The 202,292-nt window shown below is 39.0% G+C and overlaps 7 protein-coding genes and 1 pseudogene across 11 annotated transcripts; 4 read left to right on the top strand and 4 right to left on the bottom strand.

The window, feature by feature from the left end:
- Nucleotides 1–20,219: 20,219 nt before the first annotated feature.
- LOC122643355 (ethylene-responsive transcription factor ERF025-like) lies at nucleotides 20,220–20,859 on the bottom strand. The gene has a single exon (XM_043836982.1). The coding sequence runs from the start codon at nucleotides 20,821–20,823 to the stop codon at nucleotides 20,230–20,232; it is 594 nt and encodes a 197-aa protein (XP_043692917.1). The 5' UTR covers nucleotides 20,824–20,859; the 3' UTR covers nucleotides 20,220–20,229.
- A 7,059-nt stretch (nucleotides 20,860–27,918) lies between these two features.
- Nucleotides 27,919–30,238, top strand: LOC122655182 (annotated as a pseudogene).
- A 22,881-nt stretch (nucleotides 30,239–53,119) lies between these two features.
- LOC122648687 (ribosomal RNA small subunit methyltransferase, chloroplastic) lies at nucleotides 53,120–71,980 on the top strand. Of its 3 annotated transcripts, XM_043841907.1 has the most exons (11): nucleotides 53,123–53,471; nucleotides 53,943–54,092; nucleotides 54,261–54,317; nucleotides 65,969–66,067; nucleotides 66,772–66,867; nucleotides 67,613–67,697; nucleotides 68,319–68,371; nucleotides 70,252–70,335; nucleotides 71,267–71,377; nucleotides 71,475–71,585; nucleotides 71,707–71,980. In XM_043841907.1, exons 1-10 carry the CDS (start codon nucleotides 53,232–53,234, stop codon nucleotides 71,538–71,540), a joined length of 1,041 nt encoding a protein of 346 aa, XP_043697842.1. In that variant the 5' UTR covers nucleotides 53,123–53,231; the 3' UTR covers nucleotides 71,541–71,585; nucleotides 71,707–71,980. The 3 variants fall into 3 exon arrangements, with proteins under 3 accessions (XP_043697843.1, XP_043697842.1, XP_043697841.1); XM_043841906.1 differs by having other exon boundaries at nucleotides 53,125–53,471; nucleotides 71,475–71,980; XM_043841908.1 differs by lacking the exon at nucleotides 70,252–70,335 and having other exon boundaries at nucleotides 53,120–53,471; nucleotides 71,475–71,980.
- A 587-nt stretch (nucleotides 71,981–72,567) lies between these two features.
- On the bottom strand, nucleotides 72,568–73,399 carry LOC122659474. Its single transcript, XM_043854584.1, has one exon. It carries the CDS (start codon nucleotides 73,271–73,273, stop codon nucleotides 72,758–72,760), a length of 516 nt encoding a protein of 171 aa, XP_043710519.1. The 5' UTR covers nucleotides 73,274–73,399; the 3' UTR covers nucleotides 72,568–72,757.
- A 1,902-nt stretch (nucleotides 73,400–75,301) lies between these two features.
- LOC122644010 (pentatricopeptide repeat-containing protein At1g08070, chloroplastic-like) lies at nucleotides 75,302–98,052 on the top strand. Its single transcript, XM_043837606.1, has 3 exons — nucleotides 75,302–75,471; nucleotides 79,565–79,571; nucleotides 95,916–98,052. Exon 3 carries the CDS (start codon nucleotides 95,958–95,960, stop codon nucleotides 98,025–98,027), a length of 2,070 nt encoding a protein of 689 aa, XP_043693541.1. The 5' UTR covers nucleotides 75,302–75,471; nucleotides 79,565–79,571; nucleotides 95,916–95,957; the 3' UTR covers nucleotides 98,028–98,052.
- Nucleotides 98,053–98,333: 281 nt separating this feature from the next.
- On the bottom strand, nucleotides 98,334–101,169 carry LOC122644002 (RING-H2 finger protein ATL7-like). Its single transcript, XM_043837593.1, has 3 exons — nucleotides 100,780–101,169; nucleotides 99,513–99,610; nucleotides 98,334–99,049 (listed from the first exon to the last, which is right to left on the bottom strand). The coding sequence occupies exons 1-3, from the start codon at nucleotides 101,017–101,019 to the stop codon at nucleotides 98,704–98,706; spliced, it is 684 nt and encodes a 227-aa protein (XP_043693528.1). The 5' UTR covers nucleotides 101,020–101,169; the 3' UTR covers nucleotides 98,334–98,703.
- Nucleotides 101,170–107,172: 6,003 nt separating this feature from the next.
- Nucleotides 107,173–149,918, bottom strand: LOC122657813 (suppressor of mec-8 and unc-52 protein homolog 1-like). Its single transcript, XM_043852608.1, has 16 exons — nucleotides 149,732–149,918; nucleotides 148,140–148,350; nucleotides 146,400–146,552; nucleotides 145,264–145,312; nucleotides 141,307–141,390; nucleotides 141,101–141,204; nucleotides 140,391–140,477; nucleotides 140,035–140,088; nucleotides 134,537–134,632; nucleotides 126,081–126,208; nucleotides 125,678–125,804; nucleotides 122,007–122,066; nucleotides 121,772–121,879; nucleotides 120,779–120,879; nucleotides 119,677–119,728; nucleotides 107,173–107,489 (listed from the first exon to the last, which is right to left on the bottom strand). Exons 1-16 carry the CDS (start codon nucleotides 149,758–149,760, stop codon nucleotides 107,391–107,393), a joined length of 1,542 nt encoding a protein of 513 aa, XP_043708543.1. The 5' UTR covers nucleotides 149,761–149,918; the 3' UTR covers nucleotides 107,173–107,390.
- Nucleotides 149,919–156,424: 6,506 nt separating this feature from the next.
- Nucleotides 156,425–190,336, top strand: LOC122657824 (serine/arginine-rich splicing factor RS41-like). Of its 3 annotated transcripts, XM_043852626.1 has the most exons (8): nucleotides 156,425–156,524; nucleotides 157,675–157,820; nucleotides 159,312–159,424; nucleotides 159,568–159,806; nucleotides 160,010–160,164; nucleotides 160,225–160,288; nucleotides 182,905–182,909; nucleotides 190,323–190,336. In XM_043852626.1, coding segments are annotated over exons 2-8 (684 nt in total). In that variant the 5' UTR covers nucleotides 156,425–156,524; nucleotides 157,675–157,714; the 3' UTR covers nucleotides 190,325–190,336. The 3 variants fall into 3 exon arrangements, with proteins under 3 accessions (XP_043708561.1, XP_043708554.1, XP_043708566.1); XM_043852619.1 differs by lacking the exons at nucleotides 182,905–182,909; nucleotides 190,323–190,336 and adding an exon at nucleotides 160,453–160,781 and having other exon boundaries at nucleotides 160,225–160,330; XM_043852631.1 differs by lacking the exons at nucleotides 156,425–156,524; nucleotides 157,675–157,820; nucleotides 182,905–182,909; nucleotides 190,323–190,336 and adding exons at nucleotides 158,328–159,129; nucleotides 160,453–160,781 and having other exon boundaries at nucleotides 160,225–160,330.
- The last annotated feature ends 11,956 nt before the right edge of the window (nucleotides 190,337–202,292 follow it).

Below are 202,292 nucleotides of genomic sequence, written 5' to 3'. Positions count from 1 at the left end.
GATGAGTGGAAACCTTGAAACATCTTTCTACCAAGCCTACTAAAGACCCCAGCTGAAGAGACTCCCTTACCGAACAAGCCCTTAACCACCTCCTGAAACGTCAACGGAAACCTCTCGATTGTCAAATTGAGAGAGGTTAAAGGAACGAGTCAAGATGGTTGAGCTGTGACAGACGACCAAGAGGAGCGCTTTGATTAAATGTCCCAAAAGTGGAGAAATTCACCGCCTAGTATGTGTACCCCCTAAAATGCACCTAGTATTCCTCATACCCCCCTAAGATTCTGACAAATCCACATACCACCCCTACTTGACCCCCCTAAAGCCATTCAAGTCCACACCAGGCATTAAATGCTAAAAAAATGACCAAACTACCCTTTCTTCTATTTTTTCTAAATTTTGAAAAGACCTAATTGGCCTAACCTATTTGTTAAAATTTGAAAAGACCAAAATGCCCTCATCTTCCCCAAATCATCATCTTCTTTTACAACGTAGATACTCAATACCACCACCACCACCACCCACCATTAACACCATCACCACTCTACCCCTGCCCAAACATTTTGCCCAGGTGAGGTCCACCACCCTCTATTAGAGGAACTAGGGAACTGGGCCGGTAGGGAACTGGAGGAGATAATTTTCCATGGGAGAAGAGCCTTTACAACAATTCCAAGTTCCAACATAACTGATCATTAGCATTCAATGTGAATGGGCAAGAGCCGTAAACTCTCTAGACAATGGATGTGATTTATCGAAAAGTCCAGTTTGAGGTTTGCGTTTTTGGGTTCTAATGAGGTTTGAGGCATAATGGGCCAGTAGACAGTTTTGCTATGTGGGCCTGTGTTAACCATCCTAGGATCTCTGACCCATTTTTTTACTGGGGCTGTGGGCTAGCATTCCTCTCCCCCATTTAGGTTTCTTGATGGATAACTAGACACTGAGGAGAGTCATGGCTCCAAAATGGCATTGACAAATACAATCTGAAAATGGATTTGTTCAGGATGGGAAGGAAAGGGAAATAAAATTTTCAAATCTAAAAAAGAAATTTTTGTAACCATTTCGTAACATGAGTGTCTCTTTCTTTGGATTGTTTCTCGCGAAATTGAATCGTACCTTTGGATAGTTCTTATCGAGATTCTTAAGAAAACCTCAATTTGTTCTTCATTTTAGGGTTCTTTCTCCTTCTACTTCATGTGAGGGTTAGAGCTTAGGTGTTTCTTTTTCCTTATCCAGGGATTGCGGAGGGGTGGGGGCGGGTGAGATTGCATGAAGAAGAAAAAAGAAAAATAAGAGAGAAAGAGCTAGGGTTGCAGCCTGCCGGGATGGGGTTGCAGGAAGAAGAAGAAGAAGGGTAATTTCATTGTTCAAAATTAACAATGTCAGCCTTCATGGGTGCGGATATAATTGTTCAAAACACTGGGGGTTACTTGTAATTGGATCAAAATATAAGGGAGATCCATGTAATTTACTCAAAACCTTATGTAGAGGGAAATAATATAGGATAATGACGTTGTGACTAGTATGGATTAGCAGAAATTTCAATTGGTAGGAAATCGATCCTTACAAGACACTATCTCTTAATAAGTGATTAATCAAAACACGAATTAGACACGATAAGTGGGGTTGGTGAGTTCCAACATGAAACATACAGTTTGACAGGGATGGAACACGAAGTTAACACATACTTAACAAATATATTTAAAAGATCGAATGTATCCAATGCGCGAGGTTCCAATCATTGCGGGGTCTAAGGAAGATCATAATATTATATAGTACGAAACAACCCCTTCAAACTATTAATTTTGTTTCCAAAATGGCAACACCCTAATTGTGATCGTGCCGACCAGCCATCCCTCACCCTTTACATCTTTTCTTATAAGTTGTGGAGTTCCTAGTTGTTGTTTTCATTTTGGACCGAAAATATTGCTTTGACATAAATTTATGGTGGTGGGTTGTTTTCCTCTATATTGAAACTTGAAAGTGACCTTACGTTTTTGTTTTCCTTCATATTGAAAGAGACCTTACAAGAGGGACTCTCTCATAATTCATATGCCACATGAATTAAATCATTAGTCACAAAACTAATCATCTGTTCATTCAAAGGTTTATATTACAAATTTAATGTGGTTCATACATCAATATGATGTGCTACGCCTACGGGTAAAGTTGAAGGTGATTCACTATGTAATGGAAGAAAATACAATGGAGATCTCTTAAGAACACAAAAAAACGACAGCAAGAACTATTCCCCAAACAATCGTAGTTTTAAAATCCTCAAACCCCATTTGTTTTATTTATTAACACAAGAAGACACGAAAACATATAAATACTCCTCCAAATGGGTCTATCCATCGGGTCCGGAAAAAAAATCTCCATTCAGGTCGCCACCAAAAATGTCGAAGTGGGTTAATCATCGAAAACAAGTACAAGAATTCGAGACACACATAACACCAACAATATTACTATTGGTTTTTTTTTTTTTTGGGGGGGGGGGGAGGAAGGTGGTTTTCTTCCCCATCTTTGCCATCACTATACCGAATGAAGTAAAACGCTTCACTATTTACCACATGGCAGTACAAGGGATAGTCCATGTGAAAGAGGACCAGAAAAAACTCCAAAAAAGGTCATTTTAGGCATCACTATGCCTAGTGAAGTATACAGCTTCACTATTTGCCACTTGGTAGTACATTGGTTAGTCCATATGATAGAGGACGCTACATACATCTCAATGTCCAAATTTTAGTCCACAGTAAGGAAAGTTGCTCAAACTTAACTATGATTCAAAATTTTAGTAAAATGACTAAAATGCCATCAAATGGATATGAATATAAAATGCAAAATGACATAATTATCTTTTATAATTTTTTAGCTACTTTCTCTACTCAATTTAAGCTGTAATTGTACCAATGAGACACTTGTCTGGTCCTCTATCGTTATAAGCGTACTCAGAAATTTTATTTAGGTTTAATAAAGTTCTTCATAAAAAATTAAATTAAATTGGAGAGACTTGAACTTTAAATCCCAAACAATAACTAAACAGTGTTTTCTACTACCCCTCCCCTCTCAAATTGAATCCAAACGCCAAGGTGAAAGCAGGATTCAAACCCAAGATATGGTAACAAAATGCCATTGTCTTTGCTTGCTACTCTGGGGGGCACATTCACTTGTAAATGATTTGGTTGGCTAGGATGTTCATAAACCTTCAATGAAACACGATCCATATCATTAAATGGATAAATTGTGTTTGTGGCGTTTTTGTGTTTATTTTCTTGAAATTACCTAGTGAACAGAGAAAGGACTTCCAGTGTTGAATCCATCGCTCCTACAACTCTGCTGAATGGTACGGTTGTAGTGCACCCCATTGCAAACACCTCTGCTGAGAAAGAAGGGATTACCACGGCTGAGCTTCAAGCCAGCACAAGTTCTCCCCACATGGGACATCTCGTTGAGGGTTTACAAGAGAAGGAGCTGGCATTTGAAGGCGGTGGAGACATTCACGTTTCTGGGGTCTTGAATACTCAAATCGGGTCAGGATCTGATTTGGATCATGGATCAGAATCCGATCTAGAGGATCAGATTGAAGGTTGTGGTGAAGAACATGGTACTATTGAGATGGGGCATCAAGGTAAAGCTTTGGTGCCGAACCAAAGAGAGGGAGGGAGTTTGACGGTGCTTAATTCTCACCTTCATGATGGGGCAATCGTCTTAAATATGCCTAATGAGGTGGATTCAGTTCAAAGATCGGATTCTCGTAAGTCAAGTTATGACCAATCTGATCAAGAGGAGGTGCAAGGCGGGTGGACTCAGGTTTTGGGTAGAAAAAATCATGATGGACGTAGGAATGCTCTTCGAGGTGATCGTGGTGGTTCCCATATGGCAACTCTAATTACTGGTAGAACTCGAAGTCAAAGGAAAGCAAGTCTTGGTGTTAAGGCGGTGGACGTGGCGGTGGAAAAACATCATGTTGAAAAGGAGTTAGGAGTGGATTTGCAAAAAATTCCATCTCCCTTTCCGCCAAAGGAGGAGGCTCTGTTGGTCCATGTGGCTCTTGATTGGCCTGATGTATATGCTAAGGTCCCCTGACGATCGTATAGGATAAGGACCCCCTCAGTGCGCCTCACAGATCCTCTGTAGCCTTATTTTATTATTTCTCTTGGGTGAGTGAGAGGCTTTTTGCCTGCAGCAATATCTTATAGGTATGAACCCCTTGTTTAGCTTTAGCTTTCTTTGCCTTTAGTCTGTCTTTAAGGCTTGTTGGTCTCTTTTTTAATCTTTAATAAAACATTTTTATTTGGTTAAAAAAAGTAAAAAAAAAACAGAGAAAGGGAAATAAAGGGAAAAAGAACCTCATCAATTCCCTAAAAGTGTAGTGCGGTGCAGTTTGTGATTGAGAGCTTGACACGTGGAAGATGTTAAATTCAACGGTGTCGTACTCAAGAAGAAGAAGAAAAAAAATTAGTACCTATAGCCCACAAAGTTCACGTGGAAGATGTTAAATTCAAAATTCATTAATTGACAAATCCACCCTGGTCTGGTTGTGCCCCTACTTAAAGAGTGAATTAAAGCGATAAAAATTAGTACCTTCAGCCCACAAAAAAAAAAAAGTTTTCTGACTAGCAAGGCTACAGGTATCTCTAGATCGGAACTCAAATTTTAATTGTTGAAAGATGATGTGACAATTTCGACCATATGGATATCTAAGGAAATGTTCCATTGGCCATATGTCAATCATATACCTTCTCATGTAATAAAATGCATATCCTCCCATTTTATGTCTAAGCATCCTCTCGTGCTTCATACGCTCTTGGTAATCGTGGATTTTTAAATGATTGATTTTGCCTCTTGGCAAACCCCATTTGAGTGGGAAGTGACATGTAAGCAAACTTTGGAGTCTACCTGTTCTCAAAATTTTAGCCCAACCCAATGTTTCACATGGTAAATATTTGTGCTGGTCTAGGCATACCTTCTAGACCTATCAGACTAGACAAACTACTCCCCGACCTTTTTCCCATCATTCTTTTAGGGAAGAAAATTCTCTATGGGGGGAGTGTACAACACATGCCCCAGACATAAGGGTGAAATGACTACCCTGCCCCCATAAAGGTGGAAATCCTTGTATAATGCTAATGTGCGCTCTCATTGGCTCCCATGACTACGTAGGGGCCACACTCCCCCACATAGAACACCGACTTTTTAATCTTATAAAACTTCTAAGGTAAAGTTCTTGTGGTCAGTCCACTCACGAAAGCCTCTATGGATTGTCACTTAATATACTACATGGAAGAATAATTTGGCAAATCCAACTGTCGAATGAGAAGGACATAGTTCAGATTAATGACATGTCAAATTTTACATGAAAACTCAATCATTTGTCCATACGTATTAGCATCTTTCACTTGCATTTATAACCATCTAAAGGTGTTTCCTACATCGAATTGTTAGCCTCTCCAATTCGTTGCCCCTTCCAATTCCTCCAATTCCTCACTTGGGGGCAAAAATGACTACCCTACCCCTTACCCGAAAATACTGCCCAAGGTGGGGTCCACTCCCCCCTATTAGAGGAATTTGAGGTGATAATTATTCTCCTACACCTCGTGTGTAGGTACCTCTGCTCACTTTCACTTTTTTATATTATCGTTTAGCTTTCCTAAAACAAAAAAAAAAAAATTTTGAATAAAATTTTTTTTTTGAATAAAAAAAAAATGGCCCATCTGTATTGGTGTTTCCTCCTACACCTCATGTTCAAAGAACCCTTTCCCATAAACATATTAATGAGTTTGGACCCAAAGAAGCATATTAATGAGTTCTCAAGTAGTAATCTTGCACCTTTTAAGTTATCATTACTATTCATAATATAAAGTTTACTCTTAGTAGTGGTGTGATATGATAAAAAATGAAAAGTTGCCTCAATGTTCTTCAAAATTATTCTTTCTTTCTCTCCCCGGCTTGTATACCAAATTAGAGGTTAGTGTTCTTTTAAATGTCGTTGACAAGCCACTCAATGAGAACTATTATCACTAATTAACAATAATTTCAATCAGATTAGTGTTCTTTTAAAGGTCGTTGACAGGCCACTTTATGAGAACAACTACTATCTCTAATGAACAATAAATTCAATCACATGATTATGACTATTAGATTTGCAGATTATTTTTTGAAGTCTTTTTATATGTGGGTTGGTTGTCATTGGTTGATCAAATTAGATCTTTGGATATTATAGCTTTCATGTGAAGTAGTGATTAAATATTGGAATTAAGAACAGAACCAACCTTTCATCCCCAACAGATAAAAGATAAGAAAAGTAGAAAAATATTGTAAGGATAATTTGAATGTGCATAGAAGATGCCCTAACACCAATATGAATCTCTCACGAAATCTTGCTGTTGGTTCTATGTGAGCAGAAAATCTTCAACAGTTCTGTATATTACATTCTTCTATCATTACCCATCACATATTGAGACATCAAAAGTGGGGCCATATATATCATTATATGTTTGTTGCAAATTGAGCCATATATATATATATTTGGGTGAATAAATGTATATTCAAAGAAGCCTAGAATACAGGAAACCCAAATAGGGGTAGGGAACAAATAATGAAAAGAAAAGAAGAAAACAACACTAAATTACTCCATAAGGAGGAATGTTGGGGGTACGTTGTGTTGTATTCCGTCGCTTAGTTTGTGGGTTGATTCTAAAAGGCTGTCAAGAATATGTAGTGAGGGTTCTTTCTTTGTAACGCAATTTGAAAGAGGTGTGAGGACGAACGGCTGTAACCCTGTTCTCTATTGATTGTGAAACAGATCTCATCTCACCGTGGACATAGACAGTCTTACTGAACCACGTAAATCCTTGTATTCATTGTGTGATTGTTGTTTGCGATTTCCATTCTTCTCTGCATTGTGTTAGGTTTCGTTTTCTACATAGGAATCATGATGTTCAAAGAAGTGGTAATATAACGATTCCTATGGGACTCCACCGAGGGGCTAAATGAGTGACTAATTTTGGTTTTTTACCTCAAAAGAGAGGGCATCCCAAATCTAGGCAGTTGTCTTGGATTTGGACGCCTATCTTCTATGGTTGTGTTCGCAAAATCCACAGGGACTACACTAGAGATGATCGGAGCGGACTCTGGGAGGGGGGGACTCTCCGATGCCTAAGTTAGTTTTCTGGAACAAGTAACAATGGTAGATTGAATTCATACAACTTAGAGTTCGATCCATATTTGCTTGAGTTAGGTCATATTTATAGTGAAATACCTTGTGTTGTGAGGCGGTGATGAGAGCCCCTCTTTGGCTCATCGTCTTACCCAAGTTAGTAATTTCTTTTTGGGAGACGGAGTAGACATGGAGAGTCTTGCTATGTTAAGCTTCTATATTCAGTGATTGTGGGGGAGATTTCCTTGCCTATTTGGAGACTGAATCCCTTGTGTATCGAGCCTTTATAGGCTATTGAGATATCATAGTTCTTGCTTCATATTCTAAGTAGGATGTTTTTAGTAAGTACTTGATTTGGAGTTGGTTCAATTTGGAGGGTCACAACCTAGCATGATGGGTCCATGTGGCACACCATGAATGGCCAAATCATTTTACTCTTATCAAAGAAACCAAACAATAGAAGACCAAGGAACTGATTTAATCATTTTGAGTTGTACTGATTTAGTTAAATTAGGTTTCCTTGCTGCCTTATCTTATCTGTAATCTTTTGATCAGCAAGGTATCATACGTGTATATATAAAGCCTTCTACAGTTGTATAGAGAGAGAGAGAGAGAGAGAGAGAGAGAGAGAGAGAGAGCTATTAGAAAAAACAACCTCCAGAATGACGATTTTGCAGAAGAAATTGCAAAGTGAAAGAGAACACACACGCACAAGACAAGATTTACATGGTTCACCCCCAAGAAGAAGGCTACATCCACGGCCGAGCGATAGTACGAATCCACTAATCTCTAAAGCAAATACAAAACCCTTTCACCCATCTCTCAAAGAGATAACAATATTATATAAGAAAATTTCATCAAAAGACAGTGCCTATAGCGTTGAAGTATGCACTTTTTGGCTATTCTGGCATGTTTTGAAGGCGAAATAGTCCGTCGAAGAATCACCACAACACTTTATGGATTGAGATCAGGCTTCACCAATAACAAGCTAACAGAAATCTTCTTCCTTTCTAAGATTTTATAGATTTCAATGTATTTTGGTTGGTGGGTTTGGTTAGTCTTTTGTACGTGCAAGATAATCTAGAAATAAAAAAAACAAAAAGAAGAGAAATAATAAGGAGAGAAAGAGAGGAAGAGAGAGATAATAGGGGATGATAAGAGAGAGAGGGATAGGTGTTTTTGCTTTACAGACGAAGCAATGACGTCTTGGCTTGGATGAAGAAGCCTACCTAATCTCTTAGAGATATTTTAGGAATTCAATCGACCCCTTCATTAATAAAAAAGATAATATTTAAAGAGTACAATGTGGTTAAGGAAAACCAATTACCACGCACAACTCCCATATAAAATAACTAACTCTAAATCTAAATAGCCCACTACTTAATAACCTACATACACTTATACTTCCTACTTCTAATAACCGACTCCATCTCTAATACCACTACTTAATAAATAACCTCCTAACTCCTAAAACTTCTCACAATGCATAATCATCAGCCACGCCCATAGATCTCATGTTGTTGAACGTAACATTCCATCCCTCTTAAAATTCCCCTTGTCCTCAAGGGAGATAAAATACAATTAAAAATTAAAACAATCCCCAGCCGGATCCCAGATCTTGGTGGAGTAATTTTTGAGGATGATCCAACACAATTTGCGGTTTTGAATGGAGAGCCTCTTCTTCATCTTGCATGGTTAGAAGGTAATGGAGAGCCTCTTGTTCATCTTGCACGGTTGGTAGGTCACCTTGCTTTTGCCGTTAAACAGAGGAGGATATGCCCATATAGACCTTGGACGGTCGATTTCCTCTGCTGCGCCTGGCTCTGATGTCATTTGTTTCGTGCAAGATAACCTGAAAATAAAATAAAATAAAAGAGAAATAATAGGGATAGAAAGAGAGGAAGAGAGAGATAAATTTGGGATAGAGTTTTGTTTTACAGACAAAAGCAATGGCGTCTGGCTTGTTGGGAGCTAGCACCACGTCTCTCCGGTGCAATCGTGCAGCGTAGGTGTTGACCTCGGTATTGCGGTGTTTGATCGGGGCTAATAACTAGTGCAAAGCCAGCCTGTGTGGGCGCTGGGCCTGCAGAGCATGGTGAAATGTTACAATCACATTTATCCCACATCGATTGTATGGAAAACTTGATGTGGGGTTGATAAGTTCCTGGGTTCTCTCACCTTGTAAGTCGATTTATAGGGTTGAGTTCTCCCAAGCTCGTATCATCTTTGATGTGGCTTAGCCTTGTTGTATTTTGTTTTTTGGTTGAGTTCTCTGTTAGATAGATTGTAATAAATGAGAGATTAGATAAATAATTTGTTATTTTGAGAAAAGTGCTTTAATACCACATCGAAAAACTACAAGAGTTATAAATGGTATTTATTATTTTACCTTCTTTATCTCTTGAATTAAATCGGAAAAGGGAGACATTCTACGGTGTATATGCGAGGACGGCGTAGCCGTCCGCACACGCGCACGCGCATGCCTACGCATGGTGTGGGCAGTGGGCTGTAGAGGCGTTAGTGGCGTACGCACGCACTTAGCAATTTGTACGCTTGATGCAAGCGATCTGATCTGGTACGTTGATTTTTTGAAATGATCAGATCCGTCGGATTAGAAGATCCTACGGTCACGTCTGATAGGATATGACTATTGTGAATAGGTTCATCTCTGGTTTAATCTGGACCGTTAGATCGGATGGCAATCGATCTAATGGATACAGAATGAACAAATATGTCTATTCAGAAGAGGTGCTCCACTTCTTGTTCAAACGAATTATCTCTTTCTCTTGCAATTCAATATCTCTAGGTGGAGTTCTGTGTTTTATATTTATTGCTTTGCTGATTCCTGAAAGTGAATTTGCCGTGTGGGGCAAATATCTCCTTTAAGATAGCAAGATCGCGTTCAAAGCAATTTGAAGTTTCCTTCTTCAAACAGAGTTTTTCTAACACTCTCTATTCTCTCCCTTTGTAAATCTTCTTCTCCCTTCGGGTTTTTTATATACTATTTATTCACCCCCCGCGCCCCCCAAAAAAAAAAAAAAAAAAACTTACAGATTCAATATTGCAAAGAAAATAAAATAGACACCTAAAACCACATGTAATTAATGGAGATCGATCATCAAACCATGCTCAGTTATAATAAACTCTAGTAGCTATTAGCAATAGGGGGTTCATCACTGGACGAGGATTCAGTACAAAATGAATCATTCATTAAGAAGTCTGAAAAAACCACACTGAACTAGAGGAACGATTCATTAATCTTCCTTGGATTAATGACACTGTGATGTTGGATTCTTGGTCTGCAATGAAATGATTAATTGTCTAGGGAGAGAATGATAACTAATGTTGTAAGAAAGAAAGATGTGACTTTCCTAATCTCCTATTGTTTAAGAGTAATTAAGATTTAAGACCCACATTTGAATTGATCGATCTTTAGACAAAAAGAGGTCGATGCCGTGTCTACCACATTGGATGCTTGTCTCCTCTTCTAGCTGTCTTTTTTCTTCTTTACGTTCACCAAGCAATGGATGTTTAAACCCATTCAAATGAAGCTTCTCTCTTTCTCTCTCTCTCTCTTTCTCTCCATTGTTATTATAATAAAAAAAAAAAACCAGGGATTCTAAGAGTTATAATGTTATTGATAGGTGGGTCGGTCTCTCACCTTCCCCATAATGCCCCATTATGGAAAGTTTCAAATACCATAATCATTCATAGGTTATGCTCTCTTTTTTTTTTTTTTAATAATAATTATCTTCACTAACTCTTCTTCTTCTTGGAAGCAAAGAGTAGTTCTTAAAGCAACTCTCCCAGTCTGATCAGGTCCCCCACACCAGCAATGCTTCTATCTATTTTTTTATTTTTATTTTTTATGATAATACATTATTAATTGTGTCTACCAAGTACTAACCAACTAAGAATGCCCAAAACAAGAGAGAGCGAGAGAGAGAGAGAGAGAGAGAGAGAGAGAGAGAGAGAGAGAGAGAGTGGCCCATTAAAATAAGGATCTTTAGACGTGTCAAGTTGAGAGCTTTAGGTGACGTGTTTTCCATGGACCAGTGATTAAACTAACTTGGTCTCAGATTGGTTTCAAATGATGAACTAAACAACCATCTTGGTGGGTAAGCAAATAATGTATTAATGGACCTGTCGGTTTTCCCTGATTCTTTAAAATAATGTAAAGTAAATTTTTTACATTATTTCCTTTACTAGAGAGATATATTAAAAAAAGGGAGTGTGGTCTACGCCAGCACTCCCATGAGTCTATCTCTCTCCTCCTCACATGAAAAGACACTTTTGCCACCTTGTTTTAAGGAGGAGAGAGATAGACTCATGGGAGTGCTGGCATAGGCCACACTCCCATACAGAAAACTGCTTTCCTTAAAAAAGTTACTGAGGGAAAGACCAAATATTTGTTAAAAGGTTTGAAGCACAAAAGTCAAGTCTCACCTTTGGACATCGAAACCCTAGTTAGTTTAGATAGTTGGACAAGATCCATCTCTCCCCCAACACCACCACCGCAAAAGAAAATCCTAATGATAGTGAAAATAGAATTACACAGTGGTCTTTATATATATATATATATATTTTTTTTTACCAAAAGTCAGCAAAATATATATTATACAAATAAAAAGAGATGGTATAGGATTAATATCCAAGCATTCCTGCACGGTTGAAACAAAAAAAATTAAAATTTAGAGCACTCTTTCACTTTCGGCATGACCATCAACAAAGAGGGCAATCCAAAAAAAAAAAAAAAAACTCAACAAAAGAACGAAATTTGGGGGGACATCCCATTCATATGACAATCTTGTTGTTGCAGCAGAAAGCTGACTTTCCACAGATACGAGCGAGCTGTGTTCCATGAGGTACCTGTGTAAGACAAAGGAAAAGACATCGTGAGAGACTTGGAGCTATGTTCTGTGAGGTACTTGTGTAAGACAAAGGAAAAGACATTGTGAGAGACTCGAGCTGCGTCCGACAAAGACTCTCCGATGGTTAAATCAGCTTTCTTGCAACTGATGGGAATAACAGAGCCATATAACAAGAGTTTGATGGAACTTGTATCATGCATTGCCCTCTGGAGGAGGCTCTTTTTATATTGGTTGCCTAGTAGCTTGAATTGGAGAGGATGATCCTTCTCTAATATGGATTCTGTTTGAATTAGTAGCTTCTTTTTGGGAGTAGGAATCATTCTTGGAGAGCCTGTTTGAGGCAAGCTTCTATATCTTGTAGATCCGATAAGATTCCTTTCCTTAATGGGGAACCGGGAGCATAAATCTTCTTGGTTTCCAAATTGGGGTGTGTCTCCTTGTTTTGGAGTTTAGCTCTTAGAAGATTTCTTTATCAGGAAAATAAGGCGAGAGACTCGTTGGATTATATTTCTTATTTTCGTGTCTCCACATGTCTCATTATGAATGGTGAGTGTATTTTACCCGTAACACTAGTCATACAAGCCTTTTTAGCTAGGGAATCCGCCATTAAATTGATATCTTTATAACAGTGAGAAATTTTCCAGACAATATTATTCAAGTACCGCAAGTAAAACTTCTATTTTTGCTGGTTTATATATATATATATATATATATTTTCAAGTGATCTAATGAAGCTAATTAAAGAATCTTCTTCAGTAAAATAATTTGAGAAAATCCTATAATATTTTAGGGAGACTTGCATCTATTACCAATTCAGAAAAAGTACTATTTGCCATTATCTCAGGCAGGATTAAGTGCAATTATCACAAATCTTTTTAAGCATTAAAAAATTAACTCATTTTGAAAAAAATCCCAACATTCACATTAGTGCTCCAAGGGTTTAAACTTTTGGTTTGGGAAAGCCATGAAAGATGGTTTTATCAAATGGTGAAGTACCCTTGAACTAAAATTTCATCAATATTTATGTTCTGCTAATCATTAACCCTGGATTAGATTGGGTTATTAAAAAGAACAAAATAATTTACTATGAGAAAATTTTAACAGTAACATCAGCAGTGGTCAAAATTTGTAAGTTTTTTACTTGAGAAAAGCCACGAAAGAAGGCTTTATTTTGGCACATGTTGAGTACCCTTGGGCCGAAATTTGCCTCACATTTACTCTTACTGAAGTGGCCAACATATGGACACCCCTTTTGGCTGCCTATTATATATGCTACTATGTCGATGTTCTAGATGATTGACCATCGAAGTTTATTTAATTGACAGACTAAATGTGATAAACTTTAGTGTAATAATTAATATGGCGGGAAATGTTCTTATTTACTGGGAAAGTGTAAATATTTTAGCCAACACTCCTTAATGTGAGTCTAGTTTTTTCCTATTCCAAGCCATGTTAGAAGAAAACATTTGGGTTTCAAACCCGAAACACAAAACCCCAATAATGACCTAGAAGACGAATACATAAATGTAATGAAGGGATTAGAAGTACCTTGTACAGCGTATGTTGATGACGATTGAATTATTGAATCTTTTGTCGTAACACCGTCGACCATGTTTAATTCGACTTGAGTCTTCCATAACCTTTCGTCACTTCACGAGTCTCTTTTTTGTGGAAAAAAAAGGAGAAAAATCCAAGACAAGTATATATAATATTGTCCCAACCCCAAACTCAGTTCCACAGTGAATTGGGTTGACCTATCTCAGTGTGTGACGAACCGAACCGATTCATGCGTAGACTCTCACTTAGTGACTAATCTTATAATTAATTAAGCCCATAACTAGAAACTTCTAACAAGCCAAACCCAACTGGTCAAATACTATCAACATTATGTTTTGGTTTGGGGTTTTGGTTCTGTCATTTTTTCTGTTTTGGCAGTGCAATCCCTATAGAACCCTTAATTTGGCAGCAAACGCTTTGCAGGATTGATCAGGGCAAGACTTTTTAGTGCTATCTACCCAAAATTCATATTACTACTTCTACTTATTGTAATTAGTATTTCATTAGAAACAAAACTTCCATCAGCAAGCAAAACTGCACATTCAAATGGGTTGATCTTCATTTTTTGTGATGATCAAATTGATCCTTGGGGGCTACATGGGCCAATCCATAGGATAGAGTGAAGAGGATATCAAGAAACAGAATACCAAAAGGCTGAAATACTAAACTACAATTGTTTTTCTTACTGATCTAATGTTTCCAAAGTGTAAAGAACTATAGTTGTCCCATCTTGCTTTTGTTGATGATTTTATGATTTTTCCCAAAGCAAATACTTGTTCGATAAATCTACTGTCGATCTTCTTTCCTCCTTTGCCGCTATGTCTTAACTTGGGTTAAATGTAAACAAGCGGAAATCCCTCTTGGGGCTATTCCAGGACTCTCTAAGGGTTTGTTCTCATCCTCCTTTGCCTATCTTGATAATCTAAGGAAGAAGCTTCAACTATGAAAAGCTAGATTCATTTCTTATGTTAGTAGGTTGGTATTGATTAAGTCAGTTATGCAGAGTTCTTATATCTATTGGACTGACATAATTCAAGTTACCGCAATCCATCATCCAGAGAGCGGAATCCATGATGAATGCATTTTTTTGTAGAAAGGTATGGACGATAAGAAATGTCTTCACACCATCAATTGGGCATCAATGTGCCTTCCCAAACGAGAAGGGGGTTTTAGGTTGGGAAGACTCAGAGATATGAATCTCATAGGGATTTTGAAGTTCATTTGAAAATTGGAGTTCGAGAGTAAGAGTTTATAGGTTGATTGGATGTACTATAGATACCTTGAGGAGGATACTATTTGGACGGTCTCTTGCCCCCCTAGATGCATCTTAGTCGTGGTGGAAGATCTTGGAAGTATTGACATTAATTTGGTAAATCTAGTTATTTAATCCATATTGGATGATGGCCATGCGCAAGATGCATTCGATTAGACAGCTGCCACCTCCTGGGAGTATTTTTCAATGTTTATGGAGATTCCATTCGTTAGCTTTCTAGGACTGATAAACTTGCCAAGGTATCATCTCTTCTCAATATTGATGTTAGATGGAGCATTGATCGGGTATTCCCTCTTGGTATGATTGAGGCTTGTATAGCCTGTGAGGGGATTAGTATAGCAAGGCTACTGTGGGCCATTTTCCTCGAATTCATCCTGGAATTTGGTGAGAACCTCAGCAGAACCGGTGTACTAGTTCGATGTGGTTTGGTTTAAAAACCACAGCTTTAGGTACAACTTTATTGGAGAGCCTTAATTGACTGTTCCCCAACTCATGTCTTCCTTCAACCCAGACAAGTGTTTTTGTTGGAATGAAGTTAAGGATATTCAACACTTATTCTTCTTATTTCCATTTTTGTTTTTGCGTCTATGGAGATGGATAATGGGTAAATTTTGGTCTTACACTTGAAGGATTGGGAACTTAGAAGTAGACTGGAGGTGGATAAGGAAAAATTTTAAAGGGAAGTCAATTTTAAATTCAATTGGTAAGTTTGCGTTTGAGGCTTTCATTTACCATATTTGGATGAAGCTGAAACCTTAGAAATTGGGCTAGGCGATTTCGAAATCCATTTCATTTGAAGTTAGAGGTAAGGTGCAACCCTACCAAGACTCTTGTATTAATACTCCCTACAATAGGTTCTTGGGCGCTTCTTGGGGTTTACCTACTAATTGGCTCGTGGTTCCCGTTGCCTCTCATTGTATAGTTGTATTTTGTTTTTTTTTTTGTCCTGTTTGAAGGGCGAATCGTTATCCTCTCCAATTCGCTGCCCCTTACAATTCCTTCAATTCCTCACATGGGGGCAAAAATGATCACCCTACCCCCTGCCCGAAAACACTGCCCAAGGTGGAGTCCACTCCCCCCTATTAGAGGAATTGGAGGTGATAATTATTGTTTGAAGGGCCCGTTATTTTCTTGGCCTTTTGTTGAATATATTGATTATGCACCCAAAAAAAATCCCCTTAGTCAACAACCATTTCCTCCCATCTTCTGGCATGAAAATGACCATGGCCAGCGCCAGCCCATGAACCATGAACGTGTATCCAAACAAACCGCACTGGGAAAGTCACAAATCAAGTTGGCCGACCAAACCAAAGATTCTTTCATCCTTTCCGGCCCGACTCCGGCCCACCTTCCTTCTCTGTCATTGACCATAAACCAAAGGGTATTTTCGACCATAAAATATGCTTTCTTTTTCTCCTTCTTTTTGAATCTCCTCTTAGGATAGTTTTAGTTCCAAAAGAGTCAACAGAGAAAAACAGAGTGAGAGACGAGGAAGAAGAAAAGGTGGCAGACGTATCACCTACCGATTATAGCGATGAAAGGAAGAGAGAGGTGTGTGGGGCTTTGTCGGCCATGCCATGTCTAACTGCAGTCAACCTCTCTCTTTTTCTCTCTCTCAGATTCAAAACTTTCAGGATTTTTGCCTTTTCGGCTTCTCCCTACCGAATCTGTCCCTGGCCCTGTCGAGTGTTGCCCTTCTCTTTCTCTCTCTTTGTGTTGGCTTTCATGGCCGACTTCTTTAGTCTTTACTATGATGAGAAAGCTGCAACCAAGGCCTATTAAGACATCTTTTGGCTTTAATGGCCGACTTCACCAACCACTCTTCCTCCGCAGTAGATCCTCCATTTTATAAAAGTTCTCTTATTCATTCAAATATCCCGGCCCGTGGAATGTATTTGGTTCCTTTTGTCTTGACTCGGCCGGCCGGTTCAGGACCCATGTGTTATTCCTATAGGGTCCCCTCACCTTCTAATCTAAGTACTTCATCTGATATAGATACCTAATAATGACATAATACTCACTAGAGCTAGCTCCCTTTCATTTCTGCCCTTTTAAGTTGGATCCTTCAAAGGGGTGGTCCATTGCTTGATTTAAGTTCATGGATATGTCATACAATTGGCAATATTATGGGTGGAGAGTATTCATTTGAGATTTTCACTATATCCAATCAAACATTATGAAGAAGAGAGTAACTGGAAACTACATCTAATTGTATTGTATTTTTGTTTATGTTTATTGCCTTGACATGGGATTAAAATTCTCTGCAGTGCGGGTTTCTGGTGGTGCATTGCAGTGCACTCCTACGAGCTCGACATGTGGAAGAAGCTTCATCTAACGGTGCGAGCTCGATGCAAGGAAGTTTTTTTTTTCTTTTCTTTCTTCTTGAGCTCGGCACTGTTGGATGTTGTATCTTCTACGTATCAGGGTCTCAGGCCTGCAATGCACTGCCTGATTAGGGCACTGCAGAAGATTTTTTTTCACTCGACATGATCTTGAACTTTTTGAAATGCTCCTTAGAGACTAATTCTGAATTATTTTTTTTTTAAGGGATTAATTACTGCATCCAGTACTATGATTTGGAAGAAGTTCAATCAGATAGCTTTTTGCACTATAAAAAAAAATTGAAGATGATGAAGAAGAGACTGTAATGAGTGCTCTTTGGCAATTATTTCATAAACCATTGAACTTGATGGGGTCAGACCATCCCATCAAAAAATTTCAATTTTTTTTTTCTTGTCTATTTTTAACAACATTGGTTTTTGGCATAATGCTTGTACTTGAAACTATTTTTTTAATATCCAAAAAAATACGGGAAAGGCCGACATACAACCATAGTTAGTTAAAATGAGAATTAAAAAAAAAAATCTTCACTATAACATATTTAAAATGGCTCCAAATTCAAATGTGACGATAAAAAATACAAAGAAATTAAATGGTAAGTGTTTTAAATGTTTAGCTTTGAAAAATATTAGATAAAAAAATAACAATATACACATATAAATTGTGAAAACAACTGGTGTCTTATTAATTAAATTAAATATTAATATTTGATGATTTATAATATTAATTAAATTATTATTTTTTAAATGACAAGTATGATTTTTAGAGTGACAATTTTTAATTCACTCAAAAAAGGGCAATTGGGTAAAACGTTTGGTATTTTTTGGGCCTTTTCTGGTGTATAATTGGAATAAAATGCGATTTAACTAGCTATGCATACAACACCTCTATTTGTCTTCAAAGTTAATTCAGATCCCCCTTGATTTCTACCACGTAACAAATTGTTCAAGGCCAAAATTTCTTTGAAAGGTAAACCTTAGCCTCTCTTATTCAAGTGTTAGATTTTAGCCCAAACATATAAATTTAGCATTTGTTGTATTAAAGCAATGAAAAAATGGTTCGAAAATTTTGAACATCTAAGAAAATATGGGAAATGTGCAACATATGGTGGGTCATGATACTGAACTATGGTTCTAAGTTTAACAAGTGACTAATACGAGATTCTTTCTATTGGAATTATAGAGTTATATATATTTGAGGAGCTCTCTTCACTTAGTGTTTTAAGGTTTTGTGTTAGATCCTCCAACATGGTATTAGACCAAATGATTTCTTAATTATTTCTTGTGATAAACATCTCATTCCACCTACATATGAGGGAGGATGTTGTGAGCGAAAGAATTATTATTTGGGTCCTAGGTCTTTCATATAGTAACTCTCTCTACCTAATGCATTAAGGTTTTAGGTTAAATTACCCTCCCCCAACACTTTCAATGGCTTAGATGGTCCCACTTGATATGCCATATGGCAAAAATAAAGGGTTCCACATCACCTTCTTCATCTTTTGTCTTTGTTGTGCTTTTTAAAAAGACCCATAAATCATTCGAAAAGGCTCCTGTCCTGCAGTGGCTAGAGGTGGAGCGTCCAACCTAGCAAAATCACAACAAAAATAGGGGTGGGGTGGTCATGTCACAAGTGGGTCCGGTGGGTCCCACCTGGACCCCACATGTGAAATGACCACCCCACCCCTTGTTTTTAGGTGATTTTGCTAGGCTGGACGCTCCAGCTCCAGCCACTGCAGGACATGAGTCAAATCCTAAATCATTTGGACTTACAAAAGTGGGGAACCAAATATACTTTCATCAAAGGTTGAAATAAAAGATCATTCTTTTACCAAAAAACAAAAAAAAAAAAGAAAAAAAGAAAGACCATTCATAAAATTCCTTGTAACTCTTTAAGCTGTAATGAGAATCTATAATGAAAAAATTGCAAGTTGGTACTTGAAGGGTTCATGCCTTCATGGTGATCACCAGTTGTTGAAGTGTCTCTTCTAGTAAACTATATTTATTCCCGAAATCATTAGTGTATTGGAAGATAATGCCATCTCTGTGGAACCTACTCAGGCTCTAAAGTTCAAAACCAAGACATAACACAACATGACAAGATACATATTATTAAAGAAACAAGGGAATTGCCGAAAGTTCTAAAACCCTAAATTCTGATGTAAAGTCTAGAGTTAATTGACTTAATTCCATTTTCAGAACCCCGAAGAATGTTGTAACTTCCCCTAACCTACTTGTTTTTTTTTGCCTGGAAACTTTAGTTCCCTCCCAACTAGTTCCAAACAACTCCTTAATGCCTCAAAATAGTAACCAAAGAGTAAACCTTGTACGATCTGTGAGACTCTCTGATTCTGTGTACATGTGTGTGTGTGTGAGAGAGAGAGAGAGAGAGAGAGAGAGAGAGAGAATCCTTAAGGTCAAGTGTTGGTAAGTACGCGAAGAAATCCCAGTCTCATCTCTCTCTCTCTCTCTCTCTCTCTCTGAAAGGACCCACTCGTCATTGGGTTGTAGCCCCACATACAAGATACTCTGGTAAGATGAGAAATGGGTCTGATGTCCTTTGCCCGAAAATTCAAGGTCCCTTTGAGTTTGAGAGAAAAGAAATGGTTAAGGAAGGGAAAGAAGAAGAAAGAGTAAATTTTTTTTGGATAAATAATTCTTTCCCTCAAAAATATAAAAAGGGAAAGAACAAAGAAGAATACAAGGCGATAATTCCACAACAAAACAACCTATATAAAGAGTAACGAAAGACATAATCAGACTCAAACAATCAATCACCTATATATAAAATTGATCTTCTTCCTATTAGGATTATAGGAAATAATGGGGGAATAACCCAGCTTCTGCTTTTATTCTTAAAAGCTAAAGAAAGACTCTCCTAAAGAGTAACTTAAGAAGAAGAAGAAGTGATACAGATAACTACATTGGCTGTTAAATATATATATTACAAGAGCATAGCGTGTTTACATGCACTCATAAACTAACCAGAATTCGGAACCACAACTCAAAAAAGGTTGGGGGATCGAGAACGCTCCTCTAATAGTAATTCCAGAGGCTATCAAAATCTGAACTTTCATTGGAGTAGTCATCAAAAGGCGGCGAGTTAATTCTTGGTGGACTCATGAGCATTCCCTCAGCCATATTAACAAGCAGTTTGGGCATGTCAAACAGGGCTTCCTCATCCACAAATTCTTCTTCTTCTTCTTCTTCCGGTGGTGGTACAGGTGGAGGAGTTATTACTGTGGAAAGAACGTTTTTTGAGGCGTTCATGCTTCTTAGTACTGAGCTTTCAAAGGTTACCGGCTTTGGCATCCTAGCAGCGGCAGCAGCTGTAGCTGCACTACGTATATCGGAAGGTGAAGCAGAGGCAGGGATAGCATAGAAAGGTACACAATCAGGAAAATTGAGAGTGGCATCGACACCCTTAAGAGCGAGGACAGCTACATCATAGGCAGCAGCGGCCATTTCAGGAGTAGGGAAAGTGCCGAGCCATATGCGGGTACTCTTACGTGGCTCACGGATTTCTGATACCCACTTTCCGCTACGGCTTCGGATTCCTCTGTAAATTGGGTGCTTACCTGTGGAGTGTTGTGTGGTAGATGATGATCCAGAGGAAGACGAGGAGGTCATGGTCAGCTATAGTAGTGGTTGTTGTGAGTCACACGTGAGAATTGTGAGACCAATAAGGGGAAAGCCGTGAAACCTGTCAATTGCCCAATTGGCGATTAATTTCAACTCCTAAGCCTAAGCCTAGGCCTAGGCCTACTTCAAGGAGGAGATAGCTCAGGCGGAGGGGAAGGGGGTGGTTGGACTACCTGGTGCACGTTAGAGGGAGGGAGAGTGAGAAGGAGGGGGTAATTAAGGAGAAGAGAAGGGACATCTGAGCGTCTTGTCGGGTATCTAATTTTAAGGAGGGTTGGTGACGTTGAAAGAAATATAAGGAGGAGGAGGAGGAGGAGGAGGAAATGAAAAGATTGAAAACGTGAAAGCGTGGGCAATTCGCGGAATCCATTGTATGGGTTTTTGATTTGAGGTTATTGGGCGCAGAAATAGAAAGAACAAGAAGAAGTAGTACGAGGGGAAAGGAAAGAAATAGACAGGGAGGGAGGGCCTGTGGATTGTGTGGAGGACGAAGACGGGAGCAGCACACGCATTAGGCGCGAGATAGCACTGAGCTGTTCTCTATCAAGATGCCCTAAGTATCCAAAACCCATTAACTAATTAATCTCTCTCTCTCTCTCTCTCAAGGCCGAACTTTGTGTTGTAAGTATGCTTTTTAGTGTCACGTGACTGTAAAGTTATGTTATAATTGTCGTCATGTTCCTTAAATACTCTTTCTGAATAATAATAATAATAATAATAATAATAATAATAATAATAATAATAATAATAATAATAATAATAATAATAAGAAAAAGAATTCTCTGTGGGAGAGCGTGTCCCTTACATACATGGGCTAATTCTTTTCTGTGGGAGAGCGTGTCCCTTACATACATGGGCTAATAAGAGCATATACAAAGCATCAATAGGGCAGGCAATCAGGCATTTCCACCTTTCATGGAAGGCGGGACAGTCATTTCGGCCCCCTTGGTTCTAGGACCTTGCTCCCCCACATAGCTATTTTTCCCCAATAATAATAATGGAGAAAGAACGCTACCGGGTCATGTGGGGTGCGTGACTCCTGTGCCTAGACACAAGGTCACGCAAAATGACTGCCATGCTTGTAGGAATTTCCATCTTTTCATAGGGACATGACGATCATTTTGTGCATGCCGGAGTCTGGGCAGATGAGCCACACACCGCGAGCGACTAGGTAGCATTCGCTTTCCCTAATAATAATAATGGACTGAGTTCCCTGTCCAATTGCACAGCAAGGTAACACCTCCATTCATTTATCTATGTCCTCCCACAATAGTAGGCAAAATGTTATTTAATAGGAAAGAGGAGAGAGATAGACAAAGGGAGACATTAGCGTGCACTATGCATTCGAGTAACATTCGTTTCCTTATTATTATTATTATTATTATTATTATCATCATCATCATCATCGTCGTCGTCGTCATCGTTACAAAGGTCTAATATTTTTTCAAAGTGTTAGAACCCATCTACTCTACCACATGGATAGATGATATGTTCATTCCAACAGTTGGATGGAGAGGGCATGGTTTAGATTCGCCACGTGTAAAATTTTAGAGTCAAATCCAATCAAATACGCCTTTTGTATAACTACACGTTTTGTATATGCCCATGCATGTATACCAGTACTCTAGACAATACTTGCACTCTCCCAACTCCCAACTCTAAGTAGAATAAACATTTAGATTTAAAAAAAAAGACATAAAAATAGATGATTCAAATTTATCTTGTGATCTTCGAAATCATCACCTCCATTGTTTCATGGTGCCAATAAATGTAGCTCTAATTCAATCTACATATTGCATCATATGATTGATTGTGGCTTCAAAATTTACATATAATTGGTCCATCTGATTAGACTAGAGAGAGATGTTTTCCATTTGTTCATTAGGGCTAAGAGTTTATGATAACATATGAGTTTATCACAAAATCAAATCACCAATAGTGAAAAGATTCTTAGGAAACTTTGGCCAAGAAAATATCACATGTATGTAAATCCATGGGTACTTTATCATCAACATGTAAGAGTCCATTGCAAGTGTTTAGCTTATTTTTTTAAGTTACAGTCATTTTCGAACTTCAATGCAACAATAAGATTGCTCCATTACGATTTAGTGGCCGCGAGTTCAAATCAAGAAATAGCCTCTGGGGGTTAGACTGCATGCATTGTACGATCTTCCTCAAACCCTGTAGTTATCAAAGCCTCGTGCACTGGGTGTACCCTTTTTAGTCAATTTTGCCAAGTTGAGATCAATGAAGAGGTTTAGTAGATAATTTGAACAGTTACCATAATCCAAACTCTGGTCCGGTGGTCAACCCACATGCATGAATTGTTGCACCGGTTCATGGATTGAACTTTTGGATAGAAGAATCAGATCTTTCTTTTCTTCTTTTGGAGATCGTTCATCAAAAGCTTGCCCCCTTATTGGGGGTTGGTGATCCAAGCAAATCTTAAGACACTTCTTTGACTATTGATAGAGCATATGTGTACAATTCTCAGCCTCCCACTATTAAGTTGAAATTAATGTTCCAAAATGATTTGGTTGGACAAACAAGGAAAACATATTCCAAGAGAAAAGAAAATTAAGGATGTTTAGTTTAAGTAAACATAAACAAGGGGGAGTGAAGCAATATAATCCTGTTTGTTTGGATAAAACTTAGCCAACAATTAGGTGAAAGCTATACATTCCATTCAAATCAGGATTAAGAAACAGTAGAAACACAAATGGTGTCGGTGACTGTAGCATTGATCATCTTTGTCTCCCTGAATTTTAATAAGGTACACTTTGAATGTCTCTCGATCTTTGGTGCCCCTTTAATGATATCTTATCGAAATCCGAGGCTTAGAAATATAGATGGAGGGGGAGGGGGTGGGTGAGAGATATCAAAAGCTCCACTAGTTCATCTTAAGCTACATGATTAACATGAATTTTACCTAGAGCTCGGGTCTTGGACCAATAGTAAAATTGTTCCATTGTGATTTAGTAGTTGCAAATTTAAAATTGAAAACAATCTCTCTGCAAAGTGGAGGTAAGATGTCATATGTTATGATGCTTCCCAAACCCTATAGTGGCAGGAGACCTCTTTTTTAACCCAGAGATAAAAATTGAGATCCTAGGTCCATATACTATAGTGGACTGCAGTTATGTGCCAATGGGGTCCACTCTAGTGTATGGGCACTATATTGGACTAGCTTAGTATGGAATAAGTTAAAGGATTTGATTTAATGCATCAGTTCTGGAGTTTTTGATGTATCAGTCATGTACCTAATATTTAGTATCAAAGTTACTCTCCACATCACGGGTTCGAGTCACAAAAAGTACTACCTAGGAGAAGAGTTACCTGGAGTAAAGTGAAAGCCGACAAGAAAGGACTACCTGTCGCTAGATAAAAATCCTGGAGCAGGGTGGAACTGCTTGGAAAGGGTTCCTACCACCAGAGTGAGAGCTGCTTAAACTGAGAACCGTCGAAAACGATGGCTACGGAAGCATGGTGGTTGATTATGTGTCTAATAGGGTCCACTGTAGTGTATGAGAGTTAGATTAGATCAGCCTAATATGAAATAGATTAAAAGATTCGATTTAACGTATTCCATCAACTCTAAAACTTTTGATGTATCAATCAAATACCTAAAATGAGCACATAGTATGAAACCTTACGCTCATATATTATTCATATGTAGAACCCAGGATATCCAAACTACATATGAGGGAAAGTATTAAGATATTGAGAATTATTGAGATAATAGTTTTTTTTTTTTTTGTTGGGGGTAAACATAGAGGTATAGTTTCACATTGTGACATCAGTTACATTAGGCCCTTAATGCCTTTATATTATTTTCCATTTTTTTTTTTTTTGAAAAACGAAACCTACTCTAGGCTACATACAAGAGGAGTAGCTAAGGGCTATATAGTTCATATATGGATTATATATATATAAGAATCCAATTACACCCATGGAAATGATGGAAAAGTGAGTTACTGTTTATGGGTTTGTTCTTATTGGCCCCCATGATCTTGCCCCCTTCAAAGTCAAGTTCAAAAAAGAACCCTAAAAAGAAAAAGGTGTTCATGATTAAACGAAATCTGCTAAAAAGTGGTCCTTTTCCATTTTCCAAAGGATAAGTTTGTATATATATAATTCTAGTGTCTGAAACAAATTAAGTAACGCGGTTTTAGCAAAGGTGAAGTAAGGTTCATATCATGGGCCATATATGGCTCTTCAACACCTCCACCACACATCATTGGTCCCTTCCACCCCTCTTCCAGCACTATCGTCCTCTCTCTCTCTCTCTCTCTCTACCTTAGTATCCACACGCATAAATAAATCGAGTCCAATTCTGTCGAGGTTTACCCTGTCTATGTCACTCTGCAACACAGAGAGTGAAATGTCTAGTGGGTTTTTACTGTTTGGATCTCAAATTCTTAAAGTTTTAGTTTGAGATGATCATAAGCATGTCAAATAATCGATGTGAGACTATATCTTTATAATTCTTTAGATTTTATTTTTCATAGCAGGATCGTCCTTAGTGTAGCCAAGCACTGTTTATAAGGAATCATCATCGAAAAATCATGATAATGATTTACCCACGTCAACTTGACCTCATACAATAGGGGTCATTTTTAGTATGTATTCGAAATTTGAGATTGATGACAATTTTATGTCAGCATCATAATGATGTTTGTCTTTTGTATGATTATTTTTTATTTATTCCCTACCACATAGACATGATAACTCCTTCTAGCTAGTCATGGTTACATAGAGATTATCCATATTATTTTATACTTTTCACTCTTTAAAATCTTGCAAAGAAAAGGAGAATTCTACACTGTAAACTGCGTGGAAAAGAGAGTGCAAAGTTGAGTAATATGTGATTCATATGTGCACACTCAATGTTCAGCTAAAATATAGGGAAGTGTTCGTGTACACAAAATGTAAAATTTAATCAGTATTGAAAAAAGGGTGTCTCTGTTTGTAACCAAACAGACTTTGTAACCGGACTATTTTATCCTCGATTTATGATTTGGCAATATAATAAAAGGTTTACTGAGATAATTTTTCTATGAGAGAGAAAGAGAGGTAGGTGTTGAAACGAATCCAACATCGGTGCTGAAATCAAAGGTGTGGTGGGTAGCATCTTCATCTCCATCAGTGTCCTCATTTCCACTTCTTTATGGAGGTTTTGCATCCTAGATAACATACTCGTAGGTGCAATCCCTTATGGTTTCAGTCTATTACCAAACCTGACTTACATGGACCTCAACATGAACAATTTCAACAATGAAATACCAAGAGATCTCGTCAACCCTACAAGGTTGGAGCTTCTTAACATTTCACAGAACCCCTACCTCTCAACCCCTCCCTCGCCCCTCACTTTCCTCCGCTCTACCGCATCCCCCTCTCTGCAACTACCTATTACTAACGAGGAGGTTCAATTCATTACCTCCAGTCTAGTCCGGATTACTTGTGTCGTTGCATCTCCTTGGAATTTGTTCTACTTCATCAAATTCTAAGGAACCACTAGAATGGAAAGACTTGGAAGGTTGTGGCAGTGATCAAGACAACAACTCCAATCTCTTGCTGTGAAGATACCTAAAATGAGGGAAAGGAACAATAGAGATACCAGTCATGTTATATCTATTAAAAGTGAATATGACAATGTATTAATAAGGGATGAAGACATTACAGAGAGAGAGATGGAAAAATTATTTCTACAACCTACTAAATGAAGATGTACAGTTTGAATAATACTGTCACTGAAAACTACATTACATATCAAAATATCATGTCATAGATATATACGAAAAATTAAGGTGTTTAAAGTAAAAGAAACTTTAAGGAGGATGCAAGTAGGCAAGACATCATGCCCATATGAGGTCCCAGTAAAAGTGTGAAAGAGCTTAAGAAACTATAGTTTATCCTGACTAATCAAGCTGTTAAATAAGATTATGAACACAAGAAAAATGCTTGATAAATGGAGGAGAAGCATTGTAGTTTTGATTTAAAAAAAAATAAAGGTGATACTTAGAGCTGCAATAACTATAAAAATATAAAACTAATGAATCATACTATTAAATTATGAAAGATGGTTATTAAAACCCACCTGAGACAAGAAACTACTATTACAGAAAAACAATTTGGTTTATACTAAGAAGATCCACAATAAAAGCTAGTTAGTAGATTCATAGAAAGATTTAAAGGTTGGAAGAAGAATCTCAATATAGTCTTTATTGACTTAGAAAAAACATATGATAGAATCCTAGAGAGTTAATAACGACCCTAATACCTTAATATTCATCAACATCGGTCTTCTAGACTGATAAAATTGTCATGACAGCTTTATAATTGTCTTTTTGTATTTATTTGGGTAACATTGTAGCGATCATTGAGGGTGGACCTTGGTGCAACGATTAGGTTGCTACATTGTGATTTGTGACCAAACGGGTACGGATTGGGGTATTTGGAAACAGCCTCTTTACGAAAACACGTGTAGGGCTATATACACTATGACAGTCCTAGAAGACAGTGGCAGAAGCCTCGTGCACTGAGTACACCTTTTGTCACAGTCCTTGACACGTGTTCGCACGCATGTCTGACGAAGTCACAGCCACAGCCACAGCCACACACTCCCGCCGTAAGTTGAGTGGTTGTGCTTCTCTCCAAGTCCCCATCACTCTCAGGCAGTCAGGCACTCAGACCTAGCTTCCAGAGTCTGGACTCTGGAGCGTAGCAGTTGAGCACAAAATAATTTTCCCCAGTGTTTACAGAAGCTGGATGTGAAGAACTCATCAAATCGCTAGTCTCACTGTTTGTCTCAGTCTTAATCACGGAAGCCTTAATCCACCGTTTTTCTCTTTTCAGCTCAAGTTCAAACAAAAACCATATCCACATCTCCTTCCTAAAATCTCACCAACCTGCAGTTTCAAAACCACAGCAAATCAAACCCCTCTCTTTACTAAACCTCCTTCACCAGATTTCGATTTCAGTGACGAATTTTTTTGTCGACAACGGGAGTGTAGTCCTGATTTGGGAAAGATGCCTTTCAGTCATGTACCCATCTGGAGAACAGAGTTCACAGAGCCGTAACTGATCGGAACAACGAATATCTCACAAGCGTCCGCCATGGACGTTGAGCGCGTCGTCAGAATTGTTTAAGCCGGACAATGTCGTGATGGAACTCTGCAGAAGCAGGTATGATTATTAAATCAACTTAAAAATTGTTCCTTTTACTAGTGGATGCAAATTTGTATTATAAATTACTGTACTCAAGTCATCGCACTAAGCAAAATTGACTCGATAATTGTATACTAACGGGAATTTATAGTATTTTAATAAAAATTAGGGTAAAAAAGGCCATCCCTTGACAATGCCCTAGATGTTGTACGGGTTAATTATCTCATCTCTTATAAGTTGCTTTTATAGTAATTCTTATGTTCTCAAAATCTTCACTGGGAAGGGTTTTTTTTTTTTTTTTTTGACAATTTTGTAAGCCACCTACCATAGGAATAAAGATAATTCTTCAATTTTGGGTCTAGAAGTTGAATCATCCTTGTCATAAAGAAGATATTTTGTACATCCGCTAAAAAAAACAAAAAACTAATTTTGTACCAAGTTATTTTGTTGCCAAACTGGTCTTAGCATTTTATATTGATTATGAAGAGTTTGAAGACTATGGATCTCTTTCCCATCTTTTCTTCAGATTATATTGCACAGCCTAACTTCAATTGTAGCAAAGCTCATTTTTCAAAGCTGGAATTATGTACACTTCCAATGAGGATGAGTCTGATCCTCAGTTTAGGTCAAATATGTTCTCATTGAGTGGAGCTGGTTTTTTTTGGAACTGTTAGCCATGGTTTATTTGCATGTCTTTACTATGTAGAGTTGATTCTTTTTTCCATGTCCTTCTCTATCTCTTGTGTTTCTGAATGGAGTGCATAAAAAATTGCAGCAGCTATCAGTAGTTAGTTCCATTGTTATTAGTGCTTTGCCTTCAACTTGCAGGTGGTCAAACTGCTCCTGCATTATGGTTGCTTCTGCCAGTTTTCTCTTCAAATATATCCTCAGACGCAAACCGGCCTTTTGGGGATGAGGTAGAAATTAGTCGGGGAAAGGAGGAAAATATAAAATAAAGAAAGGATAGAAAGCCAGAGTAAACTCTACTTTTTAATTTTGTCTTTCTTTGCAGTTTCGTGCTGCTCGAAAAGCCTCTGAAGAAATTGGAGCTCAGATTGTATTGGGGACAGTCCAATTGAAATCACTGTATGTTCTCACTCAAGCAAGATATGAAGCTTAGGAATCCATTGAAAATGGAAATGCAGAGTCACTCCTTGCTTGAGTCATCATCATTTGTTATCTTGAGCAATAGCAGATTATATGTTGTTTTTTGTCCCTTATCTTTGTTTTCTAGGATTAACCAATTAATTATTGGGTTATAGCTATTTTGTACTGCAGCTTGAAAGGGCTTGAAATTCTCCCAAATTGAAGAGAAACTAACTTGGTAATCTCATGTTCTTTCATGGAATAACTTCATCAACTGATACATCTGGGAACGATTAGAAGGTCATCCTCTTACAGCTGTCATAGCTTATTCAATTTTCATTGCAGTTGAGACAAGTTTCTATGTACATTTAATATTTTTCCCAGAAGGAGCTCCACTTTATTGGATACCGAATCTGATATAAGTGTTCTTGTGAAATAGTCATTAGCTACTTAGTTAATGAAACTCACTATGCGAAAAAAAAAATTTGATAAATCTCTAATCCAAATTATTATGTTATTTATTCCTTGAACTCTATATTTTGTTGCCTTACCCAACAAAAAAAGAAAAGAAAATAGAGAAAAATAGGCATTCTGTATTTTCCCTTCACTGTTTTAGTTGCAAAACAGGGGTAAGAGAGCGGGCCTTGGTGCAATGGTAAAGGTTGTTCTATTATGACCAAGTGGTCACGGGTTCGAGTCTGGAAACAGCCTCTCTGCGAAGCAGGGTTAAGGCTGCATACATTATGACCCTGCTTGCCATGAATTTCATGGAAGCTGCTCCAAGAATATAGGTTAAACAGAACCATTTATATCTGTTATATGCATGTCTTTCTGTGTGTGTTTGGGGGAGGGGCGTAATTTATCAGAAGTTCTAGATTCCACTTTTCTTGAATCAATATAAGTAGAAAAGTAATCAGTTTGACATAAACAAGTGTTTTCTACCCTAAATAGAACTTGCTTTGATAGGAAATGTTGACCAATCACATTTAAAAGAATCTTGATGTATTCTAATTTTTCTTTTTTACTTCTCTTCACTGTTGTAGGACTGAGAAACAGATAATAGCTTATTCCAGCTATATGAGAAGCTGAGTTTTCATACCCATCGCTCCTGCAGCCTCTTATACATGAATGTGAGTATGTGACGCGATAACTACTCATCTTCCCACAATCCCTCTAGAACTAGTTCTCAAAATAGTTTTGTTCTTCACTGAAATAAATGAGACAATCATCATATGTTAGATGATTTTCTTACGGGTTTTCACTTTTGCCCCTGATAAGCCCTGCAGAAGTAATGTTATATTACTTTGCAACTAAGATGTTAGAGAAGCTATTCAGCAGCATGTATATGAACTCAACTAGATTGCATCATTGTACTTTCACTCTCTGGCGTGGTCTTTGGGGAAGTGGGAAGCTGTAGCGAAAGAGAGGGTTCATTTGATGTTGCTTGGTCAATGCAAAGCTTACAATGAAAAACATTCTCGGAACAACACTTTTAGTTATAAAACACAAGATTACATTCTAGAACATAGTTATCAGATGACATTAAAATTGTTCTAAAAACGCAAGCAAGGAAAATGTAAATACTATAGACAACATGCTAGTAATCATAACAAAAAGAGAAACTATAAAACCTTCATATTTAAGTGACTAAAGGATGATGAAATATGGACCAAAGTAACAAAACTGGCTACAAAGAAGCCAAAAAATATTTGATGATGTGAATCACAGCCCAGCTTAGCCCAATGTGCTCAACTTCCGGGAGTCAAATCTCACATATTTCAAATCCCAAATGAGAAAATTACATCAGCAATTCCTAAAGTTACGGGTATGTTTGAAACTTGATGTTTGGGGTGCCTCAACCCAAATACCGTCAATTAAGTGAAACATAAAATTTATTTTTACCAAAATATCCTCATATAAGTTCATGACCAAACAACTCCAAGCTTTTAATATTTTTAAAAGATAACAATTTGGTATTTTAAAATCTGTAATTTAGGTCACGACCATTCATTGAGCATTTTAAATCATGATAACTACTCAGCTTCACTAGATCGCCAGTTATGATAATTGAAATCATCCATTTCAATTTGGTTCGGTTTCACGTTTAAAGTTAAAACCATCGGTTCAAACCAAATTGAATTGAAAAGAACAAACCGAAACCAAACTAAACCTCAAATAATCTTAATAAAACCAAAACGAACCAAATAAACCAAAATTGAACCAAAAAACTTGTATAAGAACCGAATTGATTGAACTTAAATTTCCAAACTGTAAAAGAACCGAATTAGACTGAATACATGAAAACAGAATAAGAACCAAACCAAACCAAACGGGTTTGTTTTTAGTTTTAGATTTTTTAGATCTGTTCGGTTTTGGTTTGTATCTATTGTATCCTGAACCAAAACGTCTGACACCGTTAGATTGGGCCGAAATCTTCTTCATAGACAGACCCCAAAATCTTGTGCTCAAATGTCAAGTTCCAGCTCAAAGGGAGTTAAATATGTGGTTTCAGAGATGAATGCTTGGACGACAAAGGGATGCATGGACATTCATGAGAAGGTAAAATGATTGCATTTGAAGCTTGAATTTTTCAAGTGGCTAATGGCCAGATCATTCCTTACCTATCCAACAGTTAGAATGGCTGAAGTGCCCTTCCACATGGCATAATTAGGTGTATTAACGTGCCCGTTGATTGAATCTTTTTCCTTTAACTTTAAAGAAAAGTAAATCTTTTCCTCAACTAGGAAGAATGGAATCTCCAATAATTTTGAACACCAAACCAAGTAAAATTTCAATCCATTTGAAAAACCATGAGTTTATTGGCATTATGTATCATTGATAAAATTTTGACACAAAAATCATTTTCTAGAATTTTTCAGGTTTATTTATTTTTAGTTGGTTCATTTTGGTAATTTTATCTATGGAGATGATCTGTGTGTAGAAGAGTAGAATTACGCTGTTAAGATTCCATTTTCTTACTCTCAAGCATTGGTAATCTCATTGAAGTGTGCGACTAGGTTTTGACCAAATAATTCAAATCGATAGGAATGACAAAATTAGATGCCTACAATTTATTATATAAGCTGTTGAAAATATATATAGACCATTATAAGGTGTATTTCTTCAAGCTAAAAGGTGCATTGTAGATCTCTGAATACAATGGTAGGAAGGATTGATATTATTTAAATTGGAGGAGCTCAAAGAGAAAGGGCTGAGCCTAAAACGGCTTTTGGGAGAAGTGGTAAGAAATTAAGGACATTGAAGGCCCCATAGAACTGCTCGGGTATGGAGAAAGATTTTGAAGTACCGTGACCGTGCACGGCCGTTTATTCACCATATTATTGGAGATTGTCTGTCTATCAAACTGTGGCTGGATCCGTGGCATCTTAATGGTGTTATTGTTCTTAGATATGGGGGCTGTATTCGGTATGATGCTGGATCAGACAAGTACACCTGAGTATGGTCCATTATTTCTGAGGGAGCCTGGTCTCCTGGGCCTTCTTCTTCTGTGAATCTTATCCTCGTGTGGGGCCAGCTGGATACTATTCCCGTCGCCTCTCCAAGGGAATACTATAATGACCTTTATTTTGTTTGTATAAGGTTTAGCTAGTTATCTTGTTCTTCAAAATAAGCTTTCACTAATTTATGGGTTTGAGGTGTATGTTGTACTTTGTTACACTTCTTTGCAGCTAGATCCGGTGGTAATATCCATCACATGGTAAGTCAAGTGGGTATCCTATATTCCTTACAAGGGTTTTCGCCTTGATTTTCCCCCCTTAATGTGCATCTCTGTTATCTTCATTTATAATGACCAGTTATTTTCTCTAATTTCCTGTTGTAGCAGATATGCTCTTTTCTTTCTAACTAAAATTAGTATATGAACAATATAATGGCTTGAATGTTTTGATTAACTGTTGATTATGAGTACACAAGTATATGTTGCAATTTGATCTCCGTCAAGCTTTTCCTCGCACTTAGCTAGAAAGCCAACCATATTACCTGTTTCTCTTGGTTGAAAATAGTTGTCAAGGCATCATGCAGGGGATTCCAAGGCAACAAGGTAGTCCTTGATGTCCAAGGTGACTGCCTGACTTGTCACCTGCTGTATCAAGGAACCCAGGCCCAGAAGATGAAGGAAAGATACGATGAATATGGAAGCATACTTATAATATGTCAAATCTAGCTTCTTGCAATATGGTGCTCCCCTAGGGTGCCTTGGCCTCGACCTTCTTGTCATGGCAACAATGTAGTGTTTCTGAGATTATTGTATTTATTACTCTTGTTATCTCTCTGAATTTCATTACACAAAGGGAATTACATTTTTATAAGTTTTATGGACTCATCCCTTCCAAATTCATATCTTATCCAAGTGGCTTTTGCAATGAGGCATTGCCTTTGTCTCCTATTTTGGGAGCACATATGTAAGGCATCTCTTTATAGCCGAAATAAATTGGCATTCAAAGAATAAATGGTCTCTATTCTGTAGACCTACCCAACAGAATAGAAGTATTATACACTAGAAGGGACTACCAGTAATGTGTTATTATCCTCTCTATTTTTATTTTTTTTGTATTTGTTTGTCTCAGTGAGCAATTTTCTTCCCAATGATTAATGGCTTCATTATAGTTTTAGTGAACAGTGTCACTCACATGTCATGATCTTAGCTATCTTGGACTAAGTCATAAGGAAGCAAAAGAGTGGAACATGAATTGCATTACTGAGCCCAAGTGATCGGGATTACACTTTGTTGGGGAGTATTTGAAAGCAAGATTTTTTTGAGGATGACACTCTTTTGCAGTCCAATGGAGCTTGTGTTAAGCATGTGATTTGGGAAGCCCAACTGTTGTCTCAATGGGCTTTCTAAATGGGCCACAACTTGGCAATAATTGTGCGCATCATTGTAGCCTTGAGGGTCTTAAAGGCCTCAAATGCAAATGTCCTTCAATAGGGTTCCTATTTCCAATGTGAGCAGTTGACAATTGAATCCTATTTTCCCATTATTTTTGTATCCATGATAGTGTGAAAAGAAGACACGGCTCCCAGCTATTTTAGGAATAGTGGCATTCAGTTTAACCCAATTTGAATACTTGCAACACTGGCATCAGCCAAACTGCTAAAGCTTATTATTAGTTCTCTTACTATTTGAGTCTAAAAGGTGGAATTGGGCCCTCTGTAGCGCGACACAGCGTGTAATGCACCATCCGATGGTCTGCAATGTACGGGCATGCAGTCCAACACACAGGTTTCGGTACTTGCAACATTCGGATCAGCTGAACTGCTAAAGCTTTATTATTAATTTTCTTACTATTTGAGTCCAAAAGGTGGAATTGGGCCCTTTGTAGCACGACACAGCGAGTGGCGCATATCCAACGGTCTGCAATGCATGGGCAGGTAGCCCAACACACAGGTGGGTGTGTGTTGGGTTGTGTGCCCGTGCGCTGCAGACCACTGGATGATGCATTACACGCTGTGTTGCGCTACAGAGGAGCCCCACGCCCAAAAGGTTGAACCTTCTTTACCTTTTTTAGCTAGGAATCAACAAAGGTTTTTATGAAGAAAAATGAATGGAATACATAGGCGGCCAATAAAGGCAAAAACCAGAACAAAATATAACAAAAAATAATAACAGACAACCTATACACCTGCGGCATGGGATCCGGATCGTCTCCAAGGAGCTCAGTGCCCAGGGAGTGCCCAGGGGGTATCCAAGGGTTGGGCTGTGCTGCGCACATCTTGGTGCACGCCTAGGGATGTGTTTGGCATAGCCCAATGGCTGGATGCTCCTTGGGTGTGCTGAGCTCCCTAGAGAGGAGCTCAATCCTATGGCATGGCCATCAGTAGAAAGAAAACCTGATCAGTTAAATTTAAATCGGGGTCCCATTTGCGCATCCCAATTGATGTCAACTAAAACGAATCTAGGAGGTATCTCCCAGACTATTAACACCCTTGAAGCAGCAGCATGTTTGATCAATCTATCTTCAATCATATCGACTGTACGAAAGCATGAGTAATGCTCCAAGTAATTCTATCCAAGCACCTCTTAGAATGCAACCATTTTTACCGAAAAATCCATGGAATGTCTTCCTTATTAATACAAGCCGCTACCATATTTGAGTCACACTCCACCCATAGGCAAGTCAGACCTATAGATTGTGCAATGTTGATTGCTACCAATAAAAAACCAGCAAACTCCGCCCAATAATTAGATGCAAAGCTTTCATATGACATAAAGAACCGAAAGGGGTTACCATTGATGTTCCAAAAGATTCCTCCCACTTTTGACTGACCTAGGTTTCCAAGCGACCAGCCATCAATGTTAACCTTGACACAATCAGCTTTTTGTTACCGTTTAAGAACTTGTATATGGTCATTTTTTAGTACCAGTTTATACTGCTCTTTCATGGTAGAAGACTTGGTGTGTACAAAATCTAGAACGCATTGGTAGCAGATCTTGAAAATAAATCAATAGTGTCTATGAGACCCTGTATGCAATAAAATCTGATAGACTAATTACGAGATTGTTGATGACAAAATGATGATGGAAGCATACCATGTCAAACGGATTGAATAAACAAAATAAAATGTAATTTGATGGCCAATCTGAGAGACTATGTGGTGTTCATGCTCAGTATTCTCTTTAGAACCCTAGCCCAACCCTAAGTCTTCTTAGCTGGGCCCAGGCCCGATCCAACCCTGGCTCAGGGTCAGAAAAATCCAACTCTGACTTGCCCTCAGGGTCGGGCCGGGCTGACCCTAATTGAGCTTGATCATAGGGAGGGGGAAGGAAACGCATGATCTGGAATGGGCCAGGGAGAAAATTATTATTTTTACTTAAAATAACAATGTACTAAAATGTATTATATCACTTATTGTCTTCATATATAATATATTATATAGCAAAATGTGGATGACGTTTAAAGTTTATAATATATCCATATATGTTTTAACAGACAACCTATACACCTGTGACATGGGATCCGACTTCTCTCCAAGGAGCTCAGCGCCTAGGGAGTGCCCAGGGGGTATCCAAGGGTTGGGTTGTGCTGCACACATCTTGGTGCATGCCTAGGGATGTGTGCGGCATAGTCCAATGGCTGGATGCTCCTTGGGTGTGCTGAGCTCCCTTGAGAGGAGCTCAATCCTATGGCATGGCCATCAGTAGAAAGAAAACCTGATCAGTTAAATTTAAATTGGGGTCTCATTTGAGCATCCCAATTGATGTCAACTAAAACGAATCTAGGAGCTATCTCCCAGACTATTAACACCCTTGAAGCAGCAACATGTTTGTCCAATCTATCTACAATCATATTGACTGTACGAAAGCATGAGTAATGCTCCAAGTAATTCTGTCTAAGTACCTCTTAGAATGCAACCATTTTTACAGAAAAATCCATGGAATGTCTTCCTTATTAATACAAGCCGCTACCATATTTGAGTCACACTCCACCCATAGGCAAGTCAGACCTATAGATTGTGCAATGTTGATTGCTACCAATAAAAAACCAGCAAACTCCTCCCAATAATTAGATGCAAAGCTTTCATATGACATAAAGAACCGAAAGGGGTTACCATTGATGTTCCAAAAGACTCCTCCCACTTTTGAGTGACCTAGGTTTCCAAGCGACCAGCCATCAATGTTAACCTTGACACAATCAGGTTTTTGTTACCGTTTAAGAACTTGTATATGGTCATTTTTTAGTACCAGTTTATACTGCTCTTTCATGGTAGAAGACTTGGTGTGTACAAAATCTAGAACGCATTGGTAGCAGATCTTGAAAATAGATCAATAGTGTCTATGAGGCCCTGTATGCAATAAAATCTGATAGACTAATTACGAGATTGTTGATGACAAAATGATGATGGAAGCAGACCATGTCAAACGGACTGAATAAACAAAATAAAATGTAATTTGATGGCCAATCCGAGAGGCTATGTGGTGTTCATGCTCAGTATTCTCTTTAGAACCCTAGCCCAACCCTAAGTCTTCTTAGCTGGGCCCAGGCCCGATCCAACCCTGGCTTAGGGTCAGAAAAATCCAACTCTGACTTGCCCTCAGGGTCGGGCCGGGCTGACCCTAATTGAGCTTGATCATAGGGAGGGGGAAGGAAATGCATGATCTGGAATGGGCCAGGGAGAAAATTATCATTTTTACGTAAAATAACAATGTACTAAAATGTATTATATCACTTATTGTCTTCATATATAATATATTATATAACAAAATGTGGATGATGTTTAAAGTTTATAATATATCCATATATGTTTTAACAGACAACCTATACACCTGTGGCATGGGATCCGGCTTCTCTCCAAGGAGCTCAGCTCCCAGGGAGTGCCCAGGGGGTATCCAAGGGTTGGGCTGTGCTGCACACATCTTGGTGCATGCCTAGGGATGTGTGCCACATAGTCCAACAGCTGGATGCTCCTTGGGTGTGCTGAGCTCCCGTGAGAGGAGCTCAATCCTATGGCATGGCCATCAGTAGAAAGAAAACCTGATCAGTTAAATTTAAATTGGGGTCTCATTTGAGCATCCCAATTGATGACAACTAAAACGAATCTAGGAGGTATCTCCCAGACTATTAACACCCTTGAAGCAGCAGCATGTTTGACCAATCTATCTACAATCATATTGACTGTACGAAAGCATGAGTAATGCTCCAAGTAATTCTGTCTAAGTACCTCTTAGAATGCAACCATTTTTACCGAAAAATCCATAAAATGTCTTCCTTATTAATACAAGCCGCGACCATATTTGAGTCACACTCCACCCATAGGCAAGTCAAACCGATAGATTGTGCAATGTTGATTGCTACCAATTAAAAACCAGCAAACTCCACCCAATAATTGGTTGCAAAGCTTTCATATGACATAAAGAACTGAAAGGGGTTACCATTGATGTTCCAAAAGACTCCTCCCACTTTTGAGTGACCTAGGTTTCCAAGCGACCAGCCATCAATGTTAACCTTGACACTATCAGGTTTTTGTTACCGTTTAAGAACTTGTATATGGTCATTTTTTAGTACCAGTTTATACTGCTCTTTCATGGTAGAAGACTTGATGTGTACAAAATCTAGAACGCATTGGTAGCAGATCTTGAAAATAGATCAATAGTGTCTATGAGGCCCTGTATGCAATAAAATCTGATAGACTAATTACGAGATTGTTGATGACAAAATGATGATGGAAGCAGACCATGTCAAACAGACTGAATAAACAAAATAAAATGTAATTTGATGGTTAATCCGAGAGACTATGTGGTGTTCATGCTCAGTATTCTCTTTAGAACTCTAGCCCAACCCTAAGTCCCCTTAGCTGGGCTCAGGCTCGACTCAACCCTGGCTCAGGGTCAGAAAAATCCAACTCTGACCCGCCCTCAGGGTCGGGCCGGGCTGACCCTGATTGAGCTTGATCATAGGGAGGGGGAAGGAAACGCATGGTCTGGAATGGGCCAGGGAGAAAATTATCATTTTTACATAAAATAACAATGTACTAAAATGTATTATATCACTTATTGTCTTCATATATAATATATTATATAACAAAATATGGATGATGTTTAAAGTTTATAATATATCCATATATGTTTTATAGTATAACTTAAAACAGGGTCGGGCTGGGCCGGGCTTAGTCCGAGGCTTCAACCCTGGCCCGACCCGATCCTGACTCAGGGCCAGAAATTTTCAGCCCTGACCCGCCCTCAAGGCCAAATATCTCAGCCCAGGCCCTGTTCGGGCTCAGGGCGGGTTCGGGCCAACATAGCCAAACTTGCACCCTTAATTGGTTCTTTATTGTTCTTTGCTTTATTGGCTTTTTTTTTTATGAAAAAGAAAAATATATTACTTAAGGAATAAAAAGAGTACCAAAAGAGTTGATGACTTTGGATTGCTTTCCAAGCAAAGTATGTCATCTAAAAAATAAGAGAACAATCAGGGATTAGCAAAAAAATTGTATCAGCATGTACACAACTGTTAAGATCAATTAACAAAGACAAAATATTCCATGGTCAGGGATTATGGGCTGGATGTGGGATATGTTGAAGAACTTCCTTGTTTGAGACCCATATCTCCTTAATCCTAAGGTCTATTCTGGAAGCTTGCTATTGCAATCCAGAGACTATTGATGTCACTTCCGGCTCCAAAACATGGTACACAGTCAAAAATCCTGTAGCTGCGAAAAATAATACGACCTTGAGACAAAATACAAAAAGTCCACGTTGCAGAATCTACACCTGGTTTGAAGATTCCTGCACAAATTAAAACTGAATGATCAAGCTGAGATAAATTTAAAACATTAGTAGAAATCGGGTTATTAGACGGTGAATAATGAAAAGTGCTTTTCTCATATACAAGTGATGGTGGGGTTTTAAGGTCTGTGGTCCGATTGATGATAGACATTGTTCTCAAGGGGTCAGCCTTAGCTTTCCCAAACATGACTTTGTTTCTTGAATCCCATATAAAATAACAAGTAATTATAAAAACAAGAAAAACCATTTTAAAGATTTTTTGTCAAGATGGTTTTGGAAAAGGAAAGAGATATAGAATTTTTCCAATGAAGGGTGGGAGAGAAGTTAAGTTCTCAATCCCAAAGGGCCAATAGCCCAGATGTGCATGGCCTAAGAACAAGAGAGGAGAATGTGCCAGATTGATTCCGGAGAGTGTCCACATAGTACACAATTAGGGTCAACTAGAATCCATATCGAAATAATTCCTTTGGTTGGAATTTCTGCATGTAAAACACGTCAAAAAAATATTTTAAACTTAGGATGTATGGACAGTTTCCAAAAGAATTTCCACCAGGTTACACATTTAGAATTGAAAAGAAAACAAGTGTTATTAAGAGTTAGAAAAAGAGCAGCTCGACGAGTTGAGAAACGACCATCTTTGGCCAGAGTACACCACCAGAGGTCTTCATTAGCCGATAAGTGAATGTTATTGATTTTATGAACAAAGCAACTAGGAAGATAAGATGAAAGTAAAGAAATATTCCAGCGGTTAGAATGACAAAAGTGACTTTCCATATCATTTCGCTGATTTAGATTAAGTGAAGAAGGAATTGAAAAATCCTTAATGGCTGGGATCCAAGGTGCTTTATTGGCTATTGTAAAAATCATATGCCTGGTCTTAAGTACTATCAGTAATCCAATTGCAGAGGATCATCAAGAATCATTAGAGTGTATAAATTCATGGATTGGTAAAAGTAGTGATGATTATAATCACATGTATGTCACATAGATCGAAGGTTGGAAAACAATTTAGCTAGTATTAGTGGTAGTCTAAATTCTATATGCGATTTAGTACATAATTGGTTTAGAAAATCGATAAAAAAAAAATCAAAAAATTGTGTAATAGATCATAAATTAGACAAATTAGATGAGTTTGTAAATAAGTTAGTTAATATAATAATGAAAAGAGATTGTTGCTTGGTCGTGTAGCCCTTGCACCAGCGTAGGGGCCAAGGGCACAGAATCCACACGACCAGGCAGTGCAGAGAAGAAATGACTTGAATAGGCAAACCCATAGCTCAACATGGAACATATTTATATGGGGACAACACTTGTGCACGAGAGATTCTCCCATCAAGTTTGTCTTTATAGGGGACAGGGGGTTTTTGGCCATTTTGGATGGTCATTTATGCCTATCCAATTGTACTCCATGTAGGCCGCGCATTAAAACTATTGCTTATTTATATCTTAAAAATGTTTCGTTTAAAGATCATAACGACGAATTAGTGATTGGGCATAGTCATGATCTATTCTAGTCACCAATTATAAACATATGTGGTAAGAAAATTTTCTTAGATTACATCGCTGCAACACTTCAAGGATATTTGTTGCAAAGTCTTAAAACTGGGAAGAGTCTGAAATAGGTAAGAAGTAGAATGCTTCCTTAATTTCTGCAACACTTCAATGATATGAAGGTGTTGAACTGGTTCCAACACTAAGAGGAGGTGAATCAGTGTATTTAATTTTATCTCCTTTTCAAATCCTTTTGTGCTACTATCCCTATGCAAGTCTGACACTCCAGTTGTATCATCCTAACTGAACTTAGAGCATTGTATTGTAAATACCACTAGCTAGGGCAATCCCAATTTTACCAGCTACAGTTCACATGCACTCCCGCCTTCAAACAAGAATGGTCAGACCTATCGGGAGATACATACCTATCATGCAAAACCAAATGCACTTCAATTAACAAGCACAACACAAAATATATGTGCTTTGGCAATTTGCCTACATCTACAGAGCAACACCCCTTGGGGTTACATATTTTCTCGATACTCAATTGGGTTCAACTACAACTACAATCCATGACACCTTCATGCTTCTGTCCTTGATCGTACAAAGACAAAATATTCTATTCACCTTGATAGTGATTTTGGTTGAACCTATAACCCAGGATCACTCTGTCCTACTTCAACCCTCGGTATACAAAGGCTTGGGTATATCCCCCACAATTTCACAACCCCTAATGTGAGGATGTCATAACACCCCTTTCCAGCACTCTATTGGATACCCAAGACAATAACAAAGATGGGCTTATATAATGCCCTACCATGCAAGCACGAGTCTCAAAGCAAATTCTCCCCAATTACAACATAGGCATTGACTTAGACAAATTCCCAAACATTTAGTCTACAGTCAATCCCCCATCACACAAAAATACTGACTTGGGAATTTTCACAAACACCTTGCATACATGTTATATACAATGGAGATGGGGAAATGCAAGAATGGATTACCTTCCTGGAGTAATCCTTCAACCTACAAATTGCCGGAGATGCATAGTTGTCACCACAAGTATGCTTCCTACTTCAATGCACTCCACAATTACTAACACCCAATATCCACTAAGACTTGGGGTTCTTCGGGATGCTCTACACAATGCATTCCCACAACATAACACTCCGTTGAAGTACATTGGATACCTTCATTGTGTCCCCATCGCACACACTCACAAGCACCTTCGATTCCACTCTCACTTTTCTCTCCCTTAATTTATTGGAAAAAAACACACAAATCTTTCAGTGTACATCACAGACTCACCATTTCAAACAACATTTCCATGGTCTTGAGGGCTTCAAAATTGATAGAACATTGTGTTTGAATCAACCCCAATTTACCCTAATGTTTTCCATTTAGTTTTTCAGCATTCAGTGACTCTTCTAGGTCCATTTTCTCCTATAGGCAGTTCTAGGACGTTCTTCTACGAATTTGGAGCACACAACAACTTGAATATGCAAAATCAAACTTAAAATGGCCAAGTTATGATCATTTGAAGTTTTAGGGGCATTCTGATAATTTTCCAAAGGTTTTTGTGACATTTATAACCATAATGAACCACCGACAGTCATTAATAATTGTCAGATCAAAATCCAAACAGCACATGCATTTCTAGCCATTAGATCTCTAAGATTCGTCAAGGTAAAAGCGGGAGCCATCGTAACCAAGCAAAGGGAATCTTCTATGACTTTTCGGTAGACCTGTAGTCACATGGAATTAGGGACCACATTGGTCTACTGATCGGCATCAACATCATTCGTCTGATCTGGAATCAAATAAGCGCGTGCAATACAAATCGTTCGATCTGAGATTTTTTGTAAGGTTCCTAAGGGCGAGTTCCAAGCTAGTAAAATGGAATTTGCACACAGAACTTCGGTACACAATTGTTACACCAGAGTGAAGTCAACATTGGTGTAGATGATGAGCATTGGATTCTTAGTCAATTCAAGCTTTAACTTATGGTTGTCAGATGTCAGTCATTCTGTCATGATATTGTGTATTCAATGAAAACTCATGAATTGGAATCTTCTAGTGACCTTTGGTATACCAACGTAACACAGTAGCACTTTGACAGTCGACACATCATCAGTCATATTGGGATCTGAAGTCGCGGCATCAAAGAGGTCCTCAAGATTTGAATATTTTCTACCTTATGACTTCGACTAAACCTTCAACCATGTTTTCTCTCTAAACGGAATCTTATCCATCGTCCACATGCATATGCAAGCAGTACACAAAGTCGGCCACTTACTCCTATGTAGCGTGGTGTACTGCACTTGATGGACACGACTCATGAAAACCCAGCTGATAGAATCTTTACCGTCTAGTATTTGCACCTAAACACATGTGTTTATAGAATCTGTCTAAGGTCTTGCAACTCTTATAAGATGCAAGTGAAGTAGAAAATTCCAACTCTTCTAAGATGGAATGAAACTTCTTCAAGGTTTCAAGGGATGAACTTTTCTAGATTCAAGAAAGTGCACAAAGCAAACTTCAAGTTAAACTTTCCTTGTAACTGAAATATTTATAAGGAAAGTTTAATAGGTGTTGCAAGGAAAAGAGATAACAATTACACCTCATCTTTCTCTTTTCCTTGTAACAAATATTAAACTTTCCTTGTAAATATTTCAGTTACAAGGAACATTTAAGATGCTGCCAGCAAAAGAGATAACAATTACACCTCATCTTATCTCTTTTCCCAACTCATCCTTGTCTTCTTTCCTTCTTGGTGGAATTTGAGATTATACAAATCCTCATTTGAATCGTTTCTTTCTATAAGGCCCAATACAACTGATCTTGTAATGTTTTGTATAAATGGTGTTTTAAAGCAATTATGTACTTCATCACAACTTTTTTTTTTTTTTTTTAAACTATGAAGTCAGCATTGAATATATTAAGAAGAAAGAAAAAGTATAGGATTAACGTCCAGGAATACCCGCATGGGATACAATACATTGGAAATCCCCAACTCCGCCTTCGGCTTGGCCATCAATAGAAATTGCAAGATATGTGGTTGACCCTCTATTACGATAGCTTAATATGGTAACTTGTTAAGCGCCAAATAGCAAATAAACTAGTTTCGTGAAAGCCTTTATACCCTTTTAAGTACCTTTTAATCACAATTAACAGTGAAAAGAAAGTTGAATTACAATTGAATAATTGCGCGAAATAGTTTAAATCACTCCCTAAAAACATTAACATGACTAAGAAAAAGCAATACAATTGAAGACTTAAAATTCAATCTTCTCAAACCAAAAGTGACAATATTCTTTACATTAATAGAACCCTAAAATTTAGGGTATAGTGCATGCCTATCCACAGCTTTTCAATCTTTTTGTTTTCTAGAATCTTCTTAAAATTTGTAAATTCTTTCCAAATATGTATGACATTAAATTCTAAAACAAGCGAATCAAAACCAGGTTCTCTCTCTCTCTCTCTCTACCTATAAAAGGCGTGTTGCCCACGCCTGTCTTGTAGTGTCTTCTACCTGTTTTTCCCCATTTTCTGTTCAAGGATACCTTCCTTAGTACAACCTTGTAGCTCTCTGAGTACAAACATGGATGACAAGAGAGTTTTGATAACCCAATCAAGCATTAGTAAACCAAATAGGGCTGAAATTAGTGTTTTGGCTGTGGATGATGATGTGACATGCCTAAATACTATTGGACTAATGCTACGAGCATTCCAATACAAAGGTATTCCATGAAAATTTCATTCTTGTTTTACTAACAATTCCCCCCACCCCCAAGATTTCTGCTATATGCATGAGTTCTACACATATATATTTCTAGGTTAATTTTGAATTATATCTTCTTATTTCATTATGGGAGGTAATGGTGGAAGATCATCAAAGCTGTGTTCCAGCTTTCATGCCTACATTATTGTTAAAAGGCAAAATTAAGCTTCCTCATCCTCCTCCACCTCTTCTTCTTCTTCTTCTTCTTCTTCAATAGATGTTTTGTATTTTCTTTCCCCCTTATTTTTCTTTTTGAATCTAAGAAGCAAATATTTATTTTTACTTAGTGAATCAAAGAAGCAAATATCCAAGGCTTCCATGATCTTGGCTTATAGGGTAGTAATATTTAACTAGCATTATTGTTGGTTTTAGTGGTTGGTGGTGCCATGTTGAGCTGATTCTTGAGGTGGCTTGAATTCTTCTTTGTTGGTTTTAGTGGTTGGTGGTGCATTGTTTCTCCTCTCCTTGAGGTTGATGCCACTGAGGCTTCGGGCCATGTCCCAAAGTCTTACAAGGTGGCCTTAGTTTGTATCTAATTTTTCTTCTCTTTTGCAATAAATTGATTTACCTATAAAAAAAAAACTAGCACTGTTAATGATTTGTTGCAAGTCTAATTGCAGAATTCTGTGCTTGTGGGTTCTTGTTGATTTTTTTTTTTTTTTAATAAATCCTTTATGCAGATATTACATGCATGTTAGCCTTTTCATTCTATTCCCTGAAAAAAGGAGAAAAAGGGAAAAGAAAGAAAATGATAACCTAATTTTATATGTGCTTTTGCAAAGATGAAGAGGTGGTATAATAGTATTCATTCCTATGATAACCTATTTTTTGGATAGGTTCCTATTCTATGGGAGAGGGAGGGAAGATGAGAACCAGGAGGCCCGAGGCTCGAACCCAAGACCTCCTGGTAGGGTGGTTTACACTCTCACACGTCTACCAACTGCGCTAGGCAGTTGTTCTCATTCCTATAAAGTTTAAAGAGCTCTATAAAACAACAATCGATTCGCTCTTCAACTCTTGAAAAAAGTTTGCTACATTAGAAATGACCTACCTAGTACTCAAATATATATATATGTTTCTTTTAGTTTGAAACTGTTAATGGCTATTTCTTGCTTATGAACTCCTTGAAGATTTCACATCTTGTTCTTCTTCGCAGTTGTCACTGTTAAACATGCATTCGATGCTTTGTCCATTCTTCGTGAGAGACAAGGAGGATTTGACATTGTTCTAACAGATCTTCACATGCCTGAGATGGATGGACTTTCCCTCCTTGAACAAGTTGAGGTTGAATTCAAGATTCCTGTTGTTAGTAAGTTTTTTGAATTTAAAGTCATCTTTTACCACAATTCTTTATCAAGAAATGGTGTTTCTTTTTTGTTTTCTTTGGAACTAAAAGCTTTCTCCTAATGCAGTAATGTCTGCTGATGATAAAGAGACAATTGCATCAAGATGTTTGAAAAGTGGAGCTTCTTTTTACCTCACAAAACCATTAACTACAAGTGATATAAGTGACCTCTGGCAATTTATATACTTGAAGAAACGAAATGAAACAATGGTAATTGAGCAAATAAGAAGTGATTTAGAATCATCAACAGCTGAGAAGCAGGTTTCTAAGGAAGATACTGAGTGTGAATCCTCCGTTGTCAACGAAAGAGATTGTAGACAAGAATCATTGGGGAAAAAACCCAAAAAAAATTATCAGATTGAGAAGGGAAATGAAGATGATAATGCAGCAGAAAAGAAGACAAGGTTATCTTGGACTACTAAGCTTCACAAGAAGTTCTTGGATGCACTTGATCAAATAGGCCTTCCTAGTAAGACACTACATCTTGCTTGGAGTTCAGATTAATTATCTCACTCATCTTTTCTATGTTGTATTGTGTTTGCAATTTGTTTTTACTAAACATGTTATTTGTGGTGGCAATTTTTGTCTTTTTACAGGGGCAGTACCTAAGAACATACTTGAGGTTATGAATGTACCAGGATTAACTAGAGTAAATGTTGCCAGTCATTTGCAGGTGCAGCACTACCCCTTTTTTCACTATTTTATCAGTCATATGTGTGTGTGTGTGTGTGTGTGTGTGTGTGAGAGAGAGAGAGAGAGAGAGAGATCCTTCCCGCCAAAGAGAGAGATCCTTCCCACCTTCGGCATGGCCATCAATAGGGAAAAATCTCCAACTAACAAACTGAACAACTAAACAAATTCACCTAGAAAATCTGTAACTAGGTCTTAGTTGGGTATCCCATCTAATATCCTTAAGGGCACATTGAGGAGCCACACCCTAGATAACTGAGGTCCTTGTTGTTGCTGCTTGCTTGGCTAAAATGTCCGCTACCAAACTATCTTAAAAGAATACAAGAGGCAGCCCTAAAGGGGCCAAAGAAGTGTGCCAACCTCAGGGAGTATTCCTACTCATAGTATACAACTGGATAGGAAGCTCCCAGGACTGAACAATATGCATATTCCTAGAAATTTCCAAGCATGACCCAGAATGGAGATCAAGCTTAACCTGAACTTCGAAGGAGATAGAATAGCCCAAATATCTGATGAATTGTTCTTGATTTTCATGTTAGGGTTTTAATTGGTTATCATAGTGTCATGTGCTTGTACAAATCACAGAGTAATATTACGGGTCATTTCGATTAGAGTTCTTTCTTCTGACATGCTATAATAGGAATTATATGCTCTCTAAGTCTTTCCTTTTAGGAGTAAAATGCTTCCTTAATTCAATTAATCAAAATCAAATTCTTAACACCAAACTTGGAATTTTGATCCATTTAAAACCTTATTTCCATGTTGTAACCTATTTTGGTGAAAGTGTGCTTTCCATGTGTGTGAAGCATTCTCTATATAATTGAATTAGTGGTTTAATTTTGCAATTAATTCATTGTGCAGAAATATCGCCTGCTCTTGAAAAGAGTCAAGATAATGAGCCAATCTAGTGAACTAAGTATTATCAGGTCATTGAGCAGTGGAGCTCTTAAATCAAGCTATGGATCAGGACATTCTTCTCTATTGCTCAATATGGAACAAGAGTTTTCCGGTATCTCTGAGCAACGGCGTGCAGGAAAATCTTTTCAACCAATACAGGGAAGTAGCTCCACCACTCAACAAAGCCATGAAAATTCCCTTCCTAAAATGAATCACAGAAATCTGAAACAGCCTTTGCTTGACACAATATCGCAAAATGATGGTAACTACTCATCTTTCCAAATGGAACCATCTTCCTATGTTGGTACTCTAACTAGACTTGCAAGTGGAACAGACACATTGCAGATGATCCATCAACAAGCCCAGGCAAGGACAGGTCAGTTTGCTCGCCGCTTACTTGATTATACCTTCGAAAATGTTGGCAAGCAAACATTACTCAACAACTGTGGCTATGGAAAATCTCCTCTAATTTCTGGATTCACTTCATGTTATGCTGCTCAAGGGTTAGCTTCTTCCAGTAGTTTAATGCCTCATCAGCAGTCAGCTCCTTCTAGCGGGTTTATGCCTCAGGCAGTAGCTTCTTCAAGTGGGTTTGCAATTACTAATCCATCCTCACCATTCCTCACTAATGTTAGTATTCAAGAATCACTTTTTGTGCCGCCGCCGCCGCCACCACCACCACCTCCACAGCTGAAAAAACAGCAGCAGTCAGCTTCTTCTGGTGGTTTAATGCCTCAGACAGTAGCTTCTTCGAGTGGGTTTGCAATCACTAATCCTGTTTCACCATTCTTCACTAATGTTAGTACTCAACAACCACCTTTGGTGCCGCCGCCACCACCACCACCACCACCACCTCCACAGCTGATAGAACAGCAGCAGTCAGCTCATTCTGGCAGGTTTATGCCTCAGGCAGTAGCTTCTCCCAGTGGGTTTGCAACCACTAATCCATTTTCACCATTCCTCAGTAATGTTAGTACTCAAGAACCACCTTTGGTGCCGCCGCCACCACCACCACCACCTCCACAGCTGATAGAACAGCAGCAGTCAGCTCATTCTGGCAGGCCTCAAGCAGTAGCTTCTTCCAGTGGGTTTGCAACCACTAATCCATTTTCATCAATCCTCACTAATGTTAGTCAAGAACCACCTTTGGTGCCGCCGCCACCACCACCTCCACAGCTGCAAAAACAGCAACAAAACTACTTTGAGGTTGGAGAAGAAATTGATAGCGCATTCGAGTCAATGGAACACAACTCCCCGTTTGGAAACATTTCATCGGTGCAATTATTTGATGACGATTATATAAATGAGATTCTGGTTCAAGCCAGTAGATATGTTATCTAATCAGGTATATATTCTCCAATGCTCACTTCATTTCAATCATTATTTTATGTGTTAAGAATGTTAATTTGAATTGCTATAAGCTGTTAAGATTTTGAAATCTTGGTCTTACTCTTTTTTTTGCAGCAAGAAGAGCTGGAGAAGTAGCAAATCTTCAATATCAAGGAATGTCAGGTGGACAAGATTTGGCTTTGGTTCAGTCCTTTGGTTTGGACTGATATTTTGATAACTTGGAACATATAATTTTATGTTTTGATATGTAGGAAAGATCGAGTAGTACCAGTACTTGTAATTGGATTTGGGACTTTTTTTTTTTTCTTCCTGCTATTGTTTGATCATTTCATTGGTTTCTGAAAGATATAATTTGTATGATAATTAGGCACTTCAAAACATAACTTAGACATAGTCACATAGCCATGCCATCAAGTTCTTGCCCTCCTCCAAAGACGAGAGTTACTCGGAGTAGGTCCAAGTGACTTATATTTGGGCTGTCTTTTTCTTTTGCTAAAGAATATGTATTAGTGCTCTGGAGTTGTAGGGGTATGCTCCTTTGACCAGTCCTCTTAGTTGACTAATTAGTTCTCTCGGGTTGGCTCAGGGTCTGCTGTTTTGGCCGGGTTCTGGCTTTGTCCTCTTCGGATGTCTCTTTCAGCTTGATTCGGTTGTAGGATACGCCATTATTTTTGTTGTTGAGCGCTTTCCATGTTTTTTTATTTTTTTATTTTTCTATTCTTTCCTCTTTCTTTTTTTGAGGGGGGGGGGAGAATTCTGGGTTTCATGGAATATATTTAATCACCAATATATATAGGTACTATAAATCTATTTAAGAGCCAGATTGCGTCAGTTGAAGACTTGCTTTTATCTAGGCTCCTGGGTCTCCCTTTCTGTCCAAGACCTAATCGAGATCCTCTGGAAAATTTTTGGTGCCTCCCCCATGCTGGCTGGTTGAAACTGAATGTTGACGGTTGCTCTGTGGGAAATCCAGGGAGGGTTGGAGCAGGAGAAATTTTTTGTGATGGGCAGACCAATGACGTTTTCTCCTTTAGAAGGTTCCTTGGGAGTGAAAACAAACTTTGAAGTTGAATTCTATGCTATAATTCATGGTATGGAGTTGGCTAAGGACCTTGGCTATCAAAAGATTTGGGTGGAGTGTGACTCGGTTTCAGTAGTCCTTTTGATGTCGTCGAAAGTAGTTCCGTGGTTTGTTTGTCAAGCTTGGCTTTCTCTTTAGTCATTCCATTCTCTATTGAGTGGAAAATCTTTCACTGCTTTAGAGAAGCTAACACCCTTGCAGAATAATTTTTTAGCAAATTCAGCAGTGCGTTTGGAAGTTTCTTCTTCTATGGTGCCCCTACCCCTTCTATGCATGGTGAACTATTGATTGATGCTCTGAGTCATCCTAGATATCGAATTTTATGATATTTCCCTAGTTTTGTTTTGTTTAGTGCTATGAGCTTTCCTCTCCTGCTAATGGCAATGCCATAGGTGGTAGAGATTTGCTTGCTTTTTTTATAGGAGTTTCTTCTGGCTAAGCCCATCTTGTATTTTTTTCAGTCTTTTTCTGCCCCCCCCCCCCCCAAAAAAAAAAAAGAGAAAGAAAGGTACTATAAATCTGGCCATTTTCATATCTTGTATGTCTCAGACCAAGATAAAGATATGACTCTGACCAAAAAACAGATTTATCTTACAAGACTTGGAAAGCTTGACAATGACCCTTAATGGATGATGATAATGGTTTGATTCTAGAATGACTGGAATATGAATAAGCAGGTAGCTTTGTCCACCCAATGGTTTAATTAAGAGATATTCTTCATTATTTTTTAATAAAAAAGGAAAGAAAAAAAGATTTTAATGCATTAAGTGTGCCAGATACTAAGGATAAATAAGAACATGTGATAAAAGAGGAAATTAATCAGAAAATATGATAGATTTTCTTAGTTTTGCAAGACAACTCATCTTTGTGAAGGGGTGATACACCTTTAATATATTTCCTTTTAGTTTTTCTTGTGTAAGTAGGAGTTGTGGAAGCTGTTGCTGTGTTACAAAATTAGAATCACATAATACATGCTCCTTGATCAGAACCATCCAAAAGGAATTGGTCATCTCAGATTATGGGTTGGCTACTTGGCGCAAGGTTCAGTTTAGAAACAGTTAAAATATTGGTTGGGTCAGTTCAGCTTGAAACCCTAGCTTATGATTCAATGCCTCAATGGCTTGGTTTTTTCTCTTAAACTAGTTCTTGTTTGGAACCCTAGAGATGAGAGAGAGAGAGAGAGAGAGAATGTTTCCATCTTTGTTGCTCTAGTCATAAGTTGTTTTATCTAGAGTGAGACCTGAACTTCCAAGTATAATGGTGAGGGAGGGAGATCAAAGAGAACTCATGAATCGATGATTATTTGATGTTCGTTTAAGTTGTTCAATACTACATGATATGTCAAGTAAATGGGTTGGATTAGGGTTAAGGGCATGTGGCATCCTTGACTCATTTGAGAAGATAATTTTTAAGGAAAATTTCACGGACACCCCTTGCAGGTTGGTCGAATAGTATAGATACCCTCAAAAACTTACAATATATTACAGACACCTCTTATATTATGACTTTATTACTATTTAGTCCACTCGGTTAGGTCTGTGCATTTAAATGATGGTTAACTCTTTCTTAATGGCAAAAGTACCCTTATCAAATGATGAACTGCTCTTAATACCCTTATGGGGATAAATCGTATAATTATCCTCCTCATATAATGTTAACCATAAGACAAGGTTAAAGATATAAATCACATACGACATCTCAACAACCGCCCTCAAAATGCTTCCCTTCCCTACCAAGAAATTGGTGTGAACGAGATGGGCAGATACAAAGAGGGCTGCATATGTAAAGCTCCCAATAACCAAAAAAAAAAAAAAAAAAAAAAAAAAGAGGGTTGTATATAATTTGAGGAATAAAACTCAGTGTTGTTATCTTTCAAATGAAACACACCCAAATAGTGGCTAGCTTTTGGTCTATTCTCGCTGAAGTTATTATTTGTGAAATATCTGCAGTTTCCTCTAAATCTAGGGTAGTCAATTGCCGAGAGAGATAAACTAGTACTGTTGATGCTAATAAATAGCATTTGATCACCCAAGTCCTCCACCTTAATCCAACGTCGACCCTTTGGATCTAACTTGAATATCTTGAACCTACCAGTTCGGGGGAATCCTGATGAATCAACAAAGTGACAACGTCTGATAATTGTCGATAATTCTTCAACACATTCCATTTTGAGCCCATGAGAGAATATCTCATTTCCTTCTCTTGGAGCCCAACAGGGATTTCGGCTCTTCTTCCTCGGCGTCCCGTTGATCAAGGTGTTTTGTTGGTCAAGGAGTGGCCTAGTAATTTTAATCTTCTCAGAGTTGGCTCTAGTGCCTAGTTGTTTTGAGTTCTATCTTTTCAACGTATCCTCGTATTTTTATCTGCTCCATTTTCTGCTCGCTTCAATTCCCCAAGTTCCTAGGTAGACTCCACCAGAGCAGTGTCTAAGGGTGGTCATTTTTACCCCTTCTATTAGAGGAACTTGGGGAAATGGACCTGCTCAGGAAATGGAGCAGATAAAGGTCCATGTATCCTCTCCAGATTTCCCTTATAGCTTTATTCGACTGTAGGGATAGCCTGTTGTTTTATTGTGTAGTTTTCTTCATCTAATTCTTTTTTTTTTTTTCTTTATTATTCTTTCCCCTAATTATTTTGGGAGAAAGAATGCCATTCGGTCGCGTGTACGCCACACCCTCTAGAAAGATGAAAATGACTACAGGTGCGATGGTCATTTTATGTTTCCATGTGTCTGGGCGCAAGGGTGGCGTATGCTGCCCAACCAGGTGGCGTTCTCTTTCCCTGTTTTTTTTTTGGGGTGGGGGAGGGGGGGGGAGAGGGGAAGATTTATTAGGCTTCATTGAATATATTTATCATGGCTCTGGTCTGCGTTCTCTTTGGAGGAGCCTAGCCCTACGCGTGCAAAGGGCCAATGAGAGTGTGCACGTTGGCATCATTGGGGTAGGTAGTCATTTCACACTCTCTGTGTCTGGGCGTGGGCGGTACACTCCCCCACAGAGAACTTTTCTCCATTAATTTCATAAAAAATAAAAAATAAAAAAGTGTGGCACAATGAAGTAAATTTTGTTACTCTACTAGGAACCAAACGGAACTTAAGGCTATGGAATTGGACCGGCCGAGTTCGACGTAGTCGGAGTGTGGGACTTGGCGATCTGATGTTCCGAACATGGTGCTGCCCTAAAGAGCAGTGCCAACACTAACCCAATCCCAATCCCAGAGTCCTGTGACCGTTTATTCCGTTTCTGAGACGACAAGGTCATACAAAATGCTTTTTCTTGTGCAATCCTTCCCGCCAATTCCTGGGTTTTGCTCTTCGACGTCCAGAAGCGGTGAACTAGCTTCAGCTTCAACTTCACTGACCTCGCACAGACGCTCAAGAAACATCAGAAGGAGCTCTCATGCTTATGTGGTGGCGAAAGGTGGAAACAGAAGCGAAGATGATTATCATACAACTCTCAACGCGCTCAAATCAAGGGGTCGTACTCCTAGAAAATCTCTTGGCCAGGTATCACTACGATCCCTTCTCTGTTTCAGTGTTTCTTGCTAAACGGTATTTGATTTTATACTCTATTTATGGTTCCTGAGAATTCCTAGTCTAATTTGTTTTGGTTAAAACTGTTGCTGCTTTGCATTCGATACTGGCAAAGTCCATGAGCATTCAGAACTTTGAAGCCCCAAAAGTTTGGTGAAAATTAATTGGACCAGTGTTGTGGAGTGTGACAATTGCCAGGAGTTCAGTTGGAGTTTTTAGCAAACATATGGTGGACTAGGGTTATTGGGATTCAAGGATTTTTTTTTTATTGGTTTAAAGCACTGAGGAAGTGCCACAGAAATACCCAAAAGAAAAATGTTAATGAGCTTTGGTTTGAGTCAATTATGTTCTAATACGCTGCTAGATTGTAATGAATATCGCTTAAATGGAGTGTCAACCATCCTCCTGTTATGATCTGAATGCTCTTGTGATATGTAATTGCAGCATTACATGTTGAGTTCCTCCATCAACGAACAGCTTGTCAGTACCGCCAATGTTACAGATGGAGATGTGGTCCTAGAAATAGGACCTGGGACCGGTTCCTTGACCAGTGTTCTTTTGAACACTGGTGCAACTGTTCTTGCAATTGAAAAGGTTTGTGGACTCATTAATCTGTTGTAATTCATGATGCTGAACATGCTTTATGAGGCACATCACCAGAATAAGAGTTCTCTCTCTCTCAGAGACACACCCACACACAGAGTCCATCAGTTACTGCTTTTCCCCAATTTTCTTTATGACATGAATTTTTACGGATTGTAGGATCCACACATGGCAGCACATGTAGGACAGCGGTTTGCAAGTGTAGATCACTTCACGGTAATCTCCAACTCTTTTAGTAGACTTTGTTTTTTTTGGAGGGGGGGGGGGGACATTCTGTCACTGTCTCAATTGATGTTGAATTTTTATCTAATGATGATTTCTTGATGATTCGACAAACTCAGAAAAATTGCATTTCACAGTTAACCATTTAATGTTATCATAACAAAAAAGTATGTAACCTTCATTGGCAAAGTAACAGTGTGCATTGAGATCAAACCTGGATAGAATCCTACAATAATGTGCTATCTTACTACTTATTGGATTATACATCTATTTTTGTCCGCTGGACTGTTGTTATGTGAAATCCTTACACAGTATTACTTTCAGTTCTACTAGGTCATTTTGTACTCCATGATATAGAAGGCATGTTAGCCTGGAATGGACTAATAATGCAATGTTGCAACAAAATCTCTATCCAGTCAAATTTCAAGGGTTGACATTTTTTTTTTTAAGATACTGTATCCTTTTAATTAAAGTAAAAAAAGCCAGAAGTGTCTCCTAGGCAATGCTAGATTTAGTGCAATGGACTGTGACTCAAGCAATACTAGGATGCTAGTAGGGAAGCAGGGCAGCAGCTGAAGAACCAAGGTCCAAAAATTGGACCTATTTTATGAGGTGTTGAACCAACCAGCTGGACTGGGCTTTTAGCTAGCTGGCATGAGCTTAGTAGAAGCTTTAATTTCCATTCCTAGTTCAAGTAGGAATACTTAATTATTAGCTATTTTTTATTTCAGAAACATTGTAATAGCTTAGTAGCACTCCTATTCATGGTAGGTGTATGTTTTAACTATTCATAGTGATGAAAAAGGTTGGAGAGCATAATGACTTGTGTCCTTAGGGATCACAGCCAAGTTCTATTTATAATAAAGGAGAAAAGGACAAAATTACAAGTATACCCTTAGGACAGAATATACCAACAAGTATACCCAAAAAAACCCAAATTACAACACATAGCTTTAGTAGAATTATGTTTGGAGGCCTATAAATACAATGTAAGGCTCACAAGACCTGACACAATTTGATTAATGAATTTTCTGAGTTGCTTAGGCCTCATTTAGCTGTGGGATATAGTGGGTGAGTGACCCAAACCTGAGATAGGTTGTCTTCTTTAGTTTCTTCTTCCTCCTCCTGTGTTTTACCGCCATATACACACTGTTCTAAGATTGTTCAATTGATTAACTGCTGGTTTGAAGTTTTTCTCTCTGATTTCAACTGAATTATTTGATCATTCAATTACTGTTATACTTCTTCCATCAGGTACGATCAGGTTCAACTTCTAAAGTCTGATTTACTATCTTGCAGATATTCTGTTTTATACCCAGTTTCATAATTTAATCTTTTATTTCCCGAGTCAGTTTTACTTATCGGATTCCCTCCAAACTTTGGGTTATCAAAGAGCATCCCCAGAGGGAAAGTCGGCACTGGTATGGTGGTGTTTTGAACACTGGTTAGTCTGCTACTTAAAATCTACTAAATCTGCACGTTTGGATTTCAGAATTTTAATTCCCCTAATTACTTCTAATCCAACCGTTGGATCCAAGCAATATTTTGGGATTTTGTGAGACTACCCAAGGGTAGAATTTGACTAGAGTTTGGGAAAAATCTACCCTACTGATTGATTTAATTTCAATTTTACTAATTTCTGAGTTTTCTTTCTCAGATCTGAAATTCTTTATTTATTCCTAAACCACCCAATAAGTATCTCTCATATTCTGAAGTGTGTTTATACTCATTGTGAGTGATTGAATTCTAGAGTTTGACCTTCATCAGAGAAGTTTGACGTTGTTAAATTTGAGGAATCTAACTGTGTTCTTGAGATCCTGTTGCCAGATTACGTCTGGTAAACTATTACAGGCCTGGTCTTGCATTAAATTGGTATCAGAGCCATGTTTTTAAGTATCGGTATGGGTATCGTATTGGAAGGGTGATTGTATGAGACATAGCATATCGTATTGGAGAGATGCAAGATACAATAAAGGTATATGGAATAGTCAAGAAACGTATGGAATTGCTTAGGATATGCAAAATATAATTTTGAAGCATAAAACGTTATAAATAAGTAATATGTAAAAAATATCATGTATAAAAAGGAGAACAAAGTACAATGAGACAAGTGCATTAATTTATCATTTATCAAGGATGAGGTTTCTTACATGTTCTAATACCAAATTTTTATTAGGTATCGTATCGGTACTATCATATCGCTACTTAAAAATATGATATGAATCGGTTAGTATCGGAGGATACGGAAGGATACTTAAAACCGTGATCAGAGATATGGCTGAGGAGAGTTCTAATAACCAAAACCAGGCTACGGAACCACTTGAAGAGACAGTTTGAAAGTTGGTTGAAAGAATGACAAGTATGGAGCAGCGTTTGGACTCGTTCACTGGACAAACAAGAGGGCAGCAGCAGACTACTACAGTTAATCGTCCTCCTTGATTTCTTCCTAGAGTACAAAGAACCATCAACAATCCTACTTTCCAAGAAGATGATACTACATCACTTTGATTGTGACTTGAACCATCGGCAAGGTGATGATGAGCAAATGGTTAAACTGGAGTTGAAGGAGTACAACGGGAGACACGAAGCACATGTATTCTATGATTGGTTGTGTGCCCTCGATGACTACTTTGAGTAGTTCAACTTAATAGAGGAGCGAAAGTTGAAGCCAGCCCATACCAAGCTAATAGGGACTGCAAGAGAGTGGTGGCGCACTCATGAAGATCAGCTGTATCATCGTCGACAAGAACCTACAGCTTTGGAAGAGATGAAATAAATGCTGAAAGAGAAGTACGTACTTTCAATCTTTTGGGAAAGACTTCATGATCAGCTTAACACTCTTCATCAAGGGACCATGACAGTGGAGGAGTACATGGACAAGTTTGATGATCTTCTTTCACGTACCGGTGTAGAGGAAGAAGACGATCAGCTCTTATCTCACTTCAAATTGGGGTTACAAGCTGACATTTGTGACAAGATCGGTGTGATCCATATCCTCAGTTTGAACGACTGTTTCGGGAAGGCCCTTGAAGCGGAGGATTACTCAAATCAGCATCTTGACATTTTAATTCACAATCTAAGGATGCCAAGCAGAATTCTACAGCACATAGGCCAAGTGATACTCTTAACCAAACTCCGCAAGTCACATCGGATAAGGGTAAGGCTCCTATGAATTGTAGAAGTACCATCAAATGCTACCATTGTAATGAGTTCGGCCTCTATGCAAAATTCTATCCACAGTGTGGTAAGTCAAATTCAGTCATTACCGCCCCCCGACACACAAGTTTGTAAGCCCCAGGTTGATAGTGATTGGGTGCTAAGGACGTGGGTGCATGGCTCATCCGTGGGTTATGAGAATCATTATTGCATGTGGGTTATGTGGCTGTAAGTGGTGTTATTGCTTGTAGGGTGTGTTAGTTATTATTTCATGTAAGTGGGTCTCGTGTGATGTTGTCATCACATGTAGTTAGGGAGTGTTCGTGTGATGCAATTATCACGTGTAGTTAGGGAGTGTTTTATGGGCATGAGGGTAGTTATGGAGAGTGTGGTAAGTGGGGGAGGTGTTGGTTAGGAAGTGACCGTGTGTAAAGCCTATTTAATATTGAGAAGTTAATGGAGGAGCATCGATTATCTATCTTAAAACATCTCTCATGAGATTAAGGCAAGGATTCCTCAATAGAGCCTAACATTATCCATTTTTTATTCCATCTTCTTCGTCATTCTCAGCTCTTCCCTGACCAAGATAGGTAACCAGAGGACGTACGTACCAGCTTGGTATCAGAGCCGGAACATGGACGGGTAAATGGAGAAGCTAGAGGACGAGGTAAGCACACTCCATGAAGGTCAAAGGAAAATAATGGACGACCAGCAGCAGATCCTTACTCGATTGGAGGAACTTATTAAGAAGTTCTCTACTTCTCAGGCATCTACCCACAATGAGGTGTGTGAAAGCTCCAGGGCACCCGCCCCTCCTTATGGAGGACCACCACCTCAGCCAACAGTCCAACATTCTACCACCACCCAGCAAACCACTGCACCAAAACTAGTCAAGTTGGATTTCCCACGCTATAACAAGAACGAAGACATGACAGGCTGGATGTGTAAAGCGGAGCATTTCTTTGAGTTCCACCAAATGCGAGAGGAACGAGTGGCATTGGCTTCCTTCCATTTGGAGGGAGACGCACAGCTCTGATTCCAGGTCTTTAAGCAAGCTGAAGAATTGTTGACCTGGCGGAATTTCTGCAGCGACATCCGTTCCCGATTTGGACCATCCCTATTCCAAGACTTCTTTGGGGAACTGGCAAAGCTACAACAACTGGGTTCGGCACGGGATTATTAGTTCCGATTTGAGAGGTTACTCTCTAAGGTGGGACGACTTCCACCTCACCGACAGGTGAGCATTTCGTTTATGAGTTGAAGGAACACATCCAGGTGGACTTGCTGGTAGGGACACCCGCCACATTATCGGTAGCCATAGGTCTAGCTTGTTTATATGAGTCCAGGAGCAACGCATAGAGAAGAAACCCTCCACCGTGCGAAGTAAAGAGACCTACATCAATTGTCAAGGAACAAACGACAAGTAACTCTTCCCTACCTATTAATAGATTAACATCTTCTGAGATACAGGAGCGTAGAGCCAAGGGCTTATGTTACAACTGCAACGAAAGATTTGTGTCTAGCCATCGGTGCAAGAAACTCTTCTTAATTCAAGGGTTTTGTGATGAAGATGATACTGAAGGTCTGAACGATCTAAGCGAAGAAGCAAAGGAAGACGTGCACGATCTCCCAGAGATATCCTTGAATGCTAAAGTGGAGTGAACACACCTGAGGCGATGAGGGTTATTGGGAGTCTCAATCAAATCTCAATCTCCATTTTGATTGACTCCACTAGTACTCATAATTTAATAAGTGAGAAAATTGCAAAGAGAGTGGGATTACAACCCACGGAGACTAATAGAATGGAGGTAATGGTGGCCTCGGGTAAGAAGATCGCTAGTTCGGGTAGGTGTGCCGGTATGGAAATCTATCTGCAAGGAGTCCCTGTTGTTGCTGACCTGTACCTTCTTTTATTGGGTGGTTACGAGATCATGCTAGAAGCACATTGGTTGCGTACATTGGGACCAATTTGCAGGATTTCTCTCACCTTACCATGAAGTTCCACGTGGATGACAAGGAAGTAATCCTGCACGGACAAACTACCAGGGGAGATAGGGTTACCCATAACCCCAATCATGAGAGAAGGAGGAGCCAGCAAGGAGTTCTGTTGCAGTTTAACTCCTTAATTGGAGCCGAATCAGCCCTCACTGAGGAGTAAGTCAAATCGACTTCAAAGACTCCTAGACCGATTCCAGAACATATTTGAGGAGTCGAAGAAGCTGCCGCCATGTAGGGCACATGACTACCGAATTCCATTGAAGGCCGACAGTACACCGGTGTACGCAAAGTCGTATCGATACCCCTACTATCAAAAATGGGAAATTGAACGGTTAGTGTCGGAGATGCTCAAGACCAGTATCATAAGGCCCAGTAACAGCCTGTACTCATCACTGGTGATCTTGGTGAAGAAACATGATGGCACTTAAAGCATGTGTGTGGACTATTGCACTCTCAACAAGATGATCATTAAAGACAAGTTCCTGATTCCATTGATCGATGAACTCTTAGACGAACTTAAAGGAGCACGATACTTTTCAAAGCTCGATCTGCAATCTAGGTACCATCAGATCCGAGTGGTTCCAGAGGACATGAAGAAAATGGTATTTAGAACTCACTAGGCCCACTTTGAGTTCTTGGTGATGCCGTTTGGTCTTACCAATGCACCATCGACCTTCCAATCCTTGATGAATCAGGTATTCCAACGTCAATTAAGGAAATTCATTTGTCTTTTTTAATGGTATTTTGGTGTTCAGTAAAACATGGGAGGAATACTTGGCACACTTGGAGGCGATGTTGGATATTCTCAGAGTTCACCACCTATACATCAAAAAGTCGAAATGTCAATTTGGGTAGAAACGGGTGCACTACCTAGGCCACGTCATCTCAGGAGGAGTGGTCGTTGGGGATTTCTTGGATTAACAGGCTACTACCGCAAATTTATTAAAAATTTTGGTAAAATAACGAGGCCCCTCACCAATTTACTCAAGAAGGACCGATTTCAGTGGGATTCTACAGCTGACGAGGCATTCCAAACACTCAAAACGATTATGACTTATGAGTCTATGACAAAGGTCCTAGTGCTAGCTCTCCCCAATTTTTCAAAGAAATTCATTATCGAGTGTGATGCAAGTGGCCTAGGCGTGGGAGCGGTCCTCATGCAAGATTAGCCAATAGCATACTTCAGTAAGGCATTGCAAGAAAATAATTTATTATTATCCACTTATGAGAAGGAAATAATAGCCTTTGTCCTGGTCGTGCAAAAATGGCGCCCCTATTTAGTAGGGCGGCAGTTCGTGGCGCGTACTGATCACAAAAACTTCCAATATTTGTGGAGTCAAAAGTTAACCACTCCCGCAGTCCCGTGTGACAAAGGTGGTCATACAAGTTGATGAGTTACGGCTTCGTAGTCGAGTACAAGAAGGGGAGAGAACACATGGCGGCTGATGCTCTTTCATGAAGGGATGAGGTGGAGGAAAAAGAGGGATTAGGGTGCTACAAAATAGTGGCACTCTAATCCACCTTATTGAGTTGGTTAGACTCTATCAGGAGGAGTTGCGTCATGCGTGCCGATGAGGATGACAGGGAGTTGAAGAAACAGATCTTAGATGGAGAAGCCATGGAACCTTGGCAAGTAAGAGACGAAATTATCTATTTTAAGTTCCGAATTTTCTTGCCCAAGGACTTTGCTCTGATCGACAAAATCATCGGAGAATATCATGGTGGGACCCACGAGGGTTACCACAAGATGTTCTAGCAGATGTAATCAACGTTCTTTTGGCAAGGAATGAGGAAGACCGTCCAAGAAAAGATGCCCAGTGTGACACATGTCAACGCCACAAGGTCGAGCAACTAACTCCCACCGGATTACTCCAACCACTTCTTATTCCAGAACGTGTATGGGAGGATATCTAGATGGATTTCGTGGAGGGTCTGCCGAACTGCAAGGGGTGCACAACCATACTGATAGTTGTGGATCGGTTATCCAAATATGCCCATTTCCTTCCCATCTCTCATCCCTATACTGCCGCTGGGATAGCCCAAGAATCTTTTTGATAATATTTTTAAATTACATGGTATACCCAAAACTATCATGTGTGACAGGGATCCAGCTTTCACCAGCCAGTTTTGGACTGAGTTGTTCAAATTACATGGTGTCCGGTTCAACTTCAGTCCGGTGTATCACCCTCAAACCGACTGCCAAAGCGAAGTTGTGAATCAAACGTTGGAGATGTACCTATGATGCTTCACAGGATCCAACCCAAAGGAGTGGGGGTAGTGTTGCTGAATACTGCTACAACACTAGTTGGCATTCCGCCATTAAAACCACCCCTTTTGAAGTGGTTTTAAAACCACCCCTTTTGTAGTGGTTTACGGCCGGCCTCCACCTACTCTCTTAACCTAGGTTCCCGGGACAGTGAATGTTGAAGCAGTGGAGCAGGAGTTACGAACTCGGGATCTCAAGCTCCAGGAGTTACGAGAAGTTCTTGTAGAAGCTCAGAACCACATGAAGATGGTATACGATCGCAGTCATCGAGAACGGGAATTCAGAGTAGGTGATTGGGTCTATTTACGGCTGCAACCTTATCACCAAGTATCGGTTTCTCTTCGGAAGGTGAAGAAATTATCTCTCCAGTACTATGGACCGTTCCAGGTTATCCAGCGTATCGGGAAGGTCACATACAAGTTGGAGTTACCAGAGAATTCCCGGATTCACCCGGTATTTCACGTGTCTCTTCTCAAACCAAAAATTGGGAAGCACCAACCGGTTCAAGGAGGTCTTCCAACTGTTTGTGAGGATGACGGGTCCTACAGCCACAGCTTCTAGCTATATTGGGCGGAAGAACCTTCAATTGCCGTGAACAGATTCTAGATCATTAGCAGGGACTATCCCCCGCAGATGCCACGTGGGAAGATCGAGATTTACTCCAACACCAGTTCCCATCTTTTGGTCTTGAGGACAAGACCATTATTCAAGGGGGAGGGAGTTGTTAAGGACGTGGGTGCATGGCTCATGCATGGGTTATGTGGCTGTATGTGGTGTTATTGCTTGTAGGGTGTGTTAGTTATTATTTCATGTAAGTGGGTCTCATGTGATGCTGTTATCATATGTAGTTAGGGAGTGTTCTATGGGCAGGAGGGTAGTTATGGAGAGGGTGGTAAGTGGGGGAGGTGTTGGTTAGGATGTGACTGTGTAAGGCCTATTTATTATTGAATAGTTAATGGAGGAGCATCGATTATCTATCTTAAAACATCTCTCATGAGATTGAAGCAAGGCTTCCTCGATAGAGCCTAACATTATCCATTTTTTATTCCATCTTCGTCATTCTCAGCTCTTCCCTTACCAAGATAGTTAGATAGGTAACCAAAGGACATACGTACCCTTGGGCAGTTAATGCAACCCTTGAGGATGAAGCCAACAACGGCTTCCTAGACTATGATAATGAAGGAATCTACGAAGTAGATGTTGTGAAGTGAATTCTGGTTTCCGAAGCATGATTGCTGATCAAAATGTAATCTCAGCTGTTGGCTACAGCATGATAAAGTTGAAAAAGTGGCTGAAGCAAAAGAGCATCTCAGGGAAAAACCACCAGCGGAAAGAGAAATTGCTGGTTTAGGCCATAACAAGAGGACCGATCAAAGGACAGAGACCCTCAGTGGGAAAAAGGAACCACTGAGGGTTAGATCATGGGGAAGACCCTCTACAGAATGAGGAGAGTTTTAGAGGAAGAAAAAAGAAAGGCGGAAGGCTGGCGGTAGAGGAGGAGAGTTGCGGGAGATAAAGAGATTAGAAAAGCTGAGTTGGGAGAGGGATAGATCATAGGGAAGACCCTTTACGGAGTGAGGAGAGTTTTAGAGGAAGAAAAAAGAAAGGCAGAAGGCTGGCGGTAGAGGAGGAGAGTTGCGGGAGATAAAGAGGCGAGAAAAGGTGAGTCGCGAGAGGGAGAAAGACAGGCAGAAGGCTAGCGGTGGTGTGTAGGAGTTGCGAGAAGGAAGAAAAGGAGTGGCGGTGGTTTAATGGAGGTGAGAAGGTAAGTCAGGAAGGAGAAGGATATAGGCAGTGGAGGCGATGATGTTGTGGGAGTCACGAGGGAGAATAAATAAGTCAGGAGAGAGAAAGAAGTAGTCGGCACTGCTGTGGTGCTTCATGGTGGCGGCGGTGGCATGGGTACGAGGACGGGGATCCCAAGATTGATTCCCTCTCTGATACCATGATGAAATTGATTGGGGAAAAGTGACTTTTATCCTTGGGGATCACAGCCAAGTTCTATTTATAATAAAGGAGAAAAGAACAAAATTACAAGTATACCCTTAGGGCAGAATACACCTACTAGTATACCCAAATTACAACAATCTCTTTATCGAGATAAGTGCTGTGCCTTTCCTAATCTCCTTTCCTGGGCAGAACCAACTACTCTGTTAGTTGTTCAAACAAGGACACTTGACTGTCTGAAATTACTCATCACTTATTTCAGAGTTAAGCTTCTTACGGATACCCTGTTCTGGAGTTTATTTATCAGATTTGAGCACTGTTAGATCACAACATCCAACCATTGGACCAACGATATTTTTGGACCCGATTTCTCTCATTACTTGCGATATCCAGGTTGGTCTAAAGTGCTGATCTAAAGATCTGTGAAATCTCCTAAAAAAATAGGATCTAGACTTGCTATTTTCTGATTTAACTCATAAGTCAAGATCCCACCATTGGATTCTATTGAATTTTAATTAAGCATCCCTAAACAAAATGGAACCTTTAGATTGTTGAAAAACACACTCAAAATGTTAGTTTAGTTTCATACCGAAGTGTACGTCGTATCTTACCTGTATATTTCTCAAAGATAGCCTATGTTACACATGATTTAGTACTATTACATACAGAAATAAATGAAAACAACTAAAATATGTAATTGCAAGTGACAAATAGAGAAAAATCATTTAATATTATTAAATGTCAAAATGTTACAATGTCATAACTGTATAGTCAGTCAACCCACGTCAAAGGTGCAAATAAGCAAAAAAAACCCTGCCCTTCCTCCTAGTCTCCTACTCTATGTCAATACCACAGTGTTCCAGACCGGCTCAAAAGATTGTTACCACTGAAGAAACCGTTCCTCCAACTCGATCACAAAAGATGTCCATATCTTGATATGTCGGAAGAAACGTTCAAAGTCCATACAGTAGCCTCATATATGTAATCATCAACATACTCTAGGTACCCCAACCTTGGATATAGATCACTGGGTTGGGAAGATGATGCAAACAGGCCTCCACTGTAGCTGCTTGGTGGAAAGGGCTAATAGGGTTGTTGGGGGACCTGGGAAGGAAAGATGCTATCCACAAAAGACGACACACCCTATGACTAATCATCATGACCTACTTAACCAATATATTTTTCCCTTTCTTAAATCTAATTTTTTATAATTTTTTAAATAGCAATAACTAATAACCTAATTAATCAATATGTAAGTATGGAACACCATATAAAGCATCATTTTGAGTTGAAAAGACAACAACAATACTTTTAAATTGTTTTCACTATTTCTCAAACAAAACAAAATATTTTTCAAAATTTTGTAGTTTTTTTTTTTTTTTGAATTTTTAAAAATATGTTTCTTATTTTATAAAATTAAAATAATTAAAAAAAAACAACAGCATGAGGCCATAGATCAGCCAACGTTGTCTAACATATATAAAATTGAGTTCCAACCAATAAGTATTAACCCAATTTTTTTTTTTTAAAAATTTGTTGCAAGAAAAATCAAATTTTTAAATCAGAAAATTTTAAAAATAATTTAATTTAAGAAAATTTAATCCGACTCCGTGAAGTCGTAGATCAGCTTATGCTTATGCTATCTAGCATAAAAAATTGAAGTCTAACCAGTACATATTTTCTTTACTTTTTGAAATTTTAGTTTAGGAAAAGAGGGTATTAACTCAAGCTGTGAATCTTCAAGAAATCTCCCTCAAATCTACCAAATGTTAGCTGTAGATGACTTGTACAAGCTTCCAACGAGTTGTTCCACCAAGAATTGCAAGTGCAATGGCCAAAATCATGCAAAAAAACACAAGCTTGGAGTAGAAACCTGTCGTTACTGTTTGTGACCGATTTCGAACAAAATTTAGTATTTATATAATGTGGCCGTAATGTTTTGGCGAAACAAAATGGAGTCACTGAAAGAATGTCAAAATTTCGACTGAAACATGTAAGTTTTGGTTGAAACTTGGTATACCTGTAGAGTCCATGCCAGTTTCGTTTCGAGGCGGGTTGAAACCAAATTATTTCGGTAAATTTCAACTGAAACCACCGAAATTTCAAACCATGCCTGCTACGATTGCTGCCATCTCTACTACCTCCGACAATTATTTTGTGGATATGCGACTATCATATTCAAACTGGATGTGTACACATTGAATCCAGTGTGTTGTTCAGGTTCTTATTGTCAATAAATTGTGAAAAAATTTCTAACATCTACAATGGGGTTGTGTAGGTTTTGCAAGAGGACTTCACAAAGTGTCACATTCGCTTCCATTTGCAGTCATTGTTGGAAAGTGGGAAGTTGTTGCAGACCAATTCAAGATATGCAAAAGTAAAATCTGCATCCATATATATATGTTGGTCAATAATTGCACTATCTCCTTGAATGTGGTAAACAGTTGTTCTGTGTAGATGATGCATTTATTCATGCATCGCAAATAATGAGCTAAAGCAACATTGTGCATACTATCTCATACTTTCATGTATGGACTGACAAAACCTCTATGTAAGTACTTGGTCACTGCTATAAAGATTAACGTAATATGATTCCGTAAATAACATATGTGCTTAAAATGGTATAATTTTTTGTTTCTTTACTTCAATAGGAAAGTGAAAATGCATAAAAGCGTTACTGTGTAAAATTTCAGTTAGTTCAATTTTCAATTATACCATATGTTCTTTAGCTTGGCTTCGTGAAGTTCCTAAGTTTGGCATTGGACTATGGTATTCTTGTTGATGTTCTCTGGTTGTATATATATTTTTACTTGCTCTTTTTTTTCTGGTTTCTTCTTTGGGGGGTGTTTTTCTTCCTTTGCTTTCTCTCTTGCCCTTTCCTGTGGCTCGTTCTATTCACGTTGATGTTCTCTGGTTTTATATTTTTTTTCTTGTTTATTTTTTACTTGCTCTTTTTCTGGTTGTATATCAAAAGAATAGTATTAGTAGTGATACTAATAATAATAATAATAATAATCTTTATATTTTGTATTGACTGTGGACTATATCTAGCTTAAAATAATGTATTTAGCATGTTTGCAGGTAGTCTCCAATATACCTTTCAATATAAGTACTGATGTGGTGAAGCAACTTCTTCCGCTGGGTGACATTTTTTCAGAAGTTGTCCTTCTACTCCAGGTTGGCATAACTTTTTTAATTTTTTAAATCCCTGTGTGGCACTGTGGCTACAATGGGCATGTTCTGTTTCTTAGTTACCTATGGATTGGTTTCACGTAATGCTGATACTCATTCACCTCAGAAATTCTACTGATCAAATTTCAAAACTAAACAGTCTCTACTTGCAGGATGTGATGCCAATATATTACTCAGCATCAAGTAGTGGTCTAACTTTTTTTTCTTTTCCTATATGCCTTTTTATGAGCTATGTTATTAGTACTTGAAAAGCCTTGAATGGATTTGTGGAGGTAAATTTATAGACTAAAAAAACCCATAAAGCTCGGGATACATAAGCAAGCTGGCAATCTTATGACAATGGCATTTCATACTGTCTTTTTTTTTTTTAATTTCTTCACCCTTTTGTTGCTAGAATTCCTCCAATGACATGGCCTTCTATTACAAAACACTGACAGCAACCTCAAATGTCAGAAGCACTTATTATGCATTATGGTCATATCAAGTGAACAAATCCTTACATTTCTCAATCATCCATAGTAGATATCTCCTTTCACTATTCTTTTCAGTGCGTTTCTAATTTTCCCTACTTTGCTATGAGAAAATTCAAGACAAATGAATGTGTTTCTCACTTTGGAAATCATTTTTCTTTTTGGGTGACTATTCTATATTTAATAGAGAAAGGATATTCTCCTTCCAACTCAGATGCAAATGAGTTTGTTCTGTGTATTAAATTGGTCAATCATTTCAGGATGAAACAGCTTTACGCTTGGTGGATGCATCTTTGCGGACGTCTGAGTATCGACTCATCAACATTTTTGTGAACTTTTACTCAGGTATTGGATTTCCTATGAAACATAAAGCACCCCTGGAATATGTATTTGTTCTCGTATGTTTCTGCCACCGCCCACCCACCCCCCCCCCCCCCCGCGCCCAATTTTTTGTTATTTTCTTTCTGTTTAAACACATGGAAAAATAGTCTGAGTAGACACTACTACCATGCTCTGAAATGAAAATTTCTTCAGATTTAACTCTTTGGTTCTGAATCAAAGCTTAATTAAGAGACCCATCCATCATATGAGTTCTATCCCTTCCAAGAGGAGGAATATAAGACTGTGGGGTTTGTCTACCTCTAGCTCTGGTGTAAACCAAGAGCTTGCCGTATTCCTCTTTTGACTACATACCTACTTATATGACTGTTCAGGCCATCTAGTTATTATGATTAATTATTGTATGGATATTAAGCTGTGTTTGATCTTATAAAGCTCAATTAAATGACTAAATAAGTAGGTGCATCTTTTTTTTTTTTTAAAAAAAACTTATTATGGAGATTTGTTAAAAATAGGCAAGCTATTCCTAAATTCTGATATTTATAGCTAGTAAAATACACAGTTCATTTATATTCATTTCTTGATTGGCATTTCCTCATAATTTTAATTTCTTTTTGTGATTTCCAGATCCTGAATATAAATTTAAGGTCCTTAGGTCAAATTTTTTTCCTCAGCCCAATGTAAGTACTTCCTTTTTTTCCATTTCAGCATTTGTGGTCTTGTTGGCTATGCTAAATATTCCTCATCTGGCTAGTAAAGTGCATGTGACTGCATATTAGTTTCAACTATGCGCCTTTTTAATTTATTAATTTATGTCACAGCAAGCATCTTTCACTAATATTTAATCTGTGATTGAAATAGAATGATATTGAAGAGAAATGTAGTAGCTCTCTATCCTGTTCATGAGTATATGAACACATAATAGAGCTCTCTATACACTAATTTGATGGTTCCTCAACTACTAAGCTGCATGGTTGCACAAAATTGACTTCTTTGGGAAGTTGGACAAATAGTTGTCTGAAAGCAGTAGTTCAATGGTTGTAGTAGAAGGACCACATCTTTACTCCTCATCTTGCCTTGTACTTGGGCACTGCTTAACTTTAGAGCCAAAAGATCAAGCCACACCTTGACATGGAGCTAGTAAGTAGATTTTGACTATTAACAATTTAACATAGATGCAAATTTCATTGTGTCAAATGTGTTTCAATTTTATCTGCAGGATGCAGTCAGATTTTCTAGAAATGATGAAGGAAAGACAATCCATTTGCGTACAAAGAAGGAAAACAAAATATAATAGTGAATAGGATTAAGAACGAATATTGATATGTGAGGAATTTAGAAATTAGAGGGGATAACGGGCGAAGGATATTACTCTTTCAAGGGTAGCTGCTTCTAGGCAAACCTCCTGGCTGTCTCTGCACCACCCCTACCTCCTTTATCACTGAGCAGTCATTTAGGGGCCTTAGCTGGTGATCCGGGCTGTTTCCCTCTCGATGATGAAGCTTATCCCCCATTGTCTCACTAGCCGACCTTGACCTTTTTTTTTTTTTTGGGGGGGGGGAGGGGGTTCATATCTAGTATTCAGAGTTTACCATGATTTGGTACCACTCTCGTGGCGCACACCGAAACAGTGCTTTACCCCTAGATGTCCAATCAACTGCTGCACCTCAACACATTTCGGGGAGAACCAGCTAGCTCTGGACGGGCACGAGCAGTCTGTTGTCCGAGCCGATTGGTCAGACGACGACTACTTCGCTTATTAGATTAGTATTAGCCGCCTACCCTGGAACAGAATGGAATGGAATGGGATGGAAGAGAAAAAACATGAAGCGCTAGAAATTTAAGATCTTAGCTGGACATTAAAGCATCAATGACTGAGGTGGATAAGATACAAATACTTGTAGCTATAGATGTTGAAGACGACCTATGGTTCTAAAGAGAGTTAAGTTTAATTTGGAGGTCTTGAATAAAAATATGTATCAGTATTACATAGTAGCTAGGTAAATAAATGTTTAAAAGGAACTCTCAGTACATTCGTTCAACACAGGAAGTGGTACTTAGATTTGAATACTCTTGAGTTTTGATCTCATGACATTCTTGTATCATCCAATGTAGAAGCTACAACAATGTTTTCTGTGTTAAAAACTGCAAACTTGCTTGATGTATCCTGGTCTATCAATTCTGACCTCAGCTTTGATTAGCAGTAGCTCAAGAGAAGCTAAACAGATGGTTGTTCTTAAGCAAAAGGGATGGTTGCTTTTCGCATAATTTCATTAATCAGTTTCTCTTCCCCCCTCCCCCCCCCCCCAAAAAAAAAAAAAAAAACCTTAGCAAGGAGAACCATCTTGGAAAGATAGATGATGGATCTTTGAAAATTTCTTTACCAGATAGTGTTATGATGATGCTTGTGAAAGCTATTTACTAACTATCGATCTCAATGGTCTTTATAAATGTACTGAAAAAATGACATATATATGCATGTTTACATTGAATCCATGTAAAATTTAGGCTTGTTGATCAAATGAAGATATACCTTGATTGCTGCATGTCATTTTTCCAGGTTGATGCAGCTGTTGTTAGGTTTAAGCTCAAGCAAGCTGCAGACTATCCACCAGTTCCCTCAACTAAAAGTTTCTTTTCAATGGTTGTTCCTGTCTTTCATTTATTTATATTTATTTTGGGATAAGCCTTCTTTTTCCATTTGGTCAGATCTCCGTGTATCATTTTCTTGGCAAGATTTTGATGAAATTAGTGAAATTGCATCCCAATGCTGTATGGATCTAAATTTCGGGTAGTGTCTCTTCGAAGACATCCGATAAATGTCGGGTACTAAAGAAACAACATATAAACAAACTTAATGTAGCTAAAATGAGAATGTTGAGATGGATGAGTGGTAAAACTAGAAAACAAAAAATAAGGAATGAAAAAATTAGAGCTAAATTTAGGAGTAGCTCCGATACATGGTAAGTGGAGAGAAAGTCGCTTAAGGTGGTATGGACATATGCAACAAAGGCCTTTGAATGTTCTAGTTTGGAGGGGTGATTTGATTCAGATTGAAGGAGCTAAGAGAGCCAGGAGTACGCCTAAAATGATTATCAGGGAAGTGGTGAGGAAAGACACACATAGCTTAGGATTCGTAACAATGGCTTTGAATAGAGCTGATTGGAAAAAAAGGATCCGTGTAGCCAACCCCATTTAGTTGGGATAAGGCTGAGCTGTGTTGGCATACCATGACAGTGATGGCTGTATTTGTTTTCTGTAGACAAGTTCCAAGCATATTCCATATTTTTCTGTAGAAAATAATTTCTCATAGTTTAGTCAATGAAGTCAGACATAATGGAATTTTTATCAGACTTAATATGGGTTGACATGCAGTAGTAGAAATCACCTTTTCCAAGATAGTGTCATTTTCTTGAGCCTACTATAAACCATCAGTCTCTTGAAATATTATTCCTCTCTCAGGTTATCAGGTTTCTATGCAGGGTTGGCAGTTAAACTTTTCAAGAACCTTCCTCCTTAGTTTGTTGGAGAACCATTCTTTCTTGTAACATGTCATCTACCACTAATTTATGTAGGTCAATTCTGCATTTAATGTGAAGCGTAAGATGCTGCGGAGATCGCTTCAGCACCTATGCACACCCAATGAGATTGAAAAAGCACTTGGAAGGGTGGGCCTTCCAGCTACTGTAAGTATGCTGACATTGTACATGTTTACTCCCTTCAAAATAATCTGTCATTCTCATAATTTTCTTTCCACATTTTGTTGTGTTTTTGTACATGCAGTCAAGACCAGAGGAACTGACGCTGGAAGATTTTGTAAAATTGCATAACCTGATTGTGAAAGTCTAGTGTTTCGGGCTTCCTTGAAAGGACCAGTTCATCCAGCACCCTGAGGTGGGCATGCAAGCCTTACCTTCTACAATTTTGATTGGGAGGAAGATCGCAATAATGAAAGAGGATGCTTATGGAGTACATTTGATTTCCCTGGTCATCACCCTCTCATGTGGTACATCAGAATTTGAAGGCCGATGTTCTAGCCAAGGACACATTCATGGGTGTGTTCAGGAAGAATATTTGACACAGAAGTGACAGCACAACTAGTTCTATCGATGAATATGACCTGGAAGGTACTGTTTTCTGAAATTCAAGATCTTGTATAATGATGGACTTCACTAGCATGGGTGTAAAATAACATTACTGGAAATTAATTTCATTCAAAATTGGGGGGAGGGGGAGGTATAGTTGCTACTATAGTAGGAGTTTGTATAGCTTCATTATCTTGTGTTCAACCTCCAGCAGCACAAGGTCTACTGATTGGTTTACTTGTTCAAATTGAAAAATTACTATTCCCCCACCGCCTCTAAAAAACGAAGTAACAGCAGAGGATAGCCTGCTTGGTTGTCACTGAATGGAATGGTTTCATTTTGTATTTGCCATAGCAATTCTGAGTGCATTTATTCTTCATGAAAGATGGACTCATTTCCACTCTATCCCCAGAATAGGAATTAATGCTATAAATGGTTGATTTTTGGAGTTTCCCCAGGCAAAGAAACTCCAAGCTAGTTACAGAAGTTAAACCTAACCACCCATGGCCTCAATCCAGTTATTGTTACTATGTTATTGGATGCTTCTTAGGAATTCCTGTAGAGTGCCTCCATGATCTCTATAGCTGTAATTGGCTGATAAGATTGCCTCAAGAAGCATCAGAAAGGAAACCCAGGCAGAATGCTCAATAACTCGTTTTCTATATTATCTTTCTTGAACTTTAATAGCTTTACAGAAAGTAAAATATCGCAATTGTTTCCTGCTGATTAACACAAGCAAAACCTATCCAAGGAAAAATGAAAAAAAATAAAATCTCGTTCGAATGACAAAAATCAGGTGATGAAATTGTGCTTCCACTGCATCAGACTTCTTGCAGTCAATCATTTCAAGCAGCGAAAAGCGTCCACAACCAAACGAAGAGGCTGTTTTCATCATTGGCTCTGCCATTGACTTGATGCTGCTGCTGGTGCTGCGAGTTTTCTGTTGGTCGCGTCACTCCGACCATGTATCTGCACTTCATATCAGCCATGGAACTGGAAGACAAGATCCAGAGATCGGAGACGACTCTCTCGCGGATCAAACGATGGCTGCTCCCAAACCGAACCGTTTTCATAGGACGGTCGTTGCTCAGCCGCCACGATGGAGGAAGGCGAGAGACGGCGCTTGCGGCACTTTTTCCGGAGGGCGAAGTTCCTCATTCTTTCCTCCACCTTGTTGACGGTCCTTGAGTTCTCTTCCACTTCCCCTTCCCCTTCGGCTTCTGCTTCTACTTCTACTTCTTCATCGTCTCCTACCTGCATCGGCTCGTCCTCTCCAACGGCCGAAGAGACAAAATTATCGCCGGCTAAGAGAGGTTGGGAAGAGTGGAAGCGGGAAAGGAAGGCACCGAGATGATGGTGAGCGTTCTGAAACGAGGAGCAAACTTGGAGAATCTGAGATTGGTCGGTTGTCGATGGGAGCTGCTTCGCCATTAGGGTTGCGTGTTCCAGTGCTGCAACCAGGTTCATCAATGGCTGAGCCTCTGGTGCTGATTCCATTTGAGCCTATCCCTCTTAATAATTTCTTCTAGCTCGACTCTGTTCCTTCCGCCCTTCCTTTCCTTCTGTACATTGATTGAGCTTTTCTCTAACGCATATGTAAACTGCTTTAGTTGAGTTGGCTTTTCTCCCCTTTCTTTTTTTTATTTTTTTTAAGGGCTGATCTTCTCTATGCCACAAAGCAGGCAGAGTCGAGATCAGCTACCCACTTGGAGAGCGGTGGGGACTGGGGACAGATACCAACCCTACATGGGCTGTGGGATCCATGCCCCGTGGAGGGTTCAGTTCTGTCCCCACTGTCCCCAAGTGGGGAGTAGATCCGAACTCCGCAGGCTATACTCAAACACATGGGCTGGCCATTTAGGGGCGGGGTGGTCATTTTGCCCACCCTCATGTGTCGGATTGAGCTCCTCTCCAGGGAGCCCAGCATGCTCAGGAGGTATGTGGATGCCCCTTGGGCACTGAGTTCTCTGGAGTGCACAGAGAACATTTGGCCTCTTTTTAATAATAAAAATTCGTCTTCATTTTGGTCGTTGCAATCCCTTCCAGTTCCCTACCCGGCCTAGTGCCCCTAACAAGGAGGCAATGACCACCCTACCCTTGCCCAAATACTCTGCCCAGGTGGGGTACACTCCCCTTATTAGAGGCATTGGGGAATTAGGCCAGGCAGGGAACTGGGGGAGATTATTTTTCTATTCTTTTTTTATCGGTAATATTTTCCCATTCTTTCATGCGGCAGAAATCAATGGAGGGTGACAAATCTAATTATAACTAATATGGTTACAATTAGATTTTCGGGGACTAGGGTTCCCACTACGCAAACGTGGGGTATATGTGCCTCATATCAATGGTAATATAGAGGGATCAGGATTCTCTCCAATGAGGGCATCACCAAACGAGCATCCAATAGCTGGGCTGGTTGGGTGCACTGATTGGGCGCCCACCAGGATTGGCAAGTCAACCCAGTCATTGGATGCCTCATTGGGCACTCATTGGGCAATCTCCCCCATTAGAGAGGATCCAAATCCGGTGTAGAGAGCAATATCATTCACATGGGTCCCATTACCAGAGTCGAAGAGAGAAAATAATAAAGAAGAGCCTCTCGTGTGAAGGTTAAGTAGACAAGTAGTTTGATCTTTCATTGGACGTTCTGATGTATTGGAAAATATCCCGGGTGTAGGGAGTAATTCAGCATAAGCAGTACCGAAGGATCGTATAGGGTTGAGTTTTAAGCCGCATTTAAGGAGGAATACCTTCACCTATGGCCATCATTTCAGTGGGATAGGTGTGTGGAAATAGCTAGTGAAGGGTGGTCCGGACCTTCAACTAGAAAGGGAGTTATGATGATGGTAGAATTTTGGGTAAACCCTCCATGGTTGAAGAAAACATTTTCCCAATCTTGGGTCCTAGGCGTCACTATGTCTAGTGAAGTATAATGTTTCACTATTTGCCACTTGAGAGTACATGGGTGTACATGTGATAGAAGACCCCACATGTATTTCAATGGCTAAATTTTAATCCAAAATAAGCAAGGAAAGTTTTTCATACTCAAATTCAAAGATTTAATAAAATTACCAAAATATCATCAAATGGAGGCGTATATAAAATGTAAAATGACATCTTTTGTAATTTTTGCTACTTACTTTATTCATTTTAAGCTGAAATTGTACCAATGAGATGCTTGCCTATTTCTCTGCGACATGGATTATTAACCCATGTACTCCCATGTGGCAAATAGTACTAAAACGTACATTATACTTCACTAGGCATGGTGATAGGTAAGAAAGTCCACCTTATATATAGAAAGATTAAAGGAGATGCACTCACCAGGTAAAATGTCTATTACTTCATGTAGATAAATATGCTAATCCTTCTCTTGGACATTTTTTGTGTAATCCATTTTTAAAGGGTTAATATGTCTGTATCCAAACAGCCTGCCAAAAGACAAGTCTTTAGGTGTAGTAACAAGTCAAATGAAGTTCTCAAAGCTAAAATGTAAAATAAGAAACAAAAGCATGCTACAAGAGTTTATTAGTTCAAGTTCAGATTCTTTTCCTTGCTTCTAACAGTTTTCACAAATTTTTATCTTGTCAGCAATTTTTTTTTTAAACAGATGCAGGTTTTAAGAGATTCAATCATTCTGTAAAGAAAGTAGGGAAGGACTAAGACCTTCATCTGAATTACTCCACCCATTAATAAGATTTATATTGAAACCATTTGCAATAACTAGAAATCCAAGTTAGAACTCTTAATATACTCCTAAATTGAGAAACAAAGCTTCTCACATATGCTTGTTGCCTCACAAGTTCTTTGCCTGCAGGTTTCAGAAACCACCCTTGAGACCTCTCTCTTCCTTTCTCAGTTCCCATGTCCAGTAATGAATACAAGGCTAAGTAATTCTGGATAAGCTAGTTTTTCCGAATATACAGCTCAGCTCAGCTCAGCTCAGCTCAACTGAGATAAGCTTTTTAATTACAGTGGTTGAAATTTTCAAACAAATAGATACAGGAGAGAGAACTTTAGAACAGTTCTCTCTTTAACAGGAAGGATATAGCTCCACTGTGCTGCAGGTTCTCCGAAAATCTTTCCATCAATGGATTACATAGAACAGAATCATTTCAACCTGAACACCCTTTTGAGTTATCCACCACCCAAACTAAAATAAGGATGCCTACTACAATATTTAAGCAAAAACAAGTCATCCCATTAGACATCTCATTCCTTGCCCCTTTTTTTTCATACATAGCCTTCAAAATAAACAACATAAATTGTTACCTACAAGACTACAGCACTCCCCTGTTTTTTCAAAAGAATAATATTACAGAGATGCCTCAATTCTAACCAACATCTCCCTGTTCCTCTATTTTGATGCTTCGGTGTACTGCATGCTTCAAGATAATCACTTATGATACGGATATCTAGAAGTACTTAAGAAGCTATAACAAGAATCCGGCTCTGCAGATACAAGGTCCTGGTTTCCATCCTAGCTTACCTAATAGAAGAAAATCTTTCACATAACATCTTCAGACATGGGATTCCCGATATATACTTATTCTATTGGCTCAACCATATTCTAGAACTTAATCACCCAACCTCCAATTCTCCTCTTCTGGCTCTTCTTGCAAAGCACAAGGATGGAAGGATTCTCTGTATTTCTTCAGAAGACTTCCAGACTATGCCAATCCTCATGATCAAAAGCTTTTCAGAAAATCAGGTGCTACATCAAATTTTCTAATCTCATTTTTGGTTCTTGGATTTCTTCCACCAGCCACACGATTCCTATTTGAGCTTAACTTGCTGCAATCACATTTTCTTAGTGCTAGCCCAGAAACCAAGCTTGCTCTGATCCAGATTGTGCAAACAGCAAATGCAAATGGAAGTAACTGAAAATAAACTCTTGAAAACTAGTCACCTATTCCAATTAGAGCTGCAAGAGAAGAATTCCCAGAAGAGGTAATTTGAAGCAATTAATGGATGCTGCTCTCCATTTTTTCATTCAGTACATGAAGAGAACTACTGGAAATATCTTCCCAGTTCCCTCTTGAGACATTAACTCCCTTTAGCGAACTTCCTAATTTTTCAATATTCTCAGAGAAATTACCCTAGGCGGATTGTTAAAAACTAACAATGCTAGGCTAACTAAAATGCCACCAAACATTAATGTCCCCCTCGTAAATATGAGCAGCATTACTTCAGTTCCGACATATTAAACTAAAATTCCTTCATTTCCCCTATGAAACTAAAAGGATTAAGACACCCTGAAATCTCATTTTATTTTCAAGCATTGCATTAGAAGAAAAAAAAAAACAGCAGACTTTTGATGCTAATAAATATCGGAATATCTCATAATATGAGAAGAAATATATACTTGAAAAGATGCAAGTAACCAAATGATACAGGAATCTGAAACAACTTATATGTACAATAACATGTTGGGTCCAGTATAACAGGTTCACCATTAATTCTTGTCGGAGTAGATATTCTCACTCCATAAGTCACACCATTTAGCAAGTATGGTTCAATTACAACATCTTTGAACAACTGTTCCATTTTCTTCATCAGCCTTTGGCCTGTTAAATAAGAAGTCTGAAGGTAAAGCAAAAGAAGATCATCTTGGAGAAAACAGATTTCCAAACAAGTCCTTAACTTTGAAGGAGCAAATTTACCCCATTTGAGGCACTCCCAAAGTGTGGAGTTCTTAAAAAGAAGAGCAAATTATGATTTATTTTAACAATAAATCTCCAATTTAATGTTACTTTACCTGTTTACTGCTGTCTACATGTTAACAACAACGACTATCAGATCAATCCAATATTTGAGTTAAAAGTTATGGCTTGATCTTTAAATATAGTTCGCGAGCTTCAGGAAACTGTTTCTACACATACATCAGATTCAATCTCATTTTTGTAACTCGTGCACTCAACTTGAGTTGAAAATGAAAACATGAATATTGTAGCCCTTCAAGTCAGCTTTAAAGTCTGTGAAAGAATCAAGTCAATCGGAGTTCAGGAAAGAAATTTATGTCCATTCAAGTGAGCAAAGGTTGCAGTGCCGACCTGAGTTGGCAGCATACCAGATGGTAGCCGGTCGATGGTGGCAGCATGCATTGAAGCATCTGGCCTGCGTTGGCAGCATGCTAGAATGCTAGATGGTAGTCAGTCAATGGTGGCATAATGCATTGAAGCATCCGACCTGAACTGGGGGCCGGGCATACTGGAAGGTAGCCCGCTGATGTTGGCAGTATGCAGCAAGCTCATGCTGGTACAATGGCAGTGGAACTGGTCCTCTGGTAGCAGTGCAAAAAGCGTGAATGCTGGTTGTTTTAGGGCCAATCTCTTGGGGGTCTTTTAAATAACCTATGGCTTCATGAGAGAAGTAGAAAGATAAGATTTTGGGGAAAGAAAAAAAAAAAAGGTTTGAGAGTGGCTTGAGCAAGGAAGAGCTCCAAAGCAAGGAACCCTATAATCCACAATCTTCAATGTTCCATTAACGCTTTCAAGCATCCAAGTGAAGGATTAGTGATGTGCATTCAAGAAGACATTTAGGAGTTGTTGAAAAGAAAAGAAGAAGAAGAAGGACATAACAAACCTAGGGTTTGTGAGCAGCTTCAAAAATCTAAGAGCAACAATAATGTATATCAACACACTGTTGGTCAAACAACGGTCCAGGGATCAAACCATGGTTCCCTAGGGAGACCAAGATATTTATCCTCGGGGTTTTGCACGCCCTGGGTTAGCCCATGGTGTCCCATGGGTGCCCCATTTAATTTTTAGGGCTTCCCATGGTCGCCCATGGGAATCCTAGTGCATCCATGTTAGGGTTTCTCCTTCCCTCATGTGTCCCATAAAATTTATTATCACTGTAGGGACGAAGAAACTCATCGCTAATCCATCACATGGCAAGGGGGATCCATCCCTAACTCGAATGCGTAGCGGAAAAGGTCAATTCGAGTTTCTTTCGCATCCCATAAATATTAATAATCAATAAACTGAAGGAATTAATGAAAAACTGCTAACCTGGTGAGCCTCAAGTGTTGCTCCTCCAATAGACAGTGGTTCTTCCTCCAGTGAGCACTCCAAGCAAACAGATATGAACCTCCAATGGTGCTACTTCTACACACCAATCCCAGATGCCCTCAAACTCCTCAGCATAGATCTAGGGTTTCACAAACCCTAATTCTCAAACACAGGTGAGAGAAGCAAGAAGAAGAAGAGAGATCACAAGAGGGAGAGAGAGAGAAACCAAAAATGTAGGAGAGAGAGTGTCTGCTCCAAAAACGTGGAGAGCTTCTTCTCCCTCCTGCGTGTTGGTCTCCTATTTATAATAATAGGGTTTAATTAAATCCTAGATAGATTTAATAGAGCTCTAGTGAGAGTCTGACTCTCTCTCTCTCAGTCTGGTAGTTCTATTTAAACTCAAAGTGCTACACAGGTGAAGAAGCAGAATCTAATAGGGAAAGTATTAATTAAATTCTTTATTTAATTATTAATGGATAATTACAATTAGCACCAAATCCATTAATTAAATAAAGAGCCAATTAAATTAGCAAATTCCAAATAACTCCCTATATGATAACAATTTATCATATACAACCCCCCCACTAATCAACACCATCATTATGGAATCTAGGGCATGTACACATGTACTGCCAAACCCCAATCCATAATATATGTCCATATAAGAGCGTCTGTGCATCTGATCGGGTCCCGCAAAACTCGATAAAATACTTTGTTCAAATAATTATTAGATTTTTGCAAAATCATTTCCAAAACGGCACTGGATCCAGATTCTGATCCGACCATGCACAGACAGTCTCTATCTTGGTGTTCCCCAATCGAGCAGTGGTGACCGTGTTGGATAACTCCTTCACTCACAAAGTGTTCACGCATTCCTAGAACACCTGCTTTGACTCGCTTGAGTCTCAGTCATTGATGAACCAAAGAATGCGATCACACTTTGCAGTGACAGGGTTCCCTTAGGTACAGGGTGTCGGTGACACATGTCTATCCCTTCCTACATCTAGCAGTAATACATGAGGGAATCGACAAAGTAGATTCTTCGCCAATGCACACATCAAACATTTGAGCACTCGCATTCGTACCCTGACATCACATGTCTAGGCATACCCAATGCGACGACCATATGATAAGGGTGCCCAGCCCAAACCCTAGTCATGACTACCATTTTAAGTATAACTTACGGACACATAATGCTCAAAAAGTTTATATAACATGTGACAATATTAAACTAAAATGTATACATGTTTAATACAAAGGTGAACCAGGTTGAACCGGATCGAACCGGGTTTGATGGACACACACTTGTCCAACAATCTCCCACTTGTACATCAAAGCCAATTCCCCATACATTTTAAACTCATGCCCTCCATGTGTTTCTCAAACACTCCTGGTGACAAACCCTTTGTCATGGCATCAGACACATTTTCAGTTGTGTCCACTTTGAAGATACTCACGTCGCCCTGCTGGATAATCTCTTTGATGAGGTGATACTTTCGTTGCACATGCTTGTTCCTCTGATGAGCGCTAGGCTCCTTAGCTTGTGCAATGGCCCCTCTATTGTCACATAACAGGAGAATGGGGCCCTTGACAAGATCAGGGACTACTCCAGAAATGTTAAGAACTTCCTAACCCAAACACCTTATTAGCCGCATCACATGATGCAAGGTGTTCATAAAAATAGGGATCGGCTATAGATTTCTATTTTGTACTCCTCTATACAATGCAACCTCCACTCATTAGACTCGTAACAACTCACAATACCTACTGCATAGCAAACGTCTGGCCTCGTACGCAACATAGTGTACATTAGACTTCCTATTGCTGAGGCATAGGGAATCCTCTTCATCTCTTCAATGTCCGTCTGAGACTGAGGACATTGAGATCTAGAAAGACTGACTCCATGCCTGAAGGGAACACTTCCCCTCTTGGAGTTCTCCATACTAAATCTGACCAGGACTTTGTCTATATAGGTAGCCTGTGACAAGCCTACCATCCTTTTCTGGCGATCTCTTACAAGTTTGATCCCAAGGATATAGCTACCTTCACCAAGGTATTTCATCGAAAATGTTGTGGATAACCACTGTTTTACTGATGAAAGGAATCCTACATCGTTACCAATCAGCAATATGTCATCTATGTATAAAACAAGAAAACATACTGCCCTCCCACTGATCTTCTTGTAAACGCATGGTTCATCCATGTTTTGATCAAAACCAAATGATTTGATTGATTGATCAAACCTGATGTTCTAGCTCCTGGAAGCCTGCTTCAACCCATAAATGGACCTCTGTAATTTGCACACCTTTCTTACTTCCTCCAAGGAAGAGAACCCCTCTGGCTGTTCCATGTAGATTTTCTCTTGAAGGAACCCATTTAGAAATGCAGTCTGCACATCCATCTGCCAGATCTCATAATCAAAGTGTGCTACAATAGCCAATAAAATCCTAATGGATTTCATCTTCGCTACTGGTGAAAAGGTTTCCTCATAGTCTATACCTTCTTTCTGGGTATAACCCTTTGCCACCAGTCTCGCTTTGAATCTCTCGACCTTTTCATCTACGCCCTTCTTCCTCTTGAAGATCCATTTACATCCAATTGGCTTGACGCCAAGTGGTGGATCAACTAGAGTCCAGACCTTGTTGGAATGCATCGAATCAATTTCAGAGCGCATTGCTTCCAGCCACCTAGTGGCATCAACATCCTTTAGAGCCTCAGAGTATGTCATCGGATCATCATCCGATTCAACCGATATCATGTGGAACTCTTTCACTATTTCCTCTTCGGTTAGAAGAGTTAGCCTGGTGGGTGGTCTAATAGTCCTCCCACTGCGTCGAGGTTCCTCAAGTGTTGGTATTTCAGCGGGTATGCCAGTTGGTCTCACTTCTGGAAGTGACGTTTCTGAGCCATCTGATAGCTCTTTTATGACTACTGGTTCAGACCTCTGGGTCATCATTTCTTCCTCCAAAAATGTGACATGTTTGCTTACAATGACCTTTTGGTCAACTGGGTTATAGAAATAATAGTCTATCGTGCCTTTGGGGTAGCCTAAGAAATAGCATCTCGAAGTCCTGGATTCCAACTTGTCTGTCTGTTGCTTTCACACATGTGTTATGCAACCCCATACCCTAAGGTGTTGAATACTGGGCTTTCGCCCTTTCCACAGCTCAAAGGGTGTCTTGGCTACAGACTTAGATGGAACCCTATTCAAGATATATATCGTCGTCTCTAAAGCGTACCCCCAGAAAGAAAGAGGCAGCTCACCATAAGTGAGCATCGTCCTGACCATATCCAATAGGGTCCGATTGCGTCGTTCAGATACACAATTTTATTGTGGTGTGCCTGGATTAGTTAGCTGACTAACTATCCCTTGGGATATGACATGTTCTTTAAACTCATCCGATAGATACTCTCCTCCACGATCTGATCGTAAGGACTTGACGCGTTTATCGAGCTATCTTTCGACCTCGGCTTGGAAGTCTTTGAATTTATCAAAGGCTTTCGATTTCCTACGCATCAAGTATATGTAACCATATCTAGAGTAATCATCGGTGAACGTTACTCATACCCATATCTTACTTGTATGTTTATGGGTCCACACACGTCAGTGTGTATCAACTCCAACAGATCTGTGGCTCTAGCACCTGTATTGCTAAAGGGTTTCTTGGTCATTTTACCTTGAAGGAATGACTCACAGGTGGGGAATGGTTCCACCTTCAAAATCTCTAAGGGCCTATCCCTCACCAATCTACTGATTCGGTCCACATTGATGTGACCCGATCTTAGATGCCACAGATATGTTGAGTTCACTGGAGCTACTTTCCACTTCAAATCAACATTTGAAATAACATTCGTTCTAATAGGGCAATTTAGAAAATACAAATCACTTTGCATATATCTGGATGCCACAAAGGAATTATTAAAACGAATAATCAATTTAGAATTAAAGGAAAAACTATATCCGTCCAAAATAAGTTTTGAAATTGAAATTATCTTCTTCTTGAAAGAGGGTACATAATAGCAATCCTTTAAAACTAAACTAGCAGAACTAAAATTTAAAATAAAAGTTCCCGTAGCCAACGCCATGGTCTCAGCTCCAGTGCCCATCCGAAGACGCACTTCATTTCTTTTCAGGTTCCTTGTCTCTTTGAACCCTTGCAAATCATTGCAAATGTGAACAGTGGATCCACTATCCACCAACCAAGAATTGGTCGGTTCAAACGATAAATTAGACTCATAAAGAACATGAACATCACATGTACCTTCTTTAGCAGCCTCTGTTTCATCCAGCTTCTTGTCTTTCAAAGTTGCCAGGTAAGCACGATAGTTTCTTTTCCAGTGACCCTCTTTCTTGTAATAGAAGCACTTGTCTTTGCCTTTATTGCTAGACTTCCAACACTTGGCTTTCAGTGTCTTACCCTTACTTCCATTTTTCTTCTTCTTCCCATTTGAAGAAGGTTTTGCCTCAGTTGCATTGACCTCAGCCTTGTCCTTTTTCAAGGACGCTTCAGCCTCTACCAATGCATTAGCAAGCTCGGTGAGCTCCATCTCCTTCTCGGACATCTTGTAGGACATCCTAAAAGCTGCGTAGGCAGAAGTGAGTGACGCTAAGATCACATCAGTCTTGTATCGCAAGCTGAAATCAATCCCCATGGATTCCAGTTTTTCAAACAAATTGATCATTTTCATTACATGATCCATCACTGGAGTCCCCTGAGACATCTTGGAGTTATGAATTTGACTCACCGCATCAGAATGTGCGTGTGTCAACTGCCTGTTGAACAATTCAGCAAGCTTATCCATTTTTCCCCCAGCAGTGCGTATATCCTTGACCGAGTCTACAACTGACTTTTCCAACAATCCAAGGATATAGAGTGATGCCTTGGAATCCCTCATGAGGAACTCCTGCATCTCTTCATTTGCCTCAAAATCGTTCGGGTCGGGTTGAGGAGGAACTTGTTCATCTAGAACTGTGTACAGTCCTTCAGCAGTCAGGAGCAACTTAATGCTCCGGTACCAATCGACATAGTTTGTATCATTAAGTATGTATTCGCTAATGAGTGTTAACAGGTTGGAATTAACGGCAGCCATCGTATATTAATCTACACATGCACAAGTAAATAACCACATGCTAATTAATGACCATTGAAAATAATAAATTGAGCACACATATCAATGGGCTTTCATGATTTGGGTTTCCCTCATAACCCAAAAGATGAATTGGATACTTACAACTCTTGCATGCATAACTTACCCTGTCAGGAGTCATTATACATACTGTGGTAGTGTGGACTAAGCTGTCTGCCTCATGGGCTTCCAATATTTTTGGCCACCTGGTTGTTATGTCCAGATCATGTCGGCTGACATACACCCAAGTCATGTACTTACCTATTACATTAGTTAGAATCATGGAATCATGAAAGATGACCCACTGTCGCAGTGCCCTCTCACTATCCATACCCTAACGTATCTAGATAGAGGTAAATATAGAAAAATGTGACAGCAGTCTTAGCAATGTCCTATCGGCGTATGCGGGGCATATCACACAATCTCTACATTTATCTTCAATAGGAGGCCATGGACATGTCTACCGTTTAAGACTAGTCCATATCATACATGTATTATGATTAAAGAGGGATTAAGCAACTCTCACATACATGGATAGATTTAAACAATATTAATTAAAAGTGATTATGGGATGACGGTATTTTTATTAGAAACAATTAAAGAACCCTCTCAATAAAAATAAAACTAATAATTTTAGGTGCATTTATCATGCCATGGATGCCACACCTCGATCATCTCTTCCACCCGATCACGTCTTCAAAGTAAGTGACTTGCATCTCCATAAGCTTTAAGCGCCACATGTGGATCATCATCAACATGCCTTGGGAGTCCTAGCTCCTCTAAAATTACAATGGAAACCTAAGAAAAATTCTATACACTTTCCTTTCCAAAATAATAAAGAAACCCTGCATGGAGAAACCAACCCACCATTTGGGCTGCCCATGGGGTGGAGTACATTTGTTTATAAAAAAGATAGGAGGAGAGAGAGAAAGAGAGAGAAGCATCACATCCACCCATCACCCCATGTATCACATATATAAACAATCCATCCATTTATTAGAATGGCATTCCCATAATCACAACATAATATAATTTCATGCATGGGCATTAAAGCAAGTGAACCAAAAATTAAAACATGGATTCCTTCAATTATTGAACCACCACATCGCATATGATAACATGTATCTAAGCCCATAAAATTAAAATCGCATTTTAATTGCAAGTGGGTAAAGAGGGAATCTCTTCACCCATCATCATCCTCCAAAAACAAAACAAAATAATAAAATTCTGTTTTGAAAAATAATTCCTTTTTTTTTTTTAATTAAATTGGAGGGAAAACAAAGGGGTGCAGGCAGCCCACACACGTAGGCTGCAGGCACTCCCTACGCATCCCATGGGCCCAAAGCCCACGGGCAGCAGCCCAAGGCCGCAGCCCACAGGCTTGCTTCCCACAGGCAGCAGCCCACGGACAGCAGCCTGCAGGCTGCGCACATAGGCAAGAACAAGGGGAGGGCGTGCGCAGAGGCTTGGCAATGTGCGCCCCCCCCCCCCCCCACTTAAAATCATGATAAAAATATTTAAATAAAAATTAATGATCATGACATGCATGGATACATGCCCCATTTAATTTTTAGGGCTTCCCATGGTCGCCAATGGGAATCTTGGTGCATCCTTGTTAGGGTTTCTCCTTCCCTCATGTGTCCCATAAAATTTATTATCACAGTAGGGACGAAGAAACTCATCCCTAGTCCATCACATGGTAAGGGGGATCCATCCCTAACTCGAATGTGCAGCGGAAAAGGTCAATTCGAGTTTCTTTCGCATCCCATAAATAGTAATAACCAATAAACTAAAGGAATTAATGAAGAACTGCTAACCTGGTGAGCCTCAAGTGTTGCTCCTCCAATAGACAGTGGTTCTTCCTCCAGTGAGCGCTCCAAGCAAACAGATCTGAACCTCCAATGGTGCTACCAAGGTTCTACACGCCAATCCCAGATGCCCTCAAACTCCTCAACATAGATCTAGGGTTTCACAAACCCTAATTCTCAAACACAGGTGAGAGAAGCAAGAAGAAGAAGAGAGATCACAAGAGGGAGAGAAAGAAACCAAAAATATAGGAGAGAGAGTGTCTACTCCAAAAACGTGGAGAGCTTCTTCTCTCCTATTTATAATAATAAGATTTAATTAAATCCTAGATAGATTTAATAGAGCCCTAGTGAGAGTCTGACTTTCTCTCTCTCAGTCTGGCAGTTCTGTTTAAACTCAAAGTGCTACACAGGTGAAGAAGCAGAATCTAATAGGAAAAGTATTAATTAAATTCTTTATTTAATTATTAATGGATAATTACAATTAGCACCAAATCCATTAATTAAATAAAGAGCCAATTAAATTAGCAAATTCTAAATAACTCCCTATATGATAACAATTTATCATATTCAACCCCCCCCCCACTAATCAACACCATCATTATGGAATCTAGGGCATGTACACATGTACTGTCGAATCCCAATCCATAGTACATGTCCATATAAGAGCGGTTGTGCATCTGATCGGGTCCAGCAAAACTCGATAAAATACTTTGTTCAAATAATTATAAATAATGTATCATTTTATGTAAAATAGATTTTTGCAAAACCATTTCCAAAACGGCACTGGATCCAGATTCTGATCCGACCATGCACAGACAGTCTCTATCTTGGTGTTCCCCAATCAGGCAGTGGTGACCATGTTGGATAACTCCTTCACTCACAAAGTGTTCACGCATTCCCAGAACATCGGCTTTGACTCGCTTGAGTCTCAGTCATTGATGAACCAAAGAATATGATCACACTTTACAGTGACAGGGTTCCTTTAGGTACAGGGTGTCGGTGACACATGTTGATCCCTTCCTACATCTGGCAATAATACATGAGGGAATCGACAAAGTAGATTCTTCGCCAATGCACACATCAAACATGTGAGCACTCACATTCGTACCCTGACATCACATGTCTATGCATACCCAATGCGACGACCATATGATAAGGGTGCCCAGCCCAAACCCTAGTCGTGACTACCATTTTAAGTATAACTTACGGACATATAATGCTCAAAAAGTTTATATCGCATGTGACAATATTAAACTAAAATGTATAAATGTTCAATACAAAGGTGAACCGGGTTGAACCGAATCGAACCGGGTTTGATGGACACACACTTGTCCAACACACACACCAACACCCATCGCACGTGTAGGCCCACGCAGACACAGCTCTGTGCATGATACCATCACATGACACTAAGGGGGCACAAAGCATACAGGCACAATTGTAAGAAATTTCCAATAATTGTGGGCTTAATCAATTACTTGGACCGGTCAATTGATGGGGATCCTAATACTGGAGCTGGTTCAAGCATGTCACTCGGTTCTAATTGGGATGGGCCAGCCCTAGCCCATTGTGGAAGTGGGTTAGGGTTTTGGGATAGTATTTTTATAAATACTAATAAGGAGGGTCCCTGTAGTCACATTACTTCACTTCCCTATTTCTCCCACAAGAAAAGGGTGTTCACAGTAAGAACGGGAGACTGCAGAAGATCCCTTCAAGTTTCTAAGGCTGCAAATTAGAGGAGGAGATCTCATTTGGATATTCTATTACTATTCTTCGTCAACATACGAAGGTGAAAGGTACAATCCCTGCCTTCTATTTCCATTACTGTTGTGTTCTAAGATTTCATATGGGCATGATAGTGATAGGGTTTATCATTGTATATCTATAAACTAACAGTGGTATCTTTGTGCAATTAATTTAAAAGTTTAAAAGATGATTTCATCTTTTATTTGGCCGGTAGAAGAAGGGTTTAAATGTTTATAATAAAAAAAAAAAACCCGCAAAACAAATGACCAAAATAGGGTAGATTTTCAGCCGATCAGGGGAACGCTCTCAGGCGTTTGAAGGTCGATAGTGTCGTCAGAGTCCGGCAAACACTTCTATGGTGATGGCCTTCCCAGCAGTGGACTGTATCCTAGTTGTTGTTTTGCCTTGATTTTAAGTTTTTTTTTTTTTTTATAAAAAAAAAGGAGTTATTTGTTACGGGTTTTCAACAAAGTAATAAGGATTTTTCGGGGAGTGCTGGCGGTTGCCACAGCAAACTGGGTGCACTTCAAGATTGGTTGCGGCAACTAGCGGATTTGGTTGTTCATTTTTGAAAACCACAGAATCGTGCGCTCATAGGTGTTGAGTAGTTTGGAGAAGAAGAAGGAATATTCTTCTCGAATATTCTATATTCTTCTCGAATATTCCATATTCTAATTACTTTTGATTTCTAAACCAAACCAGAATAAAATAAGGAAGTTTTAAATATTTGGAAAACAGTTTCCAAAGTTTTCTTTTAAAAGTTAAAAGTAAAAGGTAAAGTGTAAAACTTTAAAAAAATAATAATAATAATAAATAAATAAATACTTAAATACCTTTAACTTGTGGGTCAAGATAACCCAAATAAATCTGATCTGACCCACCATCAATCGAGTCAACTCGACCCGGCTCGGTTTATTTTTTAACCAGGTTAGTTCTGTTAACCTGGTTCAATTCATTTTGAACCAGTCCGAACCAGAAACGGACCACAGTTTGACCAAGGAATAGTGCTATCATTCTTCAACTTTGACCGGCTCGTGTGAGCTCATGTCAAGTCCGTTTTGGCTGTTTCCGGACTCCGTGGCTTCGTTTTTTCGAGGCCTACATTGTGGTGTCTACTGTTGGTCAAAACAGTGACTTTAAGGACACATTTTTTGAGGTTTTGTATCCCTCCCTTTGTCGGGATATATTTGAATTAAATTTTTGAATTTTGGCATTATGCTTGTTATTTAAGGAAGCCTAAACTTGTCAAAATTTCTATTTGTACATGACAACTACATTTACACTAATTATGTTGTTAGAAAGATGTAAATACACATTCTTACACTTTTTGGCTGCATGTTTTTCCTTATGAAAATTATAGAAAAATAAGATATTGACCACCAAAGTGGCACATCGAGTTTCTCTGCAATTCTGTCATGGCAGCAAAGTTGGTAGTATATGTCCAAAGGTGATGCTACCCAAGTTTAAAGAAAAGCATATATGCACATACACTCTTGGGAAGGAATGATAATTTAGGGATTCTATGTGCCCAAAGGTGATGGAATTCCTGAATTAACATTTCTTTCACGGTAAATGTGGTATTATGAGAGGACCAGTACATCTTATGCCCCAAAGGAAAAAGATGTAGGACGGTTGTGACTCTCATTTGGGTGATATTGCTAGTTTTTTATATTGTCTCTTATACTAGTTGATTTGATTATTTTGGTGTGTTTATAACATACCTTAGTTATGCTTCAAAGATTTAGTGTGTATATTTATCTGGCCTACACTGTCTTCAGGATGTCTATTCAGGGTAGTCTATTTTCTACTGTTCCTATCTTATCTAGAGATAATTATAAGAAATGGAAAGAAGACCTGGATGTAGCAGTGTGTCTGATGGAGTTGGACTTAGCTCTTAGAAAACCTAAGCCCATAGTTACAGCCACTAGCACGACTGAGGAGAAACAGAAATTAGAAAAATGGAAAACTGCTAACAGAAAGTGTCACCTTGATGAAAAGATCAATCCCTGAGAATATGAAGGCTAGTGTGGAAAAGATGAACACTGCAACTGAATATCTGGCTGCCATCAAAGAAGTTTTTGAGGTTTCCCAAAGTGTTGAGAAAGCGAAATTGATTAATCAAATCCTCTCAGCCAAGTTTGATGGTAATGGAAGTGTCAGGGAGCATATTCTGGAGATATCTTCCATGGCACAAAAGCTGAAAGATCTGGAGACCAACCTGGATGATGATTTTCTAGTCTCTCTTACACTGAAATCTCTCCCAGAGCAGTATGAGACTTTGAAGACCACCTATGCTGCCTTGAGGGTAAAATGGACCATGAAAGAATTGATCTCCATTTGCACACAAAAAGAGCAAAACAAGAAAAGTAAGAAGAAAATTGAGAGTGCAAATGTCACCACTTCTAAGGGTGGTGTTGGACCTTACAGGAACAAAAAGAGGTTTAGCAAGAAAGGCAGGTTTAGGCCATATGATAGGGCTAACAGGGATAGAGCACCTCAGCGGGATCAGTCTCAAGCAGGCAAGAAAGATATGGGCGGTCTGGAGTGTTTCTGGTGTCACAAGAAGGGGCATATAAAGAAGGACTGCAGGGCTAGGCAATCCTGGTGGGCAAAGAAGAAGGATTCTGGTACTCACTTATCCCTTGTTTGCTTTGAATCCTTCAATGTTAATGCCCCTATGGATTCATGGTGGATTGATTTTGGATCCTCTATTCATGTCACTCATTCCTTGCAGGGGTTCATCAGAAGGAGGACACCAAGTAAGGATGAAGTGGCGGTGTTCATCGAAAATGGAGTAGAGGTTGTTGTTGAAACCATTGGAGTAGTTAGAATTTTATTATCTGGTGGTTTATTTTTTGATTTAGAAGACATTGTGTATGTTCCCTCCATGAGGAGGAATTTGATTTCTGTTTCAAAACTTTCGAGAGTGGGATATTTTTTCAATTTTAATAAAGATGGCTTCAATTTATTACATAACTCTGTTGTGGTTGGCAATGGTAGTCTTGTTGATGGGCTTTACAAATTAAATTGTGATTCTCCAGTAGTTCTAAATGTTGGTTCCAAGCACTTTATGTTAGATGAGCGATGTTCCAAGTTGTGGCATAGGCGCCTGGGTCATATATCTGTGCAGAGGATGGATAGACTAGTCAGAGATAAGATTCTTAGACCTTTAGACTTCCATGATTTACATGATTGTGTGGATTATATGAAGGGGAAAATGACTAAAACAAGGAGGATGAAGGCAGCTCGTAGTAGTGATTTACTAGAGCTAATACATACAGATATTAGTGGCTCATTTCCTATTCCTTCACTGGGTGGTCAGCGATACTTCATTACCTTTATTGATGATTTCTCACATTATGGGTACCTCTATCTCATTTCTGAGAAGTCAAATTCTTTGGATGCCTTCATGATCTACAAAGCTGAAGTGGAAAATTTTCATTCAAGGAGAATTAAGACAGTGAGGTCTGACAGAGGAGGAGAGTATTATGGCAGGCATGGAGATTCTACCCAACTACTTGGTCCCTTTGCCAAGTACTTACAGGAGCAAGGCATTATTGCCCAGTATTCTATGCCAGGCACACCGCAGCAGAATGGAGTGGCAGAAAGAAAGAACCATACACTGAAAGACATGATGAGAAGTATGCTTAGTAACACCAGTCTTCCAGAGTCCCTTTGGGGGGAAGCAATCAAGACAGTTGTATATATTCTAAACAGAGTGCCTAGTAAATCAATTCCAAAGATGCCTTTTAAACTTTGGACTGGAAGAAAGCCTAGTCTCAATCACTTGCATGTCTGGGGTTGTAGAGCTGAAGCGAGGTTATTTAATCCACATGAAAGGGTATTGGACTCTAGGGCGGTCAGTTGCTTCTTTGTGGGATATCCTGAGAGGTCCAAGGGTTACAGATTCTACTGCCCTAATTCGGTTAATAGGATTGTGGAAACCAGTCATGCCAAGTTCATTGAGGATGGTGGTGGATTTCCTAAGCCAAGGAATCTTATTTTTTATGAAAAGGACACCGTTGCTTTTGATGTCGTACCTAGTACCAATCTCCAACTTCCTATTATTATTGATCAAGCTGCACCTGAACCTGCTGGAGAGGTGATGGTTGAGTCAATGGCACCTGTTGAACCAGTGGTAGCAACTGATCCCATTGATCCCATTCAGCCAGAGGAGGTTTTGAGAAGGTCTGCTAGACCTCATAGATCTGCTATTGGATCCGACTACATGTTGTACCTGACAGAGGGTGATTTTGACATTGGACAAGAAGAGGATCCGACTAGTTATAAGCAAGCTGTCAGTAGTGCAAATTCTCAGAAGTGATTGGAGGCTATGCAGGATGAGTTGTTGTCTATGGATAACAATAAGGTTTGTGAATTAGTTGATCTTCCATAAGGTTGTGCACCTATAGGCTCCAAATGGGTGTACAAAACTAAGACTGATTCTCATGGTAGAGTTGAGCACTACAAGGCCAGGTTGGTAGCAAAAGGATTCACACAGAAGGAAGGTGTGGACTTTCATGAGACCTTTTCCCCAGTGTCAACAAAAGATTCTTTCAGGATTATCATGGCACTTGTAGCTCATTATGACCTAGAGTTACACCAGATGGATGTTAAAACGGCATTTCTGAATGGAGATCTTGCAGAGGATGTTTACATCGTTTAACCAGAAGGTTTTGAGATTGCAGGGAATGAGAAGAAAGTTTGCAAGCTGAAGAAGTCTCTATATGGTTTAAAACAAGCCTCAAGATAGTGGTACTTCAAATTTCATGAGGACCCTCCTTTGGATTTTCTGAAAATCCTGTAGATCATTGTATCTACCTGAAAGTCAGTGGGAGTAAGCTCATCATTCTGGTGTTGTATGTTGATGATATCTTACTGGCATGTAGTGACATGGCATTGTTACTTGAGATGAAGAGTTTTCTTTCTCCGAGTTTTGAAATGAAGGACATGGGTGAGGCCAGTTTTGTCCTTGGAGTTGAGATCAAGCGCAACAGGAAGCGGGGATTTCTAGGGCTGTCTTAAAAGGCTTATATTGAGAGGGTTCTCAAAAGGTTTAATATGCCTACTTGTTCATCTTGTGATGTGCCAATCAGCAAGGGAGACAGACTGAACAAGCAACAGTGCCCTAGAAATGACATTGAGAGGAGTTCCATGGCTGACAAACCCTACGCTTCCGCAGTAGGGAGTCTGATGTATGCGCAGGTTTGTACTCGCCCAGATATAGTCTTTGCAGTCAATGTATTAGGGCGGTTCCAGTCCGGTCTTGGTTTAGCACATTGGACAATAGCAAAGAAGGTCATGAGGTACTTGCAGAAGACTAAGGATCATATGCTAGTCTATAGCAGGGGTGACACTGTAGAGGTTGTGGGGTTTTCTGATGCTGACTATGGAGGTTGCACTGATGACTTGAAATCTACTTCTAGTTACATCTTCAAGATGGCGGGTGGTGCCCTCTCTTGGAAGAGTGCCAAGCAATCCATCTTGGCATCCTCTACTATGCAGGCAGAGTTCATTGCTCTTTTCGAAGCTACAAAGCAAGTTATCTGGCTCAAGGGCTTCATCTCAGAGTTGAGGGTCGTAGATTCCATAGCTAGACCCACGGTATTGTGTTGTGACAACACCTCAGCAGTTTGCTTCTCCAAGAACAACAAGAAGTTTGCACGTTCCAAGCACATTGAGATAAAATATCTCATGGTGAGAGAAAAAAGTCAATGAGAGGCAGATTATTTGGAGCACATTGTGACTGACAACATGTTGGTAGATCCTTTGACAAAGGCATTGCTAGTGGGAGTGTTCAGAAAACATATTTCTTGTATGGGTGTTGTTGAGTCTTTTGACATGGTTGTCTAGTGGGAGTCCTGTATTAGTTTGCCCTTACTTTTGTCTTTTAGACGTCTATATGAACATGGTTATTTATTTTATATAGGTGTTATCTTGGTCATTTGCACATGTGTGACTTATTTTGATTCATTAATCTGATATATCAGTTATTGGTGGTTTGCCAAAGTTATAGGCGGTTTGCCAAAGTTATAGGTGGTTTGCCAAAGTTACAGGCGGTTTACCAAAGTTCGATATTAACCCAAGGTTATAGCGATTTGTCCAAGTAGTGGTTAATATCAAAGTATGTGCCTACAAGGTTGTTCAAGGCACTCTGATTTTATAATCAGATATAGGACCTAAATGAAGTTCCAGCTTCATAGTTACACATCTTAAAGCGGTTTATTTGACAAATATGCCATGTTCGTGTTGACAGAAAGTTGTGCACCGTATATTGAGGTATATCTTCTGCTGTTATTCAACATGGTATGTTGTTGAATAAATTAACATTGTGACATATAAAAGTAGAGGGATTCCATGGCCACATCAATTGATATGGTCTCAGTAATTAATCTAGCCCAAATGGGAGATTGTAAGAAATTTTCAATAATTATGGGCTTAATTAATTACTTGGACCAGTTAATTGATGGGGATCCTAATACTGGAGCTAGTTCAAGTATGTCATCCAGATCTAATTGGGATGGGCCAGCCCTAGCCCATTGTGGAAGTGGGTTAGGATTTTGTGACAGTATTTTTATAAATACTAATAAGGAGGGTCCCTGTAGTCACGTTACTTCACTTCCCTATTTCTCCCACAAGAAAAGGGTGTTCATAGTAAGAACGGGAGACTGCAGAAGATCCCTTCAAGTTAATTGGTCTAAGGCTGTAGATTAGAGGAGGAGATCTCATTTGGATATTCTATTATTATTCTTCGTCAACATACGAAGGTGAAAGGTACAATCCCTCCCCTTCTATTTCCATTATTGTTGTATTCTAAAATTTCATATGGGCATGATAGTGATAGGGTTTATCACTGTATATCTATGAACTAACAACAATAACATATAACACAAAACCCTCACACTTATCAGGGATCAAACACTCGACCTCCTAACTCTGATACCATGTTTACAACCGCTTATCCCAAAAGCTCAAGCTATTAAATAAAGGCCACAATAATGTATATCAAAAAACACTGAGACCACCCAAGGGGGAAACAACTTTGGTTGGAGATAACCTATCTTGTTGATAACATGTAGATGTATTAGTGCATAGTCAAAATGTATGATTAAAGGCCTAAACTAGTTTGAGCTAATAATTGGGACAATGTTATTGTCCATTTGCTTGGAATCATTGAGGCTATCTAGTGGATGCTCGGTAGAGGGGTTGGTGCTCCTTGGTAGTGTGTGCTACCTAAATTGAGGGTGGATGCTCCCTTGTAGTTGTGGCTCCTTTGTGGTGGGTGTCACAAAAAGTGGGGGTCGGTGCTCCCTGTGGTGGATACCGCTAAACGTTGTATTGTGCATTGTACTGCAGTAGAATTTTGGTTCTAGCCCAAGCTACCATTTTCATCGTGGATGTAAACACACTGTCGAACACATAAGCCTTGATCTTATGGTGTGTGCTATTGTGGGTTGCATTACTCTTGTGGCTGTCTGGATATTTGTGAAGTACTCTGTAGGGTGGAATGAATGTTGTGTGAACATTTGGAAGGCCTGGCCCCAATGGTTCTAAGTAAATGTGGTTGCGAGGTACATGTATATAAATGGATGTTTGTATGTGCCTATGTGCTTGAGTGGTTGTGACGCAAACGAGTGAGTTGAGGAAACGAATAAGTTGAACCAAGTTTTTGTGAGTTATTGATTCACCGCCTCTCCTCTCAGTGAGAGCCTGAATTCAACATACAAGCACACGCATGCAAGGATGCATAGGGGGAGAGAGAGAGAGAGAGAAGAATTTGAGGCCGATGCAATAAGATCATCTGGCAATGGTATTGTCCACATCAAAACCAAAGCCCTTAGTAGATTTCCTTGTTGTATTTTAGCAAACTTTCTTCTTAGAACTGACTCAGAAAAGATAGTCTATATAAATTAAATGGCTACCTATGTCAGGGAAAGGATAATTCAGTTGCATCACCTGATTGCCTCCGGAGGAACCAGATTTAATGAATTTCATATTCCATAATGAATTCCAACAATAGCTTTACATTAAAAGGTCAATCTGTAGAGGCTATATACTAGCACTAAAAGAAAAAAGAGGGTTGAGTTTCGTATCCGGCCACATAGCATATGCTTGCATCACCTTGTGCCTCTCTCACCCTGCGATAGTGGGCGGAAATGTCATTTCATAAGAGGGGCGAAGAGAGAGAGAGAGAGAGAGAGAGAGAGAGCTAGGCACGATGATCTCTTCTTCTTGTCTCTCTCTTCTGTCACAAGAGATCATTGCCTGAGCACATGGCCTCTGCACCAATGCGGGGTCAATAAGAGCATGCGCAAGGGCATCAATATGAATGGAATTTTTTATTTCACAAGCGAAGTGGTAATTTCACATGCTCCTGCGTCCGGGTGGAGGGGCCACTCAACCAGGCAAAGTTCATATTCCCAGTTTTTAGAGAAAGGCATCGAGTGCTCAGCTCAAGGTTGTGAATCAGTCAGCATTAATGGCGTGATGATCTCTTCTTCCTCAAAATGGATCAAGCATCTGTCTACGGACTGGCTTTGGCTCAGGAACCACTGTACCACCGTAAAGAAAACCAAACAAGCCCACGCATTTCTCCTCCGAAACCGTCTCTTCGACGAAAACCTGGCCGTCAGCAAGCTCATCTCCTTCCTCGCTATATCCGAATCGGGCAAACTCGACTACGCCCGGAAAATATTCACCCAGATTGAGAACCCAGATATGTTCATCTGGAACACCATGATCAGAGGCTACGCCAGAAGCATTAATCCTTCGGAGGCCATCTCCTTTTACTACCTTATGGTTCAGTCTGGTGTTGTAGCTGACAATTACACCTACCCTTTTGTGTTGACGGCCTGCGCCCGTTTGGCGGCCCCTGAATTGGGTAGAAGATTCCACTCTGAAACGGTGAAGATTGGACTAGAGTCGGACGTGTTTGTGCTCAATTCTCTGATACAAATGTATGCCAACTGTAGGTTCTTGGATGTTGCTCGAAGATTGTTTGATGGAAATCCTCTAAGAGATGTTGTGACGTGGAATGTCATGATCGGAGCATATATTGACCGCGGCATTTATGAGCAAGCCTTTAATTGGTTTGAAGAAATGAGACAATTAGATTATATTCAACCGGATTCTGTGACCTTGCTTCATTTGGTTTCGGCTTGTACCCAACTGGGCAACCTGGAGCAAGGAAGATTACTTCATTTCTACTCAAAAGAGCTTGCTCTGGATACAAACCTTCGACTATGTAATGCAATTCTCGATATGTATTGCAAATGCGGGGATTTGGAATCTGCAATGGAGGTCTTCGACAGTATGCCAGAGCGAGACCTTCTATCGTGGACTAGCTTGTTATCAGGACTGACTAACTCTGGTCATTTCATTGAGGCCTTGCATTTCTTTGGGCAGATGCAGTCTGTGAATATCAGGCCAGATGAGATCACTCTTGTAACCGTGCTCTCAGCTTGTGCTCAGACAGGGGCCTTGGATCAAGGAAAGTATATTCATCTCTTGATTGATCGATACAAGGTGAACCGCGATATCATCCTTGAGACAGCTCTGGTCGATATGTATGCCAAATGCGGGAACATTAATTTTTCTCTGCAAGTCTTCAACAAGATGAGAGTGAAGAATGTCTTCACATGGAACACTATGATTGGAGGGCTAGCAATGCATGGTCATGGCCAACAGGCAATGGCGCTTTTTGAGCGAATGAAGCAGGAAGGATCAATGCCCGACGACGTAACATTCATTGCCTTCTTGTGTGCATGCAGCCATGCGGGGTTGGTCAAGGAGGGTATCGAAGTTTTCAAATTAATGCAAGAGGTTTACCTAATTAAACCGAGGATGGAACATTATGGTTGTATGGTTGATTTGCTATGCAGAGCTAGGCTGGTGGACGATGCATTGGCCTTCATAGAGAATATGCCCATCAAGGCTAATGCAGTCTTGTGGGCTACTCTTCTTGGAGCTTGTAGGATCGGTGGACATCCTGAGCTTGCAGAGAAGGTGGGTAAACGTGTAATTGAATTGGAACCTGATTCTGATGGCCGCTACGTGCAATTATCAAATCTCTATGCCGGAATCCATCGTTGGGATGAAGCCATGAAAATTAGGAACCAAATGACACTTAAGAAAATAGAGAAAACCCCAGGATACAGTTGGATTGAGTTGAATGGAATGATTCATCAGTTCATTGCAGGTGATAGAGCACACACTCAAACAGAAGAGATCTATATGATGGTGGAAGAAATGTATCAACGGGTCAAATTGGCTGGAGGTCATATAACTGGTACTACCCAGGTCTTGTTTGATATAGATGAGGAAGAGAAAGAACATTCTTTGTTCTTGCATAGTGAGAAGTTGGCCATAGCTTTTGGCTTGATGAGCACTGCCCCTGGTTCACCCATTCGGATTGTCAAAAACCTCAGGGTCTGCAATGACTGCCATTCTTTTGTTAAAGTTATCTCTAAGGTATTCAATAGAGAGATAATTGCAAGGGATAGAAACCGCTTTCACCATTTCAGGGAAGGAAAATGTTCATGCATGGACTTCTGGTAATAATAGTTGAAATTTATATCCCAAAGGACACTTCTTACTATTGGGTTGATATCAGATGGGATTCCTGCTGGCACAAGATGGCTATTTATATTGGTTCAAACTAACAATTAAAAGTTCCCCTTGGTGATGGTCCCTTCACTGAATCAAAATCCATTTCAAGAAGTAAAAGAATATGTTTCAAGAGCTTCCAATCTTTCCATTAAAAAATAAAGAGCTTGGCAATCAAAGTTTTAAAAAAAACATGGAAGTAAAATTCAAGGTGAACATCTGCTATGAGTTCAAAGTGTAGGATATCATTGTGGTTTCAAACAATATGTAAATAATTGGTTGATTCTAAAAAGAATGTCTTGTACAAAATACAAATACCAAGTGTATTATCCACATACCACAGTCAGAATTTTAAATAATCCTGAAGGTCAAGAAATGGAAATAACAGCAACCATAAGCTGTAAGAGATCTCAATTCTCAACCACACGCACACGTTCTACATGGAAATTTTCCACTAAAATACCCAGATCTGTCATATGACCCTACAAATCACCAACAGATCAGGCTCGAGAAGATCTCTCTTGCTATGGTCTATTTCTGTACATGAGCATCTTTTAACAAGAAGCAAAAGGTATGTTCTGCTTCCTGCAAAAAGTCCAATTGAATCCTTTTTCTTCCTTGTTTTCTTTTATCTCCTTGTTTCTGTTTCTTCTGGTGTAGTACTTTCCGAGTTTCTGGGTACAGATTCTTGACGGCCTTGGTTACTTCCATTCCCCACTGAACGAATGCTGTCAGGTAGCTGCCATTGATCACTCATGATCTCTGGACCATCCATGGAGTGAAGGACTGTGCCAAACATTGGTGCTCTTGCATGTTTTGTTCCAATAGAGTCTTTTAATGGGACACGGCAAACTGGACAGGTTGATTGCTTTTGTAGCCACACATCAATGCAGGAGAGGTGAAAATTGTGGCCACATTTTGGCATGATTCGCAGAATCTCATTTTCTTGGTATTCTCCTAAACATATTGAACATCTGTAGGAGCCAAACATACAATGACTGTCATATACGCTAGAAAGGAAATGTAGTAAAGAAAATTAAATTAAAGCCCAGGAATCCAATATGTTATACCTCCAACTATATCTCCATGAAGAATAATGATTAACATGGTTTTGGAAGTTTATTTATTAAGTTCTCTCATAGACAAACTTGCATGTGTAGTACTTCACTTGCACTTGGAGTAGGTATTTTTATCTTCTTTTCTTTCCTTTTTTTTTTTTTGGTGGGGAGGGGGAGAGGGGGAAGGAGATGACAAGCCGAAATCAGGGGCTGCAACTTTATTACTCTTTTCATCTTCAAATATTATTAAAATGGTCTAACATGTATCATAACTCATTCATCATGCTGCTTGAGAAATGATCAACATGTAATACGAACATTTCCAGCCCAGTGCCATGGTCAGGGAGAGAAAGAGAGAGATGTGGGCAACTATACTTACTGTGCATCTTCAACCGAACGGAAAGCCTCGCCGTTGAACTTCATTGTAGGAATTGCTGCAACTACAACTGGTTCGAGGCCATTTATCCTATGGTCCGACTGTCACCAAATTTCAAAATATTACAATCTCAGACCTCAAAACATAAACAATTTTCAATAGGAGAAAGAAGGACCACCGATGTGATTTAGTAATCCAGTGAACACCAAGGGAAACAAGAATGTAACTCATTTTTATGCAATAACACAATAATGATTTCTTCTCTGTAAAGTAGTCAATGCTAAAACTCATAAACTGACACTAATAAGGAAGCCATCCTGGAAGTTGGTGCCATTCCCATGCTTACTACAAGCTTGGAGATGATTAGTAATGAAATTTAGCTCTTCAGTTCCCATTTAGCAAGTGTATGCATTTTGAGCTGATAAGTTAGTATTTACATGTCCAACTCCCAGAGGCCAATGCTTGTTCAAAGAAATATCATTGTCCAAGGTATTATGAGGCAGTTCTTTTTTTCGGAACGGAAAGAAACTTCACAATCAAACATACACCATTGAATTGGAAGCAGGTTCATTCTAGCTTCATTTATGTTTAAAACATTCAGAAGATAGGAGCAGTTTTTGTTGCAATTCCACTACTCTAGCAATCTTGGATCCAAGGGTGTCTAGTAACACTATTGTAACCTGGGTAAGGACATAAAGGTTGGTCTAAAAAAACAAATTCAATACATTTATCTGTGAACTGGATAACATCCAATATCAATGGGATTTCGACAAGACATATAAAGGGTTTTCAGCAAAAATTCCCACAAATATCACCATGTTAAGCATTACACCAGATACTGATACGGCTTGGGTTGTCAGTTATCTCAAGCAAGTCAATACCATGGAAGCATTCATAGGTTTTGTTTTTCACGTTAGCAACCAAGACAATTTAACTCTGACCAACACTGAAAAGTTCCACTCAAGGATAAGATCCTAGAGAGGAGCTAAGCCTCAACTAGCTCAAGTTCCTACAGAATCTGAAAGAAGAGAATAAGATTGCCCGGAGTTCCAATTGGATCCTACTAACAAACACATGATATGCGGAAGACAACACTCCACCGCAAGACCTACCAAGGCAAATCGCACAGAATCCCTCGAGCACAACTGAGCAGAGTACACAAAATCACTCTAAAATACGAAATTAACATCCAAAAAGGAGAATACCCGGATCGGAGACCAACACTAAAATCGTAAAGTAAGCAAAATCCAAGTTGCAGAATCCAACACACCTGCTCAATATCAGTAATGGAGCCCAGCTCGAACGCTGGTCTGGACTCGACTGCCCGGATTCTTCCACAGATTAGTCTGGTGCATACAAACACAATAAACGTCGCGCTCATCCCAAACCCGATCACAGTAGTGATCAAATTCATACCTGAACCCAACATCCCAAAGCCTAACGCACTTCCAACGAACCAAACAAAGAAGATTGAAGAAGGACGAAAACACTCGCAATAACAACAACACATTCAAGATTCTTCGACGAATCGAAATTGTTCGAATCAAGGATTGAAGAACAATAGCTAGAACAAGTAACCCATCAAGAATCCAAGTCGCTTTGAATGGACTCAAAGTTTTAAAACTCAGGGAGGGACCAGGAATGTAAGGTGTGGTTGGTTGGTTAAGAAGGTTTCAGAATCCTTTTCCCGTAATGGAAATGATGAGAGAACTAGTTTCCTTGATCTTGAAATCGCATTTAAGGGGATTTACGATCAGGGGGACCCGCCAATTTGGATTTTAGTAAATAGTTGACGCCTGGAAGGAGATGCAGACTTGTGAACCTGTCAGTTAATTGGCGCCAATGACACCCACGAAAGAAACGAAAAGATAAAGGGCGAGAAGGAGTTTAAGAGATTTTCTTTTCAAAATATATGTTCTTAACCCCTTTTTTTATTAATAATTTCATGCACAGTTGCTGCAATCGATTCTTTTAGATGGAAATAATGAGAGTCAAAATGATGAAAACTCACTGTTTCCACCTTTACACGGCGTGCACGAAAACCTCTACCTACTTTTAATCAGAGAAATGTTCTTAACTTTGCTTCTTCTAGATAAGACATGAATTCAGTTACAGCTTCATCTTCAAAAGCAGAATACTTGAGACTTTGACAAAGTTAAATGTTCTCTAAGTTCTATCCTTGTCTGAGATTCCATTTTCGATTTTCTAATTTATTAAGTTTTTTAATTATGGGAAAAAAGATACCACCTGGTCATGCAGTGCATGCTGCCTTTGTGCCCAAACACAGCAAAGCACGGGTTGCGATGGTCATTTTTTATGCCCCTACGTCTGGGTGTAGACGCGTGGTGTGTTGTGAAACCAGATGACATTCTCTTTTTCATTTATTATTTTTTTTCACGTAATCCCACGATAAAGAGAGAATCTCTTGATCCACAATATTTGATCTCTTTTTTAAGATTTGACCTTCTGGTGGATTGAAAAAGATTTGTTTTGGATATTTAACTATAAAGGTCCGGGAATCAATGATGACATTTACTTCTATGAGTCCAGTCAAAGTGATAAATCACCTTTAATGACAACGAAAACTTTTCTTTATTTTTGAAGGGAGGGAGGAGTTCATCCAATGTCAAATGCAATTTTACACCAATAGAAGAGGAAGGAGACTAATCTTCTAATATGGGTGAGCATTTAATGAGGAGATCGAATGTGAGACCAAGAATATGCACGTAGTTGGAAAATCGGATTTTGACTATGGTGACTCATTCGAGTCGAGTCAAAATTTTGAAAATCTGATCAAGAGTCGTATAGACTAAGCCAAGATAAAAAATGATGAGACTGGGTCATAAATGATCCAAATCAAATAAGACTCGTTATTTTTTACCCGAGTCATGACAAAATCTACGAGTTTAGTCGTTTTTAAAAGAATTATAAAACTAGTTCACTTAGAAACAAAATTAACTAAATAATAAATCCATAATCTAAAACAATAAGAAAGCCTAAACTCCTTGATTCTCTTCGCTTGTTCAATGGTATAAACTCAAAATGCATTGATATGTGATTACTTGATTATTTGTTTTCCTCATATTTTTCTGTATTTTTATTATTTTTTACTAATTTATATAGATTTATTGCATTATAAATTAAAAAACGTGACTCGTCTTGACCGGGTTTGACAAGACCGAGTCACCAGATTTTTTTAGAAGGCAAGTCGAGTCAGAAAACCTGGTTTTCCAACAATGCATTGGAGTGATGTTCTTCTTTTTTCCTTTTTTAAATAGATACTTATGACAATTTTTTGTCAAGTTTTTGTGTTCTCTACCTTCTATTCTCTTTTTTTTTTTCTCTTCTAAGTTTTTTTAGGGGAAAGTTTTTATACACAGCTGTGTAAGCCGTGTATGTGCTAGGGTGGGAGTTTCAAGGCATTAATTAATCGGTGGGGTTTTATGATTTTTCCAACCCTTTGTGAGAGGGGACACAATCGTGCATGCTTACACGGCCATGTATGAAACCTTTCCTCTTTTTTATTAGGAAAAATCATGTTTTAACTAAGGTTGGTTAGAACAAGATTGTAATTTTAATTTTTTGTAATTATCAAAAAAATTTACTTATTTACTTTTTGGGGACAATATATTTTTTTTTCAATAAAAATAAATTTGTCATATCACATAAAAATTGCACTAAATGTTGCATTAAATGACTCTCAACGACATTTTTTTTGTAAATAATAATTTTCAACCTTTTGAAAACTTTTTTTACATCTGTATTAAATAAAGGGGAAATTAAAAACCCGCAAGGGAGGTTTGTTCAGAAAATTAGAATTTTTTTTTTCTTTTGGTGAAAACTAGGAACCACATACGAAATTTGACTATTCAAGTTGTAAAGACGTTTTCTTTTATGAGCCTAGTCAAAGTGATAAATCATCTTTGATGACGGAAAAATATCCTCCGCAACTCCAACTCCTCTCCAACCATTTATTTAAGAACGAGGAGGACTTGAACTTGCATCTCCATGTGTTGGCAGGTGTTTGACCTTCTAGTGAATTGAAAAAGTATTTCGAATATTAAACTATCGAGGGATGGGAGTCAATGATGACATTTACTTCTATGAGCCCAATCAAAATGATAAATCACCTTCAATTATTGGGTGAAGAAAACTATTCTTATTTGTTTTAAGGGAGAGGGTTTCATCTAATGTCAAAATGCCATTTTGCACCAATAGAAGAGGAGGGAAACCAATCTTCTATTAGGGGTGGACATTTAATGAAGAGAGAGGGTGTGGGATCAAGACTATGCACATTGGAGTAGTCCCCTTCCTTTTCCTTCTTTTAGATAGATACTTATTAGAATTTTTTGTCATGTTCTTGTGTTCTTCTACAATTTATTCTCTTTTTTTTTTGGCTTCTAATTTGTTAAAGAAAAATTCTTATTGTAACTTGTAAATTGTAACCAAGGTTTTTACCCAAAAAAAAAAAGGTTGTAACTAAGGTTTTTTGTTTTTGGTTGAACTTGTAACTAAGGTTGATTACAAAAAGATTGTAATTTTACGTTTTTGTCTTTTTGGAAATTTTTTTTTTTTTTTTCAATAATGATAAATTTATCACTTCACATAAAAATTACATTAAATGATTTTCAACAACTTTTTTTTTGTAATTTTCAACTCTTTGAAAATAAAATTTTACATCTATATTAAATAAAGAGAAATTAATATTCCAAAAGAGAGGCTTGATGAGAAAACTAGGAACCATTTTGGTAATACAGAATTTGACCATTCGAGTAGTGAATTGAGAACTTATCCAACACATCTACTGCTCGCAATAATTGTGTTGAACAGTTGTGATGTTCCATTGGAAGAAGACAGGTTCAATCTGAAACCTATGGGTCTTTTTGGTATCATATTTTATTTTATTTATGATCTATTTAAAAATATATAAAAAAAACATTAACAAAAAGCTTTATTATTAAAAAACGAAAATCGTTTAATAACTATTAGACATAATAGAGCATAGAATGAAAAATCGTTTGGAAAGTAGTTATGCCTCAGCCTCATAAACAATTTTTAGTAGTAGGTGAAGAAATTCCCCCATTACCCATCTTCTTTTCCACACCTCCCCTGACCATCACCTCTCACCCCTACCGTTACCAACATCCACCGCAACCCCTGCTTTTCCAAACCTCCCATGCCCATCACTTCAACTTTGATTTGTTTCCCCCAACCTCTGCATTAGTTTGGTCACCAGAGCAACATTACCCAAACAATCAGTTGTTCAACAGCCTTGAAGTTTATCCCCATCAATACTCAAAGAGAAAGGATCAAAATCCTGAAACAGAAACATATTATACTACAAAAAATTTCAATACTTCACCTGAAATTAATTGAACTTAGTGATTTAATCCTTAAACACCATTACTTCAAAATTCCAATTGAGAGGGGGAAAAAATTTCATTCTACAAGAAGAATCTGAAAAAAAAGTTGAAACGAGTTAAATCTCAAAATGACAAAAACAGAGCTGCCAACATGACTTATGTATTTGATTAAAAACTTGAAATGGGTATCTTAAAAATTAGAAGAAAAAAGGTACCCATTCATCAGGGTTAGCAGTGACGACGTCCATGTGACAACTGACGAAGGACAAGATCTTACCTGGAACGGTACACAGGATGCTTCGTACCTCTAATTCCAGCATCAGATTTCCTTCCCAGCCGCCCCTAACTCAAAGGAGATCGACTATGGCTGTCTTCATTTTCCCTGGCTCAAAGGAGATCGACAGGATGGGGGTGGAGGGAATGGGGTAGGGTCAAGGACGCACTTTTCTAAAATCAAAAGCAAATGTCTATTTTCCATGGTAGACTCTTTAATCTATTTTGATTTTCGGGTTTCGTTTATTGTAAATAAATTCAAGTTTCAAAAATGATACCAAACGCATGAAATTTTGAAAAATTGTTAGAAAATAAAAATGAAAAATGATCCCAAAAAGACCCTAAGTATGTTTCTCAAAGAAGCTTAGAAAAACACTTAATGTTTCAATATTTTTTGCCAATTAATGTTAATTTTAAGGTTGCTTCTTTCTCTAATCAAAGTGGTGAACTGAGAAATTATAACCTGTCAAATTTTCGAAAAATTTTTAAATCAAAGGTAAGAAAAAGAATTCCCGAATAATTTGAAGGTATTTCATTAAAAATATATATTTAAAAATGATTTACCATTATGCCATTTTCAAGAGTTTCACTATCTTGGATGTTTTTCAATCAGATGTGAAAAGGCATAATTTTATCTCAGTGTAAGAATAAGTGTGTAAGGAGACAGTCCTTCACACACAATCAAGAGAAAATCCTTTGACGGATGGTGTCCATAAGATATCATGGATAGTGGGGGTATTATCGACTTTGTACAATAGAAGACAAAGCATTTATGATCCGAAATAGATATACTTTTCCTTCACCCCGAGCTGGATCTCACGAAACCGGATTTGATTAGTGTTAACGCTGTGATTGTTTACTTCTTGTGTATCTTTTAGGTATTGTTCCCTCCTAAGCGAATTTTAAGAATTTTTGGAGATCAATTGGGATATTTTATGACCAAAGATGAGTGAGATTAATCAACTGTTGCTTTTAAATTACTTATCCCAAAAAAAAAAAAAACTGTTGCTTTTAAATTGAGAATTGATTATGAATATGCCCCGCATTGATGTATGATACATTTGGATGAAAATAATATTAATGACTTCACCATAAGACTGTTGAATGATGAACATTTACATTTCACATGTTAACTGATTGGAAAAGGTAGTTTTCCTTCAATACACCGCGAAAGATCACCACCCCATTAATGAGCATAAAAACCTCTCCCCACCCCCTAAATTTACAAATTGTCCAACGTACCCGATCAAAAGCCTCGATCAATGAAAAACTCAGGTCGAACGCTAACTAGTACTGTGCCTTGATGTGTACCTGAACCCAGAAACAGCCAAACGCAAAAAGACCGGCACACCACCCTGAAAAGGCAAAAAGGATCAGAAGTGCGCTGTTGTATCGGGGCACAGGTACACGCTACACCCAGCAACCGTTTAGCATTTCTTATCCCAAAAAGTAAATAGCTTTCCATCAAAATGCAAGTAAAACATCCACCAGTCCCTGTAGAGAATCAGTCTACCTACTGGAACTGCAACTTTCCCATCATCACATCATCACATCCCAAAGTTGTTCAAGGTCCAACTGTTGATGAACATAGCTGGGAGCCAGAGGTGTGTTTTCATTGATGAACCGGTATTGAGATCCTCATCAATGTTCTTCAGAACCCACCACACCACTGGTCTCATAATGTTCAACACCGTGGTCAGAATCCCAGAATCTGCTACACTTGAACACGCTTTTCAAATCATATACTTTTGGTAAATGATACGTGTCAATCAAAATAACGATGTCTAGCCAACTACTTGCAACGTTCTTCATTTAGGGTACATCAATGATATTGAAAAATAATGACCATAAAAGGAACTTGTTGGAATTTCATGGAAATCCAGCATGGATCAATTGATCGATCGATTGGGCTAGGCAGATTTCAATCTAAATCATCTGTTTCTACTGGACCAATTCCGATTCTTAGAACTGTGCCATAAATATAATTCTAACAGGAATTTACATTTGTAGTCAATACAATCAGTAGGGAAAATGAAATCCCCTCCCTGCAAAATTGAAGAGCATGGATCACTGGCCTGCCAATTAGGGTACATCAAATGATACAAGTTTACTAAGTAACAGATGGCTCAATTCACAAAGGGGAAAATAAGTTGAATACTAATGACGGGTAGAAGTACAAAGCACTGAACCTGTTTTAACAGAATCACTACTAAGAAATGGTAAGCAGAGAATAAGCAGAGAAGATTCATGGTTTCCATATCTTCATCGTGCATTCTTCACTGTATGTAACAACGGCATTCCGGTGAGGATGATGAGAGACACCGATCACATCCTTTTCATGTACCTGTAATAAACAGACAAAAAACATAATGCAATCACTAGATTTATGCTCAAAAGCAATAGATCAATTTGCAGATCTCGGGTGCGTACAACAAAAAGCCAAGCCCCATGCATTCAAGATGCATGCACACAGACGAGTAGTGGTGTACAAAGCACTTGATATTTATGGATTATATAGACAATGGTTTCACGTTAAACTTTCTCTTCCCCTCCCCCCCCCCCCCCAAAAAAAAAACCCTAGCATGAATAGATATTAAAAACAAGGGAAAATTACGTCTATCACCCCTGGGATTTCAACTATTTTATAAACCTCCCTTGTATTTTGAAAGATTCTTACAAATGTACCCCCCACCGTTAGATAAGAACAGTTAAATGATGATGTCATCACCCAAATATTAACTAAATGCCCATAATACCCTTAATGAAGGTGTTTTTCCATATTTACCCCCATTTGTTTAAAATACTACTCAATTATTTTTATTTTTTTTTCCAATTTTACACTTAAAATAAACTTAATGGGACCCACCACATCATCGTCCCACCACATCATCGTCCCTTCTCCTCCTCTGCAACCCCACTGTCCCCACCACCTGCTGCAACCCAACCCCACCCCACCCACCGCTACCCCCTTTCTGCAACCCAACCCCACCACGTCCCACCCTCAGTTCGGCCAAGACCTCCCCCGGGGAAGAAAGCACCCTCTTCTTTTCTTCTTCTTCTATTCTTCTTACCCTACTTCTTCTCCTCCTCTTCTTCATTTTCTTCATTTTTTTTTATTTTTGAAACCCACTACCTATCGTTTGTAACCTACAACCCAGCCCTTTCGTTTCTGAAACCCCAAAAGAAATCGTATTACCCTAGAACCCACTCACCGAAACCCACTTCCTCCCATTTTATCCCCATTACCCTGAAATCCATTCTCTATTAACCCATTACCATAAGCCTCCATCTCTTCTTCTCCATTTTCCACCGGACCCCTTTGACCTACATCCTCATCTACCCTAACATGAAACCCATTTCCCCCACTTTCCATTTCTCTTATTCCTTCCATCAATCAAACCCCTCACCGTCATTCATTTGATTTTTTATTCTCCATTTTCTTTTCTCCCATTTTTTTTTATTTCTTTTCTCCCAACCGACATCCACCTCCATCTACCCAAAGCAAAACCACTTTCCTTCTTTCTTCTCTACCAAAGCAGTGCCTCTTTGAAATCTTGATAATGAGTTCTACAGACATTGCTAGGAATCTGAAGAGCTCGTGGTTGAAGCTGAGACCCTGAAGCTAAGAACCGGTGGCTGCTGCAACTCCCATACGCCCTTCCTGTGAAACCGAGTGACCGTTTGAAGATTTTGGAGTGAAGCTTTTGCAAGTACCAGTGCTGATCGAAGTTGATACAACCCCTGCATCACCTCCACTTCCAATCACACCTGCCGAAGTTGGATAGATCCTGTCAACGCTGCCGGCGATTTCTTCACTTGAACTCTATTTATTTATTTCATTTTATTTATCTAGACTTATTTGATCTGTAATAAACCCACATCCCATTTGAGCATAGGTTATCTTGCGTCTCTGATCCCGAGATAGAAGATGTTTCAGATCAGCGCAGGAACTCTTGCATTTCGGATTGTTCGGTAGAGATACATTTGGATTCTGGAGTTTCGGAGATTAAAGTGCATTTGGCTATTAAAGTGAAGGCTTGCAGGATTTGTCATCTGAGCTTGGACTCTGCTAATCAGGAATCTGGTATTCCTATCTAATTGGGTTGTTCGTGCAAGGAACAGAGGGAGGGGGAGACGGGAGGGTGGACGTGGTGGGTTGGGTTGCAAAAGGGGAGTAGTGGCAGGTGGGGTTAGGTTGCAGCAGGTGGTGAAGCCAGCGGGGTTGCAGAAGAAGGGATGGTGATGTGGTGGGTCTTATTATGTTTATTTTAAGGATAAAATTGGAAGAAAAAAAATTGAGTAATTAGGTTAATTATAATCTATTTGAGGTACCTCAAACACAATAAGTGAAACATTGGGTACTTAAATTACAATTTGTTAAAAGATTAGATATCCTATGTGTCATTTACCCAATAACAAATAAGAAAGGATAAAATTGTCTTTTAGAAATAAAACTAAGAGAGTTAGTACTCAGGGGTAAAAACGTAATTTTTGAAACCCCAGGGGTGGTAGATGTAATTGTTTGAAAACAGAGGGGTGGTAGACGTAGTTTTCCCTAAAAACAATGAAAAGAAACAATGGATTTCACCATTCTAATGAGATTTCTTTCTCTTGGGAAATCCATGAATTCATGTAGCCAGTCTAACCTCAAGAAGCTAAATGGAGCATCCGGGGTAATCTGAAGAAGCTTGTTGTTAACAAGAATTGACCATCAGATTAGATGCAGACTGCGTGTGAGGAGTACAAAGTATATGCAAGAAATGGAAGAAAAAATAAAAATACCAAAACCACTTCAAATTTATCTCCAGGTGTGACATAAGGTAAGCAGCTCCATACTCCAGGTACAATAACTTATCCTCCCCCTCCCCCTCCGCCTCCCTCCCCACCAAACTCCTCCACCTCCTAGCCAACTGCTACCACCTGTCACTGCCTCCCCAGCTCCTTCATTCCCTCCACCATCATTCACTCCACCAACCCTCCTCCCTCGCCTGGCACCACCATCTCCCCTGCTCCCACCCACATTGAGCCACAATCCTGGGCCTCTATCGTCTCGCAGCCTACACCTTCTTCGAGCTCTGGTCTCACGCTTCACTACGTCCAGCCTTCTTCATCTGAAGATGGCTCCCCTTTTGCCCTCTGTCCAAATAACCTCCTGTCCCCTGAAATCGAAAAATGGCAGTCCTACCTTGTTGGACACTTCCTAGGTTCTCGTCCTTCCTTCAACATTGTCAAGGCCTCCTTAACCAAACAGTGGAGAGCTCAAGGCACCTTGGATACTTACCTTCTCGAAAATGGAGTCTTCATCTTCAAGTTCTTCTCCGAAGATGCAAAAGCTCGAGCTCTGGACGGTGCCTCCGCCAATGGACCCCTTACATCCAGCTCCACAAGGTCCACCTCAGCTCTATTCCCTTGTGGGTCGCCCTTCCTGGCCTTCCTTTTCAGTACTGGAGCCCTGATTGCCTTAGCAGAATTGGTTCTATCCTGGGCTTCCCCCTGCACTCTGATGCTCACACCCGCCGCTTGGACCGGCTTTCTTTCGCTAGGCTGTGTATTGATATCTCTGCTGACAACCCTCCACCCTCCTCTATCTCTATTGTGGAAGAAGATGGGTTCTCCTTTGAACAGCCTGTCAAGTATGATTGGCTCCCACCCCACTGCACCCATTGCAAAATTTTTGGCCACTCCTCCATAGAATGCTCCGGCAAAAGTCAAAAAGTTGCATCTGAGGGTGAGCCGGCGACATCAACTCCTCTGCCTTCTCCCTCGGTTCCATCGTCGACCCCAGCAACTTCTCCGATGGAACCAGCAGGCCCCTTGGCTACTCAGGTTTATCCCTTGGTTCCATCGTTGACCCCAGCATCCTTTCCGATGGAACCAGCAGGCGCACTGTCTACTCAGGTTTCTCCCTTGGTTCCATCGTCGACCCCAACAACCTCTCCGATGGAACCAGTAGGCCCCTTGCCTTCTCAAGCTCCTCTCTCGGCTCCATCATCGACCCCAGATTCTCTTCCGATGGAAACTGCAAGCCCTGATTCCTTGTTGACCACAGTTTCTCTTCCGTCAAAATCTGCTGGCCCAACAGGATTGGTGAACCAGCCTAGGCGAGGAAGATCCTCTTCCCGTCGACGTTGTCGGAACAACAAAACGAGCCTCCATCGTGACCAGACACCGCCTCTCCTTGAGCCCTCGATTTCTGCTTCCGCCATTGACGCTGCCTTTGTCGTTGAGAAAGGCGTGGGGCAGACTGGCAATGCTACAGATATCCTTGAACACTCGCTTTCAACGCTTCACCAACCTCGGCCTGAAGATCCGTCGGACCTTGATATCTCCACCCTACCGGATTTGGCTAATGGCAGGCCTGCTTGTGTCTCTGCGAGTCCACCTGGACTGCAACCCTTGCCATTCGCGTGAAAGAGCTTCGGCTTTTCAACCAAGGTTTGACCCCCCACCCCCTTTGTCGTGCTTTAATCCCCCCTCCCCTGGTGTATTTACAACCTTACCCCCCATTTTACCTACCCCCACTCTGCCCCCCACACACTACCCCCCTCCACTTCACCCTCTTAGACCCGTTTCGCTTCAACCCACCCCCTACTTAGCCCATCTTCTCGGCCCATGTCAACACTTACATCCCCCACTTCCCCTTAGCCCTCTTTCTTAGACCACCCGAGGCCCATTACTCAGTCCAAATTCTTTTTCACTTATAACCTACCTATTATCCAACCTCCAGCCCACTTATATAAAAAATCCTACCACAATCCAAAACCCATTTCTGAGCCCATCCCCCCCATTACCCTCGGACTCTCTCCCTTAGACCAACTTGGCGCCCCTCAAACCCTCTCCCGGTCCACCTCTGTGCCCCCCACCTCTTCCTTGGAACCCCCTCGGTCTCCACCCCCCCTTCCTCTTCCCAGTTAGCCAGATCCGCTTGGTTCCACCCCTTTCTACCTGGGGTAGCATTGCCCCTACCCTCTAGTAGACCCCTCGTTGCTTGTCCTGCTGTTGCCTATGGCCGCAGGCGTCACAGGAGTACTCCTCCTAGGATTTCGGTGTACCCCCAATCCCCTTAGTCTCCATGTTTTCTGGCTTTATCTGGAATGTCCGAGGTCTTAACTCCTTGGCCAAGCACCTCGAGCTTCGATCCTTCATCAAATCCTCCAATTCTTCCTTTTGTGCCCTTCTTGAGACTCGTGTCCTTCAAGATAACGCATCCCGCATCGCTGCCTCAATTGCCCCTTCCTGGTCCTTCCTTTCCAATTATAACTACTCTCCGTCTGGCAAGATTTGGATTCTCTGGGACCCCTCCAAACTCAACATCTCCCTTCTCCACTCCTCTTCCCAATTTGCCCATCTCTGTCTTTCCTTTCATAACTCTACCTCGCCTTTCTTTATTACTGTGGTTTATGCGTGCAATCAGGCCTCGAACCATCTTTACCCTTCCAGGCTTTCTTCTTGCCTGTCTGATCTTTCTTCGGTCCAATTCAAGCTCCAGTCTGACCATCTTAACCCGGGTTTTGCCACTGAGAAAAAGAGTCTCTCCGAAGAACTCTCATCCCTCTCCCTGCTTGAGGAAAGTTTCCTACGTCATAAATCCCGTTCCAAGTGGCTAGAACTGGGAGATTCGAATTCTACTTACTTCTACCGCTCCCTCAAAGCCAGGCAGAATTTAAACTCCATCTCCCATCTTACTGCCGCTGATGGGACCTCCCTCACTTCTCCCACTGCTATTAAAGAGGCCGCCTCCTCCTTCTTCTCCTCCCTTTTCAACCCCTCCCTCCCCCCTGCCCCTATCCCGCCGGGGCTCATTAACAAATTCATCCCCCCTTCCCTCTCCGCCTCTCTCATTGCTATTCCCTCCGATGAGGAAATCTCTTTGGCTATCCACTCCCACAAGGCCAACAAAGCCCTTGACCCTGACGGCTTCAGCATGGGGCTTTTTCTCAGCCGTTGGGACTCTCTTAAAGGTGAGGTGTTCAAAGCCAACCGCAGTTTCTTCTTCAAGCCGAGTCAGCTGCCTCAGATCAACCAGACTTTCATTTGCCTTCTCCCCAAAAAAGATGGGGCTACTTCTTTGTCTGATTTTCGGCCCATATCCCTCTGCAACCTCATCTACAAATTCATTGCCAAGATCCTTGCCAATCGGATCAAGGCGGTCATTCCTTCCCTCGTCAGTCCCAACCAATCGGCCTTCATCTCAGGCCGAAGCATTGCGGACAACATTATTCTCTGCTCCGAGATTGTTAGAGGTTTCGACCGCAAATCTCACTCCCCTGTGGCTCTCCTGAAAATCGATCTTCACAAAACCTTTGACTTAATCCGTTGAGATTTCATCTGTGATGTTCTCTTTCTCATGGGGTTCCCCTCTGTCTTTGTCCGTTGGATTTTTGCCTGCATCTCTTCCCCCTCATTCTCTGTGCTTGTCAATGGCACCCCCGCAGGTTTCTTCCACTCCAAGGTTGGCATCCACCAAGGTTGCCCTCTCTCTCCTTTCCTCTTTTCCCTTGCCTTGGAGGTTCTCTCTAGGAGTCTCCAAGCTAAGACTGACCTCCATCTCATATCTCCCCTTCCCAAATGCAAGCACATCAATCTCTCCCACCTGGCCTTTGCAGACGATCTGATGATCTTTTCCAAGGCCTCCCACTCCTCCATCTCCGCCATTATGGACTCTCTTCACCTCTTTGAATCTCTCTGGCCTCCGTGTCAACCTCCTCAAATCCAAAATCTCTCTCTGGTATCCCAGATACTACCAAAGAGACCCTTCATCAGCTCACTGGCTTCTCCATTGGCACCCTTCCTGTCATCTACCTTGGCCTTCCCTTGATCTCTGCCAGACTCTCTAGCCACCATTGCACTCTTATGCTCGATAACATTCGCAAGTGCATCCAGCTTTGGAAAGGCAAGCTCCTCTCCTATGCTGGAAGACTCGAATGTATTCGTTCGGTCCTCCAAGCCTCTTACATCTACTGGACCGGTATCTTCAGAATCCCCAATTCTACCATAAGGGCCATTGAGCGCACCTTATGTGCATTCCTTTGGAAAGGGAAAGACACCCCCAGATTTCTCCACCCAGCCAGTTGGAAATCCATTTGTCTTCCTAAATCGGAGGGCGGTCTAGGCCTTCGTCGCATTTGTGATTCAAACACAGCGGGCATTCATAGACTCCTCTGGAAAATCTCTTCCCACCAAGATTCTATCTGGGTTTCTTGGGTCCAATCTTATCTCCTGAAGTCTGATTCCATTTAGACAGTCAAAACCCCTACTGACTCCTCTTGGATCTGGCGTAAGATTCTCTCTCTCCATCCCCTTACCCTCCAGGGTATCTCCTTCTCCATTGCTGATGGCACCTCCACCTCCCTCTGGCTTGACCCCTGGCACCCTCTGGGTATCCTTTACAACCTGCTTGGCCCCAGAGCAATCTATTCCTTTGGCCTCCCAAAGAATGCCAAGGTCTCCGCCCTCATATCCGCTGGTTCTTGGTCTCCTCCTCCTTCCCTTAATCCTACCATCACCTCTCAAATCTGGGCAACCCTTCCCCCCCTCCTGTCCAACACTCCCCACCATGTGGATTGGGTTATCTGGCTCCCCTCCCCCAATGGCCGATTCACCTCCTCCTCTACCTGGAACCTCTCTAGAGTCCCTAGCCCTCCTGTTCCCTGACATAACCTAGTCTGGTTCACTGGCCACTTACCCCGTCACAGCCTTACTGTTTGGAGAGCCCTCAGACTTTGTTTGCCTACTCAAGCCTTCCTCATCCACCGCACAATCCCAGTCCCCCCCTTTTGTAACCTTTGTTGGATTGGCCGAGAAGAAATCACCCATCTCTTCTTTGATTGCCCCTTCACCTCCACCATCTGGAACAAGGCCTTATCTTCTATCTGACCTCAGCATAGAACGACCCGTAGTTTTGACCGGGAATGGCTTTGGTTGCTCAAGAACTTTCTAGGGAACTCAATATGTGACACAACTGGGAAGCTTGTTTTTAGCGCTGCGATTCACCATATCTGGTTGGAAAGGAATATTAGGAGATGGACTTCCACATGTAGATCCTTCGACATGATTTGGAAAGCCATCTCCTCTGATTTTTCTTCCAAGCTTAGTTGTATCCGTCAGAAACAATGCAAGGACAACGCTAGAAACAGGCATATTTTGACTTTTTGGGGGCTTGATATTGCCCTTTTGAGGCCTCCCTCCTCTGTGTAGGCTGGCTGGCTGGCTGCCCCCCCCCCTTCTCTCTCCTCCCTATTTTCCTTTTTCTCTTGTATATTGGTTCCCTTTCCCTTCCCCCTCTTGGGGTTCGGTAATATATTCATTTACCAAAAAACAAAATTTATACGAAAGAACAAGTATTGCCACATAGCTTCGTAACAATTAGACATCACCCAAGTTGATAAGAAGCACTAGAAATAATGGCAATGATGCAGATAAACTTAGGGTTAGAAAGGAATTTATTTGATCTGGATAAAACACAGTATTGGGCTTATTTTTTTGGAAATAAGCCTTGGGTTAGGTTATATATGTGTTGAGCCTTTAATCTAATGAGTTTCTTTGTAATAGACCAATTTAATGGGCATAAATTATGGGTAGGAAGTAGGATTACGGGATTTACTTTACTAATTTAGTTTGAAATATTTTATTTCATTAAATAATTGTTATTTCCTTGGTTGTTAAGGTATGATAGAGTCCTGTATGAACAGAACTCTTATTCCTTTATTGGGTAGAGATTTAATCATGTGGGACACCTTACACCTATACTAACTGGTTAAGAAAGAGTTTTAGTTATAAGAGACATATATTCCTAATATGGATAGAGTTTCTTATTTTTCTCTTCTATTTCAAGTAACTTTCTGTTCCTTTTGCAAGGTACACTTTTAATTTTGTATATTGATGCAAGAGCCATAGAGCTCCATATGATTTTGCAATTGAATAAAATTGGCTTCCGTTGCCTCTATATTCCATGGGATTCAGAATGCTTGATTGGGGATGCAACAACCCTTAGTGAGATGTAAAGGATGGTTGATGGGACATCAGCCTAGTTCCAGGTGGGATGCTTGGTTCATATCTTTCTTCTATTCCTCCAGTCTTCTAAGTTTATCTATCATTGATTCATGTTAGAATTTTCTGGTTTCCTATTCAGTTCTTATTCTACTTGGTGAAATTCCAACTTCTCCCTTGTTTCCATCTGTGATTTCACATTTAGTAAGGGCGTATCCAGTGCATGAGGCTCCCGCAGAGAGGCTATTTCCAGACTCGAACCAGTGACCACTTGGTTACAATGAAGCAAGCTTACCGTTGCACCAAGGCCCGGCCTCCTGATTTCATATTTGGTAATTGGAAAGTATTGTAAAACCACCGCCCCCACCACGCTTTCAAATTTTGATTTTTGTGCTGATTTCTTAGAGTCCTACTTCTAGTTGGATTTCTAGTTCTACACTATTTTAAGATCAGATTTGATTTTCTGTTTTAAATTGGTATTCCTATATTATTGCTGAAGTCTATTGGTGTTTTAATACTCTTTTAATTAATGGTTTTAATCCCATAAGATCTGCCATCAATAGTCTCTTCTAAAATTTTGTTTTAAAGAATCATATCCTAATAGGAAAACTTTATAACTCCAGATCTGACCATTGGATTAGACTCATCTTTGAGGAGTTGATCTTGGCCATACTTTTGACCTTCGACCAGAATTTTAAATCCATCCGAGTTTCTGATTCATAGTTATCAAAATTCTCTTGAAACCTGGTTTCTAAACCTGTCACAGCGATTCTGGTTTCATTGGATTACTGAACCTAGTAATCTTAGGCTTCTAGAAATCCATCATTATTTCTTTGGGTTATTTTTGTAATTTAAATTTTATTTTTCTATTATTGTTAGTTGATTGGTTGTAAAGTTAGAGCTTGATTTAGAGTTTTTTTCAAGTTTTAGAGTCCAGTTAGAAGCTTCTTTTCTCTCCTCTTATATATGGATGTATCCCATTGATTTACAGATGGGGATAGCATAGAAGTTTATTTGGTACGTGGCTGTTGTCAGCTACTAGGTGAAGCTTTGGCTGCGACTGGTTCTCTCTCTTCCTCCCTCTCTGTTTGATTCAAGTCTGAGCACTAGTAATGTAGATCGAATCATAAAGAAGAAAAGTAACAAAACTTGTGGGGCCCAATATCGACAGTCGGCTTGGATGAGATGCTGCCAATGTTTGTAGGAATTATGTATTAGCATTATTGTTGAGTCAATAGCTAGAGTTTCTATTTTTCCAGCAAGTTCCTATTTTTAAGTTAGTTTCTTTCTTTTTTCAGTTTTATTGGCAGCCACGAAACCTCCCCACGCTATTGGGAGGTGCTAATTTTGTAATGACTATGTTAAGCATTATAAATAAAGAGAATGGGCTCCTATTGCCCATGATTTGGATGAATGAAAAACTTGTTTGTTAACCATGAATGCTGTGAGAGGAAGTAGTGTAGGAGAGAATCCTATGTGAGGTGAGAGACCTCAAGGTGAGATTCCCTGGTGAGAGTGAGAGGTTCGAACCACTATCCTTCTCTTCTATCCCCTGCTTCCCTGTTTTTCTTTTATTTTCAGTTTCTATTTTATATCCTACAATTGGTAACAGATCTTATTCAAAGTACTGTTATCATCTGTAAAAGGTTACAAGAGTCGAAGCACCTTACTGTTTAAGTGTACTCGTACTTTATATTGCTGATTTTCTTGCTGTAATTCACTGATTTATCACAAGTTGATCCTGCTGCAGAGTTGGGTTCCTAGTTGAATAGTTGGGGACTGGGTTCTACATTTTTTTTTCTTCTATTTGTTTTGCTCTTCTTATTTTTAGTTCTGAGCTGATACCATGTTGTCCAACCCCTTTTCAACCATCAATTTGTTATTATAACTCTTTCATTGTTGCTTGGTTTCCATTCCTACTTGGTATATAAGATTTTGAGTTCATGATGTATTGATCTTCTAGAAATCCATCATTATTTCTTTGGGTTATTTTTATAATTTAACATTAATTTTTCTATTTCTGTTAGTAGTCGATTAGATATAGAGTTAAGAGTTTGTCTCAGTTTTAGAGTCCAGTTAGGAGTCTTCTGTTTGTCTTCTCTTATATATGGATGTATCCCATTTACAGATGGAGAATTGGGGATTGAATAAAATTTTATTTCATGTGTGGCTGCTCACTGCTACTCGATGAAGCTTTGGCTGCCAACGGGTTATCTCTCTTCCTCCCTCTCTGTTCGATTCAGGTCTGAGCGCCCCTCCCATAAACTGAAGAACCTAATTCCTGCCCTGTTTTCTCATTTTTCCTGCAACTGACTATGTACTATTCCAGCCACATTAAAATATTTTTTTCTGGGCTGGGTGATTTCCACCCTAAAGTTTCAGTCCAATAGGAATCTATCTTGGTGAGTTCCCTCACCTGCAAACAAGTTTTACTGCTGGTTTGAGAAACCATAAGGAAGAAGAAGACACACACTTCTGGTATTTGAAGATAAATCCAGCACTTGAAAATTATACAAAAGTCCTCTTTATCTGAAGTTGTTTCTGCTTTACTCCTTTTTCCTGAAATACCAGCATAGTTATGATTCAGTCCCAATTCCTGTTTGTGATGCAGATAGGTCACCTAAAGGGCTTATTTTATTGGAAATAAACCTTGAGTTGGACTATGTAGGTGTTGGGCCTTTAATCCCATGGGTTTTCTTTGTAATGGGCCACTTTAATGGGCCTAAAATATCGATATAAAGTAGGACAACAGGATTTACTTCATTAATTTAGTTAAGAGTCCTGCTTTGAGTCAGTTTCTTTCATTATTATAGTTTCCTAGACAGTTTATGTTACCTTATTAGTTAAGGATTGGGTTAGGCACTTAGGCCTTTCCTTTTTAGTGTTTGAATTTGTTTTTGAGTCTTCTATATAAGTTTGTAAGGGGCTACAACCTTGTACACGAATTTGATCAACGAAATTGAGGAAAAAAAACATAGCTTTATGCTTTGCTCTATGAGAAAATATGATGAGAGACCAAACTACGGTGAGAGGCTGTGAATGAGAGACCCGAGTTTGAAAGACTACCCTACCTTCTTCTTCGCTTCTTCGATTGCTTGTTTTTTATTTTATTGTTCAGAAATTTCCTGCAAATCTGAGAACCGATCGAAGTATTTACTGTTGCTGGACCTGAATTTTGTGATCCTCTTGTGGACTGGTTATCACTTGTGACTGGTCTACATTAGTTTGTTTCCCAAAAGAGGTTCTAACTGTTCTGAATATTTACAAAACTGCCACTACTCATTCAATTTGAGTTATTTGTCACTTGTAAGCCAGTAGCAATCCAAACTTCAGGGGTTCAGAGCCTGGGATTGCATCAATTGGTAGCAACAACTAATATTTTCGACAACAATAAAGAAATCAGTCATATGCCATGCTGACATCAGTTGTTAAATCTATCCCAGCCTACCTGCTTCTTTTTTGTTATTTTATTTTATTTTTTTGGGGTGGAGGGGGGTTGGGGGGAGAGAAAAAAACACTTGTCTCTACGTATCAATGCTTACCTTCATTAGATGTTCCAGTTTACCAGATTGATGGCTGAAGCAATACATATTCCTGTAATGTAAAAAGGGAGTGTGATTTTGCTGCAGTATACAAGAAGGAATAACCAAGTGAAATAAAAAAGAATGATAAAAAATATATATTACAAGTTTCAACATATAAACCTCTCAATTATGAGAGTGACTATAAATGTAGCCACATGTCCATAAGGAGCATGTATAAGATTGTTAAGTTGAAATGTACAGACAACATTTAGGTGATCTACTACTGAATCAAACAATAACCTCACACCAAGGGATGAGCATAAGCACAATGCATTGGCAAAATGGCTTGAAAATTTCCACAATTAATCTTAGATATTGAAAATTGGGGCCAAATTTCCCTACATTTTAGAGGGGGGAAATAAAATGGAGGGGTTTCCAGAGAAAAATCGATGCAACACTTAGTGTTAGAGAAGACAACATTGAACCCTTGATTTCAGCCATGTTGTCACCAAGTGACCATATCCAAATCACTGAATGAAAAGAGGACACTATGTACCGGTTGGGTGTCAAATTTTCAATCATATGGTCCACCATCTGTTGCACTCCCTTTTTTCTCTTTTTAGGTGAATTCTGTTGTGGACCTCAGCGCAACGGTGAGGTTGCTCCATTGCGATTCGAGTCAGGAAACAGCCTCTCTGCGAAGCAGAGGTAAGGCTGTGTACATTACGACGCTGACCGCACTGGGTATGCCCTTTTTTTCCTGTTGCATTCCTTTGGTTCTTCAGCAGTCTAAAAGTTCCAACAAAGAGGGGTTCTTACCCATTTTCTTTAGCTTTATTTGGACACATGGAAAGGTTTGTGTGGACCAAATTTGGCATTTTAACAAGGAAGGCCAGTACCTACCATGTGGCAGACATTGCTCGAAACTCATGATTGAATGCAACATCTAAGGTGATGCATCCAAACTACAAAACATTCCTAATTTCAATAAAATTCAGCAGTGCATCACCCAAATCTTGAAAATCTCAAAATAACAATGATAATTTGCTACTATCCATAACAAAATGGGAAAGACCAAATGCAATGCAAAACCCCAGAAATGGCATTTTTTGGACAATACCTGTCCTCACCCACACAATAAATCCATTCCCCTTTTGGTGATAAACAGGCTGCAACAAAATCTCCACCTTCTCGCTTACCAGATGAGAAGCTCTTCACAACCTTCACCAAAACATTCAGAAACCATTGTGAGGGTTTAACATGCCAAAAACAGCAATCAAAGGTTGATGAAAGAAAAGTTTACTGATGAGTAATACACCTAACTAGTCTTAACATAACCAAAAACCAAAATAATTTCAAATGGAAAAATATGCTAGGATGGTAGGGCCCATAGGAGAATGAAACTTCCATCTGTCCATGTATTGAAGTGATGACAATTCCACTTAAGAATCCAAGTAGCACAAGTTTCAAAAAGCTGCATAATTGTCGTCTTTTCCATATCTAGTCACCACTCACCAACGCGTTGCCTTTTAGGCAAAAGAAGAATTTTCATCTTCCCAGGAGTCATGCTAACTCAACTTTGCTCAAAGTCAAAGTCATTGTAATAATGATATAACCAAAAAAAAAAAAGTTACTGTAATAGTTCAAGACCAACCTTTAAACAATCTGAAGTGCACTTGCCAAGGTTTTAAGTCTCTTAATGTATCCGCCGATACGTATCTTATTTTTAGGGTACCGATACGATACGACACGGTACCTAAAAAAAGTATAACTATATAGGGTTGATACGTGACCCAATATGGTTCATACTGATCGATACACTTGATACATCTCTGATAAACTACATTTTACATATTACTTATTTATAGTGTTTTATGCATCAAAATTGTATTTTGCATGTATCCTAAACATTTCTATGTGTATCTTGCATCTCTTCGATACGATGCGATACGTCTCTTAAAATCACCCTTCCGATACAATACCCAATACCGATACTTTAAACCTTGGTACTTGCCTGTGTTGCACATAGAAACATAAGCTCTGTGGGAATAACACATTAAAAGGAAGAGGGGAAAAAACAGGGTCGAAGTAATATTGGGTTGAGAGTAGGTACCTGCCCCTGAAGTGTCATGAGGTATATTGAAGATGTCTTGTTACAGACTATTATGAGATCTGTCTGTTTTGGGAAAAGATGAACAGAATTCACAGATGCATCACCTCCCTAACAGTCCGAAAAGAAATGTCTGACAGTTAGCTTCAAGAAACTAATATAGGAAGAATAAAATACAAACAACCTGTCAGGAAATGAACTTCTAGGAAATGCACATTTATTAACAGAAAAAAAATACCCGTAAAGGAGGTGGTGGTTTGAATGTCTGTAAACAGTCTGTGGTCTTCACGTCCCATACCTGAAACAAGCACAATGCAATCATTCACTGTACACAAGGAAAGAACTTTGGAGAACATGCAACCAGAATGAGGGTCCTTATATGAGCAACAATTGTCTATGACATTTTGTATCCATCACAACTTGCCACATCAGAACCATAGGTGGGTCCATGTGATGCAGGTCAAAGGTCCTTAAAGATGTACAAAAGATGACAAAAGAGTCTAAATCAACTCAAGAGTCAACCCAGAAACTCAACTAAGTAACAGCTGAGTTGACTCAGTTATGACTAATGAACTCTGGACCTGGTTCAACCACTTTTGGTGCAGAAGTGAACCAGCAACAGTCCCCCATTGAGGGATATCTTTTTAGCATTCTATTTGTTTTGCTTTGCTTTAATCAGTTACTTGTACTAGTTGTACTAGAGTTCCACTTTGTTATGAGTTTTGCTTTAATCAGTTACTTGTACTAGTTGTACTCAAGTTCCACTTTGTTATGAGTTTTGCTTTAATCAGTTACTTGTACTAGTTGTACTAGAGTTCCACTTTGTGAGACCTCTATCCTATCTATTTTTATCCCTTTTATTATGAGTTTAGAATGGTTGGAACTCTAAAACAGTGGCTAACAATTTAGGAGTTCCTATTCTGATTTTGTTTTGCTTTTTAAGTTTTTTTTTTTTTTTTTAAATAAAAAAAAAAAACTTCTTTCCTATTGGCTGGGAACCATTCCTATGGCCAATATGTATCTGTAGTTATTTAAACCCTTGTAAGGCTTAAAAGCCCCATGTTTTACTTTTATTTGAATGAAGATGGCTGCTGTAGTTGCTGTGCTTATTTTCTGTGGTGTATTAGATTTCTATTATGGTGAACCAGTAGAGTGGGTGGTGGTGATTCCAGTGTTTATCTTTCTCTCTTCTCTTACTTTATTTCCTGCAATCAATTATCAGGTCAGGATTCTGTGCTTGCAATCTCCTTAATTTCTGATATCTTGAATCAAAGTTCCATCATGGCTTCCATTTGATCTTGCAAACCGTATTTATTCTCTGTTGCTGCTCCCTGCTATTGATTAAATTACTCATTCAATATTCTTTTCATACTTCAAATCTGAGATCGAAACCTGCTGTTTTTATTCTGATTTAAGATATCCTATTGGCATTAGGAAACCCCCTGATGCAGGAGCAGTTCTTTGGACCGGGCCGTTTGAGAGCTCCGGCCGAGAACCTGGCCCGGATTGGGATTTGGATGTAGTAGGATAATTAGATATTTATCTTCTTTAGGATGATATGAAATCTTTTTGTTTTTCAGAAGTTTAGCTACATAGGATATTTGGTTTCCTAGTTTGAGTTGCTCTTAGTTTCCTAGCTCGGAGTTTCTAAATTTTAGGAGTCTTTTCTTATTTATACGCTTATATTTATCAAAGATTGGAGATTTGGTAATGGATTGAGCTTAAGATTTCTCATGGGTTGAGTGTAGTGCAAGGCCGGTGGCCAAACAGCCCCTCACAAATGATCTCTCTCATCTCCTCTTCTTCGTATTTTGGGCAGATCACCACTCGGGGGGAGGGGGACCTGAACTTTTTAATCTCTCTCCCCAGAAATCTTGTTTTGTTGTCAGAACCAAGACGACACAGAAACCTGTCCCTCCTACTGTTAGATCACGTTTCAGCAGTTCATTCCCTCCTTCGTTGCTGTTTGGGTGGGTATTGGTAGTAGCATTCAATAGGGCTTTGGGTTGAGACCTTCACCCCAAAATCTCAATTTCAGTAAAGCACCAACGAAGGAGAGATATAATCACCAAACCGAGATCTGATTTTCCGCCTTCGGTTGCAGCTGGAGGTAGAAGACAAGTTCTCTCCATGATTTGTTAGTTTCCTTATTTTATTTCCTCACTTTCCACAATTGCCCCTTTCTATTTCTCTTATCCTCTTCTATCCTTATTTTCATTTTGCTTCCAAGTCTACTACCTGGTGGAGAGCCAGATGGGAGAAGGGAAAAGTTGTAGGGGAAGGGGAAAGAGATCACACAATCACACACTCTCAAAGAGCAAACTCAATAAACTTCTATCCAATTCATTATCCCAATGTTGGGTTACATGCAAGTATTTAAAGGGAAAAATAACAAGACTCCTAGTCAAGGTACTAAAACTCGGGTCTTGGTACCAACTCGACTCTTGGAAAAACCGAGACGAGTCGAGACCTCGGCGAGATCTCGCCGAGTTGGTGCATTTTTTTTTTTCAACTCGAAGCCTCAACTTTGGGTCAACCCGAGATCTGGACCCAAGATCCAAGATCTCGCCAAGATATGTCGAGTTTTGTCCAATTAGGTAAGGTATTTAAGTGGTAGGTGGGTTAAAATAATGGGGCGAAACCGAGATCCAACCGAGATCCGAGATCTCGCCGAGATATTACACTTTTGAGACTCGCAAGCAATCTCGTCTCGGGATTTTGAAAATCCGAGAAACTCGGCGAGATCTCGCGAGTTCTCGAACTATGCTCCTAGTTAGACTATGAAACTGAAATAACTTGCAACTCAAACTCTAACTCTATCTAACTCCTACATACGTAACTCAAAACAAATAAAAGACTTAAATAAATAACCTTCTAAATAACTAATTCCAACCCTCGTTGGACCAAAAACCATTGGAACAGTTCTATTTGGGTTTGGGTCTCCAAAGCCTATCATGCCGGTCCAACCAGCCAATTGATACTGCATCACTACCCCTGTTCAATAAATCAAAATCCATTCATAACCTTTCTTCTTTCACTTCCCTAGTAACCCTTGAGAATTCCATGTTATTAGAATATTGCCACCCCATTTACATATTAATCAATCTAGTGCTTGGGTGGGCCCATAGTGATCCCAAATAGGGTATCTTGATTCCGGGATCGCATTACCTCCTGATCTCAGAATCCAGCCATTGGTTCAAACTGAAATTTGGTGGCTTTATTCCATCACTTAAGAGGAGTCTTTGACCACGTCTTAAGTTGGATAAGAATCTCTGATCTACTGCTATTAAATTTCTCCCCTATTACTATTGCTGTTCCTGTTTGAGGTTCCTTGCGGAACTGAAATTCTATCGGTTCTTTAGATCTGACCATCAGATTGGCTTGATCTATTAATATGTTATTATTCTCCTACTTTTGGTTAACATCTGTTCATAGTTTTAGTCACATACGAGTTTCTGACTTTATTTTATTGAATTTTCTAGGAATCTGAACTGTTATACCTAGCCTGCAATTTTGGTTATTAAGGGTTTCTGAAACCTACTTGTTAGGTGGATGTAACCCCAACACCATGTGATAAGAGACCACACATTCATCTCAATGGTCACGCTTCAACCAAGAAAAAGTAGGGAAGAGCCTTAAAAGTGAGCTCACAATGACCAAATCACAGATATGCCACTAGATTTCATTACACTAAAATGGCCTTTTGTAATGTTACGAAACTTTGAAGCACTTCCTGTGCTTTTTCAGAGTGGAATTAAACCAGTGACATGGTTGTGGGGCCCTCTATCACATCAACCACCAAGCTACCCAGCTCTGCCACAACAAGAAAACACTACCTCGTAACAGTAACAAATGTAGCAAAATAGCTGTAGCCCCTATATTCAGCCAACTAAGGGAAACACACGTCACCTTGACTGTGCAATCACTGGAGGCAGTAATAACACGACTTCCATCGCTTGTAAAAATCGCATCATTCACATAAGAATTGTGACCTCGAAATTCTTTCAACAACTTCCCAGACTTGAGGCCATGAATCCTGCATCAAATACTGCACACAATTATATTCAAATTTAGCAATCAATAAAAATATGTTTTTCCTGTTATTAATAGCATTAACATTAAGTAGAAAAGGATTGCAGTCAAAGCAACTACAAATGAATGCTGTAAATAAGTATGGATGAAAAGGCAAGAAACAGAATGTAGTTAATAATCAAATAATGTCTCAAAATGCATCGCACAATATTTTATGTTATAACCTATGTTCTATGAAAAAATTTATGGGACAAGGAACGCCCAAGAAATCTGAGAAAACCTTGCAGTACTATCAAAGGAAGCACTTAATAGCTGGCTTCCATCTCGAGAAAAGACAAGACTTGTTACACCCTGAGAACGTGCACGTTCTAGACGGCGCAAGCATTGACCGGTCCTTAAACGCCAAACCTGAAACATGAAACATGTAGTTACTGTAACAGTGATTGGCAAGATACACAATGTACAAAACATCAACCTGTTTCAGTCAAAATGCCCAACCGATATCCAAATAAGGTAACTGTAATAAGTACAACTTCAGAAATAAACTGAAAATTTTGGGTTTACAGTAGAATGCAGAAAACAAGAGCAACCAAGTTATCCCATGGTAATTACAGTTTGTTGCTCAGACTTGCATGACGCATGCGTTAAGGAATTAAATATAAGGTCTAGTAATGTTTAACGTAGATAAAAGGGTAATGTAGAACTGTAATTGAAGACTAAAAACAGTACCAAAACAGAATCTTTTCTCAGAGAAATAAATTCCAGATTAAAGAAAAACGCATAAGACAAAATCCAATGATCAGATGGACCTGAAATTCAGGTCGAGATCTGTCCTTAGGGTTAAGAACACTTGCTGAAAGTTTGAGTTAGATCTGAAATTAGGGATCAACCCTAGTGGAGCCAGGATAAGGGTATCAAGTTAATATGCAAATCAGATTAACATCCAGAAAACAGAAATATGATGACCAACCAAATCTGATGTTCACGATAGAAATCTCAGCAAATACTATTCAGCAGAATGAGCAACTCGATTCAGCAATTAGATGAACAGAAATTCGGTCAAAGAGATAAAAGGGCAGAGTAGGAATTCTTAGATATATCCAGATCAGCAGGTCTGATCAATGTCAAACTCTGGTCGAAGGCCTTTTCTATGGTGATGAACAACTCTTCAAAAATTGAGGATGATCTGATGGCCAGATTCCCTCAATTGAATTTCGAGTCAAAAAAATAGTTGCATATGATTTCCAGATCAGAATATGAATTGCAGAAAACCAGAAGAATACCTACTTGTTTAATGGAGAAGAAGATGGGGGAAGAAGAATAAGAACAAAGAGAAACACCTTGACTTCACACCGCAAGGTGGTTGGAAGGAACAAACACCAACCATCCTTGATCAAACACAAGGAAATATATTACCACAATAGGCAGCAAAGACAAAGCTTTTCATAAATCAAAATTTGTGTACAATGCTGGCGTCCCTTACAAACTTATATATAGAAAATTCAAAAACAGACTCAAACATTGAAAAGGAAAGGCCTAACCCAATCCTAAACTAATAAGGTAACCAAAACTGACTAGGAAACTGACTCAAAACAGTACTAGACTTATAGAATCCTAATCCAGCCTAACTAAAACACTAACAACAACAACAACTCCAACTCAGCCTTATCCCAACTAAATGGGGTCAATTACATGGATCCTTGCCCTCAAATCAGCTCTATTCGAGGTCATACTTGATACGCTACGCATGTATTTCCTCACCACTTCTCCTAAGGTCATTTTAGGTCTACCCTGGCTCTTTTAGTTCCTTCAATCTGAATCGAATCACTCCTCCGTACTGGGGCATCCAAAGGCCTCCGTTGAACAAGGCCATGCCACCTCAAACAACTAAAACACTTAATAACAATTAAAATCAATAACAAAAAGACACTTAACTAAGTAATCCGGTATGTCTAGCCTATACGGCTATACCAATATTATAGGCCCATTAAAGTGGCCCATTACAATGAAAACACATGGGATAAAAGGCTCAACACATACGTAACCCAAAGCTTATTTCCAATAAAATAAACCCATTTATATGATTTATATGAATCAATTCTCCCCAGCTTGAAAAAACTCCAACTTCGACTTTTGCAATGATGAGGGGGAAACATGTAAGTAGCAGCTTATAGAATCCTAATCCAGCCTAACTAAAACACTAACAACAACTCAACCTTATCCCAACTAAATGGGGTCAGCTACATGGACCCTTGCCCTCCAATCAGCTCTATTTGAGGTCATACTTGATACTATGCATGTCTTTCCTCACCACTTCTCCTAAGGTCTGCCCTGACTCTTTTAGGAGGCGTTTGGTTACGTAAATCAAAAGAATTAGATTCCGTAGAATCATGATTCTGACTTCCGAAAACTGTTTGGTTGTAATTGAACCAGATTCTACGGAATCTATGTAATTCCACATTTCAACGTTAAATGGATTTGGAATTCCAAAAAGAATCCCACATTTGAGGTACCTCATATAAAAATGGTAATTTTGGGTGATTCCAACCCTAAGTCCAAAATCCCGATTCTGCTCAAGCTCTGCTCATGAAGGTGAAGCTCTCACTCTGCTTGCGAACCCTAAGTCCAAATGATTCTGCTCGCTCTGCTCTACTTGCAAACCTAAGCTCTCGCTCTGCTCGCGAACCTAAGTTCTCTCATGGAGTTGAACTCTGCTAATAATCTGACGCCTTCTTAGATCTATTTCCTGATCTCAGTATTTTGTTTTTCTAAGCTTTTTCTCTCCACATTATACTTTCTAGTCCCAACATACTGTGCGTGGCAGTATGATTTTAGGGTTTGTGTACCTACGCTAGAAATTCTTTTGAACGTTGTATTCTGATTTGCCTTGATTCGTTTTGAACTTGGTACTGGTTCTAGTTCTGTTCGTTTGGAAATTTTTGAATCATTGATTCTGGTAGATTGATTCAGCATTTAACAATTTGTTGCTCTCAGATTGGTAAATTAGGATTTTAGAACAAAGATTTACTAAGCCTCGGGATTGGTTTCTGATTTTTCCTTGGCCTACAAGAACAAACTGAACATCTAATCTTCCTTCTATTTATCAAGGATTAGACTAAAAATGTGTCAAAGTGAATAATCTGGGCCATGTTTATGGGGTTCATAGCAAAGCAATTGAAGGGTTTCCTATAATGGAAAGGGAAAAGTTCTGTGTGAATAGAAATCCCACAAGCCCCACAAATGAAAAAAAGTTCTTAACTTTGTTTCAAAATTCTGGTATTAAGTCAATGTGCAACAGATGATTCTCTTCATCTTGATTAAACCATTTTTTAACAATCCAAGGCAAAGAATGTGAAGGATTGAGAATAATTGTTACTTTGTTTTTTACTTGCTTTTCTTGGTTAAACCATTTCTTACAATCAAAGTTGTTGCAAGGCATGGGAAATATTGAGAGTTATTTTAGCCACATTTAACTTGCTTCTCTTGATTAAACCATTTCTTACCATCCAAGGTTCTAAGCATGTGTAGGGTTGACAGTGATTATAACCATGTTTGACTTCCTTCATGGCCTTCTGATCACAATTTTAAGTTTTAACCATTAAAGACTAGATCTAGGGACCTTACCTCAGGACCTTTGTAGAACTGGAAAAAATGAGGAAAAACCAAACAGCAAAAAGCAACAAACTAGAGCACAACCTGAGAGCAGCATGAACAAAATGATAGAAATTTTTTCAATTCCCCATGAACAAAATGATAAAGATTTTTTCAATTCCCCATATTTTCCATGTGATTGGAAAATATTTCTCAATCAATCGTTTTAGGGTTTGTCATGTAACTCATCTGTTTTCCTGATGAAATAGCTACTATTTGCTTGAAAATGTGTGCATGATTGAACCGGATGTTGTATTTTACACTGAATTTCAGTGTGTTTTCAATATGTAGTTGAAAAGTCTTTTGGCTTTTCTTACTAAAATGGGTGTTTGGCTTCCTGAGATTACACTCATTACAGTGACAGGGTTGTAGATTTTTATGGCCTTATTTCTCTGTGGATTGACTGAATCATTACAGGGATGCCTTCGTGCTTGCTATTAAGTTTTCTTCTTTTTTCTTAATCATCAAATTATGCTTAAACTTGACTCTATCTTCTGAGAAAGTTGGATCAACTATTGTTTGCATTAACAATAAATATTTTGGAATTAGATTAGTTCTTTTTTATTTGTGTATGTGAAAGTTCCATTAAATTTGGGTTACATCATCTGCCTCTCTCTCATAAAGCAACTTTTTTTGGGGTGAAAATAGTATATAGATTATTGTAATATGTTAGAATTTGAGCTACATCATTGTGTTTTTCTGTGGGAGTTCTAGCATGACTAGGATAGGTCAAGTCTTAGTGGAAGCTGGTATATCGGAATTCCATAGACTGTGTTATACAGAGCTTATGAAGTGATAGTGGATGAAATCAAATTTATGCAATTGCTATCTCTTCCAGCAGTATGAAGTCATGGTAGAAATTAGTGGACTTCCAAGGTTTTATTTCTTTTATTCTCTGTAGTGCAGACTGCAGAACAGTGGACAATCTGGCCTAATTGGCCATCCTATTTGAAACCACCACAAAACTACTGCTTCTAAGCTGTCTTCCAGGTATTCAACATACCTTTCTGAATCCTGGAATAAAACCGCACTTCCATCATACTTATTACTCTTTTCTGGAGACACATTTTGAATACCTTTCTGTACCTTCTAAAACCATCAAATCTCCAACTTTCTTTTGGTTGGTACTGGGAGGGTCAGATTGGAGTTTGAAGAATTTAAGGAAAGGAAGAATCCTAAAAAGAAAAGAAAAATGGTATGTGAAAAGATGAAAATGGTGGAAATAATGTTTAGCTAGGCGACACAATGTTCTGGACTGCTGCTTTGTCCTTTCATGCTGGAAAATTGAATAACACTTGAATGGAAGAAATTAGAAGTGAGAGCATTTTAAAACAAAGCCATGGTTGGACATAGAAAATACCCGACTGAATGGAACTCTGTTTCATGTTGTGGTTATATAAACAACAGCAACATAGGCTGCTCTCTCTTCATTTCTGGACTTACTGGACCAATGGTTCTTGTGATCTGTGGGCTTCAATCCAGAATTGGAGAATTAACTTGGAAAGGATTTGAATGAGTATGGTGGTATCATAGGATTTGTTTTCTGTTAGTATTTTCTTTTATTCTAGTTGTCAAGTTGGGTTTTGTTAACTGGACTAGGTTTGGAATTTGAGCCTTAGAATGCCCATGGGTTAGTTTTAAATGTGTATTTTATTATAATAAGAGGATAGAATGTCAAGGTTTTGTGGCAAGGTCTCATGGTTATTTATAAATTCCAAGCTCCACTTGATGGGTCTTTAGCTCAAATTGGTAGAGCAATTGGAACATGAGCATGTTCCAGGGATGGTGGTTCGAATCCACCAAGGCCCTTTTTATTCAACTGTTCATAACATAGTTAGTTAAGGCAATAATCTACACAATTTCAAGTGGTGTTTTCCATTATCTTTTTCTCTCACACACATCAATATCTTTCTTTGGGATATATGGATCACAAAAAGATGTCATTGACGCTGTTCAAAAGCTTGACTTCAACAAAGGAGAAAATTGAAACCATGTGTGGGCTTTCTAATGTGTTCGGTTTTCTTTTTTAGACTTAATTTTACAACTTGGTAGTTGAACTATAATGACTACTCATTCCGTGGATTACAGTTTTCTTTTTTTTTTTTTAGTTGCGTTTTTGGGTAATGATATCATTATTATTAGAAGTAAGAATTTAGTGATTGTGATGGACTCTTCACATTTTTTTATTTATATTGGATCGCAAGGTAATGGCACAATTACATAACTAGTGGGGTAGTGTTAATAGCAAGGTAATGGCAATTAGTTTGTATGGGAGGAGGGAATTATTCTGTAAAAACTCTTTTTCTTGCATATGTTGGGCTGGAAAAAGAGTTAACGAATGACAGAAACATAGGAACCAAACAGTTTTTAAATCGGATTCCAGATGAATCCAACTGACAGACTCAAGGTAACCAAACAGCTAATCTTTCAAAGTTACGAATCCATAGAAACTGATTTCACGGAGAATCTAATCCAGAATTAGAATCTGCACCAACAGATTTACGCAACCAAACGCTTCCTTAGTTCCTTCAATCTGAGTCGAATCACTCCTCCGTACTGGGGCATCCAAAGGCCTCCGTTGAACAAGGCCATGCAACTTCAAACAACTAATACACTTAATAACAATTAAACTAAAGAACAAAAAGACACTTAACTAAGTAATCCAGTATGCCTAACCTATACGGCTATACCCATATTATAGGCCCATTCATCTGATAATGACTTCTCTGGTATTAAAGATGTCAAGGACTACTAATAGAAACACTTTCAATTCTACGGGGCACTCAAATATTTTTTAGCCCTTGAGATTGTCCGCAAAAAGAAAGGAATTAACTTGTCTCAAAGGAAATATGTTCTTGATCTCCTGTCTGAGATTCGTATGTATGGTTCTATATTGGTTGATACTCCTATGGATCCTCATCTGACTTGGAACTTGTGACAACAAGGATTTTGTGGAGACACATCGGTACAGGAGATTGGTTGGTAAGCTTATTTATCTCAATGTCACCAGGCCTGATATATCTTTTGTTGTTGGTGTTATTATTTAGTTCATGGAAAAGTCCAAGCAGACTCATTGGGGGCAGCTTGTCATATTTTGAGGCATCTTAAGGGTGCTCCAAAGAAAGGTCTTGTTTATAAACGTCATAGTCATATTAAATGTATTGGCTACTCTAATGCTGGTTGGGCTGGTGTTGATGATGATTGGAGGTCGATTACTAGGTATTATATGTTTGTTGGTGGTAATCTTGTTACATGGAGGAGTAAAAACAGGCCGCAGTGGCTCGATCTAGTGTTGAGGCCTAGTATAGAACTATTGCACATACAACGGCTGAATTGATGTGGTTAAATTCTCTTGGTAAGGAACTTGGTTTTTACGTTGACAAGCCTATTGATATGTATTGTGATAATCAGGTTGCTATCTTCATTGCTGGTAATCCGGTTTTTTCATGAATGAACCAAGCACATTTAAGTTGACTGTTATTTTATGCGAAATATTGTGATGAGGAAATTGATTCCACTCTTTTTGTTCGCTCTATTGATCAGCTTGGTGACTTGTTTACCAAGGCTTCGCTTTTTTAATGCATTCCTTCAACATTGTTCCAAGCTGAGCATGACTGAGCATGAGAGACCTAAATGCTCTAGCTTGAGGGGGAGTGTTAAGGAATTAAATATAAGGTCTAGTAATGGTCTATTAATGTTTACCACATGTGTAAGGGTACTTTAGTCATTGATATGTTATGTTTTTCGTACATGTGAGGGTAAAATTTGCATTAAAAAACTGAGATTTTACCCAAAAACCTTTCCTTTTACTTTGGTTTTACCTAGAAACAAACAGAACCTAAGAAATTTTATCAGTAAACCCAAAAGACCAGGGGGTGTAACTTGTAAGATACATACTACAAAAATCTTTTGGGGAAGGAAGACGAAGGTCAGCAGGTACACCTAAAAGAGGAGCAAGATCTTAGCATTGTCTACATGCCAAGACACTTCCAGCGATAGAACCACCTGATTAATATGTGCCCAACAATCGTCCAGTAAGGTAACTCCAGAGTAATCAAAAGCTTAGACACTTGAAATTTCAACATTAATTAAAGTAAGATACGACTAATAACACATTTTTTTCGTTCTTTTCAATAAATACTAACACAAATTTCCCTAATTCACTAGTTCTGTAATTTGAATCTGTCTGTGCAGGTATAGGATCAAACCAGGCAAACTGCCAAAGCAATATTAAACTAGGCACTCACATGAAGTTTCAGAATGATACCTAAGCAACTAGAAAGCACCAAGTATCACTTTATATACAGAGGGAAAACTAATCTATATAATTTTAGAATATCTAATTGATTATAAATCATTAGCTGTACCCGTAATGAAATACATTTACATAAAAAATATCAGGAAACATGTTTTTTTTAAGTTGTAAGAAGTTAAAATATGTATCTTATAGACATATCGGATTTAGATATTTATTATAAATAGTAAAAGACCAGGTGGTGTGACTCATTAAAAAAATATCTCAAGGGGTAGGGATAATGATTCGGTTGATATATGTACTCTGTCAACCTCAACCAAAAAGATGACTCAACTATGGTGTTGACCCTTCAGCTAGCCAGGGGTTAGACCATATTAATGAGGCTGGTCCATGGTTCTGCTGGCCTGACAATTCCAGCTCAAAATTTTGTCAGGTGATCATTGTCTTTACTCATTAACTTTCCTCTTCTACTGTAAACATTCCTTTAAAAGTTAATTGTAAGTTCAACTTGATAACACCATATGGTGTTGCAAAAGGAGGAAAAGGAGGAGGGAAAAAAACATTGGTCTAACTAACATATCACCAGGAGGAACCCATGACGCACATAATGAGATACTTTGGTTAAAAAACAGGAGTTGCAACTGAAAATATATAACAGAGCACCATGAAACATTCAAATATGCAGGCTGCGCAGAGAATAAGAAAGTTCAGCACACTAGTTTACTTCTCACAATGGCAAGTGGATGTATTATAACAACAAAACGGATCATGGTTTCACTCATAGACACAGATAAAGACTTCACCACCAACATAACATAATCAGAACTTACCCTTATCTTTCCATCTTGTGATCCAGATGCAAGCATTTCTGAATCCCTACTAAAGTCAACACAAAGAACAGCTTCATCGTGCATCATAAAAGAATCCTGAAAAAATTTGCAGCAAGTAAAGGCAAATGTGCTCAGTCCTAATGAGACTGCATATTCACAAAATGGACTTACAAAGTATGGGACTCACCCTCCACAACAAAAAGTGAAACGAAATATCACATAATCCTCTTTCTATTTCCCTGTAGATACAACTATCCAACCCTTTTGTAGTTTTTTCATGCTTATGTATTATTGACAAAATCAAATATTGAAGTATTTCATTCCCTCAGTCTAAAAATATAAGTTGCTACCTAAGGCCTGTTTTGTTTGGTACCACGGACAGCAGAAACAGCATTTGGATACATTTTAGGTTTGCCTGGCTAAGGAACAGTGTCCTGGGATGCTTTTCATTGGCACCAAAGAAATGTTCACACAATGAATTACACAACCTGCTCTTCCACATGCACAATTGGACTGAAGAAGCTGTTGAAATAGTATGTATACAACTTTCTTGGGAACCGAACCAGGATTTTGAACCACCAAAGAGGCCAACTGATTTAATCCAGTATACCAACCAAATGCAGGAGAATCTAAGATTCTAGCCAAGAACATCTAGTAGATAAATTTCACACTAGAGTAAACAGAACATAAGAAAGAAAAGGGTTTATAAAAAAGAAATATAACAGTTTTAGGTTTTAGGAAGATACAAGGATGCATTTCAGCTTAAGGAAGAAGAAGAAGATTATGATAATGACCGTTGTATAGAGAAGAAGAGGAAGAAGGGACAGTTGTGCATGAAATGAACCAAAGAGAGAAAAACAGTAAATAGAGTGACCAAGGGATGCATGGGTAAACAAACCCTTCGCCCCTTCCACAGGAAAAATTATATGCATTTGCGAGCAATGTTGTCGAGGCAGCTAGGCAACACATGCCCAGCCGAGGAACAATAATGTGCACTTAGGCAGCCCCTTTAGCCAGTCAACTGCGCAGTTAAAAATATTTACATAATCTGCTCATCCATTTTTTTTCAGCTGGGATATAATTTTAGGGTAAAGTACACGTACCCCCCTAGAATGCACCCAATATTCCTCGTACCCCCCTAAGCGGCTCAATATTCTGCGTACCACCCCTCAATATTCCACGTACCACCCCTGCTTTACACCCCAAATGCCAAATAGGTCCAATCCATTAAATACCGCCGTTAGATGCCAAAATTTTGACCATTTTACCCTTTGCTCCATTTTCTTATCTTAAATCTGAAAAGACTTAATTACCCTCACTTATTTGTTGCCCTAAACTAATTGAAAATGACCATTTTACCCTTTGTTTTATTTTTATAAATGAAAAGACCTAATTGCCCTCATTTATGTATTACCCTAACCTAATTTGAAAAGACTATTTTACCCCTAAATATTTGTTCCTAAAAACCCCAAAATGCCCTCATCTTCCCCAAATCATCATCTTCTTTTATCGCTGACCTTCCAAACTGAAGATCGACTTCTTGAAGCTCTTCAACTCCAAGTTCTTCCCAATAATCCATCCAGAAAAAAAAAGTTAAAATAATCAAAATCAGAAAATTAGATGTAAACAGGAAAGCCCCAACAAAATCCCAAAGAAGAAAAAGTTACCTTCTGGACATCTCTAGCAACTCCATAGCCACTGTAATACATCCGACCGACCAAGACCTGCATACCAGTATCCCCTGCCTTGGCTTCCTTGAGCGCGTCTTGAAACCATCTCTTCACGCAATCAGAGACCACTTCCTTCAGCGGCACACGAATCTCTCTCACTATTCTCCATTTTCAACTTTAATTGCTTCGATTCGACAGATTTAGCTGTTTCCGGTGAAAAGTTAATATTTTTCGATATGGATTTTGCCTTTTTAGGATTTTTAAGCTTATCTGATGTAAGCCTCGCAAATTCTTGTAACCTCGCTGCAGAAGGGAGTGATTTTCCCATAAAACAAAGGATGGCAATATATGATCTATTCGCTTTGTTAGGAATAACAGAAGAAGGTTTATCCTTCCAAGTTCCAACAACTGAAGGAAGAGATTTACTTGACATCCATTGTCTGTTCCATTAGGAGATTTGAAATCTGCCCAAATCCTAGGATACTGTGAATCTGCCTTAGTAGGGTTTTAAAAGGAAGATCATTATACCGAATGGACAGACTTTAGAAAGAGAGAGTGGGGAAGAGAGACACTGAAAAAAGGATAAACTCAAAAGTGGATTGTGGTGGTGTTTGGTGATGGTGCTAATGGTGGGTGGCGGTGGAGGTGGTGGTGGTGGTGGTGGTGGTGGGGTATGTAAAAGAAGATGATGATTTGGGGAAGATGAGGGCATTTTGGGGTTTTTAGGAACAAATATTTAGGGGTAAAATAGTCTTTTCAAATTAAGTTAGGGTAATACATAAATGAGGGCAATTAGGTCTTTTCATTTATAAAAATAAAACAAAGGGTTAAATGGTCATTTTCAATTAGTTTAGGGCAACAAATAAGTGAGGGTAATTAAGTCTTTTCAGATTTAAGAAAATGGAGCAAAGGGTAAAATGGTCAAAATTTTGGCATCTAACGGTGGTATTTAACGGATTGGACCTATCTGGCATTTGGGGTGTAAAGCAGGGGTGGTACGTGGAATATTGAGGGGTGGTACGCGGAATATTGAGCCGTTTAGGGGGGTACGAGGAATATTGGGTGCATTCTAGGGGGGTACGTGCACTTTACCCATAATTTTATTGTGCAATGTGAGAAATCTAACTTATGTAAGATGGTCTGTTCTTTGCTTTAGTTTGCTGTTATACATATGCACTGTTTGTATGTGTTCCAACACGTGGTATAAAAGCCACTTCCTCTGTCAGTTGAGCTAGACACCCACCTTTTTTTGGGAGGTGGGGGGAGGTAGTACATGCCTACATGGGCAGCACCACAATTCACAGGTAATGGCTCATGCTATAGGCCACCCATAGCACAGGTTCACCTAGGCATCTTGAAGACTTTGTTTCTGAGATTTTCAATTATCTGACAGAAACAATACATCAGACTAGTAAAAGATACTCCCTCTGTTCAAAAAAAGATGTCCTGTTCAAGGTTTTCCATTGTCTCAAAATTTGTAAATACAAAGATATAAAGCTTTTCTAAAATTTCATTAATACCTTATTTAATCATCTACACATTTATTTATAATCACTTGCAATAATTGTTTCTCTCCGTTACTTATGCCAAACTAATGGGGACAATATTGGAAAAACGATTTGAATTAGTCGGTCATTTATGCATTAATAACAATCTCCTTGAAATGTGATTTTTTTAAAATAAGAGTCTTTATGGGATGGAGGTAGTAAGAAGAAGACAAATATTTCAATTTTATATATGTGAAGTTCAGGCTGTCCAGCCCACCCTGGCCTGATCTCTCACATGCTAGCGGTGAATGATCTTGACCTGACCCATTTGCAACTCTAAATACTACACCTGCTTGGCAACATGAAAGCCCAAGTGTGTTGATACGCTCTTAAAGCATACATGGGCAACTATGGTTCCATAAGAGTTTTTTTTTTTTTTCTGGTGGGAAGGGGGGAGAGGGAGAGAGGGGGGGAGGGGTGGGTGGGGATCATAGTTATCAAGGCGGCAAGGCGACCCAAGGCGGTGGAGAGGTGCCTAAGCGCTTAGGCGGCAAGGCGCCCGCCTAGGCGACCAAGGCTCCCTCGAGTGTTATTTTTTATTTCCCCCTTTTTCTAAAATTATTTAGTGTGCTACAATATTTTAGTATGCTACAATATATACCTTATCATCAAAAATCAACATTAAGCCTCCTCAAGTCATCAAAAGTCAACACTAAATCACCTCAAGTCATCAAAATCAACATTAAGCCACATCAAGTCATCAAAAATCAATATTAAGCCACATCAAGTCATCAAAATCAGCCTAGAACTAGAAGACAGCAGAACTGAAGAAGCAAGCTAATGGAAGTTTGAAACAATCAAAACACACATTTGGTTTATACGAATCTCATATTTGGTTTATACAGTTCTTAGAAAATATGATCTTATCTATAAGCAAATAAATTGTTCTCGATTTAGAGAGATGTTCTTGTTCTCTAAGAAGTTTGACTAGTCAAATAATTTTAGTTTTACATGAGACATTTTTTTATTAGTTAAGAGTACAAAACCAGCTTTCCAACAATCCAAAAGTGCTTAAATCTGATTTATATTGAAGAAGTTATGTTCCTGTCAAACCTTATTTGGTCTACGCGAATGTTGTCAAAATCGCTCTGAATTTTAAAAAAAAAATTATATATCAAAACAAATGAATATTTTACCGCACTTTTGGTTTTTAGCAATGTTCTACCATATTAAGATTTATAGAATTTTTAGATTTGAGAAAAAAAACTAAGCATTTGAAAGTTGAAAATTTCAACTACCGCCGAAAATCCAGCTTTTGTTCTTGAACTGGAGGGTTGACTTTTTATCCTTTTGGAATTTGGAATTTGATTTTTTAACTATTTTTATTGGATTCAAATAGGGGGTATTTGCATATTTATGAATAATATCTTAAGTAAATGAAATGATATTTGGCATAAATAAGGGTCAATATTGAAACCTGGTACCAATAAAAAACAATGCAAGGCGCCCTGCAATAAGGCAGTTGCCGCCTAGACCCCAACAAAACCGCCTGGACGCCTAGGCGACGCCTTGACAATTATGGTGGGGATCTGACTCTAAGTCCCTGATATCAAGAGGTTCTGTCTTCCCAATGTCCATATTGCTCAGGACAGCAGAATCAGTGTTTTACTTATCAATTCAATGCCCTTTGAAGTTTGGCATTATTTTCGCTAGTGGCGATAGGGGTGGAATTCGTGATGCCTGCTTCAGTTGACCAGATACCCTGGAATTGGAAAGGGATAGATTTAGCAAAAGGAGGCCAGATAATTTCGCATATTGGAGCACTTGGATTGAGAGGAATGAGAGGCCTGTGTCAAAATAAAATCTCTTGGCTTATCAAAAGAGGGGGGGTATGGGGCGAATATGCCAGATAACTAGAGAATTGACACTTCAACAAATAGAGAGAATTGAACGATACGCCTCTATCAGCAAGTTTATGAGGTGAGGAGAAAGTTCCTTCACTAGAACTACAAGAAATTCGAACAACCAATCAAATTTGGCCACGAAGTACACACCTCTTGAATTTTGTTTTAAAAAAAACCAAAGAAATTATAGCATCCTGCCTATCTGATCAATAAAGCAAAAATTTAACTCTAATCAAACACTTCATCAACATTTCAAAGCTCCATGAAAAGTTGTCTCCAAACAAAACATCTACTCATCTAGAGGTTCATGCCCAGACTAGTAAATTGTTTGTTAAGGAGATGATTCTATCATTATGCTGCTACTAACTAGAAATTCCAGAATAAGAACTTAAGAGGCATCTCCATCTAGGATACAACAAGCTTAAAGGAAAACTCACATCAGCCTGGTATTGAAGATCCTTCTTGAGCTTCCCACTAATGGGGTCCCAAACCTGGAATGTTATGCAAAAAATCAATGGGCATAGAATGATAATCAAAAATAATCCATTGATAACAAGGTAGTAATCTCTTAAGCAAAACTAGGGAATGGGAGTTTGAATCCCATTTCACATATTCCGCTGTTTGGCATGCATCGAATGGTTTTGAACTTCCATTAGAATACCAGGAATGACAAGGAATTCAATTCCCAATTTCAACTCCAATGCCTAACTCCCAATTTTAATTCCCAAATCCACAAACCAACAGAAAAAAATAAAAAAAATAAAAAAGGCAGTAATGGCACCATCAACTATACCTCAATAAATCCATCAACTGAACAAGAAACAAGAAATTGACCATCTGGAGAGAAACGAGCACACTCTGGATGACTTTTCTTTCCAAACTGGACAGGAAATACATGAAGAAAAAAATATACTAATTAAAGCTCATCATCCTCAAGAATATTTATCCAACAGTGCAAACTAGATATATGATTTGATTTAAAATTAAGGTTCACATATCATGAACAAATTAGATTTTAAGTACACTGGTTTCGATCCCAAGAGACATTAACCAAAAACACTATATGCAATTTGCTGTTGATAAAAATGCAAATTAAATTTGCTACTTCCCCCCCCCCCCCCATCATTTTCATATGAGGAACTGTAATGAAGAATGTCCTTTCTTGTCAATAATGTAATCTTTTTACATACTAAATTAACAGCTCAATCTGACAAAGAAATTAACTGATATGATCATAAAATCACACAGACTAGAATGGTTGAACCATTTGAACTAGTACCCTGAATGGTTGAAATATTTCAATCTGCCACTGAATGCTCTGAAAGCCAGATTGGACCAGAATGGAACCATCTAAATGGATTAATCACGAAAATAAAAACCGACTTTAATGGGCAAACAAATTTGGATCATGTACTAAATCCACTTGATCGGTCAGCAAATCACAATATGGTATTGCGATAAAATTCATGTTAAAACGTAAAACAAGATACATCTAAAGCATGCCTTTATAGTGTGCCCAAGAGTTGTTGGGTACATATCATCTTCATCTTGTTTCATTGCAGCTGTTCCTCGAAACAAGTCAAACTGTGTTCCTGGGGGCAGCAGACCTGAAAAAACCAGAATAAGATTCTTCATTAAAATAAACAAATGTGTCTGCATTCACCCAGGTAACCATCACAGATAGCCAGATCCACTTAAAAAGCAGTAACCTTGGTGCTGCTGCCACTTGAGAGCCTGACCGATCAGAGCCATTAATCGTGAAGGAGGCACAACAGTAACTTCAGCAGCAAGAGCTGGAAAATGCAGATGACCACTTCATTTACAAGAAACATGTATGGAAACACATCAGACGTGCTCACAAGATAACACAACAGTTAAGTTCAAATGCTTGATTATTTAAACTATTGAGGAAACAAAGTGTGGTACTAGACACAAATATTTCTAGAATTACACAGATACATCCTCCATATGACCTCTGTATCCAGTAACATAGTACAAGCACAGGCAGTGGACTCAACCAACAAAATTGCCCAGGACACTGGTTTACCATGCCTTCAGTAGACAAGCTCAGGGTTAGGTTATTGCACTTATCCTATTAAAGATATTTTTACCTTCTGTCACTTATCAAAATATACAACAGAACTGATCGTTGCAATCATCAAATCAGGCCAATATTGCGCATGGGGGATCTTATGGAGGAAAATTGATGTAGATAAGTTCTCAGAGAAAAAGTACAGCCAGTCGCCAGAACCTTTTTAAGAAAGGGGGCCAGGTTCATTTAGGACCAGGTTCATTGAACCAGACCAATTAATGGTCCAGCTCCAGGTTCAGCTCATGTGAGCTTAAGTTAGCCTTAGTTTATTTTAATTTTGTAATTCCTAGTTCTCATAGCATTAGTTTATTTCATTTCAGTTTTAAGTTGCAATAGCTGTTTAGCTAATAACAGTACTCCTAGTCATAATAGGAGTTTGATTTCAGTTGTCCTAGTCAGAATAGGAGTTTATTTTCAGCTGCGATAAATACATTGCAAGGCTCAATGGCATCACGATTTTAAATATTGATTAAGCTGAGTTGCCTTTGGCCAGAGATTGGGAAAAACAGTGTGGATATGAATCAAATGATACCTGAAACCTGAGATAGGTTGTTCTTCCCTGTCGTCTTGTTACGCTCTGCTCTCTGAAATTTTTTTTTAATTACTGTTTGAACTCCATTAATCTAGCCTTCTATTCTTGTTTTGATTCTCTGATTTGTGTTGACCAACTCTCTACAATCTATCATTGATTATTCATATTTGTTAGAGTTAAAATACAACCATAGCGTAAGAGACTTCAGCTATGGAAAAGCAAGCTTCTTTCGTATGCTGGCAGGCTAACCCTCATTAGATCAGTTCTGGAAGCCTCGTATATCTACTGGTCGGGTATCTATGGACTCCCTCAATCTACTATCAAGGCCATGGAAGCTCTTATGGCTTCATTCCTTTGGAAGGGCTCTGACTCCTCCAGGTTTCTTCATCCCTTGAGTTGGGCTGCAGTGTGCCTTCCCAAGAAGGAAGGAGGTCTAGGCATTCGGCGTATCAAAGAAGTGAACTCAGCTGGTATCTTCAAGCTCCTCTGGAAGATAGCCTCAAAAAAGAAGAGCATTTGGGTTGATTGGATCTACTCGGGCCGCCTTTGCCATGATTCCATTTGGACTGCCTCTGTGGGTTCCGATGCTTCTTGGGTTTGGAAGAAAATCATTGCCAGCCATCATTTGGCTCTTCAAGTCATTCGCTCTACCATTGGTGATGGTCAGTCTACCTACCTCTGGCTTGACAACTGGCACCCTATGGGAATTCTGCTTCATCAGGTTACCCCCAGATCCATCTACTCCTCAGGCTTACATAGGCTTTCATTGGTTGCTGATATTTTAGACCACAATGGTTGGGCTCCCCCCATCTCTGGTCCTATCCTCACTCCTATCTGGAATGACCTCCATCTGGTCACTAGAAGGGTTGCCTCAAGAGGTGATTGCGTCAATTGGAACTCCAACAGCTCTTGCTCCTTCTCTTCCAAGGCTGCTTGGAATTTTATTCGCCTGAAAGGCCCCTTGGTCCCTTGGCACAGGCTCCTTTGGTTCAAGCATCACATTCCTAGGCATTGCTTTACAGCCTGGAGAGTTTTCAACAATTGTCTCCCTACTCAAGCCTTTCTTCGCAGCCGCCAGATCTCAGTTCCTTGTGCTTGCTGCCTCTGCTGGAACAATGATGAAGACCTGAACCATCTCTTCTTTGATTGTCCTACTGCAGCTGCAATATGGAAGGGGGTGCTCCTTAAATGCTGGCCTGGCTGAAGGCGTATTCTTCCCTTCGCTAGAGAATGGATTTGGATTGATATGACTTTCGCTGGCTCCTCTACTTGTGACACGGTCGGGAAGATGGCTTTCTGTGCTACTCTCAACCATATTTGGATGGAGCGTAATTTGAGAAAATGGACTTCCATCTCTCGGCCTTTCCAAAAGATTTGGGATTCCATTTCTTTTGAAATTAAAGCAAAACTATCCTTACTTCCCCCCCTCTACTTGTAAAGACACCCATAGGAACAGGACCATTGTTCAGTCCTGGGGTCTCTCAAATGTCTCCTTGGTTGCTCCGGCTAATGCTTAGGCTGGCTGGTTGGGCTCTTCCTCTTTAGGGCCTTTTGTAATTTCTTCTCTTCTTCTTTTGGTATTGAAATTCTTATTCACCCAAAAAAAAAAAAAAAAAATACAACCATAGAACCAGACTTTTAACCCTGTGGTAGCTCTATTTTAGAGCTGTTTTCTTATCTGAATCGATCCCCGTCTGAGAGAGGTCTGACCATCAAACCAGGGAAGGATTTTGGGATATTATTGAGTCACCCAAAAAGGCCAGTCGACCAGGTTTTTGAGTTGATCTGCTTTGCAGATCTGATTCAATACAAAATCACCTGATTTCTGCGTGTTTTGGTTTCATAATTAGAGTTTGTTTAATTAATTTAAATCTAACCATCTGATTTGTCTCTAATTTGGAGGTTTTATTGGTTCTACCTAGACTAAGATTCAATCCAACTCTTGGATTGAATTTAATTCAGATTTACTCTTTGCTGGTTTTTTCTCTCGGATTTGAATTACTTTAATTACTCTCAATCTGACCATTAACTCTCTCCCATCTTCTGAAGGGTATCTATCCTCGTCATTTGTGACTGATTATTGAAGTTTGACCTTCATCTGAGAAGGTTGACTTTTTGTTGACTTTGAATGATTTGACTGTGTTCTTGAGATCCTGTTGTGAGATTGGGTCTAGTTGACTACTGTAGATCTGGTCTTGCATTAAAAATGTTGGCCCAACCACACTGCATTTGCACCAGTGTGAAGCAGACAGTGATGTCAATTAGTACAGAAATCCCGCAGTACTCATTAAGGGAACAATAAAGAGGAGAGGAAAAAGAGAACACAAGGTTCATCATTGCATGATCATTTACAGTGATTTCACACAGGCAACCCTAAATGTTAGAAAATGTCTCAACCCAAACAAAAAATAAAAGATAGGGTGGAAGAACCCTAGCCGCTACTCCAAAGTAAGAACAGTAAATAATATTAGCGTCATAATAAACAATAAAACCTAGACATAAAGGAGGAAAAATCTATACTAAGTGCTTATACATTTGACAACAGCAAAATATAAGTGTAAAAACATGTTAGCAACATCTGATTTTTGTCACAAGGTCATTGATTTATTCCCCAGTGACATTTGATTTGGTCACAAGGACATGATTTATTGCCATGTGACATACTTGAACACACATGGAAAAGTCCCTCCGAAAGAGGACCCCACTCCCATCTCACTTGTCAAATTTAATCCTGAAACAAGCACAGCACTGGAAATGATTAAAAAGTGAGTTCAAAGTGCAATAAACTTACAACAATGGCATTTTCCTGCAACTCAATCTAATGGTATTTACCTAATATTTTTGAAACTGAACTCACTTTTAAGTTACTTCCAGTACCTGTTCTGAGTAGGGACTTGAACGGTGAGAAGGGTATGGGTTCCTTTATCAAGTTGTGACAGATTCCCTAAAAGATAATATTACTACAGTTATCATGATTTTTCATAACATTATCATAGACAAAGAGAAAAGTAAAAGCAACACAGAGAGCCTAGATAAGCACACCTTGAGCAATTTGAGCACGGCGCTTCTCCTTGGTTGAATCTTGATAAGCCTGTCACATGATATAAATGTTTTAATAGGAAGCAGATACTCCTTAATCCCACATGCCATTCTAAAGGGAGACTTGAATTGGACTAACAAATTTGATATGTGTCCAAATTGGGGGGTCCACCCGGTATAACCAACGGTTCAGATCAGCCACTTGATACCTCCACTTGCCTAACAAAGAGGCACCTGTTGTGCTAGGCCTTGCACGATGTGGATTCTGCTATGCTTTTTCCCTGAGAAAATCATGGCAAGAGAACTATGCAAGACTCACTGAGCCAGCATCAGTCTCTCATGACCTGAACCCACCAAAAGATTCTGTCCCCACCCAGTTAATGGGCCACAACCCTGTGCAAGTCCAAGTCCCATTTTCCCAGGGCCCGGGTGGGTTAGACAATCAGTCCTAATCTTCAGCATTTTGCCCACAAAGTGGCTTCTCTCAGACTTGAACCTGCGTCGTCAAGATAGCAGCCCAAGTCTTTACTATTGCACAGAATGGCCTTAGTTAATATTGTTAAATTGGACTTGAGGGATGTTCATTGAGTAACCCAGGGCTTTGGGGACAAGCAGCATAATTAAAGAGACACATGCATATTCATGCGTAGTTGGAAAGAAGATTCTTCCAGAGAGGAGCTTTTATCATCATCATGTAGGATCATGCCACGAGAGGCTTTTATGAGGTAATGGTTGACAGGTAGGCATCCAAAGCATTTGGATGGACACAAATGGAGGTCAATGAACGTGAAAATTCTCACATCTCATCAGGAGACTAGGACCATGGGTTCTAACTTGAAAATTTGTTTCGATGGAACCCTTGGTTATTAGATGGCAAACAATCTCAATATAAAATGTTTTTATAGAAATGTATCATGGGACTTCCTTGCCCTAGTATGGCATTTATTTCCCTCTCTTGTATTTTCTCTTTGTCTTCAGGTATAGTTATAGGTGCTCCTCTGGCAAGCACACATTTTGGTTTGTCATTATTCTTTTGCACTAATGTTTTTCTATTCATAAGACAAATGTTAAAATTATGAAAAATATGCAAACATTTTATAATTAAAATCGAATATTATAATCGAAATAAGCTTGCCAACCTCATGTGGATCAAAATATGTACGAACTAGGAGATGCTCAAGTCTCAAATATCTTTCAGGTTGCTCCTGTTTCATTACACCCATTGCCTGAGTCTGTCTCAATATAGCACGAGCAGTATCCAATTCCCGAAGCTCAATCATTTCCAAAACAATCTGTGGAACAGAAGGGTTGGCATAAGAACTGTATCAAAATTCATGCCTGATATCTCAAATAACTAGGATTATAGAAAGCTAAAAAGCACATGAAAGACAACTGTAGCCATTAACTTTCTTTTTTCTTATATTTTATCCAGACTTCCTTTGATAATTGACAAGACTCGGAAAAAAGAGAAGAAGAATATATAAATTCACACAGATTAATGGTCCTAGCTGGCAAGTCAATTTGGTTTTGGAGTTATGGAAGCCAATTCAGGAAGGTATGTTCCTTTCCTTGCAAACTCATACAATAATAAAACATATGAATTTTGGTAGGGTGAAATTTAGTTCATTTTCTTATACTTGGCATAGTCCGAAATCTCGCGACGCCGAGATTCTCGGTTCTCCAATTTCCCGAGTCGAGATGGCCTACGAAACTTAAAATGTCAATATCTCTCCGAGATCCGAGATTTCGGCGAGATCTCGGATGACATAGGAAAATACCCATGTAGGTCCTTTATATGAGTGCTAGATCTCGAGATCTTGCTGGAAATTCTTGGTATACAGACACCTATGTATGCCAGGAACCAAGACAGAGAAGAGAGACACTTATTTATGCATAATATCATTTAAGTAAATGCTTTTGTATTTGTATTTCATTTACTTAAGATATTATTCATAAATAAGCAAATACCCCCCCCCCCATTTGAATCCAATAAAAATAATTAAAAAATCAAATTCCAAAAAGAAAAAAGTCAACCCCCCAGTTCAAGAACAAAAACTGGATTTTCGGCGATAGGTGCAATTTTCAACTTTCTAATGTTGGGGTTTTTCTCAAATCTAAAAATTCCATAAATCTTATTATGGTAAAACATTGCTAAAAACCAAAAGTGCGGTAAAATATTCATTTGTTTTGATGTCCAAAAAATTATTTTCATTCAGAGCGATTTTGACAGCATTCGCGCACACCGAATTAAGTTTGACCAGTACATAACTCTTTCAATATAAATCAGATTTTAGCAATCTTGGACTTGTTGGAAAGCTATGTTTTGAAAGCTTTCCAACAAGTCCAAGAATGCTTAAATCTGATTTATATTGAAGGAGTTATTTAGGCATAAATAAGACTATTTGTCCTGTGTCTGTCCTGGTTTTTAGAATAAGTAAGTGTCTGTCCTGCTTTCCCACTAACTGAAACTCCTATTTGGACTTTGTTTTTGCAAAATCTAATAATGTCATTGTGTTTAAATGGCCTAAAATAGGCTGTATACCGGTTTTCAGACCCAAAAGAGGTCTAAAACCCACCGAGATGGGCTTCCGAGTCAGGAAAAAAAAAATGCATAAACTCGCCGAGATTTCAGCGAGATCTTGGCCCAACTCGGTTTTTTGCTGGGCCGAGATGGCTCCGAGACCCGAGTTTTCAAACCTTGATACTTGGCATGTTCAAAAAAAAAATCAATTTCTGAACAATTTGGCCATTTTTGTATACTAATTTCTAAACCCAGGCATAATTTGTTTACAACAATTATTAGGTGATCAATAGATATTAAGATGAAATGAGAAACACAAGAACGTACATTTTATTTTGTCAATTAATATAATTGATACCTGCTCATACAAGTCCTCCAGCTTCTTCCTAGGAAGCTTAAGTTGTGCCACTTGAGGCAATATTGCATCCCACCTTCCACTGTTGATGTCGGCAACAAATGTTTCAAGACTATCAACTGTATTCAAAGAAACTTGGCATTCATTCTGTAATGTCTGAAAAGTTTGGTGTAGCGAGTTTTCTTTGCAAAACTGAAGTACAATCTTAATCACACTGCAAAAAAATTTATTATAGATCAGACCAGATGTTCTTCCCATTCCAACAGTGTTGAACTAAGATGGATAGATACAAATGGTTACAAAAGAATCAACTGTACAGAGAGGGGGGGAAACTAAATTATAATTAATAGTGAAATTCACATTCATAATGAGGCCACAATACCTAGTCACATGTGAATCAATTGCTAATTTATTGACTTTGCAATCATTATTGGCAAAACCATGGTTCTAAGTATCAGTATAAGATCACCCGTATCGGGCGATCCGTACCGGTTTTGCACCTTGCCGATACCGTATCGGTGACACCATACGGACAAGGGGTAAATCGGTCAAAAACCTCTCTTTTTTTCTTCTTGGTATTCTTTATCTCTTCCCTTCACCCCAAGATATGAGATAGAAAAACTTTTCATTATGTTATACCATCATGGTAATGATACACCAACCTGCTAGTTCTTTTTATGAGGCACAAACAGGAGAATTTGTCCTGGAAGCGGAAGAGCTACTTAAACTCCGTGAAACCCTCACAAGGGTTTATGTATAAAGAACGGGAAAGCCCTTATGGGTTGTATCCGAAGACATGGAAAGGGATGTTTTTATGTCAGCAACAGAAGCCCAAGCTCATGGAATTGTTGATCTTGTCGCGATCAAAAATAGCAGTGATTTCACGTAAACCCGCAATTGCATACGGCCAATCCTTACCGACACCGTATCAATTTTCGAGTTGACCGATACACGTTTCGATACCGTGCACTAAAACCATGGGCATGACCCTTTGCAATGTCTTATCAGCTGTCAAATACCAACCCCCCCCCCCCCCAACCCCACCCCACCCCACCCCACCATACACACACACACACAAATTGGGACTCCCTCTGTATGCACGACCAGTACCACACATGGATAAGGAGATAAAGATGGGAGCGTGAAGACTTAGCCTCCAACAGTGTGTGCATCATTTGTATTTTTTAGTTTCAACTTGAAACTTGATGTTAGCCTAACCATGTGAGCCATTGTAATCCTAACTTCCTAGTCATGTAATCCAAATTGTCAAAACGTACAGCAACTGATTCAAGTATAGAAACTTGGCCAAATCCAAGTTACTCCACACCGAAAATAAACAAATGCAAGCATAGTACGCTACAAACAAAAGCTCTGTAACTTAATGCAATTCCACAGAACTTCTCAAACCATTCGCAACCGAAGCAACTGAGAAATTAAGGAGGAAACATATCAAGCAACCCAATTGTGCGAAATATATTTCTTTGGTTCCTTACTACAAACGTTTCAAGGCAATAAACCGTTATGTTTATAAACCGAGAGAGAGGGAAAAAGACAGCAATGTGGTGGAGGGTATAGAGTTTAAGCAGAAAGCATACTCTCGAGCTTCGATTTCGAGGGTAGACATCGTTGCTGTTGCTGGGAATACAAGAAGAAAAGCACTACACTCCTCAAGATTTCAAAAACGTCGAAAGCTCGATTTTCCCATTAACTATTAATGACTGCTTCAGGTTAATTCCGATCTTCTAGTTGAACTGAGAAGAACCCTAACCCCAGTGAATGAATAAATTAGAATTGGCGCTTAATAGCTTAAAGCTACAGAGCCTGAACTGAATTGAAGACGACCTAATGAAGGTGCTTCTGCGGCTCTTCCGGAAGAATGAAGGTTACTTTTACGGTCGGTTTGGAACTTTGGATTTCGTTACATATATTTTCGAACGCCTTATTATAGTAAGAGTTGGGCCAGCCCAAAGACGGATCCATTTACTAGTCCAAAGTCCAAACAACTCGCTGGACAACTAGTTTTGGCCCAAAATGTTCGGTTCTAGATGCACTTTAGTCAGTTTTGTTTCCACGCAAATCTGAAAAAACAGCAGACCAAAAAAAAGTAAGAGATCGCTGCCTGGTCGCATGGCCCCTGCACCACTGCAGGACCAATGAGAGCATGCAAAAGCATCAACATGGATGGGATCGTTTTTATTTTATGGGGGTAGGTTGATTTATTTTTTTTTCATGCGACTATGTCTATCTACAGGATCCACGCAACTAGGCAGGCAGGCAGCATTCCCCCCCCCCCTCCATTTATTCAATTTACAATGTATATGTTTTGGTATACAATATATTCATTTACGCTTGGTTCCTCTTTTTTATTGTTCTTCAAACCTGTTTTCTATTATTCAATACATATGTTTGTATTTTACAGAAAACAACAACAACAATCTTATCCCAACTAAATGGGGTTGGTTGCATTAATCCTTGCTCTTCAATCAGCTCTATTCGAAGTCTTACTTGATACAATTCCTACGTTATCAATGTTTTTCCTCACCGCTTCTCTTAAGGTCATTTTAGGTCTACCCCTGGCTCTTTTGGTTCTTTCAATCTTAATCAAATCACCCCTCCATATTAGAACATCTGAAAGCCTCTGCTAAACATAGTTATACCACCTCAAATGACTTTCTCGTAATTTATCATATGTCAAAGCTACTCTTATAAACCAGTTATAATATGATCGATCCTTACTTTATCCTTTGTAGTTTTGTCACTCATCCATCTCAACATCTTCATCTCCGCTACATTGAGTTTATCCATATGATGCTTCTCAACTGCCCAACATCCTGCCATACATCATAGCCGGTCATATGGTTGTACTATCAAATTTTCTTTTAAGTTTTAAAAGAATACGATGATCACACAATACTCCAAACGCACATTGAAACAACATCTTCTATATCACCTTCTTTATTTATGATTGAGTCTAGATACCTAAAATAATCAAAAAGTTATACAACATGAACTTCGTCTTCGTTATACTTATCTTAAAATGCTGGTAGCAAACTTCGCCAACATTTGCTTCCGGTTCCAAATCTGGATAAAGGAAGAGGATTGGTGTGTCAAGTTGACAACCAACACTGGAAGAAAAAAAAATACCCTAGCCAAACCCTTTTTACATGGATTCTATAACCTTATATTTGTTTGTATTTTACTTTAAAACAAATTGTTGGGAGTCCTCCTCACGTCACCTTACGGAGGTGAACCCACACTCAAACTCAAACTCAAGTCGGTTTACAACTTGAGTCATTAATTGCTATAAGGAGATGTCATGCGCATATGTGGTGTTGAGTCTATAAAGCAGTAACATTCTCTTGGGTTTCCATGTATAGATCTGGGAAAAGGGTGGAAACATATCACAAGAGATGTCATATAAAATAGTATAAAGAGTCTAAGGTCGAGGAGTAGAAGACTCCTTGTTAAGCAACTAGATGAGAGAATATGTGTAAATCCACACCTATAGGGGGACTTCTCCCAGTAATATTACTCTGTGGAATCTGTTAGGTACTTGATCGATACGCCAAAATCTCTGAAGCTGATGGAACGCGTTAAATCAAGTCCTTTAACCTATCTCATACTAGACTGGCCCAATCTAGCACCCATACACTAGAGTGGGTCCCATTAGGCACATAATAGACCACCACTCTTCCGCAGTCGTCGTCCTCGACAGCTTTCACTCTGGAGGTAGGTAGCCCTTTCCAAGCAGCTCCACTCTGCTCCAGGGTTTTTGTATGGCGGCAGGTAGCCATTTTTTGACAGCTTTTGTTTGCACAAAATAATAACCGCAAGCGTACAAGTCAATCATAGCTACGAGTCGAACACGAGGAGATATACGCCACCTTATTTTACTCACTTCAAAGTAATGCAAAGTGAACCAAATTAAAGTGTTAAATTAAACTAATTAAACTAACAAATTAATGCGTCCTAACTCACAAGCATCTAACGAATTAAATTGACGTCCTAACACATATCCATCTAACCTATCAAACTAACACGGATTGGAAGGGATAAATTGTAGCCACACACCACAACCACATAAAAAAAAACAAAAGAAAAAGAAGGAGAATGAGATAGAATAAGAGAGAATGAGATAGAAAAGAGGGAGAATGAGTTTAAGAGTTTGGAGAGTAAAAACCTAGATGTGCTTGAACCGGACTGAAATTGCTTGCATGAATGTAGTTGAAGAGCTTGAATACTTGAACAAACATTGCATGGCTTCCTCTTCTAAATCTCCAAGTCTTGTCATTAACTTAGGAACTTAGACTAGAAAGCTTGAAACTAAACTAGAATTATTATAACCATATTGAAGACATAAAATTAAAGCATGAATCAAAAGCATTACAACCATGGAATTGAAAGCATGAAATCAAACTAGAACTTAGAAAGCAAAAAACTAGAAGAAGAACAGAGGAAATTTCACTAATAAATTGAACTAAAAACTGAATTAAAACTAACTAAAACAAATTAAAAAAACTGAACTAGAACTAACTTATTACAACCAAAAGGGCAAAGGGTATATATAGGGGGAAGGAGAGAAGAAATAAGAGAAGAGAGGGAGGGAGGCTTCCAACGAATCTGGGGCTTCTCTCCCTCCAAAAATCGTGGAGAGGAGAGAGAGTTGGAGAAGGAAACCCAAAATAAGGGAATATTCCCTTCTCCTTCCTCCTTTACAATGCCTTGAATCCCAAGAAAAAAGAGAAAAAATAGAAAGAGGGAGAGAAGAGAATCCTAGCTACATAAACCTTATATTTTTACAAAAGTAACTTTCTAGTGCTAACTTGTGCTTCCTTTTCCTTGTAGGTGTCTTCTTCAAGCAATGAGATCAATGTATCTTTGACTTTTCAACCTTCCATGGATGAGAGAATGTTTTTCAAAAGAAATCTATCCCAGTAAAATTCCAAAAGTGCCCCTAAAAAATTGGAGGAGAGAGAGAATAAGGGTGATGACTAGGATTCCACTCAATCAATTAATCAAATACCCATTAAGTCCTCTAGAAAAATCATGGAGGGTGTGTGTGCACCCTCTAAAAATCATGGACAGCTATGGGCCTTAAAAAATCGTGGAACCCTGTGGTAGTGTGGGTCCCCCCATGTGGGTAGCAGTCCTTCTCTCTCTTCAAGAATGAAAAATTATTGAAATAATTCTGTACTTGCAGTAGATCTCCACCGTTGCTTAGAAGTACCTTCTTTAATGTCAAAAATGTCCTAGGGCAGTGGCAAAATGACTATGGGCTTGCACTACAGCTCATTTCTGACCCATTATCCTTTTCTGACCTGAAAAGAATAATCGATTGCATGGTGGCCTAAACGAATGCGTACTTACGTTTCGTCGTGTCCATCTTGCTCCAAATTTATTCCTCTTTACAGTCATGGAAAGAAAAATGACAACTTTACCTGTGACTTGGGACATGCAGCTCTCGATAGTCCAGAATAGCCCAAAATAGCCCAAAACCTGAAAAGCACAAGAAAGCACCAAAGTAACTCTGTCCAATGTGGTAAAATGTATGCTTTATGCCTTAAGATTTCACACATAAATGTGCTCATCAGCTTTCACTATACTCCAAGTAGCCCTCTCTTAGGTAGCACTTTTCGTGACTAACCATTGACGTGGTGTCCAGCTCTGATACCAAATGTTAGGTACTTGATCGATACGCCAAAAACTCTGAAGTTGATGGAACGCATTAAATTAAGCCCTTTAACCTATCCCATACTAGGCTGGCCCAATCTAGTGCCCATACACTAAAGTGAGCCTCATTAGGCACATAACAGAATCCCTGTCTGAGGGCTCTACATTTTGCCACCTAAGTTAATCATGTAAATCCATGTTCCAAATTAGACACAACCACTTAACACTAAAATTGTGGCTCGAATTATTCTCCTATAACTTCCATTTGAAATGATTAGAAGGCAATGGGATTGGGGAAGAAAAGATAACAAGCTTTGAAGATTTTCAATTAGAGGGGGGAAGGGGATTAGGTGCAAGAATATGAGGAGAATGATCAAGTTGAAAGTATAACATTTGAAGGTCACTTGTCCATTTTTTATTGCTGGTTATGATTCTGAATGGGTTGATTTTGGACTTACTGAATCACAACGATTCCTCTCGACACAAATGAAGTTTGTAGTAATAGCAAAGGAGTTGAATAAGGACATTAATTGGTTGAGTTTTATTTTTGGATTAAACTAAGCAGGAAATAGGTAAGAGATGGAGTAGAAACTGAGGATTTGTATGGTAACTAAAAATTGATTCTGATGTTTTTTTTTATTCTAGGGGCAGAATTGAAAACAAATTATGTATGTGTTGTCCGGTCTGTTTCTGTGATTTTTTGAAACGGACCGGGTGATATAATAGATTCTAGCAGGGTTTTGAGAAACACCATTTTGGTGTTTCTCGTATTTGAGAATTGATTCTGCGAAATGTTGGAGAAACAACTAGGGGTGTCAAAAAAGCCTGGCTAGCCCGAACCCGCCCTGAGCCCGGACAGGGCCTCAACCCGATTTTTCAGCCCGTAGGATGGGTTAGGGTTTAGTAATTTCTTGGTCCTGGTAGGGTCAGGTCGAACTTGAGTTTAGGCCTTGGGTTGAACCCGGCCAAGCTTGGCCCTGTATAGCATTATAAAACACACAAAGTAAAAATTGAAAAAACATAATTTCATGGAAAAATGCTAGTTTCCTCCAGAGTGTCCATCATGTCTTATCCTCTCTTCTCCTTTGGAAATGATCCCTTTGCTTTCTAATATCCAGTCCAGTGATTGATGTATGCCACTAGCTTTGGTATGCCCAATCCTCTTTCATTTTTATTTTTTCTTTTATTTTCTTGGCTTCTAAGACTAAGTCAATGAAATTCTGAAAAAGATGGTTTACCAAAAAAAAAAAGAAAGGTAAATTACATCTAAGGTGCCTTAAGTTTGTGAAAAAGATGTTTTGGATACCCTAAGTTTGAGAATGGGCGTTTGGGGTTCCTTCTTAACAAGTGTTGTGGGAGGAACATAGGGGTGTGAGATAGGAGGTTTGCGACGACAGTGAGGGGTGCAGGGGGTTGCAGGTGGGGCGGGTGGTGTAGTGGAATATCTAGGCGCCTTCGAGGACGGTTTGCATGCAACAATAGATGGAGTTGCAGGCGAGGCAACGGAATAGAGGTGTGGTGACAGTTGCAGATTAGTTGTAGTAGAGGGACGGCAATGGGTGGTGGAGGTTGTGGTGATCAGTGGGTGTTTGAGGGGATCTGGTTCCTCTACTTCTGAGTTGCCCTTACTTCCATGTGCCCCACACATAACAAGGCCAAAAGACCGCCTTATCCCCACTCGGGCAAGGCGCTTGGGTAGGGGTAAGGTGGTCTTTTTGCCGCCTTGCTGTGTTTGGGGCGCACACGGCAATACGGGGAGCTCAGCAGTAGAGGAGCCTGATGCATGTTTGAGGTATCCAATAACCCAAACACTCAAGAGTAAAATTGGAAATAATTTTGATATAGAACAACACCCATTAAGAAGGAACCCCAAACGTCCCTTTTCAAACTTAGGGTACCCAAATCATCTATTATACTAACTTAGGGCACCTCAGATGTAATTTACTCTAAAAAAATTGTGAAAATTTTAAGATAGTGGATGGACCGTCGGATTCATGGTTCTAGTGCACGGTATCAGATTGGGTATCGGTCACTTGCAAAACCGATACGATATTGGAACTGATTGATCATATCAGACAAAATTATCCCTAAATCTCTTTAAAAAATGTATTTTCTAGACTGTTTTACCCCTTGTCCATACCATGTCACCGATATGGTATCCGCACAGTATCGGGATCGGCTACATGCAAAACCATATCGATACTTAAGAACCATGATCAGATTCAAATTTACTAGCCACCCAATAGACTGCACTGTCCGCATTGAAATATCATAAATTTAAGCACCCGCAAATGTACGGGCCACAAAGTTGGTAATCGTTGTCTCCTCCAATTCGCTGTCCCTTCGAATTTCTCCAGTTCCTCACATGGGGGCGGAAATGACCACCCTACCCCCTGCCCGTAAACACTACCTAAGGTGGGGTCCACTCCCACTATTGGAGGAATTGGAGGTGATAGTTGTTCCTCTAATTTCTAATCGCGTCAAATCCCGAAGTCCCAATCCGACAGTCCAAAATTGGACCGGACGTGAGTGTCTTTGGTAAGTTTCTGGTCGGTCATAAATTGTAACGCAGCAAAGGTAATCTTCGGCGTTATAAAAGTATCGCGAGTAACCAACCACTCACGAGCAACGCATTTCCGCTTTCCTAACATCTCAGATTTCCTTCCTCCTGCAACTAGGGTTTTAGGGGTTGTAAAATTCGGATCTCAGGTATAGAGGGTAAGGTTTCTCAATCCCAAGTTTTTGATCTTGATTTCTTGGAACATGTGCCAAGATAATTATTCTTTTTCTTCCGGTGATGGTAGATCTGCCTTTTGCTCTTGCTCTTGCTCGTTGATCTGTAATGTTCTATGACTATTTGTGGCTTTGCTTCCATTTGATTTGTTAAAAATTATATTAACTACCCCTTTTTGGGGCTCCTTCCTTTATATGTAGTTGTTTGTGTTCATAACATCCCTGTTTTGAAGCTCGTCTGGCTTGACATTTATGACCGCTGTCTGCTGTTCATAGTTTAATGTTTATCGTCCTTGTTTAAAGAGTATTCGTTCTTTGTGTATTTCTGTTGATGAATTTTCTGTTGCTTGTTTGATTATGTTATCGAAATTAGATTTTGAGAGTAAAGTCATTGTCGTGGTTTGAATGAAATAATGTTCTGGCCTCATAATATTGCTCCAGGTGCCTTATCTACATGATTTGGAATCTGTTGTCACTGTTCAAGGCGCCTGGATAATATTTGTTATGGCTTTCATTCCTGCTTGCACTTAATTATCAGTAACTCAATATGCCTTTGGCAGTTCATTTGTATGAGGGGTTTGAAGCTTAGGTATGGATACTATTGTAATGAAATGTGTGGGTGCAAGTGTATGACCCTTTTGAGCAAGGGATAAGAATTTGAGTGTAAATGCGTTAATTGAACCGAATTGCAACTATTATTTGTGGAGATTTGGATAGCGGTGAAATGTTTTTTATTTAATGAATTAATATCAGATTATTCTTTTATTTAATTCTTGGTGTTCAGAGCCTTACTGCTACTGCCAACGAAAAACCTACCATACCCCTCTCCAGGTTTGGGGATATTTAAATAAGGAATCTTGAGAAGACAAACTATTGTGTGGTACTGCTGCTTCTGGGTGTATGTAAGATATGCTAGGCAGTGGGGTTCTTCAAGGTGTACAATGAAAGATGGAGTTTCAAGTCTATCAAACTCTACCTAATACTTTTTATAATGGCATTTTAGTTTCTACCCTGTTTTTGCTACTCTTAAGTATGTTATATTTGGTAATTGGTATTCATGATTGGGTTCTGTGGATTTTACTACTTTTAATATAGTTTACCTTTCTCTCTTCTTTTCCTTTTTTCTTTTTTGAAGGGTGAAGAAGAATTTATCAAATCTTGTGCTTCTGGTGAAAATGAAGCCCATCTTTTGTGGAAACTTTGAGTATGAAGCACGACAGTCTGACCTTGAGCGACTTTTTGGCAGATATGGAAGGGTTGACCGGGTGGATATGAAGTCTGGTTCGTTGGCTTTTCCGTTAACTTATGATTTGTTTTCTGATTTTTATGAGTCAACTAAGAACATATGTTTTATTTACTCCACTAATTGGTAATATTTATTACCAGCTCATATTACTTGGTTTTGTTAGCTGGTTCTTCCCTCACCCCCCACCTAACTCTTTGGATTAATTTTTGAAACCATTTTACCTGGATGTGAAAGTATTGGATCAGAGAGTTAAATTAAAACTAGATTTCTGAACTTTGACACCGATGCCATTCAATTTCAGCATGGGTACCACAGAAGTGCAGATGTCGACTAATATTGAGATATCAGACATGGGTGGGTGAGGGATGACCATTTGAAAGTATGTGGATATCATATGTTCCAACTCTTACCAGGACTACATTGAACCATAATGCCCATTTAGGGCAATGCTCTTGTGAAAGTACATAATGGAACTTGAATTCTCAATTTTTAAAGATATCATATGTTCCAACTCTTACATGTACTACATTGTAAGGGAGGGATGACCATTTGACAGTATGTGGATATCATATGTTCCAACTCTTACATGTACCACATTGAACCATAATGCCCATTTAGGGCAATGCTCTTGTGAAAGTACATAATGGAACTTGAATTCTCAAATTTTAAAGATATCAAATCTGAAATGGCCTGAAATAAAAGAAGAGTAGTGTATGGTAAAAGCTTATACTACATAGTTTCAACGTGGCGGCAGCCGGGTCCTTCAGCATAAGCCAATTCTCCAAGGACGAATCCACTCCCACAAAGGTGGCTGCATCTAAGTCTGTTTCTGTGCTGGTTCCTCGCTTTTATGGATTCAACAAATCAAGACAACATGACATGGCGATGGCAATCCTATCTTGTTGGGGTCCTAGTGGGGTTTCAGGATGTGTTTAAGAAAAGCAAGTCTTGTTTTTTGCAGTGTAAGCCCCAACACTCAAAGATTTCTTTGGCGCAGGAATATCTTGGAACATCCAATTTCTTCCTGGCTGATGGATGGGCATGGGCTAGTATGGCATTCCTTTCCTGCCGTGCCTGAGCATCCTCTTCTTATGTTTTTCAGAAGAGCCGATCTGATCTGCCATGGCACCGCTATTCCACATTTCCCCAAGAGACCATCTCTTTTCATTCCTCATGACCTTCAACCAGACTTCAGTTTCAGACATGTCTCAAGGTAGAACCCTTGCTGATCATGTGGCCAGAGGCAGCAGAATAGATGGAGAAGGCACTCTATGTTCGTTGACCTCCCATGAGACACCCACTTTTGGCTTCTTATTCATTGACATCATTTAGTTCATGCTAAAGGTCTGTTTCTGATTTCCTGGTCACTTAGATTCTAGTTTTCGTAGAGATGGCCAGATGATGTGTTTAGTGGTAGAACTTTGTGTTTCAGTTGGTGGCAATGCTATCTCATTTTAGAAAAAGGATTCTAAACTAGTTGACTGTATTCTTTGCTTAAAGAATAATTTTTGCATTGTGGCCATTAGGATTTGCGTTTATTTATATGGATGATGAGCGAGATGCTGAGGATGCAGTTCGAGCACTCGACCGGACAGAATTTGGTAGGGAGGGGCGCCGGCTTCGTGTTGAGTGGACAAAGGTAGCATATTTTCCTTTTTGATTAAAGTGAAAAGTAGCATTTAATTGGTCTAATGTTGTGATACTTCCAGTAATCTCTTTCTGGCAATTTGTTTGATAATGCAACTCATTTTAGACCTCTCAAATCTAAATTTCTAATTGCAGCAAGAACGCGGTGGTATTAGAAGGCCTGGGGGTTCAAGAAGATCTTCAGCTAATTTGAGACCCACTAGGACTTTGTTTGTTATCAATTTTGACCCTGTTCATACTCGGACAAGGGACTTGGAGAAGCACTTTGATCCATATGGAAAAATACTGAATATAAGGATTAGAAGGAATTTTGCTTTCATTCAATATGAATCACAAGAAGATGCCACCAAAGCACTGGATGCAACAAACACAAGGTATTATCTCTTGCTTATAGCTGCATTTTCCTCGGTTGGACTGCAGGTTGCATGTATTGTTATTAATCTTCTTTATAGAAATGACCCTCTGCCCCTCCTGTATGATGCACTGTCCTGCACCCCCATTGGTGCAGCTGCTAGCATGCAGCATGCGGGCAGTGTCCCTATCCCTCTCTAAATATATTACTAAATCTCATGTGCAGCAAGTTGAGGGATCGAGTTCTTTCTGTGGAATATGCTGCCCGGGATGACGATGAAAAAAGAAATGGGTACAGCCCTGATAGACGTCGTGATAGGTCACCTGCAAGGAGAAGCCGTGATCGTGGGCAATCACGGAGCCCTTACCGAAGAGAGAGAGGTAGTCCTGATTATGGCCGCGGACCCAGAGGTAGTCCTGATTATGGCCGTGGACCTAGAGGTAGTCCTGATTATGGCCGTGGACCCAGCCCATATTCTAGGCCTGAACCAAGGGCTAGTCCTGATCACGGTAGAACTGAAAGCCCTGTCTATGAAAGGGATTTAAGGTAAAGTCTTATTTTTAGTTTCTGAATGGTTTCATTTTTCTTATGTTTACCATTCTTTTTTTATTTTTTGCTTTGCATATCATGAAATGTAGCTGCTTATTTTTTTATTATTGATGATGCAGCCGTTCACCCCCAGCACGCGAAAGATCTGAATCTTGAGTGCACTATTGGGGGGCGTTAAAGATTTATTTGTTGTTCCCTCTGTCACAGAGCCCACAGGGGCAGACATGATATCGGCAATTTTCATGGAGCAATCTTAAACTGTGAGATATGCTTATGAACTGGTGGATTAGGGATCATGTAGTGCAGATCTATGCTTACAGTTTATTTAATTTTATTACTTTTGAAGGGATTCTGTTATCTTCTCAAAACCATGCAAGGTGTAAAATGTTTTCTTTTGCTTGACAATATTCTCTAACCTCCCTACGTTGGTTTTGGAAGATGGAATGTTTAGGGTCTGCATGATAACCACTTTTTTTTTTTGGTTCCTTGGAACGAAAAAAGAATAGAAATTCTTCTGTTAAGATTGGTTTATTTTTCGTTCCTTGGAATGAAGTGGGCCAAAAAATATTACGGTGAAAGAAAAAAGAAGAACTCCAATTTGAAGTTTCTTTGTTCCAACAATAAAAGGAAGAAATAAGTTTTGGGGGGGGGGGGGAATAATTGAGTGGTTTGAGTAATTGGAATCGAATCGGAGTCAGTTGGGCCGATATGGTTGGCCCAATTAGTCACCCAAATCCATTACCACTCCAGATTTGCAAGCCATGTTGCTACTCCCAACCCTTCGTTTGCCAGTGACAACTGGACTTGTGAAGCACCACCAGTAGAGCGCCAGACCTAACATCAATTGAGGGGCATATTCAATTATTCATGGTTTTAGTAATTGGAATCGGATTGGGTGAAGTGGCTGTTTCGAATAGGAATCAGTTGGGTCGATCAATTAACCCAATTCCATTACAGCAGCTCCAGATTTTCAAGCCATGTTTTTACAGATTGAGCTCCTCTTGAGGGAGCCCAGCACGCCAAGGGAGCATCCAGCCGTTGGTCTGTGTCACACACATTTTTAGGTATGCACTGAGATGTGTACAACACAGTCGAGATGCAGACGGCACAGCCAAACCCTTGGATGCCCCTTGGGCACTCCTTGGGTGCTGAGCTCCCTGGAGAGGAGCCGGATCTTGTTTTTACTCCCATCATGATGATGAGGTTCTTGTTATTTTGCTATCGAAGTCTGATGAGTTGTAACTGTTTTAAATTTTTTTTTTTTTTGAGATAAGAGGGGGTATTCGACTTTAGGCCGACTAAATCCCCCCTGGGCTTGTACATGACCCCTGTGTCACGCACGAACCGGGAGCTTCTGGGTCCTAGTGAGCCTCAGGCGGGTGGCCCCAAGAAATTATGTAGCGGCGAAGGTTTGATCACGAGACCTCGCTTCCTGAGGCGGAATCTCATATCCTCTCCAAGCCAACTGTGCTAACCCCTTGAGGTTAACTGTTTTTAATTTTGGTTGAAGATGGGTTGTAATTGAACAAGCCAACAAGGACATGAGAGGGGGCGAGGGTTGGTTTTGAATCAGAGAGAGATCGTTATTGCCAATCGAATAACTTCTTGAGATGACCAAGACGAGCTTGTAAGGGATGGATCTAGAGGGGTGGTTATCATGGATTTGGATCCTCTGCGGCCATCGTGTTGAGCATAACTTTCAAGTTGCCACTTCAGCATAGATATCCATCCAATGGTTGACCATCGAGCTCCTAAAAAATGCTGTTTCAAATTCAAATTTGAAAGGAGCTCGATGCCCACCCATTGGATGGGCAAATGTGTGTTGACACCTTCTCTCCTAATTAAATATACTTTTTCGATACCCGATATCGACTTGACATGTAAGATGCTAATAAAAACCTGCAACACATAGATCCTCTCCCATTACTTAGGGATGTAAATGAATGGTCGAAAATCCATATTTGATTCATGTTCTTATTCATTTAGAGGAATTCGTATTAGAAAAATCGATTTCTAGAAACTATATGAACTCTTTCGATAGCTAATTGGATGAAATTCATGATATATAACAAATAATTAAACAAGAAATTGAATGAAAAAAAGAGAGGAGAGATTCATAGGGACATCTATATAATTTCATATATGACACTTCAACATCAACCGTAGTGGGATAGTGGATTCAACCCTTCACCTTCTCGTTTTCTCAAAATCCCATCCTCTCTATTTCTCCGTCGCTTAACACAGATAGTGAGATTGCGACGCTGCTTTGTCAAATTCATGAATCCACTTTCCAGTCTCTACTAGGATGTAAATAGATAGTTGAAAATTCTTATTCAATTAATTTTTGTATCCTTTTGGGATGAGTTATATTCAAACAACCAGTTTGGTTTTTGAAAACTATCTGAATCCAATAGAAAGTTAATCGAACATGAATAATGTTATATTTGATTTTGATTCGATCCATTTACATCCCTATCTTAATTAGAGTAAGAGAAAACGAAGGCCCCAAACAGCTCACGTACTTGCCTTTTGGCTTTGTTATCAACTGAAACACTCAAAAACAAACCTATGCCTCAATTATTCTTTTTCTTCCAATGATGGTAGATCTGCCTTTTGCTTTTGCTCTTGCTCTTGCTCTTCTTGCTCGTTGATCTGTTATGTTCTATGACTATTTGTGGCTTTGCTTCCATTAATTTTGTTGAAGTAGTTTGTGGCTTTGCTTCCATTTGATTTGTTAAAAAATTTATTAATTACCCTTTTTGTGGGGCTCCTTCCTTTATATGTAGTTGTTTTTGTGTTCATAACATCCCTGTTTTGAAGCTGCTTGTCTGGTTTGACATTTTTGACCGCTGTCTACTGTTCATAGTGTAATGTTTATTGTCATTGTTTAAAGAGTATTCGTTCTTGGTGTCTGTCTCTTGATGAATTTTCTGTTGCTTGTTTGATTATATTATCGAAATTAGACTTTGAGAGAGTAAAGTCGTTGTCGTGGTTTGAATTAAACAATGTTCTGGCCCTCATAATGTTTGCTTCAGGTGCCTATGTTAAAGGCAGAATGTGGTTGGTGCCTTACATACATGATTTGGAATCTATTGTCAATGTTCAAGACGCCTGGATATTATTTGTTATGGCTTTCAATTCATTCCTGCTTGCACTTAATTATCAGTAACTCAATATGCCTTTGGCAGTTCATTTGTGTGAAGTGGTTAGAAGCTTTAGTATGGATACTATTGTAATGAAATGTGTGGGTGCAAGTGTAGGACCATTTTGGGCAAGGCATAAGAAGAATTCGAGTGTAAATGCGTTAATTGAACTGAGTTGCAGGTATTATTGCTAGTGGAGATCGAATTGGATAGTGGTGAAATGTTTTTTCTTTAATGAATTAATATCAGATGATTCTTTTATTTAAAAGTCTTGGTGTTCAGAGCCTTACTGCAACTGTAAATGAAAAAACCAACCATACCCTTCTCCAGGTTTGGGGATATTTAAGTAAGGAATCTTGAGAAGACAAACTGTTGTGAGGTACTGCTGCTTCCGGGTGTATGTAAGAAAAATCCAGATCCTCTACTTCTGCCCTGCCCCTAATGCCGTGCGTCCTACACACAGCAAAGCGGAAAAGACCTAATGTAAGATATGCTAGGTAGTGGGGTTCTTCAAGGTGTATAATGAAATATGGAGTTTAAAGTCTATCAAACTTTACCTAATACTTTTTAGGGCTGATGTTCTCTATGCCGTAGTGCAGTCTGCGCCTAGACACATGGGCCTGCCATTCAGGGGGGCAGGATGATCATTTCACTCACCCCGATGTGTCTGGACCAAGGTTCTAAAACTCGGGTTTCGACCAGCTAGAAATCGAGTTCGTCTCGGTTTCGACCATATCTCGGTCGAAACCTGGGACTTTCTCCAGGCTAACTCGAACCATTGTTTTGAGGCCCAGAAGTTGGTTTTTTGCCTTAATTCTTATTGTGCTGCCTATTTTTTACATTTTAAACCCAATCCATGCATTAGTTTCACATAGAGAACACTAAAAATATTACTTGTGGTTTTGATCCAAGTTTGATATTGTATATTGTTCTTGGACATGGTATCAAATAAGATTTGATCGGAACATAACTCCTTCAATATAAATGGGATTTAAGCAATCTTAGATTTGTTAGAAAGCTTTGTTTTGATAGCTTTTCAACAAGCCCAAGATTGCTTAAATCTAATTTATATTGAAGGAGTTATGTACTGGTTAAACTTAATTTGGTGTGTGCGAATGCTGTCAAAATCGCTCTGAATGAAAATATTTTTTTGGATATCAAAACAAATGAATAGTTTACCGCACTTTTGGTTTTTAGCAATGTCTTACCATATTAAGATTTAAGGAATTTTTAGATTTGAGAAAAATCCCAGTATTTGAAAGTTGAAAATTGCACCTACTGTTGAAATCCAATTTTTGTTCTTGAACTGGGGAGTTGACTCTTTTTACTTTTGGAATTTGATTTTTTAACTATTTTTATTGGATTCAAATAGAGTATATTTGCTTATTTATGAATAATATCTTAAGTAAATGAAATACAAATACATTTACTTAAATGATATTAGACATAATTAAGTGTCTATCGTGGTTTCTAGTAGATTCTAGCATAAATACATGTCTGTCATAATTTCGAGTCAAGTTTCCCTTAGTTTTGATGGACATATGTGTCAAAATCGTTGAAATATGATCAAAACCAATCGAAACCCGGTCGAATCTAGGGATCTTATAAAATCCCTCTTCAACTTGTCTCGGAAACTTGGGAAACCGAGTTAACTCGGTGGTTTCGACAGGTCTCGGTTTCCCGGGTTGAGTTTTTGTTCCATGCCATAGTGTATATCCTTTGATTACAGTTACTAGCTTGTTGGTAGGATGGTTTTAGTGTGCACTGAAGCCTTGCCATGATCTTTACACTGTAGTTTACTAGTTCCCCCCTTCTGGCCTTTATTTCTTCACTTACTTTTCCTTCTTTTTCTTTTTACTCACTACCTTCCCTTCTACCGGATTAAGTAAGTGGTTCTCCCAACGTAACAGGTACAAGCCTTAGGGAATGCAAAGGAACTCTTTTCCTCCTTATTCTCATGGAACCTGCAACTACGAGGTGCTCATTACAGCAAATCATGGTGCTCATCAAAAGAAAATACACTTTCTTTGAGGAATACGATGGTCTGGCATTTATCGGAAAAAGAAAAAAAGTGTGTGTTCAGCTTGCTTCAACGGTGCTTAATCTTTTTTTTTTTTTTGTTTCTCTCTCTCCCTCTATCATTCGTTAACAATTAGGGCAAATACTATCTGAATTCTCAATTAGTTCACGCCTTTTTCATCCCCTTATTTTTTTCCAATGCATTTATTATTCTCATTCGGCGTGCCAATTTGGTTCAATCTTTGAAACCAGAACTTGGTGTCGCTCTGTCGTATTTGCTTTTGTGATCAATTAATCTCTCGTTAGTTCTCTCTGTATTGTAGTTGACTTCCGTCGATTTACCATCTTAGGGTTTTAATTCCGATCAGGAGGTTCTGAATCGATCTTACTCATAATTTCGCTAATACCATTTTTGTTTTATTCGATATTAGGGCTAATTGGCAGGGTTTGATTTTACTGGATACAAGCTTTGATTCGTGCTTTGTTTTGCAGTAGAAAGACGATGGTATATTGGAAGGTGATACTTTTAGTTGCTTTTGAGCATGAGTTGTGGATTTTGTGACGCAGTATTTATAGGTCTCTCGGATTTGGTTAGCTTGATTCGTTAGACATGGACCAAATTTGTTTTTTGTAATGATTTGGGAGTTATAGTTGCCTCCTTAGTCTGTTAACGGTGACTGTTCTCAGGGTTTCAATGTTTTCTCTTTTCTTATTACTTTGCTACTTATTAACAGTGGTGGAAGCGGGGGACTGGCAGTACAGTTGAGAACCAGCCAGTCGAGGATCCTCGTTGAAAACTGCTTCAGCAAAATCGGTTTAAGTATGATGAATGGGGGATCCCTACAGTGAAGGTTAGAAGTATTCTGTCTCTTATTCTACATTGTGATTTGTTTTGTATGATTACTAAACATTTTCCTTTGTTTATGTCTTTGGTTGATGTGTATAATCATTAGTTAAGTGAAATGAGAAAGGAAATAAATTGTCTAAATGTCATTATGTTTTAGGTTATGAACTATGCTCATTTGTGATGAAGAGATTTTAGAGCTTCCACTATGTGAAGTCATACATAATGCAATATGATACTATGAACGACTTACATTAAACCTTAGATAAAAAGGTAACTATAAAAATCCAATACGTTGAAAATAACACTAGAGGAGATTGAATTTTTTGTGTGTAATAGAACGCTACCTGATCGTGTGGCCCGTGTGCCAATATTGGACCGATGAGAGTGTGCGCAAGCATCACGGGGGACGAGATTTTTGCCTTTCCATTGGGGGTGGGGTGGTCATTTTGCACCCCCTATGTCTAGGCGTTGGGGCTATGTGACCAGTTAGTGTTCTTTTCCCCTTTTTTTAATCTATTAGGGGGATGAGGATCCTTTTGTGCTTAGAGTACTATGATCTCGCGGGTGTATTGAGCAAATAAACTCCTAGGTTGCTAATTAGAATTTGGAGGTACAAATATAACGTTAAATGAATTATTTTAATCCTATAAAAATCTTTGAGTGTGTTGCAAAATGTAGAACTGCATTATTCATTAGATATCCCTGTTCTTGTCTCCAATTTTTTTAATCGAACTTTATAACATCATTAAGTATATTTTGTGTGTGCATGTGTGTATGGTTTTGGAGAGAGGAATGAGGAGGGGGTCTCAATTTTAGATTTTGTTGTGGCTTTTGATTTATCCATTGTAAACACTTACTTTGAAAAGAGAGATGAGCATTTAGTTACCTTCAAAAGTGGACATCGTAGTAGCCAAATAGATTTCTTTCCAACTAGAAGGTCCGATAGATTGTTATGTAAGGACTGTAAGGTGATACCCAAGGTTTAAAATCTCGTTTCGTTTCGGTGTTTCGGTCTGACCAAAATTTCTGAGATACTAAAATTTCGTCGAAATATGGTATTTTTTCTCTGAGTTTTGCTTGGCCATTTGTGGGTGTAAAATGCCAAAATGACCGAGGTTTCCGAAATTTCCGAAACGAGATGACTGAAATTACCGAGATTTCCAAAATTTCCCGAAACGAGATGATCGAAAATTTTGAAATATTGCATTTTTTCAACTCAATGTTGCATTTCGTTTTGACTTGACCGAAATACTCGAAATATTCAAAATTTTAACCAAAACGAAACGAGATTTTGAACTGTGGTGATACCAGGGGAGAGCCTAACCACACAACATAGATTAGTAGTCATGGATGTGTGCCTAAATATGCAGAATTGTAAGAAGGGTAAAGCTTATTTGCCCTAGGATAAGGTGGTGGAGCTTAAAAGGAGATGCTTTGCAATCATTTACTAATGAAGTGGACAAACAAGGAAAGTAGGACTTTATTGTAGGACTAGATTAGGGTTAACCTAGCCCCAAATAAACCCCAAAATCAAAGTAAGAATTTAGAAGTTTTAGAATTCAAACCAAACCAGCGTGTAGAACAGTGTCCAACTCAGGTTGAGTGAAGATGGAGGTGAAGAGAATCTACTCTCCAAATTTCAGCCAATTCCGATGGCTAAAGGCTGAGATATGAAGATAACTCAAAATTAGAAGGTTATGGATTAACTTGCAATCCAGCACTGGGAATGGGCCTGGATCGAGTTTCAATTTTGATGGGATGAAGCTTTACTGTAAGTTTGGTCCAATTCTGATGGCCAGAAGTGGAGATCTGAGGAAATCTGAGTTGGCCTTGCAAATAGAAGGTTTGACTCAGAATTAGAAGGTGAAGGCCTGCAGAGCAATCCAGCCAACAGAAAGGGCTGGAATTGGGTTCGAGTGGAGCCCCAACAGCTGTGAAGAACTCATCCAATTCTTAGCCTGTTCTGATCACTGGATGTGGAGTTATGAGACACAGAAGCTGCATCACTAAATCAGATTGCAGGGAGTAGCAGCAATCTTCAATTGATGAGTAACAGCAACAACAGACTTTGGAATTGATTGGAGATGATTGGAGCCTTCGTAGGATCTTCTTAGCATTTACAACAATCACAGTATGACAGCAACACAAGGGGATCAAATGGAGCGGAAGAGAAGATAAGAGAAGGTAACGGGGGATAAGGAGATTCGGCTCTCTCAGCCCTTTGGGTTTTGGCTCTCATGCCAGGCCTCTCAGCCCATCATGTCACACAATTGGACAATGTAATTCTTTCTCAAAGCAACTAACTCAATTCATTAAGATCGTGGAGGGTTGGGGGAGTCCCTCTATGGGCTGTACGTTATAAAGGCTCAAATATTGAGCTCCAAAATAGAAACTAAAAATAAAATGTCCCTTATAAGGCTGAGACTGGGATTACAAGTAATGAAACTAAAATAGAAACTCTAAGTTGGAAGGTTCTAAAATAGAAACTATAAAATAGAAACTAAGTCTAATTAAAAATAGAAACTTAAGCCTACTTTCCAAATCTGAAATTAGAAACTAAACTAAACTTTTGAATCCCCACGTATAGATAATATTGATTCTTCTAAAAAGTCTTCACATGGTTTGATCTTAGGCCCCACAGGATCTTCTAGTAGCATTCCCACCAAGGCAATATGGGGCTGGGACACTGTTCATATGAACAGTGTTTTGGCTTTCATTTCGTTATATTTTAATCTACACCAGACTTTGAGGGAGACACTAATACGGTGTAGAATGAGATAGGTACTTGTTTTAAGAAGGTTGCTAAAGATGTCCTAGGCGAATCAAAAGAAAAATGTCATTCTTCTAGAGAGACTTGGTTGGGGGGGGGAGGATGATGAGGTTCAAACAACCATTACGATTAAGAAAGATAGTTTTAAGGCATGCCTAAGAACTAAGGATGTAGAGGATCTATAAAGGTATAATTTTTTTAGAAATGAAGTTAAGAAGATTGTGGTAAAAACAAGGGCAAATATGAAGATCTTTATAACAATCTGAGCACAAAGGAAGGGGAAAAAGCAATCTATAAGATAACTAAAATCAGGGAAAAGAAGAGTAGAGATCTCGACCATGTTAGGTGTATTAAAAGTGAAGATGGTAAAGTACTAGTAAGGGATCAGGACATTAAAAAGAGTTGGGAAGGTTATTTCTGTAGCCTACTAAATGAACATACTTCGAGTAATAGTGTTTTGAAAGACTGCATTATCCATTAAGACACCACATGTCATAGATATATACGAAGAATTAGGGTGTCTGAAGTAAAAGAAGCTTTAAGGAGGATGAAAGTAGGCAAGGCACAAGGCCCAAATGAGATCCCAATAGAACCGTGGAAGAGCTTAGGGATTTGTGGTTTATCTTGGCTAACCAAGTTGTTTAATAAGATTATGAGCACAAGGAAAATGCCAGATGAATGGAGGAGAAGCTTCGTGGTTCCGATTTACAAAAATAAAGGTGATATTTAGAGTTGCAATAAGCCAATATATAGAGGCATAAAATTAATGAGTCATACTATGAAATTATGGGAGAGGGTTATTGAAACCCACTTGAAACAAGAAACTGCTATTACGAAGAACCAATTTGGTTTTATGCCAGGAAGATCCACGATGGAAGCTATTTACCTAATTACGAGAATTATGGAAAGGTTTAGAGATTGCAAGAAGGATCTCCATATGGTGCAGACCAAGAGGGCTGCCAGCCAAGATTGAAATCTGGTAGAGAAGAGGGCTAGGACAAGGTCACGATTGCAGGTGGAAAGGGAAGAAGAGAGTTGTTATAAAAGGAACGTGATGGAGTTCTTGCTGACCTGTTGGAAGGATTCTGCTGTTGGTGATGTTGAAGGGTTGATGAAGATAGTTAAGTTGATAGAAAGATAACTTAGACAACTAGAGTCCCACTAGTGTCCCGCTTTAGGAATCCCACCCAAGCACACTTGATAATCTCACAAGTATTCTCACAAGAGAAGTCTTTTTTTTTTTTTTTTTTTTTGAAAATTCTGTAATGGTTAAAGCATCCTCCATGAATTTGTAGATATAGGGGAGGAAGAGGTTAGGCTGCCTCTTGGATACATGCACCTAAAATAAATAGACTGTTGGGATTCCAACACCTAGAAACTAACCCTAATACATTAAAACTAACCCCAAGAAAACTATAAACTTGTTCCAAGACTTAGGAACTACAAACAAGAAAATAATAAATTTGCCTAGGAATATGAAAAGTTATAAGATTTTGATAGAAGACTTTGTGGGGCCAGGCTTGGTTGTCCCAAGGTGGGAAGACCACAAAATGAATTTAGTCCATGGTTAGACCGAGCTAAACTTGGGCTGGAACTTAGTCTTGGACTGGGCAGTGGGCTTGTGCTTGGCCTTCAATCGAAAATAGTTCTTTTCAAAATAATAGTCAGGCCTTCTTGATGGTGGGCTGGCTGTTGGATCAGCAGGATGCTCTGCATCACCATATGGTCTAGAAAAGCCTAGGAAAAGCTTATGACAGAGTCCCTAGAGAGTTAATCTAGCAAGTACTAGAGAAGAGAAATGTTTCAAGTAAATACGTGGACATAATTAAAGATATGTATGATGGTGCGATGACAAGTATAAGAACGGTGGGGGGGGGAGAAGGTAGTGAATTCCCAATTACAATTGGGTTACATTAATGATTAACTTTAAACCCTTATTTGTTTCCGCATACCATGGATGATTTAACTAGAGACATTCAAGATGAGGTTCCTGTATACTCTTTGCTGATGATATTATTTTGGTGAATGAGACAAAAATAGGGATAAATGCCTAGTTAAGTTATGGAGATCAACCTTGGAGTCGAAAGGTTTTAAGCTAAGTAGATCGAAGACGGAGTATATCGTGTGTAACTTTGGTTACACTAGGACGGATAATGAAGTGGTGAAACTTGATGAGAGGAGATTCCACAAAGTGATTATTTTAGGTATCTTGGCTCTATATTTTAGGTGATATAGAGAACAATGATGTTTCACTGAGAATTAAAGTAGGATGGATGAAGTGGAGAAGTGCGTCCGAAATTTTGTGTGATCGGTGTATTCCTTTAAAACTTAAAAGAAAAATTTTATAGGACAGTCATACGATCGACTATGATGTATGGTGCAGAATATTGGGCAGTTAAGAAGCATCATATGGATAAATTCAGTGTACTGGAGCTTAGGATGTTGAGATGGATGAGTGGCAAACTGGGAAGGATAAAGTAAGGAATGAATGAATGATCATATTAGAGCTGGTTTGGGAGTTGCTACGATACATAATAAGCTACGAGAAAGTCGTTTGAGGTGGCATGACCATGTTCAATGGAGGCCTTGGGATGCTCCAGTACGGAGGAGTGATTTAATTTAGATTGAAGGAACTAAAAGAGCTAGGGGCAACCTAAAATGACCTTAGGAGAAGTGGTGATAATTGAGAAAAGACATGCATAGCTTAGGCCTTGTATAAAGTATGACCTCGAATAGAGCTTATTGGAGGGCTAGGATCCATGTAGCCGACCCCATTTAGTTGGGATAAGACTGAGTTGTTGTTGTTGTTGTTGTTGTTGTGTGTGGCTGTTAACTTTCTAATATATTGTAGATTCTCAACCTGGATCGTGCTTAAAGGAATAAGTGTTCTTATAGCCACAACGTTTTACCTTGTCAAATAACCATTATCGCCTGAGAAGGATGTGACACACCTTTAGAGGTAGGATGTCACATTGCATTGTAACAATAAACCCTTAGTAGATTACGTGACCAAATTGTCATTGTTTTTTTAAGTTGGTTTTTTTCACCTAAGCAACTTTGTAGGGGTTAGGATGTGGGCCTATGACTTTGTCTTCAAACCAAGCTTGCAAATGGCTCAATCAAAGATGACGTCGGTATAATTACATTGTCTATTGTTTTTTAAGTTGGTTTTGTTCACCTAAACAATTTTGTAGGGGTTAGGATGTGGCTTTGTCTTCAAACCAAGCCTGTGAGTGGCATCATCAGAGATGTCGTTGGTACAAATACCACTGTCGATTACCATACTGCATAAATTGTCGTTGCATCGTACTCTAGTCGATAATACATTGTTGTGATGCCAAGCAACCTCGTTAGAGGCCTTATGTGGAACCAGGAGTGGACGAAAAATGTAGCAATAGTATGGTCTCCATCACTCATCATCGTTGACCTCATGCTAATGCTCCAAAAGTACCATCTTGTTCTCTATTGTGCTTGAACCCTCCGGATGGTGGGGCACATTATCTTAAATGCTCTTGAGTTCGACGAATTTTGTCGGGCAATTCTTTCTCAAAGTTGAATTCTTCATCTTCTTCTTCACTTTCATCATCGGATATGTTTGAGGTCTTGAGAGCAATAGTTCTTCTTTTTGGTTCCTTTACCTCAATAAATTTGTCATCTTCATTGAGCTCCACTTCATGGGTTAGTAGTGAACCCAAGAGCTCATCCATACTAACTTGTTCAAGGATCTTTGTCTCCTTGATGGCCATTATTTTTTGTCTACATTTTTCGGACTTGGTGTATGTCTTTCCTAAACCCTTCAACTTGTTTAAAATGTTAGAAAATCTCATAAACATTTCAGAAATAGATTCATTTTCTAACATTTTGAGCAATTCATAATCATGCACAAGTCCATCAATTTTAGATTCTTTTACTTGTGATGTGCCTTCATAAGTAACCACAAGTGTGTCCCAAATTTCTTTGGCTGTTTCACACATGGCTATCTTGTTATATTCACCTTCGGTCAATGCATATTGTAAGAAGGTTTTAACCTTGTAGTTAAGTTGAAATTTCTCATTTTCGATGGAGGTTAGTTCAAATGTTTCTTTTGGTACCTTTGTACTATTTACATCCTGATGTAGATCACAAGTCCATATGTACCCGTAGGAACAAGCCCCAAAACCAGCCCAACAAGATTGTGAATTCGACTGCTGTGAGAGGCAGCCTGGTCTGATGATGTGGCAAGTTTTTGTTGGTTCGATGGAGCAATACGTAAGGCAATCTCAGCCTAGAGTGAAGCATTAAGAAGTTAAAAGACCAAAATACTGTTCATGGTACTGTTCATGTGAATAGTGTCACAGTCCATATTTGCCTTGTGTGGGGATGATTTTTAGAAGATCTTGTTGGCCCATCAAGTGGAGAAAGATTCTGTCCATATCTTCCATAGTTTAGTTTCGATTTTCAGTTTTAACAAGTATATTAGGTAGCTTCTAATTTCAGTTTGTTTCTATTTTTGTTTCCTTGCTTGTTTAGCAGGTTGGATCTATAAAGCCTTAGTAGTTTCTATTTTCCTATCTTCTATTTTGGTTTTAAGAAGTTTCTATTTTCTACCTTCTATTTTGTAAGCTTGCCTAAGCTATTAATAGGCCCCCTATTGTAAGGAAGGATCAGATTTGGAAAATAGAATTTGTGGCCAAGCTTGCCATTAGTTATTGAAGAAATTCCATGTTTCAACAGTTGGGATAGCTGTGGGTGAGAGACCTAGGCTGAGATAGCTATTCCCCTACCCCCTTTCTTCTCCTTTCTTCCTATCCTTTATGTTCTCCATTCATATGTAATAGAAAAACAAAAATAAAAAAGAAGCAGAGAGTTTTAGTTATTTAATTTGTTCCTTATCGTGTTGATCCTGGCTGCAATTGATCTCCCGCTGGTTTCCTTGGTTCGAGGTCGACTTTTGCACTACATCCTTTGCGGGTATATATGATTCATTTTCTATGATGTTCCATGTAGCAAGGTCATGTGATGAATGTTTATCACCAACTTGGGCTTCTTTCCCTAGAAATAAGTCTAGGGTTGGGTTATAGACATGTTGGCCCTTTGGTCCCATTGGTTTTCTATGTAATATGCCACTTTTATGGGCCTATAGTTGGGGTGCATAAGTTGCATACGGGATTAGCCCTATACTTAGTTTATTTTCATATTTTTGTGTTTTAAATTGAACCGGTTGATCACTGGTCCAATTTAAGTGATTTTAAAATATTATTTTAGGGTCCACACCTCTACACGAATTTTAGAGAGGGAGTATTTTGTATTTAGACTCGGCCAAGGATTAGGGATTTCCTATTCCTAGGCTTCATAGGAATTTGGGCCTTTGGCCATTATAAATAAAGGCAAACCGTGGGTCTCCTCCTTACCTCACTGTTTATGGAATTTTTTTCTTGCAAGCCTGCAACCGTTCTTCTATTGAAGATTTGCTTTGTGTGTGATCAAATCTGGTGCCTGGTGGGATTGGTGTGTGATCCAATCGACACCTTGAGGTGTGAAGCCCAGGTGGTTCGTTGGTGGGATTGGAGTCTGATCCAATCGACACTCTGCAGTGTGAAGCCAGAGTGGTTCTCTTCAAGTTCTAGTTTCAAGTTCAAGTTCCAAGATCCAAGTTTTGTTGAAGCTATTGCCATTACAAGCTGCTGCCGATTACTCCCTGCTACTACAAGTAAGTGTGACAGCATCCCCAACCACATACTTCTACTTCTAAACCTTTAACAACCCAACCCTAATTTCCCCCTTTTGTTTTCTTCAAATTCCCATAACCTAAATTGCTCACAGACCTAACCCACCGTCAGAATCTCTTCAAATTCAAACCACAACATCCCCAGTACACCCTCTCAACTCGATCTAGACCTTTGCCCCATCCCATCCAAAACTCTAAATTCCCTTGACTCCCATTAAAACCCAAAACCCTAAATTACTGTTCAGCAACATCCAGCCATCATCAGACCTCCCTTCCTTGGCCGAGTGACCCTTTCTACCCCTAGAGAACTTGACTTGAAGCCCTTGCCCTAATTCCCCCTCTAAACCACTTCCCGCTTTTTAAAACCTCGAAACCCTAACTTGTTTCCTTTTAAGATCTCACACTTCCGCTCATCAAACCATCACTGGACAAATACTGATAGACTCTCCTACACCTGCCTAGCATAACCAACCTCTCAAACCTTAACCTATCCCTAACCCTAACCCTAACCCTAACCCTATTCCTAATTTTGACCTAAATTCATATTTTACCCCTATCAGACTGTCGGTTCATAGCAGATCCTGCAGTACTGGTTCCTGGTGGGTCTTCTACCTACCTAGGACTACATGAAGTGGTATCAGAGACATGGATGAACATGGCCAACCTAATCCATCTGCCTCCACAGACTCTATGACAAAAGTTCTTGAGATGCTGCAATAATTACAGACTGAGCAAAGGTCTATTAATGATAGGCTGCAGGTTATTGAGCAGCGACAGGTCACTTCTGATAGAGATAGCAATCTGCCCATGGAAGAGGACAAATAGCAGGCACAATCCAAAGTCCATCGACCTCACCGAAGAGGCAGGGAAGATAGGGACAGGTACAGGGATGATAGGGACAGACATAGAGAAGACAGAGATAGAGAATACAAATATAGAGAGGACATGTATAGAGATGACAAAGAAGATAGAGTTCGAAAGAGAACTCCAAAGAACTGTATAAGTTTTGAAGACCATATTAGGTCTTACTTTAATGCTAATAATGGTGCTCCTTGTCGAAGATATGGTGATGTTTAGAAGTTCAAGTTGGAATTAAAGGAATTCGATGGCAACCATGAACCCCAGGTATTTACGATTGGTTAGCTGCATTGGATGACTACTTTGATTGGTTTGATTTACCTAAAGATAGAAAAATAAACCTAGCACGTACTAAGCTAGTTGTTTATGCCCGTGAGTGGTGGAGAACTATTGAGGGTGACATGGAGTATGATGGTAATGCACCCACTACATGGGCTTAGATGAAGCATGAGTTGAGGAAGAAGTATCTGCCCCGGCATTTTAGGGCACAATTGCAAGACCAGCTGAACACCCTACGCCAAGGGAACATGTCAGTGGCTGAGTACATGCAAAAATTTGACTCTCTCTCTTCTCGTACTGGTAATAAAGAGAATGAGATTCAGTAATTGTCACGTTTCTGTTTGGACTTAAGATAGGATATCAATAAGGCCATCGGTGTTGCAAATGTTTTTAATGTTAGGGACTGCTTTGAGAAAGCTCTTAAGGCTGAAGAGTTATTGGCACCTCCAGGTAAAACGGTTTGGTACTCCTACTGTTGACAACAACAAAAATTTTCCAGCACCCAAACCTTTTACTACTGGCTCTTCTACTGCTGGACTTGCACGTCCTGCCGTTCCTTCACAAATTGACCACAAGGGTAAGGCACCTATGGTTAGTACTGACAAGGTCCGATGCTTCCACTGCCAAGACATTATAGAATATTTCTATGGAGTACATGAAACATTCCATCATCATTTGACAAGATGTCAATTCACATTCAAGCATTCCTTGCATTTCATAAATCATAGCATAACATGCATCATTAAACATTCATATACATTCATAACATTCTTTCCTAATCATTAAGTGTATAAAAATCTTTCATATCATTTGCATAAATATATCATATGTTCAAGCACCATATAGTACATCACATCAAACATTACACAACCATGATCCCTCACCTTTAACTTCTTTAATACATGTGTCAATCAACGATTGGAGCACTCTTATGGTTACCAGCACCTATACTAGGAGAGCATTGTGTCACATTTTATAGGGCTTTTAAAGTTACATTAGGTCTGAAACATGTTTCTCCTAGTATCACCATAAAAAATTCCCTGTAAAGTCATTTCAGGGTCTTTCGATCGAAGCTGCTAGTCGACCTGCACTTGCACAGTCGTGCAACCGGCATTCACAGTAGCTTGCCGGTTGACTTTTGGTCGACTAGGAGTCCGACCACTTGCATGAACCGGTTGACCGGTACCTGGGTTTCAGCCCAGGTTCTAATCTGGTTCAAGACCCCTGTCTCAATAGTCAATACATTTAATTGGGGTTTTAACCCATCTAATTACAACTTAAATTATCCAAATCATTACACAATCTAACATCTAACCATCTAATTAGAGATGTACAAAACAAAGATAAGAAGGTCATATTCAAATAAACATTACCTAAGATTCTAATGGCTCCTTCTCTTAATTTCTTTGTGATTACAGCTTCACTTTGGTGTCTCCAGCCACTCTAAACCTCTATTCAAACTTCAATTTCAACATCCTACTACCCACTTGTTAAACTTAGTCTAAATGTCTAATTATACCATCATTACTAATCCTGAAGCATTCTGCAAATTGGAACTCAAAATTTTACTTACCTCTAAGAATTAGCTTCAAACTCAACTCAATTTTCTTCTTAAGTTCTTGATAAACCCAGCAGTACCTTCTTCTAATCACAGAGATCTCTTGCATTAAGATTCAGCTACCCAAAAACACAAAGTTCCCATTTGATTTCACACACTCACAGCAGCTTTAACTTCTTCTTCCTCGTTCATTTTTATTCTTTCTTTTTTTCTAAGTCCAGAACTAATTCTTGTGAGTTCAGGCTAGGAATTGATTGTGACGTAACTTCTAATCCCACTTAATCTCACATATAGTTACCTTGGTAATTCACTAATTAGTATTAATCTAACCTATTTTATATATTAATGAGACTCTAATGAATCCATGTAAGTACCAAGTATTAATTATATCCTTAATCCCAATTAGCCCATTGTAATACTTAGTCAAACCCCAATTAAGCCTCAATTACCTAATCCTTGACACCTCATCAGCTATGCTAGATGGCTCCTTGCGCAGCCACCATCACACATTTCACATGCACATGGTGGCAGCCCCATGCTAGCCCATGTGTCTCCATAGGGTGCTACCACCCATAGCCTCCATTAACTTAATAAATCATGTCATACTCTAATATATCCTATTATACCACATTAACCTAGCTATTAACCATAGGCACACTATTCACTTAGTTTATATATTTTATATAAAAATACTAATAAACAATAATAAATAAGAGCGTACCCAATGCACGAGGCTCCGGCCACTGCGGGGTCTGGGGAGGGGGAAAGTCATAATGTACGCAGCCTTACCCCTGCTTTCACAAAGAGACTGTTTCCAGACTCGAACCTGTGACCACTTGATCACAATGGAGCAACCTTACTGTTGCACCAAGGCCAGCCCTCGATCTACTAATAAAATAAAATAATTGAAATAAATTTGTTTTTATTTTATTGCATTTAAATGTATATTTATATTCTATTTAGAATTCTAGTATTATTCTAATATTCTAACACTAATATTGGAATTACTAGAATTTATTTTTTATTTATTTTAAAATTCTATCATTATAAAGCCAACAAACTTAAAAGGAATTGCTGCAGATCTGTTTCGTTCAGCTGCCAGAGTATATAATTTCCGTAGAGAACTTTTGAGACCAGATCATTATTTGTCTATTGATGTTCAATTCATTCTTGTCTGGTGAATGATTTCTGAATAACATCCTTGCAGAACTTTCTCCCACATGAAAAGATAAAGTAAATATATGATTGCTGGCCGTTGCCGTTGCAAGTCGATTTGGCAGATGAGGTAGTTAAGGTCTTTCTGTATAGAATATTGTAAAGCATAGCTTACTCTGCTATGTTGTATTTTTGCATGCTTGTGGTAGGTGCATAGCAATGCCTGTTTATTTGTATCATATGTTTCAAATCAAGTTAAAAACATGCTGAATTTTAAGTCTTGTGAGATCTGGACGTTGATAGTTGTTTGAATGCTACATGCTGGACCAGAACCCTTATTACGCTGGACCTGTTACAGCAATCTTCTTAAATTGAGAATATTTTTTTGGATAATATAACCATATGGAGTCCCAACTCCCATGGGTACAGGAAAGATCTAAAACCTAGATTTTTATCCTGCTGGTTTTAGGTAGAAAACGATTACTTGAAAATATTTCAAGGATCTAAGGTAAGCCATTTTTTTTTTTTTTCAAAAGTAATAATCATGGTACTAAATCTCGTTTCGTTTCGGTGTTTCGGTCAGATCGAAATTTCCGAGATACCGAAATTTCGTCGTCGAAATATGGTATTTTTCTGTGGGTGTAAAATGCCAAAATGATCGAGATTTTTGAAATTTTCGAAACTAGATCGATTACCGAAATTACCGAGATTTTCGAAATATTGCATGTGACACTTTTAGTGACTTTTTCAATATCTCACGATATATCGTGAGTCCACGATATTTCGTCGATATCTCACGAGATATCGTCGAAATATGATATTTTTCCATTTCGGATTGGTATCGTATCTCAGACAGCTCGAGATATACGAAATTTGACGAAATATAGGCGAAATTTTGCGAGATTTTGAACCTTGGTAATAATGTATTCTGAAACTTGCTCTGTGATTTTCTTATTGTGAAGGTGAGAACCACTGGGAAAGGATAAATGAGTGAGCGGTAAAGTTTGGCTTTGGAAACTTCCGAGGTGGAAAAAGATAGTTTTTCTTGAAAGAAATTTCTAATTATTTATTTAAATTAAGTCCCCAACCCAAAACCCCACACCACCAAACCCCAGAAAAAAAAAAAAAAAAAAGAAAAATGGGAGTTTTACTTTACAAAATTCCAATCAGATTTGCTCATATGTTTTTGAAACAAGTTGAAGCATGGTCTTTAAAACATTAAATTGATGTTATTTAGTGCAGATTGACGCTACTAAGCATTGATTGTTATTGTAGATTCCTCCAGAAGTTATAAACCTTGGTGCTCAGCGTCGCTTGATTTCTGTTTTCCACTTCAGAAGATATACCTTTCAAAATCAGATGGTAAAATAATATTAGATTCTATATATGTTCATACCATCACTCTTATTTTAAGTGTAGAAAGTCTTTGCAGAGTGATGAAACTCATTTATGGATAAAATCAATTGTCAAAATGTTCTTATATTTGAACCTTTTGGTTTCAACAATTCTTAAGAGTACTTTGGAGAGCCATTTTTCTTGAAACTATTTATCACAAACCATCCTAACAATTTTTTGAGGTTGGGGGGTATTGCTACTTAGAGCCTCCCCCCTCTCCTTTTTGGTTGGTAGGGGATGAAAGCGTAGTTTATCATAAATGGTTGCACAACACAACTGATCTGATGGGTCTATAATATTTGAAAAATGATTTTCCTCTCGGTACATCTAATAAGTATTTGCTCTCTCTGTTCAGTGGAAGTTTGCATTTATTCCATCACCTGGCCCTAAGTTTCTTGAAGTTATTGAAGATTCTGTCATTGTATCCAATTATTTTGAGGTAGGTCCATTTTGAACTGTTATACTTTGTGTTCATCTTTCATCCTATTCCTTGTGACCTGATATGGTTTTGATCCCGTCTTCAGATGATAGAAGATGGATCTTGGAAGACACATCTTGGAGTAGATCATTCTGACAGTACTCCTGAAAGGGCTTATGATGCAGGGACAATTGCTTGTATAGGCCAAACCCAGATGGAGATGAACCGGGCCCTAAGTTTCGTCAAGTTTTCTCTCGCTCTCTATCTTCTTCTGTCTCTTGTCTCTCTCTCTCTCTCTCTCTCTCTCTCGCCTCACTTCTATCTTCTATTTTGATAATTTCTCAAAATAGGACAACAATTCCGACTTATCCCAACTAAATGAAGTCTATGGATACTTTCAAAACAATGTAGAGAAAATTTATAAGTAAAAATAAAAATGAAGAAGTAGGAGTGAATAATGGAAAGGGTGTCTGTTTATAACCAAGAAGTCTGTTTTGCCCTTCATACAATGAGGTGGTAATAAATTACAAGCACTAATGAGGAAATTTCACAACGTGGGAGCGAGAAAAGTGGGACACCTTCATCCTTCGTCGCTGCAACCCATCGCCGGGGATCTACCTCCCTTCAGATTTGACGAACCCCCATTGCCTTGACCCCCTGCTGCCCCTTCCCCCACCCCCCCCCCCACCCCACACCACCCTTAGGTTCTATCGCCTACTGCAACTCCACTCTCTTGCTGCGATCAGCCGCTGCAATACACCCAATTTTGTTGAGAGTCCATTGCGGCAGCCCCTGCTGCGATCCTGTGCCACCCACCATCTCTGCACGATCCCCCAGCCACCCACCTCTCATGTAAAATAGAAACTTTGATGGTCGATTAATTAATATACTACTAGCTTAATGTTCTTCATTTACGGTTACTAATTATCTTGTGTAAAGATTTCCCAGATATGATGATTATGGTACTTCTGCCGTTTTACCATTTTTCTCTATTCAATTTTTTTTATTTGATTTGAAAAAGAAGGGTCTGATGATATTTTTTTCTCACTAGTTAATGGTCTTATTGTTGGTCAAACAACGGTCCAGGGATCAAACCATGGTTCCCTAGGGAGACCAAGATATTTATCTTTAGGGTTTTGCACATCCTGGGTTAGCCCATGGTGGCCCACTGGTGCCCCATTTTAATTTTAGAGTTTTCCATGGTCGCCCATGGGAACCCTGGTGCATCCCTATTAGGGTTTCTCCTTCCCTATTGTATTCCATAAAATTAATTATCACAATAGGGACAGAGAAATTCGTCTCTAGTCCATTACATGGCAAGATGGATCCATCCCATACTCAAATGCGCAACGAAAATTAATCGATTCGAGTTTTCTTTCGCATCCCATAAATATTAATGATCAATGAACGAGAAGGAATTAATAAAGAACGCTAACCTGGTGAGCCTCAAGTGTTGCTCCTCCAATAGACAGTGGTTCTTCCTCCAATGAGCGCTCCAAGCAACAGATCTGAACCTCCAATAGTGCTACCAAGGTTCTACACGCCAATCCCGGATGCCCTCAAACTCCTCGGCCAGGATCTAGGGTTTCACAAACCCTAGCTCTCAAACACAGTGAGAGAAGCAAGAAGAAGAAGAGAGAGATCACAAGAGGGAGAGAGAGAAACCAAAAACGTAGGAGAGAGTGTGTCGCTCCAAAAACGTGGAGAGCTTCTCTTCTACATTTTTTTGGTCCCCTATTTATAATAATAGGGTTTAATTATATCCTAGATAGATTTAATAGAGTCCTAGTGAGTAGTCGACTCTCTCTCTCTCGATCTGGTAGTTCTGTTTAAACTCAAAGTCTTCTACACAGGTGAAGAAGCGAGAATCCAATAGGGAAAGTATTAATTAGATTCTTTATTTAATTATTAATGGATAATTACAAATAGCACCAAATCCATTAATTAAATAAAGAGCCAATTAAATTAGCAAATTCCAAATAACTCCCTATATGATAACAATTTATCATATACAACCCCCACTAATCAACACCATCATTATGGAATCTAAGGCATGTACACATGTACTGCCAAGCCCCAATCCATAATACATGTCCATATAAGAGCGTCTGTGCATCCGATCGGGTCCCGCAAAACTCGATAAAACACTTTATTTGAAATAACTATAAATAATGTATCATTTAATGTAAAATAAATTTTGCAAAACCATTTCCAAAACGATCTGGATCCGTTCGATCCGACCATGCACGAGCAGTCTCTATCTTGGTGTTCCCCAATCGGGCGAGGTGACCGTGTTGGATAACTCCTTCACTCACAAAGTGTTCAAGCATTCTCAGAACACCGACTTTGACTCGCTTGAGTCTTAGTCATTGATGAACCAAAGAATGCGATCACACTTTGCGGTGGACAGGTTCCCTCAGTGCAGGTGTCGGTGACACATGTCTATCCTTTCCTACATCTGATAGTAATACATGAGGGAATCGACAAAGTAGATTCTTCGCCAATGCACACATCAAACATGTGAGCACTCGCATTCGTACCCTGACATCACATGTCTAGGCATACCCAATGCGACGACCATATGATAAGGGTGCCCAGCCCAAACCCTAGTCGTGACTACTATTTTAAGTATAACTTACGGACACATAATGCTCAAAAAGTTTATATCGCATGTGACAATATTAAACTAAAATGTATAAATGTTCAATACAAAGGTGAACTGGGTCGAACCGGACCGAACCGGGTTTGATAGACACACACTTGTCCAACACTTATTTCAAACCCTAAAACGTATCCTTCAATTCTACTGAATTTTCAAGGTTTGAGAATCCCAGTTCCAGTAGGATTCTTCAGTATCTAAAACCTATCTTTCGATTCTAATGATTTAGGGTTGTTTGGTCTTTTTATTTTTTTAATGTATTAAGGTAAAGAGGGTCTTTTAGTAACTTTATGTTTTTTGTTAGTTAGGTGACAGTGAATTAACTCAGTTGACTGACTCAGAAGGTTTTGAAGATGACGACGTGTACATGAAAACGGGCCATAGTTGAGGGGGTGCCCCTATATTTTCCCCTAAAATAAAAATAAACAAATGTGTGGTTTGACGCAAAGAAATCCAATATCATTTAACACCCAACAAAGCCAAGATTCGGATGGATCCGGTTCCTCTCCTACGACCTACCCTCCTCCCGCCTCCGGTGAAATTACCACCCTAACCCCTACCCCTGTTTGTGTCTTGTAGGAGGGAGGGAGGGAGGTGGGGCAAGTCGTAGGAGAGGAGCCTAACAAGACTCTCCAAAATTCATTGAGGTTGCAAGTTTTTGAAAGTGGTCCCAAACTTTTAAGTTCAATTACAAAATAATATTGCACCCTTTATGGGCAAGGCTATAAAAAAAGTGGTAAAGAATACAAACCTCAAAGAACATCGAAAGCACGATAAAGATAACAGAGGAGTTTTGGAAAAGCTAAATATAGTTCAGAATCAATTTCTCTTCGTTCCTAAAATGGTTAAAAAAATTATGCATATTAGTAAAGAAACATTAATAATAATTTCTAATGAACTTTAATCTGTACATTTTTGTCAGAATTATGAGCTCAGATATTACGGTGAAATCGAATGACACCAGCATTGTCTTGGTATAATGCACTTCAATTATCTATCATTTAAAAAACAAAATAATGATAGGCATTGCAATCAGGCCACGAATGCACGTAATTCCCTTCCTCTTACTGGTAATAATGAAACTGCAGTTTCTTTTCTGCACTCCATGATATTGGCCTATGCTATGTCACAAAGGACTTGTGGTGAAGTCTCGATGACAATAGATTGAAACACTTTCATTCTCGATTTTGAACTACAAAAATAAATAAATAAATAAATAAATAGATAAAGGGTTTACTTGCTTTGTCATTAGTACTACTACTACACAAACAAAGTGAAATAATATGAATTTACCTTGTTATGATTCCTCATAATACGATTCATTTTGTACTTTTCATGCAAAACATTGTAATTACAATAATATTATTGAAGCTAATTAATAATAAACATCGGGGTGCAGTAAAAGTTACACTATCTAAATTATAGTTTGTATTTATATAAGAGAGAGAGAGAGAGAGAGAGAGAAACAATACTGATATTGCTTCATGGTACGCCAGTTATTAGGAAGAGAGAGAGAGAGAGAAACAATACTGATATTGTTTCACGGTACGCCAGTTATTAGGAAGCTATAATGCGACATCCTGCCGGTGTTGGTGTGTGGGTAAAGTAGACTCCAGTACTCCACCACTCTCTCAACTAAATTATAGTGAGAAGAATCACACAATATTACTTCGATAAGAAGTGCCCAATAGTTTCGCTTAGCTTGCGCCGGCCAAAATACTGGATTCTTATTGAACAAGTCAAATGGAGGATGTCTGCAAATCACAAAATAAAAATCATTTATAAAAATAGAAAAAATAAATAAATAAATAAGTAAATTCTATTCATCCCAAAACTTACAGATGACTTTAAAATCTTGAAACTCAAAAAATTGACAGGTATGGAATTGTTGAGCTCAACATTTCAAAAAAATCGTTCAATTTTGTCTTGACCATATTATGATCTACAGACAATAAACAAAACAAACGAACAATAAGATTGGAAAATATAAACTACAATATATAAAGGTAGAAAGACTTGCACTCTGGTTTTGTATAGCGTGTTGAGAAAAAAACAGAATAAAAAACAAAGTTAGAAATCTTTGGCTTAAAAAAAAGGCATTAAAAAAACACTAAAATACTAATATTTTACTTACCATAATTATATCTGATTTTGACTATTTTGAAATCTAGCGACGACGACTCCTCCAATACAAATGATTCAATAATTGAATCAACATCATAAGCTGGGACAAGGGCAAGTAAAGACTCGACCATTTGTCGCAACATATTTCGGGAGTCTTCTATATATAGAAACAGCAAAACGACTACCCTTCCACATTTCAGTATTCACAAAAGCAGTAGGCGATTGTAGAAATTCACTTATGTTTTTGCACTCCCCAAAAACAATAATTTGAGGAACATTAGTTTCTGTGATATCAAGTTTTACACCGTGAGGCCGTAAAATGCAGTTCAAAGGATTGTTTTTAATAAAATAATAATAGGGGTTATGATTCCAGAATCTGGGAAGGAATTCAAGAACCCTAACGGAGAAAATCTCACTAATTCGGATCAATGAGAAACTCTTAAAAAGAAGGAACTGAGAGAGACAAACTAAATTATTTTCTTCATTCTTTTCATATTCAATGAATACAAGAAAATCCATTATATAGGGGCAATACAAATCTAACTAATTAACAAATAATCCCATTCATAACATTCCACGGCCCATCAAAACAACTTTATCCTCAAGGTTGGTGGTAAGGAGGGAACCATCATACTCACCGACAAATCTCGTGGCACGGAGTCCAACCGGAAAGAATCGCTCAAATATACGCTAAAAATATTCCTTCAAACCAATGTTTCCACCAATGGTAGTTGATGCAAAAGTCCACATGGGACACCAAGTCTATGGAAAAGGCATCACTAGCTCACTTCACTAACCATTAAAGAGAGATAGTTAGACAACAGTACCTCATTTTAGTGGCTCCGAAGCACATAATTCCCTTCCCTCTTGCTGGAAATAATGAAAACTGCAGTTTCTTTTCTGCACACCATGGTATCGGCCTATGCCATGTCCCAAACGACTTGTGGTGAAGTCTCGATGACAATAGACTGAAACAATTTCATTCTCGATTTTAAACTACAAAAAAAATAAAAATAAAAATAAAAAAAACAATAAATGGTTTACTTAATTTGTGTCATTACCACTAAACAAAGTGAAATAATAAGAACTGTAGCGTCGCTGCGATAAATCCAGGAGCCGAATAACTAAACAATAGAGAAGATCGAAGACTAAAATGGAGGAGATCACTTGTTGAGCTTAGGGATGCAGATCGGGAGATGTTTCAACCCATGGACACTAAATGAAAATAATTGGATAGGCTGTCTCGAGAATGAACGGAAAGGCTGGGAAATAAAAAGTGGTTTGCCAAAGAATCTAAGGATTCACGCGAGGGAGGCGGCAACGATGAGCTTCATCGGTACCTCCGCTTCAAAAATTGCATAGAAACCACCTCTCTCTCTGCTCTCTCCACTCTTTCCTGCTCTCGTCTCTCTCCTCTCTTTCCACTTTTTCCCAAAATCGACGAAGAGCTCTTGGAGAAGGAGCTGTAAGCTCCGGTGAAGATCGTGGTCACCTCTGCAAACTCCGGCGAAGGCGAGTCAAGATGAAAGCGAATACCTCCGGTGAAGGCGCTGCACGTGCGTGAGTCAGGCGTCTGCAACCCCGGCTCTCCTTTCCATAAACCTCCCGAGAAAGCTCAAGCAATTAGGAGTGTAAGGGATAAAATCTTATAGAGATGCAAAGTCAAAATTATCATCCACATAATGAAAGTAATCTCTCTCTCTCTCTCTGTGTTTCTCAAATTCAACCCCAATCCGGCCTGAAAAACAATTTCAACATATTTTCAACTATTTCTCTTCTTTTCTTTGTTAAATTTTTTTTCTGTAATTTTTACTTCAATTCTTTCAGGAGGGTAGACGAGATTTTAGTCATTCAAATCCAATTTGTATAACTTCCTTGCTTACAGACCTGCAAGAGCAACAAATTCATCTGTAAGAAACTAAGCCCACACGACCACCACTTAGGCATGGCGCTAGAACTCAAATCTCCTCTGTTCTTTCTTCTGCTTCTCACCAATGTTGTTTAAAAAACCCAGTATATTTCCAATCAGTTTGGCTTAGTCTGCATCAACATGTGATCATAGCTGGGCTAGTTCAAGCATTGTTCAGGCCTCTCTTTGGTTTTGGCCTGACCATGTGTTCTATCACTTCACCTAAAAGATACTAACACCAAATTTTAGTTTTTCTTTTATAAACAAAAGCTTCAACACAAAACTGACAGAGATAGAGAGAGACAGAGAGCAAACAGATAGAGATAGAGAGACGGACAGAGAGAGCTAGAGAACTGACCAAAGTGCGCAGCAGTTCCTTGTCCGGAGGTTGCCCCTTTCTCGGGAGATTTATGGCAAGGAGAGTCGCCGAGAGAGAGCGGTTGCAGACGCCTGACTCACGCACGTGCAGCGCCTTCGCCGGAGGCCTTCGCTTTCACATTGACTCGCCTTCACCTGCAGAGATGTTCGCCGGAGCTTACAGTTCTTTCTCCTCTTACCTCTATTGTTTTCTCTCTTTATAAGTAAGTGGGGTTTATTTATGCCAGGGTTTAAAAACCAGTTCGGTTTGCTTGGATCGGTCTAGATCAGCCCCGGATTATTCTAGGAACTGAATCCGGAACTGAAGCGGGTCAAGCCAATCCCGGTCTAATTCCATTCCATATTGACTGAAATCAATCAACCATAGGGGATAGGGCTCTGCTTTGTTTTGGTGTGTAGTGTGAGAATTTGTACTTGTAGCAGCAGCTTTAGCTTTAGCTATGCACCTGCATGTGAACTCATCTATAAATGAGGAAGCATTCAGTTTCTTGTGAGGAGCCGTAACAAACATCTAAATCTGATTTATAAAAGCTTTTCACCTGCATGTGGACTGACTCATGTATAAATCTGATAAAAGCTTGGTGGGGACATGTCATCTACCGATTTCGATCAATAAATGAGGAGGAAGCATTCAGATTCAATCAATGTATGCCATATGAATGAATAGACCCCTCATTCTTTCAGGTCCATTTCTTTTTCTTTCATGCAAAACCTGACCACCCATTTAGGTTGACGAGTACATATGACATGAAAAGGGTAAAGGAGTTGGGATCATCAGTTTTCATCACATGATAGAGTTGACACTGACACTAGGAAAGGAAAGGAAAGGAAAGGACAGGAAAGTGGGTCACCATAAAATCACAAAGGGTGAGCGGTAGCAGCGATCAACAATGATGGCAGTGCTCCATCAATATCAGTCATTGATTTTCGGACATAAAATCTGATCCGTTCAATTTTTTAAAGCACAAATTAAACTACACGTGTACTTATGAAAATCGAACGATCAATTTTAACATTTTCAAATATTGTTTGTGAAACTCGGTTGATCCCAGCAAACCAGTCGGACCGGCCAGTCAAACCGAAACCACCTAACCTCGCAGACTTCGTCGGTTGATACGTGGGTATGGAAGCTCGTCTTCTTCCTCTCATGCTTCTGAATCCAAAGAAACCCCATCCAACCTCATAGACTTTTCATTGGCATCCATGGACTCTCTTTGCACGAACCCCTTTTGTTTTCTCCATTATTTAGCTCTGTTGCCTCCTCTCACTTCTCCTCATTCCCAATTCAAGTTTGAGTTCTCTTTTATCTTCTCTTCTTCGATTTCATTCAAGAATTTGAAGATTCAGGAATGGTAGGACGAAAGGCAGTTGATTTTGAAGATTTCTTACCGACTATGGCTGAGAAATTGGATGGGGAAGGATTGATTTGAGAGCTTTGTAATGGGTTTCATTTATTGAAGGGCCCTAACAAGGAAGTCATCATGTTTGAAAGCTTGAAAGGAACACTGATTTACTAGGGTTGAAGGGTTTGAAAGATGATGAATTGTTGTCTATGTTGAGAGAAGGTGATTTGGATAGTGATGATGCTCTTAATCAGATGGAATTTTGTATTTTAATGTTTAGATTGACCCATGAATTGATGGAGGAGTCAGAGAGTTTGTTGGAAGAAGCTCTGATACAGGAATTGAGAAATCCGTAATTGGGTTCTTCTTTTCCCCTTTTAGTGGCAATGAAAATAATGGAATCATCCTTTTACAACTTCTGATACCAATTTGAAGCAATGTCTTTGCGGTTTCATTCAATCGATCTATCCACTTCTTTGTTCATTTCAGATGTTATTCTGCTGGTGCTGGTTTTAAAAATAGTGTTTCTTGAATTAGAGAAGTTGATGAATGTTCTTGAACAATTACGCTTTACAGACAACGGCCTTTGGAGAGGAAGGCTTCAAAATCCCCTTTTTTCTGCTACTCAAATGGAACCAGATGCGTGAGAGGAATAAAACTTTCAATTTCTGCTACTCAAATCAAAACCAGATGCGTGAGAAGAAGAAGACTCGAAATTTCTGCTATGGACAAACCAGAACCAGATGCGTGAGAGGACAAAGAGGGGTTTCCATGAGCGTGAGAGGAAGAAGACGAGCTGGTTTCTTGAACGATTTTCCCTTCTGTTCAAAACAAAACCCTAGTGGATTTGATCGGTTTCAGTTTACCACCGGTCTAATTTGGTTTGCTGGGATCAATCGAATTTCACAAACAACATTTGTGCTTTAAAAAATTGAACGGTTCAGATTTTATGTCAAAAAATCAATGACTGAGATTGATGGAACACTGCCATCATTATTTTAAGACCTTTTTGCCAAGTACAAATAAATGAACAAGAAAAATCCATTTGTTTCATTCATTATTCTTAGGCTGATTCCTAGGCCGTACGTAGTCTGAGTCTGAGATGATTCAATCAAAAATGGGCAAGACTAGTTCTGCTTCTGTTCTGCCACCATAAGAGTTAAAGGCATGTGTGATCTGTTCCCTTTTCTTAACTCACATCACGTGGAGACGGACAATCTTGCAGATGAACCAACCATTATTTTAGCCCAGTTGACTGGGTTGGGGGGAGTTGGAGTTTTTCTCCTCTCAGGTTCCTGCGTTCGTAGGTTCCTCTCGAGAGGGCGGAAATGATGATCTCACTCCACCTGGGCAGTATGTTCGGATAGGGGATGAGATCGTCATTCTCAACTTCTTATGAGGGGATCGTACGAATCTGATCGGGCAAGAACCTGAGAGGAGTTAGATTCAACAAGAAAAGTGGGTAGACCTTTTAACCCTCTTGAATCACTAAGAAACCTCTCTGGAAAAGTTGGTGTTTTGCTCACGCATGACCTTCTGTTTGCTCCTAAAAAGGTTAAAGATCTAAAGCTAATAGAAATTTTAATTTAATTTAATTTTTTTTTTGTTTTTGTAAAGGATTTAGTTTTTCTTTGTAACATCACCAGCTGTAGTTGGACTTTAAGAAGAGCGAATGTCATTTTTAATTCTTGTGTGTGTGTGTGTGTGTGTGCACATGTGTATGTGTGTGTGAAAAAGTATTTTGTCCGTGAGTGTGACCTACGCCAAATTACCACGAGTCTATCTCTCTCCTTCCCATATGAAAAGACCCCCTAGTTTTGAGGAGGAGCTATACGTTTTCTTGAGATTAGTAATGACAAATCAGCCTGTTGAAAAGAAAAAGGTTTTTACATTGTTAGGAATTTAATATCAATATTCGTGAATATTTCTATACATGACTAATCAATTGGTTGTCAACTTTAAAAAGTTTAGTAGAAGGATTGTTGTAACAAGGAATGAGGAATGAGGATGGTGGGATGATCGAATTGAATCACAATATCTGCTTCTCATAACAAGGCATAAGTTTTTGAGTGTTTTGGTTGATAACAAAGCTAAAACCCAAATACTTGAGCAGTTTGGGGCCTTCATTTTCTCTTACTGTAATTAACTAAGATAGAGATGTAAATGGATCGAATTCAAATCAAATATAACATTTTCATATTCGATTAACTTTCCATCGGATGTGGATAGTTTTCAAAAACTGATTTTTTGAATATGAATCATTCTAAATGGACATAAAAATTAATTGAATAAGAATTTTCAACTATCTATTTACTTCCTAGTAGAGACTGGTAAGTGCAGTTATGAACCTAAGAGAGCAGCATTGTAGTCTCACTATCTATGTTAAGGTGGAGAATTAGAAAGGACGGAATTTTGTGAAAACGAGAAGGTGAAGGATTGAATCCACTGCCCCACTATGGTTGATGTTGAAGTGTCATATATGAAATTATATAGATATCCTAGTGAATCTCTTCTCTTTTATTTTTTTTTTTACATTCAATTTCTTGGTTAATTACTTATAATATACTATCAATTGCATCCAATTAGCTTCCGAACAAGTTCAGATAGTTTTTGGAAATCGATTTTTCTAATACAGATTCCTCTAAATGAATAAGAATACGAATCAAATACGGATTTTTGACTATCCATTTACATCCTTAACTATGACAAACTAACCATGTGGTTTGTAATTCTTGATGAGTTTGATACCCCAAAATATAGAGATGGACATGGTTTTAGTGCACGGTATCGGAATAGGTATCAGTAACCTACAAAATTGCTACGATATTGATACGGTATCGGCTTGGATCTACTGTATCGGACAAAATTACCCCTGAATCTCCTTAACAAAAGAGTTTTATGACAATTTTACCCTTTGTCTGTATCATGCTACCGATACGGTATCGGCACAGTAACGGTATCGGTGACTAGCAAAGCTGGTACGTATCGCCCAATACGGGTAATACGATACCGATACTTCAAACCATGGAGAAAGGATACTAAATTAACTCCACTGACTCAATGAATGGTCTGCCCCAGATCTCTAGGTAAGTGTCAAGTTACGGGCTGGGAAGGTATTAGGCATCCAGCAACCGTCCGGCCGAAGGCCAATCTTCCTAGACCAAACTCTGTTGTATTATACGTATTATGCACCTAATTAAACTAGTTTTTTTGAAAGATTTTGATTATCTTTGTTGAAATTTATAGATCTAATTTGGCTAATCAAGATTAATATTTTAACCCTAATTACTACTTCTAAGTTAAGTGATTATGTACTTTATACATCCTAATTAATCTATTTGATGTATTTTACCTAAGTTAGAAATCTTACTTTATGGTGAAAAACATGGTCAACTGTGCCAAAAAAAATTGTCCAAATTGATTTAGATCCTAAGCCTATGATTATGTCTTTCACTAGAGAAAAATCCTACGATTATGTCATGATAAGGACAATTACGTAGGAGACAAATTCACTTAAAAACCAAAATGACCAAAATTATGAAATGCCCCTAGAGGGCCAAAATATGTACGAAGGCATAAAATCACATTTAAATGCTATGAAAGGTTAAAATAATTAAAAGCATGCATGTGAATCATTAAAATATATACAATGCTAAAAAACAGAAATGGTAAAATTACCAAAATACCCCTATTAAGACCAAAATACAAATATGTATGAAAATGCAAACTTATACTTAAAACATGATTATGAAAATTAAAACATGCAAATAAAGTGATAAAAACTTTTCCAGGTCCTAAACATGATTAAATTGTGAAATGACCAAAATGGCCCTAAAAGGCAAAATGGTAAAAGTGCTAGAATAGACACTTTTAAGTCATTTTCAGGCATTTGACATGTCATTAAACATCTTAAGATTACTAAACATGCCAAGTAAGCCTATTGGATGGCACATTGGGCTTGCATTTGATAAATTACTGAAATGCCCCCAAGGGCAAGAATGACTTTTTATGCATGGTTATGACACCTAATATGCATGTATGCACATGAAAAACTTTATAAAACAATTTAAAACAGTATGAAATGGATTAAAACTTTTTATTTTTTGGGGTATTATATCATTTTTAGGGGTTTTTTACCTACAAGATTACCATTATGCCACTAAGGTGAGAAAAGGAATGGATGACATACAAATCAAAACTCACCCACGGATGGGGATTGTCCTCTGTGATATGACACATTATAGAGGACACTACATATCCTTGTTGGGTAAAGAAAGTCATAAAATATATATATATATATATCTGGAAGGTAAAAACAGGGATTAGAACAAAGAAAATACAAAATAAATATTGCTAACCCGAATCAGATACAACCAGAGCAGTGATGTACTAAGATAAACATGCTCTTCACACCCATATCAGTGGCTAAACTCGAATCCTACTTTGTGGGCCCCACTTTTGCAAAACCCCAAAATATTCACAAGGCAAAAGTGTCTCAAAACACATGATTTGGAGCACAGGAAAATTAATGGACATCAAAGATAGTGATAAACATCTCCCCTAAAAGTTTCTGAGTTTTATCACTCTTATGCTATGTTTGAAGATATTTAAAACTCAAAACAACTTATTTTATCTAAGAAAATCAAAGAAAATAGATAAAAGTAAGGAAAATTAACCTTGTAGTATGGAGATGTCTAGACTCAGTATTGGTAACCTTTTTTGTCCGGAAACCATCGCCCGAAACCTCCGAGAGCAGTTCCAAGAATGAATGTTCCAAATGGAAGGAATTGTTAAGAAGGGGTATTTGGGGAATTTTCTATGGATATTGGAGCATAATCTAGGGATGATCAGAATATGGATTGAAAGAGGAGAGCGTGAACTTCATGAATCTAATTTTGCATGAATTTTTATGGGTTTTTAACCTCTCCAAAACAGCTCCTATTTACAGTTTGAAAACCGTTCGATGAAATGTCTAAAAGAGCCCTAGGGCATTGATGGTAGGGGACAAGCGGCTGGTGGGTATGCTCACAAGCACTACTTGTGCATGCAGCAGGCGCGACTTGTGCGTTTGGGCTAGGCCTGGTGGTTGCTGGGCGTAGGCCGGTGGCTAGTCAAGGCCGGTGCAGGCTTGACTTTGGCACACCCATGTGGCCATGGGGTATCGAGATCTTCTACGGTGCGCCTGCCCGTAGTGGCGTGAGTGACGCAAACCACGTCGTGTGTGCAATGACCGCCTTACCCCCTGCCCAGCGCCTTGCCCAAGCGGGGGTAAGGCGTTCATTGCGCGCGTGACATGGTCTGCGCCGCTCTCCCCTCTACGGGCAGCGCGCCGTAGGAGATCAGGGTCCTGGGCATGGGCCCATGTCCATGTGGGGGTGGCTAGTTTTTTTTTGGGTCGGTTCTGGTTGGACCGAGTTGACTCAATTGACCAAAATTTTCTTTCTTTTATTTTACTTTTTTAAAAGATTTTAGTTTAAGGATCCATGTTTAAACATTGATATCTCCCAATCCGTGTGGTCGATTTTGACGTGCCACATCGCCGCGAAGGTCGCAAACACATACTCTCCATCCGTATGGCTGATGTGGATCGTATTTTACCAAAAATGGTACGGATACCAAAGAAAGCACATAAATGGTGTTTCACGTCGATCAAGATCTAAATTATACTGGAATTACATGAAATTTTATGTGAAAGCATAATATGATCAAATAATGTCACCCTAATGATTTTGAGTCACAGCGGGTGATTCGGATACCAAAAACCGTGCCAGGGGCAAAACGCTTATTTTCACAAAAGTTATCTAAATTGGCCGAAACTTTACTTAAAAGCTTAATATGACCAAATAAGGTCATACAAAGTACCCCAAGGGGTTAGCTCAGTTGGCAAAAGACCAACTCCTCAAATAAGAGGTCATGAGTTCAAACCACCTTGGGGCCTATCCCCATCTCCTAATCCCCCCCCCTTATTATACAAGCTCTTAATCCAAAAAAAAAAAAGGTCATCCAACGTATTTTAGGCCAAATCGCGTAGTCCAGATACCGAGAATCGTGCCAAGGGTAAAACGATCATTTTGACAAAAGATGACAGATTGGAGTGAAATTTCATATGTGGGTTTAAAATTGTTAAATAAGGCTACCCTAGGGGTTTAAGCTCGACTTGGGACAATTTGGTTGCAAAAAGTGGGGTAGAGGTAATTTGGTATTCTTGCCATTCAGTCACCACGCGAATGACGGCTTCGATCATCACAGACACACTTCCAAGGTGTCAAAATGTGGTGTCTACAATAAGAGTGGGATTTTGAAGTGCCACATCAGCAAACAAAACAATTAATGATGTCCCCTGAGCTTTTGTAAGTTCACCATCCCAAATTAACCAAACAAGATTGGGGTGCGATTTTGAAGTGCCACATCAACATTTTTCCACGCCAATTCTCCCACCTCACCTAAGTCCCCTCTAAATAAATGGGGCCTAAGCATAAACACATGGACGGAACCATTAGAAGAAAGAGAAGGAAAAACAAAATGAAGTGAAGGATTGAGCGAATGAAACAAAAGAGAAGAATCATCTATGAATTGCAGGAAAAGAAAAAAATCTACAAATGTACATCTTTACAGTTGCATGAACAAAATTCTCTAAAAGGGCCTCAAAGCCCCATATTTTTGAAGTGCAAAAGAAACGCAGACTCTCACATACATCATTCAAAGCGTAAGAGAGTTCTCATAATTGGGTTCATTTGGGATGTGAGAAGTGAGCAGCAGCACCTCTATTGATGCATCTTCAATAATAGATGCAATTCTCCTGGGTGGGACTGGACTTGCATCCTTGAGAAGTTCAACCACTAACAGATTGTCACTTTCTATGATTAGTTTGTTTCTACGGAGAAGTGCCGCTGATTCCAATGCCCATCGAGTAGCCAAAGCTTCAGATACAAGAGTGTAGTTCCATCCAATTCCTTGAGAAAAGCCACATAAGAAAGTCAAATTTGAAATTCTACATACCCCCCTCCCCCCAATGCCAACTCTACCCGGGTTGCCACGACTAGCACCATCAACATTAAATTTCATAAAAGACCTTCACCCACAATTGAGGAAAACTATTTCCATAAAAAAGAACTCCCTTTTTTAAGGAAAGCCAATAAACACCACTTCATGTGAGAAAAGGATTTCCATTGCCTATGACTTAGAGAAACCTTGCTACATAATGTATGCTCAATGCATTTTCTCTTGGGGTACCAATATGAACCACTCAATTCAAATGTATGAGATTTATTTCTTCAGAAAGTGAATGATTGATTTATATTCAGCTGAGGTCAGCATCATATATAGATGGCTTCCACAGAGATTGAGTACAATGGATTAGGACTAAGGATTGGATTGTCAATTCAAAGTGCCCAGCCAAATTGGTCTCTCACTTAGAATGAATCAACTGCTCATCACTCATCAGGTAACCCTTAACCCCACCAATCTCACTTCATTAGTTTTCTTCAGGGAGTTTCTGGAGAACCTCACCATTAATGATCCCCCTCTACAAGTATACAGGTGATTAGAAGGGAAATAAAAAGCACCGCGATGGTTCCTCAAGATCATTGATTCAAAAATCGGAATCTGTTAGCCGGATTGGCGAAGCCGGCCTATTCCGATTTCAATTGGTTCAGATCAGTCAATCCCTATCCAATATTAGGGTAAGGGTAGATTATGGTTGACTGATTTCAGTTAATACGAAATAGAATCAGACCAGAATCGGCTTGACCCGGTTCAGTTTCGGATTCATTTTTTTAAAACCTTGTTCTTGTCCTTTACCTTATTTTCAAAATTTCTTTAAGATAATTTTCAGAAAAAATTGAAACTGACATATCATTATGTCATTATCAAAATGTGTCATTGTTATGTATATTTTTTCGAATATACATATAAAATAATATTATTATTTAATTGAAAAAAATTATGTATCCTACTAAAAGGACAAAAAATTAAGATTACAAATTATTTAACACTTTAAGAGGTATCAATAAAAAAATCCATTTACTAAAAGAGAGAAGAAAAGTTTTTGGGAGACGATTTCCCTTTGCCCATTGCAAAAGAATATTAATAGAGGTGGGATGAAGATCATAGCGAGGGTAGGGACATTTTCAAACTTTCGTTGTTGTAATTTTTTCCCCCAAAATAGTCTGATCCTGATACAACCTACCTATACATAGTAAGATCGTCGGAGACTTAGACTAATACGGGCACCGACACTAGTACGTGCATAGTAGGGAGGGGGCATTCGGCTCCTCCCTCACTGAAAAAACGATAAAGATAACAGCATCTGCCATCACGGTACACCTGTTTATTAGAAAGTTGTCGAGCGACATCCTGCCAATATTGGTATGCTGGTAAAATAGACATCACCACTCTCTCAACATCATTATACAGAGAAATATCAGGCAATATTACTTCGACCAAGGATGCCCAAAAACCTCGCCTAGCTTGCGCCGACCAAAACACTGGATGCCTATCGAAGAAGTTAAATGGAGGTTGATTGCAAATCACAAAACAAAAGTCATTTATAAAAATAGAAAAAATAAATAAATAGATAAATTCTAACCATCCCAAAACTTACAGACGAGTTGTAAAATCAACAACTGAACCAAAAATTGCGGGTAGTTTTAAGCTGTGAAAAGGTCATTTATACAGGGGCGGTTTCTCATGCGGTTCTAGCCGTTGCTGAAATCATCTGTAAAACCGCCCATTCCATTATTGCTTTAAATCAAGTGTTTTGTTGGTGGGATCCAGATACCTCGACAAACTGTGCGTGAGATGAGTGTCCCCGGATCCTGTGGGCCCCATCCACCACCCTACCTTGTATATGAGTCCCTTTGATGAGCCCACATTACCCCCTTTTAAGTTTTAATGGATTTTGGACCTAAAAATGGACAACCAAACACACCCTAGTGAATCCAACTTTAGGCCGATTAAATTCCCCCTAGGCTCATTCATGATCTCCACGCCACGCACGAACCGGGAGCTTCTGAGTCCTAGTGAATCTCAGGCGGGTGGCCCCAAGAAATCATGCAACGGCGAAGGTTTGATCACGAGACCTCACTTATTCTCATGTCTCCTCCAAGCCAACTGAGCTAACCCCTTGGGGTTGGAAATGCTCACCATTTATTTGTCATTACTCATCTCCACCAACCAAGATCGTGGGAGAGTGAAGGAAGAGAGAGAGAGAGAAGGAGAAGGAGAAGGAGAAGTGGAAGGCTACTGGAGAGCTGAATTGTGAAGGCCATCGGACAACAGTTCACATCGAACAACAGAGAAGAGGCCAGGAAGCGAAAGAATTTGCTAAACCGATAACTATCCCGGCCTTCGATCACACTTCCCCTCTTTGGAATTGGCTGCCCCTAATGGGTCCTTGGTGTAAAGCTTCCTCCGTTCATCACCATCGTCCTCGCACCAGCTGCCATCTTTGTGTCTCTCTTCTTTTTCTTCTCCTTTTCACTCACGACAAGTATAGACCAAAGTCGTGGTCTTTTGAGGTAGAACCAGGAGTTGCTCAGCTCAAATATTGAAGTGCATAGCTGCAGACAGACTGTGATGGAGGTGAAAGGGGAAATGCCCCACTTATACATAGAGATTAAAGAGGGAGTTTTATACGAGCAGAGTGATTGTGGAGGAGAGAGAGAGATAAAACTCGATCTCAGGAATGGGGTTACACCCTTGACAGATCTCCAGATGCGTTCGATGGAGGAGAGTGAATCGTAACCAGGGTTAGGGGTGATGGGTAGAGTCTTACCCAAGTTAAGATGGGGATGGGCAATTTGGACAATTTGGATCCTCTACTGCCGAGCTGCCCGGTAGGACCGTGCTGCCCAGACACGGTGCTGCGCACAATGTCCACCTTACTCTTGCCCAAATGCTTTGCCCGTGTGGGGTTAAGGCGGTCATTGCACGCAGCACCATGTCTGGGCCGCACGGTCCTGCGGGGCAGTTCGGCAGGACCATGCTGCCCAGACACGGTATTGCGTGCAATGTCCACCTTACCTCTGTCCAAACGTCTTACCTGAGTGAGGGTAATGCGATCATTGCGCGCAGCACTGTGTCTGAGCAACACGATCCTGCCAGGCAACTCGACAGTAGAGGATATGGGGGGTTGGAATGAACCAGGGTTAAGTTGAGAGGTAAGGTAAATGGGTCATTCAATTTCTGCCACTAGGATCCCTCACTTCCACATGTCAATCACTCAGGGGTTACTGCTAGGGAACAAGCAGTTCTTCAAATTGAGAGGGTAAAAGTCCTTTTAGATCGTGCACTTGAGACGATAAAAGTCCATCCTCTACTGCCAAGAAGAGACCGGCCATCGTCCTACCCCAGTCGGTGAGAGTGACACATGGTCTTATCCCGATCCAATAGTCAAGTTTTAAATTAATTCAAATTTGACTTAAGAGGATGGGTTCTCCTCCTCAACCAACACTGATCGATTCAGACCAAAACGGACCGAACCAATCTTGAATCAAATAGGAGTTGGGACAAATTGGTATATAAAATTAGGAGAAAATGACAAATCTGGAACTTAACAAGCTTGAAAAAAATTGTACTTTATTTGGAATTTAATAACTATTCACCTCCTTCATTTAATTTAGGTTGTGTTTGGTATGCATTGTTGGAATGTATTCTACGTCGATTTTGCCTTCTCAGGCGAAAAAAAAACCAATTGTTTTTATCACCCAAGAATCCAAAATCGACTTGGAATGTATTCCAAGAATGCATACCAAACACTGCCTTAGTTTTCTTCAGGGAGTTTGGAAAACCTCACCATTAATGAAGGGGGAAAAATGCCCACGATGATGCTTAATGGTGGTTCCTCAAGATCATTGATTCAAAAATTGGAATCTATTAGTTAAAATAGCGAGACTGGCCTAGTCCAATTTCAATTGGTTCGGATCAATCAATCCGTATCCAATATCTAGGTAAGGGTAGATTATGGTTGCCTGATTTCAGTCAATACGGAATGGAATTTGACCGAAATTGGCTTGACCTGGTTCAGTTTTGGATTCATTATTTTAAAACCCTGTTCATGATAGAGGTGACATTGTCACATTATGCGACCAATGTTGCAGACGATTTTACTTTAGGGGAGTGTCTGAATGATGCTTGTTTTACAAATTTTACCAAAAAAATTATAAAAAATAAAAAATAAAAAATAAAAAATAATATATATATATATATATATATATATATATATATATATATATATATATTTATAGAAATTTAACGTCCAAGCATATTTAGACAGAAATATAATTTTATGGGTGTATTTAGAACTTGACACCTTTTAATTGTCGCTTATCTTATCCCCAAAGGTTCTTTAAGATAGTTTTCAAAAAAAATTTTTAAATGACATATCATTATGTTATTATCAAAATCTATAAATTTTTTTTTGGTAAATATCAAAATTTGTATAAAAAAATTATGATTACAAATTATTTAACATCTTAAGGGGGTGTCAATTAGAAAAACCATTTAAAAGAGAGAAGAAAAGTTAGACAATTTCCCTTTGCCCATTGCAAAAGAATATTAATAGAGGTGTGATGAGGATCATAGCGAGGGTGATGACATTTTCAAACTTTCGTCATAGTATTTAATGACTGAAATCATTCACCCATAGTGGAAATTTTTTTCCTCCAAAATAGTTTCATCCAAGAGTTACACTAATACAGGCACCAACACTGTTACGTCCATGGTAGGGAAGGGGGCGTTGGGCTCCTCTCCTATTACCCTCCTACCAAATACAAATAGGGGTAAAATGACCACTCTATCCCTGCTTGAACACCCTGCCCTGGTGGGGTCAACCCCTGTTTGTGTCTGGTAGGAGGGAGGGAGGTGGGGTAGGTACTGTACTACTATCTTAAACCTAGTTCATCCACTTTGGATCCTCTACAGCCGAGCAGATAGCTGCCTTGATGCGATCCACACCCAGACAAGAGCGTGGATCCCATCCAGGGCAGGTGCTCGAGTAGTGGGTAGGGCAGGGCGATCATTTCATCCCCCATCCTTAGTTAGTAAGTTCGAGAACGGCAATTGAACGGGAACGGATACGTACGGCAATTAAACGGACTAGACGGTAATAATACTTTTCAAAAATCTGGCTTCATAAAACGCATACGATAATAATATGATACGCGTTTAATACGGGTATAATACCGCATAGACGACAATAATACTTTAAAAAAAACGGACATATATTCATTATATAACATGCATTCATCACCTAATAAACAAAATAGTATGCATTCATCACCTAATAAACCAAATAATATCATGATTTTATGAACTAAAATAAACACAATAATATAATATGCTATATAACATCTCTAAGATTATCATTTAACATACCAAAATATCAATAATCTACAATAAATGAATGTAGATTGTCTGAAAATGAGATGAGCAAGTTGATTACCTTATCATTAAATCATTCTTCCAACATTACATTTCTTATTATCTACAATGAGATAACCATATATTTTTAACCAGATGTGTTCTTGTGAAGGGGGATGAGTTCCCACTTCCCACTAATTAACCAACACAAGACAAGAGGGAGAGTTTCAGATATGGATCTCCACTGTATACATTAGCTACAAGAGACAGAAAAACACGAATAAAATAGAATAGAGATTGAGCCGTTCTCGCCAATATCACACCAGATTCATTTGCTTCACTACTACCATCAAAGTTCAAAGACCAAAGAAACAAGAGGAGAGTACAAGACTTAAGTGCCGCTTTGTTGAACGGAGATGGGGAGGATGATTGGAGATGGAGGGCGGCTACTGTTGCCTGCTACGGTTGGATGTTCAACGCAAATCGAAAGGGACGAAAGGGAAAGTGAAATCGTTTCCCTAAATTCTAATTTTTTGGGTATTTAAAAAAAAAAAAACAAACGTATAATACGTATAATACGCATATTATATGAGTATAATATTTGATCGATTAAAAAATATATTTTTTAATAAAAATATGAGAAAATACCAGAACGAAAGTATTATATGTTTAAAAATTCAGATATGCATATAATACACGTATTATACGCATATTTACTAACTAAACCCCCATCTAGATGTGGGCCGCATCAAGGCGACTTTCTGCCCGGCCGTAGAGGATCAGAATTCTAGTTCAACTAGCCATTTGGGGGGGGGGGGGGGGTGGGTTTTAAAATGAATCATCTTGATCCAAAAATCAAAGTACACAGCATTAAATGGAGCTCACTCTGACCTTTTTTATTGGGCCTAAAATTCAAACTCTAATCTGGTCCATTCAATTTGGAATTTAGCCTTTTTTGGGGGTAAAATTGGAGTTTATCACTTTAAAATCCTCAATGGTGGGGTCTACGCCTTTATGATCACACTGTCATAGCTTCC

The sequence above is a fragment of the Telopea speciosissima genome, chromosome 1 (genome assembly GCF_018873765.1).
Source record: "Telopea speciosissima isolate NSW1024214 ecotype Mountain lineage chromosome 1, Tspe_v1, whole genome shotgun sequence".
Lineage (NCBI taxonomy): Eukaryota > Viridiplantae > Streptophyta > Magnoliopsida > Proteales > Proteaceae > Telopea > Telopea speciosissima.
This window is presented reverse-complemented; position numbering and strand designations above follow the sequence as displayed.

Coding starts and splice junctions, on each gene's coding strand:
- LOC122643355 (XM_043836982.1), bottom strand. CDS start 20,823: ATGACCTCCTCGTCTTCCTCTGGATCATCATCTACCACACAACACTCC.
- LOC122648687 (XM_043841907.1), top strand. CDS start 53,232: ATGCTTTTTCTTGTGCAATCCTTCCCGCCAATTCCTGGGTTTTGCTCT. Junction 67,698..68,318: donor TTTTGTGAACTTTTACTCAG/GTATTGGATTTC, acceptor TGTGATTTCCAG/ATCCTGAATATAAATTTAAG. Junction 71,378..71,474: donor GGGTGGGCCTTCCAGCTACT/GTAAGTATGCTG, acceptor TTGTACATGCAG/TCAAGACCAGAGGAACTGAC.
- LOC122659474 (XM_043854584.1), bottom strand. CDS start 73,273: ATGGAATCAGCACCAGAGGCTCAGCCATTGATGAACCTGGTTGCAGCA.
- LOC122644010 (XM_043837606.1), top strand. CDS start 95,958: ATGATCTCTTCTTCCTCAAAATGGATCAAGCATCTGTCTACGGACTGG.
- LOC122644002 (XM_043837593.1), bottom strand. CDS start 101,019: ATGTGTTGTTGTTATTGCGAGTGTTTTCGTCCTTCTTCAATCTTCTTT. Junction 99,611..100,779: donor CCATTACTGATATTGAGCAG/GTGTGTTGGATT, acceptor ATTTGGTGACAG/TCGGACCATAGGATAAATGG. Junction 99,050..99,512: donor CGTTCGGTTGAAGATGCACA/GTAAGTATAGTT, acceptor TGGCTCCTACAG/ATGTTCAATATGTTTAGGAG.
- LOC122657813 (XM_043852608.1), bottom strand. CDS start 149,760: ATGTCTACCCTCGAAATCGAAGCTCGAGA. Junction 140,089..140,390: donor CAGTTGATGGATTTATTGAG/GTATAGTTGATG, acceptor ATAACATTCCAG/GTTTGGGACCCCATTAGTGG. Junction 134,633..140,034: donor ATCTTCAATACCAGGCTGAT/GTGAGTTTTCCT, acceptor AAATTTTTTCAG/GATTCTTTTATGATGCACGA.
- LOC122657824 (XM_043852619.1), top strand. CDS start 157,715: ATGAAGCCCATCTTTTGTGGAAACTTTGAGTATGAAGCACGACAGTCT. Junction 159,807..160,009: donor CTGGATGCAACAAACACAAG/GTATTATCTCTT, acceptor TCTCATGTGCAG/CAAGTTGAGGGATCGAGTTC. Junction 160,165..160,224: donor CCCTTACCGAAGAGAGAGAG/GTAGTCCTGATT, acceptor GTGGACCTAGAG/GTAGTCCTGATTATGGCCGT.